This window comes from Rattus norvegicus, chromosome 3 (assembly GCF_021556685.1).
Source record: "Rattus norvegicus strain SHRSP/BbbUtx chromosome 3, alternate assembly SHRSP_T2T, whole genome shotgun sequence".
Classification (NCBI taxonomy): domain Eukaryota; kingdom Metazoa; phylum Chordata; class Mammalia; order Rodentia; family Muridae; genus Rattus; species Rattus norvegicus.
This window is the reverse complement of record NC_141536.1, coordinates 15,872,082-16,160,439: the sequence shown is the minus strand read 5'-3', so window position 1 is coordinate 16,160,439 and position 288,358 is coordinate 15,872,082. Positions and strand designations below refer to the sequence as shown.

The 288,358-nt window shown below is 49.2% G+C and overlaps 1 protein-coding gene and 1 long non-coding RNA gene across 4 annotated transcripts; both read left to right on the top strand.

Annotated features, from left to right (window-relative positions):
* The first annotated feature begins 14,658 nt into the window (after positions 1-14,658).
* On the top strand, positions 14,659-20,916 carry LOC120101526 (uncharacterized). The gene is made up of 2 exons (XR_015683486.1): positions 14,659-15,080; positions 17,881-20,916. It is a non-coding gene; the product is annotated as an uncharacterized LOC120101526 (long non-coding RNA).
* Positions 20,917-69,534: 48,618 nt separating this feature from the next.
* Positions 69,535-229,260, top strand: Mvb12b (multivesicular body subunit 12B). Of its 3 annotated transcripts, none has more exons than XM_087652993.1 (10): positions 69,535-69,727; positions 82,437-82,559; positions 116,436-116,543; positions 122,227-122,323; positions 128,468-128,597; positions 131,532-131,654; positions 154,302-154,396; positions 203,643-203,698; positions 206,697-206,756; positions 225,780-229,260. In XM_087652993.1, the coding sequence occupies exons 2-10, from the start codon at positions 82,449-82,451 to the stop codon at positions 225,864-225,866; spliced, it is 867 nt and encodes a 288-aa protein (XP_087509119.1). In that variant the 5' UTR covers positions 69,535-69,727; positions 82,437-82,448; the 3' UTR covers positions 225,867-229,260.
* Positions 229,261-288,358: the final 59,098 nt, after the last annotated feature.

Sequence of the window (288,358 nt, the reverse complement as noted above, 5' to 3'; positions counted from 1 at the left end):
AGGACTGGCCCTTTCATGCACCCCAACTTTTGCAGATGACATAGATTTTAGGGCGGGCCAACTCAGAGCCCTGGACCTGGGCCTGGGGGTAGCTGAACTGCTCAGCCCCCCGTCTCTCCCTTATCTACACCGCCAAGGCTAGTTCTCCAGCGCTGCTCTGGCGAGCCCACCAATGCCACCATCAGGCAGGAGGCAGGGTCAGCTCTCCTGACCCTGGGGCTGGCTCAACCACACCCACACCTCCAGGGCCAGCTTTGTTGCTCTGTCCAATCAAGTCTGGGTGGAGGTGGGGGAACAACAAGACACTCTTCCAAGCCTAGCACCCATCTTTATAGAAACCAAGTCAAGGCAGGGCTCTGACATTCTATCCTCTACACACAAACAGGTAACAGCTCCGATGTTTACTCTCCTTTCAACTTTCTGTCAAACGTCCACAAAGGGACAGACGGTGGGACTTGCCAGCCTCTCACACTCGCGGCTCAGCTTCAGCAATTATCCAATTATGAGCAATCTTGATTCATTCCTGACTCTAAACACTCTATATCTTTGAGTCTTTTGATTGACAGATGATAGTATCAAGTCTTCATGAACACTGACATCATCTAATTTCCAGCCATAAATATTTTGGCATGAATCTTGAAGAGATCAGGACTCTCTTTAAACCATAAGAACATCATTCGTCTTAAAAATAACAGTAAGCCCTCTTATCAATAAAAACAGTTCTGCACAGGTGAGATGGCTCATCAGGTAAAGGCAACAGCTGTGTAACTATGGTGACCTGAGTTCAATCCCACAAAAAGGCTGCCACAAGACTGCCCCCTCACTTCTGTAAGCACACTGCCCCATGCAAACCCAGGGCACACACATCATACACACACGCGTGGTAATAAACAATAAATACATACCATTTAAAATTCATTTAAATAATACCATAACTTTATTTTTGCATTAATTTCAATGCTGGAGACAGACCCAGGTCCTCTTGCTTGTTAGGCAAGGATTCTGGTACCACACCATTTTTTTTTCAGTTTGTTTTAATTAGGCTCCAGAAAATGCCTGTGTGTTACACAAGTCTGTTTCAACATCAAGCATCTTCCCTACTTGAAATGTCTACTAGAGAAACCAGACCTCTTGCTTCACGTGGACCCCCACAACCACACACTCGGTTTCCCCCAATTGCCTCCCCTTGGCATCCGCCCATCAACATGCCACTCTGTCTCTGTGGTGCGGACAGTCACTATAGAAAGTTGATGAAATTCGGGTTCGATGTGGGGCCAGGATGCTCCTCCAGGAAGCTGCGTGCTCCGGTTGGTGAGTGCACCATGTCGACCAGTTTGGCAACACCAAGAGTCATCACTTCCTAGATCCATTACTAGATCCACAGAGGCTTGGAGACAGCCGCAATCCAGTCCCTCCCTCCGTCCTTATGTTTATAGCGTGCGATGCGGCGTCCGCCCCTCTGCCTTCACGTGTGCCTGCAGCATGCGATGCGGCGTCCGCCCCTCTGCCTTCACGTGTGCCTGCAGCATGCGATGCGGCGTCCGCCCCTCTGCCTTCACGTGTGCCTGCAGCATGCGATGCGGCGTCCGCCCCTCCTCCTTCATGTATGCCCACCACATGCAATGTGGCCTCTACCCCTCTGCCTCCACGCGTGTTTATAGCACGTGATGCGGTGTCTGCCCCTCTGCCTTCACACGAGCCCGCTTCTCACTGGTTGGGTGGATTTCCCTTCCTTTGTCTGTCCTTCTGTCCATACCCTCCCAGCTCTGAAGCCGTACCACTTCATCCTTCTGGCCTCATCATATGTCTTCATAGCTGGGAGGAGAACATGGCTTCATCTGTAAGTTTGCACACACATTTAAAACGTATCTGTTCCCGGCTACGGCTGTGTCTTCACAGCTTGACTTAAGAGCATCATGTTCAAGGAAACTTCCCTTGATGTTTTAAGATGGCTGTTTGCCGACTTTATGTGTTTATCTAAAGAAAATCCTCAGCTTTAGGACACTCGACTGTCCGCCCCTCTGTGAAATCTTTCATTTCCTTACTACTGTACGTTTCCCTGCTTGACTCTGTTCCTCCTTTGTTCTTATAAACGTTACACATTCCATTTGTTGCTAGTGTCTAGAAACACGAGAACTTTTTATATCTGGGGCTGGTGCTAATAGGGCTTGTTGAATACCTTTAATTTGATAGTTTGTTAGTAGATTTCCTTAAAACTTTCTTCAAATATAGACAATGACATGGGGTGGGGGGTGTTGCTTTCACTTCCTTTCCATAAATTCTTTCCCTTGTCTCAATTCTATTTTCTTATCTAACTAAATGTAAGTGGTTGTAGCAACCTTTTACATTTTAATTTTTTACTTAGAAGGAGGATGTATCCAGTAAACACCATGTGTCCTGTAACTTCCCGAGCAACGTGGCTGTGAGAGAAAGTAGCCTCCTGTCCATTCCCCGGATTGTTTCTTAAAAGTTAGCATTCATCATTACCACATGCTTTTCCACACGATCTATTGGGGATGATAGTATGTCTTTTCTGTTTGTGAAGAATGAGGGGACCTTGATGATGACAGTGATGATGCTGATGTTGATGGTGGTGATGGTGATGGTGATGGTGGTGATGATGGTGGTGGTGGTGGTGGTAGTGATGATGGTGATGGTGATGATAGTGATGGTGATGCTGGTGACAATGGTGATGGTGGTGATGGTGATGGTAGTGATGATGGTGGTGATGGTGGTGGTGATAATGGTGGTGATGGTGGTGTTAGTGATGATGGTGATGGTGGTGGTGATGGTGATGGTGATAGTAGGTACTAATTCTCTGAATTGCAAACAAGGCCCCAATTAAATGCATTTTCATAGGTTGCCTTAACAGAACATCAGATAAGGCATTTGCGAAGAACAATCCAGCGTTGCCTACCTACTCTCTGTTAGCTTTATGTAGAATTGACTTCTATTATTTCTTTGTTATTGCCTTTTGAGTTTATTCTGTTTTTCTTGGAAGGCGTAGCTGGATTTCCTGTTCGCTTTCTTCTCTGGATATTACTTCTCAAGCATTGTCGAAACACACTACTTTCTGTAGAGAGCAGCGTGGCGAAACAAAGATGGCACCGACATCCAGCCTTGTCTGGATGGCGACAATTTACTGCGCATGTGCAGGCTTGTCCCCTTGCTAGGGCGGCCATACGAAAATGAGATGTAGGGCTCCCTCTAGTGGTGAACAGCGGCACTGCACACGTGCGGTTTATGCACCAGGTGTCAGTTGACCGTTAATATGCTAATGAGGTGATTCATTCTCCGCCAATCCCTGGAGGACAAGTAGTGGGGTGATCCATGCCCCACCAATCCCTGAGAGATAATTAGCATACTGTTGTGTATATAAGTCGAGCGACTTTGCTGCTCGGGGTCCCTGTTCAAGAGCTGTAACGCTAAGAAGAGCTGTAACACAGTAAAGGCTTGTTCGCAGAAGAATCCTGTTGCCGCGCGTCGTTCTTGCTGGCGGGACATTGGGACTTTTGCTTCGTATTCTAAGTGAGCCCTAAGTGTTTGAGCGTCTATCTGTGGCTGACATCTGACTTTGCTGTCGTATTCTAAGTGAATCCTAAGTGTTTGACCATCTATCTATAGCTGACATCTGACTTTGCTGTGCTGCTGTTGGAGTACATGCTCTGCATAACTCATCTGGTTTCCTGATTCATGGTGATTTTTATAACCGCTCACTAGGAAAAGCTGGTGACTCACTAAACTTCGGCAGTAACATTCTCAGAAGCTGTAATTCCCTGCCTGCTAATGGTGTTACTTTGTTACTTTTTTCTTCCTGATAATGGCCTTACTTGAATCTTCTTTATCTTGCCCGGTTCACTTTCACCTCCTTGCTACTTGATATATAAAGGAGGGGGGGGGGGAGGGAGGGAGGGAGAGGGAGAGGGGAAGGGGGATGGATGGAGGGAGGGAGGGAGGAAAGGAGAGAGAGATTCACAAATCTCACTCTGTGGTTTTTGGTTTTCTCTACTTTTCCTTTACCTTGCACATTTTGAGCCTGTTGGTAAGTGCATACAAGTTCAGGGTTCTTAGATCTCCCTGGTCAGTCGTGTCTTATCATTAAACACTACTCTTTATCTGTACTCTTGGTTTTGCCTCCAAAGTCTGTTTTTCCAAGTCGTAATATAGCCACACCCCAAGTTTTGAGTTGGATTTCTCTAACTTCACACTTTCCGTCTTGTTACTGTGGTTCTCAGTCTTTCTTGCCCCAGTCTGGGCATCGCTGTCTTTTGAGTGAGAGGTGTAGTCCGTTCACAGTTATTTTAGTACCAAGTTTTACTTCTTCCTCCTTGTTTGGGATCCCTGTTTGCTCTTTTTTTTTTCTTTGCTTGCTTTCTTCTGCCTTGTTTTCCATCCTTTCTCTAATCATGTTTCATTATATTCCCATCCATCTTCTTCCCAGATGACTCAAACTTTTAACATTTATTTCTCTGCTTCAGAGAGAATGTTTAAATTTATATACTGTATGCTCGAGTTATCAAAGTCTGAAGTTAATAACCACGCTTTTGTCTTCAGACATTGAGGACTCTGTGAGCCACTCCTTCCTAGGTTTTTCCATGTAATTCTTAGGAGGAAATTTAAAGGGAACATTTGTTTTTATATCTCTCCAAATCGATTCTGCATTCAGTTTCTGGTTTCCTCACCCCAAGACCACCGAACTTCAATATATCCTACAGACCTAGTTTTAAAAAAAACAAAACGAAACTGGTGAAGTGGCAACTTCAGTTCTGGCATTTGAGAGACAGAGGCAGGAGGATCCTCTCAGAGCTTAGGCGATGGCTCAGTGGATAAGTGCGTGCTCTGCTCTCGCAGAGGACTTAAGTTAGGTTCCCAGCACCCACCTCTAGTGGCTCACATCCACCAGGAGCTCCAGCAACAGGGGACAGTACACCATCATCTGGCCTCTGTGTGCACACTCACACAGAGTCACACAGAAGCATACACAATTAAAAATAAAAATGAATCCTTAACACAGCCCTATTTGTTTCTCAATTCTGGATACTTTTACTACGTGAAGCACATACACACGTCTGTAGCATGTGCATGTACATACATGCGTGTGTGTGAAAGAGTGTATTCTGAAAACCTCACAAACTATTTTGTGCCAATTTGAAGAGGATTCTGGGCAGGAGAAGGAAGGACAGCACAGTAATGGATTGCTCTACGGTCTTTCTCTGATTCTCCTGCCATTTATATACTTGGGAGCTTGGAGTAAACATGGCTTGTTTTGTTATCTGCCACAGAAGACACCACACCCCACACCCCACTCTGCTTCCCTCTCTTTCCTGTGCTTGCCCATCTTTACCTGTCAACAGCTACACAGCCCATGCGCTCATTTCAGCCGCCGCAGTGTGCTGCCCATGGGTCAGATGTGGTTTGCCGACCACATTCTATTCAATGGCACTGAAATTACACCCCGGTTTTCCTGGCATAGAAAATGTTGCCCTCAACACCACACAGAGACAAACTAGGAACACGTGCCAGTGTTTCTTTCACTGAGACAGAAGCAAGGGCGGGCAGCTGGCATGCTACAGAGCATGCCTTGATCGTCCCGGACTTGCCCAAAGCCTCTCAGAGCAGGAATGCCAGCTCAGGCACGGTTTTAGTTGTGTTTTATGTTCCCCTGTTCATGGACGAACCTGCTGCTCCCGTCCCCCTGGCACTGGATGCATTAGCTCTTGAAAGTAACTGCTAACGAGGGCCAGAGAGATGGTTCAGTGGGCAAAGGTGCTTGCTGCCAAGCCTGATGACCTGAGTTCAATCCCTGGGACACACACACACACACACACACACACACACACACACACACTAAGCAAATAAATGAATATTTCAGAAAAAAATCCTCACTCTGACTCCATGTACCTCGCTTCCTTCTCTGTAATTAGCCGTCCCCACTTTCCCTCCCTCCCTTCACCTCCTGCTCTTGCCCTCTCTTCCCTGCCCGCCCTCACCGTCCTTCCTCGTTCTCTGGTGGTGAGCACCTCTGCCTGCTGGTGCAACTCACTGGCTCTTCTCACAGATTTCAAAGAAAATTTTAAATCATCGTCTCAATTTTAAAAATCAATTGGAGGATTTAAATTCGCACAATAAAAACCAATGAAAGAGGAAAAATCACCAAAGTAAAAATGAAGCTCTGTAAAAGAAAATGCCTAAATGTGCAGAGATGTGTGGACGCGGCACGCACAATGCTTCCAGGCATTACTAGACGGAAACAGAGTGGCTCTGGTGCAGGCCTGAGCAGTGGCTCTTCGAAGCCAGAGCTAGTGTTTGAAATTATGATGGTCAGGTGCTGACTTAGCCACACCTAACTTATGCCTTAAATGTAGTCTAGATAATGACCACTAAGGCTTAAAAAGAATTGTTTCATGTTTTTGAGTGTGTGTGTGTGTGTGTGTGTGTGTGTGTGTGTGTATGTGTCTGCATGTGTCAGAGCACACATGTAGAGCTCAGAGAACTATAGCTAGGTGGATGGAGTGAGTTCTTTCCTTACACCATGTGGGCTCCAGGATTGAACCTAGGAGGTTGTCAAGCACCTTACCTTCTAAACCATCTTGTCAGCCCCTTCCTTTATTTTGCTGCTGGGACTTCTGTCCATTGGAAAGAATGAGATAAAGATATAACTTTCTTCCCAATCTAGAGGCAATCATTCCATGGTTGTCTGTCAAATAACATTTCTTTCTGCAAACAGTTTACATTGTATCTTATTTAGGCCACTAACTCAGTGGGCAGGATTCTCTGCATTTTACTCAGTTCTGTTCCTTCCGTTGTCTTTGGGGCACTATTATCCGACCATTTAAAGTTTCTCCTGAGCCAGTGAGATGGCTCTGTGGGTAAACGTACCCCAAAAGCTTGAAGACCTGAGTTAGATTCCAAGATCCACATGATGAAAGAACCCCCAGAACTGTCCTCTGACCCCCACACACTGCACATGGAACGCCTGCCACTAGTGCACATACACAGTCATGAAATTATAAATCTTAGAAGGAACAGAGAGGGGGCCAGCCAGATGGAGATGTGCAGAGCACCCAGACTACCTGGGTTCAATCCCTTTGACCCATGTGGTGAAGGAGACTGAGGACTCTCAAAAGTTGTCCCCTGACTTCCACATGTCTGCCGTTATAATAGCATCAATATATATGCTCAGGCATACACAATAAGTAAAAATTTTATTCTACTATTTTATATGTGTGAGTGATTTGCGGGTTAGGATGTCTGTGCATCTGGTGAGTATGTTGTCCTTGGAGACCATAAAGGGGCATCAGATCCCCTAGGATTGGAGTCTAGGATGGTTGTGAGCAATTATATGGGTGGTGCTGGGAATTGAACCTGGGTCCTCTGGAAGAGCCTCCCTGCTCTTAACTGTTTAACCATCTTTCTAAACCTCCAAGTGTGTGTGTGTGTGTGTGTGTGTGTGTGTGTGTGTGTGTGTACTTGTTTTGTTAATTTTGGAACAACACTACAAAATTGTAAGTGCTATTACATTGGTTTTTAAATATTTGGGGGTGAACTTGCTGAATTTTCCAAACTCTTTGCTTACACTCTATAATTGGATGCTTTATTTCTTTATTTTCTCACTGCCATGACAAGTTAGCTAATCGACTTAAGAAAAGAGGAGTTTACTTCGGCTCATACTTTGAGAATGTGAGCCACCATGACTGGGAAGGTAAAACACATGGCGGCATGAGTGTGAAGACCCATCATGACTAAGGAGGCACACAGCAGGAGTGTGAAGACCCATCATGACTAAAGAGGCACACAGCAGGAGTGTGAATACCCATCATGACTAAGGAGGCACACAGCAGGAATGTGAATACCCATCATGACTAAGGAGGCACACAGCAGGAGTGTGAAGACCCATCATGACTAAGGAGGCACACAGCAGGAATGTGAATACCCATCATGACTAAGGAGGCACACAGCAGGAGTGTGAAGACCCATCATGACTAAAGAGGCACACAGCAGGAGTGTGAAGACCCATCATGACTAAGGAGGCACACAACAGGAGTGTGAACATCTATCATGACAGAGTGGGCATGGCAACAGGAGTGTGAAGGTCCATTATGACCAGGAAGACATCAGCACGAGTGTGAAGGCCTATCATGACCAGGAAGGCATGTAGCAAGAACATGGAGACCCATTATGACAGAGTAGGCATGGCAACAGGAATGTGAAGGTTCACCATGACCAGGAAGGCACACAGCAGGAGTGTGAACCTGTATCATGACAGAGTGGGCATGGCAACAGGAGTGTGAAGGTCCATTATGACCAGGAAGACATCAGCAAGAGTGTGAAGACCCATCATGAGCAGGAAGGCATGCAGCAGGAGTGTGAACCTCTATCATGACAGAGTGGGCATGGCAACAGGAGTGTGAAGACCCATCATGACCAGGAAGGCATGCAGCAGGAGTGTGAACCTCTATCATGACAGAGTGGGCATGGCAACAGGAATGTGAAGGTTCACCATGACCAGGAAGGCATGCAGCAGGAGTGTGAATGTCTATCATGACAGAGTGGGCATGGCAACAGGAGTGTGAAGACCCATCATGAGCAGGAAGGCATGCGGCAGGAGTGTGAACCTCTATCATGACAGAGTGGGCATGGCAACAGGAGTGTGAAGACCCATCATGAGCAGGAAGGCATGCAGCAGGAGTGTGGAGCAGCTGACCACAATGTCTACAGTCAGGAGCAGAAAGCGAAATTCACTGACTCTCAGCTCACATCTTCCCCTGTGCTCAGTCAAGGATCCTAACCCAGAGGTCCTACCTTTAGTGTGGATCATCCCACCACAACCTAATCTAGATAAGGCTCCACAGATTCGCCCCAAAGATTTATTTCCACGGTAATTTTAAACTCCATCAAGTCCATGACCAAGATGCATTCCAGTAAGATAGTATTATATCTTTGGACAGGGATAAACACTTGTGCCTATGTTTTTGCAGCCATGGTCCCAGACACTCAACAGTGGACCTGAAGCAGAACCACTCTCAGCCCTCCTGTGGCTTAAACTTTCCAACTGGTGAAAGAAGAAATGTGGCTTTTGTGAATTAGAGGGGGATTAATGTTCTTAAGTGCGAAAGGGAACAGGTTGAGATTGTGTGTTCTGTGTGGGTTACCTTGCGTGAAACATACCCAGTAATCAACTGTATTAATGATATTACTCAACTCCTCCATGGTTTTGTTTTTACTTTGCCTACTTGATTTGACAAAGACTAAACAATGCAATAATGTCAGGGTAGCTCATTAAGACAGTGATGTTGCGAGATTCATCTTGGTATTCCTAATAGCTTTTGGTTATATATTGCTTTTTAAAAAGTACCATTTATTAGATTTTTTAATATAGAAAATGTTAAAGAATAATCCTACAATCAACATAATCCTTAAAATAAAAATTCAAACAAAGGGGAGAGGGGGAGGGGGGAAGAAAGAAGGAGAGGGAGGACTGAGGGAGAGGGAGGGAGGGAGATGGGAAGAGGATGAATTCAAATTACACAAACAAAGCCTCAAGCTCTCTGCTTTGTTTTCTGCTATGGTTTGGACCTGAAGTGCTCTTCTCCAAGCTCTGTGAGTTTGTCACATACTGTGAGAAATAAAACAATGATAGTAATATTAATAATGGTCCCTTTGAAAAGTCAGCTTTAGTCTGGCTACAGATGAATAAAAACCCCAGGCTCCAGCCCCACCTCCTAGTCCGGCTTCCCTCCTCAACCCAGACTAAAAGTTTACAACAGAGGCATGGCCAAGCTGGTAGCTGTGGTGGGGACCTGTGCTCTATAAACTTTAAAAGAGGATTAAAAGGTAGAGATGAAGCCACCTGTGCTTTCAGACAGACGGATTGTGGCAGAGGGAACCACAAGACCTGAGTTATGTAAGACACACTCTGACCCTCCTGACCCTCCTGACCTTCCTGACCCTCCTCACCCTCCTCATCGTCCTCACCCTCCTCACCCAGCCAGCAAGGAAAGGAATTCCCACATTAAAGGACCCACATTAAAACAAAAACAAAACAAAACAAAACAAAACTAATCTTTGCGCTCTCAGGGAACCACCACCATTCTGGGCCAGGTCTGACTCTCTGGTTTATAAAACAAACTGTCTCACTGTGGCTACTCTGAGTTTCAGGTGCTCTTTTTATGGGATGGAGAGCAGGTTTTCACTCCTCACTTGGGTTTGCTACTTAGGGTGGGGCTATCGGGTGCCGGAACAGCCTTCAGATTGCCTGGGCAGGTCCCTTTCTTTTGTTTTGTTTCTTGGCCACAGGTGTGTGTTTCCCTCACCAAACGTCCTCCCTCCATGGTGCTGTCTTGCCCAAAGCAGCAGGGTCAACTGGTCATCCGCTAAAGCCCCCAGAACTATCTTTGCAAGTTGATTTCTCAGGCAGTTTGGTATAATAACCCACTCTCCTTAGGGTGACCCAAGGGGGGCCCATCAGAAGCGCTTTGGCTAGCTTCACCCATGGTGATGTCTCTCTCCCTGCCATCATTGTCCCACAGAGCCTCCTGCTTCGGGAAGCTCAACAGTGAGTTGAGTTGTTTTCAGAACCATGGCCCACCGGGTTCAGATCCTGCTCTTGTTGTCAGTGCCTTTCTCTGAAGGTTAAGCCTAGGACACCATTCTAGTTTTATCTCTGTTGTTGTGATCAAAAAACAAAAAAAACAAAAAACAAACAAAACAAAAAAAAACTGACAAACAACCTTGACATGTAAAGGTATTTTAGCTTACAATTCTATGTTTGAGTCTATCACTGTAGGGAGGTCAAGGCAGGAGCCTCAAACTGCTGCTCACATGGCATTCACAGCCACGAGCAGAGAGAATCGGGTGTACACATATTCACTGGGCAGTGTGTACTCTGCTATACTCTTAAACAGTTCAGGACCCCCTACCTAGGGAATAGTGCTGCCCATGGTGGGCTGGGTCTTCCCAATCTATCGAAGGCAGGCTCACAGGCCAATCTGGTGTAGACAGTCCCTCACAGAGACTCTCTCCAGGTGATTCAAGGTTACAGCACCCTGACCCCTAAAGATAACCATCACACACCACAACTAGAAACCAAATCTGTTTATTGAGGAAAGCTTACATTGCCCCTCCTCGTGAAAATCCTTTTTAAAAAGTCCAGAAAGGGCTGTGGGTCTGGTGCCCTTTAACACTCTGCCAGTTGCACCAAGCCACCTTCCCTAAAAAAAAAAAATTTTTTTTTAATCTTTTTTTCCCCCCTTCTCTCCCTCATCTCCAGTGATAAAGTCAAGCTAGGGCCTCTCACACACTTCAGGCAAGTGTTCTACTACTGAGCCACACCATCAGCTTGAACACTTAAATTTCTATCAAAGTCTGTGTACATTAGATGACAAACAGCACAATGCCTGCCCATGAGAAAAGGCACTGTAGTGGTTTGAATATGCTTGACCCAGAGAGTGGCACTCTTGGGAGGTGTGGCCTTGTTAGAGTATGTGTGGTTTTGTTGGATTAGACCCTCCTCTTAGCCACATGGGAGCCGGTCTTCTCCTGTTTGCCTTTGGAACAAGATGTAGAACTCTCAGCTCCTCTTACACCATACCTGCCTGGATGCTGCCATGTTCCCGCCTTGATGATAATGGACTGAATCTCTGAACCTGTAAGCCAGCCCCAATTAAATGTTGTCCTTATAAGAGTTGACTTGGTTACGGTGTCTGTTCACAGCCGTAAAACCCTAACTTAGACAGGCATCATCCCTGGTACACTCCCAATGTCCTTCCCCAAGAGCACGCTGTGTTGCTGAGTGCTCTCCAAAGGTCTTGGTTCTCGGGATGGAAGGGAAGTGGGCTATCATGGGGTAAGAGCTCATGGAAAGCCCTTACCTTGAAGAGAGTTGTGGCAATCCGCATGGGTCCTTTCTCTTTCTCCTCCCCAACTCTTACTGTGGGTGAATTTACACACACACACACACACACCACCACCACCACCACCACCACCACCACCACCACCACCACCACCACCAGAGCATGCACACCATAGCCCCAGAGGAAATAGACTCGCTTGAGCTTAACCTTGAACCATCAGAGCTGTGAGCTGAGTAAATGTGTTACCTCGAGTATTTCATTGTAATGATGGTAAGCTGACAAACACAGGAAGTTTCAACGTTTAGTGTCTCTTCTGCTGTTTCTCTTTGTGTTTCAGAATAACTGTTCTACCGCACTACCCACTCTATATTACAGAAGAAAGTATCTATCGCCTTTCTGGGAAGAAAAATGGGGATGAAATCCTCTTACACCCCACCACACATGACCCTCCTCCCAACTCAACAACATAGCTCTTTCACAATTTTTGTTAACTGCATACTCAATATTTACACATAGATAAGACTATAAAATATTGAATATAGCTGAGCCATGAAGTGTACTGTGAGGGTATTCTCTGCCTACACAACTTTTGGGCTTTTTCTCATAGTTAATCATTGCTTTGCTCTTGCTACTCCAGATTTTCCCTTTCACTGAATTATATTTTCTGGATGCTTTTTTTTCTATCTGGTTTCTCCCCTCACGATTGTGTGCAGCTATGCTATACTTGTCCAGAGGCCCACAGAGGGAGGAAGAGGGCATCAGATCCCCTGGTGTTGGAGTGGCAGATGGCATGACCTCCTGACCTCCTGACCTCCTGACCTCCTGACCCTCTGACCTCCTGACCTGACCTGGGAACTGTTCTTGTATCATGTATTTGATGATACCCTCTCTGTTTGTTCTTTGTTGTTGTTTTAACCACAGCATCTATTGTCACTCATTCTCCCCCTCTTTTTTTTTTTTTTTTGGCTTTTGTTTTTTGAGGCCAGGTCTTACTCTAGCCCAGGCCTGTCCTGGATCTCATAGCAATCCTCCTGCCTCAGTCTTTCTGAGGCATCACACTATACTCTTCTAGATTCCCTTTGCTTTTCAATCCCTCTGTGTTCTCTAGGCATCTCCTTCTAATACTGTCACTCTAACCTTATTGTATGGCCCCTGTGCTGTCTTATCTTTTACAGGATGTTGTTAGCATGTGCTAATGTATGCCTCATCTCTTTTTCCTCCTGGTTTCCTCTTTCTCTTTACCTAAGTGCAAGCACTTGGTCTCTTTCCTTGTAGTTTCCCACACATACCTGCCGGTGCTCTGCTGTCATTCATATTCAGGCTCAATGAGGTGGACACAGGATGATAGGATGCTCTGGATACCCCCAAAGGAAATCAGCAAGAGGGCCCTGCCATTGGAGAGCCATCTCTGCAGGTGGCTTTCTCAGAACACAGCTCCCTACACAACTGGTCTGGGGTAAGAAGGGGATGTGGGCACTGCTCTCAGTCTAGGAGCCAGCACTGTGAGCTGTGTCAGGGAGAAGGACAGGCCTTTCATACTGTAGCTTACAGTAATGCCCCCAGGGTTAGTCTGGGTCTCTCCCTTTCCTCAGTTGGTGTCCCAGGTCCAGAAGTTCTCCAAGCCCCCGTCTCAGGGCACTGCCTTGGTAGAAAGTGTGGATGATCCCTGGCTGTAGAAAGCTGTCTCTGTCTCCCCTGCTACTCCCTCTACCCCCGTGGTCATACCCAGCCCCTTCCTGGGCCTCTCCCAGCTGCATGGGCCTGGATGCTTTCCCTGTACAGGCTGAGGACCCAGCTTTGTTTGCCCTGCCATCCAGGTGCCATCAAGAACCTGCTTCCAGGGGTTGGGGATTTGGCTCAGTGGTAGAGCGCTTACCTAGGAAGCGCAAGGTCCTGGGTTCGGTCCCCAGCTCCAAAAAAAAAAAGAAAAGAAAAAAAGAACCTGCTTCCAGTATTCAGTTAACACCTGGTTCATCGAGTCTCCTCTCCTGTTCTCTTCATCCTGGGGCTTAAAATGTTCAAGTTCTGTTAAGGTCCATTTGGGTGACATGTCACAAGTGATAAGTAACACCTTCAATCTGCCACTTACCTGAACTTCTACACGTCTTCTCCCCTTCGCTTTCTTTACCTGAGTCATGCCTGTGCTTGCAGCTGTCTGTCTGTCTATCTGCCTGTCTGTCTGTCTGTCTGTCTATCTATCCATCCATCTATCATATATCTCTCTTTATCTTTGTCTCTGTCTCCATCTCCATCTATCCGAATCTGCGTCTGCGTCTCTCTCTCTCTCTCTCTCTCTCTCTCTCTCTCTCTCTCTCTCTCTCTCTCTCTCTCTGTCTTCTCTATATGCCATTCTTATCCCCTGGAGCCACACCCTGCTCCTTTGGCTTGCACTTAGCCTGCCTCATGACTGTGACTGATCAGATTGTCTCAAATGCACACACACACACACACACACACACACACACACACACACACACACTCCTCAAAACACTCCGCAGCCCTGGGCCTCCTCTAACAGAAGCTTCTACCATGACCTTTTGCTGCTTCTGGGCCCGCCATGATGCCTCCCTCCCTCCCTCTTAGACTCAAGGAGAGAAAAGAAAAGAACCCTTCTATTGGAAGCCCACTGGGCCTGACCACAGCTTCCCCACCCACTCTCTGGTCACATGGGTCTTACCCTTAGTTGAGCTGTGCTGGGGTCCCTGCCAGCTGCTTGCCAGAGGTTCAGCTGAAACAAGGCTTCTCTGTGTCTCCCCAGCCTCCTATTCCTCCAGGATTTCTGAGGCTCACTGTTTTCCTGTGCCCCTCCCCACACTCATGCTTTCTCCCATTCAATGCTCCCTGTTGCCATTCCTCTTCCTTCCTCCCATTCTCTCTCTGTCTCTCTCTGTCTCTCTTTCTGTCTCTCTCTGTCTCTGTCTCTGTCTCTCTCTCTCTCTCTCTGTCTTTCTTTTTCTCTTTCTCTCTTTCTGCTTCTGTGTGCGTGTCTCTCTCTCTCTCTCTCCCTTTCTCTCTCCTCTCCCTCTCCCTCTCTTTGTCCTTCTCAACATTTCTTCCTTGTCCAGTCTGGCTCTGGCCCTAAGGCCCAGCTTCTCTCCCTGGCACTGACATCCTCCCAGGGTCTCTGCCTCCTTCCACGGTCTGTCTTAGGATGTGTGCCTGGCTGATGGAAGCCCAGGTGTGGTGTGGCCCCGTGGCCGGCCGGATCGCCTGCTGTCTAACGCTCTGGTAAGGTTACTATTTATCTAGTGCAACCGAAGTTGGCGCGCACATCTGGCGCCTGGTACTTAGCGCAATTATTTATGATTTCTACCAAGATTTAAAAGCTCATCGCCGGCCTTGTAATGCAGTAACTGATTGCGCTGCTAATGTAATTAAGAAAAGATTATGATGTCCACGTGGCGTACCAGATGGTGGCATTCATAGTAATCGGCGTGCGCAACTGGCAGACAACTGCACAAGGGCAGCAGAACAGAGGCAGCTGGAGACCTCCATCTTCCTTGTCACTCAGAGAGGAAAGGGGCAGCCCGGTGTGGACAGCACAGGTTGACAGGAAGTGGAGACGGGTCTATCTCTACCAGCCTCCTGCTATGAGGTTGTTGTGTTACATACAGTTGCCGCCAGAGTACACACACTGAAAGTGCTGCTCAGACACAATCAAGCAAGAGCACACGTGGGTAGGTACACATGGATCACCATAAACACAGAACTCGTTTCTTCACTTATGCAAAAAAAACTTCAATGGTGTACCTGGCTGTCCTCAGCTCTGAGATTACATCAATAAAGACTCTCGGAGTTGGGGATTTAGCTCAGTGGTAGAGCGCTTGCCTAGGAAGCGCAAGGCCCTGGGTTCGGTCCCCAGCTCCGAAAAAAAAGAACCAAATAAATAAATAAATAAATAAATAAATAAATAAAGACTCTCATGGTCCTCTCAACCTGTGAAGCCCAGTAGATGAGATGTGATCAGGTACTCAGGAATAAATGCAGAATCGATTGTAAGCAAGGTCACGAATGGATGTCAGGTGACCGAGGTGTGCTGCCCCGGAGAAATTAGCCAGGGAGGTCATGGGAAGCTTCTCTGAGGAAGTGACAATGGAGGTGAATCCTGAAGAACCAAAAACTCAGTGGGTTTCAGCAGAACTGCCCAAAGACCGTGGGGTTGGAAATCGCGCATCAAACGCTGGAGTCTAATAGAAGGCCAGGGACCAAGAATGGAGGTGGAGAATTTGAAGAGGCAGAATAAAAATTGGACAGCAATAATTTAAATAATGCTAGCATAAGAAGAGTGGTGTGGCCAGACATGAGGACAATTAATCTGTAGGACATCGGGAGAGTCAGGAGCAGACGCATGCAGTGTGGTTTCTTCATGTGGATGCGGTGGGGCACAGAGGCCCAGCTCAGGAGCTGGCCACCTTGTTCTGAGATAGGACGTCTCACTGGTTGGAACCTAGGGCTTTTGGTTAAGCTGCTTGACCAGGGAGCCCTAAGGATCTGCCTCCTCAGGATTGGGATTGAGACTGTGTGACATGGGGCCTGGCTTCGTGTGTGACTATGGGGACTCACAGTCCTCAGGCACTGCCTCACTAGCTCTGTCCAGTTGAAACCTTTGAAGGAGTTTGTTTCATCTTTCCACTGCTGGGGATTGAACCAGGAATGTGTGCATGCTAGGCAAACACTCTACCACCAAGCTACCTCCCCAGTTCATGCATGTTCTTAACCTGGGAAGGAACGTGTGTGTGTGTGTGTGTGTGTGTGTGTGTGTGTGTGTGTGTGTGTGTATCTTTCTTCGTGTCTGTGTATGAGAGAGTGTGTGTTTATCTGTGTGTGCTTCCGTGCATGTCTTTGTGTCTATGTCTGTGTGTCTACGTCTGTATATGTGCCTGTGTGGGCTCATGTGTGTGCAACCATGTGCAGAGAGGATGCCTGCAAAGACAAGAAAAGAGTGTTGGATTCTCTGGAGATGGAGTTATATGTGGTGTGAGGCAAACTGAGGTCCTCTGGAAGAGCAGCAAATGCTCTTAACTTCTGAGCCATCTCTCCAGCCCTGGGAGTGATCTATTCAGTGCTGAGTCCGCCCATGGCAAACAAGGGTTTCTTGATCCTTGCCACACATGACAACAGCCCCAGATGATCAGCAAGTAACAACAATAGAATGAAGAAGCTTTGGCGAGACAGGAAGGAGGCCATCTTAGCACCGAGGACCAGGCCAACATGTCTGAAACTACCACACCAAGCTGAGGAGAGAATATAAACGTGTAAATCGAGTATGTATTCCAAGAAGATCATAGAAAGTGGGTAAACAGCTATGGGAAGCAGAGAGATGTGTACATGCACACTTAACAAGGAACACCAGGCACACGCCTGTCATCCAGCATTCATAAAACAAAAGCATAAAATCGATCGCAGCAAAGTCAAAGCCAGCCTGGTCTACGTAGCAAGCTCCAGGCTATCCAGGGCTATATAGTGAGAGCTAGCCTTAAAAAACCAAACCAGGGGTCAGGTGTGATGCACACACCTTTAATCCCAGGGCTTGGAAGGCAGGTGGATCTCTGAGTTGGAGGCCAGCCTGGTCTATATAGGGAGTTTCAGGACAGCCAGGGCTACATAGAAAGACTGTCTCACAAAACCAAAACCAAAACAAAAATCTCACCAAGCCAGGGCCTTGAGAGACAGCTCGGTGATAAAAAGCATATACTGCCCTCGCAGAGGACTTGAGCTGAGCATTCAGTAGCCATGCATGGTGGTTCACACTTGTGTCACACTTGTGACTCCAGCTCCTCGGGATCTGGCGCCCTCTTCTGGCCTTTGTGGGCATCTACACTCAGGTGCACATACCCACACACAGACACACATGCACACATGATTTAAAAATGAACTAAAAGTCGACTGACCAAACCTCCAGACCACACTCCAGTCTACCCAATATCCTGCAGTCACTGGCTGACCAGAGGAAGCTGGCACACTGGGCCACCAAATATTCCCTAATTGGCGGCTGCTTAGCCCTAACCTTCTGCTTCTGCTCCTCCAGCCCATGTCCTGTGACGAGAGCTTCTGGAAACAAGTGAAGATTTCTAGAAATCCCTTCTATCAATTTTCCCGTGGGTGCTGAAAGACAGAAGAGCGAGCACATGGTCAACTGGACCGCAACGGACAACGCAGTCTCCAGTTCACCTCAGCTTTCACTGAATGTTGAAAACGCCCTCTAACAGTGAAAGCTAAGTATGGGGCAGGCTAGCGATCTCATCCCTCCAGAAGTTGAAGAAGGGGGTTCCGAGTTTGAGACCAACCTCGGCAACACAATGAGAGTCTGTCTGAAAACGAATTAAGTTTTTAAATAATGGACTTGTACACACCTTCAATCCCAGCACTGGAGAGGCAGAGGCAGAAGGATCCCTGTGAGTTTGATGCCATCCTGTCTACATAGTGAGTTCCAGGACCACCAGGATAACCTGTCTCAAAACAAACAAAAATGGATTTGTTATGCAAATCCTTTGCAGCCCTGCAAAGGAATCTGTACACTTTTTGTAAAAGTGACAACGTGTGCTAGGGAAAGTGGTCGAGATGCATAAGAGCCCGTTCTTTTTTTTTTTTTTTTTTTTGGTTCTTTTTTTCGGAGCTGGGGACTGAACCCAGGACCTTGCGCTTCCTAGGTAAGCGCTCTACCACTGAGCTAAATCCCCAGCCCCAAGAGCCCATTCTTAAAAAAAACGATATTGGCATCAGCCCACCTGGGGGTGTATGTCTGTGTGTGTGTATATGTGAGATACATATAAGTTTCTGAGATATAAACATTAGATGCATGTACACATAAATCTATGTAGATCAAGTATGCACGTGTGCAGATCTGAGTGCATGTTTGTGTACTACACAGAAAATGAGAAAACGCTCTGCTGTTAAAGACACCCAAAATGGTGGAAACGGTTATTACTGCCTAGGAGAATTCCAGGCATCACTTATTTTATTCTTTATAGATTCATGGGTTGTCTGAAAAATTTTAGATGTGCATAAATTGCCTTCTCAATTTTTTTTGTAGCATCTGTAACTGACCTCAAGCTTACAGAGATCTCCTTCTCCCCACCCCCAGTGCCAGGATTAAAGTCATTTATTGCCACACCCAATCTTGCACCTTTTTGGTTGTGAGCCTAGCCTTTAATGGCTGAGCCATCTCTCCAGCCCATCTTGCACCTTTTTGAAGTAAGACATTTTCGGCATACAAAGCATATTGACAATGAAATGAACTAGCATGAGACTGTCAACTAGCATACAACACAGGTAGCTTTGGTTAAGAGAAGAATTGTGCCAATTATTCCAACAAATGCTGTTCCTTACACTTCCAACGATATGGAGATGTGCAAAATATTCTCGACTTCACCAAGATTTTTGTTGAATTGCAAAAAAAAAAAAAAAAAAAGAATTCAAGTTCTTAAAAATGTATTGTGAGGAAATCAGAACTATATTCTATCTATTTGGACGGGTCTTTGATATAAGCACATAGGTTATGATCTGGGAGATGGACAGATTGGTAGAGTGCTCTCTGTGCACCGAGTTCAAGCCCTAGAACTGTACAGAAGAGTCAGGGGTGGTGGCTCTGGCCCTTGTGGTCTTAGCTCCAGGGAGGTAGAGACATGTGGCCTGCCCTACTTGGTGAGTTACAGAGCAGTGACAGACTTGGTCTCAAAAAAGTCCCAGGTAAATGGTTCCTGAGGAATGATGCTTGAAGTTGTTCTGTCTCCATGTGTACATGAACACACACATGCACGTGCGCACACACACGTGTACATGTACACACACACACACACACACACACATCACCACAATTCAACAAACAGTATTTCATTTTAGTAAGTGGGGGCGGGGGAGACTAATTAAGAAATCACAGGAGCAAAAGCGTCTCTCTCTGAGAATAAATGACAGAGGAGAATCCATTCCTAACAAGGCGTTTATATCATCCCTGCCAAGACTCAAGAAACATTTCAGAAGAGGGGGCGGAAAGAATGTAAAAGCCAAATGCTAGGGAGAACGGCTGTGAAATACAGAACACAGAGCCACTGTGGGTACCTGGAGGTCAGCACAAGAAAGGGCAGGCAGGCGTGGATGGAGGAGGGGCTTGCGAGGCCCCGCCCCTCGCTGCTGAACTGTTTCCTAGGGAAAGATTCGGGGTGAGGGGGAGTCCTTGCTTACCCAAGGAAGACCCAACCAGGCTCCCATGGATTGCTCCCATCCACGGCTCACAGAAATGACCCGGGTTAAATGAAGCGGGTCACAACACAAAATCAGAAATCATGACCTGGGAAAGGGAGGGGGCGGTGACGACAGGAATGGAAGGGAGATGAGAGGGTGTGGGGGGAGAAAGTCATCAGATTACATTATAGAGAAGCATGACATCGACAGAACACAAATTTGATAAGAAATGACAAAAAGCGGCAATCTGTAAGAAAATGGGATCGGATCCTAGCCTCATAGCACACATACAATTTAAACTCAAATAGGAAATAGCCCAAGGCAGGAACCGGAGGCAGGAGCGGAAGCAGAGACCATGGAGGGATGCTGCTTCCTGGCTTGGTTCCTTTGTGCTCAAGTACCTTTCTTACGCAGACGGGATGCCTGTGGATGGCACTGCCCTCAGCGGGCTGAACCTTCCCATATCAACTAACAGTTGATAGGATGCCTCATTGGCCTGGTGACAGGCCAGCCTGAACTGGACAATTCTTCAGCTGAGGTTCCCTCTTCCAGATGACTTGAGGGTCGCGTCACGTGGACAGTTGGGGCTAACTATGACATGCATCCATTTCTTTGCTTATGTTTTCTTTGTAATCATTCATTGCTAGCAGACTTCCTTCATGTCCTTGACAACAGCCTTAAAATATTTGCCTCTTAATTCTAAGGTGTGGGTCACCTTGAGGTTCAGCTCCACTGATAACCGTTCCTATTGCATATGAATTACATTATCTCATATCGTCATACATCTAATAGCTTTGGAATGTGAGTTGGTCACCGTCCCTTATTGGTACTATATTGTTTTGGGGAGGGAATGTACTACATAAAACTTAATTTTGGAAATTCATTCATTCATTCATTCATTCATTCATTCATTCATGTGTATCCCTCTGGAGGTCGGACAATGTTTGGAACTTGGTTGTCTCCTTCCACCACGTGTGTCCTGGGGCTCTAACTCAGACCATCAGGGTTCTTGGCAAGCTCCTTTATCCACTGAGCCATATAAAATTTAAATTTAAATTTAAACACGTTTAGATTTCCATAAACGGCATTAAAAGACACACAGTCAACTGGAGGCAAATGCGTTCTCGGTCCCTGTGACAGACAAAGGGTTAATTTTCAGCTCCTACAAATTGTTAAGAAAAAGACAAAGCATCCGACAGCAAACGGTTCCCAGGATGTGAATAGGCAGGAGAAGAGTAAACCCCAATGGCCAATAAACATATGGCTGGAGCTCCTCCACTCAGGGAAATGCAAATTAAAATAACAATGTGGTAGCGCTTCTCACCCATACGGTTGGCAAGGATTCAAGAGTGTTCACACCTACTCCTAAAGAGAATGGAAGAGAAAGTGGATTTTTAAGGATAGCTGAGGACAATAGAATTAATTCTGCCTGTTGGGGAAAGCAATATGGAACAAAACTATTTTAAACACACACACACACACACATACACACACACATGCACACACACATACATACACACATGCACATGCACACACACCCACACACATACACTCACACACGCACACACACATACACACTCACACATGCACGTGCACACACACATATACAGACAAGCATGCACACACACACACATACACGCACACACATACACACTCACACACACATACACACACATGCACACACACATGCACACACACATGCACATGCACACATACACTCACACACACACATACACACATACACACTCACACACGCACGCACACATATACACACACGCATGTGCACACACACGCATGTGCACACACACACGTATGCCATACGTATATCTTTCAACCGATATCCCTGCTCATAAGAATCTCTCAAAGAAATAAGCAAAAGCTCTCCGGTGTGGTGTGGGCATGGATGAAGGTGCTTAATGTAGCAGTTTTTACTGTGGCTAAAGAGCTAGAGAGAACTCATCTACAGGAGAATGTTTAAATCACGGCAGTTTCACATCACAGAAAAAAACAAGACTTAAAAGAAGAAGAAAACCAGCAGTAGGGTTTCCTCCGTGTATTGCAAATTGAGGAAAATAGGGCAGGGAGGTAATAGGGCTCTGTCCCGTAATAATCAGCCCTGAGTGTGTCTGACAGACAGGTGTGTGAAGTGTGCGGGAAGGCGCGTGTCAGGAACATTGAGATAGGTTGTGACAATAAATCACATAAATAGAGCAAACACCATTTTTAAATTATTGTTTTATGTGTGGGAATATTTTGCTTGCAGGTATGTTCGTGTGTGTGCCACGTGTGTACCTGGTGGCCAAGTCGGCCAAGGAGGGCCTTAGGTTCCCTGGAACTGGAGTTCCGGAAGGTTTGAGCTGCCATATGGGTGCTAGGAGAGCAGGCGGTGCCCCTAACCACTGAGCCATCTCTCCAGAGCCAGAACATATATGAAGAAACTATTTTTTGGGGCTGGGGATTTAGCTCAGTGGTAGAGCGCTTACCTAGGAAGCGCAAGGCCCTGGGTTCGGTCCCCAGCTCCGAAAAAAAGAACCAAAAAAAAAAAAAAAGAAACTATTTTTTACTATGAAGAAACGTTGTTAACTACACAAGTATAGAAGGCAAAAGGTAAAAACTAGGGAGCAACTCGTGCATCTGTTACTCAGGTGCTCTATCTTAATGAATGGACTCTGAGATTAACCATGTCATATATGCAAATATGTACACCCATAATATATATACATATGCATATGTATGTATGTATGTATCATGTACATGTGTGTTACCCAGGTATTCTATTTTAGTGAATGGACTCTGAGGTTAACTATAACATATATGCAGACATACACATCCATAATATATCTTATGTAATAAATATTTGCATGTATGTAGTGTGTGTGTGTATGAAAGAGAGAGAGAGAGAGAGAGAGAGAGAGAGAGAGAGAGCACACAGGTGTATCACTTACTTTCTATTACTGTGATAAAACACCATGACCAGAAGCAACTGACAGAAAGAAGAGTTAGTTTGGGATTACGGTTCCTGAGGGAGAGTCCACCATGGCTGGGAGGCAGGAGCAGGTAGCCAGGCTGGGAGGTTGAGAGGTCACATCTGCATCCACAAGCAGGAAGCAGAGCTTGAGCGAGAAGTGGGGTGAGTCTATAAACACCCAAAGCCTGCCCCCAGTAAAGTGCTTTCCCCAGCAAGGCTGCACTTTCTAAAGGTTCTATAGCAACACCTCCCCCCCCCCCATCCAAACAGCACCACCAACTCCGGACTAAACACTCTGATACCTATGAGAGACATTTCTCAATCAAACCACAATATGTATACACACATCTTTATTACATTTTTTTATTTTACATTTATGAGTGCTTGCACGTGTGTATCTCTGTGTACCCACATGTGCCTGCAGAGGCCAGAAGACAGCATCAGATCCCATGGAACTCTAGTCGCCGTGTAGATATTGGGAAACAACCCAGGTCCCCTGTAAGAGCAGCAAGTGCTCCTAAGCACTGAGTCATCTCTCCATGTCCCATACACTATATATATATATAGTGTGTATATATATATATATATATATATATATATATATATATAATCTGGAAAGGCTATTTTGTTGAAAATGAAAAAAGAGGAGGGAGTAACAGTTGGTAGGACACCACAAGGGGAGACAGACTTGCTCTCTTACAGGACTGGGGCTGTAACTCAGGGTCTTGTGCATGCAAGGCCAGAGCTCCACCTCAGATCTGCACGCCCAGCTCTTCCCTGATATCTAGGCTATGGCCTTGATGGTTTTGTGGGTATGCACTTATCCCAGATCTAATCCAGTTTTATATCGTGTGTACTTTCTGTATGTCAACCATACCAGAGAGTTTTGTTTAAAAAAAAAAATCCAAATGAAAGAAGAAAGACATGCACAGCAAGGTGATGTCCTTCTAGAAGTTTCTGAGTGACAGTGTCTGACCTGTCTGCTGCTCTGTCCTATGTCTCCCGCTGGGAGTCACTTAGTTTATGAAGAACTGTCTCCTAGCATGAAGTATCTCTGAAGGAGAGTGCACTCCAGCTATAGAGTACAGGGCTTCGCCTCCACAGCCTGGATCAGCACAGTGTAAGGAAGGGCACCCAGACGACCCAGTGAGGGGATCTGTCATCCCGGTGCTCGAAGCCACCCCACATACCATAAAGACTGCTGCAGGAATAACTGTGACCCCTCTTTATATGCTGAAGCCCCAAACCCCAGAGTATCTGGAAGGGAGCTTTCAGAGTTAGATGAGGTGATGAGGGGGAGGTCTCCTGATAGGATTAATACCTTTTTAATTTTTTGTTTAAGATTTGTTTTTATTTTATGTGCATGGATGTGTTGCCTGCCTGCATGTATGTCCTGCGCCTCATGCATGCAGTGCCCATAGAGACCAGTCTTCCAGCCATTAGATTCCCTAGAACTGGAGTTAGAGCTGTTTGAATAACCACGTGATCCTATGGACCAAGCCCGGGTCCTTTGCAAGAGCCATGCGAGAGGCTCCGTATCCCTGTATCCTACCCCTCAAGCTGTGAGCATCTCCCCAGCCCAGGGTTACTCACTCAGTGCCTTTCTGAAAAGGCCACTGCTGTCCTCCGTGTGCTGGAGGACACACTCAGAAGGTAACTGTCCACAGCCTGGGAGAGGGACCCCCAAGAAACGCAACCATCAGCGCCTGACCTTAGGAGTCTCTCTCCACAGAGCTGTGAGAAAATTGGCTTTTGTGGTTTGTTACCCAGTCTGTAGTTGTTCTTGTTCTTGTGCTGGTGCTGGTGGTAGTGGTGTGTGTGTGTGTGTGTGTGTGTGTGTGTGTGTGTGTGTGTGTGTGTGTGTGTGTACTTGCAATGACTGGTGATGAACTTGACCCTCTGGTTCTCTGGTGCTCTGAAAAGCTGGGAGCCACATGATTACACAGAGAGAGGCTATCATGAAGGCCTCCAAAATGGCTTTCTAACTGGAAGCCTTCACTCCCCCCCCCCCCAGTGATCTTTCTAAAATGCCCCTAATGCCACCAGCTAAACTTTCTAGCATCCATTAAAACTTGGTGTCTTGTTTTCAACACTTCCCTCCTAGACTGTGGGTTTGTTTTACACTGTTTCCATAGTTCACAGTCAGCGGCGACCCAAACTATGAGACTACTAAACTGGCAATCCCAGAGATGAGCAATCTTTGATTGTAAGCTCCGAATAGCACAGTGAAATCTTCTACCAACAATGCTATTCTGCCTGTGTATCCACTGTGTATGCTACCCACTTTGTGATGTAGACAGAGTTAAAGAACAGCCACCTTCTGCTCAGTGGACAAAAGACACACAGACTGAGATATGCTCACTTTTGAGTCCTCTTTGTTGAAGTGAATGGCTCCATCTCACCTGTGTCCTACCCTTGACAGCTTGGCTTGCATCTGTGTTATCTGCTGGAGACTATGGCTCTGACAATTCTCCCTTGATGTCCACTACCACCTGCCATTCTCTCCCTCTCCTGGGTCCTAGCTATCAGCATGCAAATGCCCCAGCCCCTGTAACTTCCCCTGCCTAGAGCTCCACTGGCCCAAGTACATCTTTGAACGGGAATCTGCCTGTGAATGCTGAAGGTCCTATTCCCCAATTGGTTCTTGGTCAGTCAATAAAGATGCTAGCAGCCAATGGCTGGGCAGAAGAGGAGGGCCTTCCAGCCTCCCACAGGTGGGCTAGGAGATAGAGAAGAGGAGTTTCACCATGCTTCGGAGGGAGAGCCACCAGGCCTGTGAGATCTTGGGTGGAGTGACTGCTTCCCGGACTGAGCCTGGGGTAGCAGGCAGGAGATTAGAAATGCAGCTAAACTAAGGGCAGATTTAGCATGCTGAGCAAGGAGAGGGTAACAGGGCGACTAAGCTGAGGGCAGGTTTAGAGGTGTTGAGCTGGGAGTGAAGGTAAAGGCATGTTAGCCATGGAAGCTTAGAAGTGTCCAACATTGAGCTAAAAAGAATATTAAAAATAAGCTTGTGTGTGTGTGTGTGTGTGTGTTGTGTGTGTGTCTGTGTGTGTGTGTCTGTGTGTGTGTCTGTGTGTGTGTGTCTGTGTGTGTGTGTCTGTGTGTGTGTGTCTGTGTGTGTGTGTCTGTGTCTCTGTGTGTGTGTCTCTGTGTCTGTGTCTCTGTGTGTGTGTCTCTGTGTCTGTCTGTCTGTCTCTCTCTGTGTGTATGTGTGTGTGTGTCTCTCTGTGTATGTCTCTGTGTGTGTCTCTCTCTGTCTGTCTGTCTCTCTCTCTCTGTGTCTGTGTCTCTGTGTATGTATATGTGTATCTCTGTGTCTCTGTCTCTGTCTCTCTCTCTGTGTCTGTGTGTGTCTGTGTCTCTGTGTATGTGTATCTGTGTCTCTGTCTCTGTCTTTCTCTCTCTCTCTCTCTCTGTGTATGTGTATCTGTGTATGTGTATCTGTGTCTGTGTCTGTGTGTGTGTGTGTGTGTGTGTGTGTGTGTGTGTGTGTGTATGATTCTCAGATCCAGGGAACCTGAGCAGTGGCTGGTAGCATGTCCAACCCAGAGCTTAAAACGGGGTAGTAGAAACTACGCACAACACATAGTAAGTAATAACTTGGGGTCATCTATGGGAAAGTAGACTCTAATAACATAAACGTTAGGTAATCTGCCCAGCTTTTCTGCTGTATAAGTTTTATTGTAACTATAGAAGTTGTGTGTGTCTTTTATCCAGGAACTGATATATTCAAAATGGTTCAAGGAGGGGTAGAAACCCCAATCGGGATTAAAAATTCCTACAACGTTTTGTTGTACAACATGAGGCCTAGTCTGGGTCCACTGGTCCCCAGCCCACTCTGGTGAGAGGTGCCAGCAAAACCAAGCATAGCAGGCACATGGGAGAGAAACTACTGGCGGATGCTCGGGGATGAAGGCCTAAAGTCTCACAGAAGCAGAGCAAGTTGGAGAGGCCTGGCCAGGGCTGGCAAAAGGCTGAGCAGAGAACCCCGAGGTAGCTGAACAGCTAGACAGGGTTAATGCAGCACAAGACACAAACTGAAAGGTCCCAGGAGTCTAAACTGATAAGGTATTGAATTTAAAGAACAGTAGAAGAGAAAAGGGCGAGGAGAAAGGAGAATCCACCGTAGGTTAGATAAGTTCATAAAAATCGTGTCCCTAAGAGCTGGCCCATTGGAGTTAAGAGGCTGTGTGTGTGTTTTATCCAGGAACTAAATGTTCAAAGTCTGGGTACAAACTTCAGATGAAATTAAAAATTTCTACAGCACTGGTCACACAGTACAAATGACACCTGGACCCCCCCCCCTCTCCACCTCTAAGCACAACCATGAGCTACCGCTCATAAACTTCCCAAAGCAAGTGCCTCTTCAACAACTCTCACCGAGGGACTCCTAGAACGCAACCTGCCAGCCTCGTCTTCATCAATACCGCCACCTCCTATCAAACTGATCAAGTCCCAAATGTGGAAGCTAATCAATATTCTTATGAGCTTTTCAATGTCTGATTCAATCCAAGGGCAACCCTTCGGGGTCCCTGCTCAAACTGCGTCCTGTGGTCCACTGTCAGCAGCACCGACATCTCAATCACGTAGCTAAAGGGCAGCTGCCAGACTCTGCCCTGGAAAGAAAGACTCCCTATTTGAAACAGGGAAATAACTTGCTGAGTAATATTTGAAAACCATGTGTCCATATTGCATCCCTTAAGATTTCATTCTAAGGTGTGAGCATCCACGAGGGATCCTTACCTGGAGCGAATACTGCTTTGATGACTGCGAAACGGTAATTCTCATAATCTTACCATTTCAGGACCAGTACCGCACACTGTCTGTGAAGAACTTTCCCCTGTCCTCTCTGGGAATATTGATAAAATTTATGGATTACTTTTTAATTCTGTGTGCTATAACTCATGACGGCCATTTTTTCCTAATGTTTATACTGTTAAGAATTTGACCAAACCCTTCAAACTATTCTTACCTTCTGATGGGTAAACCCCCACCCCCACCCTTGACCACCATTTTTGTGATAGCTCATCTTGGTTGTCAACTTCACTGCGTCTGGAATCAATTAAACCCGAAGAGGCTGAACACTCCTGTGAGGGACTCCCTCGGTCAGATTATTTGAAGCAGGAAGACCCACCCTAAATCTGGGTGGTACCTTTGGGTGGCATCTCACATATAAGGACATAGAAGGACTCTTTACTTCTGCCTGCTTGCCCTCACTCTTGCTGGCAAGATCATCTATGCTATAAATGTGGCTTCTTCAGGATTCCAAAACAGACTGAAGACCAGCAGCTCTCCAGGAGTCTTCCAGGCCTTTGGCACCAGATTAGGACTGCTGAGACATCCGGCCTTGAGGACTAAGCAACGACTAGATTCTTGGCCTCTCCAGTATGAGACAGACATGGTTGGAATACCTGTATCATATCCTGGAAGCCAATCTATAAATTTTCTTTTAATGTATTTATTCATACTATCTGTTCTGTTCCTTTAGAGAACCTTGACTCGTATGTTTGTTAAAATAGCATCCCATTCTCACCAGTCTTTCTTGACCTAACTTAATGGATTCGTGCGTGCACATGTGTGCATGTGTGCACGTGCACATGTGTGCATGTGTGCACATGCACACATTATTTATGCTTCTGTTCCGTGTCACTCTCCATTGAGAAGCCCTCCCTGAATACTCTGCTAAAATAGCATCTCTACCCCAACGTCTCTCTCTCGGCCCAGCTTAATTTGTTTGTGTGTATGAGGGCTTGCACATACTGCAGGTGTATGTGCTTCTGCATGTGTGTGGAGGCCAGAGGCAAACCTCTCGTGTTACTTTTCAGATGGCACTCACATTGTTTCTTTTGGTCCCTCACTTGCCTGAAGCTTGCCAAAGTAGGCTTACATTGAGCACCAGAGGCCCATGTGTCCCACCTCCCCGAGCATTATAAGTAAATGCTCTCAAGCCTGGTGTAAGCTAAGATTTTTCAAAACCTACTTTAACTAGGGTTCTTAAATGCTTCAACCTCCCTTCTAGTCTACCAACCAGAGGTATCAGAGAAAGGAGGTTAATAGGAAAAGGGGGGTGCAGGCCTGTTTAGAAGTAGTTCTTTGGGGAGATTCCGATCTTTGTTGTCAGGATATCAGCAATCCAGTCCAACACCAAACACGAATCAGCAGCTGCAGTTTGATCCAGCAGAAACCACAAGGCTCTACTGAATCAGCAGGAGTTAGCAGAAGTGGTAAGAAGCAACCGGAGTACCACGAGAAGGACTTTGGCTCGTTACTCTCTACAAAGTGAAGGCCAGTGAGACCAGTTAAGACCAGTGAAGTATTGCAAGGCGTAGCAAGGCAAGAGCATCCTCTCACTGTTGTGGGGTTACATGTATATTCTTTCTAATCATCACACTCCCTCTCAGACAGCCTCTCCAGCAAAACATCCTATGCCCTCTCACAACATCGCATGACACAACTGAGTTTCCAAAGAAACCAAAAGTTCCAACTTCAGCCTGGCTTTTAAAATGTAGGTTCTAGGGACTGAGCTTAATGTCCCAAATGTTTTGGTGGCCATTGCTTTACAAACTAAACTCCATCTCCAGCCTCCAACTTAACTTTCCATTGTTTTATTTTCCTGTCTGCACCCCTGATGAAGTATAAGCAGAGACCATTCAGGGCTGTGACCTCAGCACCCAACATGAGGTGAGAACTGAACAGGCTCACCTCGTCCTGATTAAATGAAGAGACACAGACGTTGATGACACAGACACTCAGAGAGCCCCTTACAGGCAGGCACAGGGCAGAACACACGCACAGGCTTACTAGAGTACATGTCAAGGAAACAGAATCACATAGATGCGTCTACAGATATGCAGCACATATTTCATTTAAACAAACACTCGTGCAAGGTAGAGATGAAATTACATTGTTGGCATTTTGTCTAAGCTCCGCCCCACAGTTACCTGGCAACAGCCAGGTGCCTGACTCACTATAAAAGGGGCTGCTTGCCCCTCTGCTCTCTCTTGCTCTCTCTTGCCCTTGCTTTTGCCTTACTGTTTCTGCTCTCTCCCCATTCCCTTCCCCCCTTCTCCCTCCACATGTTCATGGCCATGGCCAGCCTCCCTCTCTCTCTCTCTCTTTCTCTCTCTCTCCCTTTCTCTGCCTCTACTACCTTCTTGACTCACCTCCCCATGCCCTGAATAAACTCTATTCTATACTATACCAATGTATCACTGGTCCCTCAGGGGGAAAGGATGCCTCCACATGGGCCAGCCGAGGCACTCCCTTCCCCCACACCTCACCACACATCCATAGAACATATCTGCACTCTATCTTTTTGTAAGCCCATCACACACACTAACACTCGTTTTTATATATACCTCCCTAACCCATATTCCATACAAGCATTGACACACACAGGCTTGTACATGAACACAAACATGTTCTCGTGGATACACATATCCAAAGATAGGCATTTGGGTGCACATGCGTGGATGAACACCTACACACGTGTATACACGTGCGTCCACACCCAGCTATTATCTGGCTCGAGTCTCCATGCCCTTGCTGAGCTTAGCTAGAAGGGAGGATGCTGGCCACTCACTAGCCCCTAGCCAGGAGAATGTCGTGTCTCCTGGCAGCGTTTCCTCTCAGGACAGATGATCTGAGAGGAGGTGGGGGCTGCTGGGGAGGCGCCCCCTGATGGATGACCTCACTGTGGCTGTTGCTGGAGCAGCAATGTCACAGAGGCCATTAACAGTCTGGGCAGTGCCATAAAACATGACTGGCTCCAGCAGACCCTGCCCCTACCTTGCTTGCTTCCGCAGTCACCCTGCCTCCGAGCAGGGGTGCGGGGAATGCCAAAGGCAATGGCCTCTTACACCATAGACTGAGGAGTTGAAAGTGGTAGGGCAAGCCCCGGGGCTTCTGCACAGTCTCCTCAGCTGGGGACAGGGAAGTGACCCTACAGGGGTAGGAACAGGGAGGAAGTAGTGGCTGTCAGCAGGGTGAGGAAACCAGGATGTGTTTCACCCAGGCACAGCTAAACCAGAAAGGGACAGGAAACCAGAGAAATGGCTGTGCTACCAGGGGAGGAGCTAAAGTTTCCCAGATTGGCTCCATCAGTATCTGATGTCCCCACTGTCTCCAGGGCATCCTAGACCGCTGACCCCAGACAGGAAGTTTACCCCAGAATCCAACGGTATCATAGCATTGGCTGTCCACAGTTCCCTGAGGCCTACATAGGACTACAGTATGAGCCCATGCAGTCTTCACAGGGCTGGGTAGCCTCATCATTTCAATGCAGGTTGGGGATCCCAAGGGACTTTCTTCCAACAGCCATCCTGTTCAAACAGACCCTTTGGGTAACACTTGGTGCTGAAGAAGTGAAGGGACAGGTACACAGTGTCGCCGCTGGATCTTCAGAATCCTAGACACAAGAAAAGAAACCGTGTGCAGGATCTTGAGCCTAGAGCTGTGGAAGATAGGGGCCGGCATGATGGAGGGTGGTGTGGGGGATGGAAGGATTGTGCCATAAGAGACTGTGGGATGGAGGGATTTAGGAAGACAAAGCAAGCTGTAGGAATGGTAGGGGCTGGGAGAGGCTGGAGAGGAGGTGTTGCCTACTGAGCTGACCCAAGGAAAGATTTGGGGCTTTACCAGGGTGCCGTAAAAGGACCTCAAGTGAAGGACTGAGATGACGAAATCTGCCACCCCTTCCAAATATGTCTGTTAGTAGGAAAGTGCAGAGGTGGACAGAGACCAAGAAGAGGAAGAAACTACGAGGGACCACATAGTCTCTCTTCCTGTTTATTTTTCCTGCAGAAAAGTGTGTGTGGCCAGTGCTCTGGGCTGAGAGGCAGCTCAGTCGACAGAATGCCTGTTGTGAGCCAAGCAGGAGGACCTGAGGTCAATCCCAAGAGCACAGCTTTAAAATACTAGACAATGGGTGCTGATTATCCTCGTGCTGGGGAGGCAGAGGCAGGTGGGGCTCACTGTGGGGCACACTGGTTAGCCACAGAGCCCACATAGTATACCTGTCAGGCTCCAGATCCCTGAGAGACCCTGTCTAAAAAAAAAAAAGAGGTGGATACCCTCCTGGAGCCTCTACATTCAAGTGCACACCTGCACATACATGGACACACACACAGAGAGAGAGAGAGAGAGAGAGAGAGAGAGAGAGAGAGAGAGAGAGAGAAACTGGAAGTCTTCCATCCATTCATGTGTCCATTCATGTGTCCATGCATGCGTTCACATGCATGCCGGATGGCAACCTGCGTCACTCTGGAAGTGACAGATGAGCCCATGCTTGGCTGTCTGGAGGAGGATAGGCCGGTAGAAAAAAATAAAGTGTGGGTGGGAGCTGGGAGCAGCAATGATGGAGCATCCACTGGGCCTGGAGTGAGACAGATGGCACGGGGTGTCACTTTAGCTCTGCGGTCCCCAGGAGGGAGGTCTCCTTCCTGCATCATTTCACACACAGAGAAACTGAGGCTCAGCGTGTTGAGTCATCTGCCCAAGTTCTCACGAAGAGTTCCTACCCTGGCAGGGAGGCTTCTGGGGATGACAGAGAGGTCCTGAACCACTCCAAGGATGCTTTTCATCCTCGTCTTCAGACCTGGCAAGGTTCTGAAGTTCCCAGAAAGAATGGGCCCCTGGGGGATTGGTCCAAGAGCCCGACACTGCCTCCCCCTTGGCTGTGATGAATGCCTGACAGTCCCTCCACTTGCAGGGAACTCATCAGACTAATGCCTCCCAGTGTGAACTCCTTGTCGCCTTTGGATGAGAAATCCCAGCCTCCTGGCATTCTGTGCCCCAGACAGATGGGATCCCGTCCCCGGGCCCGTGAGCAATGCAGCCTCATCTGCAGAGGGAGGTCGATAAAGGCCCTTTATCAGGACCACAGCGTCTCCCATCAGCCACTGGGTGATACGGTGTCCCTACAGCATGCTCCCCCTTTGAGGCTGACTCCAGCTGTACACTAGCATGTGAAAGCTTGGTACCCAGAGGAATAAGAGTGCCAAGAAGGAGAAGCAGGTCTTTTTCAGCCTTGCCACAGAGAGTTAGTAGACCTAAGGGTGGGGCAAGGCTGATAACATTGTGCCTTGGCTTTGAAGCTCTTGAGAGCTGTGGAGGGTGAGCAGAGCATACACTGAGAGGATCTGAAAAGAACAATAGCTCAAAGCATCCTGGGGCCTCAAAGGTTCTGCAGACGAGGACCGGAGATGTTGGAAGGCAGTGGCTGGAAGGACTGAATGTCAGTGTTTCCAGTACCAAGAGGCCATAGAAATGCAATCAGTACCACCAACATGATGTCGGCATTGATGTCATTACTGGGTTGATCCTCATGTCTCCCCATCCAGAAGGTCAGCATCCTCTCATTCCCCACTCAACAAGTGAGGCCCAGAGCATGTTAAACGATGTTCTGAGTGGGACAAGATCCTACCATAGATTTCAGAGCTGGCCCTTTAGCTTCTTGTCATCCAGCCTCTCAACTGATGTTTGTAAGGTGGCACTTCCATACCAGATGCAGAACTGGGCTCTGGAGCTGCTCTAGCACTTGGAGTGTCTGCATGGGAATGAGTGTTAGCATTCCTTCTAGGCTCTACCCAACAGCTACCTGGCAACGGCCAGGTAGGCCTTACTTGCCATAAAAGGGGCTATTTGGCCCCTCCTTGCTCTCTCTGTCCCTTTTGTCTCTCTGACTCTTTTCTTCCCCTAACCCTTTTCCCTCTCTCCCCTTCCCCCTTCCCCCCTGTCTTCACATGTTCCTGGCCAGCCCCTCCTCCTCCTCCTCCTCCCTCCCTCTCTCCCTCCCTCTCCCTCTCCCTCTCCCTCTCCCTCTCCCTCTCCTTCTCCTTCCCCTTCTCTGTCTTTCTCTGCTTCTACTCTCTTCTCGACTCTCCTCCCCATGCCCTAAATAATACTATACCCATTGTACTGCTGGTACCTCAGGGGGAAGGGCTTCATTAGCTGAGGTAACCCTTCCACTTCACCCCACCAAGCTCTATAAAACATATCCTTGGCTTTTTATAAAATGCAGCATTTGGTGACATGTCACAGCATGGGAAGGGGAGTTGAGGATGGACTAGAGGCAGAGAAAGACAGGATGGGGGGTGTCAGCCAGGAACATATGGAGAGAGCAGGGGTAGAGAAAAGAGGCAGAGAAGAGGCAAAGAGATGGAGGAGGGCCAAACAGCCCCCTTTACAGCAAGCCAGGCCTACCTGGCTGTTGTCAGGTAACTGTTGGGCAGAATCTAGAAGGAATGCCAACAATGAGGACATCTTCCCAAGGAAAGGGGGTAAATGTCTACTTTTGCAGTGTGCTTGATGGAGAGAAACTAGTCCAGTAGAAGGTCAGGGTTCAGAAAGTTTGCCACCCTAAGGAGCAGTTACCAACAGGCAGACAGCAGAAGGCAGAGAGACATAGTGGTTAGACAGGGCAGGGAGGAGAAAGGGAGGGGTGGAGCAGACTGGCTGTTCCGAGACTGCAGTTGCTTATGAGGCTGTGCCTCAGTGGAAGGAGGTCAAGTCCTCCAGGATGGGATCAGGGTAGAGCTCCAGCAGGATGGGATCAGGGTGGAGCTCCAAGACTGGCAGAAAGACAAGGATGGGAACCAATCAATCAGGGTTTGCTCCCAGCTGAAGCTCAGGGCCCCAAGAGACATGGGAGGTGGCCTGCTGGTGGATTTCTGCTTGGTCTGTGGAGTTGGGAGGATCTGACCATGCAAAGCCACCCACACTGGACTTCAAAAAGGGACAGATGGAAAAGGAAGTAGCCTTGCCCAGACTTCCAAGAACTCATCCTTCCTCCATGTCTTGACAGGGCTTTGGGCCCTCACCTCACATGTATGTCCCGTCTGGTACTGAAAGGTTTGGGTCCTAGCATTTTCCCACACATCCCCACCCTGTGCCACCTCAACTCAAGGCTCCTCCTGGATCATCCTTGATTGCCACCCTGTCCTCAGTCCCCCTCTGATTCCAGAGCCTTGACTGTCTCAGTCAGTGTTTTATTGCTGTAAAGAGACCATGATCACAGCAACCCTTACAAGCATCTCACTGTGGCTTGCTTACATTTCAGAGGCTTAGTCTGTTACAAACCTGGTGTCACACAAGGAGACATGGTGCTGGAGAGGCAGCAGGAAGAGAGAGACACTGGGCTTGACCTGAGCACTGAAAGCCCACCCCCAGTGACACACTTCCTCCAACAAAGCCACACCCACTCCAAGGCCACACCTACTCCAACATGGCCACACCTACTAATCCCTCTCAAGTAATGCCACTCCCTGATGATCAATCATTCAAATATACCAGCCTATGGGGGCCACTCCTATTCTGTCACCGCACTCAACCAGTGTCTGAGCCTGAGCCCCTATAACTCTTCACCTCTTTATCTCCCAACCACAGTCCAGAACTCTGTGTACCCTGATCTCCTTTGGTTGACCCTTCTTGACCCCAGTCCCACCCGGCTGTCCCACACCCTGTTCAAAATATGGAATCCTCCAGAGGAAAAGAGATAGCATCTGTTGATCATGCTCTTTATTTGCTCTTCCCACCTCCCCTCCTTGTGTATGCCCAGATGTGTGTGCACATGTGTGAATGTGTATGTCCAGGTGCATGTGCACATGTGACATGTAAGTATGTGCATGTCCAGATGTGTGTACACATGTGTGGATGTGTTTGTCCAAGTACATGTATACCTGTGACATGTGTGTATGTGTATGTCCAGGTGCATGTGCACATGTGTATATGTATATGTGTATGTGTACACGGAGCCAGATGTCTATGACACACATCTTCAATTTCCCTCCACCTTATTTTTTGAGAGTGTCTCTCACTGAACCCGGAGCTTTTCCATTTGGCTAAACTGGCTTGCTAGTGAGCCCCACCCAGGAATTATCCTATCTCTGCCTCTCCCAGAGCTAAGGTTACATCTGTGTGTGTGTGTGTGTGTGTGTGTGTGTGTGTGTGTGTGTGTGTGTGTGTAACCACACTCAGTGTTTCACATGGGTTAAGGGGACAGGTTTTTATAATAAGCATTTTACAACTGAGCCATTCCCCGGGTCCTCTTCTCCATTGTTAATATTACTCTGTTTTTTCAGGTTTCAGGGTAGCCCAGCTGTGGCCAGGCAAGTCCCTATCACTGCTTGTGAATTATACTGAAGACAAAAGGCTCTTCTTTAACTTTGGGAACCCAAATAACAGGTGGGAATTTCAAAAAGACCTCATTCAGCGGCCCTGGACCAGTGTCAGCAGCCACCATCAACCCTTTCCTGTGGGGGAAGGCTTCTGGGACTTTCTGGGGGTGGGGGAAGACTTCTCTCTCTGAGAGCCTGGAACGCAGGTATTTTTTGTCTGGTTGGAAAGATTAACCAAGCAATGTTTTTATGACCTGTGTGCTTTTCTATAGGTATATCCTGAATTAAAAGGCTTTTTAAAATTATTTTGGTTTTTTGTTTTAAGGCTGAGGGTGTGCCTCACACGGTTCTGTGGCCTGGGTAGGTGGAGACCTCAGGGCTATAGAGAGGGGCGGGTGTGTTTCTGTAGCAAGTAGAACATGGCTACCTGGGAAGCTGATCAGGCCATTCTGCCTTGACTTGCAGACAGAGTCTGGCCCTTGGTAACCATAGCAAGCTTTCAGTCCAATGGAATGCTGACAACCCCCCCACCCCCCCACCCCCCCCACTCCCCCGCCACCGCTAAGCACCCCACTGCCTGCTGGGACCCTGCCGTGGTGCCACCTGCCTCTCCTCCCCAACAGCTGTATTTTTCAGGTACAATATGACAGGCTCAATCTATTCCTGTTATATATTTCCCAGTAAATGGACAAGGTGAAAACAGTGTCAGTTCAAATCACTATCATGACACTTAGTTCTGATTTACGGCACCTTTTGCCGCAATCTTGAGAGCGCCTGCATCCGTGCTGAGCTGGATTGCCCAGCCAGGCCCCACGGGGTCAGTGTTCAGATCAGCTTCAATAAAAGAATTTAGGGTAAGGCGGCCCCAGGTGGGCAGGGGGCAGGCTAGGAGGCCCAGAGGACAAGCTGGGAGAGATGCTGAGGCCACCATTTTCTCCCACGCCTCCCCTCCCTACGACTCTTTGTCCCCGGCCCTGTGGTTTGCAGCATCTGGGAAATTTATGGCGGCTCCATAAACGGGTTTTACAGACAGCTGTTAGAGCGTGTGGAGCAAGGCCTGGCTGTCGGGGGACCTAGTCTCAGGCTTACAGCCAAGACACTTAAATATTATAGCCACACATATATAAAAATCGTGCTAGGCGCGTCCTCTGCTGCCTCCCTCCTCCTGACCCGGGAACCAGAGAACGGCCAGAGAATAGCAGCTGCTTGCAGCTGCTGCCTCTGCAGAGACAAATGCCCCCAACCCCCTTGCTCCAGCCCCCGCTATGCCTCCATACGACTCAGCCTGGGCCGGAAGCATGGATGCAGGTGGAGCTGCCTAGAGGGCAGAACCAGATGTGTGTTACCCCTCCTAAGCTTTGCCTCCTGGTCCAGGCTTACCGTACCACGTTCCTGAGCCACCAAACCTTGTTATTGCACCAGCACTGTCTTCTGCCTTCCTATTCCTCCGGTCGGTTTCTATTTCCGCTTCCCTTCCAGAACTCCAGCAAACAGCTAACACTGCCTTCCTGGTAGTGTCCCCCCTCACCCCCCAGGCTCTTCTCTGGTCATAAATGCTCAGAGCCCCCCTGGACTTCTTCATAACATTTCTAACAATTGCAATGAAATAATTATTAGTGTCGTTATCTGTTTAATGTCTGTCTTCCCCACTGGACAATAAAACACAGGAAAGCAGGGTCTCTGTGGTGTACAGAACCTGGTACTCGGGAACTATATACTGAATGAATGAAGGGGTGTGTGTGTGTGTGTGTGTGTGTGTGTGTGTGTGTGTGTGTGTGTGTAAATGAATGGCTCCAGACACTCAGACAGAGCATGGGGCTGGAGGGCTCCATTCTGATGAGCAAGAGAGATCAGAAAGATCGTCCAGGAGGGGACTTTGGGGAGAACCTACCCCCTGGCCTTCACAGTACAGTTTTCATACAGGAGACTTAAGATACGAGACAGGGCTGTTCCTGTAGTCTCTTTGAGCCTTTCCTTCACAATGAGGCTAGAGATGATGATGTCACAGGGTTGTGAGGGTCAAATGCACTCGGTGTGTGTAACAAAGAGCTCTTGATGCTACATTATGACTACAACAAGGCTTGAACTCAATAATTCCAGGCAAAGTTATTTATGGGGGACCAAAGCCATTCCCCAGATGCCCTACTCTGCTGCCTCTAAGCCACATTGTGTTATTGCATGACCCCTGCCTAAGTCATTTAACCAGGAGAGAATATACGACCCCACTAGAACCAATCATAGTGGGGCTAGTAACCTATGACCCCGGCAAGCCAGTCAGATGTCTTTTCCTGGGACTGAGGAACTATGGGAAGACCCGTTAAGAGATTCAGAGAGAGCCAGCCTCACACACCGATAGCCTGGGATAACCCCCACTCCCATCCCAGTTTGAGGAGGAAGTATTAGTAGTTTAGATTCGTCTTATCACTAGAAAATATACTGGATGTGTGATTTGGGGATTGGAACCTTAGCTTCTGTGAATGTGACTCCCTTAGCCTTGAAATAAGAGGCCATTTGAAAAGGTGACTTGAACGATGCCACATGATACAATGTTTTACCATTCACAACTGTTCTCCTTATTAACACAACCAGATATTCTAATTTCTCAAGAATTGAAGTTACCCCTGGGCCTCTGTTTTCCTTATTTAATTGTGTGGACCTGACTTTATGTGAGTACCACATGTGTGCAGTTCCCATGCAGGCCAGAAGAGGGCATCAGGGTCCCCAAGAGCTGAAGCCGCAGGCAGTTGTGAGCTTCCCTGTGGGTGCTGGGACTTATTGAGGTCAGGAAGCCGAGATGAGACTCCGGACTGGGACTTCCTGCCTTTTATAGCTAGAAGAAAATGCTAAGATATCTGCTCAGCGTCCACACTGGCCAATGGGAAATTACCAGTGTTCAACAACTTTCAGCCCGCAGATGAATGTCCACATGGTTCTGCCTTAGACCAAATGGGAGCAATAGGAAACATTAGGCTGGGTACTCCCCTGGGAAGAAGGATGGGGCTGAATCAAGGGAAGTTCCTTTTACCCAGGAAGGGAGCTGCTGACCTAGGCACCATCTCAGCCCCTCCACAGGGCAACAGTTTCCATGTGCCTCTCCTGTCTCTCTACGCTGTCTCGTTTTACCACAGTACCAGGCCTTGACACTTGGATGACACCTGAGTCACTTTACTCCTCAGAACTTTGAACTGAGACAGGTTGCCAAAGCTCACTGGCCAGCTTTACCTAAGGAGTGAGCCCCAAGTCCAAAGAGAGACCAGACTTAAAACCAATTCCTGCCCCATTCCAGTTGCAAGTGATCTTGGCTGACACTAGGAAACACGGACAGTCAAGGATGCACTGAAGGAAGACTCCATGAGTTCCTCATCAGTGGGGTGGCACTGGGAGGCAATGCAGGAATTGTGGGGTTATCCATGTTCCTTGTGTTAGCAGGGACACACAGGGCCACTCAGAGGAGAATTGAAAAAGCAACAACAAAACAGTCAAGTCTGTCCTACAAACCCTTTTAATGTACTTCACCACAGGGGAACACAGAATTCCGTGGATGGGGATCTTCCATCCATGGTCCCTGGAAAACCCAGAGACTGTTTGATTTTTGAAAATGGGGGATGCCCTTCTGTGGGCCGCACAGTCTCTAGCCCATGTCTCCAAGCTCAGAGTTGAATAACTTAAATATCTCCTTCACCAAATAAACACGGCGAACCACTCCAGGAGAACAACATCCAAGGCTGATCTCTGGCCTCCTTGTGCATGTACACACATGTACATGTTATACACACATGCACACACGCACACACACATGTGCGCACAGAGAGAGAGAAGTAGAGAGAGATAGAGAGACAGAGAGAAACAGAGGTTGGGGATTTAGCTCAGCGGTAGAGCGCTTGCCTAGGAAGCGCAAGGCCCTGGGTTCGGTCCCCAGCTCCGAAAAAAAAAAAAAAAAAAAAAAAACAGAGAGAAACAGAGACAGAGATATAGAGAGACAGAGAGATAGAGAGACAGACAGAGGCAGAGAAATAGAGAGAGAGACAGAGAGAAACAGAGACTGAGACAGAGACAGAGAGATAGAGAGATAGAGAGACAGAGAGATAGAGAGACAGACAGAGACAGAGAAATAGAGAGAGATAGAGAGACAGAGAGAAACAGACAGACAGAGACTGAGAGACAGAGACAGAGAGATAGGGAGACAGACAGAGACAGAGAAACAGAGAGAGACTGAGAGCTCTGAATGAAATTTTCTCTTCTCTGACAAGGGCATCCCATCCACTGTAGGAAGTAGTGGACTTTAAGCATGAACCTGATTGAGTATTGAATGGACCATCAGATTGCTTGTCTAAAAACGAGCATGTTCTACACCTAGGGGACAGAAGTGGCCAGAGGGACAGAGCCCCCTACAAGATGCTGTCAGTCCCTAAAGTCAATGTTAACCCCACAAGCTATTTTTGGCCAACGAAGTGTGACTGGAAGTGGCGTGTCACAGTAGGTGGTGACTGTGAGAGCCAGGTGGTGCTGTGCCACATCCCCTTTCCCGTTGAAACAACATGTTCCATGCCCCCACCCCCAAACCCCCAAAAAAGCTCTTGTATGGATCCTGGAAGAAAAACAAAGCAACAGAGCCCGGGCTGCCAAGTTCACCCAGATTGCTCTGAACACAGAGCACAAGAGAGACACAGACTCTGGCAGTGGCGAGCCCCCGGAACCTTGGCACCCTTCGTTCCTATGGCTCAGCCTGGCTGGTCCTGACTGGTAAGAGAGTGGACGAACAGCTGAGCACAGAGGCCGGCTGTGAATAATGCCACAATTGTTTCTTTCCCTCCTTCGAAAGCCAGAGAACCGTACCGAAGAGTGAAAAAACCAGGAGCATTTGGCTGGTGAAGAATTCAATGAAAGCTGGACTTCAGCAGGTAAAGGCGCCTGCGGCCAAGCCTGACGACCTGAGTTCAGTCCCAGGGACTTACGTGACAGAGAAGAGAACTGACTCTCTTAAGTGGTCCTCTGACCGCCATACCATGCTTCCTGGTGTATTTGCTCACAAACATGCACAAATAGTGTAATATATATATATGAATATATATACATATATATTAAAGAATATATATATATAAAAGAATCCAATATATCGGAAATGTCAGGAAGCATTTGACAATATATGAAAAAATGGAAGGGCTTGGAATGGAAGTCGTATGCCTGGCCTCATTGGCGACGATGTGCTCCCCACTGAAAGAGAGATGCCCTCCTTCTCCCTCTTAGCATCTGCTCCCCTCGTCTGCCCCCACCGTACCTCACGCTGATGTCTCAAGGAGGGGGATCAGCAAAGCTCCCCCCAGAGCTCATGTTCCTGACTGCTTTACTCTGCCCCACAGCATCGCAGCTCAAAACGGTACAGCCCAAGGCAAGCAGAGCAAAAGAAGCAACTGATAGATGTGCTCAGCTGAGATGTAAAACTTCAGTGTGACAAGAGACACCACAAACAAGCTAGGAACAGCTATCTCCAGGGAGAAAATATTTGCAATTTATATTGCAGATAAGGGATTAGCATCCAGAATATATAAAGAATTCTAACGAATCAATAAGAAGAAGACAAATGGCCCAATAGAACACCCAGCAAATGATAAAAAAAAAAGTCGATTTATAGAAAAGGAAGTTCAAATGGCCAATAAACTTGAAGAATGTTCATTTTCAGTAGCAATCAAAGGACTAAACCATTAAGCTACCACGAAACATTTTACTCATCAGATTGGTTTAAAAAAATTAAGGGCCAACATTAAACATTAGTGAGGGTGCATGGGAGGAGGGACTCTAGAATATTATTGGCAATAAGGCAAATCTTCACAACAAATAGTCAATAAAAAAATAAATAAAAATCAAATTGTGAATATCTCTCTCTCTCTCTCTCTCTCTCTCTCTCTCTCTCTCTCTCTCCTAGAGAGGGCATTTGCTTGGGGCCTCTATGAGGGTGTTGTCCATAGAGAGAAAGCCTGGGACTGGAGAGGCAGCTCAGTGGTACCTGAGCTCTTGCTGCCAAGCCTGAGGACCTGTTTGGTTCCCAGCACTCACATCAAGTGGCTACCAACTGCCTGTAACTCCAGGTCCAGAAGATTCAATGCCTTCTTCTGGCCTCTGTGGACACACACACATTACACACAGAGACGCAAACATACAAAAGAACAAAAACTATCCTTCCATTTCCTTTTATCCTTAATAATAATAAACAGAGAATGAATGCCTAAATAGCCACCGATGGGGGATACATTAAAGAAGCCACTATGGACATGGGCCGCCATTTAAAAGACCAAGGCAAGTCTCTGAGTTCTCACAAAGAGGTGCTGTGGTTGGTCAGATAAGATGGGAAGTAAAAAAAGAGGCTGGGAGTGCCTGCTGTGGGAACATGAGGATCTGCGTTTGGATCCCTGTCGTGAGATCCCTGTCGTGAGAATGTTGCTCTCTTTTAAAACACAGAAGTGTTATGTGAATGTGTTTTTGTTTTGATCCCCAGATGTGACATATGGGGCTGCTTCAGGTTGTCCACAGCCGCTATGATTTGTCTCATGCTCTGGCAGGGGTGTGATTTTTGTCAGCTGAAGATAGTTTACGTTTGGAATTCTGGGGACTCTTGAGAGGGTCCAAAAATGTCAGAGCCCCAAGAGACACTGCAGCTGCTGCTGACAGTGCTGGTGCCTGCTAATGCTGATGCTGATGCTGATGCTGATGCTGATGCTGATGCTGATGCTGATGCTGATGCTGATGCGGATGAGGATGTGGATGCTGATGCTAATGCTAATGCAGATGTGGATGCTGATGCAGATGTTGATGTGGATGTGGATGCAGATGGTGCTGTTGCTGTTGCTGTTACTGTTGCTGTTGCTGATGCTGTTGTCGTTGTCGTTGCTGTTGCCATTGATGATGCTGATGCTGATGCTGTTGCTGTTGCTGATGCTGATGCATTACAGCTGCTGTTACTGTTGCTGTTGCTGTTGCTGTTGCTGTTGTTGCTGTTGCTGTTGCTGTTGTTGCTGTTGCTGTTGTTGCTGTTGCTGTTGTTGCTGTTGCTGTTGCTGTTGTTGCTGTTGCTGTTGCTGTTGCTGCTGCTGCTGCTGTTGCTACTGCTGTTGCTGCTCTTACTGTTGCTGATGTTGCTGTTACTGTTGCTGTTCCTGCTGCTGTTGCTGTTACTGATGCTGTTACTGTTGCTGTTGCTGTTGCTGCTGCTGTTGCTGGCTGGAGTTACTCTGCCAGATGAATGTTGGATTTGCTCCAAGGAAGTAGATGTCCCTAATCAGCAGGAGGTAGTCTAAAGAGATCTATACCCCTTTCCCCATAACTTTCTTTCCTGCCTACCTAGTGTTGGGGGAGGGGGAGGCTGGAAGAGATCAGGGTAGAGAAGGGAGGTAGATATAAGAACCCAATAAAGTAGCCAAAAAAGTACAGTTGCAGATCCCCAGCACCAGTACAAAGTTGGGGGTGGTGGCACATGCCTGTAACCTCAGTGCTTGAGTGAAGAGTGGGGACAGGCTGAGATCACTGGCTGCCTACACTAGCCAGCCAACGAGCACCAGCTTCAGCAAGAGACCTTGCCTCACGAAAATGAGGTGGAGAGAGAAAGAGATCAACCTCTGGCCTCCACACACAACACACATATGTAGGTGAACCCGAAGGTACACGTGCACACACATACAAAATGAACACACACACACACACACACACTTTATAGGTAGTGAGGCGGCTTGAATATACTTGACCTATAGGGAGTGGTACTGTTAGGAGGTATGGCCTTGCTGGAGGAAGTGCGTCACTGTGGCAGTGGGCTTTGGAGGTCTCCTATGCATAGGCTCCACCCATTGAGGAAGAGAACCTCCTCCTAGCTGCCTGAGGAACTCTGTCATCTGTTTGCCTTCAGAACAAGTTGTAGAACTCTCAGCTCCTCCTGCGCCATGCTGCCTGCATGCTGCCATGCTCCTGCCTCGATGAAAATGGACTGAACCTCAGAACCTGTAAGCCAGCCCCAAATGTTGTCCTTTGTAAGAGTTAGCTTGGTCATGGTGTCTATTCACAGCAAAGAAACCCTCCCTGAGTCAGGTAGGGACAAAAGAGACTGTCAGAAACAATATTTTTATGTTAAAAAATACTTAAAGGGACAACTCAAATGGAAATAAGACTGATTTCAACATGAAATCATAGATAAGTCTCCAAACAAAGGATGTATTTGGGAATGTACAAATATTACATTGCACATACTTGTAACATACATATCAAACCAGGGTGACTGCTGGTATATCCAAAGAACAAAGGGACAGGCTGGGATTGGGGCAGGGCATAGTGGCACCTCTGTGATCTCAGCACTTGGGAGCTAGAGGTGGGGGTGATCAGGAGTTCAAGGCCAGCCTGGTACATGGTAAGTCTGAGGCCAGCCTCGGCTACATGAGACTTCGTCTTAGAATAAGCAGGCAAGCAAACAGATAAATCAGAGAGCTTGGGGTTTTATTGGGAAAGAACAATTCCGTAAGTTGTTTAGATGCTGATGCCGGGAGCTGGTAAACTCTGGAATGACAGCAGTTGCTGGGGAAACCTTTTGGACTGTGGGGATGGCTTGGGTGTTTGATGGCGTCAGTGTCGGGAGTGTTCGTACAGATTCAGCTAGCTGTTACCCTGTGGGTGTGACGTAAGTTGTGGTTTGGAAAGTTGTGCCAAGTCGGACATGAGCAATGCTACTTTGTTTTTGTTTGTTGAGAAACTACAGCGTGTGATGCCTTTACTTTTAAAAATGTATTTATTCACTTTACATCCCAATGTCAGCCCTACCTTTTCTCCCAGTAAGCCCTTCCCCCCCACTCCTCCCTCCCCTTCTCCTTCAAGAAAGGGGAGCCCCCCTCGAGGTATCATTCCTACCCTGACTCCCGCACATCAAGTCACTGCAGGACCAGGCGCATCCTCTCCCACTGAGGCCAGACAAGGCAGCCCGGTCAGGGGAACCGGATCCACAGGCAGGCAGGCAACAGATTCAGGGACGGCCCCTGCTCCAGTTGTTGGAGGACATACATGAAGACCAAGCTGCATGTCTGCTACATTTGTACAAGGGTCCTAGGTCCAGCCCATGCTCACTCTTTGGTTGGTGGTTTAGCCTCAGAGAGCTACAAGGTCCACGTTAGTTGACTCTGACGGTCTTGCTGTGGAGTCCCTGTCCTCTTCGGGTCCCTCAATCCTTCCCCCAACTCTTGTGGAAATAAGACTCCCTGAGCTCCAGCTAACGTTTGGCTGTGGGTCTCTGCATCTGTTTCAGTCAGATGCTGGATGAGCCTCTCGGAGGAGTGCTGTGCTAGACTTCTGTCGGCAAGCATAACAGAGCGTCATTAACAGTGTCAGGGTTTGGTGCTTGCCCATGATGGACCTCTAGTTGGGCTGGTTGTTGGTTGGTCATTCCCCCAGTCTGTTCTATCCCATCTCTGCATTTCTCGAAGACAGGATACATTTTGGGTCAAAAGTTTTGTAGGTGGGTTGGTGTCCCTATCCATCTCCAGTGGGGTTCTGGCCTGGCTACAAAACCCATACCCCCCACTGCTAGGAGTGATTGACTCTGTTTTAAATTGGAGCCCTTTATCTGCAATAGCCTTGAGGCTCTGGGGAAGGAATGTTGCTGTGTTGGAAGTGAGTGAGAAGAACTCAGACGGGATTTAAGCTTAACTGGTCATACTTCCAAAAAGGTCAGTCTAGGAGGCCAGTAAATGCCCTCTGACCTACAGAAAGATAATGAGGGACTGGGTACACCCTCTACCACTGGGTGGCAAAAGTGGTGGGCTAGTCAAGACAAGCTAACTACTGCATTGACACCACTATTGTCTTATTGCCTTGTAACACAATTTGCCCCTGACTTTGAAAGTCAATTAGGGACAGCAGCAATGGCTGTCTCACACAGTCACCCAGGACCTAGGTCCTTTCCCTGTGTGGTTCTGTTACTTTAAAATGCCCTCCCACAGGCCTTAAAGCCACTCTACTTCACAGTCTATTGCCTGGGACTTAGACAGTTGGCCAGCCTCCATGCAAGGAAGGCTGGGAAATGTAGTCTAAGGCACTAGTCAGGAGGAAGAGAGTGACTTGTTGATCATAGTTATGATCAGCCATGACAGCCTGTCTTAGGGTTTTACTGCTATGAACAGACACCGTGACCAAGGCAACTCTTATAAGGGAAACCTTTTATTGGGGCTGGCTAACAGGTTTAGAGGGTTCAGTCCATTATCATCAAGGTGGGAGCGTGGCAACGTCCAGGCAGGCATGGTGCAGGAGGAGCTGAGAATTCTACATCTTCATCTGAAGGCTGCTAGAAGACTCTCATTTCCAGGCAGCTAGGACTAGGGTATTAAAGCCACACCCACAATGACACACTCACTCCAAAAAGGCCCCACCTCCTAATAGTGCCACTCCCTGGGTCAAGCATATTCAAACCACCACACAACCTCTGCTCCTATTTAAAAAGGCTGTTTTAACCAATAGTCTAGTCCACCTTCTCAAAGCACACCCGTTCCCTGCACAGTTGCTTTCTGCTGGCCACCCTCACACTGTGTGCCTAGGAAAGGTTCCCACTATGACTGTCTGATGAGACTAACCCCACATTCTGTCCTCATCTATTATCTGGGCCCCATATCTGAGGGATAGCCCTCCCTGCTTCCCAAACACAGGCATTCAGCCTGGTTTCAGTCTCTAAGGGACTGTTGTATTCTACCCTGTTAACCAGGGTTAGGGAATGTAAGTGTCTCTAGATGCCCTGGGAATTCCAGAGACATCACTGTGAAGAGTCCATGCCTCAGAAACTTGCAGGGCGGAGGTGCGGTGGGGACGAAGTCTAAGAGATAGAAAAGACAGTCACAGGGTCAGGGGTAGGAGGGAGGCCCTAGGACAGGTGTGAGCCGCCGGATGGGGGTGGACTCTGTGGGGTGCAGTGGGAAGATTAAAACAGAGACACAAAGCTGCCTTCAGGAGGCTCCTGACACAGACAGAGTCTGTGAGTGGTGTTCAGGGACATTCATCTAGAGGCACTTGCAGGACAAGTGGGCTCAAGGAGACCCGGACCAGGGGTGGTACCGGAAGGGACTGAATCTTTGCAGCAATCCCCTGGCATAGAAGCACCCAGCTCCCCTCCAAATGGGCAACAAGCATGTCCTTGGTGCCCCTAAATCCTGAAATCAGGTTGGCTAAGGATTGATTTTGGTCTATTTGCCCGTCTCTGGTGTAAGATGGGAGGACTGGGCTGGCTAAAGTTTCTCGGGGAAGGGAAAGGCCCGAAAGGCACAAAGGCTTCTTGAGACATGGCTGGGGAATTCCACGGTGTGCCGGAAGCAATCCAAGGGATGAGAAGCCAGGAGCCTGGGCAGAGATGTGGCCAGAGTGAGCAGGGCCAGATTCGGTGTCAAGCACCCTGTGACTTGACGTCCACACCCAGGAAGGCCCTGCTCTCAGCTTAGTGCTTGGCTGTTGACCTTTCGAGATGCTTCAAGGTTTTACCCAAATGTAATGAGTCAAAGGCACATGCCGATGGACAGAGATGCCAGCGAACTATGCAGAGTGTGTATCCGCTGCCTCAGCACCCGCACGGAACAGTTTCAAATGCCTGCGAGTGCAGGATTCACCGCTACACGTCCAGGGAGCCTGAAAGCCTTCAGAATTAGTAAGCACATCTTCCACTCCTCGGGGTGCCACAGCTCCATTCGCCTCTTGGATCAGAACTTGCGTGCTTTCTGGAAAGACAGTAGGATTCTAACCTACGTGAATGGCTCCATATCCCTATCATGGTCCTTCTTCCTCATATCGCCTTCTGGTGTTAGCTTACACTAAAAATATTGACAAGAAGTAAAGAGGTCAGGCCTGGTGGCAACACTGTCAGCTACTTGGGGGCTGTCTTTGAGTTTCTATTGCTGTGACAAAACAGCACGACCCAAAAGCACGTTGGGGAGGAAAGGGTTTATTCAACGCTGAATACACTTCCACATTGCTGTTCATCCCCAAAGGAAGTCAGGACAGGAGCTCAAGCAGGGCTGAATCCTGGAGGCAGGAGCTGAAGCAGAGGCCATGGAGGGGTGCTGCTTACTGGCTTGCTTCCTCTCGCTTGCTCAGCCTGCCTTCTTATAGAACCCAAGCCAACCAGTCCACGAATGGCACCACTTACAGTGGGCTGGATCCTCCCTCATTGATCACTAATTGAGAAAATGCCTTACAGATGAATCTCACGGAAGCATTTCCTCAAATGAGGCTCCTTCCTCTCTGATGACTCTAGCTTGTGTCAAATTTATACAAAACCACACCATCCAGGAATCTAGGAAGGAAGTTCACAAGTTCAAGGCCTGCCTGGGCAACTTAGTGAGACCCTATCTCAAAAAATGGAAAAAAGAAGTGTGCTAGACATGAGTATAATTGGTAGAGTGCTTGCCTAGCATACACAAAGCCCTGGGTTAAGTCCCTATCGCCACGTAAACCAGATGTGGGGGAGCATACCTGCAATCCCAGCACTTTGAGAGGTAGGGACAGGAGGATCAGAAGCTCGAGGTCCTTCTCAGCTAAATAGGGATTGCAAAGCCAGCCTGGATTATACAAGAGCCTGTCTCAAAAAATGAGAAGAACAAAGCTAAGGGCCAGCAAGATGGCTCAGTGGGTAAGGGGCTTGCTGCCAAGCCTGATGACTGGGCTGGATCCCTGGGACGCATATGGTGGGAGGAGAGGTTCAACACAGAAGAGGTGTAGAGCTTCCTCCCAGACAGGCTGTGACGGGGGCACACACACATACATGTACAAATAAATAACCGACAGAAACAGAGGGCTAGGGCTGCAGCTCGCTGGTTGTCTGCATCCCCTGGCATGCCTGAGACCTTACTAGCAAACCCCAGTTTTTGAAGAAGGGAGAGGAGGTGGGAGGGGAGAGGAAATCATAGCAGCTGCTGCTCCTTCTTCCTCTGAGTCTTTCCTTCCTGTCTCTGGGCTGACACAGTGTTAGGAGACGTGCGTGCGTTAAGACATGGGATGCAATCCGTTAAGCTACTTGGAGGCAGCCGTCCCGTGTCTAGAAAGAACAAAAATGTGTCTGTCTGTGCGAGCCATGAAATGATCTAGGCAATTCTACACAGAAGTTAAACGCTCTCCTGTTTGCATTTAAAGGTGACTTTGCAAACTGCAAAGTAAAATCCGTGTGGTAATTTTAAATTATATTGTGCTCTTTACTTACAGTGATATTAACCACAGCAGTAAAGCCGCCAGACTGAGTCAAGAGAAAGGACGTTACAGACAGGCAGGTGCTTTGGTGTTTTCTTGTTTTGTCTTGTTTCGTTCTTGTTATTGTTTGTTTGTTTTTCAGCTTCCCAAACAAATTTATCTCAGGGCCTTGGGTCAGCTGGGACCTCAGGCCCAAAGGACCTGGTTAGAAGGCATCTTGGCTCAGTTGCTTTGTCACCAAGAGTTTGAGGCCCTTTATCCCCCAACCTTGTCCCTAGCTCTCACGGCAGATTCGACCCGAGCCTCCTGAATCACCGGTCCAGCTCTGCCTTTGCTGACTGTGTGTCCTCATGTCAGTGACTGGGTATCTGCTGGGTTTAGGATAAAGGCCAGTGTGTGGAAGCCTTGATAACCAGCCATGGGACTCTGGAGGAAGCAATGGGATCTTGAAGAGATGAGAGCTATTGAAAAGAGGTTTACCAGGCCCTTGAAGAGTGTTAGGACCTCATGTACCCCCAGCCCACCATTCCTCACCCCACTTCTCCTCATCCTATCCCTCCCCTCCCTTCCCCCTACTCCTTTCAACTTTCTGGCTCCCATGAAGTGAGCAGCATCCTTCCACAATGAATTACTCACCACGATCCAAAAGCAATGGCACCAACTAACCAAGGGCAAAACCAGCCAAGGTAAACCCTGTTCCTTTCAGCTGATTGTCTTGGGTATTTTGTTACAGTAACTTAAAGCTAAGGCAACCTCTATGTGCCTCATTTTGCTACCTCTGGAATAGGGCTTTTTTTTCTAGAATTACCTGCTACAGAGTGTTGTTGAGGAGGTCAGAAACCTTCGTGTAAACACTTGGGGGTCAGTACGGGTGACGTGACCATCACAGTATTTTCCAGTTGTACTGTGTTGTGCAAAAAGCTTCTCACGTCTCAGTGAGGGTGGAGGATGGGTCAGTCTCTACGCTGTTGCTGAGAAAGGTGTCTGGGGAATACAGCTCACTAGCAGGCCCTGGGCTGCTCTTTGATGTAGGGTTGACAATCTGCCTCTGGCTCTCTGTGAGGCTGGAATGCGGAAATGGGTCTGGCGTTGTTCTGGGACTGAGTGCTATAGGGGACTTCTGGTCTCCTTGTCCGTGCTGTCCTACCAAAGTTCAATGGGCAAGAACAATGACTTAAACAGCAGACGTGTGTGGTCTCATACTTCCAAAAGCTAGAATAACAAGGTCAAGGTGTCAGTAACTTCCCTTTGTCCTGGGGCCTCTTTCCCCTGTAACTACAGTTGGTTGACACTGTGTATCTCTGTCCTAGTACTTTATAAGGACACCAGTCTCACCAGTTGGATTCACCTTTGTGACCTCATTTAATGCTAATTACTTCTGTATGAGCTCTGTCTCCATATACTATCACATTCTAAGATAGCTAATCGGGGGACACAGTTCAACTCCCAGTGTCTATGGTTGTATGGCTGCTCCATGGGTCTTGGTGACCTTAGAAATGACATCTGTGCTTCTGTTTTAGGTGTGTGTGTGCGAGGTGTGCTCTGTGATCTGGTCTTGCCTTCGGCTATGAGACCTGATTAGCATTGTGTAACAGCCTGTTGTTTCCTGGGTATGTCTGTGAGTCGGATGATGTCAGAGGTCTGGAGTCTGGGGCCTGAGAGAATAAGATCTATTCCAAGTCAGAGTGAATGTGGGCACACATAACTGCACATCTGTGGCAATTGTCTTGGCCTTCTGTGGCCACCAGGTTGGAAGGTGGCTTGTGAAGGGAGAGGAAAGGATCTTATGTATTTGAGAGTTAGAAAAAGACAGAGAATCTGTGTGAGCAGAGGGCAGTGGGCGGATCCAACTGGGGCTGTCACACTGGGACAGCAGCTGAGGCTGGGCTAGCTCCAAGATGAATTGGGTAGCTTTTTGTGTCTTGAATCTGTCACAAAAGCAGAATAGCAAAGCAATGGGCCTGAGTGGAATGTGCTAGAGGGGACACTGAAGAAAGAGCAGGCCCAGGAGATGGTGTGCAGCCATGAAGAAGCTCCATTGTCTCAGCCTCTGGGGCCATACTGATCTCACATCTGAGCCCTCTTCTCTGAAGCCTGAGGCGAAGCCTGAGGCTGTGGGTAGGCCAGGCCCTTTAGGACTCTGGTCAGTGCTTCATATGCAATGCTCAACTCTAAGCTACAGGTCTGCAAGAAGTCAGGTTTTATCCCCATTGACTAGGGGAGGAAACTAATACCCAAAGGGATGAAGGATGTTGCAACCTGAATCCTCACAGGTGGCTCCCAGTAATCTGAGGGTGTTGCTTGGTTAGGAAAGGGAGCAATGGATGAAGGGATGAATGAATGAATGAATGAATGAATGAATGAATCATTGCCTGTGCTTTAGAATAGGGCCTATGTCTAAGTCCTGGTGAAAACTGAAGTTTGTGGCTAACCTAGACTTTCTCTACTATGTGTGTCAGCCCTTAGATATGAAGCTGATCATGTCATTGCTCTATCCTTTTTGAAAAACAAAAACAGAGAAGAGGCAGTGACCTCAGTCAGGCCCAGAAAGAAAGAATTCCACTGTTCGCTGGTTACTCTTCTCCCACCCTCAAAACAACCATATAGACACCAAGGTTAAGTCTTGCCTGTACAGCTCTGAAGTGTGTGTGTGTGTGTGTGTGTGTGTGTGTGTGTGTGTGTGTGTGTGTGTGTGTGTTATAGTCCCACCACACATCTATCCTGTTCCTTTTTCTTCCTTTTCTGTTCTTGGTTTGTGATATTACCAGTCTTCATCTTACCAAACAGGTTAAACTGCACGATTCCTCTACACTTAGGGTACAAAATATCATGTTGGTTGTGCTTGCTGGATCTTTCTCTTGGTATCTGGTTTCTGATGTGACTGTCATCTTTTTCTGTGAGGTCATACTGAGCAGAGTCTGTATTTCAGGCCTAGCTTGTGACTCTCATGCAGTTGGTGCTTACCTCAAGCTCGAAGGCTTCACTCTGGATCTAGAGGAGGCTACATATTAACTTCTCAGGATAATTCCCAGTGGCTGAACTCTAATTTGTTTCTTCCATTTCCAGACCTAGGGGATGACAAGTTTTTTAGACTCTTTTGAAGTTTAGCAAATTTCTGACTGTAGAAGAATTTTAATCCAGGAGCATGGCTACCCTGGCAAGTGATTATATCCAAAGACCTTCTAGGTCTGCATGATCTGGCTGGACTATAGATTCACCCTTAGTACACACCTTTAATCTCAGACAATGACATCTAATTGAAGGGCAGACAGAGTGACAAATCAGAGAAAGATTTGACAGACTGAGTCAGAGATAGGATATGTCTAACTCTCATGAGAACACACAGAAAAGAGGGGCTACATAAAAGCACCACTGGGAGAGAGGTTGGGTTGAATTCAGTTGAGTTTGGTGCAGTTCAGTTGAATGCAGTTGAGTTCAGTTCTGTTACTGAACAGTAACAGTTTGTGCAGTCAGTACAGTTCAGTTCATGGAATTCAGAGGCAGTTTTCCCAAGCAGAGCAATTCAGTCAGAAGCCAAGAGGAACCAATTCGAATCAGTTAGCTAAGAGAGGAGTTTGAGCCAGAACAGCTGAGTTGAACCATCCAGCCAGAGTTCAGAAAGAGTCAAAAAGGGTGAGTCTGTTCAGCAAGTCAGTCTTGGAGGCTGAAATGTTCTAGACCTAGATTAGCAGATAGAAACCAGAAGCTGAAGCCTTGAAGGTCTGGGCTTGCAGAATAAATTGTATGGAGGCTTGAAGCATCCAGTCCTGTCCTAGAGAAAGATAGAAACACGTAGGCTCTGCCCATCACGTATTCATAAAGCTTGGATATGGTTCTCATCCCATCATCCATCTGAGGAAATAAAACCACCATTCATGTCTGATGGGTAGAGCTGCTACCCTTGTTCACTTCTAAGTCTGGGCTACCTTTCTTGTGCCTGAAACACTGATGATAACTGTGATAGTTATCAAATTGACACAGCCTAGAATCACTGAGAGGAGAGCCAGATTGAGGGACTGCCTAGATCCCATTGGCCTGCAGGGAAGTCTGTGAGGAATTGTCTTTGCTATTATTAATTCAGGACCCAGTCCACTGTGGGCAGCAGGCTCCCTAGGCTTTAAGCTGCATAAGAAAGCTAGTTGAGCATAAGCCTGTGACCAAACCACCAGGCAGAGTTCCTCCACGATTTCTCCTTCTACATCCTGCCTTCAGGTTCCCACCTTGAGTTCCTGCCCTGACTCAATGATGGAGTTTGACCTGAAAGTATAAGCTAAAATAAATCCTCTTCTTTCCTAAGATGCTATTGGTCATTGGTTAGTGTGTGTTGTCATTAGTCGGTATGTGTTGTCATAGCAATAGGAAAGAAATTAGAACAATGTCTGTTAAGTGATTAATGCTGTGACGTCTGCTCCCATTTTATAATAAAGGTCCGGGGCTCAGAGGCATTAAATAACCTTCCTGAATTCACACAGCTAGGTCATAGCACAAACATTGAACTAAACACTGAGCCCACCAGTGACTCTACTAGCCTCAGAGTCAGACATGTGAGGATGAAGTAATCAGAATGCCCTGGGCCCACATCATCATCTAAGTACAACCTTGTGAGATGCCCTAACTGAGAATGGTCTAGCATATCCTGGTGATGAACCAGATTTGTGAACAACAAAACTGATTATTGTTATTGTAGGTCACTGTTTGGGTAAAGCCTGTCATGCAGCAATGCATCAGGGACACTTCCCTGTTGCACGCCAAACATGGTTAACACCGTGGATATCATCCAGTCACTCAACAGAGTCCTGCTGTGCACCAGGGTCTTTGTTAGGCAAACAGGACAGACAAGATAGGGAAGGCTGCAAACAAGCCATTAAATAGAAAAACACCAGGTAGTGACAAGCAGCTGTAAGTATCAGGATGAAACTAGAAAGGGCTTTCTGCTTCGGTGATGGGAGAGACAGCTCCAGGGACTGCCATGTTGAAGTTGAGGTGAATGTCAGTGTGGCAGCAGAATATTCCAGGCGGGAAGACTTGATCATTCAGATGCTGAGGTGAGCTGGGCCAATGAGATTGGTATGTTTAAGCATTCCTGCAGGGCAAACATTCTTCAGTGGCATGACCTTGGGAGCAGAGGACAGGAGTCAAAGTCTGAGAGATAGACAGGAACCAGCATGAACAGGCTTTGTAGCCAGTGAAAAGTTTATGGATTCTCCCCCCCCCCCCCCAAATACAAGGGAAAGGTACTGGAGAGTATTTTAGTTAGGTGTATCAGTCAGATTAGGATAGGCTTTGCTGTAGAACAAATAGGCCTGGCTATCTCTGTGGCTTCCTCTGACAGATGTTCATTTCTCCCTTACATCAGTCTTGTATGTGTGGAGGATTCAACTGTCCAGGCTGCCACCATCTTGTAGCTAACTCCATCTTAAAGCTTCAAGACGTCATCTACAGGGGCAGAGGAGGGTGAATAAGGACTGAGAAAGCACAGCTGATATTTCCATACCTTAGGTGAATGCCTATCTACCTGTCTTAGGGTTCCTAATACTGTGACAAAACACCATGATCAAAAAGCAATTTGGTGAGGGAAGGGTTTATTCAGCTCACACTTCCACATTGCTGTTCATCACTAAAGGAAGTCACGACAGGAACTCAAACAGGACAGAATCCTGGAGGCAGGAGCTGATCAGAGACCACGGAGGAGAGCTGCTTACTGGCTTGCTTCTCATGGCTTGCTCACACTGCTTTCTTATAGAACCCAGGACCACCAACCCAGGGATGGCACCAACCACAGTGGGCCCTCCCCACTTGAACGCTAATTGAGAAATGCCTTACAGCTGGGTCTCATGGAGGCATTTCTTCAACTGAGGCTTCTTCCTCTTAGATGACTCTAGTTTCCCTCCCTCCCTCCCTCCCTCCCTCCCTCCCTCCCTCCCTCCCTCTCTCTCTCTCTCTCTCTTTTCCTCTCTCTCTCTCTCTCTCTCTCTCTCTCTCTCTCTCTCTCTCTCCTACTTACCTTGCCGTTCTACTTTCCACCATGTGTTGTAATGGCAAGAAGGCCTAGGCAGAGCCATGCTGCTGAGCTTCCCAACCCCCAGAACCATGAGCCTAGATAACTCTATTCCTTTTGGCTATCCCACTTCAGGTATTCTGTTACAAAGACAGACTACTATGAGTCATCTAGGGAGAAAAATCCCTCACACAGGCACAAAATTGGTAAAGTAAGAGACCCACCTGACGCCCAACAGGACACCATATTAATAAAAAGATGCCCCAGTAGAAGAAGACAATCTGGCTTTAAATGTGACTCCCACACTGAGTGTGTTGAGGGGGGATCCATTATGAAATGTAGAACCGTGGCCTGTCTTTGGTTACTTCGTGAGTCCTTCTCTCTTACACCCCTTTTTCTTCCATCCATTCAACCTGACACAGCATAGAATCACCTGGGAAGACAGGCGCAGTGAGTGAGTGATTACCTACATTAGGTTGGCCAGTGGATGTGGACGTGAGGTGATGTCTTCATTGTATTAGTTGATGTGGGAAGACCCAGCCCATTATGGGTAGCGCCATTCCTTAGGCAGAACTTCCTGAACTGTGTAAGAATGGGGAAAGTGAGCTGAGCACAGCAGGCAAGTGAGCCTGGATGCATTCATTTCTCTCTGCTGGTCAAGAGACCATGGATGTGGCATGACTAGCTGCTTCAAATTCCTGCCACTGTGACCTCCCCCCCCCCCCCCGCCCCGTCACCTGAAAATGTGAGCCAAAATAAACTCTTCCTCCTCTAAGTTGGTTTCTGTGAGGGTATTTTATCAGAGTAACAGAGATGAAACTAGGATGGTATTCCTTCTCTGCCTTCAATGAATGTCCTATTGTAAGTCAAGCTTTGGAATCACAACCACGACCACAACTACTACCACCACCACCATAACAAAACAGGAGGAATAGCAGTAACTGTTGACTCTCTATAAGAAAAATAAAGACTATCTTATCTCTTCAGTTTGTTCCCTTTTAAAAAGGAATAAAGAGTTACCCAGCCAAGATAAGATACAGAGTAGCCTTCTGTGTGTTGAAGTGTGGGGTGTCAGTCTAGAAGTACTGTGGACTGCATGTCAACTATGTGACATTCTGGAAAAGGTGAAATTACGGAGATGATTTTTTTTAAGTCAGTGGTTGCCAGGAGTGTGGGACAGACAGCTGAACAGGTGTTTGTGGGTGTTCAGGGACAGAACCTCATACACCCCAAGACTGAACCCTGATGTAAGTTCTAGACTTTGAGTGATGGTGATACGTTAATGTAGGTGGGAAATTGTGTGTGTGGAGGGGGGTGAGGGCAAGGGTCACATGCAGAAGCAACCATGCTTTGTGTTCAATTTTGCTACAAACCAAAAACTGCTTTAAAAATAATCTCTCCCAGTGGTACACGCCTTTACTCTCATCATTCAGGAAGCAGAGGCAGACAGATCTCTGAGTTTGAGACCAGCCTGGTCTACAGAGTGAGTTCCAGAACAGCCAGGGCTATACAGTTATTGAAAAATAAACAAAAACAACATAATAAACAAACAAACAAACAAATAAATGAATAACTCTCCCAAAATTTATCCATGCAGATAAATAGTCTGAAAGACATTATGTTTTTGAGTCACTAGGACCAACTCCTTCAATGAGAAATGATGCTAGAAGTCTTTCATTGGAAGACTGGCAATTTGACTTGAGCCTAGGGTTTAAAGGTCATTGGTGAGACATGTAGTTAGTTATCCACCCATGCATGTACACACAAGCACAGAGAGATGGGCGAACAGAGGAAGGGAGGGAGGAGGGAATCTAGAAGGGGGAAACTAGGAAGGGAAGGAAAGATGCAGGAAAAGGGGCCAGCTCACTTCTCCAGCATGGGAATGTGGAGATTCTGAAGGGCCAAGCCTCTGAACAGGAAGTAACTGAGAGGCTGGATAGTTCGAGGTGATGAAGCTCTCCTTGAGTCTCAGAACCATCCCTAGTAAGGAATAAATAAGGCAGATAGAATTGTAACACACTGTAAACCAAAACATTGGTGAGCTTGCCTAGGACCACGCACTGCTCCAGCTCCAGCCTTCACCATTGAAGCAACTGTGTTCTGCTGACACGGATGGCTAGATTAGGTTAAGGTGGCCATCAGAATAAATAAACTTCTCCAAGAATTAAAAAAAAATATTGTTACTAGTATATGTGCTCCGTGTGTCTGTGTGTCTGTGTGTGTGTGTGTGTGTGGTGTGCAACAATGTGTATTTGAAAGTTAAAGAATAATTTGTGTGAGTCAACTCTCTGCATCCATAGTGTGAGTCCAACTCAGGCCCACCTTTACCCACTGAGCTATCTTGCCAGTTTTATAAGGATGTACTTACTCTCACAACCTTTTAAAAAGTCTTAATTGCTTTCTTCTCTGATAACAGAGTAGTGCTTTTAAAAATGACCCGGCTATCATGCTAGAGTTAAGAAGTGACCATAACTGTTGAAGCAAATTTCCCAACCTCCCTTGAAGTGGGGCATGGTCATGTGGCCATTTTGGTCAACACCCCAGGATGTGTGTTCTTAGTGGTTCTGTTCCCACATAAGGACACAGCAAGAAGATGCCTGGTGTCTCGTCAAACACATGCATCTACATTTCTAAGTGAGATGAATACCTTAAAATATAAATGACGTTTTCTGTGTAGACCCATCTCTAAGAGATAGATGAAGTTAAAAATTAATGCTTACCCTAAGTATCCTCATGCATAACAGAATATTTATAAATAAATACAAATGCATGTAAAACTGATGGGTTCATATTTTAAGTGCATTATATTGTATAACCTGGTACATATGGTGTGGGTATATGTACACATGCACATGTGTGTATGCATGGCTTCTCTGTGTTTCTACATGTGTGAACACATATGTATGTATGAATAAGGATGGAGGTCAGAAGTTAGGTGTTGTTTGTAACCATGGTGGGTTATTTTATGTCCACCCAGTTCACAAATAATGACATGAAGGCTTAAATTTATTTACGATGCTTATGGCCTTAAGCTAGGTTTGCTCCCCAGTTAGCTCTTATATTCAAGTGTTTATACTAATCTAAGCTCTGCCACATGGCTGGCTACCTCTCTTCAGCTTCATACATCTAACTTCCTCCACACCTCAGTGGTGAATCTTCCCAGCCTGACTCTTTTTCCAGAGTTCCCCCTCTCTCTCCCGGAAGTCCCGCCTATTCTCTCCTCTTCGCTATTGGCCATTAAGCTCTTTATTGACAGGTCATGCTTTCGCACAGTGCACAAGAGCGTGTCCCTATTTTAGTCCAATAAAAGAATTTCTAACAGGGGCTGGGGATTTAGCTCAGTGGTAGAGCACTTACCTAGGACGCGCAAGGCCCTGGGTTCGGTCCCCAGCTCCGAAAAAAACAACCAAAAAAAAAAAAAGACTTTCTAACAACAATAAATGATATACAATAAGAACAACTGTAAGAACTATCAGGCCAGAATTACAGTCACAATGTCCAGTCCACTTGTATCTGGCAACCTTGGAGAAAGTACTTTACGATTTATCCTATCTTTGGTGAGTTCAAAGTTCTAATTCACTTTCTTTCACAATTTGTATTTACCAACCTAAAAGCATCTTCTTAGACCTTAAATCCTAAACAACTTGTACTTCACGGTGAGGCTGTAACTGTCTAATCCTCGACCACATTAGAGACCTGGGGAGGATGAGTATGACTGAGTAAACAGGAAGTGCAGAGCAAAGCAGCTTCCAAAGCTGTAGAAATGGCAGAGACTGCTGGGCCGCCTACGCAGCCACCCAGGGCTTCTCTGCAAGGTTGGAGCCTCACCTTCAGCCTACCGGTCCAGAGAGTCTGCAGACTTTCCTGTGAAGCTGGACTATGAAGGACCAGCCTACTTTTTCTTTGCAGAGCTACACAGATAGCTTCCTCTGTGTTCTGCTTGTCCACAGTGGGAGCAGCACTCTGTCAGCCGCTGAAGCAAGAGACGTTTTCTTGTTTGTTTGTTTGTTTGTCGTTTGATTGGTTTTTTTGTTGTTGTTTTGTTTTGTTTTTGTTTTGTTTTTGGCCGGTGGCTAGCTTTGCCACATTTGACGCAAACTCCATATAAAGTTTCTTCAGTGCCCCTCATGTTCTTTGAAGAAGCGTGGGAATGCTGTTAGGAGCAGACCTGTCTCACTGTCATGAAAAGCCTTGTGTTAATAAAGCATCTCTAAATGCCATATTCTGTAGACCTCTGAGGTTTTTGAAGACCATCTATCTATAGTATATTGGTGCTTGTTTCTAGCTCTGTACGACCTGTCCAACCGATCAAACATATTTCCGTAATTAACTATACTAATATCTAACATGGCCATAAGTTTGATTGACTAACTACTAACTTGAATTTTCTAAGTATCCTAAATGGTTTGTAAAGAGGTATTCAAAGGGACTAGTACTTCACATTGCATCTTTAAATGAATTGCACAGGCACAATACCTTATACAAGAGTTGAAACATATGTACAATATGTTGTAGCAAAAAATAACCTAAATTTGTATCAATATACAAAATCCATGTTGGATGTAAAGAAATTGGTTTGTTAATGTTCTTTGGTCTAAAAGTCAATTCAGTAACTTACCCTTTTATCCAACCATTCCTGTATCTCCCCCCTTTTCATCCCTTCCCCCCCTTTCCCTAACACTAGATAGAAGGGAAAGCAAGATAGATGAAGAAAAAGAGAAAAAAAAACCCTGAATCTAACTCCCTATACTTTGTTTCCTCACTGACCAAGACCATTAACAACTTGTGACTAACACCCACCAAATGACAGAAACCCACCCATCCCTTCTCTTGGGAATGGGGCATCGTTCTCTTAAAATTGTTTTCTGCTGTTTGAGGGTGACTTGGGGGTGGGGCGTCTTTAAGTATATTGGCTAAGTCCTAAGAAAGCTAGCGGTATCATTTGCTATCCAGTCTGTGTATAATGGGAAAATGCAGGGCTTGCCTGAGGTTCTGGCTGGAGCAGTCTGTAAGCCTGGACCAACTGAGTAGCACTTTGAAGTTGTCCCGGATGCAAGAGTTGATGAAATGGTAGCTAAGGCAGTTTGTAAGGTAGGTCACATGGGCTCCTTGTCATGTCATTGTTGGTGCCTGGTCCTTTTGTTCTGTGAACATAAAACATTTCAAAGGTAGTATACATTTCTGCATTAGCACATGTATGGAATGTAGAGTGTGCACTGTTCAGCTAAAGATGATTCCTTATGTTTGATCAGGAAATAAGGCACCGACTCTATAAGTCTGGAATCTGTGACAGTTTATATATGCTCTGCCCAGAGAATGGCAGGATTAGAAGGTGTGGCCCTGTTAGAGTAGGTGAGTCACTGTGGGTGTGGGTTATATGTTTCTCACCCTAGCTGCCTGGAAGTCAGTCTTCCACTAGCAGCCTTCAGATGAAGATGTAGAACTCTCAGCTCTGCCTATGTCATGCCTACCTGGATGCTGCCATGTTCCCACCTTGATGATGCCGGACTGAACCTCTGAACCTGTAAGCCAGCCCCAATTAAATGCTGTCTTTTATAAGACTTGTCTTGGTCATGGTGTCTGTTCACAGCAGTAAAACCCTAAGACAGTATCCAAACTGTAATATAAATTTCCATCCATGCTATGTGAAAGGATGGCATGATTAATTCTGAGGACTCTGTAATCAACAAGATGTATTGGCTATGCTTAGCTGAAGTCGTGGCTGGAGACACTCGTGTCTCCGTCAGTCTCAGAGCTGCTCCCATGCAGAGGGATTCATGTTACCTGTCCTGTTGTTCTTCTTATATTTTTTTCTTTCATGTCTACAGCCAAGTTTTTCAGGAGATCTCCCCTGATCGAATCTAATCTTTATTAATTTTGAAGGCATCCACAGCTTTTCATCTCCTGTTGAAACAAAGACAAAGCCTCTCCCCTAATGCAACATATTCCCTGCCTTCCATTCTGAGGTTATCATATAGATAGATATATAGATATATAGATAGATAGATATATGGATATATAGATATATAGATATAGATATATAGATATATAGATATAGATATAGATGGTCTAATTTAATTCAGCAATCTTTTCTAAAATCCAGTGCTTTTCGGCATCTGTGCCATCTGTCTCATTGACATCTTAAAAATTTAAGTCATTAAAGCATTATTAAATCTATCTCTGGGAGATTCCACATCCTCCTTCTGATCTCAGAGCATCTCCTTTGAAGTGTAGATCCTTTAATAATTGCTTGACCTGTAGGACTTTAAGATACAGTGATAACATGTTCTATGTCATAAAAGCTGTTGTTTTCTAGTGGATACGTATGTTGGAGTACTGTCACCTTTAATCCACAAAGGCATCTTCAAGACAGCCACCCTCTCTAATAAACATGTAGCCTTAGGATCATCCTTTTCAGAATTTAAGGCAAAAGCCTGCTAGAAATCTGAACAGACATCAACTGTGTGACGTATTAATGCATACACATACTTTAGATTTTCAGGCTCTATGAAATAAAAATGCACAATCTCTTGTGTGATATGGCTCTGAGGTAGCATCATTAACCAGAATCTGTATCCTTAAATTAGACTGTTGCATCTCTATGGGTTGCCATTCTGCAATTTCATCATGAGGGGACGCCGCAGGTTCTGGATTGGATTGATTTGAAGATCCTTTATTCTGATTTAAAGAATCCTCTGCTCTTTGTCCTATGGCCTTTAATCTACGAATCTGTTCCTCAGGCCTTTCCTTATCTAAGTCTGCTTTATTTTGATTTTTCTTAGAGATATAAAGGACTGTGGTCCATGCTGAACACAGTGTAATTAATTCCATGGCTGCAGCGACTAGAATAAAATTATATGGAGTCCAAGTGCCCTCGGACGTTGCCCTCTCCATTTTTTTTTCTTTAACACAGAAAATGTTTTCTTCCTAATCCCTCCAATTCTCGCCTTCCTTTGGAGACTTCTCTTTACTATTTTTAAAGTAAGTATTTGTTTCTCTGTTACTGTTTTCAAACTTACACATTATCAGTTCAGGGGTCTGGGGCTTCTTGGTCCTACTGCAGCTCTAGGAAAACGCTGTCTGCTCTTCTGAGCTTCTGCAGACTCCTCCTGCCAGCATGTGTCTATGGAGGCGGCCGGCTCTGGCCCCTCTGGCCCCTCTGCTTGGTCTAGCAGGCTGCCTTTGCTGTTTTGGGGGCTGGAGCCACTGTGTGCCATTCGGTGAGCCTCACACCAGCAGGCATTGACTAGGAGCCCCCGCCTACCTCTGGGTTGGAGTGTTTTTGTTAGCCCTTGAGCAATGACCTACGCTGGCGGCCCTGCCACAGCTCTGGGAAGTTAGTTGCTCACCTGCCTGCTGGGCGGTGCACTGAGGCTCAGGTTGCCCACACACTACCACGGGCCTCTGCTTGCTCCCTCTTAAAAGGATTTAGTTTCTTGCCCTAGGAAAGTGCGTCCAGTGCTGAGAAGTGTCTGTTCCGCGCCTCTCCATCAGGGGCTTTTACTCAGACTCTAAGCTAGGATTTTACAAGCTTTACGGTGGATGCCAGTTGTAACCATTGTGGGCTTTTCTATGTCTACCCAGTTCACAGATAATGATGTGGTGACTTAAATTTCTTTGCAATGCTAGTGGCCTTAAGCTAGGCTTTCTCCCCAATTAGCTCTTAACTTATATTAACCGGTTTATACTAATCTAAGTTCTGCCACATGGCTGGCTACCTCTTCTCAGTGCCATACTCCCCACAATGCGACATAGTCTTTACAGTCCCTCTCTCTGCTGGAAGTCCTGCCTATTCTCTCTGGCTTTCTATTGGCTATTCAGCTCTTTATTGACAGGTAATACTTTGACACAAGGTACAAGGGAGTTCTCTACATTCGCTCTTCATGAGACACCCTCCTTATTTATAGGGGCCCCCTGATTGGCTTAGATCACTGGCTAGTGAGCTCCAGAGACTCTGGCTCCCCAGTGTTGGGATTACGAGTGTAAACCATCATGCCAGCCTTTCACGTGGGATCTGGGGGCTGAACTCAGGTCCCTGTGCTCACACGACCGAGCCATCTCCCTATCATCAAAACCTGCTTTGTATTTAACAAAATACCAAGGTATGTTATGATTACCTTAGCTTTTTAATAATATAGCTTTTAAAAGAAATGATTAGGGGTTGGGGATTTAGCTCAGTGGTAGAGCGCTTGCCTAGGAAGCACAAGGCCCTGGGTTCGGTCCCCAGCTCCGAAAAAAGAACCAAAAAAAAAAAAAAAAAAAGAAATGATTAATCAACCATTACTACACAGGGTATGTCTAAAAGAACACAAGGTCTTGCAGGGTGTGCCCAAGCATTGGAATTGTACTTTATTTCATTGGAAGTTATTAGAGGGCACTGAAGCAAGGGGGGTGGTGGCCCGATACATGGTATATTAGCATTCTTTCATTGTTGATTTGGTTGTGATTTTCCATTGTCGGGATGGGGGCAAAGCCGGGAAATTCATCAGGCTTTGGAATGGCACGTAAGGTGGTCTGGAAATACACAGACTTGTGTTGTCCATTTGTATTGAAGTATATATAAACAAAACAACGACTAAAAGGGGAATTCTCACCACTGAAAATTCAGGAAAAACATGTGTTGTCATGGGGCCAGAAAGGTGGAACAGCAATCTGAAGGCTTGCTGCTTTTCCCAGAGGGCCTGAGCTCAGTTCCCAGCGCCCACGTTGGTCTGCTCACATCCCCCTGGATTTTCAACTCTAGGGGATCTGATGCTCTCTGCTGGTCTCTCTGGCCATACGAGCAGGCGTGCGCACCTGCATGCCGGAAGTACGTATTCCTACACTAGGGATCTATGGTTATATTTGTCTGCCTATGGTTATATATGGCTTTACATTCTATTTAATAGCCGTTGGAACAATATCCAATCTTAACTCTTCCATTTCCGAGATCCTTCCTCAGTATTTATTCACCCAGATAGACTTGATGATTTTGCCGTGGTTTATCTCAATTCCATTCCAAAAGTTCTACTGTGCTTTGATGTAGACTTATGCTGGGAGATGTTTTGCAGTGTTGAGACCTCCGGTTCAGAAATTTCTGAAGTTTCCATTCATGAACATCTTCTGTTACGTCCCTTAGTAAGTAAGGCTTTATTGTTTTCTTATATGAACTTTGTCATTTCCTATTATGTAGCACACACCTCATACCTACTTACCAACAGTAGGAACATAATTTCCTACCATACGTTCTAAATGGTGATCGCTAATATTTCATGCTGTGCATGTGGCCTCTATAGTGTTGCCTTTCTGCCTTCTAGCCTCCTACAAACTGAGGTGTAGAGGAGAAGGAAATAGGACATAAAAGTCTTACCCTCGTTGCTGCCAAGGGCGCCTGGGAAGTGCGGGTGTTGCTCTGGAGCCAAATGGACTTGCTTCCTTTCTCCTGTAAGTAGACAGATTCATTTCTGACGTTTCAAGAATAATGGGACAGTGATGTGTTCATGCCTCAGAAACAGTTCTGCTCAATAGTGAAAGCTTATGAAAAAAAATTCTGTCTGCAGTCAATTCAGATCCAAAAGAGAACTCGGAGCCATCTGCTCTGGTTTTAATCCCTTCATCAACTCTCCCAACCTACTTTTTCCCTCTAGGGAGGAGAGGCTGAAAGTCTCTCCCTATAGAAGAGAAAGTCAACCACTCTTTTTGGTGTTTATCTTACAAGGGTCCACCTTTAAAAAAAGTCTGTAACGTTTTAAGTTGATACTTTTGAACTTTATTCTTAGGGAAACGAGCCATGAATAAATCATGAAAATGTTCTCTTTGTCTGTTATTGTTCTCAATTACTTCTCCTATTTTATTGCATTCTTTTTAATAACACATCCAGTGTTCTTGTTTCTGGCATCAGTGAGGACTTGTCCGGTGTTGTGCCATTAGATGTGTATATCAATGGCTTCTGATAGATTAATTTTGCCAAGGTAAGATGCATAAACGTGGTCAGGCGTGGTGGCACACATGCGTCTTTAGTCTCTGCACTCAGGAGGCAGAGAAGCATGGCTCTGTGTGAGTTTAAGGTCAGCCTTGTCTACAAAGAGAGTTCAAGGCTAGCCAGAGCTACAATGTGAGACCCTGTCTCAAAAAACCAAAACCACCACAACAAAACCTTTCTAGTTTACTGGTTTGTTTTCATAAGCCATTGGTGTTGAGATTCATCAAATACTTTAAAGTATCCATTCTGGACTCAGAGATGACTCAGCCTAAGAACACCTGCTGCTGCTCTTACAGAGGACCAGGGCTTTGTTCCCAGCATCTCATGATGGCCCACAACCATCCCTAACTTCAATTCCATGGATCTAATGCCCTCTTCTGGCCTCTATTGGAACGGTACATGTGCTGTACATGTACATGCAGACAAAACACGCACCCGAAATAAAAATACATGTAAAATTTTTACAGTATTTATCCTATTGGCATATCTATTTTTAAAATTAGTTCAATGAATGTGTGTGTGTGTGTGTGTGTGTGTGTGTGTGTGTGTGTATACATGTAATAAGGTTGAACTACGTAGCCCTGGCTGACCTGGAACTCTCCATGTAGACCAGACTTGTCTTTTTTTTTTTTTTTTTTTTTTTTGGTTCTTTTTTTTCGGAGCTGGGGACCGAACCCAGGGCCTTGTGCTTCCTAGGTAAGCGCTCTACCACTGAGCTAAATCCCCAGCCCCCAGACTTGTCTTAAATCCAGAGATCCACTAGCTGCTCTTCAAAAGGTCCTGGGTTCAATTTTCCAGAAACCACACAGTGGCTTGTAGCTGGACTTTTGGCTACTTTATTGGGTTCTTTTTTCTACCACCCTTCTGTACGCTCCCAACCCGACACTAGGTAGGAAACAAAGAAGGTCAGAGGGGAAAGGAGGTGCTGACGTCCTTAGACTACTTCCTGCTGATTAGGGGTGAAGTGGAAATTTAGGGAATCTCTGGAAAGTCGGTCAGATGGTGTTTTGCTGGGGCCAACATGTGAGGGAACGTTTTGTTGACGTGGACACAGGTGTGAAAGGCTACGGCAGACTTGTGAAGGAACATCTTGCTGAAGCAGACACAGGAGAGAGATGTTCTCCTAAAGCAAGCGCATGGAAGGACCGGTGATGAAGGATTCTTTGCTAAGGACAGGCATGTATTGGTCCACCTTACACTGTGTACTTGAGCTGCATTTGTCAGGACGCCATAGAGAGAAACACACAAAAAGGTCTCTGGTGGTGTGCTGCGGTTTGCTGCCGCTTCTGAGGACTCAGGCTGATTGGGTGCATGGGCTGAGGCAAGACACATGGAGGGCACATGATGTTCCGAGGGTATAAATAGGACTCTATGGAATGATGGAGACAGAGCTTGGCTTGCTGGTACAGCTAGCTGTGCAACGCTTTTGGGTCTCTCATCTTTGCTGATCTTTGCTTCCCTGAGAGAGGCACAGCCAAGAACTTCTCCTGGTGTTCATGTTGGTCCTGCCTGCTGACTCGAGCCAAGGCTGAGGCCTGGCTGTCTCTGCTAGGTCCTGTCACCACTGTTGCTAACCCGACCCTACCGAACTGGACTGCTGGTGTATCCGTGAGGCGTTTGTGAACGGATTGAGCTGCTGCTGCCTGCTAACCTGTGAACCAAACTGCTGATTTCCAGAAAACTCAGGAGTTGCTCCGAAGGCCCTTTCTAAACAGGTCCACTCTTCCCTCCCCCTCATCCTTTCTTTTCCACTACGCCTGGTTACAAGGAAGGTTAAAGTGTTTGAGAGTCATCATTAAAAATAGAATTTGAAAAATTTAAAGTTACATAGGGGCATTGAATTCCTTGGGGCAAGTTTAATTCCTTCTGTTTAACAAGCAGCAGCCAATAGCATTCAAAGAGAAACTCTGAGGGGTGGGGAGGGCGGGGAGAGGGAGGGCAGCAGGGGTTGGCTGGGAGCAGAAGCCATCTTCTTTCTTCTGGGCTCTGGCATTTATATACCCTCTGAAGAGTCCCCAGAATTCCAAACGTAAGCAATCTTCAGCTGACAAAATCACACCCGTGCCAGAGCACGAGACAAATCACAGTTAGTGACTGTGGACAACCTGAAGCAGCCCCATATTCTAAACCTGGGACTAAAACAAAAACATATTCCCATAACACTTCTGCGATGTAAAGAAACCAGAATTCTCAAAATTCTCACTACACTGCCCTTTCCAGCATGACAGAACACTCGCAAAGAAACCTCTCTCTCTCTCTCTCTCTCTCTCTCTCTCTCTCTCTCTCTCTCTTTTAAAGGAAGAAAAAGGTGTGTGCTACCGTCCCTGGTCTGAATTTACAGATTTCCTTTTATTTTGTTATTATTTCTTAAGATTTGTCTATTTTTATCTGATGTCCATGCACCACGTGTGTGCCTAGTGCCCTGGATAGTTTCGAGCTGCCACGTGGGTGCTGGAAGTTGAACCAAGTTATCTGGAATTGCTTCCTGTGCTCCTAACTTCTGAGCCAACGATCCAGACCCAGATTTACAGATTTCTTAACATCGAACTTTCTCTTCGTAATTCTGGACTGAACATTGCTTGATCATAGATAGCAGTGGCTCTCAACTTTCCAACCTCCTAAAGCCAAGAACCTTTCATACAGTTCTTCCCGCTGTGGTGACCCCCGACCATAAAATCATCTCATTGCTACTCTATAACTGTTACGAATCCTAAGGTAAACATCTAATAATGTGAACCCCGCCACCCCAGAATGAGAACCACTGTCGTAGAGTTTGAGCTGGCTTTATAGCCAAGCGGATGAGAAAATGCTACAATTTTATTTAATCGGGCAACGGCTATGTATGTACGTATGTATGTACGTATGTATGTTAGATACAGCGGTTAACTGATAGGCTATGGGGAGAGTGGTTTTCTTGGCCCAGACAATTCTAGAAAATGGGTAATTAAACAAATGGACCAGGTTTTTTGTTTGTTTTGTTTTACTATGGGACTTTCCGGAGGTTTCCATAGAGCCTCCCAAGGGTGGACAGACGAGTGTCACACGGTACTTTCTTACTTTGTTAGACAGCAGACGTCCTTTATAAAAGCACATACATTCAGTTCTCTAGGGACAGAGCTCAGTACTTGAGTTCTTTTCTGTGCAATCTCTGTTAGATCGGGTATATCTGGGTTATGATAAATCTGGAAATACGTGATTTTTTCCTTTGCCTATAGCAAGTTTTTGTTGGAGACGGGGTCTCTCTTCAAAGCCCTCTCTGGCTTTCCTGCAACTCACTCTGTAGACCAGGCTGGCGTTGAACTTACAGAGATCTGCCTGCCTCTGCATCCCGAGGACTGGAATTAAACCCAGCGCCACCGCACTGGGGCTCTGTAACAGTTTAAAAACACAGATTGTCTGTTTCCTCATGGTGTGTTTGGACTCGTTAAAAACCCATTTGGATCGGTGGTATTTCTGAGTGACACAAGTACCTGGATTGCATGCACACATTTGAGAATTGTCCCCACGAGATCTTTTCCTCGACAGCCAGTTCTGCTTGGCACCCTTTGCTTCAGGATCTCGCTATTTTGGAAAAGCATAGGATGTGTGACTATGAGTCCTGATGCATGAGCAAATCCAAGCCGGCTACTGTGTGGTCCTCTGTTTTAAATATCCAGACTAGCACATGTCTCCTCCAGGCCCCACAGGCCAGGCTGTGTAAGGGCAGGTGGTTCAAGGATCAAAGGGTGCTGCTGCCTTTTCTTACAGCCTGAGGGTCCTGGTCCATTTCTTCTGACTTCTGTGCCTTTCCCCAGGCACCGCAAGGACAGGCATCCTACTTTAGACACCTCCTCAAGGCTTGCCCCCAGGCCTCCGTGGGTAAATCATTTGCCCAGCAAGAGGGGCAAGCTGAGACCTGCTCTGAGTGTGGGGTCAGTCTGAGGCACGGCTGCACCGCATTAGGTCAGCCGGGTAGTGGGCAGAGCACAGGGGATAGCCCCGGGGTGCAGTCAAGCCTACAAGGGACAGGTGGGGAGGCGTCTCTGCAAAGGCCTGCAGGCCTGGGTGTCGGAGCGTCTAGCAGGGACCTACAGCCCGGCTGAGCGGTGGACGAGGGGGACGGCGAGGCCTAGCGGAGCTGAGCTGAGGCCGACTGGGGGCGGGGACCGAGGGCGCCGGGGGCCACAGGGCGGTGCGCTCCCCGGCTCCGCCGCAGGCTGCGCGCCCCTCCCGCCCCGGCCCCGGCCCGAGCCGCTGCTGCCGCCGCCGCCGCCGTCGCCGCCGCCGCCAGGCCGCGCCCCGCCCCTCGCCGCCGCCGCTCCCGGGGAGGCTGCGCTCGAGCTGCGGCGCCGGCTGCAGCCGCCTGGGCCCCGGGCCCGGCTCCTCCCGCGCCGCCCGGGCGATGAGAAGCTGCTTCTGCGTGAGACGGAGCCGGGACCCGCCGCCGCCGCAGCCGCCGCCGCCCCAGCGGGGAACAGTTAAGTGAGGCCCGCGCGGGAAGACGGGCGGGGGCGGGCGGGTACGGGAGGAGCCAGCCGGGCCCAGGCCTGCGGGCGGCTCGCCCGGCCCCGCGTGGGGACAGGCCCCGGGAGGGCGGCCTCCGTCCGGCGCGGTGCCGCGGGCTCTCGGGGTTCCGGCTCGGCCTTGCGGCTGGAGCGAGCTGGGGACTCGAGTGGCAGCAGCCCTCCGAGGGTGGAGCCAGGTGAGGGGCGAGGATCTCCACCGGGGCACACGCTGGGGACAGTTCCCTTGACTCGCCTGGCCTGGGGTCTGGCTCTCAGCAGTCACGTGGGTGCGGATGAGCGCGCACCTGACCCTCAGACATCATTACCTGGGGGCACCCGAACTGTAGGGCACCTGTCTGTAAGGTGACCAGCTATCCAGGAAACCTGGTGGGCATGTTGATGAGCCTCCCCTTGCAAAGACTCCAGCCAGGGCAAGTGAGGCCCAGGGGCTGCTTGGCACAGCACCAGGGACCACATCCTCAGAGACAGACACAGTGAATAAGGTAGACCCAGGAGCATCTTTGTTTCCTTTGTCTCTAGCACACAGCTGTCCCTAAATTATGAGCCTGTCTCTTCTGTCCCCTGACCCCAACGACCTGTTCAGCAAGACAAGGCAGGCCCAAGGCAAATGGCCATTGCCCCTACTTCCTGCCCCCCACGGGAGACCCAGAGCGCCTGGATTTCAGCCACATTGGCAGACAGCAGGCAAGGCTCCTCTTTCAGGGCCTTTGTCTCTGGTGATGCCTTGTTGGGGTAATCTCCTATGTTTCCCGACAGCTGGCTGGATCCTATCACCCTTTAACAGGGCTGGCGGATCTTATCAGCTGCGTTGGAAAAGTTAGAAGATAAGCCCTGTAGAAATCTATACTAACTGAAAAGCTCCGAGCAGGTGAGAGGTTGGCCTCTTTCTTGCCAGCTGGGAAATCACTTTGGGGTGCTTTGAGAACTTGTGCCACACTCATATTTAACGGGGTCTCTCTGAGAATTACGGCTTCTACAGGGACCCAGGCACCAAGACCCACGGAGGTCGACTGATAAGTGACAGCTGGTTCATTGAGTATAAAATCACCATTTCTTGTTTACATCGCTCATTCCTTCCTTTCTGTGTCCCTGATGCAGGCAAACGACCTTTGCCGTGCCTATATCGGCAGATCTAGACCACTCTAGAATATTTCACCAAAGTTAAGGGCAAAGAGTTAAAGAACGAGCCCCTGGCCCGCCCGTGTCTGGCTTTTCTACCCACAATGTGCCACTGGCGGGATGAATGAAGTTTTCTGAGTCGCCATTTCTTGGCATGTAGACTGTAGATATCTATCATAGGGTGGTGGTGGGCCATAAACGAAGTGTGGCAGGACACTTTAACGTAGCGCCTGTCTTACTGTGGGGAATTTATCAGTAAAGGCGGTTCTTTCTATGGCCCGGCATCAAACTTGTGTACGCGGATGAACTCTACCACTGAGCCATGCCCCCAGCCCAGTCAGCAATTACTGTTAAGGCATTTGTTGACGATGTTTGCTCATTTGGTTTGCTTTCTGAGTGCCTCTTTGAAGGGCCTTCTCCGGGCAATAGAAAGCTGTGGTCTGGTAAACATGGCTTGATTTTGAGGGCGCACGCTTTGGACCTCAGGTGACCCTAACGAAGCACTATCCCTTTCTTGAGTCCCCGTTTTCTTAATTGTAAAAGTGGCTTACAAATAATACCTAGGCCGTAAGGCTCATCAATCGGGAAGGCCCTTGATCCTTCCAGAGGCGGAGGGCCTCATGGAAATTAAGTGGGATCCGGCCCAGCAGGCCTAATGCTTCCATGATTTGTTGCTGGGGTCAGGCCCTGTCAGAAAAATAATTTCAGGGAATATCTTGAGTTTGTATGTGTCACAGGACCACATGGCCATGTGTAAACAATGACTGGAAGCCTCTCAGACCTTGAGGAGTAAGGGGAGAATCCCAACATTGAATTTCTGCCCGTTCTGCAGCAGGTCTGCTTCACGGGCATCAGAGGCCAGCCGCTTGGGTCCCCCTGCGATGGCCGGCTAGAAGTGTTCCGCGCTTCAAGTCCAAAGAGCAACAGCCTCACCACACAGCCACATAATGGTGTTGCTGGGGTTGAGTATGGGAAGTGTGGAGCTCTGTTGGCACAGGAGGATGACAAATGACTGCACAGCATAGCTGGATGTGGTTGAGCTGAGGACGCTGTGTGCTGGCTGTGGATGGCAAGCAGAGCCTTCCTTGCCAGTCGAGGATATGGGGCGGTAGGGTGCCTGTAGTAAACTGCTTCCTCTCCGTTCTCTTCTGCTGTCCCCAGGGCTCTTCCTGGCCTCAGCTTTCTCTGCAGCCACAGGGAATTGTGGTTTCTCTGTGTTGTCTACAGAGCAGGGGCTTGAGCTGGCCACAGAGCCCCCAGCAGGGTGTGTATGACATCACTCCCTTATTGGGGACATCCTATGGGCATGTGTTTGCTTTAGTTGACACACTCCTGGCAAGATGCTAAAGCTTGTCCTGGCAGAAATGTGAGAGCCCCATGGGCCCAGATCCCAGGGCCACACACTGGAGCTCAGTGACTCCGCTTCCCTGAGGAAGGAGGGCCCTCTAGTTGGCCTTCGAGCTGGCAGTTTTACTAACGTGTTTCTGCGTTCTTTTTATCTATAGATACAGATATGTATGCACTTGCCACTCTTTTGGAAATTAAAAAAAAAAAAACTAGATACTGGCCAGGACAGAATCTTCAAAAGAGTAGAGAAATACGTGGTTCTTCTTTTTAAAGTCATCTTTGTGTGTGATAGTGGGGTGAGGGTTACATGTATGGGGAGGTCAGAGGACAACTTGTAGGACCTCTACCATGTAGGTCCCAGGGATCAAACTCAGGCCATCAGGCTGAGTGGCAGGTGCTTTTATTTATTGAGACATTTTCTTGGCCCATACATGAGCTTGTTTTAAGATCAGAGTGTGTGTGTGTGTGTGTGTGTGTGTGTGTGTGTGTGCGCGCGCGCATGTGTGTGCATGTGTGCATCTGTGTGTGCATGTGTGCATCTGTGTGTGCATGCAAGTGTGCGTGCAAGTGTGCGTGCAAGTGTGTGTGCATGTGTGTGTGCATGTGTGTGTGCATGTGTGCGTGTGTGTGTGCATGTGTGCGTGTGTGTGTGTGTGTGTGTGTGTGTGTGTGTGTGAGAGTGTGTGTAGGCTTATGCACATGACTGCAGGTACTCTTTGAAGCCTGAAGAGGGTATTGAAGCCCTGGAGCTGAAGTTTCAGGTGGTTGTGAGCCACCCAATGCAGGAACTAAACTAGAGTCCTCTATAAGAGCAGTCTTAACCCCTGAGCCATTTCTTCAGCTGTCTAACATGAGTTCTTAGTGGGCCCAACAAGCCCAAGGAGCATATGAAAGTGCAGATTCCAGGTCTCCATCCCCAGACTTCACTGAGGCAGACTCTCTAGGAAAGGGACTCTGGAACCTGTGTACTTGGTAAGCACATTTGGGGTATTCTATGCTTGCTGAAATTTGAGACCCACAGTTCTAGATGCTTTTAGAGAAGTGTTACATGTGGACAACATAAACTTTTACCAACCTAGCTGGTGTTAGCAGATCAGTGACAGCTTAGTCCACTGTTTCGCAGCTAATCTGTAGAGCTTTTTCTCCCAGTGTGTGTTTGTGTACACCTGCATGTGTGTAGAAGCCAGAGGTCAACCTTGGGCGCTATTCCTCAGAACCATCCACCTTGTTTTTTGAGGCAGGTTTTCTCACTGGACTGGATCCATGCTAATTAGGCTAGGATGGCCAGGGAGGCGCAGAAAGCCTCCTGCCTCTGTCTCCTCAGCGCTGGGGCTACAGCGTGTGTTACCTTTTCTTGGTTTTCATGTATATACTTATTTATATAAATATATAACTTTACTATATTTATGTGTCTGAATGGTCTGCTTGCACACATATCAGTATACTGTGTACATCCCCAGAGGATGGAACCCATCAGGTCCCCTGGAACTGGGATTGCAGATGGCTATGAGTCACCACGTGGGTGCTTGGAACTGAACCCAGCTCCTTTGGAGGAGCACCAGAGCCCTTTACAGCCGAGCCGTCTCTCCAGCGACACCACTCACCTCGGTCTGGCTTTTTGGCATGGGCTCTGGGGACTGAACTCAGGTCTTCTTGTGTTTTCAAAGCTAAATCATCTCTCCATCTCTCCAGCCTTAACTTCCAGACCTTTTTTTTTTTTTTCAATGTTGACATCATTAAACAACGCTCTTTCTTAGGGACCCTGGCAACCTCCATTCAATTTTCTATCTCCCTGGATGTGACTGTGCTGGGTGCCTTTTGGAGCTGGAATCCTAGGATGTGTAGCTTCTTCTGACTGGCTTATTTTGCTTTGCACAGTATCTTCACAGTTCATGGTGTTATAGGTCAGATTTTCCTGCCTCTTGAAGGCTGAAGGATGCATGATTGGGCACATTGACTGTATCTCACTTACCCGTTCGTCCTATTTTGGCCATTGAATGAGGCTGCTCTGGCAATTCTTTGTCAAATTCATGGAGGGTATATAGTTAGAAATGGATCATATGGGGTTGTTATTTTTAATCCTCGGGGGAATTAACATACTTTCCCGATAAAGGATGGCTGCTGTGTACACTCCCACCAATAACATCAAAGCTTCTGATTTCTCCGTATCCTCCCAACGTTTGTTGCCCTCTGGAGATACCCAGCAGGATGGGTGGAAGACGCCTCACTGCGGTTTGGGTCTTAACTGGCATTTCACAGGGACTTCAGCATCTTCTGGGCTGCACGTGGTCCGCGCGCCTCTCAGCCTTGGAGAAACGTTTCTCCAAGTAATTTGGCCACTAAGGATGAATACGTGGCCTCTTGTTCAGCTGTAGCTCTTTATGGATATGGATTTAGCTCCTCATCCCATATTGGGAGCAGATATGACGGGCAAATATTCTCCCAGGGGCCTTTTTACTTTATAGAGTGTGTCCTCTGATGCAATTCTAGATGTTTCGTGCACCTTGTGATTTCGCAGAGACAATACACCTCCTACTCCTGCTTCTGCAGGCGACGACTCGGGCCTGGGTTGATTGTGCGTGGAGCTGCACAGCTGTGAGCGTCCGAGCTTTGATTGGCATTGACTCCAGAGCTGTAGCATCTCCATCCTATGCTCTGTGGCCAACGCCTACGCCAGCAACCTAAGAGGCTGGAGGAGGCTTGACGGAGGCCATGTAGGTGGGAGAAACCCAGAACTGAAGTCTTGGAATACCCTGCTTTGGACCACCAGCTCCCTTCTTGCCCTAAGCGCACTCGCTTAGTCTGAGAGATAGGCGGTAGTGCCATTTTCTAAAATGGAGTTTAGTTGGATTTGTTTGTTTTGGCATTTCATAAACCTGTCTCATAGCCCATCTGTTGCTTGCTGGGCCCCGAGAAGTCCCTGCTTGTTCATACCACTGTGCCTTTGTCCATGTCAGCAAGACTCATGCCATCCCCACGCTCTGTCTCTAGGGGTCCAGTTCTTCCCTCTGGTGTCTCCTCATTTGCAGCCCCTTGCCTTGGGGATATTCCCTGTAGCCTGGGTTCTCAGGTTTCTACTGTCACTCAGCTTTGTGGAGCTCCTCCCACGCATCGAATTACTCAGTGTCAGCTCAGACCCAGAATAGGGTTAGGGCTGCTGTTCGTAGTTCGCAGATGGACAAGCTCCTCAGTACATTCTCCTTGCAGCCGGCTGGGACACTCTGAGCCCCTTCCGGGCCCTCAGACATCACCACTGCATCAAGATCCAGACTTTTCCAAAGACTGCAGGGCCTCCTCCCCTCCACACACAGGTACTTCTGGAGTTTAGTCTGTCCCTCTAGGACATCAGTGGCCTTGCTGGGGGTCCCGTGAGAAGGGGCCAGGCTGGTTTGCTGTCACTGCTGCTCCTGCAGCACGTTGCAGCCTCCTTAATCCACTGAAATTTGGGCAGTATTTGAGAGGGCAAGAACTTCATTCACTCACTCTTCGTCCCTACGCAGACCATGTATTGGGCACCGACTATGAGCGTGGTGCACATAGCACGCCTTTGGAAATGAGGAAAGCGTACAGCCTAAGTAGCAAGGCTGTGTGTGCACGTCTTTGTCCATGCCTGTGTGTGTGAGCATCCGTGTATGCTGAGGCCATAGGCTAAGAATGATATTGGAGCTCTGGGTGACGGCATTCGTCTGCATGAGCCATTGGAGAAGGCTTGGGAAAATTCGAGAAGAGCCTGGCGTGTTGAATGGTGGGGGTAGATGTCTGTGGGAGAGAAGCTGGGTACTCTCGGCTGACCTGTGATCGGGAGGCCGAGGGGAGGGAACTCATTCTGAGATTCTTCTCCATGGAAGGTCACCTTCAAGTTCACTTCATTTATTCACCGTTTGCTTATCAAACATTTAATGTGGACCAACCTTTGGGTTCTTGGTTGCCGTTAGTGAACAGCTATTTTAGCATCAGCGGGGACCCTGTGAGAATGCAGCTTCTGAGGCTCCTTGTCCCAGTCCCTGGCAGCCCCCAGGAGTCTGTTTCTAGTACAGGGCTGTCAGTTTCAGCAGCGTCCCAGACACTCCTGCATCCCAAACGCAGGAGAGCATCCCTCTCATGCTGGCTCCCCACAGATACATGATCCTGTTAGTGAGGGAATGTGTGAGGATGTATCCGGGTGAGCCAAGTTGGCAGTGCCAGTGGGATATGCAGGGAAAGTCAGCCAGCAAAGTACCAGATACACCCCTGAGAGGTGCTGGAACTGGAGAGAACTGGAAGGCCCTTGTGGGAGCTGTCAGCTGTCAGATGGGCTGATTGGATTGATGAATGTACTAAAGAAACACTCAAGATGGAAAAGCCCAAAAGGATTTGGGATGTGGGAGCCCGTTAGCCTGGCACCGAGGTAACTCGGCATTTATACCTAATGACATTGGCCCTCAGGACAGTGTATTACCTAGTTATATTACAACACTAAACACAGAAGGACCTTTTCTCTTTGTGACCTCCTGGGATGCTTTTGTTTTCGGCCATTTTCCTTTGTCAGGGTCTTCCAGTGGGGTAGACCAGGCTAGACCCGATAGGTCAACCCTCATTTGTTGCGATCGTACATGAGGCAGAATGAGGTTCGCCTGTGTTCTGGTGGACTTTCTACCTTCCGGCTGTGCTCCAGGGCTTGTGCAGAGCTGGGTTCCTTCGGGCAGCTTTGTCTGGGCAGTGCTGGAAGCTCCTTCCTACATTTGTGCTTCAAGAGAGCCTGCTCTGCCTGCTTTATGGGAAGTATGTGTGGTCCCCAAATGATCAATGTGAGTGAGAAAGGTCTGATTGAATTTGATGCATTTGTGAATCAGACCCTTCCATTAGGAAGAACCAGGACCTTTACGGGGGGTGGGGGGGGAAGAGAACGAGCTTACCATTGTTGGTTTCTTAGCTGGAAAATTCTCTGTGACCTAGGAGAGCTTAGGGAAATACTGGCTCTCATCCCCTGGTGTCAGAGCAGCCCTCCCAATAGTTAGTGGCCAGCTGCCACCTGCCTATCTAATGGCACTTGCCCCAGGGGTTTGACTTCTGAAGGGTCACCACCAACCTAGCTGTGCACACACGGAGGTGCAGGTGGACCGGGCCTCTCTTGAGATTCTGCAGCCGACGCCTTTCGGCTGTGCACTGTCTCTTAGGCAGCCTGACTGCTGGCTGCACACACTGTCCTGGGTGCTTCGTGGTGCCTGGTCTCAGCTTGAAGCCTCCAGGTGAAGTAGGTTCTGTACCTGCATTCTGTGTAATGGGGAAGACAATGGCTGTTCCTTCCTTCTGCCTCTCCCTTGTCTGTAGATCAGTGCTAGTCCTTGGGAGGTTCCAGGGCGAGCGTGGAGCCACTGGGAAATCGGTGCAGAGTCCTCCCTGTCTGAGGACACCGGCTGTAGCAGCAGCTTCCCTGGGGGAGAGTCTGCCCCTGCGCCTTTGGAGGGAGAAAACATCTCCCTTTCCCTTCCTGCCCCACAGGCAGCAGGGTGTGGGCAGTTTGTGTCTTTGGTGCCCTTGATCTTGGATTCCAAGCAAACTGAACACAGTTTATCCTTCTGTAGGGGCTTAATTAACCTACTGGTTTTGTCATTTCCATTACAGTTGGCCAGTTTAACCTGCAATCCACCCCCACCCCCCACCCCCACCCCCTTTGGTACTTGGAAATTACTCTTTACAGAGGACGTGTGATCACTCCTTTAGCCCGGATGGGCAGGTGCTGGCACTGCCTCTGAGCCAGCCTTGCCCATGCTCTCTGTAGGGAGGCTGGGATGGCAGGGAGGCCAGGCCTTCTCCAAAGGCAGCAGCTCCTGCCCCCTGCAGTCCTTGCTCTGGAAAGCACTTTAAATTCCCTGGCCCACGCTGCAGCGCTGGAAGGGACTCTGTGGAGGGACTGCGTGCTGTTAGCTGGGTTTTGATTTCAGTACTGGAGTTGTTAAAATGAGATAAACCCCAAGCTCACCGAGGCCGTGGAAATTAAACAGAGATGATATCAAAGTTCCCCTGAGTTTTCATCTTTGCTACAGTGGCTTCGCTTGCTCCCGGCTGGGGCCTGAGGCAGCCTTTGATTCTGAAACAATGAACAGCCTCAGTTAAGCCCAGAACTGCTGACTTTTAGGGATTAAGTGCATGGTTGTGGTGATTCTTTGATCAGATACAAGGGAGCAGTGTGCTGTCTGCCTGCCACACTGAAGGGGCTTCATAGTTAAGCCGTGAAGTTCACTTCTCTGTGAACCCCGGATGACAGTGTTGTTGAGGTGCTGTGTTGTAGAGAGCCAGAGCTCCTCCTGGCCAGTCCTCTACTGCAAAAGCATGTCATGTGCTGTGGTGGGGAAAGGTCTCCCTCCCTTGGAAGAACGAACTCAGACCACCTTTCGCAGTGCATGCCCACACTCTTGCTTTACTCTCTTGTCTTGAGGAGCGATCTCTCAGAGAGACACAGGAGCAGGGCTCTGCAGCCCTCAGCCTGGGAATGATCTGGCAGAGGCCACATGCGCACTCAGGGAAGGTCACTGGGGATGGACATCTGGAAGGTTACCTCAGGAGAACAGCTCAAGGTCACTGTCACTATGGCCAAGAGCAGATGTCACTCCCAAGTGCCCCACACCTTCCGTCCTTGGCTCTGTGTCTACCATCCAGTCACCCAAAGGGACTCCACTCTGGCTTTTCCTGTGGCCATAGCTGGCTGGCACAGGGTTGCCTCTCTGCTCCCTTGCTCTGGGTAGGCTGGCCCTGCTACTTGCACATGGTAATGGAGGCCCTGTGTGCTGTGGATCCTGCATGTGCCAGGCCATAGATCAACCCATTCCCTCCCGTGCCGAGCTCAGATCTCCCTCATTAGGCCTGAATTTACCTCTGTCCTACACAAACATGGCCTTAGCTCATTTTTATTGTTGTAAATTATTTATGAGGGGAATGTTGAATCTTGAAACTGAGGTGTGAGGAAAATTAATCCCAGGTTACTTTTATCTTTCCGTACGTTTCTCCCCTTCGCTCTACTTATTGAGCTATGGCCAGAGGAAAAGAGCGCTCTGGCATTTTAAAATATAATTAGTGTCGAACCCGCTTTCCCATTTGGGCAGGGTGTTGGTCTCCGAGTGCAGTGGAACAGTGCACAGACTAGACTGAGGAGGATCCTCTGCCTGCCGCCAGCCGCTGGGTGTCTGGAGCAAACCTCAGTTTCCTCTTATATAAAATAAGGCTAGCTCGAGGGGCCCTCCGGCTCTGAGGCAAGTATCAGCGAAAAGGAACCTGAGAAAGTCCTCTGGATGTGCAAAGTTCTGTACAAATGTAACGGGCGATTTCACATAGCCGTGGGGCTATCACATCGGAGCCAAGAGTTGTGTCAGGAAGGCCTTTTGTGTTTTAACTAGTCACCTCCCGCCTAGCTGGTCAATGCTGGTCTTGACACATGCCCCCTTGCTCTCTCCTTCTGGCCCTCTCTTGGACTCACATTCATGGCCTCTCTTCTTCCCGGCAGAGACCTGGCCCAGGACCCGGGGCTGCAGAGTCCTGTTCTGCTCCCTTCCTTCCCTTCTGGCTGGAGGCTCCAGGCAGCCTGAGGAAACATGGAGTGCAAGTTAATAAATGGCCTTTTGTTAGGAAGGTCAATTGAAGTGACTGTAGAGACGCTGTTAAAAGTAATTTGCAGTCAGAAAATATGTAATTCAGGGCAAGCCACTTTGAGCGATGGCCTCTGCCATGGATATCTTGGGCGTTTCTCATTAAGAGGCTCCTTGGCTGGTGGCGGCCATGCCCCACCGTCAAGTGGGCTGCAGCCCCTGGAACAGCCATTTGTCTCCGAGGCACAAAGGCTGCCTTGATCCCCAGGGCACGGCAACCCGGCAACCAAGGGAGAGAGGCGGGGCGAGCATGGAGATGACTGTGTGGCTGAGCCAGACCTGCAGTGGGCTGTGCAAGCTGGGCTCCTGAGCTCTGAGGCCCGGCTCTTTGTCTGCTTCAGCTGGAGGCTGCCCGCAGCCATCTTGGAAGCTGCTGCTGGATGCCTCCCGGGGTGCATTATGGGAGCAGTATCTTCCCTTTGCAAGCATACTCAGCCTCTCACAATTGACAGCAAGCAAGAGAATCGTCATTATGCCCCGTGGAGTGCATTGCCATCGGGCAACGTGGATCTCCCAGCAAATGAGATCTTTCTTGTGTGTGCTCACACTCTCTCACTCTTTTCTCGCTCCTTCCGTCCCTTCTCCTTTCCCTTCATTTCTTTTTTCTTCTCTTTATTCCCCGCCCCCTTTCTCTTTCATAGTAAAAGCAGTGGGATTTTTTTTTAAAATCCTTTTTTGCTTCACATGTTCTTTATTAAATTCACAGCATGATATTTAACACTGGCAGGATCCGTACATTCTGCTAATGAGTTGTTAATTGCAAAGCATCTTCGGTAACAGACATCAGGTACCAATAGTTTTGCAAACTGCAGCCGTGTGATCTTTATGTACCCCCACCCCATCCCCCAAATACAGGATTTTTCAGGGCAGAGGCATTTTGTTTAGAGGTTTGCTTTGAATTGGGCAGGTGCAGATATTTAACCCTAAACCCATATTGGGGTCACACTCGCGGAGTTACCTGATAAATGTTTACTCAGTACCTACTGGGTGCGAGAGCACTAAGCACTGAGCTGCCCTAGATAAAAGCTGACTAGAAAACGGAATCCAAACAAGGAAAGGATAGAGAGGTGCAGCCTGGTCTCCACCTCCTGCCCCAGGGTTTGTACACTTATTTTTGGTAGAAGCAAATAAAACATAAGTCTATAACTTGGCTAAGGGGCAAGGTGCCAAGCGCTCCCCAGGACCAAGTCTGTTTCCAGTGTGCCCTGTGGGTTCTGCTGACCGAATGCGTGGCTTGCATGCAACATTTTGATGGTTCCTGTGAGGAAGGCTACACACATCCTGAGTAGCCAGCGCTTTGTGATAAGAGGCTGAGGAGCAAGACTGTGCCTCCCGGTGCCTCCTCGTGCAGGATGTTTGCTTTGGAGGCTGTAGCTAGCTCGGAGAGCTTCGCAGCCAGTGGGGTTTAACTGCTGCAGAACGAGGTAGCCTCCAGGTACTGGGCGCTTTCCCACTGCTTGCCCAGTAAAAGTGCTCTACATCAGGTGTGGATGTTTTTACTTGGATTCTGGTGCACAGCCACTCAGGCGGCCAGGCTCACTGCTGTCCAAACTTCGTCAGCCTCCTCCGCTGGTCCTGGGCAGAGACAGCGAGCAGCAAAATATTAATTCTATGCTCCGTCTTTTCATCCGAGTGACCAATGAGAATTAGGATCACTGTTAGTGCTTAGCTTTGAGTAAGTGCCACTTGACCTGGGGGTTAAAGTAGACAAAGAAATGGGCCAGACCTCTAGTGCATGGTGCCTCCCATTTGACTTAAGCCAGAGTGCCCTTAAGAAACTATGTGACCGTAAACCCTCCAGTCCACCTGCTGTTTTCTGAGTGCCTACCGTGTGCCTCTCTGGGCCCCTCGTTTATATTCTCTCCCCCCCCTCCTGTTTTCACAACATCCCTGGAGTGGACCAAGACCTCATTTTACAGTTGGGAGGAAGTTGGGGTTCCCCAAGGTTTAATTTCTTGTTCAGACACTAACTTGTAAGTATGGAGTCTGTGCCTATGCCCTGATGCCTTCTCTGGTTTTGGAGCTCATTTAATTCTCCGTCTGCAGAATGTCTAGCTGTGGTTTGGAAGCCTAGCTCCGTACAGGAGCACTGTGTGAGAGACCAGTTTTGCCAGGGGTGGCTTGTCCAGTATTGGTCCCTGGTCAGAAATCAGGCAGTTGGGAGTAACGTGGGGCTGGGCAGGTAGCTCAGTGGGTAGCATGCTTGTCTAGCCTGCACCAAGGATCCGGTCCCTAGCACTACCTAAAACTAGGTGTACACACCTGTAATGTGAGCACTCAGGAGGGAAGTAGAGGCAGGAAGACAGGAGTTCAAGGCCAGCCTGGCATATACGATAAAGTGCTTTTGTGTTTGAGTGGGAATTACCTCCCGAGAGGAGCCCTCCGCATTCCAGACTAACAGCTTGGGGTGCGGTGGTTGAATTCTTGGTCTGAGTCAGGGTGCGATAAGGCCAGGCAAGGAACATAGCGAGCTCACTGAGGATGGCTGCCCAGGATTCCCAGTCTACCTGAAACCTTGTGCACTCACGTTAAACACCGAGTTTGATTTTTCGCTCTCCATCTCCTTTCCCAAACCAGGACCAAGCCACCATGCCTGAAGTCAAAGAGCTTTCAGAAGCCTTGCCAGAGACACCAATGGACCCCATCACGGGAGTCGGGGTGGTAGCCTCCCGGAACCGAGCGCCGACAGGCTACGATGTGGTAAGACATGATACCAGCTTGTCTGCTCTGCGCCCTGTATACTTCAGTCCCTCTTCGGAAGCTGCACGTCTTCCCTCTCAGAACTTAGGATGACCAGAAGAGGGAAGTCGTGGCCAAGGAGGTGGTCAGGAGTGGGAGTCAGGGACCTGCTGAGGTCGTGGGAATGATTTCCTGGCTATAACAGGCTTTTGACATCTGTGTTGGCCACCCCCCCCTTTAATTAGATTCATTGATTTCCAAAGTCACCTCTAGTTTTCATGCTTCGTGAAGAGGATTTAGGACAGATCCTGGGAGTCACCTTGCATTGTCCCATGAGTGTGAGTGTCCCGAGCGTGTTCTTGCCCGAGTGTGTTGTTCACCAACAGGGAACTTGTGCAGTGGTTAGCTTAGTGTGCGGACAGGAGCTCCAAGTCCGGGCTTCTCAAAGTCAGGGCCAATAATGAGATAATTCTTTGTCATGGGGCCGCCGAGTGCATCATAAGCTGTGTGCAGCAGCACCTGTGACCTCTGCTTAGCTGAAATGAAGATGTTTCTAGACGTTCCCTGGGAAGGGTTTGAGTGAAATCAGCCCCCATTGAGAACCTCTTGGTCAGTCTGTATCGGATCCTCACTGCAGAAAGAGGAGTCCATAAAAAAAAAAAAAAATCAAGAAAACAAAAACTCTCCTTCCCTACTGTTGAGATGCTGTGAAGAGATGGAGAGGGTCCGTTTTGACAAAGGTCTGGCCGGCCTCCTACCTTCAAAGCCCAGTTGGAACGTCTAACTTTCCATAAAATAGAATCATTAGGTATGGCTTTGTGCCATAAACCTCTTGGGGAAGCTAATAAAAATACTCCTGATTTGTGAAGCTGACGTGCGTTTTGATGAATTGGGTCTGAGGTGGCACACTGTTCCTCAGGCTTGCCTGGGAGCTCCTGCTCTGCCATGGACCACCCAGGGGCCCTGGAGGCTCAAGCCCCGGACTTGGGTCTCACAGCTTCCTGCTGTTCTCTGTCCGTCAGTATCTGTAGTGTTCTGGTTGCACCTTTGGGGTCATCCGGACTGCTCAGCTAGTGGGCGGCAGATGGCCTTTGGTAGCTTGGCTTTCTGAAAGTCTCTGGAAGCCTGACAGGGGCACAATCTATCCCTATCATTTTCTTCTAACATGTAGCTCAGGGCAGGAGAGCGCAGTATCAAATGAGTGAAATTAATAAGCACATTTCACCGTCACGCCACACCATGCATTTTAGTGGAAGGTGAGCAGGGCAAGGGGCTCACACTAGTTTGCCTATAATTACCCAGCATGCACATGGCCCAGGCTTCTCTAAGAGCTCTTTCTGAGAGAGAGCGGGCAGTGCTCTCTCTTCATCTGACCTCTAGCCTCTTCTCAGATAAACATCTCATTCCTAAGAGCTCTGGCCCTAGTTCAAGGGGAAAGGTGGGGAGGGCAGGGTGAGAAACAGCTCTTCCCTTTCTTCTCAGCTGGAGCTCTGCAAGACGGCAGGGCAGCGTAGGAACCAAGTGCAGAAATGTTTTGGGAAGGCTCCAAAGACTGTCTAGAGGATGAGGAAGCCCTGTGAGCTGGAAGCCAGACTACTCGCAGTGTACAGTCTGCCTAGGATTAACCCCCATCCTCTCTCACACAGTGAGGCTCTCTGACCAGCTTCCTGCCATTAGTCACCAGATGTGCTGCCGGCCCTCAGCTGCCTCAGAAAGGCTCTCTAGGTACCGCTGCTGCTTGAAGTTAAAACTGGCAAAGGTGATTTGGATTGGGGAAGCATCTTGGACTAAACCAAGAGTCATTTGCTAACTGTCTCGATACATTGTCTCCATTTCTGCAGAGGGCTGAGAGCAGCCTCCCATGTCTGTCTTTCAGCCACATGCCCAGGGCTTGAAGTGACAGGCATCAGTACCCACTCTCAGAGATAGGGATGGGGCTCAGAAAAGGTTCAGAAGCAAGGCTGCCGGGCTGGAAGTGTAGTGAGAATTTTGGGTTCTTTAATAAACACAGAAATCGGAGTATGTTTTTGTTTTAATCCCTGGTGTGGGATATGGGGCTGCTTCAGACTGTCCACAGCAGCTGACTATGATTTGCCTCGTGCTGTAGCAGAGGTGTGATTTTGCCAGCTGCAGAGAGTTTCTGTGCTCGTATGACATTTGGAATTCTGGGGACTTTTCAGAGGGTAGATAAATGCTAGGGCCCCTCAAGGTGGGTTTGTGTTGTTGGTTGTGGTTTGTTAAATAGTCAAAGAAGAAACAACAAGAAGTTAGACATCCTGACAGTGAAGAAAAAAACTTGCCCCAAGGAACTGGACACCCCTAATCAGCAGAAAAGTAGCCTAAGGGTAAGATCGCCCACTTTCCCATCTATCTGTTTTTTTTTCTCCCAATGTTCAGGGGGTTAAAAAGTGGGAAAAGGGGTGAAGAACCCACAAAGTAGCAAACACCAGCTCCTTAGTAGAAGAGTGAGGAGAGGTGGCAGTGGGGGCTGAGTGTGGACAGGTTGGGGAGGGGAGGTGGCAGTGTGGGGGTGCTGAGTGTGGACAGAGGTGGGGGAGTTGGCTGCTGGACCAGATATGGCATCTGGAGCAGCCATTCCCTGACATAAAGATGGGCAAGTGGCAGGCTAGTCTAGGCACAAATGGGGAGGAGTCCAGGGTGAGAAGTACAAGTGGGCAGGGCCTGTGTGGTGAAGTCAGGCTGGGAGGCAGAGGAGGTGTTTGGTGTCCCACACTGGTCAGAACAGATGGGCGATTTCCATTGTTTAGCTCTTGCTCCTTCCTTCTGCCCTGTGCTGGGAAGCCATCCTTGCTGGTGGCCTCTGACTTCCATGTGGCCTCCATGGGCAGCATGTGAGCTACCTATCCCTCCCACCCCACCCTCCAGTGTCCATTTCTTTCAAGAATGTTGAAACTAATAAGACAACAAAACATTTCTTCAAAACTGCTAGTTCTGCATGACTTATAGATACCTGAAATATCTCAAATGTTTCCAGGATCAGTGGAGCTGCCAATGTTTGAAGCATCAGATACAGGGTGCTGTGGGTATGGGTACTGGGAGACAAATCAGCTCTTCTATGGGCAGTGGGTTGGGTTTAGGGCTCAAAAGGACACACAGGCTTAAAACCGGAAACCCGCAGGTGAGGACCCAGTTGTCGTGCACCAAAGGAAAAAAAAAACAAAAAATAAATTAAAAAACTCACAAAACCACCTGCTCATGCTGAAGTAGGGTCAAGAAAGCTTGTGAATTCCTAGTGTGCTCGAGGAATTAAAACCCTGGGGAGGGAAGAAGCGAACTCTTTCCCAGAGCCTGTGGTAGGTATCAAATGGAACATGCAAGCCACACTCATTGCTCCGGCGTGATGGAGCTGTTCCTTGGTCTCTAGAAAGGTCACGTTGTGGTAGTAGGCCCTGGTCCCTCATAGCTAGAGAACAGAAGACCTCAGATGGATCTGAGGTGCTGTCCTCCGTGTCCCACCCTGCAGCAGGTGAGAGATAAGGAGTAGCTTGACCCTGTGGGTTCCTGTGGGCTCCTGTGGTCCCTGGCAGCCCCTGATGGCCCCTGGCCCCCTCAGGGTGGCTCTGCTGGCAAGGGACTGCTTCTGAGCAAATTAGGGAAGCATGGAGATTCCTATACCCCATAAAACCCTCCTCACAGGCCCTTCTTTTCAGAGCAGAGCTTGTTTTGATAAAGGCACCAGGTGTTGCTCTTTTTTGTTTTGATAGAAAATACATTAAACCAAGATTTACTGAAAACATGGAAAGTGGTTTTATGACCAGCCTTGGGCCCTGGCTTCCTGTGTCTTGAATCTGGAATGTTTCTGTGAACTGTCCGGAGTCAGACCTGCCTTGAGAGGAAGACGTTTGGCACTTGTAGTGAGTGCAGGGAGGCCAGCAAGCCGGCTTCAGGAAGTTCTGTCAGAAACAGTGGCTTCCTGTGCTTGCTGGGAGGAGCTGTCTTCTCCTTGGCCTCCTGCCCCCAGCGGTGCAGCCCGTGATGGAGGCTCAGTTAGACAATGGACAGGGCAACATCTTGATACTTCCTTCTGCTCACAGAAGCGTCTGGCCCACTCTTACAAACTTGTGAAAGATAAAGCCTCAGTTATTTGGATTGGCAGAGAAGTTAATTGCTTTATTTTTAAATGCAGGATTTGTTTTGAGTGGTTATGGGCTTGTATGCACTTTAAGGAACAATGCAGGCATGCTCACTCCTTATCTAAGATCAAGTGACAAAGTAACAGAAGTGCAGTGTGAGATGTGACCCCTGTGGTAGTGTCTGAAAACACCAGCATGGATGGCTTCTGAAGCGGGCCTCTCTGTTTAATCAAATGATCTCTGGCCAGTGCACCAGTGTGTCAGGAGACTGCTCTTGAAAAGATGGTTGTCAGCTCATGGTTCCCAAGAGGAACAGTATGTCCTGCTGCTGGGCAGGGCTAGATGGGAAGTGTCAGGGCGGACAAGAACCTGGAGAGCAGAAGCAGAGTGGGCATAAGCTGCCCATGCAGCTTCTGTGTGCCGGACAAGGCAGAGGTAGGGTAAACAGACTTCAGCCCCTCTAGTGGAAATGACTGTGGTTCTGTGCCACAGGTGTCTGGTGTCTTGAGTGGCAGGAGCCTGATGCCTGAGAATGTGCTGGGGTTTGTTTTGTTTTGTCATCTCTTTGGCACACGATGCCAGAGTCACCAGGAGGAGGGAACCTTGATTGGGGAGCTGCCTCACCTGATGGGCCTATGGGCCTGTCTGTGGGCCGTTTCCTTTTTCCTACGGATTGCTTTATGCTTTTGTTTATATGTATATTATATGTATATAGATGAGGCTGAAGGAATTTACATACACCAAGTGAGTGCAGGTGTCCCCTGAGGCCAGAGGACATCCTGAGTTACAGGTGATGCAAGCCATGCGTGGGCGCTGTGAAGTGAACCTGGGTCCTCTGTAAGATCATTGCAAGATCATTAAGCGCTCTTAACCACTGAGCCTTTTTCCCAGCCTTTGGAGCTCTCTCTCTCCCTCCCCCTCCCTCCTTCAAATGCTTGTTTACGTTATGTGTATGGGTATTTTGCCTGCATGCCAATCTGAACACTAGGAAGCCAGAGAGTGGCGTCAGACGCCCTGGAACTGGAGTTACACATGGTCGTGAATACCACGTGGGTGCTGGGAGTTGCATCCAGAGTCCTGTAGATGAGCAGTCTCCAGCGCTCTTAACTGCCGCACCACATCTATCAGCCCATCTGCATCCTGCATCGAGCATCCTATGGGCATTTTCTTGATTAATAATTGATGTGGGAGGGGTTGGGGATTTAGCTCAGTGGTAGAGCGCTTGCCTAGGAAGCGCAAGGCCCTGGGTTCGGTCCCCAGCTCCGAAAAAAAGATCCAAAAATAATAATAATAATAATAATTGATGTGGGAGAGGCCACCCCTGGGCAGGTGGACTTGAGTTGTATTAGAAACTCTGAGCTAGCCACAGAGAGCAAGCCAGGAAGCTGAAATCTTCCTTGGTCTTTGCTCCAAACCCTGCCTCCAGGTTCCTTTCCCACTCCTGCCTTGGCTTCCCTCGATGATGGATGAGTCTTAGAAGTGTAAGTTGGGAAAAACCCTCTCCTCCCCAAGTTGCCTTTGGTCAGTGTTTTGTTACAGCAACAGAAAGCTTACAGGGACAAGATAGATGGGAATATGGAAGAGCGTGTGTCAGTCGGTTTGTCAGAAGTGCGCTGGAAGGGAAGTCACTTCCTGTCACTAAGGCTAGCTGATCCAGGGAGAGGCAGCTGTCTTTGGCTTTGCTTGCAAAGCTCCTAGACACCAAAGTATCATAGCTACACTATTCCTACCATAGTACTATTCATACTGCTGGCCCCTTTATGACCACACTCATCTCCACTGCCTCCTCCAGAGCCCCAGGAACCACTCCTCTTGTCTCCCCACTATAATTTTGTCATCTCTGAAGTATGCTGGTCAGTTTTTGTCAACTTGACACAAACCCTTGTGGTCTGGGGAGAGGGAACCTTACTTGAGGAAACGTCTCTATCAGACTGGCCTGTGGGAAAGTCTGAGGGGTATTTTCTTTATTGATGGTAATTGTCCTGGGAGGGCACAGCCCACTGTGGGCAGCACCATGCCCAGGCTTGCGGTCCAAGTTTTTATAAGAAGGCAGACTGAGCAAGCCACAGGGCGTACGCCTGTAAGCAGCACCTCTGGGATTTCCACTCCATGTTCTGCTCTTGTCTGACTTCTCTCAGTGATGGACTATAATTTGTAAGCCACAATAAACTCTATGCTTCCCATGCTGCTTTTGGGCATGGTGTTTGTCATAACAGAAGCCTGACAAGGAACAGCAGTGGGTGAACAGATTGCAGTATGCCATCTTCAGAGATCAGCTTTCATTTCTCCAAACCTCAGCCTCATCTGTGGTGATTCTTACCGAGAGCAGCCTCCTGTGCTAAGCCTTGGTTCCTGCTATTGATAAGTAACCCAGGATGTGGATGCACCCTGCTTGTTCATTCACCAGCTGGAGGATGTCGCCTGATTTGTCATTCGCGGGCTCTTATGCAGTGTCAGCTGTTATTCCTGTGGCATGAAAGCATTGGCTCAGTGTGCAGTAGTTGTGTGTTTAGCTTTTAGGAGAGAACTAAATTATTCACTTATGTGTGGCTGTGGCGTACGACCTTATATGAGTTTTTCTGTTGCAGCCACTCCAACAGGTGTCATTGTGTCCCTGGTGACCTGTGCTGTGTGTGCCAAGCTCTTCACAGGCCAATCCCTCATCTGTGGGTGTCCGTGCAAGTCTCTTTGGGTCTTCTCTTAATTGGAACACTTGAGTTTTTCCTACTGACTTTCCAGGGTTCTTGGCTTAGCCTGGTTAGGACCCCTCTGTGTGCATGTGTGTAGATGTTTGCTTCAGTGGGCATGGCTTCCCCTCTAATGCAGTCGTTCACAGGGTGAATGCTTTAAAGTTTGAGCAGGTCTCTATTTTTTTCACTTACGAATTTTTTTAGGTATCACGTATAAGAACATCTGCAAAGTATGAGGACTTTTCTAGAGAAGTTTTAGTTTTCTACACATTTTATATCTCATGTAATATTTAAGCATAATGTCCATTTTTAAAGTTAAGTTTTGAATAAGAGGTGAACTTGAGTTGAGGTCCTCCCCCCTTTCCCCTTTGAAAGACCCAACACCTGCAGCAGTTGTTGAAAAGGTGGTCTTTGCTTTTGAGCCTGTGACAGAGTTGAAGGACATGGGTCCCTTTGCTAGTACCATATAGCGCTGTTACTGAAGCTGTAACAAGTTCTGAAGTCAGTAGAGCTATCTCAAATATATATATATATATATATACATGCATACATGCATACATGCATGCATACATACATGCATACATATGTGCATGCATGCATACATAATACATGCATGCATACATAATACATGCATACATACATATACACACATCTATTTATTATTGGTATTCTTATTTATTTTTATTTATTATTGTGCTTTCAAGCTTGTTAGAGTTGTCTGTCCTATGACGTTTAGAATACTCTTGTCTATATCAACAAAAGCTCCCCTTGGAATTTTGAAGGGCATTGCTGTTCACTGCTCATTGTAGCAATGAATCTCTGTCTCTCACATTGAGCTTGCTATTTCTCAACAGGATTTGGTTCTTTGATTTGTTTCACAACATTTTATATATTTTAAACATACAAGTATGCGCATGTTTTGGTAGATAAGTGTGAATACTTTTTGAAATTACATTTTTATTTATGGTGTGTGAGGGAGCAAACCATATGCATGTGTGGAAGTCAGGCAGTGTCCTCTCCTTCTCCCTGTGGTCCCTGAGGTGAAATGAGGTTGCCGGGTTTGGCAACAAGTGTCTTTACCAATTGAGCCATCTTACCGACCCCAAAGTACTCTTGGTCTTGATTTTGAATGATTATAGATTGAGTTGTGCCTCTAATTTTGACGTGTTAACTGGTATTATACAGGAACATCATTACTGTCTGCAGGTCTCTAACTAGCCCTTCCTTTCTCGCTCTTGCTTGCTGCAGAAGCAGGGCAGTGAGCTTGGCAACCTCATTGAGCAGTTGATCACAGGGAAAATATTCACTATCAAGTATTTGACTATGGGGGGCTGGTGAGATGGCTCAGCAGTTAAGATCACTGACTGCTCTTCCAGAGGTCCCGAGTTCAACTCCCAGCAACCACATGGTGGCTCACAACCATCTGTAATGGGATCCAGTGCCCTCTTCTGGTGTTTCGAAGACAGCAGTAGTGTACTTACCTATATAAAAATAAATAAATCTTTTTTTAAAAAAGTATTTGACTATGGATTCAACTCTAGATATCTACACCAAAGTTGAAGACGTTTCTGTTCACATTTTTTCTGAGAATATCATGACTAATGGATGAATTTTAGATGCCCTTTCTGTGTCAATTGATGTGACCATGTGGGTTTTTTTTTTTTTAATCCCGTTAATGTGGTAGATTGAATATTGAACAACCTTGCATTCCCTAAAATAAATCTCATTTGGTGGTGATTTATGCTTGTTATTGGCGAATTCTCTTTGCTAATTTTGTTAAGAATTTCTATGCTGGGTTGGGGATTTAGCTCAGTGGTAGAGCACTTGCCTAGCAAGTGCAAGGCCCTGGGTTCGGTCCCCAGCTCTGGGGGAGAGGAAAAAACAATTTCTATGCTATGTTCATGAGGATTATCATTAGCTCGTTTCTTGATTTTACACTATTTTTGTCCGATAATTCTAGATTTATGAAATGAATTGGAAAGTATCCCCCCAAACCAGTTCTACTTTCTAGAAAAGACCGTATAATTGGTGTTAATTATTCATTAAATACAAGATAAAAAACTTTCAGGAAGCCTCCTGAGTCTGGGGATTTAACTTCTTTGAAAGTCTGAAAATTTCAAATTCAATTTTCTTAATAATCAAAGGGCTGTTCACATGTTCACATGTTTTAAGTGAAGTGTGGCAGCTTGTGTTTTTAAAGAATTGCTTTGTTTCATCTAAGTTATCAAATATACATAGATTATTTGTTAACAGTGCCTCATTCTTTTGATGTCTACAAAGGTTGTAGTAACTTGTTTCATATTGATAATTTTTCTCTTCTCTTTTCTTAGCCTTCCTAGAAGTTAATCAGCTTCATTGATAATTTCCCCAAAGCAACTGTTTCATTGATAGTTACATATTGTTTTTTCTTTCAATTTCATTGACTTCTGTTATTTTCTTCTATTTGCTTTGGGTTTATTTTGCTAATTTTCTGGATCCTGAGATGGAAGCTTAATAGACTGATTTGAGGCTTTATCCTTTTTATTTATTGTATTTTTTTAGTTCTTTGAAATTTTCATTTTTTAAAATCCTATTCACTCCCTCCCCCAACCCTCCAAGATTAACCCTTTCTATAGCTTTGAGCTTAGCTACAATGCTTTGGCTCCTGGAGGGTTGTGCTACCAGGCACCTGCCCAGGGTCTCTTTGGATTTTCAAATGACACACACACACACACACACACACACACACACACACACACCACACCACACCACTTAATTTATGATATGCTCAAAGTTTGGACACTCCTAAACCTTTCCCTGTTAGCAAGTGCTCTCCTTTGGTATTCCTGAGACTGCTAAACCTACCCCAGGCCCAACTGGGGAAGTGGCCAGTGGCCATCTCTGAATTCTTACGTGGCTGGTTGGCTTTCTTCTGCAGCTCTTATCCTTCTCTCCAAGTCACTGGTGATTCTCTGGCTCCTTCCTCTCCCCAGCTCCTAACTCACCCAAATCTCAAGGTCCCAACTCAGTCTACCTGCCCAGCCACTGGCCATTGGCTCTTTATTGATGGATCAAAAACCAATTGGGAACAAGGACCTTTAGCTTTTGGACATGCAGATTCCTGATTTTGGGGACAGATTAATTCAAGGCACTAGAACCAATCCCCAACAGCTTCCTTCCCTACCTACCCACCTCTTTTTTTTTTTTTAAGTAAACCCATCAACTCTGATTTGTGCTGCCCACAGCTTGCAGGTGTGTGGCCTTCCACTGGAGTGTGGTCAGCTACCCAGAGGCTGCACCACTCTTACAGAAAACAGACCCTTTCTCTCCCAGTTTCTCTCCAGTCAGTTGCCAGTAGCTCCTTAGCCAGAGGAAGAATGATGTTCCCAGTTTCCTGCTCCACTCGTAGGTTTGGGCTAGCTCAAGCTTGCACAGGTCTTACACATGCTATCACAACTGCTTGAGTTCACATGTGCAGCTGCCCCTACTGTGCCCTTGTAATCCTCCATCTACCTTCTGCAGTAGTCCCTGAACCTTGGGAGGAGGGCATGGTGAGGCACGTGTCCCACTTAGGATGGAGTATTTAAGTCTCGTACTCTGCAGCTGGGCCAGTTGTGGGTCTCTGTGTTAATTGTTGTCTACTGCAAACAGAAGTTTCGTTGATGAGGGCTGAGAGACTCATAGTCTTCTGTCAGATTTTTAAAAAGATTTATTTATGTATTTTATGTATATGAGGGCTCCATCTGCATGAATGCCTGGAGACCAGAAGAGGGCATCGGGTCCCTCTCTTTACATGCTTTGTGAGCCACCATGTGGTTGCTGGGAACTGAACTCAGGACCTCTGGAAGAACGGCCAGTGCACTTAACCACTGAGCCCCCTCCCTAGCCCCTTGTCGGGTTTATTTATTAATTTTTTTAAAGACAGACTCTCCCTCTGTAGCTCAGGCTTGTTTGGAACTTGCAGTGATCCTCCTGTCTCATCCCCCTAAATGGTAGAATTATGGACATGAGCCTCCGTGCACAACTTCTCTTCATTTCTAGGATGTTTTGTGTCCACATCTCCCTTTCTGTATTGGTCTCCTTGCTTCACAGATTTTTATGTTTTATTTATATTTTTTTAGTACTTTGAAATTTTTATTTAGATGATGTGTTTGATACATAGATACTTAAAATGTGGTTTCCAAATACGGAGAGGATTTCATTACTGATTTCTAGTTTGATTCAGTTGTGTTTGTGGAGAACATTGATTCCGGTTATTGTAGACCCACGGAGGTGTCATGGTCCTCTAAAGTGTGTGGTCTGTGCCTCGGGCCACAAGGAGCCTTCCATGCTCCACTCTGCTGTCAATGGAGAGGTGCTCCATGAAGGTCATGTAGACTCCCTGTGTCAACAGTGTTCGTGTCCTCTGTGTCCAGGTTCCAACTGTTTTGTCAGTTTTCGAGAGAACTGTGTTCAAAGTTCTAATCATAATTGTGAATTTATCTACTGGTTTCTTTTCAGCTCTGTCAGTTTTGCTTCACAGACGTATTTCCCAGACCATTGAATGTTGCTTAGGATCACCATGTCTTCTGAGTGGATGATCTGATGAGTATGTCACTTTTGACTGTTAGTTTCATTATTTTACATGAATATAGATATTACTTTCAATCAAGAACTCTTTTTTCCCCCCACACTTTTAGCCACCCTGTCTATAGTCTTAGAGTTTCTATTGCTGCAATAAAAACACCATGATCCTATGCAACTTGAGGAGGAAAGGGTTTGTTTGCCTGCATTTCCACGTCCCATTCATAATTGAAGAGAGCCAGGGCAGGCACTGGAGGCAGGAGCTGTTGCAGAAGCCATGGAGGAATGCTGCTCACTAGCTTACTCCCTATGGCTTGCTCAGTCTGCACCCAGGACCCGAAGCTCTGGAACCTTACTGCCCCCACTGAGCTGTGCCTTCCTACAGCAATCATCAATGCAGAATATGAACACAGGCTTGTCCATAGGCTGGCTTGGTGGAGGCATTTTCTCAGTTGAACTTCCTTCTTTCTAAATGGTTCTGGTTTTTATCAAGTTAACATAAAACTAGACAGCACAAGCATTGTGTGTTGCTCTGCTGGCCTCACATCCCGCCTCTGAGTTCTGGAATTAAAGACATGTGTCTTCACGACTGGCTTTGAGACACGGTTCTTAAGGAAAGATATGCTTATGTCACTTTTTGAAATGCATTCTTCCAATGTCTAGTCCTTTAATGGGTGTATTTAGGCCATTTATACTTAGTACAGATTTTGATATCACAGGGCTTAACTAAACCATTTTATTTGTTTATTCATTCACTTATTCATTCATTCATTCATTCATTCATTTTGTTTTCCATTTAGTCTCTGTTTTTGTTTCTGTTTTCTTTTGGGTTAATTGGACATTTGTTGGGGTCCTATTGTGGCTTTTTGAAGTATTTTGAGTGGTTGTTCTTTGTATCAGGTATTGTACTATAAGTCTGCCAATGTCGTTTTACAAGTTTTCAGGTGAAGTGCAGAGCATCTCTCTCCTTCACCAGCCTTCATTACTAACACAGAACATCTTGAGTTTCCTGCACCTGCACTTAATGCCACACAGCATTCCATCATCACCACGTCACATGTGACTGGAAAGATCCAGGAAGAGGAGATCCATCTTTACTTGTTTTTCTTAACTTTGTGTTCTTCTTTCTGAGATTGCCTTGATTTTTCTCTCTTTTCCTGAAAGTAGGATTCTGAGTTGCAAAATGGCGGGCCTTCTTTCTGGGCATAATGAATTCTAATGGAAGGTAGATGAAGACCTTCCATTGTGACAGCTTTGGGATCCCCATGTATTGGGAAATAACCCTTTGCCCATGATCTGTAAATGAACTCAGAGGCTCCAATGAACTCAGAGGCTCCCCACGGTGATCTTTGGTGAGATTGTACTTGGTTTGTTGTGGGGTCTCACAACTGATGTATTTAAAGTGTACTATTTGATGAATCTGAGCGTCAGTCTCTATACAGCCATCATCTCCAAAGGCTTCCTCCCGCCTCTCAGTTGCCTGTCCCTCATCCCCATCCCCATCAGTCTGGGAGGCGCTGGTTCACTTCAGCTCTCAGCTGCCTTCCTCCCCCTCCCCCTTCCCATGCCTCAATTCCCCACTGCCAAGTATGGCGTAGTTAGTTATTTGGTGATGCCCTTTCATTGTGGAGGATGTCAGTAGTTCTGGCCTATCTAAGGGTTGTCCTGCTTTCTATCTCAGCTCACATGAGGTGGCATTTGTTTCCTTTGTTAATGTCCAGCAGTGGAATGATCTTAGCATTTACAGTTAAGGCAGTGACTTATTGGAGTTAATTTTTATGTATACCTTGATGTGTGGGTCAAGGGTCACTTTTTAGCCTATTGTTTTGTTTGTTGTAATCTTTGAAGATTACCCTTTCTTCAGTGAGTTAACACGATCCTATTGTCTAAAGTCAATTGCTTGGCAGACACCAATTGTATTGCCGCACTCTGTGTTCTAAGGCCTTTGGTGACCTTGGCTTTGTTGAAATGGGTTAGTCCTCAACTCTGTTCTCTTCAGAGTTTCTTTGATTGCCCTAGGTCTTTTGTAATAGAAGTTTAAGAATCCTTACATCAGTGTCTAAAAATACTCTGCTGGGACTCTGTGTGTGGATGTATTAAAATGTGGGTCAGTTTGCAGATATTGGATATGTTGACGATCCTGGGTCAATATGTCTATGAGTATGGTTTTAAATGTTTTAAAATTTCAACCCCCCCCCCCTTTTCACCTTTTTCAGTGCAGATATTTTGTCAAGTTTACCTCAGTTTTCTCATATTTCCTATTCTTTTATTCTCTTCTCTTCTATTCTTATTCTCATTTATAGGAGTACAGGTGGCTCTTGTCGCTATTAAATTAGTTCTTAAAGCCTTACAAACCACCCCTTAAATGTAGGTAGCAACGATGTCTATGAAGACAAAGTTTTATTTCATCTTATCTCATGCCCTTTACAACTTCTTTTTCCTGCCTTATTGCATTGGCTAGTGCACTACTGAGTAACAGTTATGAATTCAGATTTCCATGCCTTGGTTCCAACCTTAGGGAAGCCTTCAGTGTTTGACCATTTAAATAAGGTGTTGGCTGCAGGTTTATCTGAAGACACTGTGTAGCAGGGAGTGCCCTTCCAGAGAGCTTTAGTGTCACAGGGAAGTTTAATTCTGTCACATGACTTATATGCTCCTGCTGCCGCCACGAGGGGTGGTTTTTCTTTCATGCTTGGTGTGATGACGCACGCTGATGTTTAAATATTAAAACAAGCATAAACTCCAGGGGCGAATTCCACGTGGACGTAAGAGATCGTCCTTTTAGCGCGCTGCCTGACTTCATTTGCTAGAGTTGTGTCAAGAGTTGCTGTGTGGGGCTGTAGTCAGCGGCTGAGCACTTGCATAGCATGCACGAGACTGTGGGAGGAGAGGAGGAGAGGAGGAGAGGAGGAGAGGAGGGGAGGAGGAGAGGAGGAGAGGAGGAGAGGAGGAGAGGAGGAGAGGAGGAGAGGAGGAGAGGAGGGGAGGAGGGGAGGAGGAGAGGAGGAGAGGAGGAGAGGAGGAGAGGAGGAGAGGAGGAGAGAGGAGAGGAGGAGAGGAGGAGAGGAGGAGAGGAGGAGAGGAGGGGAGGAGGGGAGGAGGAGAGGAGGAGAGGAGGAGAGGAGGAGAGGAGGAGAGGAGGAGAGAGGAGAGGAGGAGAGGAGGAGAGGAGGAGAGGAGGAGAGGAGGACAGGAGGAGAGGAGGAGAGGAGGAGAGGAGGAGAGGAGGAGAGGAGGAGAGGAGGGGAGGAGGGGAGGAGGGGAGGAGGAGAGGAGGAGAGGAGGAGAGGAGGAGAGGAGGAGAGGAGGAGAGGAGGAGAGGAGGAGAGGAGGGGAGGAGAGGAGGAGAGGAGGAGAGGAGGAGAGGAGGAGAGGAGGAGAGGAGGAGAGGAGGGGAGGAGAGGAGGAGAGGAGGAGAGGAGGAGAGGAGGAGAGGAGGAGAGGAGGAGAGGAGGAGAGGAGGAGAGGAAAGCAGCAATGTTCATGGGAAGTATGGATTACTGAGGCTCTCTGCTCTTGTAATGGCCTTGGCTCCGGGATTGTGAAGGGTGTCACTTTGCAGTTTTCTAAAGTGTTTACTGTAAACTTGGTGTTTCAGTCTTTACACGTTTGTAGAATTTACCCTTGAAAACTCTCTAGGTCAATATGTCTAAAAAGTTTGTCACAGGCTAAGGATGTAGCTATTGGTAGAACTCTTGTCTAGCATGTTCAAGGGCCTGGGTTCAGTCCCTGTAGTCCAAAAATACAAGATGGGTGGATGGGTGGATACATGGATAGATGGATAGATGGGTAGATAGATTAAATAGTTTGTAACCTGTATGTTACCTGTGTACATACTGGTGGCTGCAGGACATTGTAACACCCCCCGCCACATACAGGCACACACACACACACACACACACACACACACACACACGAACTGGAGTTACAGGTAATTGTGAGCCACCTAATATGAGTTCTGAGAACCAAACCTGGGTTCTTTTCAAGAGCAGCCAGTGCTGTAAATTGCTGAGCTGTCTCCATAGCCCATGTGTTAGCCATTCTTGATGAGGATCTGTAATTTATATCCAACAAGACATTTTCCAACCAGTTAGGTTTTCTGGTGTCCAGGCATAAAGTTCGTCATAATGTTCCTTATTTCGTTTTTAGTTTTGTAAGATCTGTTGGTTACTTTTTTTTTTAATTCTCAATAATGACAATTGATATTGTCTCTTTTTTTTTTCTAAGACTCTCTAGAGTTTTTCCAATTTTGTTTTCTCAAAATTTTATTGGTTTTCTTTTTTCTCTTTTCTCTTTTATTTTCTTCTCATCTTCTTTAGACTTAGCAGCCTGGTTCTAAGGAGGAGCTCTGTCCACTGATTTGGCACCCCCACACACACATACATACAAGCATTAGTGCCAAGAATTTCCTTCTGAACTTGGTGTTGGCTGTGTCCCTCAGACATGACCATGGCATAGAGAATTTTAATTCATTCATAAAGCTGTCTAATACCTTCTTTATTTGTCTCCTGATCAGTGTTCTATTTTAATGTGTGCTGTCTTACTTCCTCTTTGGGGATTCTCTAAAGGCGTGCATTGATGACCACTTGCTGCCCTCCGTGTGCCCAGAGAACGTAGGAATCAGTATTGGATGTCTTCTCTTGTAGACCTGATAATATTTTTAACATTCATGAGCTGTGTATGATGTCTGTGGCATATGATTATGTTTTAAACCCTTAAGGAATATGAAAACCATCTGCAAATCACAGGCTGTACACAGGCTGCAAGCTGCATTTGTCCTGTCCTATGGGCTGTGTGCAAAAACCCAGGCCTTCTGGGTAATCAAGACAGTCAAGGCAGTTAGACCCAGGTAAGGTGTGGCAGGCTGGGGAAGACAGATGTACACTCTGCTGCCATCCAGGGCAGTTCGTCTGTGGTCACCCATTACAAACACTGTCTGCTCCCCAGCCAGTGCCACTGCGGCTCCTGTCGTGAGACCTAGGTCACACACGCCTCATCTGAGTCACATGAACGCTGTAGCACAGGTCACATGTTAACCAGCTTCTGTTGCTGTAAGAAGCACTGTGACCAACCACATAGAGAGGACTGGTCCCAGTCCATCTTCAGGGAAGCCAAGGTAAGGACTGAGACACGGGGGCGGGGGGATGCTGCTCACTGACTTGCTTCCCCTGACTTGCTCAGCTACCTTTCTTACACAGCCCAGAACCACCTTCCAGAGATGGCACTGCCCATGGGTGAGCAGTAGGAAGGCTGGGCCCTCCTGCATCAATGGACAATTAAGAAAAAGCTCCACAGACACGCATAGAGGCCAGCCTGATGGAGGTGGGTCTTTGGGGGAGGCTTTCTCTTCATCCTGACACCAAGCCTCCTTCCTGCAGATGGAAGGACCGGTACCCTTCCTTGGGGACCTTTGAGAGTAGAGATGACACCTCCGCTTCCCACAGTGCTATTACTCGAAAGGGACTGATCTGTATTCCCACCCTCCTCCCTGGTCATCTCACAGCCTACCCTGTGGTTTGTCTTGCAAACACTCTGGTGCATCTGACTTCATATTCTGTTGTGATCATAATTGAGTTCTCCACAGGCATCAGGAAGGCCTGGCGGGCTGACTGAATTATCCACGTCTTCTCCGCCAGCTGATTTTCTGTCTGCTTCTGCAGTTATCAGGAGATGGGTACTGGAATCTTAGACCATAATCATGGGTTATTGGTCTGTCTACTTCTTACTTCCTGCTTTCTGCATTTTGTGGTTCTGTTGTTAAGTGCATAAATATTAGAACTCTATAACCATTCTTCTAGGTTGACCCCTTATCACTTTAAGTGACCTTGCCAATATTTTTTGCTCTGAAGACACTTTGGGGTATAGTAGGATACAGCCGTAGTTTTCTTGTGAGTAGTATGGCGTGAAACATCCTTTTCCATGCTGTTCCTTTGAACCCGTCTGTGTCTTTAATTTAGACTGGGGTTTGTATAAATAGTCTACTATCCACTCTGACCGTTCCTTAGACCGCTTACCTTTAAAGCAGTTACTGAGGTGTTTGGGTGCAACTCTACCTATGGCTCTGTTATCTGTTCCCCAGTCCCCCTCTGCTGCCCGTTTCTGTGCTGGTTTGAATGAGAAGTGTCTCCAATAGGTTCAGACACTTGAACACTTAATTCCCAGCCGTGGTGACATCTGGGGAGGGTTAGGGCACACAGCCTCCCTGGAGGAAGTGCATCGCTGAGGCAGACCATGAGACTATATAGCCTCACGCAGTCATCAGTTCTGTGCCCCTGCCTGGTGCTTTTGTCTGAAGATGTGGGCTCTGTTGTCAAGCCTCCCGCCACGACAGTCTCTTACCCTGCAACTGTAAAGCCAAAATGAACTCGTTCAAAGCTCACTTGTGGTCATGGTGAGAAGAAACCAAGACAGCTTACTTCCCCCTTTTCCCCAGTGTTTTCCTCTTCTCGTTTTTCCTTTTAGTGCTGGGAATAAAGCCCAGAATTCAGCTTATTCCTGGCAAATTTTGTACCATTGAGCATTCCCAGTGCTCCCCGTATCTTTTAAATTACTTTTAGCCCATCTTATTTTCCTTATCTTACTAGATGGATTTTTAGAAAGATTTATTTTTATTTTATATGTATGAGTGCTTGCCTACATGGATGTATGTCCCTGGTACCCATGGAGGCCAGGATTGAGCATCTGATGCCCATAAACCGGAGTCAGAGATGAGTGCGAGCCACAGTGTAGGTGCTGGAACTGAACTTCTCCTCTGTAAGAGAATGGTGGAGCCAGCTCTCCGGCCAGCACTTGTCCACCATTTCTCAGTAGTTACTCTTGTGTTACCCCTTTGGCATAGTGGTCTGTCTCTCACAGACAGCTTGGTGCTTCCTTCCGTCCTGGCTTTTGTGCCGTGACTGCTGAACATTTTCCCTCCGTGCATGCCATAAACCACACAAAGCATGCTTATCAGCTCTTACTTAAATTTTTATGATCTTATAAAAAGTGAATTCCTTAGCCAGCCTTATACTGCCATGGCTTGTACTCACCGCTCTGTGTTCCCGGTATTCATGTGACGTGGCTTCCCTTGAACCTGAAGAGCATGCCGTGGAGGGGACTTCCTGTGCCTGGATAATTTATTGTTTCCTCTCAATTAGTCTTTGTTCCCCTTTGGCATAGAATTTTTACCAGCGTTTTCTTTCGCCATGTTGGAATGTGGCCCCGTTACCTACCTTTCAGCTTGCCTTGTTCCTTATGGAAGTCGGCGGTCATTCTTACGTCAACTCCTCTGTTTTCTGAGGCCTGTTTGTTTGTTTTTACCCCACCCCACCCCTGACGCACTGGATATAAGCATTTTGACGAATTTCCTAACGGTTGTTCTGCCTGTCAGTTAATTATCTGGCATCTTCGAGTTTATAGTCGTGGCTGAGTTTGCAATGTCTGACTGTCGGGCATGCAGCTCTTTCTCAGTGTTCTTTTCCTAGGAGCTCTGGCAGCCTGCGGATGTGACCACTGCATGTTGTCTCACGGCTTCAGTAGCTGGGGCAACATAGAAGGAAAAGGACAAAATTAGAATTTTAAAGGAGACTATTGCTAATTAAGAATCGAGTCTTTGTAAAAAAGCACAGTGACCCAGAAAATCTGATAGTAAAAAGAAACTAAACAAAATATAGACCAAGAGGAAACCTGGAAATGCAGAAGATTTTAAACGGTGTGAGAATGACGTGGATAGTTTCCAGGTGCAGCAGTGTGCCAAGAATGGAAAACCTTAGTGTGTTTGAGAATCTCTCCTGCTATTCTTGTTGTTGGATTTTTTTTTTTTTTGGTTCTTTTTTTCGGAGCTGGGGACCGAACCCAGGGCCTTGTGCTTCCTAGGCAAGCGCTCTACCACTGAGCTAAGTCCCCAGCCCGTTGTTGGATTTTTAAAATGTGTTTAAAGGCTTTCTCCACATGTATAAATGTGCACCACATACATGAAGTGCTTCCAGAGGCCAGAAGAGGGCGTCGGAGCCCCTGGAACTGGAGTTACAGATGGTTGTGTATTGCTATGTAGGAGCTGGGAATTGAACTCAGGTCCCGTGCAAGAACAGTCAGCACTTTCCTAACTACTGAACCATGTCTTCCGGCCTCCCTTTCCTTCTGTCCCTCTGGGTTTTTGTTTTTGTTTTTTTTGGGGGGGGGGTTGTGTTTTGTTGTGTTTTGTTTTGTTTTTTGTTTTTGCGGCAAGTTCTCATGTAGCTGAGGCAACCAAGTTGGCCTTGAGCTTCTGGTCCTCCTGCTTCTCCATCTCAAGTACGGGATTACAGACGTGCATCGCCACACCCAGCCTCCACAGCCATTTATGAAGAACTCTGGTACCACCCCTGATTCCAAGAAAGAAACCAGCAATGCTGTTAGAGAATTATTTCTGCAAAAGAACAAGTCCTAGTTGTTTCCAGATAACATCCCTGTGCTGACAATTCTTGGTCGTCAACTTGACTACATCTGGAATTAGGTAAAATTCCGAGCAGTTGGGTACACCTGTGAGATTTTTTCCTGATCATATCGTTTGAAGTGGGAAGGAAGACACACCTTTAATCTGAGCCACACCTTCTGCTGGGAGCCCATATAAAGGCCGTGGGAGAAGGAAGCTTTTGCTCTTTGCCAGCCTATCCATTCCATCACTGTCAGTAGAGCCTGCTTCTTTGGGATTCTGGTGTCTACTGAAGACCAGCTGAGACACCCAGCCTATGGACTGAGCGCTACTGGACTCCTGGACTTACCACTGGTGGACAGCCACTGTTGGACTAGCTGATCCACAGTCTGTAAGCCATTCTAGTAAATCCCAACCCATGTATTTTTCATATGTATTTATATACACACATAAACATTCTATTAGTTTTGCCCTCCACAGATACCTTCACCCCGGCTAATACAATTCCACCTCACCTGCCTCTGCCTCCGAGTGCTGGGAATAAAGTGAGGGCCACTACTGCCCCCCTCCCCACCCGAGAGGAGGTTTGATGTTGGTAATGACATCACTCCTGAATACCGGGTTCCTGCTGTGTATTCAACTCGCCATTAATTGTAGTGTGCATAGTTTGCTGAGGAGAGAACTGGGTGTTTTCTTGTTTTGTTTTTCAGTTGATGTTCTTGTATACACATGAACTCCACCGTCTCTCCCTTCTGTTCCCCACTCCCACCTTGCTTCCCTGAGTCATCATTTAGGACGGCACGTCTGCAATGTCTATGAAACTTTGAGACCTGGGAAGGACAGGCCAGGAGGCAGGCTTAGAGGGGCCGACCTGCTGACAGCAGTTGGCAGCCACTCTGCTCTGTTCTTCCTTGATAAGGACTATCTTCCCAGTGCCCCACAGATCTGCCCTCGCCTCCTCCATCCCTCCTGAGCCACCAACTGGCAAGTGTCCCCCTTGTGCAGCCCCCAGTCAGCCACACCTTGCCCTATCCCATCCAGAACGGGCTCTGGCTGTATGATTTTAGCTTCAAGAGCAAACGGTATTGCTCACCTTTCTAGAATGACTCCAGCACCCAGCACTGGGTAGATGTTTAGGTTGGAGTACTTAGGAGTTCCCTAGCCTGTGAATGTCTTCACTCTGCCCCTTGGACTCAACGTAGCTGCCCCACAGTGTGCTGTCATGGGCGTCTCTGTGGCCTCGCGCTTGCCCACCAATGCTCTCCCTGCATTTCCATCCAGGCCCCTGAAGGTGGAGGAGCTGTCATCCACATCACTCCGTCCTAGCACCAGCGCAGCCTGGGCACATGCTGGCTCCACCAGACCCTCCAGGAGTGCTCACTGAATTAGTTGGCTCTTTTCCGTTCTGCCTTTCAGTGTGGGATATTGGATGCCAGCATCTAGCTAAGTTATGTGTGTGTTAAACATGAATTGAAATGCAATTACAGCTGGCGATGTGGCTTGAGAGGCAAGTAATCGAGTAAATAAGAGGAGTGACTCAGTCGGCCGCCAGTTCATCTCCTTGGCGTTCTTGCTTGCTGTCATTGGGGGTGACTCATGAGTTCAGCTTCTCTTAACTCCCCTCACTTACCTCTTGCTGCCTTCTCATGTTGGGTCTCTTCAGGGCCTCTTTATTCAAACCCATAAGAAGCTCAGGGCCACTCCTGATGGTCCCAGCAGAGAGCTGGGCAGAGAGGAGCACACACAGGGGAGTAGGGGCAGAGCTGTGCCAGCACACACACCAGACTCCTTTCCAAGTCTGTGGAGGGGTATGCAAACTGACCCTAGCGTCACTAGATATAGGCCTCTGTCAGGGGTGTGGCCTCCCGTTCATCTTAGGCACTTGGTTTTGACAGCTTTTTTGGTTGTATTGAGAACTGTGTCCAATGGCTAGACCTCCCTAGAGTAGCTTGGTTTGACTTGATTGATGACAGAGCTGCCTTCTCGTCCGGTAGTGGGCACCTCGATGTCTAAGGGTTTTCAGGATCAGTGAGCGGCACGTGTGGCTGTTGATCGTAGACGCTACAGACCAACCTTAAGTTCCTTCTCAGCAGCCACCCTCCTGGGCTCAAAGTGGGCTTCCACAAAGCTCTGGAAGGGACTGGCGCATACTTAATTAGCAGTGATGTATTCAGGGCCACCTTGTGCAGGCCCCAGGTGGGGTTCTGGGTATCAATTAGTGAGTGAGTTGGGATAGTTCCTGCCTGGGTGGAACATGCATTCCCAGGAAGAGGGATACATGAGTGGAGAACTGGCAAAGGGCCTGGCCTCTCCCCCTCTTCAGTCCCAGGCCATTCCCCCAGGTGTGTCTTCTCCTGCCTGGAGTCTCACTGGTAAGTCCCTCTGCCAGTCTCTTCTGTTTTTAAAGAATATAAATTCATTATTACTTTTAAAAACTTTTTTGTATTTATTTGCTGTATACTGAGTGTTTTTCTGCATGGATTTATGTGTACCATTTGTGTGCCTGGTGCCCTTGTAGATCAAAAGAGAGTACTGGAGGGGCTGGAGGGATGGCTCAGTGGTTAAGAGTACTGCCTGCTCTTCCAGACGTCCTGAGTTCAGATCCCAGCAACCACATGGTGGCTCACAACCATCTGTCATGGGATCTGATGCCCTCTTCTAGTGTGTCTGAAGACAGTGACAGTGTACTCACATATATACAAATAAATAAATCTTAATATGTTGTGGGTGTTTTGCCTACGTGTATGTTTTGTGCTCCGTGTGTGCCTGGTGCCTACAGCGGTCAGAAGAGGGCACTGGAGTCGCTGGGGCTACAGTTACAGATGGTTATGAACCACCATGGGGTGCTGGAATCAAACCCAAGCCCTCTGGAAGGGCAGCTCCTAGTCTCTTCCTCCTTTACTCTCGCCTGGACTTACAATCTTCCTGCTGTCCCCTGGGCAAGCAGACATGACCAGGGCCTTCCCTGTGCTGCTGTCCCTTCCCCGGTTGTTCCCTAGGCTGTCCCTCTCCACCATCTCTAGCCTCTCTCATAGGTCTCTGCCTGAGCTCATCCCCGCCTCCCTGACAGATCCCAGGGTTCTGTGTCCATTGGTTTGTGGCTCATGCCCCGTCTCATTTCTGTGTCTGCTGTACCATCCCAGGTCTCCACCTCATCCTCTGTGCTCCGTCCTGGATCACTCATACCCCACCCGACATTTGCCACTCTGCTCTGCTGGCTCTCCCTTTGCATTGTGGGCCATGGCTCCTACCACACCTGTCTCCTTCCTCAGGCTAGCCACACAGACCCAAAGCCATCAGACAGACAGACATCCTGCCTTCTTCCTAGTGGTTGGCTTGTGTTTCCGCCTGCCTGAGAGACTAGCCCAGCAAGGACGGTGAATGATAGATGGCTGTGGTCTAATCTCAGCTCTCTCTTAGTGTGAGCCTCCAAAACAGAGCCCAGGATCTGCGTGGGCTCCTCACTAGCTCTGTCCCTACCCAACGCTGGCCTGACCATCCTCTCCTTCTTACCCACTCCCGTATCTTACACAGGACGATCTTCAGTCAACAAGTTATGTTCCTCTCTTCTGGGTCCATGGTCTGAGTTCTGGTTTGGTTTGGTTTTTGAGATAGGTTCTCTCTACTCCTGACCTCTTGACTGTTCTGGGGCTCCGTATGTGGACCAGGCTGGCCTCAACTCAGAGCTAGACCTGCTTCTGCTGAGACGAAAGGCATGTGCCACCATGTCCAGCCCTAATGTCTGATTTTTTAAAAATAAAAATTACATTACAGACATTCCAAATATATAAGAAGGCATCAGGAATAATGTAGCAAATGCCCTAAGGACCATCGGCCTCAAAGGTTCTCTAGGCTCAAGCAGGTGTTTAATAAAGAGCATAAAGCCCTGGGGTGGGGTGGGGGCACTATATCCCCTTCCCTCAAGAACCGCACTGCCCCAAGTTGGTGTTTGTGTACCCCGTGTTTCTCATGACTCCAACTTGCCTGGGTTCTAGTATAGGCATGGATAACATGCTGGGCTATTCTCCAGCTCGCTTTCCCTCCCCCAGTCTGTCCCCGAGGGTTGCCATTGCTCACGTGTGTGGCCCTAGTGCATGGCCGTATGAGGCTGCATGGCCTTCCGTTTTGTGAACGAACTGGAACTTACGCCTGTTACTTCTGTGGGATGTGGGTTCTGTCCAGTAGTTTCCCACTGCTGTGAAGAGCATTGAAATCACAGCCTCAGGGCTTCATGGGAAGAGTTTCTTCTGGAAACAATTTTGGGGTGGTTATGTTGGGTCCTTTGCAACCGCCTAGGTGCAAAGATGCGTTCTCAGAAGTAATGTGATGGGTCGGGCTCCACTCTGACAGAAAGGGGCACTCAGCTGACTGCAGTGGATGTAGAGTTTTGTCAGACGTTTCCTGTGAACAGAAGTCACTGTCATTTGAATTCACATTTTCTTCAGAGGTGAGCTGTTTCCTCCTTTGGCTTCTCCAGCTTTCATCTTTCTGTTCAAGATTTATTTATGTGCACTGATGTTTTGCCCGAGTTCATGCCTGTTCAAGGATGACGGCTCCCCTGGAACTGGAGTCAGAGTTGTGAGCTGCCATGTGGGTGCTGGGAACTAAACCTGGGTCCTCTGGAGAACCAGTGAGTGCTCTTGACTCCCGAGCCATCTCTCTCGCTCCAGCCTTGTTTCTTGACCGTACTGGGTTGAAGAGTTCTCTGTATCCTTGCTTTGGCTGTTAACCCACGTGGGTTATGTACTGCTGGATACAGATATTGTCATGGTTGGGTTTCTACTGCTGTGCTGGAATTCCATGACAACAGCAAGCCGGGAGGAAAGGGATACTTGGCTTCCACTTCCATCACTGAAGGAAGTCAGGGCAGGGACTCAGATGGGGTGAGAACCTGGAGCAGGAGCTGATGCAGAGGCCAGGAGGAGGCCGCCTGCTGTCTTGTTCTCATGGCTGACTCAGCCTCATTTCTTATAGAGCCCAGGCCACCAGCCAGGGATGGCCCAACCCATAATGAGCTGCCCCACTCCCTAATTAAGAAAATGCCCTACAGGCTTGTCCATAGCCCGATCCTATGGAGGTATTTTTCTCAACTGAAAGTCCCTCCTTTCCACTAACTCTAGCGTGTGTCAGGTTGATTTAAAACTAGTCAGCATAGGTGTCCTTTATAGTTTGAGGTTTTTGATTTTACAGCTGGATAGATAGTCCTGTCAGTGGTTGTAAGGACTAATAATTTTTTAAAGAGGGGCTGGAGAGATGGCTCAGTGGTTAAGAGCACTGACTGCTCTTCCAGAGGTCCTGAGTTCAAATCCCAGCAACCACACGGTGGCTCACAACCATCTGTAATGGGATCTGATGCCCTCTTCTGGTGTGTCTGAAGAGAGCTATCGTGTAATCATATACAAAAAATAAGTAAATTTTTTCAAAAAGTAATAATAATAAATTTTAAAATCTGGGTGTGGTAGTTATGCCCATTTAAGCCTACTATTAGGGAAGCAGTGACAGGTGTACCCTTAAGGCTCATTCTCCATGCAAGCTAGCCTACTTCACCCAGGCTAGCCTACTTCACCCAGGCTAGCCTTACTTCACCCAGGCTAGCCTTACTTCACCCAGGCTAGCCTTACTTCACCCAGGCTAGCCTACTTCACCCAGGCTAGCCTTACTTCACCCAGGCTAGCCTTACTTCACCCAGGCTAGCCTTACTTCACCCAGGCCAGCCTTACTTCACCCAGGCTAGCCTTACTTCACCCAGGCTAGCCTTACTTCACCCAGGCCAGCCTTACTTCACCCAGGCTAGCCTTACTTCACCCAGGCCAGCCTTACTTCACCCAGGCTAGCCTTACTTCACCTAGGCTAGCCTACTTCACCCAGGCTAGCCTTACTTCACCTAGGCTAGCCTTACTTCACCTAGGCTAGCCTACTTCACCCAGGCTAGCCTTACTTCACCTAGGCTAGCCTTACTTCACCTAGGCTAGCCTACTTCACCCAGGCTAGCCTACTTCACCCAGGCTAGCCTACTTCACCCAGGCTAGCCTTACTTCACCTAGGCTAGCCTACTTCACCCAGGCTAGCCTACTTCACCCAGGCTAGCCTACTTCACCCAGGCTAGCCTTACTTCACCCAGGCTAGCCTTACTTCACCCAGGCTAGCCTTACTTCACCCAGGCTAGCCTTACTTCACCCAGGCTAGCCTACTTCACCCAGGCTAGCCTTACTTCACCCAGGCTAGCCTTACTTCACCCAGGCTAGCCTTACTTCACCCAGGCTAGCCTTACTTCACCCAGGCTAGCCTTACTTCACCCAGGCTAGCCTTACTTCACCCAGGCTAGCCTTACTTCACCCAGGCCAGCCTTACTTCACCCAGGCTAGCCTTACTTCACCCAGGCCAGCCTTACTTCACCCAGGCTAGCCTTACTTCACCCAGGCTAGCCTTACTTCACCCAGGCTAGCCTTACTTCACCCAGGCCAGCCTTACTTCACCCAGGCTAGCCTTACTTCACCCAGGCCAGCCTTACTTCACCCAGGCTAGCCTTACTTCACCTAGGCTAGCCTACTTCACCCAGGCTAGCCTTACTTCACCTAGGCTAGCCTTACTTCACCTAGGCTAGCCTACTTCACCCAGGCTAGCCTTACTTCACCTAGGCTAGCCTTACTTCACCTAGGCTAGCCTACTTCACCCAGGCTAGCCTACTTCACCCAGGCTAGCCTACTTCACCCAGGCTAGCCTTACTTCACCTAGGCTAGCCTACTTCACCCAGGCTAGCCTACTTCACCCAGGCTAGCCTACTTCACCCAGGCTAGCCTTACTTCACCCAGGCTAGCCTTACTTCACCCAGGCTAGCCTTACTTCACCCAGGCTAGCCTTACTTCACCCAGGCTAGCCTACTTCACCCAGGCTAGCCTACTTGGATTGTTCCAGGACAATGAGAGACCCTATTTCCAAAATAAACCTGGGGGAGCACCTAAGGGATGACACCTGAGGGTCTTATCTGGTCTGTCACATGCTCACCCGTGAGCAATGAATCAGAACCCTTGTACACATGTTTGCTTCTTTAGTACCTCCTTCTATGAAAGCAGAGGTGACCTCCTATCTCTGCTGAAGGTTTTCCAGTTCCGACTGGCGCAGCTGTTTCGTCCTGTGGTGGCCTCCGCAGGATCGTTATGCTTCTTCCATCTGTGGGGTCCCCAGATGCCCCAGAACCAAGAGGAATGGCTCTCCTTTGCGTGCTCACCAGCGGTGAGGAGCTCTCTAGGCCACCAGACTGTCTCCACAGCTCTGTGGAGGCTCGGGGCCCAGCTCTGCCCTGGCCGTCTGCTGTGGTAAAAGCTAGGCGCTTCTGGGCCAGGCCCTTCTCTCTGGCAGTGTCTCCTGAGTCCTAGTTGCTGACTTGTGTGTATGTGCGTCTCCCTGCCAGGCAGGCTTCCTCGGGGCCATGGGCAGTGCTGCACTCCAGGCTTTCTGCTTCTTTCCATCCTGCCCAGCCCCAGAGGCTACTGTAGCTGATATTTAAGCACTGAGCGAGGACAGCTGTGTGACCTCTGCCACGCCAGGCGCCAATCTTGTCATTGTCCATGTTCTATTTGTTAAGTTCTGCTGTTTGGCAGATCTGAGTGCATATTACTTAGTCTTTGGGCTCGTGTCCACTGATAAAATAGGACCCTTGACTTGAGGGCCAGAGACAGTGAGTGTGTGTCCTGTGCCAGGCCTACTGGTAAGTGCTTTATTGACATAGTCCATGTGCTATGGTTTATCCTTTCAGGGTTTACTGTTCAGTCCACTTTAGAATATACACAGAGCTGCCAGCAGTTACCAATATCTAATTGTAGATCCTTGTCCTAGCTCCCCTGGGTTCCCTGCCTCCCTTCCCTCTGACAACAACCACCTCCTTCCTTTCTATCCCTAAGACTTGTCTCCTCTGGGGTAGCAGAATCGCAGAGTGTATTTTGTGGCTGTCTTGTTTTACTTATCATGGTGCTTCTGTGGCCTGTTAGATTGGGACTTCCATTGCTTTTTCGTGGTCCGTAATATTCCACTGTGGATAACCTCGCAATGTCCTGTTGTCAGTGGACATCTATGTTCTTTCCACCGTTCAGTGACTGACTTAGTGAACATGTTTTGTGTGCACGTGTTCAGGTCTGTTGAGTGCATACTCAGAGGAGGAACTACTAAGTTCTGTGGTGATACCACGAGGAACCACCCTACCATTTCCACAGCGACCGTGCCAGGTTACAGTGCCAGCAGGGTTCCACTTTGCCCATGCCTGTGCAACGGTTGCTATTGTCTGTCTGTCACAGATCTGATGGGGAATCTCAGAGTAGATAAGTGATTTTCTGTGTTTGATCCAGTCCTTTCAAATAATCCTATGGGGCCTACTCATTAATGTTTCCATGTTTTGATGAGGTGGAATGAGTCAGTATGACTTTGGGAAATGTCTGTGAGCAGCAGAGCCAGGACTTGAACTCAGATACAACTCATTCTAAAAGTCCCGGTTCTGCCTGCTGGATTCACAGAGGCTGTGTGATGGGGGCATCCTCCAGCCTCAGCCCAGACAACAAGAGCATTCCATCTCGGAGCTATGTCAGGGCTGGTAGGAGCCAAGGCAGAGAAGACATGTCTGGGAAAAGAACAAAGGCAGCCAGGGCATGAAGGATGGGAAAGCTGAGGTGTCCTGTGTCTTGTGGGAGAGAAACTTGCCCTGAGGCTGGCAGAAACTCCCGTCTCTAGGACAGAGCCACACATTCATTTCTGAGAGGTGTTAGACATTTCAGCAGAAGGTCTGTGGCTGACCTAAGTTCTCCACGAAAAAACCAAAGTTCTGAATGACACAAGCGCAGCCGGAAGTCCATGATGCAAGCCAGGGGTGCAGCCTGCCCTTGATTTCACCCGGGCTGTACTCCCTGCCTTCTGGCGAGCTCAGCCTTGTCTGAAGAGGATATGAGGCTTCTGCAGGCAGACCTGAGCCAAGCTGCCATGTCTGAAGCCTTTGAACTTCACAGCATCAGCCAGAAGTTGCCCCGGGAATGTCTGCAGAATTTCCTGCCCCCCCTCACCTCCCACTGCCCTGTCTGCCAAACTCACCTTTGAGTTGTGGGTGGGCTTTCCTGAAATCGAAGTGTGGACTGGGTTCCCTGGGGAGTGCTCCCCCTCAGGCGAGCCCTCTGCATCCTAGATGTTTAGCTGGGCACCGGTTCATTCACAGGATTTTCTCAATTTCTCACCTCATCAAGTAAAGCTTACAATTGTTGTTTTTCCATAAAAGCAGTAAGTGTTCATTGATCAAAAAAAAAAAAAAAAAAAAAAAAAAAAGCAAAGCAAAGGAATGGTTTAAAATGCTCTCTCTGTTGTTAGATATTTATGTACATGAATGTGTGTGTTTGCATGTTTCTGTGTGTGAGTGTGTGTGTATGAGTGTATGTACATGTGTGCTTAATCTGGGGCTTGCAGTTTTAGCCTGTGCCTAGCCAGCTTGCTGGGGGATTGATTCCCCTACCTCATCTCCCATGAGCTGGAGCAACAGACTGGGTTCCACATCCATTGGCTTTTATCCATGTGGGTTCTGATGATCCAAACTCCAGTCCTCATGCTTGCCCTGCTGAGGCTTCTGACTGAGCCATTCCAGGCTGCTACCTAGTCTTGTGTATCTCTATAGATCCCCAGTCTCAGCTCTGTGTGTGTGTGTGTGTGTGTGTGTGTGTGTGTGTGTGTGTGTGTGTGTGTGTGTGTATCAGCTCTCTCCATATACCAGTGGGTCTCAAGGATCATATGCATGTGGTCAGGTTTGACAGCAAGCGCCTCTACCTGAAGAGGCCTCTCATTGGGTTCTGGTCTTCCCTCTTGTCCCACAGCAGTGATGGCTGTGCCAGTCCTTAGGGACTTGCATTGATTGTACCAGCCTCTGCTTGAAGTGTTAATATCACTCTGACAGAGCGGAGCCCCTCTGAGATCAATAACTAGCCAAGGCCAGGGGTTGCTCACCCTTTTTGTGGCTCTGTACCGTTGCTGGGTGATGTGCGTAGCCTGCCTTCAGACTAGAGCGTTTGCTTTTTTCTATTGTCATATGAAAGCTCTCCACACGTATTCTCTCGTGCGTTTTGATAAGCAATTTTCCCTCTATGTAACATATCCTGGGCATAGCCCCATAGGCATATGTCATCCCGTGAACGCACTGTATTTGTGCAGCCAACACTCTCTGTGCCTTGGTTTCCTCATCTATAACTCAGACAGTAATTTTATCCCCTCATAGCTTTGCTGTGTGCACTGCAGTGGTCCATGAATTACTTATACTGACAATTCAAGGAGAATAAATATTGTGTGGTAAGAAGAAACTGAGGGAAAAGGGAATCCAGGCCTCAGATGGACCAATGTGCTTTCTCACCCTGAGATGTAGTTCAGAGTCTTCCTGGTTTCAGTGAATTTGCTCCTCCCATTGCCTCTGGCCTGGTAATCTATGGCACTCACCTCTCTGGGACACCCTGGGTCGCACCTGCATGTAGAGATCTTTTAAATCAGTCAGCGTCCCCCTTGATCCAGGTCTTATAAAATAAGGAAATGGTTTGGCATGAACACGTGTGTCACCCTGTCTCAGTCTGTCTTCAGCTGCTACAATATTCTGCTATAGCATCCACAGACTGGATGTTTCTAAACAATGGAAGTTATTTGGCTCTGGGGTCTTGAGGCTAGGAAGCCCGAGGTGGAAGAGCCATGTCCCACAAAGGCTTTCTTGTGGTGGATTAGTGTAGCAGATGTCGGAGATGGTGGAAGTGCAGAGGAAATGTATGAGGTGAACGCCTCCTGCCACAGCCACCTACCCACAGTAACATCTTGACTCCCTCTCCAAGGGCAGAGCCCATTTGACCTAGGCCCCCTTAGGCCCCACCTCTCACAGCACAATGGAAACCACACTCCAGTCTGGACATTGAAGGGGACACTGGGCCACAGTATAGTTTCCCACATGGCTTTGGTCCTTCACATCTAGGTGTATGTGATAGCTGCAGGTAGCTGGGACACAGCTCAAAGGGCTGCTTGAAGCTCTCTGATGATGGCTTATTTTCTGTGACTGAACCCATGAGCCCAGCCAAAGAAGGAAATGGAAGTTGGGCCTATGAGTTCCATATAACCCTGCCATCCCTGTCACCCCCTCTCAGGGTTTCCCTGGGTTCTACAGCTCCAACGGTGGGCACCCACAGGTGGGTGCTGGCAATGGAGAAGGCTGGAATCAGCAGCATGTGCCTTCAGACGTAATCACCAGTTGGGAAATGTGTTGATACCATCTGGTATCATGAGATCATGTGCCACCAGAAGGGCTAGTGACTCTCCTACCACAGCTGTGGTCATTTCTCCAGCTCTCTGACTTTAAATTAGAATGTGCCTTTATTTTATTTAACAAACCAACACATGCATGCACAGTTCGGTGGAGGCCTCTAAATCCCAGTGCTCGTGAGGCAGAGGCAGGTGGGTCTCTGAAGTTAAGGCCACCATGGCCTACATAGTTTCAGGCCAGCCAGGGCTACAGAGAGACCCTGTCTCAAAGAGAAAAAGCTTCTGGCTCACACTAGTACTCAGGAAGCTGAGGCAGGAGGATCATCAAGAGTTTAAAGTCAGGATGGGAGGAGGAACTCTGAGGAAGGGGCGGGGGACCGGAGTGGGGGACAGCATTTGAGATAGATAGGAAGGAAGGAAGGAAGGAAGGAAGGAAGGAAGGAAGGAAGGAAGGAAGAAAGGAAGGAAGGAAGGATGGAAAGCAGGCAGGCAGACAGACAGACAGACAGACAGAAAGTAAGTAAGTTAGTTAGTTGAAAGTCAACCTGGGCCACAAAGTGAGGCTCTGTCTCAAAACAAAACAAAAACCTAAAACTTCAAAGTGAAGCAAATTGTGAAAGTTTAACAAAGGCTTATGAGGAAAAATGTCTTCCCAGTGTCGGTTGCTCTGCCAGGTGGAGCTGGTTTGGTTTGGTTTGGTTTGGTTTGGTTTTCTCTCTGCTGCTGTACCTCAGTAGTTTGAGGATACGGTTTCTTTCTTGAGTCACTTGCTTTAGATGTTTCCTGTTCTTGTACCCGCTTGTAAGGCAGTGTCACAGATCTCTGATAAGTCTCTACTCGGCAGTCACATCTTGTGGCAGGGCAGACACTGGGTTCAACTGAAAGAACTGGCCCTTGGGGCACCTGCTGACTCCCAGCCTGGGCTCTCGGGACAAGTCAGCCTCCTTCAGAGCTAGCAGCAGCCTTGCTGGCGTCAATGCCCAGGGCAGTGGCCTCGATATTAGGCAGCATGTGCCCTGTAGAGCGGTGAGCTGGGGAGTGGAGGGTGGGCGAGCCTCCTGCTTTGCTTGCTGGGTTTAATCCTGGGAGCAATATTGCTTGGGGAGCAGCATGAGAAATGACTTCTTACAGCTTTGGATGAATGGTTGCCTTGCCCACCCATTCCTTTAGTGAGCACCCATTGAGCCTGTTTGTGTCAGGCACAGTGATTGGCACAGACTGGCACCTTCTGGTCCTGTTAGATGGTAGGGGAAGATTCATGACTGAAAGGGCAGATTGATTCCCGGAGATGGTGCAGGAGTCTTGGAACCAGAGATCATAATTAACCACTGTGGGACAGGTTAGGCCTTGTGCGTGATGGTGTGACACCATGTTAAAAGCCTGACTTCACACCAGCCTGAGCATACTCACATTTGGTCTAGAAGCAGTCATCGTCATAGGTGCTCACCAGCGAGTGCCTTGCGTCTGTAGCATCCCCGTGACCCCTGGGGAAGGTAGCATGCCCACTTTACATAGAACATGAGCTCGCCGGCTGCCGGGCTTCAAGTTCAGATCTGCCTCTGAGTTCCATGTTGCTTGCTCCCTGGCTGGGGTCCTGATCCTCTTCCCTGTGCTCGTCTGATGTGTGGGAAACATTCAGGTCAACCTGTGGGAGTGGGTTGAGAAGTGCCAGCCTTGTGCAGGGTGACGGCAGCTAAGGACACTGCCTCACCGCTGCTTCTCTGGGGCCTTTCTCACGTGGCGTTCAGGTCCCTCTTGCCATAATCTTTCTTTTCTGTTTCCTCAGATTTGCTAACTGACAGTTATTTAGTCTGAGAAATAAGCATTTTCCTCTTGTTGGCTGGTCTTTGGCTTTTCTGAGGCAGCTTCCAGGGTGGCAGCTGCAGTGGGCCTGGGGATGCATAAGAGCTCCTGTGACAGTGTTAGAGGCTTTTGACCATTTACAGTGGCTTCGTGGGAACAGAGCCACTTTTGGCTGTCTACCATGATGGCTAGGAGCTCAGCAGCTCAAGGGCCACTTCCCCATGTGTGCTTAGACGCATGGCCTTCGCTCAATCTGAAGACGAGCTGCTCGGAGCCTGTTCTATGTCGGTGCCCACATGAGAAGCTGTTTCCGGTTCTCCTGGCCTCTCTGCTGTGATGTTGGGCAGTTGGGTGAGGTAGGAAGGGAGTTGTAGGACCCTCTCTCTAGTCCCCTTGTCAACTCTGTACCTGGCTCTCAACGCTGGATGTCATGCTATTACTACCTGCCCAGTGAGGTAAATAAAGGCTCACTTTACTCGGGATCGTGTCCTGGAGGAGAATGGAGAAGCTTCCTAGTGAGACCAGAAATGGAGTCAACCGAGTCTAGTTTATTTTCCTATCACGATATAGTTTCTGACCTTGAATTCCACTTTGGGAGCTCGATTCAAGAAGACGTGGTGTGGAGCCAGTTTCCTGGCCTACCGCCCCACCCCCAACAGAACCCTCTGACTGAAGCTCCCTCTGGCTCGCTGCTGAGGGCAGGAGGTCACCTCATCTCCTCCAAGGGTGTACCTCTCACAGGTGCATTCCAAGCCCAGGGGTCCCTTCTTCTGTGCCCTATGTCTGCCCCCATGTAAACAGCAACAAACAGTCTAATGTGCTGACCGTCCAGTCCCTTCTCAGTCCATTACAACAAAAGCCATTCTTTGCTCATTAGAACCATTTCTGTCAGGGTGTCTTTAATCAATGGCTTCCCCGGGGACAGTATTTTTAGAAGTTGTATTTTTCACAGTCTCCCCTTTTCCCTTTTGGAGGTGCTCTTCCCGGGCCGAGTGTGGCACACTAATGAGATGCCAGGAGAGCTGGGGCCGGTGCTAATTGGAACAGGTAGAGGGCCGCGGGCTCATGCTCCGGTCCCCTCGCCTTACCTGTGACTCTCTTTCCCATCTCTCTGCTGCAGGTTGCACAGACAGCAGATGGTGTGGACGCTGACCTCTGGAAGGACGGCTTATTCAAATCCAAGGTTACCAGATACCTGTGTTTCACAAGATCATTTTCTAAAGAAAACGTGAGTCTGGCGGTGGCTCTCGTCTGCTGAGTGGGCAGGGCTAATTTACATTTGTGCTTGGGGCTTCCTCTCTTTTTCGTGCGTGGTTTATGTTCCTTGTTGTATTAATTTATCTGTGGTTTCAGTGAACAGGGTAGAATCAGCAGCCAGCACTGTATTTCATTTATTAACATTATTAACCACATCCCCAAATGCACAGTGAATTCCATTAAGATGCGTTCTCCAAAGGACACCAGGAAGCTTCCCTTGCTGCTCTCTCAGTGACAACTCCTGGGGCACTAAGGATGGGAGAGTCTTCCCAGGCTGCTGGGATGGACAGCGTCTGGCAAAGGGTAGACCAGCTTAGCGGAGGGTCCATGATATCCCATGACTGTCCCCAGACACAGCATGCTCTTGTTTCTGTGTGACACGAGGCGTCTCAGCGTTAGGAAGAGGTGCTTCCTGTGCACAACTCTTCCTTTTATACTGGTTTTCAGTACCTGAGCACAAGAAGTACGGAACTTTAAAGCTGTCCCCAATAGCAATGAGGCCAGCCTGTACCTCATTTCTTCCCAAGATGACCACTTTTGCTCCCCATCATGACCCTCTGGCGAGGGTGTGTGTGATAATTTATTTCTTCTAATTCAGATACTTATTTTTGGAAACATTTTCACCAATTTCTAAGTGTAAATGTAATGGTAATATAGGCTTATATTTGTTAAAAATTAAAAACAACAATGTAAAACATGCCAAGTGGAAAAATGAAAGACGCCTTCTTTATCAAGCCTCCATCCCTCACAGCCTCCCTCTTCCTCACAGCCTCCCTCTCTCTCACAGCCTCTGTCCTTCACAGCCTCCCTCTCTCTCACAGCCTCTGTCCCTCACAGCCTCCCTCTCTCCCTCACAGCCTCCCTCTCACTCACAGCCTCTGTCCCTCACAGACTCCCTCTCTCTCACAGCCTCTGTCCCTCACAGCCTCCCTCTCTCCCTCACAGCCTCCCTCTCCCTCACAGCCTCTGTCCCTCACAGCCTCCCTCTCTCCCTCACAGCCTCCCCATCTCTCACAGCCTCCCTCTTCCTCACAGCCTCTCTCTCCCTCACAGCCTCCCTCTCTCCCTCCCTCACAGCCTCTCTCTCTCACAGCCTCCCTCTTCCTCACAGCCAAAGCCCCTCTCTCCCTCAGAGCCTTTTTCTCTTTCACAGCTCGTCTCTTCATCATAACTCTGTAGCCTGGGACCTCGCTGTCAGGTCCAGGTTCCCCCTTCAGCAGTTCTGAATGTGGACTGTGAGACGATCCATCACACAGCACTTGTTGCTTGTCGGTGATCCTTTGTTCTGAATCTTGTTCCTAGCGTGTTCAGGATGAGGGGCAAAGTTATTCCATTAAGCCCCCTCTAATTATGAGAGCAGCACACTTGCTGCTTGTAATGTAAGAGTTTATGACTGAATAGGGGAATCGTCTTACCACCAGCCTCTGAATGCATTTTCAGTAGCAGGATGGTGGCAGCTGAGGCAGTTACACACCTGCACAGGGCTTGTGCTGTGTCTGCAACATCCTTTGGGTTCACTGTAGCCTGAGGGGACTCCACAGAGCAGGAGTGAGGTGCCATCACCTCACAGATGCTGAGTTCATGAAGTTAATAGTAGACCTATCAGGTCTCCCTCCCTCCTGCACCTCGTGTGCCCTATGTACCCTCCTCAGGTCCTCTGTCCCAGGAGTCTACCCGAATGCCTTTGGGAAGCCATTTCTGCTTTTCCCTCCTATTGTCTCTGCTCTGTCTGCTGATCACCACATCCTGTGGTCACTGCTGCTGGACTCTCAGGAAGGAGTCCTGAAGACTTGGTCAGACACCTTGTCTAAGTTACTTTTTTGTGGCTCTGATCATACACCATGATCAAGGCAACTTATAGAAGGAGGGATGTATTTTGCTTATGGTCCTAGGGGAATAAAGGCAGGGAGGCATGGCATTTAGTATAGGACCCTGAGAGCTTCTATCCAGGAAGCAGAGTGAGAGCTAGAAGTGCTATTAGCATTTGACTCTCAGAGTCTGCCAGTGATGATCCTCCTCCAGCAAGGCTGCACCTCCCCAACCTCCCCTCACAGCCCCACAAGCTAGAGACCAGGTCCTCACATCTCAAAAGCCCAACAGCCCTGGGCAGTGTGGCTGGCCTCAAAGGATAGCCGTGGTCCCTTGGGTCACTTACGTTGGGACCTGCTACATTTGCTCCTGAATCTGTGAGCTATTGTTCTTCTAGGCGGGAGTTTGTGAAGCCCTGGGAGCTAGGGCAGCAAGTCCATTGTGGTTCAGGGATGGCACTGGACTCGTTGGTTTGGAGTGGATCATAAAAACACAGTGCTCAGCCTGAGCCAATGATAGAGCACTTGGTTAGTGTGCATGGGCCCTGGATTCAGCCCAGGAACTGCTCCCCATCAGTAGCTGGGTTCTGGGGGTGATAAGACTGTAAGGCTGCCAGGAGGGCAGCAAGAGAAGCCCTGCCCTCAGCTGAAGCCTGAGTGTGTGTGTCCAGCGCTGGGGAAATGTGTTAGCAATTCCATCCCCAGCACCAAAAGAGGAACGGATGTGTCCTTTACGGCCTCCAAACAACAAACCAGAGGGAAGAATTGCATTGGGTTCAAATTTTGGGAGTGACAGAGCCCACTTGCCAGCCCTGAAGGCACATCCTCACTGTGGCGGCGGCAGCGGCTGCCTGTCTGTCCTGTCTTCAGTCAGAGAACAGGCTTGGCATAGCAGCATTTTACAACCATCTGGGAGGTGTGGGATCTCCTGAGCAGGCCAAGTCTTAATTAGGTGACTCGAGACTCCCAGCATAGGAGTTTGGGGAGCTTCCTTTGAATCCTAAATTCCTTTCCCCCAATCAGGCCATTAATATAGAAACCTGGCTTTCGAGTGACATGGCTTCCTGGGGAAGGAGTGAGATTAATTGCACTTTTCATGGCCTGCACTTTCTGTGTTACCTGTAATAATAATGTGCGTAGATTGGGCAGGGAGGATGTTAAACAGAAGGATTTATGAACATTCGAATATTAAGTTGGTTATCTGTGGCTACCTTAAATGCAAAGTTGTCAGAAATAATTACAGTATACTAGCAAACACTGGCTACCAGAGACAATATAAATACCCTGAGTCAGTGTGCGCCGGGCTCCCGGGATGAATCATTTGCTCAGCAAGGATTGGGAATACGTTCTTCATATTTATGAGGAGGAAATGAAAGAGAGCACAGGTGGGGGAGGGGAGCCAGGAAAATTAATGGTGTTGTAGGCCTATGATATATAAAAGAAGGTGGGGGTAGGGGGACCCTGCAGAGTGGCAGCCCCATGGAATAGGGCCACACCCTTGGGCTGCAGGAAGCTTCAACCGGGCAGCCTCCCATTTTGCGTGCAAGGAAAGGTTTCCCAGCACTTGTAAAGAGGCCACACCACCAGTGCTCCGGTTTTATGGTTAAGGCATTTTTTTTCAAGAGCACAGAGGTGAGGTGGCTAAGTGGTTGCAGTTGACATCCATGGAATCCAGTGTGTCAAGACAAAGACAGTCAGGCATGATACTGACGAATGCCCATCCGTCTATGGGGCAGCAGAGCATGCCCAGTTGTTAATTTCTCAGTGCAGAGAGCAGTGAAAGTGGAAGAGTGGCTGCCTGGGAGCAGGGGAGGGCGAAGGGAGGGGAACAGAGGACAGAAGATTAGACCGGGCTGCTCCGAAGACAGCCGTTACTTCCCTGTTCCCAGCTGGGCCTGGCCTTCGTGTGTGGTCAGGAGTCTGTCCCACATTAGAGAGGGCCCACTCCCCACATGCTGCACTTCAGAGCATAGTCTTCCCCGGCCCCAGCCACCTGTGCACTGTTGGCAAGCACAGGGACGCTGAGAGAGAAGGACATGTCTGATGGTACAGTCACGGATGTGCTGGCCACAGGCCGCGCCTGCCACTCTCACTTCCGAATTTCAACTTGAGGCATCTTTTCCTTCTAGGCCGTAATAACTGATAATAAACTTTGGGAATTTTGGTGATGTGGTTTCAATTTGCCATTTGAGAAAGTCTGATTCGGCTTCTGATTGCTAGTACCCAGCCTGTTGAAAAGTTTGCCTCAAACATGAATGTATTTAGCCAATAATTATTGAGTCCCTACTGTGTGCCAAGAACTATACCAGCCTGGGTGAGCAGTCAGAGCAAACATTTTGGTTCCTCTTTAGCGGTTTTTTAAAGATGTCTTTCATGGTCGTAGATGGATGGATGCTGCATAAGGTCTGCCTTAGTCACTGCTCTGCTGCTGCAAAGAGACCATAGTCGGGGCAACTCTTACAAAGCAAAGCATTAATCTGGAGACTTCCTTACATTTCAGGCTATCATGGCAGGGAGCATGGCACCACACATGGCACTGCGGCAGTAGCTACCTCCTGATCTCCAGCTGAGAGACAGAGATTAGCCTAGCAAGGCCTCTTGAAACCTCAGAGGTCATCCCCAGTGACACGCTTTCTCCAACAAGGCCATACCCCCTACTCCTTTCCAAATAGTGCCACTCTCTGATTATTAAGTATTCAAATGTGTGAGCCAGTGGAGACCATTCTGACTCAGATCATGACAGTATCCAATTATAAACTGATAGAAAGTTAGGAAGGGTCTTAGAGAGAGCGTCTGGCTCCATTCAGAAAGCAAATACTCCCTGTGTGGACCCAGCGATGCCTGAGCTGTAAAGATGGACATGGATCCGGGTCCCCAGCCCAGAAATGAGGTTGGGTCCATCTCTAAGCAACAGGGGACACTGCCTGAGAGGTTCCTGGGAGGGTGGGGCCTGGGCTGACCCTTAGATGTTAGTCCAGGACTGCAGACTAAGGAAATAGACATGCATTCAGTGGGCTTTGGGGGGACACAGTGCTTCTGCAAAGTGGGCACACGCAGCACATTGCTGGAATCCTAACAGGAGAGATTTGGGCTGAGAACCCATTATTCTTGCCTTAACTGGCTCTGACTAGGCTGAGATGACTCTGAAGACACGAACGTAATCTCCACAGCAGCCCTCATGTTTAAGATGAGGGCAGATTTCTTAAGAGCTGTTTGTAGCATGAAGTGAAGGCTGCAAAGGCCGGCGCGTCTGCAAAGAATTCTCTCCTGCAATTACAGAGCAGTGCACCACCAGCCATCTTCAAAGATGTCTTTATGGAAACTGTGCACTGCGGGCCCCTCTGCCAGCACTAAACAGGAGCTCTTAAGAGCTCCCCTAGCAAGTTATCTCAGAAGGCGTGGGATCCGGAGGTGGCCAGGCTGCCATTCAGTTAGTTTATGATTCTTGGGATTTTGCAAAATGTATCCTGTAACTTAAAACTGTCAGTCTGTGACTAGCAACCCCTTAGGTGTGTGATCAGACCTCATTCAGTTTAGATGCAGCTCCTTTCTTGCAAGCACCCCGGAACCTCCTCTATTTAAAATGCTCCAACCCTGAGAGGTGGTGGACTCCAGGGACATGGGCACGCCTGCCCTCTGCCGAATGACTTTGAGATTCCACAGATGAAATCTCCTTTCTGAGGTACACTAGAGTCCCTGGTAAATGCTGGTATCATCTTCTCCAGTTAACCCTCTGTGGTAAAGCTGCCGTGGCCATTGTGTCAAACATGCTTCCTGAAGCCAGGACTGCAAGCAGACTGAAGCAAGTTCCAATTCACAGTCTGTGTCTTTTCTTTTCCTCCCAAGAGTCATTTGGGGAATGTGCTGGTGGACATGAAACTCATCGACGTCAAGGACACGTTGCCTGTGGGCTTCATTCCCATCCAGGAGACGGTGGATACACGTGAGTCAGCACTTAGCATGCTCGCTCGCCTTGGGAGCAGCCCCCTTCTCCATCCAGTGGGCTTTCAAATCCTCTGTGTGTGTCTCTCTGGAAATATGTGAGGGGGCTTCCTGTAGAGGATGAAGGAAGCCTGCCACTTGTAACATCCACCTTGGTTCTCTGTGTGTCTGAAGAGTGTGTGGGTCCCTACCTGCAAGGGAGCAGAGTCTTAGATTGTTGCCTCCTGTGCTTGGGTTCACTCAAGGACAGAGCAGGGAGTCTAGGGACAGTTGGTTTGTGCTCAGCTGATGCTGAAGCCAAGCTTAGCACAAGACCCTGAAGCAAAAGGGAGGGAGGGAGGGCAGAGACCAAAGGATGCCTTGGGGCTGCAAGAAACAGCTCTGTGCCTTGTCTGGGGCTCGCACAGTAAACAAGAAAGAGGCAGGACCCAGAAAGACTCTAAGTTAGAGCATGCAAGACCTAAATTGGAGCCAGTTGTCCCAACACTCGGGAGATTGGGGACAGGAAAATCAGGATTTAAGGTCATCCTTCACTACATAGAAGTTCTGAGGTTAGCCTGGGCTACATGAGACTCTGTCTAGTTAAAAAAAACAAAATAAAACAAAACAACTACAGCAACAACTAAGTCAACCCCCCCCCCAAATTTAAATTAGACCGGATGCTCCAACCACTGAACAACATTGCATTGAACTAAGCCGCAGGGAACTTGAAAATGGAAAAGCTGCCTCAGGATCCTGAGGTGCTGTCGGCTCTGGTCCTGGAGCGCTGGGGCTGAGGTCCTGGAGTGCTGATTCTACTAGCAGGGCTGGTAAGATGGTGTCAGGGAGCCTTGTGTATCTGAGCTTCTTTATTAGGGTGTCCAGGAACTTCTTTTATTCGTAATTACTTGTAACTAGTCTTTGCTACTTTGTTGGTTCTTCTTTTCCTGACCTTTATCTCACCTCCCCCCCCCATTTCACTCTGTCACTAGATCAGAGAGAAAGGAGAGAGACAGAGACACACAAAGACACTCATACACACACATACACACACACAGAGAGAGAGAGAGAGAGAGAGAGAGAGAGTAAGAGAGAGAGAGACAGAGAGAGACAGAGAGAGACAGAGACAGAGACAGAGAGAGACAGAGAGAGAGACAGAGAGACAGACTCCCTACATCTAATTTCTTTCCTTTTGTTTCTTCTTTGACCATGGCTACTAACAAATCACAAACAGCCTCCCTAGTGAACCAGCAGCTACCAGCCCTGCCTCTAGTAGTCATAGCATTTATGTATACTCTGAAAAGTTCCCAGAATTCCAAATGTCATAGAATCATAGAAACTATCTTCAGCCAGCAAAAACATGCCTCTCCTTGCCTCTCCTACAACATGAAGCAAATCATAAGTCAGATCCCTACACCTGGGATTAGAACTAACACACATTCTTATAATATTTAATACTTCTTTTTTTTTAAGAAACCAAAACTCCAAAGTTGACACTATAGCTGCTCATGAGCCCACTCCACAGCAGCAAAACAGGAATAAGAAAGCAGATCCCTATCTGTGGGATTCCTTTGTGGAATTCTGTACCATTCTTTGTTGTTATTTTTATGTGTGATTTTTTTCAAATTTTCATGGTGTGAACATTCCTGGAGCAGCACTTGCTGCCATTTCACACTGACAGCTTCCCTGTCTCCTCAGCCGCCCCCAGTGCACTTATTTCAGCAGAGCAGTGGCCCCTCACTGGCCCATTCAGTTGCTTACCAGGCTGTGTCCTAGCGAAATGTTATGGTGCTGGTTGGCTTTAACTCTCTCTTTGACATCCCTAGAATCACCTTAGAAGGATCACCTGGCTTCTGGGTACGTTCGGGTGGCAGGGGAATTCCATGATTAACTGACTGAGTCCACTGTGGACGGCACTTTCCTTGGGCAGGAAGTCCTGGGCTGTGTGAGGCGCCCAGGTAAACGTAAACTCGGAGGAAGTTGCATGCATTTGTTTCTCTCTGCTCTTAACTGGATGGGACATGAATAGCTGCTTGAGTCTCTTCTCTGCCTTGGTGTCCCCTCAGTGGTAGACTCTAACTTGGAATTGTAACCCATTCTTCCTCAGGTTGCCTTTGGCCAGGGTGTTTTATCCTAGCAATGAATATTAGGGCACTGATATCTGCTATGTTTTGTGTAAGGCCCCATGTTAGATGCTGTAGCCTCATGATGTCACTTTCCCTTTAGGAGACCTTAGTAGAGATGGCCTATTTTAATATGAGAAAAATAAGGCACAGTGACTACATCATAGCCAAAAGCAAGAACACACCCATATACACATATATACACATACATGTACACACACATGCATGTACATACCCACAGACACATATACATACAAATGAAAATTCATGCACATATACATACATGTGTATAAATACATGTGGACACATACATACTTATATGCATGCACATATACATACATGCATGCATGTAATCATGTGCATATATATACACACATGCACATACATGCACACAGATACATATACACAGGTATACATATACTACACATTTTTACAAACACATGCATACATAAACATGTATACACACATACAACGTACTCATGTGTGCACATGTATATGCATGTATAAACACATACACATGTGCATGCATAAGCACACATACTAAACACTTTGCATGTCTACATTTTATGTATCTATGTAGCAGGATTTGTTTTAGTAATGATTTATTAAGATACAATTCAAATACCAGATAATTCACCCATTTACAGTACACAATCCAGGGTGCCTGCCACCGTGGTCCTTTCATCACCACATGGAGACATTGCTTCCCAGTCCTCACCTCCCTGCCCCCACTGGCTGGCTCTTTCTGCATAGCTCTCCCTGTTTCTCGTAATTCCTACACATAGTCATGTTGGGCTGGGGAAAGGACCCAGGATAAAGTGCTCGCTGCACGAACAAGAGGACCCGAATCTGTTTCCCAAGTGGGAAACCGAAGGAAGGGCCCTGTCTACCTTTGAATCCTCTGTTGGGACCAACCCGGACTCTAGTTCCCGTGCCCTAGTGGTCATTTATGCTTATGCTTGTAGAACCCCAAGCAGCTCCCCTGCCTTAGTTTACCCATTCATCAGGTAAGAAAGCTGCTCCCTGCCTTGTGATGTTGCCGGAGCACTCTGGTCCCTTTCAGGTTTTCCCCATCTCTGTTACTTCTCTCATTCCTTGAGGACATGGCGGCAGGACTGGTCCATCTCCTGATCACCCCATGGTCCCTCATGCACAGGGGCTTACCAGCCGAATGAGCTCTGTGGGGATAAGCTTCGTCACCAGGCTGGTGTCTCACTGCCTTATGGTAGCTTTGTTTGCTCAGACCTGCCAGTACCTGCTCTGCCTCTTACTCTGTTACACTGTTTAACTATATTTAATTTATAGTTTGCTACTTACTAGCAAGCCTGTGTACTTCTGTAAATGTCTGCTTTGCTGGCTTTGCCTCTTCTTAGGTGAGGTCTCTGATTACAAATTAAAATCGCCCTGTAGATTTGCATTCAACCCTGGTCTGCTTTCTTCCTAAGGATTTCAAAGTTTTAGAGATTTCTTTGATGTTCATTTTTGACAACTAACTGATGTGTAATGTCTTATGTATGGATATATGGCATAGCCACAAGGGATTTCCTATTCTGAATTTTCTGTTTGTTGGGCTCATTCAGTCAGGAGGCTGTTGTGGGCCTGACTGGGGAACCAGTCCCCATGTTTTCCCTAGTTGCTGTCCAGTGTGTCCTATGCTCTGTCTGCATCATGTGCATATGCACGCCTGGTCAAAGACCATTTCTCAAAGACTTCCCAGGGGACCAAGAGCCTCACGGTCAGCCCAGCATCTCCTGAGAGTACTTAATGCTTAGATTCCATGAAGTCAGCCAAAAAGATGAGATTCCTGAAATTAATTTAAAGTATGGCCTGTCGCAGTTCATACAGCACTTAACCACCGGAAGGCTGTTTGTTTTAGTAAAGTGTTGTGTGCTCTCCCTGTGTTCGTTAGCATGACTGAACACATTTCTATTGACTGTGTATAATATGTTTACTTAAAATGAGGCCTGCTTAAGCATGTGTAGTGAATGTGTGGACCCGGTCCTTACCGGGCTGGCTGCAGATGGAGCCAAACTGTGGCAAAGGCAGGCGCATTACCTGCCCTGCATTTTACCTCACAGAAGGTCTCTAGGGCATCTCCTTGAGGGCCTGATGGTGGTAGGTGCAAGGGTTGCTTCTGCGCCCCTGTCCTCCAGGGTATCACTTCAGCCTCAAGGATGATGTTTTCCATGTAGATTAGAGCTGTGTCTACAGCTTGAGGACACCAAGTGGTCCTCCGCTTTCACTTCTGGGAAAAAACTCATGGGATTCGGGCATTTCAGCATGGCCTTTTAAAAAGACAACCCCCTTTTCCTAAAACCTAGTAAGGACCCAACAGTACTCTGACTCTATGGCCCACGGGACCACCCTTCTGCCTGCCTGCCTGCCTGCAACAAGACAGTGGTTCTGGCTTTTCTTTACTGAGCACTTACTGTGTGCCCAGAACTGCCCGAGAAACCATGACATCTACCTGAATTGCTCTGGAGTGGGCTTCCACTGGACAGGTCCCTTGTACAGATGGCAAAGCTGAGACCCAGAGGGTTTAAGAGACTTCTAAGCGGCCAGTGCCAGCAGTGGCAGAACTAGGACTCCAACAGATTGGAGCCAGGGGAGGTAGCACAGGCCTGCAACTCCAGTATTTGTGGGGCGGAGACAGGAGGATGACAAGTTTGAGGCTACATAATGAGACCCTGCCTCAACCAAAACCCACCATGTTTTGAGAATGTTGAGAGTGGAAGAAATAGCCTCTCCAGGGAAGAGCCCCTCCAATTGGTTATCCAGTGGCCCTGAAATTGTGCACACACAAGAAACATTCTACAGACCGAACAGGTTGCCTCTATATATTTAGGAATATATTAGCAATGATTAAAGAAGAGGCCAGGGGCCATGAATTTAAGAGAGAGCGGGTCGGGGGGTTGTTATGGGAAGGGTATAGGGAGGAAAGAATGGGGAAATGACAATAATTATATTTTAATTTCAAAAATGGTTAAAAGAAAACCCACAAATCCAACTAAAAGATTTATGGACTTCTGGGAAAAATTCAGAACCCCAGATGGAGCTGATGGGCACTGTCACTAGTTGCTAGAGCACCAACCATTGTGCCCAGACTGAGCAAGTGACCTCAAAGAGCCACACACTGGCTGTCCTTCCTGTCCATGACCCACCTCAGAGGGTCAGAGTTGGTGAGGAAAACTCATGTTTTAGACAGAAGAACTTGAACTCATCAGTGCAGAATGATCAGGAGATTGCTGTTTGAAACCTAGAACCGTCGAGTGGCTCACAGCTACCAGCACCCTGAAAGGCCACAGCCAGAGCAGTGACAGGAGGGTCAAGACCCAGGTCTGCACTGGACCGAAGCTGGACAGCTCTGATATGCTCCTGGGCTAGGCTTTTTGTCTTTGTGTTTTGTTTTGTCTTTTTCTCCCGCCTCTCTGCCACCAAGGAAGGGGAGCAGAAAGAGGGGCTTAGAGAGTAAAGGGTACCACAGAGACCGTCCACTTCAGAGCCCACAGCCTCTAACAAAGGGCGTGGCATCGGGCAGTCAGACAAAGGGGTGGGGCAGGGCATTACACATTGATGTAGAAACTTGAGTTTCAGACCACGGATGAGTTCAGGAGGTTCCTTGTTGTCGGTAGAAGTGACAGAGATGTGGCAGCCATGCCTCCTGGTGGGGTGACATGACACAGAGTTAGGGATTTGTTCCCTATATCCAGGAAAGGTGAAGGTGGGTGGAGACTGGAGCCAGAGTGCTGACAGAGGTCTCATTCCATGGGGTACACCTGAGGATTTCTACATTAAAAAGAAAATGCGAAAGAGAGGGAGTCTCCCGTGGGTGTGGCTGTGGTCTGAGGAAGCTGTGCGGGGACAGCTGGACCTGGGCGCAGGGGAGGGTAACTGGTGTACTCCACTATCATCACCTGCCCTCGGGGGCTTCAAGAAGGGCAGGGGCCCTCTGCCAGGTGACAAGGTGACACTCCCGTTTGCAGCCCTGAAGGGAGAGGAGGAGCATCTCCACGTCTCACACCTTTCTGTCCTCCTCCCCTTAGAGGAGGTGGTCTTCAGGAAGAAGAGGCTATGCATTAAGTTCATTCCCCGGGATTCAACCGAAGCCGCCATTTGTGACATTCGCATCATGGGCCGGACCAAGCAGGCTCCTCCCCAGTACACATTTATCGGGTAAGAATCAACAGTGTGTCCAAACCTGCTGTCTCCTCCCCTGAGTGGTTGAGCCACTCTCAGGACCGAGACTGAGAGGTTGGTGTGGCTCACAAGGCTCAGCTGTGCTCTCTGCTGGCGCTCACCACTGACTCCGACCTCAGCCTTTGTCAGCTTACAGGGTAGCTGCTCACCTAGGGTCTGCTCTTCCCTGTGCGGTCACCTTTCAGGACCCTCGGTATCCCGCCCTGAGGCCACAATGGGCCTCAGCTCCCCATGGTGCTTATCAACCTGGGCCATTTTATAGCCAACCTGTTTGTGCTGCTGGGCAGAAAAGGGAGGGAGAGAGAGGGGCCCTACCCTCACAGAGAGGCCTTTCTGAAGGGAAAGATGAGCAGTGAGCACGAAGATAAACAAGGTTGTTTATGACAATGACGAGTGACCTGTTAGCTGTTCCAGTTAAGATACCAGTCAGGGTTACTGAGCAAAGATCTCCAAGTGAAGAGAACCAGTTCTGAAGAGAAGGCTGACCTGGTGGGTAGAGAGGGAGTAAGTGTGGTGCATCCTGAGAAGAGAGGACATCTGTGGACACACCAGGGCGACTGCTGGAGCCATCAGTCCTAGTCACCTTCAGCTTTGCCAGTGGTCAGGCCCTGGCCCCAAAGCTGCTGCATAAATTCCAAGTGCAGGCAGATCCCAGAACTTCATTTTGGGCCCCATGAGGCTGAGTGACAGGAAGCCCTGCCCAGCGTGGCTTATGCCAAAGGAAGCATTTGTAGGCTGACACAGCAGCCAGGCTTAGACTGGTGGAAGTAGGAACTCAAAGGATGAAAGCAGTTCACTTCCTGCCCCTCAGTCCTCTGGTGGAACCCTATCTGATACCTGTTCCTCCAGGGAGGCACGATGCTGCTGTCCCTCTGCAGCCACCCTTCAGAAGCGGGCCCAGAAACAAGATGTCTGCCTTCCTGAGCTTCCCATCACAATTCTAGAATTCAGTGTCCTGGGAGCACCACTTCCTGGTTACTGCTGCCACAGAAAGATCATTCCCTCATTGATCAGCTGGAGCTAGGAGCAAGGACCAGTTCAGTGAAGCTCAAGGAAGAATAGAGAAGGGGGGTGGCTATGCCAAAATGAGCAGGGAGGTAAAAGGTCAGGATGGCGAGTCTGGGGCGGGCGGGATGCATACTACACTCAGTGGGTTGAGCTGGGGACTCACAGCTCAGGTCCACTCGGCCCTTTCTGCTGAGGATTCACACTCTCATCAAGACGGACTTGGGCATTAGTGGCTTGCCGGTAGAGCTCACACTTAGGGTGCACCAACCTCAGCTCCATCCTCCATACCGAAAACTGTAGACGTTCCCTTACCACACCCACAAACCCTGCTGTGCTTTGCAACCCGATTTAAACTAGCTGTGCAAGCAGGCTACAGGGTTAGGAAGCAGTTAGTGGGACAGTCACACACTGTTCCCAAAGGCTTCCGTTTACACATGCAGGGCGGCCAACCACCGAACTTTTTTTTCTAAACATTTATTTATGTTATGTATGTGAGTATTCTTGCTGTCCTCAGACACACCAGAAGAGGGCATCCGATTCCATTACAGATGGTTGTGAGCCACCATGAGGGTGCTGGGCTTTGAACTCAGGACCTCTGGAAGAGCAGTCAGTGCTCTTAACCACTGAGCCATCTTTCCGACTCCCAACCACCACACTTTTAAAGCATACCTGCATCTACTGTTTATATCTCTCATCACAATACTATTTTAAGCAATCCCGAAGAATCCATTTTATCAGTATTTGTATATAAAACTAGAATTTTCTTTCTTTTTTTTTTCCCCCTTTTCTTTTTTTCGGAGCTGGGGACTGAACCCAGGGCCTACCTCTACCACTGAGCTAAATCCCCAACCCCCTAGAATTTTCTTTCTTGGTAATATTTTTAATTGCTGAAGTACAGGTTTTATTTCACCTCAGGACTAGCATCCTCTCCTAGAGGAAGCGTGATTTTTAAGTAAGAGAAACAAGTTGAGGATTTAGAACCAAAGTCACTTAATCGAGGTACCATGTGATAAAGGTCTGTGCTTGCCCCATAGGAAGCAGACAGCTCAGGCTAGAAAGGACGCAGCCTGCACTGAAGCAGGCAGCCTGAGGCTCAGTGGAAGTGGGAGGGCTTAGTGCTGCTGTAGGTCTTGCTCTTCTGATAAGGCAAGGTCAGGTTTAAAACAGCGTCCCGCCCACATTCAGGACCCACGGAATAGATGTCTTTTACTTTTGGAAGAGATGCTGTACCTCAGCTTCCAGTCCCAGAGACACAGTCCTGGGGCAGCAGGGAGGGCCTGTGTGCCGCAGAAGCCATCCTTATTGCCAAGGGTGAGCTTACCTCAGTCACATCATGTGTGCAGTGTGGGTGGGGCACAGCCACAGTGGCTGTCACACCACATGAAGCATGCATCTACTCTCTGTTGTGCTGGTTTGTGTGCCCTGGGCCTCCAGTTTGATGGTTTGACCTGGTCGTGAGGCCATGTTTAGTAATTCCTAGCTACGAGGGGCTAAGTCTTGACATTTGGAAGTGTGTGGATTTAAAGAAAAATCCTTCTCATGCTTAGAAATAAGGCATGTGTCTGACAGACCCCTCTGAGGCTGCCTCACCCTGACTACATAGAGGGCTTGAGACCGGTGAGATGGTAAAGCAAAGGGTGCTTCCATACCAGCAAGTAAGGCAAGGCAACCAGAGCGGGCAGGCCAGCGTGCTCAGTGGGCAAAGACGGTCACATCACGGCGATCTGCCTTTGAGGCCCAGCTGCACTGCTAGGCTTTAGTGCAGCACCCAGGACATGAAGGGAAGTGATGGGGCCTCCCTGGGCTTTGCAGCAGCTCATAAATGTGGTAACAGTTGACTTAGTTGCTCAGGTCAGCGCTCCAAGCTTAGCAGTACATTGAGGTTTTTCTTTTCTTCTGCAGGGAACTGAACAGCATGGGCATCTGGTATCGAATGGGCAGAGTGCCAAGAAACCATGACTCATCTCAACCCACCACGCCCTCCCAGTCATCAGCTGCTTCCACCCCAGCCCCAAACCTTCCCAGGTGAGGTTTTGTTGGGATCTTATCATGCACTCACGTGGTCTTAGGTCCTGCCCAGTCATGCAACAACTTAGAAAACCCCCACTTAGACATCTGCTAAAATAGTGCAGAACATAGCTGAAGATTTGCAGAATTCTAAACCCGGACCTTAAAAAGCCATGGTCCGAAATTCATGAGTTCCACTTACGTAAGGGCCACTCTGTTTTCTAAATTGTGCATATGCTACAGATTTCTAATACAGCAGGAGGTGCAGCTCAATCTTGGCTGGTCGAACTGGCATGGTGGCTCTCACCCTTAATCCCAGCACTTAGGAGGCAGAGGCAGGCAGATCTCTATGAGTTCCTTGCCAGCCTGGTCCACATAGCGAGGTCCAGGCCAACATAATGAGACCCTGTCTCAAAAACCAAACCAAATAAAACAAACCAACAGTTGGCTTGCCACTCGGATGAGCTTATAGACACACAGGGGTGTGTGGCAGCCCCTGGTCATGGCCAAGGGCAGAATTACCTCTCTGTTCTGCCAGCCACTCACCTGACACCCAGCAGGTGGGGTCAACCGTCCCTAGAAGCAGTCCTTAGAAAGAGGAGAGTTTTCAGAACATTGCATTCATTAGAATAATAATTAGTTCTAGGGAGTCCCTGCAGCGGACTGCTCTGGTGCAGGTGGAGTAATGTGTCTGCACTCTGCAGAGTAGCAGTTGAGGAAAGATTCCCATGAATAAAAAACAGGGTGGCACAGGAAACGGACAGGGACAGAGCAATGACGAATCAATCAAGTCTGAGAGAATGCAAAAGTAAACAGGAGGAGCCATGGCAGATGGTTTGCTGGGGTTGAGGTGACATGAGACAGCACTGAAGAGCTTTCCGTAGGAAGAGGTGAGTGTCTTTCTTTTTTTTTTTTTTTCAGAGCTGGGGACTGAACCCAGGGCCTTGCGCTTGCTAGGCAAGCGCTCTACCACTGAGCTAAATCCCCAAACCCCATGAGTGTCTTTCTTTACTGGGACAGAACAGGTGCCAAGCCAGCCCCTTCCCCACCCCCATAGAGCAGCTGCCCACAAGAGGCTGCTCTGCCCTCTGCAAGTTGTCCCTCCAGACTGAGCATCCACTCCCTGGGTAGAGGTTACTGTAGTGATCCCAGGCCAAGGACTCTGTCTTTTGGACCCTGTGCAGGCCACACATACCAAGAACTTAAACTTTACCAGCTCTGAGTGACAAGTGACCAGTTGAGTCTGTCTCTGCTCAGGAGTGTGGGGCTGGCATCACACAGGTGGACACATCTTCCTTCCTCACTGACTGGTAATGCTATCTTAACTCTGTCCTAGGCCATTGTTCAAGGGTCACCATAACTTCTGCCACCGTCATTTCAGGTCCTCAGCTGAAATGACGTGAGGTGGGGTCAGCTCAGACTCGGCTTCGGTGCTCAGGGTCAGCTCAAGTTTGGATTAACTACAGAAGCAGCCGAGCCTTTGGGGCTCAACTGCCTTGAATAAATAGAGTCAATCCCTCCAAGACATGTGGCCTGGAAGGGCCCAGAAATGGGCAGCACCTTAAGCAGGTGCTATTCCTGTCACATGCAATAAAGCCATTCTAATTTGTTTTCGATTGCTATAGAAAAACATGGACCAAAAGCAACATGGGGAAGAGAGCTACTTGGCTTATACATCCCAGTCACAGCCTGTCACTGAAGGAAGACAGCAGAAACTGAGGCAGAGGCCATGGAGGAGTGTTCTTTTCCCATGGCTTGCCCAACCTGCTTTCCTAGAGCACCCAGGACCACCTGCCCAGGGGTAGCACCATCGCAGGGAGCTGGGCCGTCCCACACAGGCCAATCTGTGGAGGCATTTTCTCAGTTGAGGCTCTCCTATCTTATGTTACATTGATAAAAAACTTAAAAGTCCAAGACTCCTACTGTTCCACCGGAGACAGGGAGAGTGCTGTCCTGAGCTTGCCTGTCAAGGGAGAGCTAGGTCACCTACTGTCACAGCCCGAGCTCAGAGCTGGTGGGGTTGGAGGGTGGCACAGCCCAGCAGAGTGCTTATAAGGCTTTATATATTTTATGACCTTGGTGCAGTTTATGGTTTACAATGGCTGCAAGGAAATTGGATCAGTTCTGTTTTACTTGCCAAATAAAACAAACGTCAAAATAGTCAATATAAAATGTATTCTAATTTGGCTGAGTTAAGTCAGCCGGCTTTCAGGAGGATCACCTCCTGTATGCAAATGCCGCTGTGTGTCTCCCAGCTCGCCTCTGTGGCTGGGTGTTGATTTACTGGCAGTGTGCGTGCTGTGTGAGCCTCTTAAGTCATCTGGGTTTGTGTTTTTATCTTTTGTGGGTTGACTTGGATTTTACTCTTCTACTCAGCCTTTGATTTTCTTTTTTTAAAGAAAAGAATCTCTAGTTATTTATTTGAATTTTAGTCAAAGGCAGGAAGGGTTGAGTTTTTTACTCTTTCTCTTCCTTGAGATGCTGGGTCTCTGTGAGAGACTCTGTAGGGGAGTGATGGAGTTAAGGTAACATGAATCAGCTCCCCCCATAGGCTACACCCCACCACCATGTTCCCCTATCCCCACGCTTCTTCTGCCTTCTGTCTCCCAGCTCTGGGCCCCAGGGTTAAGTCAGATGACCCCGTTCCTGTTTTATTCTGAGCCTGAGCCTCCCTTGAGCCTTGCACCCCTCTGGGCTGCCCATGCTCCGGTCACGTGGAGAGCCCCTCTCACACTGGCCGAGCAGTCCCCCATTGTCACAGTCCCAGCGCGCATGAAGTGTAAAGCCCATGCTTTTCCAGTAGAGAGGACCCATGTTCTGCCCCTCCAGGTCCTCATCCCTGAGCACTGTCAACCACAAGAGCAGTACGTGCTTGTGGGGAATTGGCAGAATATAGAAAATAATGGGAAAACAAAGCCCATTTCCAGTGAGGAAGTTCTCAGAACCTTTTGTTGCATTTCCTCCAAGCTCTTTCCCCTGTGTACTTTTATATAAGTGACATCATCGCATATATAGCAAGTTCGTAATTTTCCTGTGGAGCAGTAAACCGTAAACATCAGAAACACTCTCCTGGTCTTTGTGTGGAGACACCTGATCTAAGCGCCAAAGCACAGTCGCCAGGAGAGTGGTGATGAGGTGCCCTCTACTGGCCAGCTAGGAGGTGGCAGGCGATGTGCTGGGTTGGAGCCCCAGGCAAGAGGGAGATGGCGGGTGGCAGACAGGAGCCTGGGGGTCAGTCTCAAAAGCAAAGGACTCTGCCAGCACTTGGATTCAAGCATTCCCAGAAGCTTTCTGGAGAGCTGTCATTTCCAACTTTACTTTACACAAAAGGGGTGTTTGCTGACCTTTTCACAGGTGACAGGCCATCGCCTTTGTCGTCTCTCCCAGGAGCAGGCCGTTCCCACCTGAGCCTCCCCACTGCTGCAGAGGCGCTCGTGGTAAAAGCTGATCTGGTGCCCTTCTCCTAGCCTTCCTTCACGGAGATCTCCGGGTAGCCAGGATGCTCATTGGTGATGTCCAGCAAATTGGATATTCAGTTCAACTGAGTTTATGTCAAAAGCCACATAAGATGGCCTGGCAGAACTCACCCTCTGTCCGGTGAGCCCTGGTTTCACCCACACACCTCTGCTTAAGTCCCTGGGGTAAGGCACTTAGTTCAGGACCTGAGCCTGCATCTCCCTCCAGGCAGTGAGCATTCCATGCCCCACCCACTACTGTTGCACACATTATCCAGTAGGATGGGGTGACCTGCACATAAGTATGCTCAGGGGATACTCATGTCCCTACCTCCCCACCCCCTGGCTGGCCTCAGCTAAGAGGGCCGCCCTTGAAGTGGGGGGGGTGTCTGTTCTGCTCCGGGCTGCCACCTGGGAGCATGTGTACCAGTAATGTCTTCCAACAGAGCATCCTGTGCCCTCTCACACATGGGGACTCACATGTGACACAGAGCACCCTGTGCCCTCTTACCTTAGCTTGCTGAGCAGTGGAATCAGAAGCTTGATAAAGAGTCAGTTGTGCTTACCAACTCCACAGATGTCACGGTCACTATGAGAGTGGATGTACTAAAGTAGGATAGATCCTGTAGCTGTAACTCCACAGCTGGCACCCAGGGGAGCCAGGAGGTGCAGGCAATGGGTAAACTAGGACCTCTCAAAGCTCACATGGTCTTCAGTATAGGGCCAGATCCGGGAGACCTGGCGCAGAGGGCGAGTGTGTGTGTGTGTGTGTGTGTGTGTGTGTGTGTGTGTGTGTGTGTGTGTGTGCGCGCGCGCGCCTGTGTCTGTGTCTGTCTGTCTGAGTGTCTCTGTGTGTGTGTCTGTGTATCTGTGTGTATCTCTATGTGTGTGTCTCTCTGTGTGTGCGTCTTCGTCAGGGTTTCTATTGCTGCACAAACATCAGGACCAAGAAGCAAGCTGGGGAGGAAAGGGTTTATTCCTTCCACGTTGCTGTTCATCACCAAAGGAAGTCAGGACTGGAACTCAAGCAGGTCAGGAAACAGGAGCTGATGCAGAGGCCATGGAGGGATGTTACTTACTGGCTTGCTTCCCCTGGCTTGCTCAGAACCCAAGACCACCAGCCCAGGGCTGGCACCACCCACAATGGGCTGGATCGTGCTAGTTGAGAAAATGCCTTACAGCTAGGTCTCATGGAGGCATTTCCACATCTGAGGCTTCTTTTTCTATGATAACTCCAGCTTGTGTCAACTTGATACACAAAACTAGCCAGTACAGTGTGTGTCTTTGTGTGTGTCTCTGTGTATGTGTGTCTGTGTGTATGTCTCTGTGTGTTTATGTTGTGGGGGTGTGTGTGTGCCTGTGTATCTCTGTATGTGTGTGTCTCTGTGTGTATGTTGTGTGTCAGTGTATTTCTGTGTGTGTGTCTGTGTGTGTCTCTGTATGTGTGTTGTGTATATCTGTGTGTGATGATGATGATGATGATGATGATGATGATGATGATTATGATGATAAACTGATTATGAGCTTGTTACCATGCACCCTGCTGTGTATGGCCAGGCTGTGTCCTGTCACACCGGTCAGGTTCAGTGGAGTCATGTAAAAGTACCAAATTGCGTGTACAGCGAGGCAGCTGGCTCCAGAATCTGAATGGCCAGCCAACAGAGAGAAAGCACAGCACTTGTGAATGAAGGGGCAGGGGAAAGGCTAAGAGGTTACAAGGCTGCAGATTTGGGAGTCAAGGTTTCTTTCCTTTCTTTTTGAGACTGGGTCTCTCTATAGCTCTGGAACCTACTAACTTGTTGAGTAGACCAGAGATCCACCTGCCTCCCAAGTGCTAGGATTAGAGGTGTGCACCTCCCCAGGGTACAACATTTCTTTTTAAAACAAAAGAATAAAACTTCACAAAAGTAGATTCGGTGGCGTGAAGCTGATGAGGGGTCGTGAGCTACTGCTGAAGGCTGGCTGGAAATCGTCCCTCGGATGCCCATGTGTTGAAGGCATGGCCTCCAGTGGGTGTTGGCAGTGAGACTGTCAGTGCGTGTGTGGAACTAGATCATGACGGTGCTGAGTTAATCAGTAACTAATTTACTGATGGATTCACAGTCACACTGATGATTGAGAAGTGTTAGACACTGGAAAGGTGGGGCTCAATGGAGGGAGGGAGTCACTGGAGTCTACCTCATCTCTCTCTCTCTCTCTCTCTCTCTCTCTCTCTCTCTCTCTCTCTCTGTGTGTGTGTGTGTGTGTGTCTGTCTGTCTGTCTGTCTGTCTGTCTCTCTGTGTGTGTCTCTCTCTCTGTCTCTGTCTCTGTGTTTCTCTCTCTCTGTCACACACACATGCGCGGGCGCGCACGCACTTGGAGGTGAGAAACTTTACTCAGTCACATGCTTCCCTCCACCCCACCCTGGTCCCCAGAGCAGCTGAGCTGGCTGACGGTAAGAGCCTTGACCCTGGGAGCCAAACCTTTCCTCACTAGCGTTGTTCAACCCCGGTATGTTGTTCCAGTAGTGAAAGGAACCAGGATCTCAGACCTCTTCTCTGGCCTTAATCAAGAAATGTCTCATCTACCTCTTGCCCTGACCTTGTGTGGTTCCCAGTTTCTGTGATAAACGCCTGACACATACAGCACAGGGGAGAAAGGGTTTATTTTAGCTCACTTTCCAGGCCACACCCATCATAGCAGGAAGTTGTAGCAGCTGGAGCTGAGGCGAGTTGGTCCAGAGTTGGTCTGTAGCCAGGAACAGAATGGTGGCCACCGCAACTTGTGCTTAGCTCTCTATATCCCCTGTGTACACTTCAGATCTCCTGCCTAGGTAGGGGAAGCTACCATCCACTTGGGGGCTGGGACTTCTAACATCAATTAACGGTAACTCCCCATAAGTATGCCCACAGGCCACTCTGATTTAGACATCTCTTCACTAAGACTGTCCTCCCTTCTAGATTATGTCAAGTTGACAAATTAAAACTAAGCATCAAACACCTTTCTTAGAAATTCTGGTTCAGCAAACACCTTGCCAGGGTAACCTTGGTTAGCAGTGTGTTGGGAGGGCTCAGAGTGGGCATTGGCCAACGGGGCCTGCTCCGGATTCCACAGACACTGCCTTTTCCTCTCGAGTGCTGGTGGTGGTGATGGAGACTCCAGTCAGAGGAAAGCTGCCACTGTGGCATATCTCTGAGGCGGGTATAGACAGGCCTTTGCCAAATGCCCAGGCCCCAGTGGTGCTGGCACCATGTCTCAGACCAGTGTTGGCATGGGTAAGCAACAATTACTGTGTGACCCGAGAATGGACCCCAGTCATACTAATACGGCTCCTAGAGACTGTAACACATGCACACAGCGGCTGTGCTCTGCCCTACAGAGTGTATCCCATGTTTTCCGGCCCTGGGTCACAGCATCCTCCCATCCAGATGCAGCCTCCTGGGAGTGTTCCCAGGTGTCGGGCGAGCTTGCTGGTGCTTGGGACTCTCCCAGTGACGTATCAGCTACCAGAAAGTTGCCAGTCACAGTTTCCGACGTATGTTGCTCAGTGACAGACATCATCGTACTTAACTTTTTACATGGATATTATCAGTTTGTGACAGATACTCTGGGAAATGGGGCATTTTGGCGGCAGAAGACCTGTCACACTCACTTCGTCTTCCTCTCGGGGACACCAGAATTCAGTCACAACTTTTGCATGTCGGTGTCAGGTTCTGAGAACATAGATCCCGCTGACCTCAAAAACGGTTCCATCATTCCAGTCCCAGGGCTGTCATCTAAAAGGTTAATGGCCTTTTCTGCAGGAGACAGAAAATCATACCACCTACTCTCATTGCTGTCATATACCGTGTCACAGCCCATGAGCTATATGCCATCCTGCCTGCCCGATCCTGCCTCCCTGCTGGACTCGGGGCCCAGTTCTGCTGACTCATGAAATGTTCTGGTTGACTAGCAAAGTCGGTCTTCATCCAGCTGATATCCCTGGTCAGTAGTGGAATCCCATGTCCACAGTACAGCCTCAAACCCTCCTCCTGCCTCCTGTCAGTCCTCAATTAGGAGGTATCTTTATACCACAGATGTATCCCCCACCTCACCCGCTGAGGCAGGACTGGATCAGGAGGCCTACACCACTGAGGCCAGCTGTCCTGCACTTCCCGTGGTGGCATGAGCTTGCTATTCATCATGGTAGTTTAGTACTGCAGGCCTATAAGGGCACCTGGCAGATTCTACTCGGGCAGAGGATGACGGCCCAGGCTTGGGGTGACATGCCGTGGTTTGGTGTAAGGCTCATCATTTCCTGAAGGGTCACATGAACACTGCCTCCTGGTCAGATTAAGGGTCAAGGCTGAGAGCTGGTTCCAAGGAGAATTGTTCCTCCCTGCTAATAGCGAGTGGGCTGTACCAAGGTCGGAGTTGTTCTTCCATAGCGAGCCACAGGCTTCGGAGGTGGCTGGGCACTCTGCCCTGATCCTGTTGAGAGAGGTTGGGGCTCAACACGCCAACAGTTTGATTTTCTTTCCTTCACATGAAACCCACCTGAATTTGTTTAACGAGATGCTTTTTAAGGTGTAGAGCTTTCTTACTCCACGTACACAGACCTTTGCTGTGAGGTTTGAAACAGCTATGCCTTACACCACTCCCAAGAGAGGACCGGCAGCTATTAGAGGAGAGGGCAGGCCTGAGCTCCAGAGCTGGGGCAGGGACGAGGCTGCCATGACTCATTGTGGCAGCCACTGTGAGAGTGAATGCTCACCTGTGTTAGCCTCTTCCCTCCTTAAGAATTAAGCTGTGGGCTGGAGAGATGGCTCAGTGGTTAAGAACACTGACTGCTCTTCCAGAGGTCCTGAGTTCAATTCCCAGCAATCACATGGTGGCTCACAACTATCTGCAATGATGCCCTCTTCTGGTGTCTGAAAACAGCTACAGTGTACTTATATGTAATAAATAAATAAATCTTTAAAAAAAAAGAGTTAAGCTGGACACCGCTGCTTCTGCTGGTCCTGGCCAGTCTCCTGGCCATGGTAGCCCTGAAAGACTGGTTACACAGAAACAATGACTGTGAGGGCACAGTGGCACTGAGTGTTGAAACCTTTCAACTACACCATTTCCTCGGATAGAGAGAGCGATTGGGAAGAAATGTAGCCACAGATTGGTCAGGGCTTCTGAGCTTCAGGGGCCCAGCATTTGGGAAATATTTTCAGAAAGTATCTATTGATTGTATAGCATGAGTTAGGATAGAGCTAGGAGTCAGCATGTACTTACCTACCCTCCTTTCACCTGTGGTTCTGTCTGTCCAGATATCTAGTCGTCATCACACTGCAGTGCCAGGCTGTTCAGCACCGTCTCAGGGACCCTATGAGCAATAAACAAATATCCTAGCAGTAGCTCCACCGGCAGACGCTACTGCCAGCCCCGTTGCAAGTGGAGAAACAGGAGATTGGGAAGTTGGGCTCCTTTCCTAGTGTCCCACAGCCCAGGTCCCAGCCAAGTTCCCTTCAGCTTGCAAACTCCCCCTGTGCCCACTGCCTGTGTTTACATGGCCCCTGGCTGTTGAATTTATTGGGCTTTTGTTGGGCTGAACCTCTGCCTGGTTGAGAGACAGCCCTCTGGTACCCAGATATCCTAAATAGGCTGCTTTCCCAAGCTGCAAACCAGCTGCTAGAGGGCAAGTGGGTGGCAGGGACTCCCCACCCTAGATTTAGCCTCTAGAGGCTCCCTGACTGGACATGACATCAGCAGCCTGAGTTCACACTACAGGAGCCAGGCAGTGCCATTGAGCCGTGGCTGTTGACCAAAGACAGTACAGACCATACCCGAAGGTCTCCGTGTCACATTCCTTTAGCACAGCTCCAGGACCCTGCCTTGGCAAGCGTCCAGGCAGGATGGACTCTGGAGTCCTGAGAATGCTGTGGGAGCCACCTGCCCAGAGCCCGTGGCCACCTCTGAAGCCAAGGCCAGCTTACTGTTGGCGTCAGGATAATTTTGAAGGAGAATTTCATTAGAACGCAGTTTGGTATTGTTAGATATGAATGATGACTTTAGGCTGAGCAATACACTTTTAGATATTAATTTTTAATACTGCTTCTTGGGAAGTCAGGGCTTCTATTTAATGAAGAATTGACTATTAGTCAATATGACTCCCACCTCTGAGCCGCGGCGGCCGTCAGTCTCTCATACCAGGTTTTAACAAGGTGTCTGCTGCTTGCAAATTTGCTAGAACTCTGTAGATTGTGTGACACGGTGAGTGTCTTATTTCTCACAGTGACAGTTGTGTGGCTTCTGCATGGAACATGTCCTGGAAAGCTGGGTTGTGGGTGCCAAGTCCTTTCTGAGGCTCCCCTCTCCTGTGGTGTTCCTCTGCTTGGTGTATTTGCTCCTGGCTTTGGAGAAAGGTTGTTTGGGGATTATGAAAATTGTTTTGTGTGTCAGACCAGATTTATCAGCTCATTTTGGGGTTGGTTTTGCCAGCCTGGCCATTTAGAGGAGGAAGGATATTTACCTTTTATCAGAGTGGGTGCTGGCAGTCTGTTTGCAGGTGACTCCATGGAGTGTTTCACCCAGGTCTCCAGTGGAAATCCAGCCACAAAACAAAGTAAAAATGAGCATTGCACGGGCACTCTCTCCCAGGGTCTAACCTCACTCCATGACAGACTGCTCTGTTTCAAGATGAGGTTTCAATTATTAATCTGGATATTTAATAAAATCCTTTGCCTTCAGTAACTTTCAGAAAACCTTTTGAGTTTATTTGGGTTGGGTTTTTGCCCATGGATTGGGTAAAACTCAATCCAAAGCGCAAGGCCCTGGGTTCGGTCCCCAGCTCCGAAAAAAAGAACCAAAGAACAAAACAAAACAAAACAAAACAAAACCTCAATCCAAATATCCTCCTTGAGCAGCATGTGTTTCCTGTCTACTTGAATGATATCAATAGTGATTATTAGAATAAATGCCGTCCTCATCATTTCAGTGCAAGGTTTGAGCATTTGTATTTGTAAACACTTAAATGCACGTATGCGCGTGCACGAGGGCTCATGACTTACCCTGAGAAGAGTGAGGCTTAGGGGAAAGCAGCAGGAGAGGAGAGCCCAGGGGCCTCAAGCACACCCTGCTCGCCTGCAAGGAGCCCCCTGGGTTTTCAGCTCTTCCCCTTGTTTCCCACGCCAGCAGGTATGAACGGGCACCGGACCAAACACAGCTGTCCGGCCCATGGCCCACATCCCACCTCCTCCTTTGCCAGGGCTTTATTCTGCTAACCAAGATGTTTTCTACAGCTCTTAAGACAGAGCGGGCTGGAGGAGGGAAGTGTTGCCTGGGGTTCTCTGTCAGGGGTCTGGGCTCCACACACTGCCTGGCTGCTCGCCTGCCCTGGGCTCTCACACATGCAGCTCATTATGAGGCGGCTTGGCCCCCCTGCTCTGGAGAGGCGGCCATGTCAGCTGGAAGGAGATGAGAAGCCAGCAGTGCCCATGTGTTCTTGGTTTTAGAAGTCGGGTCAGCAAGGTTTAGAGACTCTTTAAATATTTCAGTTTAGAAGATTAGACTTGATCATTTGGGAAGGAAGGGTGGCGCCCTGGGCCCAGGCTTGGCTTTTTTCTTCATCTTTCCTAGGGGAGGTAGGTGTTTTGGCATCGCAGGGTTCAAGTGTAATAAAACCTAAGGGCAGTGAATAAATACAGTGGCTTGGAGTGCTGCAGCAACTCTGAGAGCTTACTCGTTTTATTTTTCCGTTTTTTTGGAAGTAATTGTGAGTTGAAATACAGCAGATTGTTAGAATCCTTGTAAGCTGGGGAGAAGAAAACTCCCAGGATTTCAGGAATAGTCTCAGGCAAGTGTGTTCTCTGCCTGCTTGACTCTTCTCGGTGGAGGACTGATAGCAGCATCCTGCACTCCATTGAATATGTGGGAATTGAACCCATGCATGTTCATGGATGGTGAATGAGGCCAACATTGTTTCTAATCCCAGGATACTTAAGGAATCTGGGAATCTAGTGCCCCCTGGTCCCCCCACAACACAGCAAGTACCTCAGGTTTTCCACAGAAGATGACCATGCCACCAGGTTATGCTCCCTCTCCCCCAGGATGTACCCTCAGTCACCATATGAACATCAGGGGTGGGGGGCCATCAGCCCCATCCCCTAGCAGGTGCACCCTGTCCCCTCCCACCCAGAGCCAGAGGGGAGCCCAGTGTGTTCGCTGTCATTTCCTGTCATGTTCTGTGGAACGTGCTCACTTTTCATACCTCTTAGATGCTAGATTTCAGAAGTAATTTATCACTTCCAAAGAGCGTGTCATTAATAACCACTGTTTAGAACTGCCGAGTCTTCCGTATGTGTGTGTGTCTGTCTGTGTGTCTGTCCCGGTTAAGCTCCCCAAAAATTGGCCTTGCTGATGGCAAACGGTGCCTCCACATGGATAGATCCAGCCATCCCCACCCCCAGCCCCACCCACAAGTGAATTGTCCCCTACCTGCCTTTAATCACCACGAGGGTGGGTGGCAGTGGCAACAGTGCCTGGCCTCAGCCTGGCCTCAGCCTGGCCTCCTGGAACTCATTAGTATTATTGCCAAAGACAGGATTATAAATTGAGACTTTTTTTAAAGCTGCTTGGAAAAAATTTCTATTTAACTATTGCATTTTATTGTTCTTATGAGAGAGAGGGGGGGAGAGAAGATTTCCTCATCAAGCGTTTGAAACAGTAAATAAAGAACCCAAACTTCAGATCTCCCTGGGTGTGGCCCCGAGCAGTTGTCATAAATGCTGCAAAGGTGGCATCTGGCCACCCTGGGGGCGGGGCCCGAGGGAGCTCCCCCAAACCTGCAGATGGGTGGCAGTTAAGAGACAGCATCACCATTCAGTGTATGCTAATCGCGTTGTTATTCTTAACATTAAAATTCCACTAAAGCGCTAATAATTACTGTTAATACCGTCCCGTGGAAAGTCACAGTAAAGGAGCAGTGGTAGGAACAGCATTTAAGGGAGAGCTGGTGGCATGAGAAGAATGCAAATAAGCGTTATTAGCCTAATGATTCCGCCGTCGCCATGGCTGTGCGGCACCAGTGTTGTGAATATGTCATCCGGCACCCGTGAATTTGGAAAGTGTGTCAAAACACAACTTCAATTAGTTTGCTCTAATTATGGCTCTGGAGAGTTTGTGACTACATCACTCCTCATTAAAGGAGATTTTCTTATATGGATTAATGTTACAGACAAAGGAAAGTTTCAAAGTTCCTGATGTCGTTTTCTCCCGCCCTGAGCTCGCTCAAAGAGGCTGGGTAGATCAGGGTGTCCTGCTGTGACCAGAGGTAGGCAGGAGGTCGGGTGGGGAGGCTGCGGTGAGAAGCACAATGTGGTGTTGGGCTCTTTCCGTCCGTCTGTCCATCCGTCCTGCTGAAGCGGCCTTTGTAGAAGGAGGTAGGAGGACCTCCAAAAGAGGGTGGTGAGCCCATTTGGATCTGTTAGGAGACATTTGCCACGGTGGCCCTGACGTCTGTGCCCGAGTGCGTCATGGAGCCCAGAAGAGGACATAAGCCTGGGTGAGCGTTGTGAGAAGACGTGGCTTGAAGGTGGGATCCTTACTTCCCGTTGCATAATCTCTGGAGTGGAATGCAATGAAAGGCCAACCAAAGTGTTTTCAAGAGGGCTGACCGCATAGCTCAGCCCATAAAGTGCTTGCACTACAGACCTGAGTTCAGCATGAAAGCCAGATGTGGTGGGTGCCGTGAGCACACTACGCTAGAAACCCAGATGAGCAGCTTGTAACTTCTCCCGATGTCAGAATTTACTGAATAACAATAAACCCATAAGGCCGGGCTGTTCTGATGACAGCAGTTGTCATAAGCCCGCCTTCCGCAGTAGCCTGGCCAAGGCGGATGCAAGCTCTCTCTCTCCCATCTCCATTACTAATGTTAACTCTCAGATCACACAGCACACAGCAACTGTGTCTGCGTACCATGTACATGGATGTGGTTTACAGAGGCAGGGACCACAAAGTCTCAGAAGTGGACTGAGAGACCATGCTGATCAGCTGCCCAATGGCTGGAGGGAGCTTTTGTTGGAACTGCTGGGTGATGAGTAACTGGGTGACTTGACCACGTGGGGAAAGTCTCAGCGCCTCTGTTTCTCTAAGAGGGGGTACAGGCACCTCCGGCCTGGCTCTTCTGGTGCAAGTTGGGTGGGGGATATGGGTAGACCTGTTGTAGCTGGTGCTCTGTCAGTACCCAGCATGCAGTTCTTCTCCAGGGCTCATCTGGATCTCCGTCTCAAGTCAGTGCAAGCCTGGTTCACACGCTGGGCTCCTTTCTTTGACTTCCTTCTCTCAGTCTTAACTCTCCCAGCCCCACCTCCACCCCCACCCCCACCGCATAACCCTCCTAACAGAATCAGGGCAGAACAGAGCAGGAGTCCTCCTCCCTGCAGAGCCAGTGTTCCCGGGCAGGGAGCAGCTGGGAAGGGGTTAAGGTGGTAATTGTGTGAGTCTTCCAGGCTTTCTCCCAGTTCTGCGATAATTTGATGAAGAACTTCACCCTAATTAAATATTCAAATTAGGAATAAGTGTCAATATGGCTTCCCATTGCCTGGAACGATGATTAATTGTATTCAAAACTCCAGTGGCCGCTGTAATCTGAGCTGAACCATTGTACCTGATTATTTCTGTGCTGCGTTTGCCATGTTTTTGTTTTAAGATTTAAACTAGTAATTGATTTGCCATATGCCGTCGAGCTGCGCACACTTTAAAGCTTCGCTGCGGGAACTCAGGGAGTTGTGATTTTCTTAGACTTCTTTTGACAGATTTGGTTTTGGTTTTGGGTGGTTTTTTTTGGCTTGTCTAGTACAATGTGCTCTGGTGAGGACTGGGACATCACCTGTGTGGGAATCTCGTTGTATAGGTAGGTAGGCTGGGGTCGTACTGATCAAGTGGGTGGCTTGGATAGAAGTGAACAATTTTGTGTTTGTGCCTTGCAGTTCGCAGTAACATGGTGTGGTAGAAAGAGCATAGTTTCAATGACAGCCCAGCCATTTTCTTTAGCTGTGTGACCTTGGGCAAGTTCCTTAACCTCTCTGAGCCACTGAGTCCCCACTGGAGAATGCTGTGTACCCTACGGGGTTGTTTAGAGATGGTTGCAGGGCATTCGAATAGGGGAAACCATCATGCTCCCAGGAGCCTGCAGGGACAAAGCCTCTGGCATTCCCCTTCCCCAGAAAGCCCCTCTCCTCTGTCTGAGCCCACCCCATCGTCCAGCTCTCTGCACCCAGCATTGCTTGGGTCTTGCCATGTGGCAGTTTTTGGGTTGTCACTTTGACCCAGGTGACCCTTTGTTGCTTGAGCCTTTTCTCCCCTTCCCAGGTGAAGCCATGCAGGAGACTGTCAACAGGTGTTGGCTGGTGTCCCTGACCCCCGTATTATTTTAAAACCAAAGCCTGAAACCTTATACTCCTCTAGTCCTTGGGTTTTAGAGCTTTTTACTTTGTGATAGATTTATGTATGTCTCAGTTTGTGGCCAGTAGACTCCCGCTGGGAGAGCATGCTTCACTCTGGCTCCTTAAACCATCTCAACAAGTAGCAGGGTGCTTAGCTTATAGCAGGAGCCTGGTTAAAGACAGCTGGGTAGGGCTGGTGAGATGGCTCAGTGAGTAAGGCTGCTTGCCACCAAGCTCGACAGCTTAAACTCTATCCCTGGACCCATGTTAGGAGAGAACTAACTCTCACATTTTGTCCTCTGACCTCTACATGCACACCATGGTGCGAGTGCGCGTACACACACACACACACACACACACACACACACACACACACACACACACAAATGTAAAAATATAAACCTAAAAGAATAACCACGTGGATAGTCTATGGCTCCTTGTTAGTGACAGCGTCCCATGTGCACTCCTGTAACAACACTAGTCTCTCCTTGGAGGACCCTGCTCACTACAACAGTTAGAAGGCTTCTGTGGTGAGTGTACAGCACTTGCCTTCTCTGGTGTGGAAAAATGTCACATCAGACTATAAAAAAAACGATAGCAGAGACATCTGGGAATGGCCTTCGAGAGCAGCAGCAGAGGCACAACAGAAAACAAGTCCAGACCTGTGGCTGTTGAAATGCTGCCTTTTTGTTTCCAAGTAGCCCCTGGCTTTACTGAGACTCTTCAAAGCTCGGTCCCCGTGTAGGTGCTCGGAGGACCTGGAAGCAGGCGCCATTCTGAGAGTCTGAGGGGATCTGCATGCAGGCCGGGTCCTTCCAGCGGAAAACGATGCTTTAATTACCCTCAGAGTGAGCCAGCCCCTCAGCATATGGTCCTTAAGAAGCAAGGGTCCCCAGACTGTCAGCCAGCGCAGTCACTGGCCAGGGACCTCTTTCTGACACCGTTGACCAGCTTGTAGTGGGGACGCTCCAAAAGGTGCTGATTAAAATGCCAGCAGGTGCAGGGAAGGCCTGCTCCCCGAGACTCCCACACCCCGCTCGCTCGCACCAGGTGTTTTCTCAGAGCCTTTTTCTTCATTAAGTGGTGTTCATTAAGCACGTCCTCACACCTGGCGCTGAGGCTGGGCATCGCAGCCGACTTCTTCCCAGTGGTGTTCTGCAGGAATAAAAGGGAATTTCATTTAGCCATTTGCCACCCCACCCCCCACCACTTCAGCTCAGCTGCCATTGCTTTTGAACGGTCCTTCTGCTGTCCCCAACTCTCCTCCCTGGACTGCCCGAGATCACATCCCTCACACTTGGTGTAGATGAGGAGACAGCTCTTTCACACCAGTGCTATGCTGGGGTCTGTCCCCTGTGCCATCTCCAGGAGTCTCTCCCTGGCTTTGCCATTGTCAGCTTTCTGATTAGAAGGGAAGCAATGTTTCATCAAAGCATCAGCAATGAAAGCATGAGGTGCGCGGGGTGGGTGGCATAACTGCTGATGACACCACAGTCATGTCCCAGAGCTGGACATCCTTCAGGCTTGTTGGCACTGGCCCTGTGCACAGAGTAGGCTGTCCCTCAGGACTGGCTGTGACATGCGGTTGGAGCTGCCTAACAGCTGTGTTACAGAACAGCATCCAGCTCATCTGTCCCTTCTACTTGTTCTGCCCCTGGCAATGTTAGAAGGTCATCAAAGCTGCCCCCATTTTTCTTCCCAAAGCCCCAGTTTCTGCTAGCTGAGGGTCCGATCCACACACAGCCCCTTCACCAGTTCCTCAGCTCTCTCCCACCCCGGACCCTCGTGGCCACTGCTCTATGTCTGTGTAACTTTCTGTGGTGATCCTACGGTGTGGTCTTCAGGTCTTCGTGAACCTTCATAGGCAGTGCTGAGTTGGCACCTAAGTCCAACCTCCAGCAAACTTCGTGCCACCCACTTAGCCGGGTAGCTGAGGGACTCCCCAGGTACTTCTGCAGGCCAGGCAACCTCAGTGCCTGACTTCCAGCAGGTAGCTGGTTGGGGATTTTGTACTGCCTTTCCAGGTAGATTCTGTGAGAACGCCAGCTCGCTATGTCTTCTGTCTAAAGCACACTATTTCCCACATGGCTTGCTGTCCTCATGGTTCCAAAGAGAATGAATAAGCCCTAGTCTATTTATCCTCTGCTTCCCATTCCTAAGCTTGGACTTAACAAGAGCATTCACCCCAGTATCTCACTCTCTTGCCCAGGTTACTTCTCCAGTAATCCTCCTGCCTCAGCCTCCTTAGTAGCCAGCTGGCAGCTACAGTTTTAATGCACTTATTCCAGAGAAAGGAGTGGTGGTGCCTTCTTTGTAGTTTCTATGGCACAACTTTTTATCTTCTAAACCTCAGGGTCTCTGTCGTCCTCAGGCACTGAGTCTAATAGGAAAAGTCAGAAAATCACATCCATATTTTCCAGGACTCACTCACCACCCGGGATGCCCCCACTGCCCGCTCTGGAATTCCATGAGCTCCCCTGTCTTTGCTAATCAGATCCTTACTCTTGCTTTGTTGAAGTGGGATCTGCACATTGTAAGCTGTGCACACTTCATATGCTTTGCGGGTGGACATGTGTGCACATGTGGGACATTCAACAAAGCCAAGGTCTTGAGTGTGTCCCCTCTGTGTGTCTCTGTAAAGTATCCCTTCTTCCTTGGGCAACCTCTGGTCTGGCCTTGTGGATTAGTTTGCATTTTCTAGAGTATTCTAGAAATGAGGTCATATTGTGTGTATTATTTTCTGCCTTGTTTTACTCAATCCAGTTGCCCCAAGATTGATGTCTTGCATGTCAGTAGTCTGTCCCTTTTTGATTGCTGAGTATGACACAGTATAACAAGTCACCCACCATCACCTGGCATTGTACATCTGTTCTGTCCTTAGTATTGTCAAATAAAGCCAACAGTACTTTTGGTGAATGAATCCTGGTGTAGAAACACACTCCCATTTCTTCTCTTAGGTAGAAGTCTGTGGATGGCTGGGTTGTGTGAGTGGCTGGGTTGTGTGAGTGGCTGGGTTGTGTGAGTGGCTGGGTATCTAACTTTAAAAACTGACCTGAAAGCTGCTCTCTGGTGTGGGGAAGCTGCTGTGCCCCTGACAGAGCCGCTGACAGCACTGGCTCCCCTCGCCCTTGCCAAGGATTGACAGTGCCCATCTCTGGCGTCACTTCTCACTCTGAAAGGTAGAGGGGGTCCAACTACGCTGCAAGCCCTCATGCCCCTCCTAACTCATGATCACCAAGTCTTTCCACGGTGAATTTGTTCCTCGTATTTTCCTTAGGGAAGAGTCGGTTCCAGTGCCATGGCCACTTCCATGCAGAGTTATCTTCTAAGTTGCAAGCGCTCTGAATATGCCCCGTGTCAGAGCGCAGTATGTGTTGTTGTCTGTTTTTCTTTGGGTCTAGTATTTATTTCTGTTTACAAATGTTTGTTTTATTTTTGTAATACTGTGTGTAAGTACTTCTGTGTGTGGCGTGTACACGTGAGTGCAGAGCCTTATAGAGTCCGGGAGAGGGTGCTGTGGGCCCTTGGAGCCAGATGGAGCTTATAGATGGTTATAAGCCTTCTGATAAGGATGCTGGGAACAGCACGCAGGTCCTCTGTGAGAGCACACTGTACTCTTAACCACTGAGCCAGCTGCCCCCTGCCACACACACACAGGGAGGGGGGGAGGGGGAGAGAGTTTGGATTTTGTTTTCTTATTTTGTTTATGACACTGTCCTGGAATTGATTATATAACCCAGATTGACCTGCAACTCATAGTGATCCTCCTGCCTCAGCCTTCTGTATAAGCTACCACACATAGCTCAGCTTGTGCTTTTTAACATCCCATTTAAGGAAATTCGAGTAGCTCAATACTGTGTAAGTGTCGTGACCTTGCCTCCCACTCGAAGTCTCAGGAACCCCTCGTCCCTGAAGCACATGCCGTCATCTAATAACTTTCAGCCCTGGGAAAACAGAATGAAGGGACCCGTACGCGTATGTACAGGGGATACAACACAAAACCAACAGCCGTCTCCAACTGCAGGCTAGCCGCGGCCCCATTGCTGCTGTCCTCCACAGTTTGAAGAGACAGCCGGGTGTGCTGCAACCCAGCAGACCCATCTCCCTTCCATGTGACTACAGGGTCCAAAAGATTGACGGTTGCATTTAAAACATTCACACGGACCTGGAACCAACACCAGAAAATACAGATTTAAATTAGCAAGGAAAAGGCAGAATGAAAGGAAATAAATTGTGCTGGCAACTACTGTCACGTAATAAAATGTCATGTGTAACTGAAGGGCTTTTGTACAGGGCTGTCTGAGGCTTAGTGGCCATGTTAATTGAATAAGGCGCCTCATATTGACTTGGGGCAAGAATGAAATTTCCCTTAGCATCTATTTAGCTGCAGCTGTTGTTGGCAGCGGCCTGATGCTCGTCTGTTACAGAACTGCCAACCCCTGCACTGATGTCATGGCTCCAGGAGCAGCAACCAGCCCCAGCTTGCAGGTCTGTCCTGTCTCCCCAGGGCAGATCCTGACAGGTCCTGAGGGAGAAAAGCTGGCCAAAGGCTCTGCAGGGCTTTGAGGCTGCCCTGGTGCCTTCCCATCAACCAGATATTGGGGAAATTGTTATCTGAGTCAAGTAGCGATTGTTGGTGACTGATGACCATGACCCCCAAGACTCCCAAGAGAGGGCAGCCTGCCCTCTGGCTTCCTGGTCATTAGAGGATGTCTCCACAGTCACTGTGTCTGCCCATGAAGTGGTCCCTTGCAGCTCACTCCCGTGATCCCGTTTCGGTTACACAATGGGCACCAGACATGGTTACCCCCTGGAATATCGTGGTAATGGTAGAAGCTGTCGGGCCTCTGACCCAGCTGAGAAGAACCAGCGATCTTAGCAGCCCCTGTAACGTTCTGTCCCTCCCATCGATGAGGCACAGCGTCCTGACCTCATCTGGGTTTGGTGAGTGCCTGGGGGCTGGCAGGTTCCAGTTTCAAATGTGGAAACCAGATCTTTGTCCTCACGCTCTCAGGGACGGGCCTGCGGCTGTGTCTGGCAAGCTCCTAAGATCAGTACAAAGGCCTTGAACTATTCCAGCGTGAGCTTGTACTGCAACTGAGCTGTCCCTCCAGCATTCAACAACCTTGGCTTTATACGCCATGCCACGAGGATGAAGCTATCCTTGAGTCAGAGGGAGCTACATTTTCCAAACCATCAACCAGCCCAGCCCTGAGGATGAGAAGGAGGCAAATGGGACGCCTTGCTGGAAGATTCCCAAAATTATCCCTAATTACAAGTCAAAGTCAAATTTATTCATTCAGCAAGTCCTAGACAACTTTACAGGGCTTTGTTCTCAGCACTGGGGGTGTGGAGAGGAGAAAAAAAAATGATGCAGATCAAACTCTGCCCCACGGAGGGAGGGCTGTGCAGGGAGCAAGGTGGGCGGCATTGTTACAGAAGAATTCTTGGGACGAGGCATCTCTTCTAGGGTGGTCAAAGCCACTGTTGGTGAGGCGGCCTGGCCGGGAGAAGCCAGCCTCTGCAGAAGAGTATTTCTTCCAGACAGAGCAAGTGCAAAGGCCTGGAGCAGGTCTGAAAGCCACAGGGATAAACACAAAAAGCTGGAGCTGGAATTGGCGAATGGGGGGATGGGGTGGGCTAAACTGGCAAGGCATCACAGCCAGGGCAGGGTTCAGTTTAAGGCAAAGGAAAGTCCCCAGTGGGTTTGCGTTGGCTCCTGCAAGTTAAGGAAGACAAGGTTTATTCGGGCTCACATTTTGGGGAAACAGTCTAACAGGGCGGGGAAGGCACAGGGACAGGGCTGAGGCAGCTGGTCACATTGTGTCCACAGTCAGAAAGCACAGAAAGATGGCACCGGTGCTGATCTTGTTTTCTCCTGATTGTTCAGGCGGGGACCCACTGCCTGGGCTGTTGCTGTGCACAGAGTTAGGGTAGGGCTTCCCACCTCAACCTGATCTGAAAACTCCCTTCCTGACATGCCCAGAGACTGGTTTCCATGGAGACTCTAAATCCCATCAAGTTGACAAGATTAGACCTCACACCAACTTAAAGGGTTCACCTGGTTCTGTGATACTTGCTTTGTTTGCGTCATGACCTGTGTCTCCTGACAGATGACATGTCTCTTCAGAGGCCCCCCCCCCCAGCTCCCAGGTGCTAGCTAGCATTGAGCCTGGATCCCATATCCAGTGAACTGTGGAGGGCAATGCCCTTGACCCACAGAAGGTGCCACTAGCTGTCCATCTGTGTACAGTGCACTGCCGCCTGTTGGGATTGCTGTGAGAGGTTGTGGCAGGGATCTTGAGTTTGGCATCACTGGCTTCAGAAATATGGCCAGGACATTGCCACCCAGCATGAGTGACCTCTTTCTATCCTGGGTCCAAGTTCTGAGGCAGCATAGCTTTGAATAAAGTTATCATTGCCTCCAGAGGATTTGGGGATCTGCGCTGTCTCTCATTTCTGCTCTCAGTGGTGTTTGTTAGGAGGCCAGTTTCCTTCTCTCTGAGCCATCCATCTTCTGTGGGGAGGACTAGGCACTGGGTATGGGGCTGGCCACCCTGGCAACTGCAACTGAAGTTTGCTCCACTCAGCTCTCACCTGAGCCCTGGAGATCTGTGTCCTCAGCCCCATGTCTCCTTCCTGAGAGAAGAGTGGGTGCCAAAAATGTAGAAACGATTTCAGTTTGACACTTGCCTGCTGAGTGGCTCCTCCCTTAAGGACTTAGTCAGGCCTCTCTCTGGGCCCTCTTATTCCCACGCCCCTCATGTCACCCCATGTATAGATACGGAAACCATTTCTCGCCCATGTGAGTTCTTAGATGCTGCGGCCACTCCTTTCTTCCCTCACCCACCTCCTTCCCTCCGTGTCAGGGAGGCCTGGGGCCCACCCATCCTTTTGGGAAACGCAATGCAGAGAACCAATGCTGGGCCAGCATCACTTTTGATGCCACAGAAGGACCAAGAGGATAATGTCCAAGACTTGAATGGGTCAACAAGTATCCAGTGATTGGTCCGTGACAGAAACTGTCGTAGCAAATAGGGAACAAAGTTGGCATGTGCCCCTGCTGTTAAGTTGACATCTGACCCGCTGTTGAGCACGTCTCAGCCCTGAGAGAGAACACTCAGGCCATTGGGTGAGGCCTTGAAGGACGATTGGCCCACAGGAGCTTTGCCGTCACAGCTGGATGTAGCCCACACATAGGCAACCGAGCCATCAAGGCAGCCCCAGGAAGCTAGCAGTGCTCCCCCATTCCCCAGACCCGCTGGGCCTGACTCTCCCCACCGCCAAGGTTCTCCTCACAGTGTTGTCTGAAGGCAGCCATGAGCTCGCTGAGTGGGGTACTTGCTCTCGGCTCAAGCTCACTTCCACGTTCTGGCGACAGGCTCACAGCCGGCTTTGTGGGCCTATGGGAGGTGCTTTCCATGAGCACATACTGTGTGCTCTGCACCGGGGCACAGGACACAGTGACTCAAAGCAAGGTGCCATGCTCACTGTCAGAGGCCACTGGTCTCCTCCCTGAGAGTGAAATCCTTCACAACTTGTGGTGGATGTGGAAACCATTCTTCCCAGCCAGGGTGTTTTGATCATACTGATGTGTCCCACACTGAGCTCAGGGTTAGATTGCCAGTCTCTGTGAAATACCCTGCAGGATGGAAGAAAATGGCTACTGGTTTCTTGAGAAGGCCAAGGCTGTGGGAGAAGATGGAGGTCTGGCTGCTCCAGAATACTGTTCAGTTAATGGAGGACATCATGTGCTTTCTGAGTCTAGGGGCCACGGCACACTCCTTATAACCACCTTTCTCCCCGTCTCTCTCAGGCACATCTCCCTGACACTCCCAGCTACCTTCCGAGGCAGAAACAACACCAGCACAGACTATGAGTACCAGCTCTCCAACCTGTATGCCATATCAGGTATGTGGGCCACTGTCACAGCCCAGTGCAGAACTGTGCCTGTGGCTACCTCTCAGTCCCCAACCATGCTGCCTCGTCCCTGCAGAACCTGGCCTTCCCTTTCCTTTGTGTTGGAACTTAGAGAAAGGCCAATGGCGTGTTTGGAAGTTAATGAGGTATCGTGTGTTGGTATCTCAGGTTGGGGGGACATCCTTCACCTGCCAGGGCAGGCAGGCCCTGCCTGCCGTGTTCTCCTCTCCTCGCCTCAGTTTCTCACAGGGAGTATGTGTCCAGCAGCAGGGACACAGCCTGCTCCCCCTCACACACCCCAAGTCCGTGTCTGTGGTTTCTGCACTCAGCCTGGAAGTGGATAGTGTTACTGTGGCAGGAACTTCGCCAGGGAGGAGAAATGGGGCGGCCTCACTGCAGAACAAAGATTCATGAAGTGTGAGGCCATGCAGGTGACGAGCTAAGAGCCCAGGAAGCCCACAAACACCCCCATCACGGGGGCCCCAGACAGGGGTGTTTGTCTGTCAGGGGAACACGGTAAATCGGCGCCACTTACCAGCACACATCCTTAACGCTGAGTGGCATCTCGAACACGAGAACATGACATCCATTCATGTCCCATAATGAATCAGTTATTGGAAAGGTCATCTCTCTCTTTTCTAAAACCTGCAACTTCGGGTTACTAAATGGGGGGACTCTGACGGTAGTATAATTCCTGTCAGTGTTCGTTCCTCTTGTTATGACCATCCCTAATAGGTTTGGAAGTGAAAGCAAGGCAGATTGTTCCATTTCTGGGCGACACTCCTGCTGGGAAGGGGGAGCCCCGAGTCCCAGCTCTGGCTGTGTTCCAGGAGCCAGGGTGTGGGGGAGGAGAGGCGGGTCGTGTATGTCTAAGAAAAGCGTCTCTGGGGAGCACTGCTTCCGTACCACGACTATTTCAGGAGAGTCATCGGGAGCTTAACAAGTGTGGAAGAATGGCCTGTTTTGTAGAAATGCTGACTATTTCCCAGATGCTCCGTGTCAGAGAGGTGCCTAGGAGGACTGCGAAAGCCAGGTCCACTCCCCTCAGACCCGTGCAAGGACAGTGCCCTCGCACATCTTCTTGTCTGCAGCTAACTCATCTTACAGCTTTGGCACTGGGCAGCACCCACCGTCCCTGTGTCCTCCGATGGCTTTCCCAGCTGTTGATGCTGCCTCAACAAACAGCCCGCAGGGCGCATGCTTTGGTCTGGTAGGAATGTTATCGCCGCCGTCTGCTCTGGACCGCTGCTTCCTCAGTGCAGCGTTGATGAAGTGTTGACTGGGCTCGTCCGGCTGCTGGTTTAGCGATAGCACGGTAACAGCCTCGGGACACAGGGGAAGTGGGTCAGAAACTTCCTGTCCCATTTACCTCCATGACAGTCGGTGGAGTCTTCATCTTCAGAGGTAGTTGAGGCTCCAGCCCAGGCCACAGACCGCACAGGTCTCCTCAGCAGCTGAGGCACCAGTCACTCTGCTAGGAGCTGGCTCTCACAGGGCACCAGAAGTACCCTGCAGGCCCTCGGGGCTCCATGAAGGCCTGTAGGCTCACCGTAGCAGTTCATCCATCCCCTTCCATTCCCCCAAATCGTATGCCTACCTCTGTCTTGTTCTAACTCAAGGGCACAGAGTCCACCCTGTCATCCCCACAGATAGCAAGTGGCATACATATCTGTCTGTTGTAAGAAAGGGTTTCTACAGGTTTAATCCAAAATCTTTTAGGTGACACACACCCCAGCCAGCCAAGCCCAGTGCTGACTCCCCAGCAGTGGAAGTTCTGAAGCTCGCCAGACCCTCTCCCCCCAGCCACCAGTGCAGACCACGTCGCTCTTCCAGTGCTGAGCTCTTGGTGCAAGCCTCTGGCATGCTCTCTGTGGTTCCTGACGATGGCCATAGCTATCTGATCATTTCTGTCCCTTCCTGAGATAAGGAGATGTCAGAACAGTGTGCGTGAGGATGTAAAAAGCAGCCCTATTGACTCAGTATGGGAACATCGACTTTCCAATCCCTCTTCCCTGAGCCAAGACAGTCTCCTTCCACCCCAGAGCCCACATTCAGCGCCTTAGATCAGAGCTCCTGTGGCAACAGAAGAGACCATACAGGATGCTGCCAGGCAGAAGCACTGAGCTGGCGTCTGTTCTGCCCAGGAACACCAGGCAAGTCCCTCGTCACCTGACCTGCTGCCTGCATGCCTCCAGGGTCTAGGGCCACCACTTCCCCTCACCGAGCCGGGCTCTGCACCTTCACCGCCGTGTAGAGGGTTTTGGTGCTCAGCACACATCAGGCACAATGGCCACAATCTACCCATCCAGAAAACAGTCCTTGCTAGTGGAAGGGGGTGAGAAACTCTCTGGCTCGGAGCTAGAGTCCTGGAATGCTCATATCCCTTTTGCTGCCATCTTGAACCCCGCCCCTCCCCCCAAAAAAGTTATGAAGCAGTCATTTGACCTCATCCTTCCTCTCCTGGGACTGTCTTCTAGAAAATTTTTACAGATGTACAATCTTACTTATCAAAAGAAGAGCTGGGATCCACCAGGGTGAGCACTGTTGCTTTTCAAATGAGTGCTCTTGAAGCAAGGAGAGACGGTGTGTGGGCAAGGATATCCTGTAAACCGTCTGTCCGACGGCCTGGCTTTTTAGCACGCAAGAAGTGAAGGAAAAGTACACACAGCGCTGCCGTGTAAGGAAAAAGCTAGTTGAATGTCCAGTGAGATCTCACTTTAAAATACAAGTTCTAGGAAGACCCACACCAACCTGTTTAAGACATTTTCTTCTTGCCGGGGCAAGCAGTGGCCTGTGCCTCTCTGACTGTCCCCTCTCATGCTGTCCTTTCCTGAGTGAGCTACACAGTCATATGGCTGCCAGCCTGTATGTCCCTCCAAGACATGGACCCCTTTGAGGGTTCCTCTTGGCCTCAAATGGATCTGCTTGGACATTTCACAACTGACCCTGAGGACTTTCCCCAGCTAACTTTTTAGCATATCTTATTTTTTAGGAAACTTTTTTAAAAGGTTATTTTTTATGTGTATGAATGTTTTGTCTATATGTATATGCTTGTGCCTGACTAGTACTCACAGAAGCTAGAAGAGGGCACCAGATCCCCTGGAACTAGTGTTACAGATAGCTATGAACCCTACTGGGAATTGAACCCAGGTCCTCTGGAAGAATAACCAGGGCTCTGAACCATTGAGCCATCTTTTCAACCCCATATCTCTTAGTAATGGAAAGTCTTCTAGGCTAGCATGTTAGCCCTGTCAGCCTTAGCAAGGACAGATGCCCAGCTGAACTACATTGCACACAGTGCTCAGGTTCTCTTGGGACCTAGACTCAAGTAAGGCTTTCATATGAAAAGAAATTTCAGGAGGAGCTAGCATGAAGCAGGGTCACAGTTTGTTAAAGTAGAAAGGCACCTCTGGAAAGAGTAAGACATACCCAGGGCACAGGGGTTTGGTGCGGGGAGTGAGGTATGAGGTGGGAGGTTGTCAAAGCAGACCTCAGCTCAGTATCCCAGCCTCAGCTGTGTGCAGGGTTCGGTGGCTCTTGAGCTAAGCCCCAATGCTTGGTAGGAAACCACCTCCTCCTTTTTCGGTAAGATTGGTTTTGGACTGAGTGTTTCTTGGATAAAACTCAGAGCCACTGCAGTCTCACAGAGAGTTTAGGACGTGTCCTTTCTCTGTAGGGGGGTTTCTGATTATACTTTTAGAAAACTAGATTTTGGAGAAGTGTGTTGGAATTTTGGGGCTCAGCTGGTAAGAACTTCATCCAGACCCTGGATGAGGGGCTGCTCTCCTGGCCCTGCCCACTGTGCTTCCCAGAGGCTCGCTCTTTCTTTTTCTTATAACTTCCTTCAGATGTTTACATGTCTGCCTCACCTGGTCTAAGGACAGTTTTAGGTAGAGCCCAAACTACCAGCAAAAGCCACCTGGGTGAGAGAAAATGATGTGGGGGTTGGGGACCGTTGGGTGCAGCTGGCAGCTGCCCGGCAGTGGGTCCTGGGTCTGGGGTGGATAACATTGCTGGGGAGGGGCTAGGCATCCTTTTTCCTGATCCCAGAAAACAATCTTTTCTCCCAGAACACTGCAAGTGGAGGACAGCTCCGTGTGTGCAGTCCTGAGAGCGGACGGGAGTGAGCAGAGAGGTTGTGAGTGTGCGTGCCTTGCTGCAGCAGACCTGTCTCTTCAGATGCTAAAGTGCAGGTCCATCAGGCGACACCGTGCGGGTGACAGAACTATAAATGTTTACATTCATGGGCGTTCGGTCTGTTCACAGCTGTGACAGTAATGGCATTCCATGAGAACAGTCCTTGCGGCCTAGGGAAGGGCGTCACCCATTCTCGGTTGAAATGGCCCCCGGCACTGGAGACCTTTGTGAGGAGAATGTACCTTAGGGCACTGGATGTGCCTCCCCAGCTTCTGCTGTACCAGAGGACTCCCAAGGGAGGGTTTCCATGCCTCTCCTAACCCAGGCTGCTTCTTCAGCTGCATGGCGGATACTTCATGACTGAGCCTCAGAGCAGTGGAAGCTAGGCGCCCAGGCCTTTGTTGACTGCTGTTATAAGCTTCACAAAATTGCCTTTTTTAAAAAATAGTTTTTGAAATTAAAATAGAATTACAATTTCTCCCTTCCCTCTCCTCCCTCTAATTGCCTTTTAAACCCCAGAAAACTCCCCCCCCCCTTTTTGGCACTAAAGGTAGAAAAACTAAGCAAATGAAAACTGGCAAGTGAGGAAACCCAAACACCTCCAGCCTGCGGAGGAACCGCAGTACAGAGACACTGAGTGCAGCGCTGACAGAGGTGGGAACTCCCTGTCCACCCCCCAGGCAGGAGGCCCAGCAGCCTGGTCTGCCCTGGCTCAGTGGGGTGGCTCCACGGCTTCCACTCCCGCCCCCCAACGTTAGGTCCCCCACAAACACCCGTCTTCTCTTTGATTGCTAAAGACCATCTTCCTGGCCTCCATGGCTGCTTTCTTAAAAACCAGATCCTTCCAAGACACTCGATAGCAAGGAGGCTGAAAGTACCTGGGTGAGGTCTGTCCTCTCGTCAGGGCAGAAAGGAGGACAGGTTTATGTGAAACAGAGATGTATGGCTGAGCCTCGGAACTCTGACGTGGGCTGCGAAGGCACGAAGCAATTAAAAATAATTAATGATTTCTGAGGACCGGCCTTTCTCCGTGCAGCTTTAACCCAGTTCTCATTTAAATTGGAAGATGGACATTTAATTATCAGTGTTATGAAACTCGTGATTTATACATTTCATCCAATGGGATAAAATTTCTGCCAGTAGCTCTTCGTCTTGTGGCACCGAGTCCGTGTCTCGGGAAGGGGGAAAAGAGACTGTGTGTCTGGGTGGGGGTGCTGCTTGTTTGAAACCTGACCAGCTGCACAAACAGAACACTCCACCCCAAACATGGGCCCTTTCATCTGGAGTGACTAGCCTGTCTGTCTGTCTGTCTGTCTGTCTGTCTGTCTGTCTGTCTGTCTCTGTGAGGAGGGAAGTGGATGTGCTTTCTCATTCCTGGGCCAGGCAAGGATCAGTCACCATGAGCTCTGGCTAACTGGAGTGGCACAGCAGGACCCAAACAGAACATTGCAAATCAAATATGCCTGCTGCCTGCTGCCTCAGTAGAGCTCTGCAGACTCCATGAGGCTCAGACACAGGGCAGCATGGGTGAAGGTCTTGGGTAACACTTGGTTCCACTTGTGGCATCCGTGGGTCTCCTTTTAGCTCATCCATGAGCTGAGTGGCTCACCAATGATTGCCACCAAGGGAAAGAGCCTCCTCCGCTTCTGGGAGTGCGTTCGTCTGCGTCCCTGTGGTCTTTATCTTGGGTGGCCATGCTCTCGTGGCCTGAAGTGATGCTGCATTTCCGACCTCTGCTTTCGTTATCTATTGAGTGCTCAGGGATTCCTGGGACGACTTAGAAAGGTGTTGGGTGAGTGCCTGGGTAGGCAGCAAAGGTCACAGCAGGGAGCAGCAACTTGGCACAGCCAGAGTGCAGTATGTGTGGAAAGTTCCAGAATGCAGTGAAAGCGTGTCTGGCAGCAGCGCTCCGGTCCAGAGGGAAGTGAGTGGCGGCAGGGGTGGGGGATGGGGGATGTTTGTTAGTACCAGTTCGAGCTGTGGCTTACCTCGTGTGTATCCGTTGGCCCCAGCCCTGACTGGCAGAGGGATCGAGTCTACAGAAAAATATAATAAGGAAAAGACAAGCTGAACAGAAGGATGGGAATTGATCACCCAGCGTATTTGTAGATCCTGATGTAAAGGGGTGGCTGACAGGTGGCCAGGTTCGCTCTGTACACAACCATGTGTGTGCTGTCAGGCGCACGCACACTGCCTTGTTTCGATTGATGAATTGCCTGCTTTCTTGATTAAACCTTCCGTCACTTAAGAAACAAAAAGCCTGTGTTTAGATGGCAGAGTGGGACATGTCAAAAAAATCTGTCTCCTTTACCTTTGTGCAGATGTGGGCACAGACTGTAACATGTATTATTAAAATGAATGTGGCATTTACTGTGCATTAGTCCTTCCCTGGGAGAAAGGGCTGTAAATTATATGCTAATAATAAGCTTTAACCCTTTCGAAATGCAAAAAGATTTAGGAGTGCAAACACTCACGGAGGCCTGGCTAATTGGATACGCTTTTGTACATTCACCGTGGTCGCCGTGTCACAGGAGTTAATGAACACTACCATGGACACATTCACAGGGCACTCAGAGCTCAAGCCTTCTGGGGTTTCATGTCTGCCAGTGTCTCTGCAAGGCTCCACAGAGGGGCTGAGCCCGACACCCTACCCAGGGCCCAAGGCTGGCCCATGCCTTATGAACCCTTGGTGTGGAATGTTAGCACGGCCCCTCCTCATTTTCTAACAACCCGGCTTGGCTGGGCTTGTGGTCTAGCACGTGAGTGCTCCCACTTGCCTGCTCGGCCAGCCCTTTCTAACCGGAAGTCCCGCTGTCTGGGTGGCAAATGCTCCCTCCAAGCACAGCTTGGATTCTTCATTTGTCTCCCATGTCCCCATGCCATCAGCGGCTGCATCCTTCCCGACCTCACCTGCCAGGTTGATTTGCCCTTTAACACATTGCACCCACGTCCTGCCAGCCTGATCACTCTCTGTGCCCTTGCTTTCAGCTCCGCTTTTGCACCCAACACAGAGGCGGTTCTGCCCACTTCACCTTTTTGTGTATTTCCCAAACTCTCTTCTCAAAGCCTTTAGGGTCCCTCCACCCCAGTCTGCCGCCATCTTCCTGGCTCACCCTACGCTGCCTTGTGCTAAGCATCTTCAGTAGATAGAGGCCTATTTGAAAGCCTGGGGGTGGGCGTCTCCCCTTTCTAAGCCAGGAAGCTGTAGGTAAAACAAAGTCCACAGAAGGAGCAAGGCTGTTAAGCCTCCACTCAACTCAACACTCTGGGGGCCCATGGCAGGCTCTGTGATCAACAGGAGACCTGTTGACAAAGGCTGTCTCGTCATGTTCAGAATTTTGACACATGCAACCCAGCTTTCCTGGAGAGAGAACTGCTGGGAGCAGCCTCCCAGCTTGTGCACTGCACAGCATGCATGAATAGCGCCCCCTAGAGGCTTGAGCATGGCTCAAGCCAGTGATAACAATACTATAGCTCCTCTCACACCTTGGAAATACAAGAAGTGTTCAGCCCCCCTTCCCCTCCCCACTAGCTGGGAGGACCCAGGGCTCAGAAAAAAAAAAAACTTGCAAGGCAGGAAGTCTTGTGGGAATATGGGTGCTCTCCATGCTCACTTTCTCTGTAGGACGTGACCTGTGGAGGAGCCTAAAGATTTGTGGGGCGTCACATGCCCAGCATGGTCTCCACTGCAGCTCTGTGCCCCCTCACAGAAGTCTGATGGATATGGTCACTTCTGAATGTTGTGGAAAATATGTTCTCCCCTACCCCAGTCCAGAGAAATGGACTCTCTGCTGCAGTTCAGCCAGCATCTCTGGAAGCCAGGATGCCGACATGCAGCATCACTTAGAAGTGGGCTGTTTTCTGTGGCAGACGGCCCACAGGCCCTTCTGGGGAGGCGACAGGATGACGGCTCAGGGGCAGGAAAGAGGGAAGTGCCAGGCAGGCAGAGCCTGCCAGCAGCATCTATAAAACCTTCCTGGATGTGCCTTTGGTGTTTGCAGGGAAAATCCTTGACGCTGCAGCTGACGGCTGCCGAGGCCTTTGTGTGCACGCCTGCTCTCTGCAGGTGGGGGAGCACCAAGACGTATTCCAGTTTCGTCATTGTGGAAAATAAAAATATTATGAGGTGACAGGTACTTCGGAGCTCTTGAGGAGGTGGCCGACTCCCACTGCGTGCATTCTCGGTCTGTGTTTGGTTTGAAAGCCTAGCAGAGCTTAGGCAGCAATGCCTTAAATCCGTAGGTGAGGCAGACAAGGGGCTTTGGGTGGACCCTGGCAGGGTCTTGCAGATCAACTTCAGGCCTGAGTTTCCCACCAGGGATCTGAGAAGCACCAGGTCTGGACAGAAGCCCCATCTCCCGGGTCGGTTTGGCCAAAAAAACCTCAGTTGTCTGAGACAAGGCCATACTCCCATCAAGGGTGCAGCAACCATAGATACATGCAGCTCAAGGTGGTCCAAGATCCTGCCTGGAGCCATGTATCTACAGGCCTAGACCTCACCGGCACTCTGTTTAGACACCGCCCTGACAGAGAACAGACATCTAGGCACTCCTTCCTCCCTGTGTGTTTATCTTCTTATGATTTCCTGCCTGGCAGAGGACCCCATTGCAGACCTGGCCCAAAGCACACTAATAACCAAAGAGGTGGACTTAATCCCAGGCCTTCATCTGCTCCTGACACCTCTGCTAGCGTTGGCTCTGGACACTGCTGTCTGCAAAGGCTTGCCCATCCAGTTTGCCTTTTGTTCTATTCACAGTAATCAACCATCAGCTGAGAAGGAGGAGAGGATATTAAGGTAACATCTTTCATTTAAACACATTTAGGGAGCTAAAATAGCTGGAACACATCTATTTTATTAAAATAGATGGAGTTAATAGAAATAATGTATTTAATTACACCCGCCCTTCCCCTGGTACTTCACGTGTGAAGAACCCCCGTGTGCACTATGTGTGCATTTTGTCACTAATTTAAAACCCAAGACAATTCTAAGTGTGAAAAGGAGTTTAGAGAGATGGACCCAGGGTTGAACCCAGGGCTGAGATTTAAATCCAGGTTTGGACATCGGGCGCTGAGGCCTGACTCTCGTTCAGTTCAGTCGCTGTGTGTTTCTCTCCCTTTGTCAGCCTGAAAGTTGAAAGTGTACATGCCCAAATGGTTCGTGAAAGCACCCAAGTGTCAGGGTGGCCCCAGTGCACTGGAAATCCCCAGCGGCCCCCAGCCTCTCGGTCTCACTAGAGGCCTTGAGCATGTGGCTGACTAGGATCTCGAAGTCCCGAGGGCATCCAGAGTAGGCAAAGACGCCACGGGAGTTGTTGCTGCTACCACAGTCCCAAAGCCATTCGCAGGTCCTTCCTGGAACAGGTAAAGGGTGAAGGAGGCACTCCAACACCCCTCACCAGGAGGTGGGGCTGTAGAGTTGTGCTGGGTACGTCTTTGTCGAGAGACCTCTGGGCACCGTCTCCCCTCGCTGCGTCTTCTCTGAACCTCAAAATGGTAGGAGGTGGCCCAAACCCACCATGCCACATGGGATTGAATCCTCGATTCCTCTCCCTGTTGTGGGCTTTACTGTTCCATGACCTCCTACGTCTGCCCACCAGCATCAGGTCCCATCTGAACCGGTGAGCACCTCAGGGTCACCTGCCTGTCCTTCCTCAAAGCTTCGTTCTCGAGATCAGGCCTCCAGAGAGCCAGGGATGGTGAACCTACACTCCAGCCACCTCTCTGGAGAGCCCCGACCTGTGACCCATGATCCCCCGACCTGTGACCCGTGACCTGCCTGCCTGTGTCCCCTCTGCTTCACACTCCCCTCTTTCTCCACTTGCTTGGGGCCTGGAAGGTGTGGGGCTCAGGCTAGCGTCTTGAGATTTACCAGGCAGTGATGAGGCTGCACAGGGGTGGGTAATCCGCTCAGAAGCTGCCCCAGCCTATTTAAGGACAGCAGAGCTACCTTCCCCACAGACAGAGCCTGCCCCTGCCCCCACCTCACCTCATCTTCCCTTCAGTGCTGCCCTGCGTGCCCACTGCGCTTCCCTCTCCTTAGTTAGAGTCAACCATGATCCTAAGCCCCTTGGTGCTGTTTATTCAAAGGAAAGAAAGGAGAAAGGGAGGGAAGAGATGGGGGGAGGCGAGCGAGTGAGCCTTTGGTCCAGCCTGTGTTTGGATGGAATTATTTGTCACATGTCACAGAGCATGAGGCTCTTCACACTCAGATTTGTGTCAGCATCGTCTCTGGGATGGTGAATGATGCCAAACTTTCCTCCAAGGTGAGCTCCTTTGTTGGCGAGTGCTTTCTCGCGCCCGGCATGCTTTATAGCATGAGCAATCTCTTGGTCTACTGGCCAAGACGACATCCATAATCTTGAATGAGAGAGTGAAGCTTGCCTCGCTGGCCCTGCACATCGCCCTGGTGACACACGTAGGCATCCCTAGAGGCAGCGAGCACACTGGGCTTTATCTGCCTTGCCTTGTGTGTTTACTCAAATATATCCAGTGCCAGCAGAACTCTGTCCTTAAAGAGGATCTTTGTCTTGAGCATTGCCTGGTCCCCAACTCTCGCTTTTCCTGCCAGAGGTGCTGTCGCCTCTGTAGTCTCAGGGCAGGTGGCTCACCGGCCGCTGAGTTTCCTGGTTGCGTGTTTCTTGTACAGGTTGGGCAGTGGGTTTAACCGCCCAGGTCTGAGGGAGGAGAACTACCTGTAGCTATCATGTCACCAGGGCTATTCAGGACTGATAGGAAGGTTCACTCCATAGAGTTTATGTGAGAGCCTGAGACCAATCCCCAGCACCCACAGACAAAAACTGGGAGGAGTAGCGCTCATTTATAATCCCAGTGCTGGGAAGGCAGAGACCGGGGCTCCCTGGAGCTCAGTGGCCAGCAGCCTAGCTTAGCGGAGAGCTGTGGGCCAGGAAGAGACTCTGTCTCAAGTCTCAAAAAACTGAGGAGGATAGCCTTCCTGAGGCTGATCTCTGACCTCTATACACATGTACACACACACACACACACACACACACACACACACACACACACACACACACACACAATCAGTGATTGTCTTCACAGCCAAAGTTCAGGGTTCACCTAGGAGAGCAAAACAAGGACATCTCATTTCCCAGTGTGCTGAGCACCAGCCAGGACTAGGCATACAGGAAGCGCTCAGTACCTGTGGTCCTGTTCCAGAGAGGGACTGGTCTTGGAGCCATTCCTGGCTTGATGCTGTCCTGTTCGGATGTGTGAATAAAGCCATTTTATGTGACATCACTTCCCTTTGTCTTTTGTAAGCTTCAGTCACACTTTCTCTTCTGGCTTTAGCAAATTAGAAATAATTTCCAGGGTATTCCAGAAATGGTAGCTGTCATATGTACCTGTAACCTGGCCCAGAGGTCCTGCTCTCACTTGGCCTGCCACATGACCTCCACAGGCTGTTAAGGCAGCCGGGAAGCAGGCCCTGACTGGATTCAGGGTCTTACCGTATCCTGCAGGCAACCCCCCACTTCCTGCCTTAGAAGCCACTGCTTGCTTGAGATGCCAGTTTACTGGGTAAAAGATGTTTGAAGGTTTCAAGGTTTTACAGCCTTGGATCCCCTCCTCTTTCCCTACTCAGCTCTGATCTGAGATGGGATCTTCGATGTAGGTGAGTTTTCTTCCCCTTCCTTCCTTCCTTCCTCCCTTCCCAGCTTCCCCACCCTAGGCCTTTTAGCAAAATAACATCAACAGTTACAAAAGCCCCTGTCCTTGCCCCGGATCCCCATTCCGTGTCCTCTCAGACAGAGGACACGCTCCAGTGTCCACGCAGGCGGCACGGTCACTGTTGCAGGTGAGGCTGCAGAGGCAGAGGTGGCTTGTTCCCGCCGGCTACTTCGTTTTCTTTGTAAGATAACTGTGCCTTTTATTTTGATTTAATGAGGACAGACATTTTAATCAGAGGTTAGTCATTTATTGTTGCAAACTATTGTTTTGATTCATCATTTTTGCAGATAATTAAATGGTTGAGTTGGCACAGTGTGTCTACTTTATTAAAACAAGTAATTTTGGGGGGGAAAGAGATGCTGTTTTTTGGATCACTGCACAAGAATTGCTTTTATCTTCATCTCCGAACACATTTTTCGGCTATTGGGCAGAAAGCTCTTGTGCTCTCTCTGGCCTGGAGGGGACTGGCCTTGCCAGATTGGATGCTGGCCACTCTGCCCTTTGAAACGAGAGCTTCGATGTAAATCCTACGTTCTCACCTTCTCAGAAGACCTGGGTTTTAATTGGATTGGGGGAAAGAGCCTACAAGTTATGAACTTTGCTGAGCAGCAGTTCTTAATTGCAGCCCTGGTGGTGGGTGGAGTTTAAAAGTCAATTACCGCTTGTCCTATTATACTTTACACACCTAGGGTTTGAGAAAGCCTGCCACTTAGTACAGAAATGAAAAGGTTACTTGCACCGGTTGGCACACACCTCTGAGTCTCCATTTGTAAATGTGTTCCCTACATGTATTTGTGTGTTTGCAACTTGTAGCTTGGGGCTCTGTCCACCCGCTGCATTTCTTACCGGGAGTAACCTCTCAGACGGGTCCTTCAAGGCCGCTTGGAGCGATTTTGCATCCGGCCCTTCGTCTGGCCATGCAGTGCACTTGTAGGATCTGTGGCCGGCTGGTGCCAAAGAGACCGCAGACCACTCCACTCAAGGGCTGTGAACTAGTCAGGGAACAGCCCTTTGGGGTCCATTTTTAAAGAACAAATTGCTCACAACATTTGCTTTCTTTGATTTTCCCATGTTTGTGTCCCAAATCAGTTAATTCACTCATTAAAAGGATTTATTTTGGGTGTACCAATTAAAACTTTGGAGGCTTAATTTTTTGCTGAGCAGTGCAGACCTCTGAAAGCTCAATTTATAACAGCTTCTGCCCTTTTCCACAGAGAGCAGCCTGTGAGGACGCAACACCCCCACCTCATCCCCATGCTGGTAAAAGTACAAAATTACGGTTCTTTGTCCTGAAGCTCCAGGCTGTTGTGTGCTGGTGACGGATCCCAGCCCACACATTGTTTTAAGGTGCACTCCAAGGCCACAGAAGTCAGCCCAGCCCAGGAGCACCCGCCCTGTTTGTTTGCTTGCAGGAAGCCTATAGTTAATTTTTTTTAATAGGAAGCTGCTGTGTAGTTTGGATATTTAAACAGTTATTAACCGAATGACAATTAACAGATTGCATAGACAGATTTTCTTTTGAAAACCTCCGAAATTGAGTACAGTTTGCAAAACTATCGCGGCATAGTAATGACAATGAATTTTGATTTCCCGGAACTGATATTAGACTCTTTATTAAACTATGTGCATCTGCTTTTAATTTACTCCAAATAATTGGAAAATGCAATGAAGCTTTCCAATTAAAGCATGGCTTTATGCTGTTTAATAATACCCCATAATATTATAGCTTACGAAGTGACAGGTGAGGCAGCGTATGAATAAAACATAAAGGCGGCAATAAGGGACAGAAAACCAGAGACAGTTGTGGGGATTTTAAATGCTGGATGTAATTTGCATATATTAATCTCTTCCTTTTCAGCCTTATCAGGCGTTCTTCAGTATTTGAAGTTAAAATAGCGTTGACAGGCGGGAGTACGCTTAGTTTTTTCAAGGATTTATTACTTGTATAATTTCTGATCTTTAATAAGCAGATATGACTGATCCTCATACTTCTATAGAAGTCGGTTAATTGTTCCAGATGGCGTGTACTGATTATGCAAAATTACTTTTCACACCGTTTTTGTGTGTGTGTGTGTGTGTGTGTGTGTGTGTGTGTGTGTGTGTGTGATGGAGTTTGGAGTAAAATTAAATTTTTTATAGCCTTCTTATCATGCTGTTTTACAGTGGTTTTTTCCACAGAAGTTGAATTTAATCTACTATATTACATTGACCAGCACAGTTATTCTAATGTAGCGTTTTGTGACTTGACAAAGAATAATAGAACACATCGTTCATTGTTCACCGCCGTGTCCCTAATAAAAAGGCGCTCCTGTACATGGAGCGTGGCTGTTATTTATGAAGAACGCCCTCGTTTGTGCCGTTGAAAACGCAAAGTCCTATTATGGAGTAGTTTCTTCTTGGGAGAGGCAGTCTGGAGAGAGTGAGTGGAAAGAGGTTTGCTGCTTCCGCTTTCCATGCCACGGGGAGGAGTCCTCCTTTACTGAGTGCTGTATTGGAATGGTGTTACTTTCTTCTTTGAGGGGGGGGGTGCCTGCATAATCTCGTTCTATTAAGAGAAGTGCCATGGGTTGACTTGCCTTGATTTACATAATCCCAGAAGCCTCCCATAATTGAATAGCTTGAATGAAAGGTGGTCACACTTGGGTACAGGGCATCAGGAAGAAGAGAAACGCATCAGACAATTTAGTTCTCCTCCAAGTATCAGCTTATTGCCAGGATCAGGTCTGAGTCTGAGTTGTTCTTGCTCCCACTGATTCTCACGGCAGCCAGTCCTGGCCAGGTCCCAAACTGTCCCCATCTTTAGGTTGGCTGCAAGCAGGACCTGAGACACCCCACAGACTCAGGCTAGAAGAGCCAGGAAGTCTCTGCCCTGATGGAAGGGACATTTGGGTGGGTGTGGACAGTTTTCTTTTGCACTGAATCCCTCCCTTTGGTTGGGGCTAGGGATCGGGTGTGGCTCACGGCAGAGCAGTGACCAAGAAGGAATCTTAAGCTCCACAGCAAACACCTAGCATGGATGATCTGAAGTTTGACTTGTCCTCAGAAGGGATGCCTGTGGAGTCTGTAGTGACGCACCGCTCAGGTGCAGCCAGCACCACAGCCACTCCACCAGTCCTGGAGGCTGCTCTCGTGTTTGAGCAGATCTGGAGACAATTTGGTCTGTTTGAGGAGTTTAAATCCCAACAGCCCCAGGGAAGCCAAACCCTTTTCTCTCATATCCTTGCAGTAACCACACCAAGTGCTCTTCACATAGGAGCCCTGGCGTGGAAACAGGATTCCACTCACATCTCCACAGGCTCTGGTGAAGCACAGGCAAGCAGAAGGCCGCAGACCCTGCCACAGAGCGTGCCCATCTGGATTTGCAGGGGAGCGGTAGACACAGGCAGTGAGCAGCCCTGAGGGAGAGCCCCGGTTACACCTGTTACCTGCCCTGCCGATTCCAGCCTTCAGAGTACGTTTATCTGAATTCTGTTTTCACTCTAATCTGAGAGAAATTTAAAGTAAAATATCTGTGACTTCAAACCACGAAACCACACGTGGAAATAATTCAAAACCCCAAGCGGTTGCATTTGACAATACCTCTGTTTCCATCGTCCTTCCACGGTAATTCCAAAAACTTGGGATCTTTCACATACACTTTTCGGTAAACTACAAACGGATTTTTTTAAGCAAAAGTTATGCGAAAAGGGGAATGAATAAATCAGACATGATTAAAAATATTTGTTCTAATGCAGTATAATTTGGTAGTAATGTGTTCGCCGGGATAGCTCACGGCTACATTAAGTGGACAGACTTTATATGGATTCTCTAATTTTAATCTTCAAAATGCTATCTAATGTCTCATTAAGACTTGCATATAATGTATCTTAAGTACAGTCATTAAATATAGTTTAGGGAGATTTATGTTCAGATACTGCTTAAAGATGTTTTAATAGGCCCATTTACTCTGATGATATTAATGAGCTCTTAATCCAGCCGAAGCTTCTCAAACTAGTAGTGAGGACTCCAGCCCGAGTTTGGAGACTTGGGATTGATCCCTGCTTTGGACAAGTGCCCAGAGCTTAGCCCTGCAGATACTCGGGGTCAGGGCAAGCTTCTTGCCAAGGTCTGGTTTTTGGAAAAGGCTCTTCCCTTGCCTTGCTGTGACTTCTGTCCACGGTGACACACAGGGACAGTCCCTTTGCTCCCCCAGACCACATGCAGGACCTGGCAGGGGCTAACTTGGCCAAACCTTTCATCTCCAAGGTCATTTGTGAAGACCGCATAGTCACAGGAAGAATGAGGGTTAAGAAAGCTGTCACCAATCCTTGTTGTGGTAGCGTCTGCCAGGTGAGACAGCCCAACCTGGTGTCCTTGTGGAATAGCCTCTCGCCACAGTGAGCATGCCGTAAGGGTCGCTGGCTGTGTTTGCATCATTCAGGAGTTCAGCATGGCTGAAGCACACATAATTGAGTGGTCCTGCTAATTCAGAGGCAATAGCAAAGGACTCCCTGTGAGCTGGGTGTCACCAAAGTGTATGCACAGTGACCCCAGCTCCACCTAAAGATGCCCCATGAGTCCGGTGTCACCAAAGCAAGTACGTGGTGGTTCCCAAGCCCCGTTTTTAAACGTCTCTGTATTGTCCCCTCTTCCAGAGAATTATTGAAAAGTTCATTTTTTTATTTCAATTATTTTTTAAGCAAAAGGGGAGGAAAAGAATGTGTGAGTTCAGAGACTTTTCTAATTACTAAATTGGTTTGTTATAAAAAGATAATAGCAAATTTCTTCTTTTTGTAATTGGACATTTCTTCCCTGTAGGCTAATTCAGGCACAGCCCGTGCATACACAATCGGTTGTACTTCTGAAAAGCCATAACTAGCTAATAACAGCTACAGTGTCATCAGAGAGTAATGGTGTGCTGATTAGCATAATTAATGACAAATGGTGGTGCGGAATTGGTGGATTGGTTTAGCGGATGATGAATGCGGCGAGGCCCTGGCTGGGGCCTGCCAACGAGGCCTCGCTGGCTGTCAGCCCTTCTGTTCTCGCCCAGGCAGCTCTCATTAGTCACGATGGGAGGTGCCAGTTTGTGTTCTGTTGCGGCACAGAAAACTTAATAATCCAAGCAAACGTGATTCTTTTTTGCCTGTGTATTTACTCACAAAATTCTCCGCTCCCCTGTTCCCACTGTGGCCGGAACATAAGTCACTGCTCTCTCTAGGTCCCTCCTGTCACCTGAACGGGAACAGGGGGAGGGATGGCTGAGGCAGTCCTGTGGCCAAGCAGCACTTCTGTTTATCTATATTTGTAGCAGGAAACCCAGTAAGCTATACGTTCTGTCCTGATAGAAGACCAGCACATTTATCTTCCCTGTGATTAATTTGCATTCGCAAATGAGGCTGATAACAAAGGGTTTACCTTTTAACCTTTAGAGGGAAAAGCATTTCTCTGCAAGATTTCTTGGGAGACCGCTCCTTAACCGATAAGAAGTAACTCCTTTATCAATAAAGATGAAAATCCTTCATTTGCATTACTGAATGAGACTAATTATTATATAGTTAATTAGCATCTGGAAATGAGGATTATCTTAATTACAAAGCACAATTTCCCTAATAGCTACAAAACTGTAAGTTTGATCTGTGTGGAAATTGGTAACTATTATTATGTAATTAGTGATAGCATTAATAGTACAGAATATTTAGACATAATTTGCATATGCAAATGTAATTTACCTGAGCCAAACAAGTGGACCATTAATAATTAGAGCTTGATGCATCCAGACGGAAAGTTCTAGATCCCCGAGTGGAACCCGTTGTGCCCAAGTCTAAGTTAGAGGTGGATTCGGTAAGCACCTTTTATATTTCGGCAGCCCAGTGGGTTTGCTGTAGCAGGAGTTAATGGCTGAGTGATTTCATAATGAGCCACCTGCTCAGGGAAGTGGACTTTTGACTTGGATTTCTCCAGGTCTCCCAACGTCTCTGGATTCTTAAAAGTACCTAGCCTACTCATTTAGCAATTCTGAATCTGGGATCTTTCTTACGGTTGATAAAACACTTAAAAATTTTTAGTGTAGACACATGCGTGTATGCTCATGGGGGGGGGGGGGCTCTGGAGATCAGAGAGAAACTTGTGGGAACCAGTTCTCCTACCAGTTCTCCACTTCAGGCTTGGTGGCAGGAGCGAGGCAGCTGGAAGACTGAAGATGGAGCTCCTGGGTCTTGAGTATGGTTCCAACTTTTCCAGAGTTTGCCTTCATGGTTCTGGCGGCCCCTGCCCTCAGAGCTGATTCTTTTGCTGTTTTTTCCTGCCTCTGCTTCTCTCTCTCTCTCTGTCTCTCTGTCTCCCTCCCTCCCTCCTCTCCTCTTCCTCCTCCTCCTTCCTCCTCTCCCTCTCTCCTTCCCTCCCTCCCTCCCCTCCCTCCTTTTCTCCTTCTTCTTCTTCTTCTTCTTCTTCTTCTTCTTCTTCTTCTTCTTCTTCTTCTTCTTCTTCTTCTTCTTCTTCTTCTCTCCCTCTCTCTCTCTCCTTCCCTCCCTCCCTCCCCTCCTCTTCCTCCCCCCTCCTTCTCCTACTTCTTCCTCCTCTCTCTCTCTCTCTCTCTCTCTCTCTCTCTCTCTCTCTCTCTCTCCTCTCTCACAGATTGCCATAGTGTTTCTCAAAGGTGTGTGCTATGGGGATGTGATTTTAAAGTAGACACAGTAGACTTTTAAATCCTTTGTTTCACCCATACAGCACACAATGGGCGCCTGTGTTCAGAAGACTAGGATGGGTACACCCGTCGGTCTGGGGTGCGCTGCAGTGGTCAGCTCATGTGGCTTACCACACTCCACTTCATGCGTCACTCAGGTGACACGCTGGTGACTGTGGGTTGGCTGGGACCTGCTTCATGTATCATCTTATTATGGGACCCGAGCTGAGAGAGCAGCCCCTAGCTGTGGCCGACTTTATATCCAGTGGCTCCTGCACCGTCTTGTGAGCCATGATGGGACCCCCCAGCATAGCCAGGATCTGTGGGGCAGGACAGCCCTACTCATAAGGGAAGAGGGAACACTGCACTTGGGGTAGTAGAGCCACCCATGAGTGTTAGGCATTGTAAATTTAAAAAGTGAGTCTCATATGTAAGAAAAATACAAAGTAGGTCATTAAACTGGGGAAGACCATGAATCCAGGATCTGAGGCAGTGGCTCCTGGTCTGGAAACATTGACTGACAGAACCTACAGAGCTTGCTGCTGTCTGCTTCAGCACCTCAGGATCCTGGTCCTGACGCGAGCCTCTCTGTCACTGTGACAAATGCCTGAGAGAAACAGTTAAAGTCGGAAGGATTTGCTGGGTTCTGAGTTAGCAAGCTCCATTGCCGTGGCCTGCGGTGAGGCAGAGCATCATGGTGATGGCAGCTTTCATCTAGAGGTGACCAGGAAGCAAAGAGGAAGATGGGAAGGGAACCGGGACGGGATTCCAAGGCACACCTCCAGGGAGTGACCCGCTTCTTCCAAATAACACCCTCAACACCTAAAACTGTGCCAGACCTCCAGGGTGGGTAGTCAGCAGAGTCAGAGCCTCTGGGCCAGTGTTCGGTGTTCTCTGATCACAGGTCAGAGGCTCACATTAATCGAATTTGAGTCCTTTGGGTCTTCTCCACCTTCCAAACATTAGAAGGTATAGCCTTGTTTCTCCCAGCTTTGTTTTCCTAGCTGTAGATGATGCTTTTGGACCAGGCAGCCTTCCTGATAGCTGTCCTCACCCTCACTGCTCAGAGCCCCTGTGAGGGCAGACACCTGTAGGTGCCGGACTGAGATGGCTGACAGACTTCCTCTGCGCTGATGGAACTGAGGTGTTTGCTGGACGTGAGCTTGGCCTTCACTCCTGTAAGAAGCAAATGCACCAAGGCCTGGAGAGGAGGCCAGCTGTTAAGAGTGCACACTGCTCATACAGAGGGCTGGGTTCAGTCCACACACCTACAGCTGCCTATAACTTTGGGACCCAATGCCTCTGGCCTCCTTGGGTAACTGTGCTCATGTGCACACACCCACACATCAACACACAGAAATCCACATGCTTAAAACTTAACAAAATTTGATCTTTTTAAAAACAAAACAGAACAAAACACAAAAGAACCAAATACAAGACCTTTTGCCTTATATTTGGCAAAATACAAGGTTCATTGATAGAGATTTTTGTTCATTTTTATTCTTTGTTAAATCAAAACCAGATGCAAACCATTTCCTTTTTGAATTACAAAAGTCCCATGTTTACTACTAAAAACAAAAGTTGAAAAAAAAAACATGAAAGTGTGGGAAGAAAGTAAATGTCACTCAAAATCTCTTTGCTCATAAAAACAATGTTTTAGAGGCTATCCTTTCCTGACCTTTTTTTTTTTTTTTTTTTTTTTTTGAGGTGAGCCTGGACATTTATACGCAAAGGTAATTGTCCATTCTGGATATTTTAAAATTTGATTTATTGGAGTACAGTTTTACATACATACAATCCATTACTTTTATGCATACAGCTCAGTGAATCTTGAAGAATATAGAGATGTTTGACAGCCCCACTTACAGAAGCAAGATATCGAATGTCTCCATCACCCCAAAAGCTCACTCACATCCACTCCTGGCTGCTCCCCTCCCTGGTAGACAGTCCCCAGCGATCTCACGTCTGCTTTATGCCATGCTCACCGTGGGTGTCACCCAGCCTAACCCCCGGCACCTCCTAGATTGCACGTGTGGACAGTCCGCTCCTTCCTGGAGCTAAGTATCTGCGTGTGATGACATCACGTAGCTCACTCCTGGTCACAGAGCCCAGTCCTCGCCTCTGAGAGGAATCTGTGAACATCACTGGTTTGGGCTTCGCCCTTTGCCAGCCCACCTATGTGCAAATTATTTCTTTGAGATTCATGAGGATTTGAGAAACCTCTGCAGGTGACATTCAAAGCCCTTAGAACTACAGAAAGTTCAGAAAAAGTCAAGTGTGCCATGGGGCCCGTAAAATATATGCAGAAAATCATTTGTTATCATCGACTACCACGAAACATACACACCTCTTATAAGAAGTTATGCGATCCCAAAACTCATGCAGCCAGGCGTCCACAGATGGTGCATGACACCATTTGCAGTCAGGAGGAGTGTCAGCAAGCATGGAGGTGCCGGGTATGTCACAGCCACACGGAGGGAACCACTGTGGCTTCTGAACTGCCGTGACACTGCCGTGACCATTCTCTAAACCCGTCACCTCTGCAGGCAGCTAGAACTCATACCTGGGTCCGTATGCCCGGGAGCCAGCACCCGTACTATTCTTTTAGGTGAACATGTTGGTTAAATGGTTCTAACAGTTTGTGTGTCTGGTGGCTGAAAGAGTTTACATTGCCGACAGATACACAAAAGGGGGTCTGTTTGGGGTCCCCCTCAAGGCCTCAGAACTAGTTGTAAATGTCCAAAAGCCATGTCTGTCTGAGAGACAGCATTGTGGCTTCTGTTAGTGTGTGCTTCTTGAGTAACTAGTGGGGCTCCCCCCAGCCCCTCCTGCCCGTTCCCTGCCCGACTCAGATTCCTGAGTGAACCAGTCATTACAGCCTTTTCAGTTTGCATATTGTTCTTTGGTCCAGGGTTTTCTTTTCTGTCTTGCCTCTTTGCTGCTATGCACAGGAAAACCTTCCCTGTCTCCTGGTAAATTCTGGCACTGCCATTACTTTTTTTCACACTGAAATCTAAAATTCGTTGTATGATGGGGCGGAAATGCATTGCTCGCCAGCGCCATTACAACATCGTATCTCTGTTTTAGCCAACTGAAAGGCAGTCCTAAATGACCGTCACAGCTGTCACAGCTTATGGGCTGTGCTCCGAGGCTCCTCCCTGTCCCGCTGCCTTGGATACATAGCCTAATGACAACCATGCTTTTATTTATTACATCTGTTTTGAAGATTTAAAAAATTATGTATCAGTGTCTCTCTCTGCACGTGCATACGCGCGCGCGCGCGCGCGCGCGTGTGTGTGTGTGTGTGTGTGTGTGTGTGTGTGTGTGTGTGTGTGTGTGTAAATGAGTGCAGTACTCTCGGCAGCCAGAAGAGGGTGCCACATACCTCGGAGCGGAAGTTAGAGCTGGTATCGGCTGCCTGATGTGGGTACCCTACAAAAGCAGGAAAGGTGCCCTTAACCACTGAGCATCTCTCCAGCCCAGGAAGCTGGTCTTTGATTTCCTGTCTTGCTGTTTTTCAAAATGGTCTTAGCAGTTCTAGCTCATTTTTTAAAATCCATTAAAATTTAGAGTTACTTGAAGTTCTAAGGAAAATATTCTCTATCTAGATTTGTTTGAAAACCATTGAATTTAAAATTCTGAGAGGATGGCCACCTTTAAAGAAGCAAGATCCTTCCTTCTAGAAGAGGGAGTGTCCATGTGCCATAGGTCTCTTTCTAGGTTTTCTCTTTGTATATACTGCTTTGCCTGTTGTGTTAACTGTTGGTTTCATACACAGACATACCACATACTACACAATACATAGTACACACAGCACACACTACACAGTACACACACAGTACACACATGTATACACCTGTGCACGTACACAATGATTCCTTTTTAAATTCAGGCACTCATTTAAATTTCATATTTTAAAAAGTCGGAATCTATTAAAACAATAGTGAGGATTTTTCTTCACTTGGCTCATTGAGATGAATCACTTTGCTTTTATGACTCTGCATTTAGATTCTGTTGTTGTATTCTAAAGTAAATCTTGCTTTAGTGGGTGTGATGTTCTTCAAATGTACATTAGCTCTGGGCTGCTGTTGTCTGTGTTATGATTCTAGCATTTATGGAAATGATTCAGGCTTGATGCTTATCAAAATACCATTTTGAATGACTGACTGGTTAGGAATTTTTTTCAAATATGAGAATATTTCTAAAATATTGTAATATCTGTTCCTTGGGGGTTAGAAGAAGAGAAAATTTCCCTCTAAGCATTAACTGGTCTTGGAAACACGTGGGTCTCAGCTGGAGGGGTTTGAGGGAGGGACACAATTTCAATTTCTTTCGCAATTATTGGTTTTGTTTATGCTATTTTTCCTAGGTCAGTTTCCTCGTGTGTGTTTTGTAGCGTTATCTGGGGAGGAATAGATGGAGACCAGGGTCTTACTGACTTGCAGAGACTGTCCTCAAGTACCAAGAATAACGGGCCTATACCTCCATGCCTCTTGATGTTACTTTGAGGGTCAGAACCACACCAACTGACTTAGCTGTGAGGTCTGTGCCGGTATCAGGCCCTGTGCACAGATAGAAGTGCCTCTTGGGGTACAGGTGGCCTTGGTGGCCTTGGGATCTGTGACAGTCTTAGGCAAGACTGTCTGTGCAAGAGCCCAGAGGTTCAGGGCGTCCTCTACCTCCACTCCAACCCTTCCAGGTCCATGCCCTCCTCCTGAAGGCCTCTAGCCTAGGTAGGCTGCCATAATTCCTGTCCAGGAATTATGGCAGCCTACCGAGGAGAATGGCTTCCCCAGGAATGGCGTCCCCAGGAAGCCATTCTCCTCGGGCCACTCCTGAGTGTGCTTCCCCTTGATAACCAGGGCAGGAGCACCTCCGAGGCCTGCCACAGCTGTCCCCTCCTTCCCAGGCCCCACCAGGACATTGATATGGCACGCCCACCCCTGTGCAGTCTCTGCCATTGACAGCTGCATCACTAGACAACTCTGTCCCCAAATTTCCTACAGTACACAGCTCCTTCATGTCTCCCAGGAGGTCAATCCTTGGTCATGCTTCCTCGTAAGCCCCCACTCTGGTGACACACAGGCTTCTGGTCACATCACAGCGACTGAGGCACCCCTGGACCCAGCCTAGTCCACATGGGCCGCCCCCACTAGATACATGCTCTGGGATTCGTGTGACTCAGCACTGCTCCAGCCAAATCATTGAGTAGTCTCAAGGCACCAGCCTAGACATCTGCAGAGCAACCAGGCCCTTGTCCCTTAGGGCTTCCTCTGGGTCTACCACAGGCGTGGCCACATGGCTTCCTGTTGTTAGCATGGCAATGAAGTGTTGTTCCGTGTCTCACGACAGTCTAGGCTAATGTAGCCACTTGCTCCCTCTCCTGACGGTAGCCCCTGTGTTCCTCGACCTGGATACGGCTTTCCTGGGCCCAGTAAGTACCTAGAGCCTCTATGTGTCATGAAACTGGCTTTTGTCCTCCTGGTTGGCCTTTCAGTAGAGAAGCAAGTGACTTGGGCCTGTTTACAGAACTAAGCCGCCTTCATGGGAGGACTCCCTTATCCCTTCTGTCATCCCAGTCTTACACATGAGAAACTGAGATTCAGAGAGGTTGGTGACTTCTCCAAGGTCACACAGCAAATCAAGATGATGCCCTCCCCTCATTGTGCCTCCTCAAGAAGGCCTATCTTCCTGCTGCTACTGCTCCCCATGAAGCACTGCCTGGCGCCTGCAGCCTTCCTGTGCCCAGCACCTGAGTGTTCAGCAAGCTCTGCTGACATGTTCACGCAAGCCCCTGGACAACAGCCTAGAACAGTGACAGGTGCTTCTGTCCCTGCAGGAGCCGGTTAACTCTGCTGCCTCCCATGGGGAGCAGCCCGCAGCCTGTTCATGTTGCCCCAGCATTAGCCTCCCTGTGTGAGAGTTGCTTACAGGACTCTGCTTTACATGAGATGGAGCAAGCACTGATTATGTCTTCCCTGTTCTGGAAATAGGCACTAGCAATGGCAGCCACACGTACAGATGTTCGTAGCGCTAGCCTGTCCCTAGTGCCACACTCATCCCTGCTCTATCACACGACAATGCTAAGAGGCAGGGGCATCATTCATTCCAGTCTGTGATGTGTAAGCTAAGGCCCAGAGAGTCTGGTTAACTTCTGCATGGTCACACAGCTTTCCACACTAGCACAGTGTCTACTAAGTACACTCCATTGCCTGGTGTGTAGTGTTACTCACGGAGTTCCTGCGCCTCACTGAGGCCTGGAGTCAAAGAGGACGACCATCTGTGCTGCCGAGCTCCACGGGGAGGCACAGGCTCAGCCTCTACCTTGCATGCCCCGTTTATGGGGCAAGCCCTACAGTGAAGCTCTCTCTCTCCCCCGAGCTGGGACTCTGCTGGTACCAGGCTTTTCTCGATGCGGGGATCAGGGATCAGGCCCCTCACTGTGTACCTGGGCTACCTTGGATGGAGACATCCCTAAGGAGAGGAGAGCAAGGTGGGACCTCGGGGAGGTGAGGATCAGGGTGTTCACAAGCCTGAAGAGACAACAGCAAGCCTGTGCTGTCCCTTCCCTCTCTCCTCCTCCTAGGGAAAGGGGACATGTAGGAGTGACACGTGGGGACCATGTGCACACCTGGGGAAGGTGTAGTTGCTGTATTTTGATGCAGACGATCGACCATTTCACTAAATAGAGACTGCTGCTGGATTCTGGAACATAAGAAGCAAATCCACACAACCCTGCCCTGGGGACCCTGCTTTAGCTTTAATAGGGCTGGCAGTGTTCGGCCAGGCATGGCAACACAGCAGGGTCATGGCAACCCAGATTGGCCTAGGAGCACAGAGCTATGTTTCCAGTCAAAGTTCCTGGACCATAGGGCCTGGAGATCCGTGACCAGCTGTCCCAGTATCCCAGATGCGGAAAGAACCAGGCACGTGTCCAGCCTTCCTTCCCAGCTAAGTGTCCCACAGCCTAGCATATCCATCTTTGATCTCTGACAGGTAGGGTAGGGTAGTCTGATGGTTTGGGGGACTTTAGGGGCTGAATGTGGAGTCTCAGGAAGGAGGTTCGAGGATAGTTGCTAACTGCTGTGAGAAATAAAAGACCTGTGAAAGGCTTGGCAACTTCCCTGCTTCCTTACCGGCCATTCTGGAGCAAAGCTCTTCTTAGGAACAGGTAGCTGCTCAGAGCCTTGAGAGTGCAGTCCCAGAACAGTGCCCTGAGTCCCACCTCAGGCAAGCCATTGTCCTGGAAGCTGCAGGTCCTCCCTGTCAAATGGAAGAGAAACCACCCAAGGCTCGCCCTCGTCCTGACCAGCTAGAGGTCCCACTGAAGTGCTCTTGACCACGACACTCACAAGGAAGAGACAGACACGTCCCTCTGTTGGGTTGAAGTTGCTTTGCTGAACATTGTCTCCCACCTTTGCCATGTTTCCCTCAGGAAAATGCCATCTCCCATGAGCACCTGGGCTGCCGAGCACTCGTCACAGCCCTGAGCCAATCCTGCTGAAAGGGTTGATGTGGCAGAGGGGCTTCAGGGGGCAGGGGAGTGGCATTGAGCCGGGGTCCGGCACAGGCAGAATGGGATCCCAGGAGCTTGGAAATGCTGGTCACCACGTCTGGCCCTGTTCTAAAGTTTGGAGTTTGGGTTTGGTGTGGCTTGGTTGGAGGGCAGGCAGTGTTTGTTTTTGAGACAGGGTCTCTCTATGTAGCCCTATCGGGTCTGGAACCCACTCTGTAGACCAAGCTACCCCAGAACTCACAGAGATCCTCCTGCCTACCTCCCAGGCCTAGCTAAAGTTTGGAGTTTCACTTTTACTTCTGAAATTAGAAATTTCACAGACGATATGGTGCCTGCCTACTTGCACTACGGAGGAACCGATATGGCCGAACCCCTGCCCTCTACCCTAAGGAGTAGGTGTTGACCACACGCTTGACCTATGCTCACCTGCTAGGCTCATCTCAGAACCACTTCCCTCACATGCACACAACATACATGCATAAGTACATGTACTACATGCCTGTAGCTCTACTGTGTACATTGTCCCCACACTGTCCAGCTTTCCTTCCCAGCCACAGAAAGGCTCTCAAACCCTGATAGGACAGAGAGGGAGAGGGAGACAGGGTGCATAAAGCAATCAGGAAGGCCTAGCAGGGACAGGGCTCAGAGACCCCACACCGCACAGTGCCCCTGTCTGTCACAGAGCTTCGCCCAGCTCTCCAGACCGAGAAACAGCCTTTCTGCTTCCGTCCTCAAAGATCACTTAGAAATAAAGTTTTTCAGTGAGATTTCAAGGCTTTCACATACACGTGAGGGCAAAGTTTACCTAGAGGCTGCTCCTGTGAAGCAAAATGCCTGCCCGGCACTCAGGCTCCTATGACCTCTTGCCTTCAGGTATTAATTTTCATTCAGCTAGGAATTAATGTGGCAAGCGGGCCTTTCATTCCCCATCTTGGCACTGTTCACGGCTCTTCTGCCATCCAGTGACTCTGTCTCAAGAGTGGGTGCCACAGCGGCCCAGGAAGCAGAGAGGTTTCTAGTCTAGACCAAAGGAGATGCCCGTTAAGAGTAAGGATGGGCTGGAGAGATGGCTCAGCAGTTACAAATGCTTGCTGACCTCGCCGAGGACCGGGGTTCAATTCCTAGCACCCTTGTCAGATGACTCTGAACCCACCCATCACCCCAGTGCAAGAGTAAGGGAAGTTTGTGGTGGGGTATGGGCCTCCTTTCAACCCCCACACAGCATCCTGAATTCCAAACACTGCTTGTAATTGACTACAAAGTGAGAAAGGTCATCTCAAACAGTACTTTGTATGATATGTCCAAAATGTCCCCAGATCGCCATATTTTTTAAAAAAAAAAAAAAAACACAACTCTGTAGGACACATGTCTCTCACAAAACTCAGCAATGCAGGAATAAGACGGACATTGGTGAACTTGAGAATGAATGATTCCGTAAGTAAAAGATGACGTCATTTATCAAGTTATTTAAATAAATTTTCGCTAAAATGAATTCCTCGAAAGGTGACATCATTGTTAATAATTTTAACTGAGATTTCTTTACATAAAAATGAACTGATTTTTTAACAAGCTGACAGTATACTTGGCTGGGGTTTTTACTAACTTAGCTCCCACCCCACCCTACCCCACCCCGGTTTCCTGTCTAGAGCGTTCAAAGTGCAGGTCGGACTGGTGGGGTGAACAGGCCGGCTGCAAGCCAGGTGGGAAAGAAATAGTCACACTGTAGCCATCATGAGCTTAGAAGCACAAGGCATAGGCCCATGCAGCCACAGCCAGTCATTTCCAAGGAGGGGAAGTGCTCCTCCCAAGGCTGACTCTGCCATGGCCTGCACCACCTCTGAGAATGTCCTCTGTGACATCCTCATAGCACAGGCTCCTGTCCCTCACAGAAGTTTCCCCTCCTGGGACCAGCAATTTCCAGTTAAAGCCCTTGAAACCCACATTTGCCCCCTTTCTCTTTGCCCGTCAACAGATCCATTCCTTACAAGAGAGCCCAGTGTGCTCCAAACAGCAGTCCCATCTCCCCCCACCTCAGGCCCCGCTCATCACCCCATCCACCCTCGTTCCTCCTCATTCTTAGGCCCTGGGGATCCCCACACCTCATCAGTGGCATAAGCTATTGGCCGTTTGACAGTGTGTGTGTGTGTGTGTGTGTGTGTGTGTGTGTGTGTGTGCGCGCGCGCACGCGCACATGTGCGTGTATATGCGTGTGTATGTGTGAATGTGTGTGTATGAGTGTGTGAGTGTGAGTATGTGAGTGTATATGACTGTGTGTATGTGTGTGTGAGAGTGTGTATGTGTGTGCATGTATATGAGTGTGTATGTGCAAGTGTGTATGTGTGTGTGAGAGTGTGTATGTGTGACTGTGTGCATGTATATGAGTGTGTATGTGCAAGTGTGTGTGTGTGTGTATGAGTGTGAGTGTGTGTGAGTGTGCGCATATGTGTACTGTGTAGATGCAGGTGTGTTCATGCCATGGCAGGTGTGGAGATCAGAAGGCAACCACAAGTATTGATCCTTGCCTTCGACCTTATTTTGAAACAGGGTCTCTTTGTTACTTTCCCACCGAGTACCCCAGGATAGCTGACCATTGAGCCTCTGAAGTGTCTGCTGTCTCCAACTCCCTGTAGGCATCTACATGGGTTCTGGGGCAGAATGTCAGGAAGGCTCACTCTCTGGCCAGTGAACACCCTATATGAGCCCCCTTCATGCAGAATCCTGGTGCGGAGTGTTCTACCGTGACTGTTAGCATCTCAGATCCAAACAGAGCCATGTCCTTCTGTCTTTTCTCCATGTGTCCACTCATACGATTGAGACCTCAAACAACCATGAAGTACCTTGTCTGTGTCCAGAGGACCTGTGTGTGGGTGGAGTGGTGCCCTGTCTCATAGCCACCCACCTGTGCCTTCCTCAGCTCTGGCATGAGTGAAGCCACAGCTTGGTGATTGTCCAGTGGCCTTCATGGACTCAAACTGAGAGCTGCCATTAGACTAGCCCTCGCTTCACCAGGACTCACAGTCACGACAAGCAAATCGTGCTGCTTTCCACCTTTGTCTGTCAAGAGACAATTTGGGGAAGGTCCGTAAGAAAGATGGAGCAGAAAGTGAATGTTGTTGTCCCATATCCCTGAGCCCCAAACCTGGCTCCCTCTCCCAGCTAGAGCCTTGACTTTGTGCTCCAGAGTCCCTGCCATGCCTAGGCTGAGACAGTTTCTCTACTGGCCCAGTAAATGTTCTGTAGCCCAGGAGCCCCACGTTCTGCACCTGGTTCTCTTACTACCTACCCGGTGCACAGAGCAACTCTGTAAGCCCCTCTGTGGCACATGTCATTATGGCAAAGCTGGGACAGGGAGGGTTGGTCTCACTGGAACCCAGGGGAGAGCTAGGACTGGCGGAATCCTGCTGGATCTGAATCCCTCAGAGTATCCAGAGGTGCCAGCTGTGCACTGTCTGGGATGCCCCGCCTCCTCTGACTCTACTCCAATCCTGGCTCCTGCAGGGTTCCTTCCCCTCCTGACTGACACCATGTCCTGCCTTCCCTGGGGCTTTTAAGAAAGCATTTTGGAGCATAGCCCCACTTCCCACTGGCATTTCTGTGTTTTCCCCTGGGGTCTTGCTTATCTCCCGCTAAGCAGTCACCTACGAGGAATCCCCTAAGCTGGGAGACTGTACAGAAATGTGTTCTTTCACTTCGTTCTGACCAAAGAGCCTCTTTAAAAACATCAGGGAACGTTTTCAAGTGGCTGCAAGTAATTTCCCACAGAAGCACAGAGAGAAGAAAACAAAGCCTCCAAGTCCCGGTTGGAAGTGTCACGTTCCTCAGCCCCAGACTTCGAAGAGCTCAGTTTGAATTATACAGAGAGGGAGGGGAAAAAAACCCCAAAGTAAAACTCTGTCTGGATTCCAGAAGAGTCATTCACAAGGTGTCTGCATTTATTAATGTTTTCCCCTACTGGGGAAAGTAATAAGCCGTGGAAACCCCTGGCATTAAGACCACAGTGCCTAAGTGCAGACCTGGGTCCTTTCTGGGGTCTTTTCATACTGCAGATTTCAAAGGTCCAGACCCGAGAGGTCTACAGCCCTGAGGCTGACCGTGCACCAGAGGCTGGGTAATCTGTTAGTATTGGCTGTACTCAGGAACCAATATCGCTAAACATCTTGTCTTGTATTTGCCAGAGGTGTTCAAAGACTGGCTGATCCTATCTCCTCACTAAGCACTGTGCCTGGTTACAAAGACCACAGTTTCACCAGCTGTCAGGGGTGACCCGTCCCGTCCTCACCAGGGACCAGAGGGCCTGTGTGTGCAGAGGCACTTCAAGGACCTGCCGCCACTGGGAGCCCTGGTGTAGGCATGCCTGAAGGCTTCTGTCCAGGGCTGAGGGTTTGTATGCTTAATGAGCCTGCCTTCTAACACACTTCAGAAGGAACCTTGTTTCTGGGTTCTGGGGCCAGCTGTTAAGACTCCATTTTTAAAGCAGTAAGGATGGCTGAGTTCACTTGCACCCAGGACCAAATACTGTCATCTAGACTGCAGCCTCTGACAAAATAGTGCCTCTTTCTCTGAGGCTGCTCTCCAGAGGAGAGCTGCAGGGTCAGCTTATTCCAGACTCAATGCTGCATGGGCTAGCATTACCAAGAGGCTGTCCCTCCTGTGGCTGGGATACTTGCCTTGGACTTTGGATTTAGGACTCTTTTCTTTTTTTCTCCCAGCCTGTGGCAACTGTGGTCTCACGTGACTTAGGTATGCCTGCTTGTCTCTCTCAGTGGTCCCTAAGGAGGTCCCCTAGGTAGCTGTGTTATATATCCACAGCCGGTTAGTCGGATTCAACTCCACCCAGCAGTCCTGCAAGCCATGACCCGGCTCTACTCTCCCTCAGATGAGGCTCCACTTATCTCTGAGATGAGGCAGCTTTGCCTTAGCAGACATGTCTGGGAATGTCACAGGCACTTGTCCCCAGTGTCCATCTGAAAGATTAAGGTTGTTACACAAGACAAACCACCCACCCAGCCTCAGGCTCCACCTCATGCACCTGCCTTGGCCTGTGCCCTCAGGTTCTGACAGCCAGTTTCTACCAGCGTCCATGTGTTCTGGTATGGGCCCGATGCACGAACACTTTGCTCCTGGCTAGTCTACATTGCCTTCTAGTGCCCAAGCTCCATGTGTTCCTGCTGTGCTCTATACACAAATGCAGTCAGTAGGAGGGGTGTAAGCGTCATCCAGGTAACAGACCTTTGTGCATACCTCACGGGACTGTCTTGAAGATTAACAGCAAGTACACAGGAAGCCCCTATGCAGCTGGCTAGGAGGCCAGCGGCCTCTGCCATCATTTTCTTGGGAGAATCTAAGCTCTGCCGACTAGTGTGACAGACAGAAAGGAAGAAGGTCCTTTTGTTCCCAGGTTGCTGCCCTGGACACCCAAGCAGGTGGTGAAGCTATTTCTGGCTAAGCCAGAGCCTAAACAGGAAGCTTGTAAGACAAACCAGGCACCTCCTTTCATCTAGCAGGCTCGAAATAGCACCTGGCTCCCTTCCCCTCGCCTGGTCCCTCGAGGGCAGCCCGCAGCTGTCAGAGCAGCCTGGCAATTCCACCGGCTAATGCTAGCTCTGAGGTGATCACCGGCCGTGTCCTCCAGCTTCGGGTGGCATTGTGGGAAGCCACTGTAAAGACTCCCAAGTTTGCAATTAAAACAAGGAAGAGGATTTTCAGGCTATGAGAGACAAAAGGAGCTAACCAGAGCATCTCTCTTATGTAGACACAGTGCTGTGAGCGGTGTAGACATGGGAGTTTATCATCAACCCGCACGGGCATCTGAAGCCCTGTAAGCGACTAAGAACATCTATTCTCCTAACCCAGCATTTTTAAGCGCCTGATATTATTTCACATTTAAAGGTGACAGCAATATCTTTAACGTTCTTCTATTGGATTAATAACGTTTAATGTTCAACGCAATAAAGCGGAATGTTTTCGTGAGACTGCTTTTATATCACTCGTGGAAAACCCAAGTTTCAGAAAAAAGAGACCACACGCAAGAACTATACACTCAAAGAAAGAGAAAAAAGGGCGTGCCTGGACGTGAGTGGAAAGCCGGGTGGGTATGTGGGTGTTCTGACTATGGCGTGAGGAAGGGTAGGGCAGGCCTACCGTGGCAGTGAGCGAGCAGAGCCCTCGCCCACTCTCCTGCCATCCGTCTCCACCAAGCAGCAGAATATGACAATGTTAGCATTTTTCACTCCCCTGACGTTACCCATTAATAAAGCAATGATCCAAAAGGGGCTTTGCTGAGTCGGTTCTTTATGTGCCCATCACTCACAACGAGATAATTTCACACAGGATCGTTTTAAAATTAAATGACGATAAAAATGCTCTGCTGTTCTGTGTTCACCAGTTCATGGAAGTCTATCAAGTCATTAATGTGTCATGACAAACTGCTTGATGGGTACAAGAGTAATTAATTATTTGAATAAATAACAAGTTGAACTTGGGGCTTTGAACCACAATGACACCAAGTAGCCCGTTAAGGATGTTTCGGAAGGCTTCTCGGGGCACCGGTGTGAAGAGCTAAAATGTGGGCCAGGGGGCTGGGAGTGATGGAAACGGATTTCATAAACACAGGGTAAGACTTGTGGGGAGAAAGGCACAGTGACACACTCCCGTGCCCACCTGCGGTTCAGTGTCAAAAGTTCCTTGGCAGCGGCCGTTCCAGGACAGCACTTGATCAGCGATGACTTCAGAGAACAATTAGACGGATTTTCATAATCACCGTTAATCTCCGCATATTTTGCAAGATAATTACAGCAATTATTATTTGGATTTCTCTTTTATGTGCCCATTGTAAAGGGGAGCAAGTGCTTATTATCCTGGGGGAGTTCAAAGAACCTCGCGTGAGAATCCCCTGTCATCTTTGTGCTCTCGACTTGCCTGGGAAAGTTCATCAGCTCTAGAAGTGAGAGCAAACGCCATTGTTAAACCTCAAGGCTGAGGTTCGACTGCTGGCTGAAGCGGCTGGCTGAATTGTTTGCTGGGATTGGAGGGTGTCAGGGGAGATGACCACAATCCATTGACATTGCTGTCAGGTGACAGGGGACTTGTGGGGTGGGTACAGTCAGAAATGGGAGGTGGCCTCATACCTATTCTTTCTGGAAGATCTACAAAGTAAAGCAACTGCCAATATTTAGAGAGTGTGTGTGTGTGAGTGTGTGAGTGTGTGTGAGTGTAAGTGTGTGTGTTTGAGTATGTGTGAGTGTGATTGTGTGTGTGTTAATGTGTGAGTGTGTGGTGTGCACATATGTGTGAGTGTGTATGTGAGTAAGTGTGTGAATGTATGTGAGTGTGTATGTGTTTGAGTGTGTGTGTGAGAGAGAAAGTGTATGTGTTAGTGTGTGTGTGTGTGCGCATGCGTGCGTGAGTATGCGCTGCCTTTATGCCCTTTAAAGTTTAATATCAAACCTGGGTAGCTCTTGGCTTATACTTCACAGACAGGACAACATGACAGGCAGCAGCACACACTGAGATGTTTGCAGATCACAGTGGGTGTCGCCTCAGTCACTGGTTCAGTCTCAGCTCTTTCATCCCCTGGCACTGCAGCCCAGAGCGCTTACCTGCTAGAGCACCATGTGGGAGGGTGGCTGCGGCTCACTGTACCGTTTTCATCAGGATGCACACCTCTGTGTGGACGAGGTGCCTCTTGTCTGGCACATCGCCCTGGCGGTGGTTAGCGTTCAGGTCTTTCGTCCTTCCATACCCACGCCGTGAGAGTGGTCAGCAGCATTATCGTGGCCATGGGTTGGACTTGACTCCACTTATGAGAGGAGAGGTGTTAGGATGACACCTCGGGATCTGTGGTTGCTGTGGCTGTGTCCAGTTGTAATTTTAAGTAACATTTGGAACATGATACCTTTCTAGTGTGTGCTGTTCACAAGCTGGTCATGGAATCAAAGTAAGCGGCATTGGCTTGGGCTGGGGAGATGGCTAAAGTACTTATCTTCCAAGCATGAGGACCTGAGTCCAAACCCCAGGACGCACACAAATGGTAAAAGCCAAGTGTGGTGGCGAACGCTTGTAACCCTAGTGCTGGGAAGGCAGAGGCAGGAAGCTGCATGGGGTGGGCCTAGCCAATGAGAGATCCTGCTTCAGAAACAGAGCACCTGTCGACCAACACCCAGGATTGGCCTCTGACCTCTACACACAGGGGTGGACATGCACACAGATGTGCATATGAAGGGACAGGATTGTCCCTTTGTCACAGAATCTTAAAAAAAAAAAAAACTATTATGAAGCTGAGTTGATTTCTGTGCCTTCCTTCATGACCTTGTGATGACAGCCCCATAGCTCAGAGGACCAGTAATCAGGATGTCGGGCAGACGCTTACAGTGGAGGCGAGCACTGAGTGGGCACGGCGAGCTGGGAGGCAGGCGGCAGCCAGGCCACCACTGTTCTGTTGGTTTCAGGGGTACACGGACAGGCAGACGAGGAGGACACGTGACTCAGACGTGCTGAGCAGGTTGGGGTGTTAGGGGCTGGAGGGCAGGGAGTACATAAAACGGTTGGGATCCATGCGCCAGGGCCTGTGGGCTTTTAGGAAAGAGCGGAAGTCTTCAGGTAAAGGAGCAGAACAGTGAGACCTGCTCTTGCATGGAGACGGCCACAGGCATGCTGCCATGGCTGTCCTAGCACCTCCATCCCTGGAGCGGAAGTCCACTCTTCTCAAACATGTCCAGTTCTCTGCTATCAGTGAGGACTTGTTTGATGGCACCTGGAGACGTGTTCCTATCTCATCCTTCATTCAAGAGGACACCAGTGGACTAAGGCCTCTGAGCAGCTCTGTGGCCATAGCAAGCACCTCACCCCGTCCTATAGGCAGGATACATCCCCAAATAACAAGCCCCTTGTCCCGAGTCTGTAAGGAGGGTGCGTCCCTGGATACCCAGGGCTGAGCCGATATAGGTGAGTACGTCTCCCACTGCCCTGGCAGAGGATCCGAGACTCCCTCCAGTCCAGAAAACAAGAGCAGGCCCTCAGCCAAGGCTACCATCCCTGTTGTCCAGTTTTGAGATGCCTCTGTGTGTGGAAGCTGAGGAGCTGACACCAATATGCGCTTCCTCCTCCTGGTGTTGCTCGTGTGAGATGGGACATTTCAGGGGGATCTTAGGCCTTGCCTAGACATGCCCTCTCAAGCCTGGCTGCATTGTAATTACCCAGGGGTTTTGAAAAGTGCAGAAGCCCAAAGATACCCTCTCATCTGATCCCAGGTTGGGGGAGCCAGGAAGGCTTCAGGCAACAGCCATGTTAAAAGTCCATACATAAGCACTCAGCCAGCCAGTGATCCAGACAGCCCTGCCGCTCACACAGGACACAGACAATTGGTTCCACTCACAGACACACCCACAATGGACACAACCTCTGTTCACTGTTGCCTCCTTAGCTGTCACGTGCCAGACACCATTGTAGGAGCTCGGGACGCAGTGTCCTGGAGCCATACTGGTGGAGCTGGGGAGAGAGGGGAATTGAGACGGCCCCTCCCAGCAGCTAGTCCAGAAAGCTTCCGGGCTTCGCCCTTGTATAGAGATGAGATTCACAGCCAGCATTTGGATGTTCATGTTACACATTCTCCTGGATCCCTGAGCAATGTAAAGATACAAGTGTCTGGAGAAGTCTATGTGGCTTTTCCCTTCAAAGACTCAGCTCCCTGTTGGATTCTTTGCCTTATCATTACCTCCTAGGCTTGCATTAGCATACAGTTACCACAACTCAGGGGTCTGTGGGTCAACAGAGGCTCTTCCGATATGTTCATCATGGCTGGACTAGATGGTCATGCAGGAGGCCAGCCACACCAATGTCATCGGTGACAGTTCGGTTGGTGTGGGGAGCACAGAGCCAGGACTGTAGGCCTCCACTCCACATGGTGGCCCTGTGGTTCTCACTCAGCCAGCCCAGCGGGGACACAGCAGGGAACCACACTCCCAGGTACACAAACCTGTGTCACATAGACTCATGTCCAATTACTCAAAGCAAATCACATCACCAAGCACCAACGGAGAAGAGGGACAGCAGCTTAAACTTCATGGTGGCATTCATGACGAAAGTGCTTTGCAGAGGGATGTGTGTGCAGGGGTAGGAACCACGTGTGGCGTTTGCAGCCTAACAACCCCTACCCTCTCTCAGAAAAGCTCTGTCCTAGCCACAGGACTTCCTCTGGCTGGTACGGGGTGTCACTAGGGAAGAAGAAAAGACCCCAGTGTTGAATTTATTTACATCTACTCTAGAGCACATTCTATGATGCCCCAGAGAGATATACTGTATAATTAAGGAATCTAGTATTTGAGATAATTCCTATTAAAAATCGGATGTCAGCCCTAGGGTAGACATAATAACTTACATGCACGTCACAGACTTGGCAGGAAATCAGGTTTGATTGAAGCCCCATCACCTTGCTCAGCCTGAGGCAAGTTGGATGGTGAAAGTCCTGTCCTGCACCTCAGTACCTTGTGCCGAGCCACTGTCCCTCAGCCTGGACTCAGCTTCCTCAGGCTTGGATGTGTGTTGTGCATGCTGGCAGGAACAGCACTGAAGTGGTCCTGTCTTCTTCCTCAGAGTGGACATCAGGGATCCATGGGCTGTCACAGCTCAGCCTTGAGGTTAGCTCAGATTATTCCCTAGGCAAACTTGTGAAGTCACTATTTTCCCTTCCATGTGGCCGTGCCGTGAGAGCTGAGCTGTGTCTGGACAGTGAGAGTGGCCTGTCCTGACCGCCACTCCCCGGGGTTGGCATCTCTGACCTATGTCAGTATCACTGCTTCAGTATTTATGGGTTGGCGTCTGAGAAAGAGGAGGAGGAGGGGGAGGAGGAAGAGGAGGGGGAGGAGGAGGAGGAGAAGGGGGGAGGGGGAGGAGGCCTTCCTCTCATCCTTTGTTCATCAGTTCGCATCAGGAGGAACCAGCAGGTTCTCAATAGTTAGCCTGTTTCTCTCCCCTGAGACTCTCAATCCTCCTGCCTCAACCTCCTGAATGTTGGTGTCATAGGTGTGCACCTGGCTCCATCATCATTTTCTTAGATGCTCAGATTGCCCCATATTTTGCCAGTAGGAGCCCCATCGAGCCAGATTCCAAGCCCCTGTCATGGCTCTGTGGTTCTGTGGGGGTGTCTTTGTTTTCTGGTACAAGAGTTTCTGTCTTTCCTGTCCAGTCTGGAGTCAGCCATGTCTCCAGGAGCCTGCTTCTGCTAGAGCAGGGTGCAAGAAGCCGAAGCAAGGGCTCCAAGTGTATGTGCTGCTGCAAGTGCACTAGGCTAGTGCTTCTCACCCTTCCTAATGCTGCCCTTTAATACAGTTCCTCATGTTGTGGTGACCCCAGCTGTAGGGTCAGTGTCATTGCTATTTCATAACTAGACAATTTGCTGTGTTTTCCAATGATCTTATGTGCTGTTCCAGGTCCTTGGCGAGAACCATGTTTGTGCACGTGCACATGTATGCACACAGATCTATATTTACATCTGTGTGTGAATACACAGCTCCTCCTCCTACATATCGAAACCTGAGAAACTCCCATTCTGGTCCATATCACACAGTGTGCTGAACTCAGTGTGCTTCCTGACAACTCCTGGGGTCCTCCTGGGATCGTTCTCAGTGGAAGAACTGGGTCCTACAGTTTCCTACCTCGGCTCTGTCCTTAGTACATCCACGGGTTTCCTCCAGGGAAAGATCCAGGTCACTTGGCTCTTTTGTCTCAATACTAGCAACTCCCAGATTCTCTTTCTGCACAGACATTCTCTCTCTCACACACACACCCTCAGTGCACCAGGCCAAGTACTATTTGTTTTCTTGTCCTTACTACTTAGTCCTAACCTTCTTGTCCATGTCCATGGTGATCCAACTCACATGAACTCCGTTTTCTACTGTTGGACATCACAAGTGCCCCACAAAATGCCCCATATGTCACATAGGTGCCTCAGCTCAGCTCAGCTGCCTCCTGGATCTGCATGCTCATAACAATTCCCATTCTGTCACTCTGGATCCTTCCTGTTTGTCTAGCCCTCTTCCCAGCTCTCAGTTCTTCCTTCTATGCCTGCTTCTGGATGTTCCCTTTCTTCTATTCCACCTGCACCAGCCTCATTCCCTAAATTAATTAGGGTTCCATTAATAGAATAAAGTCCCATGATCAAAAGCAACCTGAGAAGGAAAGAGTGTGTCTCATCTTACATTTCCACATCACAGTCAACCTTCAAAGGAAGTCAGGGTAGGAAATCTGGAGGCAGGAACTGAAGCAGAATCCATGGATGAATGTTGTTGCCTGGTGGCTTTACTCTACATCAATTGCTCAACCTGGATCTCAGGCATAGGGGTACCACCCCTCAGTGGTATAGGGGGTACCACCCCTCAGTGGCCTGGGCCCTTCTCCATCTATCATTAGTCAAGATAAAGCCCCCACAGACTTAGACAGGCAGCCTGATGGAAGCACTGTCTCAACTGAATGTCCTCTTTACCTGTACTTCTACCTCATGTCCAGTTGACAAAACAAAACAAAAAACTAGCCAGGACAATTGACCTCTTGTCGACTTGACACACGAATACATCGCTATTAATCCGTAACCTTTCCTTTCATGTTTATCCCCAATGTCCCTATACCAATATCGCAAAATAAAGCACATTCCAGTCTTTAAAAATCCCATAGTCATTAAAAATCCAAACACTTTAATAAGTCAGCCTCTGCTAGGTGTGGTAGTGCACACCTTTAATCTCAGTACTTGGGAGGCAGAGCCAGGTGGATTTGAAGCCAGCATAGTCTACAAAGCAAGTTCCAGGACAGCCAAGGCTACACAGAGGAACCCTGTCTTGAAAAACAAAAAGTTTCGATGGAACCTGTTACTACGTACAATGGACATATGCCAATAAAAATTTTTAATTAAAAATAAATAAAACAAAATTCAGTCTCTTTAAAATAGCCAAAGCCTCGGGGCTGGAGAGATGGCTCAGTGGTTAAGAGCACCAACTGCTCTTCCAGAGGTCCTGAGTTCAAATCCCAGCAACCACATGGTGGCTCACAACCATCTGTAATAAGATCTGATGCCCTCTTCCGGTATGTCTGAAGACAACTACAGTGTACTCATATATAATAAATAAATCTTTAAAAAAAAATAGCCAAAGCCTCTTTTGAAGTTCAAAGTCTCTCCAAAGTATCTGGAGTCTCCTAACTGTGGACTCCTGTACTATAAGAAAACAGTGTGTGTGGGGGGGGGGTAACAAATTTCAAATAGGAAAAGCCAGAGCGCAGTTATAATCATACCAAAGCACAACCAAAGGCCAACAGTGTAACAGCCAAAGCTGCTGGATTCCACCGTCAGGTTCTATCAGGTTCTGCCATTTGTGACACTCATAGCTCCTCCCACAGGCCCAGGCTGGCTCCACTGCATGCCTGCTGTTGCTCTTGCTGGCCATTCATGGTACTGCCTCCCCCAAATGCTGGCCACTTCGCTGCAACTGTGCTGTGCCTTCACCAATAGCCTCTCCTGCTCTATTCAGGCACTCTCCCCTGCCACAGGGTGCCAGGCCTCAACTTCTCTTCATGACGGCTTCAGTCCTGGGCTTCTATTGCAGCTGAGTCCTAGCCTTCATCAATAGGCTCTCCTGGGCTCTCCTGACGCCAAGTCTCGGCTGCTCTCAATGGCCTTGTCATGCCTTCAAAGCCAGTATCACCCGGAAGACTTGCTAACATTGCCGAGCTCTGTTGCCAGCATGGGATGTAGCCTCAGTCCCTGGGCCATAGCCTCTGTGTGCTGAGGAGGCACCCCCAGAGGATTTAGCCTCAGTGATGCTGTTCTTTTCTTAATCACAGCTGACTCTTCAGCTCCAGATGACCAATATTAAAACTGTACCAGCAAAGCAAAGACTTCACTTTGGTGGTTCTGGTCTCTTGTTAATCACAGCCAGTTCCCCAGCCCCAGCTGACCAGGACTGCATGGTCTCTCACTCATGTATAGAGTCCTGACTTCCCTCTGAAGGCCAAGCCAGGCTCCACCTCTGCTCCACTCTCTGTCTGCATCGTGTTTCCAAGTCCCCACAAGAGCTCGTTAAGCTCTGAACACTTGATGACTTGTCCAGCCCGAAGTTCAAATGCCTCCTCAGACCCTCCAAGCTATGGTCAGACCTGTAGCAGCAATACCCCACAAAACTGGTTCCAGTGTCTATCTTAGGGTTCCTATTGTCGTGATAAAACACCATGGCCTAAGCAATATGAGAGGAAAAGGTTTGTTTCAGCTTATGCTTCCATATCACAGTCCATGACTGAAGGAAGTTGGGCTGGAACCTGGAGGCGGGAACTGAAGCAGAGGCCATGAGGGTCCTTCTTACTGGCTTGCTTCCCATAGCTTGCTCATACCATCCAGGGCCACCTACCCAGAGATGGCACCACCCACAGTGACCTGGGGCCTTTCTCATCAGTGATTAATTAAGAAAGTGCTCCACAGGGAAGGGGAAAGCATGATCAAAATATATTGTATAAAAATTATTTTTCAATAAAAAGGGAAATATTCATAGACTTGCCTACAGACCATCTGATGGAGGCATGGTTCTACTGCACATCCTTCTTCCCAGAAGGCTCTAACTTGTGTCAAGTTGACAAAAGCCTAGCCAGGATAGTCCCCGACGTGGTTCTTCTGGTCTGGTCATCCTGGCTAGACTGGAGAGTTGGGAATGGCCCATCTGCAAGGGTGAGACTGTCCCTAGTCTCTCCAGCCCATGGGTCTTCTATCAAGCAGCCATTTAGGATGACAGTCAAGGCACCTTGGAGCTGGCTGTAGGTCTCTGCTCCATGCTCCTATGAGGTTGTTTAAAAAAAAAAAAGTCTGAGTTTAGAGCTTTGCCTTCTGATGTGGGGTGTTCCGCAGCTAAGGGGAAAGGTGCAGAACTGTCATGATGTGATTCTGGGTTCATTAATTCACACGTGCATGTGCGTGCGTGTGTGAGTGTGTGCATGCACTTGCAGACCCCTGGCTTGGGTTTGGGGCTAGGAACTTCAGGATATTTTAACTTAGCTGGCCTTTAAGAATGGATTCCTTGGAAAACAGGTTAATATATTGAGACATTCAAAAACCATGCAATTTAAAACCGTTTGTGTTGGTGTTAGAGTGAGAACAGGCCCTGGAAGGGAAGGTGCATCTTCCCCCTCAGTGTCTGTGAAGCTGGGTGTGTGTGATGTTCACCCATCATGCACTGTCCAGTGGACGCCAAGCTTGACTACTGGGGAAGTAGCCAGACCCACCCCACTGAGAACTCGGGACCAGGCCTCCCTTGCTTTTCTGTCTGCACAGTCAGGCTCCCATGCTTCATCTGCAGCTCACCGACAGGCTTCAGAATCTCCACGTTAGAGCAGCAGGTGAGAGCACTGACCCAGGGCCTCCTGACTGCGGAGGCACCCCCATTACTCCCATGGACATGATCCTGAGACAACTGTCTTCACCTTAAGCCAAGTGCAAGCGGTCTTGGAGGGAAGCCATTACAGAGTTGTATGGTTAAAAGCTTTCCGCATGGAGGACTATAGCTGTTCTAGCCAGGTTTCTAATCCCTTCTGGGTGTAGGACATGTCCTTCTGCCCTTCCTGCTCTCAGAGCTCTCCAAGGTCCTCCCTCACCTGACCAGGTGTCTGCATTAGAGAAGGGGCTGCTCTGCGCAGGGGCCTGAGGCCTCTTGGTACTCGGGATGTGGAACATGGTGCTAGGCATGTGGAAAGGAATTGTCCCTCGATAAAGTGACAGTGTCAAACAGCCTGTGTAGAGATGGGATCTGGAGATGATGGTGTATCTGTGAGGTCCGGATGACTGGTGCTTAACAGAACCCGGGGACTGTCATTTGTGGGATGCCTCTGTAGCTTAACCTCTGACTTTTTACAATAGCTTTGTTTTTGTTTCTGCACCGACTGTGGTGCTAGGGGTGGAAGCCAGGGCCTTGCACGTGCCTAAGCAAACCTCCATGGCTGAGCAGTCCTCCCAGCCCTTTAGGAGTCTTCTCCAAGGCACATCAAGCAGCTGAATTCATTTGGGATAGGGAAAATCCTTAGTTCTTGTCTTCTTCAGGGGAAGAACTCAGTGAAAACACAGACATTTTAAGCAGAAGTTCATTTAGCAGAGCAAAGCCAACAGTCAGACACAGGGTGAGCAGCCCCCAACATGGGATGTAGCCTGGTGTGGTCTATGATATGGATTTAAAGCTGTAGGAATATTTATGAGGCGGCATATTCATGAGGTGATAGTGACCCTTTCCCTTCCCAGCCCATGGTGGACCAGATTTCCCTTTCACCGCCTTTCTTCCCATGATCCTCTAGGAAAGCCCGTGGGACCAGACTTGAAGTCAAAACCACAATGCAAATGGCATTTTAATAGTGCTGGGTCTCTGGAGCATACAGACCCTTCATTAGTGCCTGTGAAGGATATAGCACAACCCTACCTGCAGCTTCAATGGTGTCTCACCACAGCAGCATTCTGTCAGGTGGGAGACGCAGCCCTGGTTTTCTTCAGTCACTTCACATCTAACGAGTCACCTGCATGGTACTAGGCTGCACCACGCGAACCCCAGAGAGGGCAGATGCCAAGGAGGGTGCTGTTGGGTGCCCTGGGACTCACACCAGAAAAGGCCTTTGGATTGGGACTCGCGGGTCAGATGGTTTAACACAGGTACCTGGAGTTTGTGGAGAGCCATTATCTGCAGCAATCATGTTATCACCCCTAACCAGCCAAGCTGGCTAGACATCAGCTTCGTGTTTTTGTCTCATTGCAACTTAAGAGTGGCGGGCTGGGGGTTTAGCTCAGTGGTAGAGCGCTTGCCTAGGAAGCGCAAGGCCCTGGGTTCGGTCCCCAGCTCCGAAAAAAAAGAACCAAAAAAAAAAAAAAAATCCGTAAAAAAGAGTGGCGCAGATGTTATCATTTTCTTTTTTTTTTTTTTTAAGAATTCTTTCTTTTTTTTTTTCTTTTTCTTTTTTTTTTTTTATTAACTTGAGTATTTCTTATATACATTTCGAGTGTTATTCCCTTTCCCGGTATCCGGGCAAACATCCCCCTCCCCCCTCCCCCCTCCCCTTCCTTATGGGTGTTCCCCTCCCAACCCTCCCCCCATTGCCGCCCTCCCCCCAACAGTCTAGTTCACTGGGGGTTCAGTCTTAGCAGGACCCAGGGCTTCTCCTTCCACTGGTGCTCTTACTAGGATATTCATTGCTACCTATGAGGTCAGAGTCCAGGGTCAGTCCATGTATAGTCTTTAGGTAGTGGCTTAGTCCCTGGAAGCTCTGGTTGCTTAGCATTGTTGTACATATGGGGTCTCGAGCCCCATCATTTTCTTTTACAGTTGAAAGAAAGGTTTAGACGGATCAGCCTGTCCTGGCCATAGTAGTTGTGGGGGCAAGAGGTTGTGGCCTGAACTCATTCCCCGAAAAACTAGGCACTACTTTATCAAAACCCTGCGTGAATGGCTGTGGTAAGATGGCCGTGCTCACCCCATTCATGTCTGCTGTCTCTCATGCCTGCCCAGCACTGCAGATGGGGGCTTAAGTGTCCTGGGGCACATGAAACTGTGACTCGGGGCTAAATGACTTACCAAGACTGCACGGCTAACAAGCTGGCACCCCTGCATGTGCGGCTGACTCCGGCGCCTACACTCCTTCCTCCTCTTGTGCGTGGGGCTCTGGGGTCTCTGGCTGTGGCTGATAAATTGCTCCTTTTGGCTTATGAATAACATGGCAAAACAAATTGCTTTGGGGACCTAGAAGGAAGTCGTTGGCCTTGTGTAAACTCAATTGGAGTGTCACCGAGCAGACAGCTCGGGGGCGTCTACAAATACCTTCTGAAGATATCCCCAAAGTGAGTCACCCGGAAAGCAGGGTGCCCTGTGTTTTTGTTTGTAAGTGAGTTTTGAGAAATGGCCTTGAGATCTTGGGTTTTTGGCACCTTTCCCATCCCAAACTGCAAAGGCCTTGGGAAACACCCCAGAGGAGGAGAGAAAGGGGTGAGGTACTGGCTATTTACTGCTCCAAGCCCCAAGCAGGTACACAAGATTAAAGGCCTCCCACCACCCTGACTACATTTAAATATCACTCCAGCTACCTGCCAGTACGCCAGTTCACCATCCCTTCTTCCGTGCCTGGGCGACCGTCACATCGACTGTTAAGCGCTAATAACTGAAAGTGCTGGGAACAGGATCTTGTTTTAAAGTTTACATTCTCACAACTATTTTATGACTCTATCAAGCATGATAAGATGAAGTCCTTCCTTGTCCCTTCTGCTTGTAGAGATGTCAGGGAGGCACGCCCTGGGGCATGATGGGGCATCAAAGGAGGCTCCAGGGTTGCTTTGGAAAGTGAAATGTAGCCTCTACTCAGAGGGAAGGAGCAGGACCTGGGGTGGGGGTGGGGGGGCCTGATGTCTAAGCAGATGCAACCTGTGAATTGGGCAGCTTCCCTGAGAGCAGCAAAGACAGAATCTGGGTCAGCTGAAGAAAGGGAGAGACAAAGCCCTAAACATTTGCACTGCTTCGAAGCCTCTTTCCAGAGGGGGTGGGGCGCGCAGTAGATTACAGCTTTATTTGTTTAAACCTCCGGATCTGTAAGCATTCGCAGTCCTCTTGACTTGTGCTGCCTGGTTGTAAAAAGAACAGTTGAGTGAGCTCATTGTTGGGGGCTTCTTTCTTTAATGTATTTTACAAACACTCGCGGTGACAGGCCTGACATGCAGATTTCTATGTACCCGCTCTTCAGTCTGGGATTACAGCATTAATAACACAGTCCCGAGCTCCGTGCCATTTTTAAGCATGATCGTTATGATAAAGGGCATATACTTAATTACAGGCCTGCTTAATTACAGCTCTGTTGAAGCTCGTTTGTTTAGGAGAATGCTAATTGCGCTACGGAGCCCGAGGCACATCCTCACTTTCTGCTGCTCCTCGTTGCTCCAATCCATGGATCAGCGTTTGTTAAAGCTGCCACCATCTTTCCTTTAAGGAAAAGAAGAAAGAGGCAGCAGCCACGTACTGAGGGGACACAGTTTCGGATGTCAGGGGCCACCACACCAGGGAGGTCTCCCGAAGTCCAGACCCCTGGCTGTTGTCAAACGTCATGTCTGTGGATGAACTACTGTAGTATGTCCATTTTACAGACAGTCTCAGAGGTATGGTAGCCCTGGCATGGACAGCCACCGTCCACCTACATGAAGGGAGCAAGGAGGGAGCTCACGTTTGAGCTCCCAGCCCATCCGCCATGCCGTGAGCCTGAGCCCCAGCTCCATTGTGCCCCAGAACTTGGGGCCTGACTTTGGTGAATAGAGGCTGCAGTTGGGAAGGTTGAACCATTTGGAGCAAGTTCACATAGGTTTCCTTCCTTTCTTCTCTTGCAGAAGAGACCTTGGTAGGACTGTGAGTGCTCTCTCCACCTTTCTTCTCTTCTTTGCCTTTATAAAGTCACCCTGGGAACCCTACCTGGAGAAAAGGCCAATGCCTGTTCTAGCGTCATTCCTGATTCTGCAACATGACTGCAGGGTCAGACAGGATCAGGGAGAGAAGCCATGCCCTAGCTCTTGCTGATCGGAGGGTGAGGTGACCCTGGGAGATGTGTCCTCCAGCAGTGTATGGCCCTGAACAGGGTCAACGAGAGCCTGGCAGCTGGGACAGCAATCTGTACCTCAGCTCTAGGACAGTGGTGATGAACCCATACCAGCCCTGACTGGGGGAGAGGGGGCAGGGCTCCCGGGAGAGGGAGGACAGGGATGATTTATGAGCAGTCTTGGGGTTCACATGAAAAATGGGTGCCATCATTTTAAGGATTATGTTTGCCAGGCCTCCAAATATTGTCATATATGGAAGGCCGTCCAGTTAGGGCTCCTAGGAATGGATGCTGTTGAATCAGAAAGGGCCTTACCTCCTACAGCTATACGCTGCAAAGCAGAGACCCTACCCAGTCTCCCAGCAAGCAAACAGCCCTGCCTGTTGGCTCTGCCCAGTGTATCTGTGGGGCCCCCTGAACCGTGTGTCTGGGCAGCCCTTCTCCCTATAGCTGTGGCTTCCTAGCAGATACGGGCCTTCGCCCACCCTGGCCTTCTCTCATCTAGACAGAAGCGCCCATTCTGCCTGTTTCCCATGTGTCAAATGCAGTGCTGGGTTGGTGGAGGGTCCCACCTCCAGAGGCAGCAGCCCTGACTCGGCCTCTCCATTTCCTTACGGAGTTAACTTAGGGTCCCCTGATGTCCTATCGAGGCTCTCAGGATGATCATGGGAGAATACCATGCTAGCACTGGGTGTCATTCTCAAGCTCAGAGCAGACCAAGTGGCACCGTGACCTTGAGAGAGGCACCTTTCCTGTTCAGTAGTCAAGTCACAGTGATGTGTGCAACCGGCGGTGATCCAGTACCCTACTGTTACTATGCACTCACCTGTTCAGCTGGACCCTGGCAAGTTCCCTGCTCTGGTGTGGCCCAGATGCCAGCATTCTGAGCCCTTCATCAGATTCTGCCGTTAGCCAGTTAATGACCATTCCTGCTAGGTCTCCCCCGACACGTCAGTTAACTATCCCATAGGTTTCTTTTCAGATGTCAGGTGATGTCCTGACCCACTTCATGCTTAGTCTGCTTCTCCAGTGCCTAGGCTGTGTCATATGGAAGTGGGGCATGTGTGCCACTTGTGGAAGCCCGGTGACAACTTTGTGGTGTCATTTCCCTCTTTCCGCCTTCGTGCGATTGCAGGGCTCAAACTCAAGTTGTCACATTTGTGTAGCACGCACCTTTACACACTGAGCCATCTCAGTCACCTCTGCTAGATTTTTGAAGGGGTTTGTCTCCTCTGTGCGTGTGGATGTTTTACCTGCATGCCTGTCTTTGTACCACATACATACAGTATTCCTCGAAGCCAGAAGAGGGTGCCGGTCCTCTGGAACCGGAGTTAAAGATAGTTGTGGGCTATCGTATTGCAGTGGAACAGTGTCCTCTGCAAGAGAAGCCAGCGCTCTTAACCTCTGAGCCATCTCTCCAGCCCCCTACCCCTCACCACACACACACACACACATACACACACACACACACACTAGATTTTTACAATGAAATTTGGTCAGTTAGTATGACCTGGAGGTCACATCAGTGTGACCTGTGCTGATCCTCTTGGGCCTCTTCCCTGTTGACTCTACCAGATGGCTAAGATCTGTCCTGTAGTGCACGTGAGTGAGCTGTGTGAGACTTCTCAGCCTCCTATGGTAAGTCCCCTCAGTCACTTTACCAAATGACTCCTTGCAGTCAGGACTGGACACAAGGGGCTCCCATCTCTGCCGCCAGTGCAGACAGGAGCATATCTGCCACTAACACCATCCTGGTGGCCACCACCCTGTAGTCTTATGTTCCTTACAACATGACATACTCTCCCCTCTGTGAGCCAGTAGGCCGCAGAGCTCCCACAAGGCTGCAGGTGAGAATTTCACTGTAGAAGTGGGTAAGGAGAAGCTCCGCTCGCTCTGCATGCTCCCTTACCCGCGTGCAGGTGAAATTCTGTGGTCCGTGTCCAAGCCTCGTGAGCCCAAGCTTCCAAGTCACTGCCTCCTGCCCACCTGACCCCAGGAGGCTCCAAACTCTGGAGCTCTGCTTGGTCACCTCAAAGTGATCCGAAATGACATGAGGCCCTGCAAGCATTTGAGGTCAAAGCACACGAGAGCCGTGTGAGTGAACAGAAGCTTAGAGCTCACATTGGATGGTCAGTGGCAGGAGCTGGTGTGGCCTCTCCCTGCATGCTGATGGATCCTGCCTCCCTCCCTCTCTGACAAGCCTGTGGTACTATCTGTGGTACTCTGTCTGTTGTGGCAGGTTCTCAGGTGGTGCTCGGATGTTGGAATATAGGCCCATAAAACTATTTGGGACATTCTCCCTCCTTTCTCGGTTAATGTCGCACACAGCATGTGACATTAGCCTTCTCTTCTGGGCTCTGGGGGTCCAGCTGCAGTGGGAAATGCCCCTGACACAGGTGTTTGTTGAACCTGAAAAGTTCACAGGAAGTGGCCTGCAGAGAGGAAGGGGGCTTGAGGTGCAGTCTGGCCCACTTCTCTGCAGTAATTATGGGTCATTACAGACACAGCCTAACCCACACTGTGTGGCCCATCACAGCAGACACCAGACCGGATTTATCCCTTCCTTTTTTCCACTTCTGCTCTCCTCTTCCTTGGCCCCGAAAGCTGCCCCCAGCATTTGAATACCAAGGAAGTCTTCATTTTAGGAAACATTTAGGGAGAGGCACAATGTCCATTCCAAAATCACGGTCTGCCAAAACCACCTCTTACTGCAGGCCGCAGGTCCCTACACTAAGGGCCAGGTCTGTCGGCTGAATTTTGCCTCAGCTCAGTCAGCAGCCGGCCTAATTCTCAGTTCACAGGTAACACTGTGAGGGCCGACATCACATGTTCCTCCTCTGTGGCAATATTGCTACCAGTTTAGCTGTGGAGATCTAAACACAGGTAGATTTCGGAGGGTGTGGTACAGGACAGAAAGGGCTTCCCAGTCCCTGCCCTTCTCACTCACAGGCTGCTTGTTCCTCATCCTTTCTCATGTGGAAAGTAAGCACACAGGGCAAGTCTTAATTCAGCCCTGAAGCCATGACAGAGAATGAGTAACTGAGCATATGTCACAGCCTACCCCCTCCCCGCCCACACACACACTGAGCCCACTCTTCAGGCCCAGGGCACGTTCCCTGAAGACTCAGAGCACACCTCCCAGCCATTAGCCAAGCTTCTTTTGTCCATGCCTTCATGTGCTCACTGCAAGCCCAGCCAGGACTCAGGCATGGCCACCTGACCGCCAAACTCCTTGTCTTTCCATGGAGATGGATGAGCACCAAACACCACTCGGGATCTGTGGCTCGACCTAGAGAGTGAACAATGGATGTGCCCCTGGCAGCTTCCCCCCGGGGTGTCTGCCCTCTGTCCACTCCCACCCAGACATCACTTTCTTCCTGCGCTCACCATTTACGATATAGGTCAGACTCCTAGACCCGAGCAGGAAAGGGCTTCCGTGCCAGCCCTGGGCTACGCCCCTGACTGACTGCCTACACACAGAGGCACCACACAGGCGTCTGCGTCCCTGGGTCAGGATGTCACCCTGTCCCACTCTGCAGCTCCCAGACGCTCGAGCTGGGTAGCACCTGCCTCCAGCCCACCAGTGCTCTCTGTACTGATGTCTTAGCTTCTTGGTCAGCAGCAGTGTCTTCAGCGCCTCCCTCTCCTCTCTTCTCTTGCAGCAATGGACGGTGTGCCTTTTATGATTTCAGAGAAGTTTTCCTGCATCCCAGAAAGTGTAAGTTTATGCATGATCCTCCTCTCCTCCTCTCCCATCCCAACCTGAAATCCTTCAGCTTCTGGGCACACGAGCTGCCCTCAGCTACGTGTAGCTGTTTGTTTGAGACGAGGTCTCACGATGCAGCCCTGCTGGCCTGGAACTAGCTTTGTGCACCAACCCGGCCCTCTCCTTACAGAGATCCACCTGCCTCTGCCTCCTGAGAGCTAAGATTAAAGCATGTGCCACCCAGGCTTAATGATTCTCCTCAAGTCACATAGCTCTGGCCAGCTTGGCACTAACTATACAGATCAGACTGCCACCAGACTCAGAGAACTCCATGCTATACCTTCCTGGTATAGTGCCACCACATGTGACCTTGGTTTTTTCCTCATGGTGATGGAGTTGGCCATAGTCCCCTGTCATTGCCATATTCTGTGCACACTGCACACTGCACACTCTGCTGTCACGGACAGCCTGTGCCTCTGCCTATGTTCTCTGCCCAGGTTGAGCCCTGAGCCTTCCTGAATGGCACAGGGACTGGGTGAGCCAGCCAAGAGCAGAGGCCAGTAGCCAGACCCTGAGAGGTCCCTGCCACAGCCAGGGCCTCGCACTGGGCTACATCCCCTCCTGGAGACACCCTTCCATTGGTGCCCGGTCCTCAGGACACCCTTCACCCCTCTCTCAGCTATGCAAGCCTGAGCCTCGCGCCGGGTCACTAAACTTGTTTCTGGCTTTTATCCTTCCTGCAGAAGATTGCTCTGAGGCATCACTAAACACCACGGCCCTAGTTTGGCCCAGCTAAAGACCCCTTCAGTGTTTTTCTTGGACCCAGTTTAAAACCACCCGGCTGGCGATCCAACCTGCTCTGTCGTTTCCATTTTTATGAAATATAATAGGCCTCCTCTGAACCCTTCTGGTAAGCGCTTAATCTTGAAAAATGCTCCTGATGTGACACAGGAAGCCTGAGGAACTTCAGCAGAGCCACTTGGCTGTGTTGCCATGGAGACGCTGGCACTCTCCTGCATGCTCCCTGGGAAAGGCTGCTCTGCCCTGCACACCAGCTCCAGTTGAGAAAGTTTAGTGGAATAGTCAGAGCCTAATGATGCAACAGCTGGACCTCTGCTGGCTTCTGGGCCAGGCGGGCAGCCAGCCCCATCCTCACGCCACGGAGACTGGCGTCTCCAGCATAGCCAAACTGTTTTGTGGCTACTGGTAGCACAGCCCCAGGAGCTCAGGGTCTAATTTGGTGGCCCTGTCCCAAGTTCGCCCTCACAAATCCGTTGCTGCCAATTCAGCAAGCGCTCAAGGCCACGGATGCAGGCCAAGCCCAGTGTTAAGCTCTTCCAAGTACTTCTCTGTTTAATCCCCCTGCAGCCAGACCAGAAGGGCCCGCCCATGCCACTTAACAGGCTTTTAAGTGTGGCGTTTAAAGTAAAGGCAAAGGGGTGTCCAGATGCCTCCACAGGTAAGAGGCCTGCAGCACAAGTCCAAGCACTGGAATTTGGTCCCAGGGACTCACGTAAAAAAGCCTGATACAGGGGTTGGGGATTTAGCTCAGTGGTAGAGCGCTTGCCTAGGAAGCGCAAGGCCCTGGGTTCGGTCCCCAGCTCCGAAAAAAAGAACCAGAAAAAAAAAAAAAAAAAAGCCTGATACAGTGGCATGCGTGTGTGATCCCAGCACCCCTAAGAGATGGCAGCTATAAGCCTAGAGTGCAAGGATGGCAGGAACATGAGAAAGCCTGCCTCAGCAAGGTGGAAAGAGACCCAGCTCCCGACCGTTGCCCTCAGACCTTCCTCATACTCACATGCCCGATAGATAGATAGATAGATAGATAGATAGATAGATAGATAGATAGATAGATAGATGGATGGATGGATGGATGGATGGGTGGGTGGGTGGGTGGGTGGGTGGGTGGGTGGGTGGGTGGGTGGGTGGGTGGATGGATAGATAGATGGATGGATGGATGGATGGATGGGTGGGTGGGTGGGTGGGTGGGTGGGTGGGTGGGTGGGTGGGTGGGTGGATGGATGGATAGATAGATAGATAGATAGATAGATAGATAGATAGATAGATAGATAGATAGATGGTATAATATGATGGATGGGTGGATGAATAGACAGACAGGCGGGCAGGCAGACAGACAGATAAGATTAACCCGTTCTGCATCACGAGGCAGCCAGTTTGGTCTCCAAAGCCACCCACCAGCCTCTCACCTCCCCCCATGGAGGACCCCTCTGGGGACACTAGCCCCACATCCACCACCATACTTTGGTTCTGTGGGGTTCTCAGGCTTCGCCTGCTGGCGAGGCTGCAGAAAGCCGGGCTTTTGCTGCTCTTGGGAATACAGAACTAGTGTACCTGGAAGGAACTAGTGTACCTGGAAGGAAATTGCAGCCTCACAGACAGGGAAGCCGCTCTGGACCTCCAGCTGACCTTTTTGGCCTGTGTATTTGCCAAGAAATGTCCCAGTGTCCCTGGGATTGCAGAGCCCCCACTAATGTGCAAAATTGTCCTGTTGCCCACCTTTGACCTGATAGCTGGCTCTCTCCTTCCCCTATCACTTCCAGAGACCTGGAATCCACCTGACTCCCCTGTGTACTACAGGCCCCTGAAACTCCTTAGAGCTGACACTGTTCTGTAAAGACAGCAGTCAAGGCGGCCTCTGGTTTAGACATTCCAGCCCCATACTCCATCACAAAAGCATAACCCTCACATCCTCTCTTCAGAAGAGAGGATGAGGTACTTGACCACAGACACAGCTTCCAGAAGACCACGACCCCCTCACGCCCCAGCTAAATCCCTGTGGATATGTGGAAAGCAGCTTTGTGATAGGAAGGCTTAGCCCACCGTGTCTTCCTGGTTCCTCCCTGGACCCCATAATGACCGAACATCACAATATCCGTTCCCGTGGGAGGGGGTAGAGATATAGAATGGCTTAGACATCATAAGTGTCATAAAAGCAAGGGGGCATTCATTCTCCAGCCATCAAAAAGGGTGACTTGGTCTTTATTTTCAGATGCAGCCCTTTGATCTCTTGGGAATCACCATCAAGTCTCTGGCGGAAATTGAAAAGGAGGTAAGAATGTGCTGCTCACTCCTCTGAGGTCCCTGTCCATCGGGCCCTGTTCTAGGGAAGAGGCGGGGAGCTCTAATGAGGGAAAGCACTGGGTCACTTCGCATGCACCTCTCCCTTGCCGGAGACTATGACTGTGCTCTCTCATTACTTGCCATCAGGACTGTCTCAGCGATTTAGCCAAACCTCTTTAGGACCCAGAGGAGTGTCCTAGACCCCTCCTACTTAGCAGGCCCCCTTTTGATGGGCCAGTGTGATGGCATTTGGATATCATAAGAAAGACACCAGGGGCTGGAGAGATGGCTCAGTGGTTAAGAGCACCGACTGCTCTTCCAGAGGTCCTGAGTTCAATTCCCAGCAACCACATGGTGGCTCACAACCATCTGTAATGGGATCCGATGCCCTTTTCTGGTGTATCTGAAGACAGCTACAGTGTACTTATATATAATAAATAAATTAATTTAAAAAAAAAAGAAAAGAAAGACATCAGGATCAGGGTCCAAAAGAAAGGTCAAAGAGATAGGCCTGAGACGGCGGGTCTCACGGGGCCTTGCTGGGCTTGTCCCTCTTCTGAGGCCAGCATCAGTCTGCACATTCTTCTCTTTGCGGAGAAGACTGCCACAGTCACGTGCTGCCACCAGAGCTCCTCAGAGAGGAACATCTGTCTCAAAGATGGAAATGGCAGAACCATTTCAATATCCCTGGTTCCTTGGGGTTTTCTCGTATGTACCCAGCCAGCAGAAGCCGGCTGCATTATTGAAAGATGGCTGGAATCAAGGAAAATTGAATCAATGCAGTACAACAAATTTCTAAACCTGTCAAAGCAAAAACAAGATGAAAACCTCCCCCTTTGTCTTTGATTCTCCGTAAATCATAAAAACCTGATTGTCACCTGCAGTTTTGTTTGTTTGCCGGCAACAGTGGAAATGGCTGGCCAGGATGCTAGGAACGTGGTGTGCAGAATTTCACATCTACCCTTAAAATGGTTCTGCAGTCCATCTGCTCAGAAGAGCATTTGCCAGGATCGCAGCCTAGGGCGGGCCTCCTCTAGGGATGAAGCCGTGGGTACCAAGGGAGGCTTTGTGAGAGTGGCCTGCTCCAAGTGCAGTGGGAGTGCAGGACAGAGCAGGGTCACATAGACAGGCATTGGAGCAGCCTGACAGGCAGCCACCCCCCGGGTCTGTGCTGGGGTAATGGGAGAAGGTATCTCAAAGGGTGTCAGCCGGTGCTGTGGGAACAGATGGACAACTCTGGAGGCAACTGGTACCCACTGCTAGGGCTGGCTGCTCGAGAAAGGGGTATCAGCATCCCTCCCTGCCATCCTGTCCATCCCTGCCCTTGGAAGCAGCGTCTTCTTCTTAAGCACTTACTGTGGGCACAATCCTACAATTTGGGGCTGTCTTGTTCTCACCACAAGTGACCAAGTGACCTTCTTCCTCTTTTGTATGAGGCAAGATTGGGGCCTAGTCCTATCCTATGTCTGGAAGTCCCCCAAAGGGAGCCTCTCCAGGCTAGAAGAAATAGTGGGGACTAGACGGCTGGTGGTCCACCTGGGTTCTGAATGCAGTGAGTAGATAGACCCCATTGTCAGGCCAGGGCATCTGACGTCAACACCAAATGTCTAGGTTCTCCTCTACCCCAGGGGCGGGACCCTGGCCAGTCATTGGTTCTCCTGTACCCCAGGGGCGGGACCCTGCCAGTCATTGGTTCTCCTCTACCCCAGGGGCGGGACCCTGGCCAGTCATTGGTTCTCCTCTACCAGGGGCGGGACCCTGGCCAGTCATAGGTTCTCCTCTACCCCAGGGGCGGGACCCTGGCCAGTCATAGGTTCTCCTCTACCCCCGGGGGCAGGCCAGTCATAGGTTCTCCTCTACCGGCTGGCCCCTGGCCAATCATGTCCTTATGGTTATCTTCTTCACCTCAGCACTCGGTGTCGGAAATGGCTTCTTCCTAGACACACCACCAAGTGTTGCGGACAGTTCTGGAAGGAGCTCCTGGGCTTGATCCCAACGCTTCTGGTTGGCTTTTCCGAGCCTTTTCTGTCAGGTGGCATAGCCATGGGAATGCCAGCAGTGCTTAGCAGGGCTCTGCTGAGGTGGCTGGCTTTGGAGCAGGGCCTGATAATACAGAGTATATAGCATCACCGTCCTCTCTCCCCCTGGGGCTGGGGCAGCAGGCAATAGGTCGTGTCTGCCCGTCCAGGTCTGCAGCTGAGGGATGCCATCCGGCCTGGCAGAGCCTCGTTCTGTTTCTCACTGTTAGTCTTGGTAAGAAGGCAGACCTGCATTCGCTGCTGAATTACACTAAAGGTGCTTTACGGAAGATGAGGAAAGGTGGAGGAGCGTGGTGAGAAGTGCACACTGCAAGAAGGATGTCCCTTAGAACGAGTGTCCCCAGGCATGGTGCTGCCTCTGTCAGGACATCCGTTTTTCCCTTTTTTCATGGCTGCCTTGGTGAAGAAGCCACAGCCTATTAGAAATATGCTCTGCTCCCTGTTTGTATTTACAACTTGTTAAACCATAGCCCCCAAACAAATCAAAAGGTAGAATGCTTAAGGCAGGGGTTTACCTACAGTTTTTATATATTTGTTTATTTTGTGGCAGTGGGAGCCTGACACATCATGTGTGGGGGTCAGATGATACTTGCTTAAGTCTGTTCTTTCCATCATATGAGTTCCACAGATAGCATTCAGGTTCTCACGTTTAGCGACAAACTTCTTCCCTCAGTGAGCCATCTCGCTGGCCTAGATAACTACCTTCGAGTTTGGAGCACAGGCTGAAGACATGAACATCTAAGATCCTGCCCCTGCCTCTTTCCCACATTGGGGAGCAAGGTGTCCAGCCACCCTGCAAAAGAAACCTGGACTAAGGTTGAGTGGACAGCCAGAGTCCCTGGCCCTGACTAAAGTGTCAGCAGGTGGCTCCTGGGAAAACACGAGGACCAAATGTAATCTGTTGGATATATTCCTGCCAACTGGTCAGTCTGTCCATCCAACAGTAGGCTGTATCTTAGTCGTCATCGTATTGCTAGGAAAAGACACCATGACCAAGGGAACTTACAGAGGAAAGCATTTCATGGAGGGCTGGCTTACAATCTCTGGGGGTTAGTCCATGAAGGTCACGGCAGGAAGCATGGTGGCAGACAAATGGCACTGGAGCAGCAGAGCTGAGTGCTCCATTTGATCCTAATCTCACAGACTTAGGTCCGCTGGGACTTTTGAAACCATACCCACCCCAGCAACACCCAAGGCCATGCCTTGCCTCCTCAAACTTCCAAAGTCCCCACCATCTAGACACCAAACATTCAAGTATACGAGCCTGTAGTGGCCATTTTCATTCAAACCACTTCACAGAGCATGCTCTCCTGACACCCCACGTAGCCATGGAGATTTTCTGAAACTCAGTCCAGCCCTGTCTGCCACTCACCTTTCCCAGCAGGTCTGCTGTGGAGCTGTTAGCCCTGTTGGCCTAAGAATAGTTAGAAACGAAGCAAGCACCTCAGACAAATGGCCAGCTACCAGCAAGGACACCTGCCCAGTGCAGGTGCCACCGTGACCTTGATGAACACTGAGTCCCATGGTGCTGCACAAAACTCAAGGAAGAATATGACTTCCATGCTGGCAGGCCGGGCAAACAGAGGAAGCAGTGTCCTGACTGGCAGCATGGCCTGCCAATCGGCACTCAAACTCCAAGTTCCCCAGGTTCCCTTATGGATGTGTTGATGGTGGAGGTGACGTGGTATCATGGTTGGGACACTGCAGAATATGCACGTGTCCAGGGTCTGGTGCCATGTGTTGATGGTGTAGGCCACATGATGCTTTTATAGGCAGGACACAGGCATGAAGTGCACATGTCTGTGGTCAAGTACCATGTGTCGATCTAAGGGATGTGTCATGGACAGGGTTCAGGTCCCCAGTCTGCAGGTGTTGAATGCCACATCTACCCATAGTTGTTTTGTGGTTTGTTTTAGTCAGGGTCTCGGTATATAACTCTAGCTGGTCTTGAACTCACAGAGGGCTATGCAGGAAGCCAGACAAGGATGCCAGCAGGTGGCTCCAGGGGTCCTCCTCTCTCACCTTCCCACTTCATTCTTTTGAGCCAGGGTCTCTCTCTGAGCCTGAAGCAGAGAGAGGAAGGTAGCAGGAATCCAGGGATCACCTCATCTCTGCATCCACGCCCAAACCTCAGAGAAATCCCTTTGCCTCCCAAGCCCAGCTGGAGCACAGGCCTCCTGGGACAGTGCCCCATAGCATAGTGTCACTATTGGGCACCTCACAGCTGGCAGAGGCAGGCCTTCAAGCGTTCCGCTCTCACATCGCAGAGCTTCCTGGCAGTACAGTGCGCACAGCCCTTACGTCACAGGAAGACACCCAGAAAAGGTGGTGTTTAAAACACAAACCATCAAGCGGCAATGTGGCAGGGGGGGGTCATCGAAAACACAAAACCTCCAGCCTTCAGGCACATACCGAGATGTGGGTGGTGGAAATGGATGAAGCCATGATTAATAAAGTAACCCAGCCCGAACGCTGGCAGTCTCTGAGCTCTCAGAGCTTTGGCACGTACACCTGTCTGCCCATCTTCACAGAGGCCTCAGCAGGATACCTGCCAAGGCAATAGAATGATTTCTGCTGTGCCCCCCTTCCCAAGGGAGGTGATCAAGGAGTCACAGCAAAGTTTTCTGACCTGACAGTGTGTCTCCCATCTTGTTTTCTTGCCTCTGTGGGAAGGAAGTGTGGGGCTACTGTCCTCTTAAAGCCACACTGCCCACCCCACCCCACCCCCGCCCAGCAAAAGCTGCTCCATTGAGGAGCAAGGAAAAAATGCAGTTCCGCAGCGATCCATGATGAAGCGTCTTCCCTCTGAGTGAGTAGATGGGCATATAAATATTCCCCGTCTCCGAGGCTCTTTATTTCCCTTGTAAGCAGTTGTCCCATTTCTCCATCTGATGGATTCCCTGTCGCAGCTAGTGTGGGCGTGCCCCACTCTCTCTCCAGCCACCTCCTCAAACAACCATCCCTGCCCTGGCTGGCTCAGTCCTCTGTTTCCTTCCACCAACCTGTGTCACCATGGGACTCCACCCCAACCAGACCGACCTCACCACCCTCTCCATCCCAGGGTCGAGATTCAGGGCCTGGAAGTCTCGTCCCACACAGACCTTTTTAAATCAGAAGTAACGACCCCTGTAGTGAAAGAGCATTGGCTCTGGGATGCCAGTCGGTCTCTGCGGTCTCCGTGTGAACAGGCTCACCCAGAACCCTTCACAAGGCGCATGGGGCTGTGGCTAGCGGTCTCTCCTTGGCCTACCTTGCTTCCTGCTGGAACAGACAGCCTCCATGTTCAGAGGACATGAAAACTGGAATGGAGAGTCTCATTAGCAGAGGGACCATCTAATATTAATCACCCCCTTAAAATCGACAAGGGAGGCAGTTCATTTAACCACTTAATTGCTACAGGTTTTTATGGGTTGCTGTTCGCAGACATATTTAATGAAGAAGTTATAAATCTAAGAGAGCTTAAAATTTTAATTTTATCCCTAAATATTATCCTTGTTCTCGAGTTTGTAGCCAGGCCTCAGGAGTGTAGTCACGTGAGATACTCTTTAAATGAACATATTTGCTAACTGGCATGATTTCAGTTTTTAAAACATTGGTTCCAGCAATTAGGTTTTTTTTTTTCTCCAGTTCCCAAATGACTAGAGGAATTCGTCTTGATTATAATTGCTCTTAGCCAGGCATAGCTAATTTGTGTCTTTTTAAGTGTTAATTAGTAAACAGTTTGAGCTGACATCTTTATGTGTTTGTGTGTTGAAAAATGGGCTTATTGCTTATTTAGCTCGGGGCCGATCCCGCTAGCGTTTACGTCACGACTCAGAGGTGAAATTAATGGAACCACTTTTGGCAGCGTGAGGTTAAAAGAATTTTCAAATTCAACTTCTGGAGGTCCACTTTGTTGGGGCCTCTTCAAATGAGCGAGGTTAGGGTGGGCTGGGGAGCTGTGTCTGCTGGAGGGAAGCCAGGTGGGTTTGCATTCACAATGAAATGGCAGAGTCCCAGTTTTATCACAGCGAAGTGCGCGGATCCAGCCCAGTTGTTCCTTCCTTTCTGCTTTTGGATAAGCTTTCCTCGTGCTTATGAACATGAACGGATTGGATGGCGGCTGAGTTGCACCCACAGAAATATGTGGTCCCTTTGCACCCTCTACTGGCTGCGTCTTGAACTGCAGTGGCTTAGAGGGCTGCCTGTGCTAGGTCAAATGTTCTTCAACCTGTGTCCTTTCAACAGCTTTATTATCGGCCAGGAAGGCAAAATATTTGGGGAAACAAATCTTCCTACCTTGTTCACTAAATGTGACTAATCCAGTAGGCTCTTCTAAACTCCTGTATGTTCTTCAAAGGCCCCAGTTGCCATCCTGATTTTTACAGAGCTCACACTGGCTCAAGACCATTCCTGCTCAAAACAAAGAAACTCCAGAAGACGGTGCCTGGTCACGCAGGAGTGTGCTGGTCAGCTGACGGTGTCACTTTATACTGTGCCTCACTGCACTGTCCGCACACAGGCAATGGCTGCAGCTGCAAAGAGAAATTTCTAATTTTCTTAAAGAACCTAATAGGTAGGTTAGATGGCATTTCTAAAGTAATAAAAGATGCCTTCCAGCGTGTGATGGGTTTGGCTCACCCTGCCACATTCTGCTGACCACAGCCATGCACCCTCGATTCATGCCACAGACCAGCGTTAATCCTCCACTGAAGAGGACCTCACTGGTGTGGCATCATTTGAAGCAAACTTGGGACTCCTCCCAGTTGGAGATTTTATGGGAGGAGGTGGAGGCAGAATCTTCCTTGATTCTCTCTGTACCTCAGTTTTGAAGGCAGCATCTTGTACGAAGCCTGGAGCTCATTGACTGAGCTAGACTAGCTTTGCCAGTGAGCTGCAGAGGTCTGACTGCCTCGGCTCTCCCACCACTGGGCTCTCCCACCACCGGCCTTTATGTGGGTGCTTGTGGTCTGAACTTAGCCCCTCATGCTTGTGTGACAGACACTTTCCCAACTGAACCATCTCTTCCTACCAAGGCATCAGCTTTTTAATGCTTTGTGTTTCCCCTACAGACACATATGCATACAAATACAAACTGAGAAACACGTGAAGTAAAGAGTGACTAGCCCCTGCTGCCTTCCTCAGACACGCACATCTAACCAACATTACACCAGGAAGCTGTCAGTCACAGCTCTGTAACCTGCTTCCCACTCCTGCTCATTCTAAATCCCTCCCCTATGCCCACAGATAGTGTAGTTCTCCCTTCATCAAAGAGGCTTCTTTTGCAGCAGATGGAGACCATTTCAGAATCCACAACTGGCCAAAATGCAGTTTGCAGCCCATTCCTTCTACTGGCTGGGTTCCCTGCCTTTAAAAAAACAAACTCTTTTTCAAGAATGTTATACAAGAATACTGTATTTCTCCTGCGTTTCTCCCATGCCCTTTCAACTCCATGACCTTTTCAGTTACACACACACACTCTCACACACACTCATACACATACTCACACACACACACTCACACACACACACTCTCTCACACACACTCTTACACATACTCACATACACTCACACATACATTCACACACACTCACATATATACACTCACTCACACACACACACACACTCACATACATACATACACACATACATACATACACACTCACATACATACATACACACTCACATACACACATATACATACACACACTCACATATATACACTCACTCACACACACATATACCCACACTCATATACATACACACACAGTCACATATATACACTCACATACATACATACACTCACTCACATACATACATACACACACTCACATGCATACATACACACACATACATACATACACACACATACACACATACACACATACACACACACACACACACACACACACACACACACACCCTCCTGAGTCCATTTAGCATCGTGAGTTGGTTTTGTGTTTAGGACGACCACGTGGACTGGCCGACCACAGAGGCTTGCTCCCATCCGGGGCTCGCCTTTTGGAAGACCGGCTTCCCATCCTCAGCTGATAGCACTTGCACTCATGTTGGAGCCATGTGAGATTTTCCCCACCCCTACTGGGATGTCAGCTCATGGCATCTATCACCAGGCAGGCCTTGTTTGAGCAGCCATACTGTTGAGATTTAAAAGGTACAACTCCCTGCCTCAAATAGAAGATACCATCTTGTAGCCGCATCCTGGCTCGCAGACTTTGACGGTCTGGCCTCTCCCAGGCCCCTCCCTGTGCTGTCTGCAGGGCTCCTCGAGTCTTTAGGGTAGAGGGTGTATATATTTATCAGCTGGGCCTGGGCACCCCACAGTCAGGCGGTCTCTGCATTTTGGCCAGTTGTGGCGCCTGGAATGCTCTTGTCTTCTGGGAAAAGAAGCTTTCTTGGATGAAGAGTAAGAGCCACACTTACCTGCGGGCATCAGGGGAAGGATTTAGAACGCTGTCGGAAGTTACTGTCACTGACAACAGTACGTTCCTTTCTAGGGTCCTCACCAGCCACAGGAAGGTAGTTGTCTAGGTTTCCGGTGTCAGGCACGAGTTTGCCCGCCCCGAGCCGAGCAGGCGAAGTTTGAGTTAGGCTTGGGTTACCTCTGAGGTCTAGGCGCCACCACTGCCCTCAGGCACATCTCTCTACGCTGTTCCTTGTGCTTCACCAACTTTATAGCTGAGGAGGACATTTCAGTGTTCTCATGCTTGGCACTGGGGGGCTGTTAGTCTGTGGCTTTGTGGGGTGCATCCTCACCCCACGTGCCATGCCCTCGTGTGTATATACTTAGCCAGTCAGCCACTGAGTGACTTTGGGGTCATCCCCAGTGACTCCCTCTCTCTCAGTGTGTGTAACTTGATCTGCTGTGTGTGTGGCTTTGCTCCCCTGGGTATGGCTTTCTTTAGAAGGAGAAATATTAGTTTGCTTTCCAAATGGAGATGAGCCCACTTAAGCCCCAACCAAAGGAACACAAGGCTAGCTTTCTCTACATTCCAACTGAGCCCGGAGACTGTGCTAAAGGTGGCGGTCCCCACGGTCCCCACACTGGTCTGTTGTCATCATTGGCTGTCCACTGCTTGCTTACGTGTTGCTCCTGGCTCCCTACAGCTTATGGAATACTCACCCCTCCCTTTTCCTCACCTTTCCCCTCCTCGGGGTGCATGGGGATACATTCACCCATGCAGCGATCTGTGCAGAGTTGAGAGGTCAGCATCAAGTGCCCCCTCCGTCACCCTCCACCTAGCGTTTGAGATAAGGTCTCTCACTGAGCCTGGAGCTGCTGTCTAGTGCAGCTGGCCTGTGAGACCCAGGGACACTCCTGCACAGTATGGGCCTTGCAGGGCACATTGGCAAGCCTGGCTGTGTGAGTTCTGGGGATCCAAACCCGGGTTTTCATATGCACACAGCAAACCCTACCCCCTAAGCCTGTGGTTCTCAACTTTCCCAATGCTGCGATCCTTCAATACCTACCGTTCCCCATGTTGTGCTGACCCCAACCATAAAATTATCTTGTTGCTACTTCATAACTGTATCCTGCAACTATTATAAATAATAAAGTAAATATTTGATTTGCAGGATATCTTATATGTATGACTCCTGTGAGAAGATTGTTCGAGTCCCCCAAAGGGGTCGCGACCCACAGGTTGAGAATCATGTCTCTAACTTTTTTTCCTTTTTCAGTGCTTTTTAGTAATATTTTTATTAATTCTTTGAAATTTTCAGATGATATATTTTGAATATATTCAAACCCAATCCCCCGTCCATTTTCACCCTCCCCACCCAACTTTGAGATTTCTGATTTTTTGTTTTCTGGTTTTGTTTTGTTTTTTCCTTGAGTCTGTTTGTGCTACCCAACTAGCCTTCGGTGACATTTGAGTCTGCCCTAGTATGTGGTCATCCCACGAGAGGTCACATCGATGAAGTCTCTCCCCCTCCCAGCAGCTATCAATTATCAATATTTTTTCATCTCGGAGTGGGATTTCGTGTCCACCTTAACCCCTGACGTAAGGATTCTGTCTGGCTGGAGTTTGCACTCGTCTTACCATACCATCACAATTGTTGTGAGCTCATGTTCATCTAGCCTGGTGCCTGGGTAACACCGTTGTCTTGATGTTATCGAGGGCCTCTGGCTGCTTTTATTTATTTTTTAGGAATTTATTTTTAGTTGTGTGGTGGGGGATGAGTGTAGGCGTATGCATGTGAGTGCACCCGAAGAAACCGAAGGCGCCAGATCCCCCTGGAGCTGGAGTTAAAGGCAGCCGTGAGCCACCCAACTTAAGCTGGGAACAGCACCACAGAACTCGGGTCCTCTGTGAGAGCAGTGTACATTCCTCACTGCCGGGCCACCTCTCCAGTCCCGACTGCAGGCTCTTAGAAGTCTTTCAGTCCCCTCCTCCTCCAAGACCCCAGAGCCTCACTGAGCGGTGTGACACAAATGTCCCCTTAGCACTGGGCTCTCCAGTCCCTTATTCTTTGCCCATTCAGTGCTTGGTAGTTTTTGTTATCGACTGCAAGGAGGAGCTTACCCTCTCAGTCAGACCCCACCCATCTCAGGATGACCCCTCCCCTCTCAGTCAGACCCCACCCCTCTCAGCCAAACTCCTCCCCTCTTATTTTTATGAGCCCTTTATGCTTTAAAGATGGCAACCTTGGGGCTGGGGAAATGCTTTGGATTCTGTATTCATGGCATTCTTATAACAAAAAACCACCGCATTCCCTTCTGTATTTTATATTTTTAAAAACTAAAATATTAAACACTTACCACTCCTTGATCCATTTGGCATGTACTGGAAAGAAAAGAGCTGGCTTTATTTCTAAGGTTTAGGCAGTTTTCCGATCTTTTTCTTCTGCGAGCTCTCTATGTGATCTTTTCCCATCTTCCCAGGTGCACCTTGGGGCTTCTCCCATGCCTTCTGTTCTCTCTCTTGCTCTGTGCTATGCTCTCACATACAGTGGGTTAGCTGAGTTCCCTCTGTGCGCCCCTGGGATTTTCCTAATGAGAGGCCTGATTATTCCATCCAAAGCATCCAACCCTCCGACAAGGGGCGATTGCACAAACTCTTGTTGTCTTGTTTTATTTTGAGAGAGGGTCCCGATATACAGTCCAAGCTGGCCTTAAACTCATGAATCTCCTGCCTCCACCTCAGAAAACTAGAATTACAGATGTGTGCCACCACCAGCCCATCTTCCATCAGTGGTTTTCAGTGTGTTATTTATTTTGGGTGTATGCATACAGAGGGCAGAGGACAATTTGCAGCTTTCCACCATGTGGGTCCTAGGGATAGAACTCAGGTCATCAGACTTGGTAGCAAGCGCCTTTACCTGTTAAGCCATCTCACCATTTGCCTGAAAGGGGAGGGATCCGCCTGAGGGGGGGTGTCTGCCTGAGAGGGGAGGGGTTCTCCCTGAGAGGGGAGGGGTCTTCTGAGAGGGGAGGGGTTCTCCCTAAGAGGGGAGGGGTCTGCCTGAGAGGGGAGGGGTTCTCCCTGAGAGGGAGGAGTCTGAATCCCCCAATCTTGTTACTGTAATAACAAGAACCACCAAGCACTGAACCTGCTGAGAATGAGACTGTGGAGAGCCCTGCCCTAAAGAGCCCCAAGTTCTGTTTTTGTTAAAACTGCACTGAACTCGTGGGTAATAGGATGGCTAACAGACATTTTACATTCCTGTCCACCTGCTTACCTGGGTCTTTGCATACTGGCCGATGGGAAGCCAAAGAGTTTTCTTTAATGAATTCTCATGTGTTTCTTTTTGTTGTTCTTTTGAGATGGGGTCTCAAGTAGCCCAGGCTGTTCTTAAACTCTGCCAGCTGAGGATGACCTTCAGCTAATGGTCCTCTTGTCTTTACTTCCCAGTGCTAGGTTACAGGCATGCAGCACCATGCCTGGTTTCTACTGTGCGAGGGATCAAACCCAGGCCTTTGTGCATGCTGGGCCAGCACTGTACTGACTAAGCCCCATGCCCAGTCCCCTCCCATTTGTTTTCAGGACATGACTGGGTGTCCTGTGTCTCCGTGGCTCCTGTCAGCAGGGCTGTTGCTTGTGCTGGCTCATCTGTCCTGTGTATAGAGAAAGCTCCTGTGCTTCTAGAGCAGACCTCTCCTCCTTGTCACCTCACCACAGACAACAGCCCAGACACTGCCCTGTCCCCTTCCTGGTGTACCCTTCCCCTGAGCTGACTCTTGCAGGTCCCCAGGCCTGTTTAGTGGTCGTTATGTTACCCTGTGTGTTTTCTTTTCTCCTGTTTGAGAGTTGGCCACGTGTTTCTCTTCCCTGCATAATCTCATTGAGACGGGTGTGGACCACCTGTGGACACGGCTGCGTTTCCTCCCTGCATATTAACATGGGGCACCATGCCGAGTCCCCACTGTCTTTAAAAGGAGTTTTGTATTTTGCCTCTGCCATGTGTGTGAGGGTGCACTTGAGGGCCAGAAGATGGAATCGGACTCCATGGAGCTGGAGTTATGAACCACAAGCCACCCAGTGTGGGTGCTGGGATCCAAACTCAGTTCTCTTAATGACTGAGTATCTTCCTCAGTCTTCCCAGCGCTGTGGCACTTTAATACAGTTCCTCCTGTCATGGTGACCCCCCAACCATGAAAATCTCATTGCTACTCATAACTGTAATCCTGCTACTGTTATGAATCATATGTAAACATTTTTTGAGGGAGAGGTTTGCCCACAGAGAGAGAGAGGGTTGCAGCCCACAGGTGAGAACCACTGCTCCATCTTTTGAGTTTTATGGAGGCAGCAGCACCTGAGAGTGGCTACCACAGTCTGTCAGCATGGTGGCCTGGAGCTGTGGAATCGTAGCCACAGCAGAGATGGGCTCCAAGTCCGCATTCTCTGGCAGGGTTACGTCATCAACACGCCTACTTGTGCAGAACCAGAATTGAGGTGAATGGTTGGTTTTTGCTAGTCCTTCAAAGGAGGATTTCCAATTTTTTTCTTCTGGTTTCTGGGACTTTTATCCCACATGTTGAAGTACAGCAATCCCCCAAGCAGAGCTGGAAAAAGTTGCCAGGCAGAGGTGACAAACGTGAGCATTGTAACAAAGATGAAGTGGGACAGGACATCCCAGGTGGCTTTGCATTCCCTACCTGGAAGGCAGTGTCTCTTCGAGTGTTTTCTGCAATAACCTAGAGGAGGGGGCATTACAGACAGCCTTTTGTTGTTGTTGTTGTTGATGATGTTCTCGTGAATTCTGAAATGCCATCCCAACCACAGCTGTGGTTTCCATTTCCGCACGCTCGCGCACACACACGCACACACACATGCATACACACATACACACACGCACATCTCCCACAGTCCTGCCCAATCCCTAGGCCTCCCTAACAAGCAGGTGACACCCACAGGTGCCTGCCCTTGGGACCACAGCAAGAGAAGGCTATTTGTGTCCTTTGAGGAAGCTTGCTCCCCTGTTCTCTCTCAGCTGTGTGGATCCCCTGCCTGTCTTTCATTCTCAACTTTTAATAGTCATAGTTCAGAACTTTTCACCTTGCTGCATGATGTGTCCCCGTTGACAGTGATATTGCTGCTGCCGTGATGTGGCAGCTTTAATCCTCTGCCCAGCTAGGAAGTGTACACCTCACTCCAGGAGAGGCATGGAGGCCGACGGTCACTCCATGGGAGTCAGGTAGTGTGTGTCTCTGCTGAGTCCACATGGAGAAAGGACAGAGCCGGTGTGCTCGCTGCCATGGTGCTGGCCATCCTGCCCCATTAGGAGCCTAGCTCCCCGCTTTGCCTCTGACAGTCTTGCTGGGCCTTGCTTTCACCCAGTCTGCCCATGTCTAAGAAGCAGGGGACACAGACTCGCGTAGAAAACATTGCCAAGACATGGACTCGAGTCCTTCTCCTCTCTGTCGTTTGCGTCCAGAAGTTCCTGGCCTGGGCTGCTGAGTAGAATATCTAGAGTTCTTGTTAGAAGGCAGATGCAAAGTCTAAGCTAGCCCATCCCAGGAAAGCAGTGCAGCAGGCCCGCCCACAGCAGGCCAGCCCACAGCAGGCCCGCTCCAGTCCTTCCCCAGGGTTGAACCCCAGATCTAAGACACAGCTTGAAGAACATGAAGCCCAGAATGGAAAGGGCGCCTTGCAGAATGGGGGTTCACTGAAGGTTGAGCTGTGGGTGAGGAAGGGCTGGGGACTGAGAATGTATTTACAAATGGGATACCGGTTTGAGTTCAGGCTATGGCAGTGCCTCGAAGGTGGGGGATGACAGAATAGCCCAAGGGAAGCAGATGGGCTGCCGTGTCCAGCCTTTCAACGTCTCTGAGCCACACAGTCATTTACGAAGCTCATCCTCAAGAACAGCATGATTGAGTCCAAAACAACTTAAAAACTTGATCTAGGGATGGTGGTGCACGCCATTGATACCAGCACTTCAGAAGCAGGCAGATCTCTGTGAATTTGGAGCCAGCCTGGTCTATATAGTAAATTCCAGGCTAGCCAGGGCTACACAGAGGAACCTTGTCTTTAAAAACTAATAGTAAGTGAACTATATCATGATGTTTTCATAAATTGATTTTTTTTTGTTCTAGAATGAATTCATAGCTATCCTGGGCTGCCTGGTCTAGCCTCTTCTGTTCCCTTTACCCTGGTATTAGGTCGTCTGAGCCTTCCCTCACTGTTCCCCACCCCTGAACCATCTCTGTACATGTTCTGGCCCTACATGCATGCCCCTACCGGGGCCCCAGACTGGCCCACACTCGTCCAGTGCGTTCTATGACCTGGTGCCTTGCAACCTGCTTCTGCTCTGGCTGTCACCTGGCCCCATGTCCTACTGCAGCCCATCAGGGGTGGGCATGACACCTGTCCAGGTGTCCCTCTGTGACAATGCTGGCCCTGGCCCACTCTGGGGTCTCAGGATGTCGGGACACCCACCCACCCACCCACACACACACACACACACACACACACACACACAACTCGCTTCCCATCTGCAGAGTATAGTGTAGAAAGAAACCTTCCTGTCCCTGTCTTCCTTGTCCCCTGGTGGATATGACTGGCACTGGATCAGGAGAGGAGGAGGCCAGGGCAGATACAACGTGTGCTTACCAGCCCACCTCCACCACTGCCCCCTTGGCAGGTAGCAAGCACTTCTGTGTCAGGCGTGCCTCCCCTCACCAACCATTAAAAGGACCCAGACCTTTCATAAATGGCACTGCCTTCCCCATCTCTGCCTCTTTGGCACAAGCACTGCTGGGTGTGTTGGCACAAATCATCCCAATGCCTCCCACAGCTCCCCTGTGAGTGGCAAGAGAAGCTAGTCACCCCTTTTCCTGGAGGCTGCAGTGACCTAGCTTCTATGATGCCATCACCTCCTCCTAACACAATGCTGGTATCGTGGCAAGCAAGGGCTTGTGGAAATTGTGACCCACTGTCTGCCCTGTCTGCCCAAGAGGACTAAGGCTGTCTTAGTACAAGGTCCTGGGGCTCTGGGAAAGTCCCCTACAGAGCCTCTGACAGTGATATCTCTTTCCTAGGCCAGGCCAGCAGTGCAGTTGCGATGACAGACTGTGTCCACCAGAGGGCACCCTGCCCTTCACTGCTCAGCTGGACTGGGCTCTGCACACCAAATGCTTTTTAATTGAAAATATTTTTAATTCAAAAAGGATTTGCTGTTTGTACTCAAGTGCAGGTTTTCCTTATGCAGGAGACTAATGTCTTGAGTAAACAGACCCAGGCTCAAATCCACCTTCAAAGGTACTCTTTGTTTGCCCAAGGGAGTGAAAGGGCTTGCAGAAGCGGCCCTAGTCTCTTGGGCAAACATTTTGGGGACGAAGAATCTGCGGTGGAGGACATCGTCTGTGGGAAGGTTATCCACAGCCTACGGGGGATTATGTCGGGAGACATATGTTGAAATTTCATTTGGGGAATTAGGGAAAACAAGAGTGGGGGTGGTGACTTTTCCCAGCCAAGATAACCTAAAAAGGAAAAAACTCTAGGGAAGTGGGGGGGGGGGCTGTCTGTGTGTTGTGTCAGCCCCAAGGGTCTCTGGGTGCTTGGGCTACACAGTGCAGGAAAAGACAAGTGTGTGCATGCAATTCCCTTCTCCATGCCAAGCCAACGTGTAAGAGAAAGGATGAACTGGATGGCGGGCCCTAGCCCTACCCAGAGACCCACTCCTATGCCCAGCCACCACAGGCATGGAGGTTCCACTGTCTGGTCAGCCATGCTCCCCCGCCCACTACCCAGGAATCTGCAGCTCCCATCTACATGCAGTGCCCAGTGCCAATCAGCCTAGGGTGTTCTGGGGCCAGGCCAGCCAGCCAGCATTAAATGAAGAAAGTTCCACTGCCCGGGGGGCTTCCTCCCACCCTGGGAGCCCACAGCAGAGCATGCTTCTGAAATGGCCACCTTCTGCCCTAGGAGCTGGGCACAGCAGGGCCTCTTCTGAAATGGTAGCAAGACAGCTCAAGCAGTGTCTCCAGCCCTGACCCTGCTGGCACGTGGGCCTTTTCCTTCCCCAACCGAGAATCACTGCATCTCACCCCTGGATTCCAAAGTAGGGAACCCTACCCTCCCTGTCCTTAGTTCCTGTTTTGCGGGTACACCCTTACCCACTGACCACCATGGTCTAGCCTCTGGCCCTCCCACTCCACTCCTACCCTCCCTGCCTCACTCCATGGTCATGTTGGTCACAGGATTGGTCAGGCTGGCTCTCAGATTTGACCCCAACATCCAGTCACCTAGAAGCCACTAGAAAATGCATATTTCAGACTCACCCCAGACCCCATGACCACCACTCAAAATCGAATCCCAGCTAGCCCAGGGCTGGTCAGGATCCACTGTATCTCACCCCGGGGTGTCACCTCTCATGCCACCCCCAGGACCTCCAACCCCCACCCCAAGGGTATAGACCTATCCTCTTTGTCTTCTGACTGCATGCTGTTGTCACTGTGGTCCAGCTACCTCTACACACACACACACACACACACACACACACACACACACACACACACACATACACACACTGTCTCTTCCCCTGGATACTCCTGGGGACTCTCTCCCACCACCAGCAAAACTACATCCCTGTCCTCTTCCCAGCCTGTACCTCCTGTCTGAACTGCTGTCCTGATGTCCTATTGGGAATAGCCCCTGGGCCCTCCACCCTCAAGCCTCTACCGTTAAGCCCCCCACCCCTCTGCCGTTCCATGGTTTTGCTCTTCCCTGGGAAAGGCCCCTGTTCCAGGAAGTGCCCTTGCTTGGACCTATGCCTTGTACAACCACCCTAGGAGGTGGTAGGTAGTCCCGGGTTATATGGAAAGTTCCTGGGCCCCTCTGCCACTATTCTGTGAGCCCTAGGAACAAAGGATTCCACAGAACTTATGCCTTTACAGTCTTCCCAACATGACCCCCGTCCTCCAAACATTCCTTCTCCCACTCCATCATCCAGCAGAGTAAGATAAAGCCAACGTTACTGTTCACTGCCATGCATACACCTAAGAAGCCACCAGGTGGCAGTGTTGTGTCACCATTGCCTGAAGCGTCTTGGGTAGCCAGCTGGCTATAGCCTGACAAAATGGTGTTAGGCTGATGGGATGATGTCCTGTGCCTTCATGGGGATAGGAACGTGGCAGGGGGAGCTGTGGGCACTCTGACAGGCTCCCCTCATAGCCACCAGCTGAATAGTAGAAACTGCTTGCCACCAAGGATGGGCCTGTGCCACCCCTGGAATTGGCTAGCCACACCCCACCTTAGAAGTGAGTGCACCAAGATCCAGAATGGGGAGACGGGACTCACAGGTTACATGGGTGCCATCTTGAGTGGCTCCTTGGTCATGACCCCAGCAGCTCCTTTCTCAGGGCAGCTCCCTTTGGGTGTGTGGTGAGGCTGGTGGGGACACACAGTCTTACTGGGGTCTGCAGCTTCTCCTGCTACAGTTTGACCGTGCCCTCCTCCACAGACGGAGTGCTGTGTGACGGAGCTCAAAGATGGCAGTTCACGCACCTCCTCTCTGTCGGAGAGCGAGTTCAGAGCCTCCACCACTCACCTCTTCTGATCTATTGAATATGTTTGGCAACCACTGACATAAATGCTTCTCACCTAATGGGGCACCCCAGGCTATCCCACAACCCCGCCTCACCTCTGTCAGGATAAGAAACCCTGTCCTGCCCCGCTCCCCTCATCCCACATTTGGTTGTCAAATGCCACCCCCACCCCCTGCGCCTTCAAGTGAGCGAACGGCAGGGCCCCTCTCCCACCCAAGACGCTGGACTTGGAGTCTTTTACTGCCAGAATTCACTCTCTAGAGTTAGGGTTTCCAGTACAAGAGTTAATAATCCTCTACAGACTGGCTCTTGGCTCATGACAACAGGCGGCTGGCCAAAGGTAGGCTCACACACACCAGCATGCCCTCACCACCACCAGTTGCTGCTTGGTCTGTCTGTGTCACTGTGAGGGTCCGCACCAGGGAAGGCTCTGGATGCTGTAAGAAAAGGTTACAAAGAGTATAGGGGTTGTGAGAGTAGCCCAGAAGCCCTTTCCAAGGCCCTCGGGTCACTGAGGTGGCTGTCATGGATGGTACACAGCAAGGAGTCCCAGGACCTGAGGGTTGGGAAAGGCTTCCGGTCAGGCATGGAGTCCACTCTCAGTCTGTCTCCAAGAGTCTGGCAGTAGCCCCCATTAGGGACAGCAGCAGGAAGGGACTTGCCTCTCAGCATGGTACAAGATTCTCCATTAGCACTCGTAGTGGACACTGCTGATGCCCAAGTCTCACCCTGCAGAGACAGCAGAGAGTTTTACTTCCTGAGCCCCCCTTCTCATACACACATCCCCTCTCTGTCTCTGTCTGTCGAGAGACAGAGAGAGAGAGAGAGAGAGAGAGAGAGAGAGAGAGAGAGAGAGAGAGAGAGAGAGAGACTGGATGCCTACCCTGCAGTGGTTCTGTCGAAGGCTCCACAGGAGCCTCACCTGCTCAGCTGGACCTTCTCTGGGGGGCCTGTGGCTTGACTGCTGCCTCTTTCCTCTCTTGCAGTACGAGTACAGTTTCCGCACCGAGCAGAGCGCGGCAGCTCGGCTCCCACCCAGCCCTACCCGGTGCCAGCAGATCCCCCAGTCCTGAGGAGCCCACAGCCTACCCGGTGCCCAGACTACTGATGAGGTGGCTGGGGTGAGAGTCACGCCCTCCCTCACCTGCCCATTCTGCTTGCCCCTGCTCACTGACCAAGAGACTCTGGGCAGCTGCTTGGTCAGATACGGTCATCAGCTCGCCTAACGAGACTTCCCTCCCTCCCCGGGAACGTTGTTCATAATTGTGACTAATGTGTGTGCTGTTAGTGACCAGAGGCTCCTGTGTGATGACCACTTACCCCACCAAGAAAGAAAACTCCTCCCTTACCTGGAGTCACCCATGAGGGCCTGGGCACATACTCCATCCACCCAGTGACACTCACTGGCTACCCTCCAACTGACCATCACTGACCACAGAAATCCCACAAAGCCACTAGCTCCCTCCTGGAAGACTCCAGGGTTGACTGCTTCACTTAGGACCCTGCAAGATGCACTGATGGCGTCTGACCCAGCTACCTGGGAACAAGCACGGCTGGCCAGCAGGCTCAAGTGGCCCAGGCATTTCATGACGGCACTGAGAAAGCAGGCCTAAGATGCACTGGAGACAGCCGTGGGCTCTTCCCCCACTCCACACACTGGACGTCCAGAGAGCACAGATGGGACCCTGCTTTCTGTGGAGGTGACTGGGTGCCTACCTGGATAGGAACTTGGCTGCTAGGGTGCTGTGCCCAGCCACAGGTGCCAATCCCCACAAAGGGCTCCTCTGTGGAACATCCACCTGCCAACCCCCGCTCCATATGCCTCTGCCTGGTGCCCTGCCCTGGTGGCGACTGACACAGAGCACGGCGCAAAGGCACCAACTCCTCACAGCCACACCCACCCCCCTGTCTAGAAGGCGCCTTCCACCAGGGATCTGCTGTTTTGAAAAGTCCTTCTGTCCCAGACCTCTGAATTCGGGCCAGGACATTTCACAGGTGTCAACCTGAGGTGCCAAGTTGAACCCTACGTGTGTCGCCATGAGAACAGTGGTCACCACTGTCCCAGCTCTCAGCCTCACCATGATGCCCTGCTTTGCCACAATTGGCTTTTAGGGCTTGGCTGACCTTGGTTCCCCAGAGTATCTGTGGATGTGAAGATCTGCCCAGTGGTCGGTGGCCATGGGCAACTACTCACCAGCTGGTACAAACCTCTCCCGTTACAGCTCTAGAGACAGCCACAGGCGGCTGGGTGCCCAAGGTGCAAAAGGATCAGGAGCAAGAACAAGCCAACAGGACGGCATGAGCTGGGGCAGGCCCCAAAATACCTCACCAACCTACATCAGCCCCTCCTGTTCCAGACCCTCAGGTCCTTTGTAGACCACCCTTCTTCCCCAGTCAGCCAGCCTCTCTGCTTGATGGTACTTCATCTCTATGTCAGAAGGGGTCACCTAGATGTGAGCACACCCTATGGGGTACCCATCAACCCTTGCCTCTGGGCACCACATTCTCCAGGTAGCACAGGTCATGACAAGGTGGTGCCCGAGACCCAACATAGGCGTCTCCAGCAAAGCCTGATGCCACGCTGGTGCTCACAGGAGCTAACAAGCTGACCCCAGATGGCTCCACAAGCTGGGTATCCCAAGGACCCGTGTCTGCCACTGCTGGTGTAAAACCAAGTGGCTTGTGTGACCTGAGGCCCAACTAAGGGGACGACCACCCACAGTCTGAGTTACCTGGGAAGGTCAGGCACAGCGCTCTGGACTCCCCTGACCACTTCATTTAAGTTCGTACGCTTCGACCACCTCTTTCCATCCCCCGGTTAGGAAATCACCCCTCCCACGTGAAGCCAGGTGGCCCCCTCTTCCCCCTGCAGTCCTTGCAGGTCCTGGAAATACGAAACTGAAGACTGTGGACCCTCATCGGTGACCCAGATGGCCAAGTGAGGGGGTCTCCTGGAGAAAGGAGGCGCACTCTGCAGCCCACGCACGCACCCCACAGGACTCAGCCAGGGAGGTGGGCAAAGTGTAAGCTCTGAGTTGGAGCTCTCTGAACGCTGCAGACTTAGTTGAAGAAGAACGTTGACTGAATGTGGTAGCACCCACAGCTTCTAGCTCCCGAAGTGTTGAGGATGACTTGGTGTCCATGGTAGGTTCTAGGTTGCACCCGACCCCTGGTCTCTTGTCTTCTGGTGATGGTAGTGGTCGTGTGTGTGCGCGTGCCCATGTCCACCCTGTGTAAATCCAACAGACCCAGGTCTGGGAGGTAGGGCTGTGGCTCACAGCAGCACTGAGTGGCCTCTGGGTACCATGTGGCAGGCGCACCGTGAGATGAGCACAAGGATTCGCCGGGAGACATGAAGAGCTGTCGCCTGTCTGTGGGTCTCCTCCCCACACCCCACCAGCATGTCCCACAACTGCTGCCAAGCACGTACATCTCTCCTGAAATGGCTAACCAGAGCACAGTTCCCTGTCCCCGCTATCCCCACACTGAAAAGTTGGTTCCTTCCTAAGGGCCTTGAAAATGGCACAAGGGTGACAAGGTGTGGTGGGGGGCGGGGGAGGGGGTGAGGGACTCCAGGTTCACTTGCAAATGTATCATAAGACCAAACCTAAGAATTCATGTCAGCCTAACTCTCTGCCACGTGGAGAGGTGAAAGCCTCACTCTCCTTGGGGGAAGCAGGTTAGAGCCATGACCCTTCTCCCTGGTGGTTAGCAGCCTGTGGCCAAGGTCAGGACGTCCAGCAAGGAGACTGAGGTACTGAGCACACATACTCTCCCTTCCACTGGGCTTGGTGGTCTTAAGCACATTTCCTGTCACCCCCCAAACAAGCCCAACAATGGGTGCTCTTTGTCCTGTCACAAGAAGAGCCTGGGGCATAGACAGAATCTGACCCGAAGCCCCTGGGCCAAGCACCTGGCCTCTGTGTCCACCCCTGTGGGCTTCCTTTGGCCGTGGAGATTTCATCACACCACGGCATGGGTTCTGGGCTTGGGTCAGGCCGATAGTCTGATTGTCCTGTGTGCCCCCCACCTACACCTGAGAGCTTCCCAGCCTGAGAGCATCTCTTGCTGAATTTATGGACTCCTGGCCCAGGAGCAGGTAGAAAAGGGCCTCCATGTGCCACCGGGCCATGAAGGGCAGAATTCACAGAATTGGTTTGTGTCCAACGGAGCCCCAGAGCCCGATAAAGAAGCTGGGCTCCCGTTCCTGTACCCAGCTCCCTCTCAGGTGACCCCACACATCAGGGCAGCCCAGCTTTCTCCACCTGCTCTAGGCATGCGCCCTTGAGCAACTGCGGCCACTGCACCAGGAGAGCAGGCTTTGTTCTCCTGTGAGCCGCTGGGACGAGGACCCCAGGCACAGCTGCCTCCTGTGTATTTATTCAAGGTGACTGCTTAGCAAAGGGAGGTCTCACTGTGTGACTGTATCTTAATATAATTTGTTAAATAAATGTTTGTTTTAACCTCGTTTCTCCATCTGCTGTTATTTTTTAAGCCACCAGAGGTCAGTGTCGCTCAGAGGAGGCCCTCTGGCCAGCTGCAAACTACCCCTCCTGCTTTCCAGGGCTCCTGGGGGCCAGGTAGCCACTTTCCTATCCTTTCAGAAGGAGCTGGCCAGACACTGGAGGGCTTCAGGACCACTGACATCCATGGCCCTCGAAGCTCCTGAGAGAAACCCCAGTAGCCAAGAGAACAGCAAGGCTCCTTCTACCCCTGTCTGATTTCTGGGCCTCAGGACGAAGCTCCTGGCTTTGGGCCTGTTTTGACTGCTCCCCCGCAACACGATGCCACCTGCCACCCTAAACCTGCAGAGGAGGTTGTGGGTCCCACACACACAGAGGCTCCTTGTGCGGGGCCCACAGTTTCATTATCACAGCGTCTGCCTCCCCTCCTCCTGGCTGTGACCTCCACATCTCTAGATCCTTCTCACAGCTGCCTGGCTGCCTGCAGCTTAGCACACTGCAGTCGCAGTGGGGAGGAGCTAGAATGGTAATCTTTGCTTCTCCAAAACTTAGGTGCACCTCAGACCGGCACGCTCCGCTTTCCAAACCCAGCCTTCCATCTACGAATCTTTTCCCACACTGCAAAGTCCTTCCCCACCAGGTCTGGATTCTGGTTCTGACTCTGTGGGTTAATGGCACTCATAGGACAGAATGAAGGTCTCCCTCCCTTGGGAGGGAGATGACATGAGGGCCAGCATGTGGAGAGCGTGACTGAGTGACATGGAGGCCCCACTCTGGGGCCTGTGAAGAACGGGAACCTCCTCCTGCGCCCTGCATCTGAGACACCAGGGAGTAAATACAAGTAGTTCCTGGGTCATGGGAGGCAGGGGCCTTAACCACCACTTGGGAGAGACAGAATGAGTCCTGACACCGGGGCCAGATGTATCCCCATGCCCTCCAACCTAGGCCAGGATGGAGAGGTGGGCAAGCCAGGAGCTGGTACATGGACCCACGCAGACGCGGCTACCAACTCTCACTCATCAGCCACCACACGGGCACCTGGCAGCTTCCCACTCTCCCCACCCCAGCGACCATGGCACCCACAAGCACGTGGGCATGGTTATGATTTGAATTTCAAGTGTCCCAAAGTTGAGGTGACCATCTTCTCAGTTCACTCTCCTGAAGTGCAAGGCCCACAAGGGCCTAACCCACTGGTGTGCTTGCCATCTGATGAGCTGTCGGGAGATCATGAAACAAGAACAGGGCCTACGTGAAGACACTTGGTCCCTGGGCCTGCCCTTGGACCTGTAACCTGTCTCCACCTTCCCCTTCCTCCCTGGCCTAAGCCTGAGCGGCTCCCCTCAGTCACCCCTTCTGCATCACCCCAGCCCAAAGCAACAGAGCTGAAAGGCTATAATACTATTTAATCTGAACCCCCTGAGAGTCAACAAATTTCAGATGTGTTTTCATAGCACAAGGAAGCTAACGTGACCTCTGAGATTGCAGTCTCGGTTCTCATCCCAAATCCTGAGTCCCAGGGCCTGGAAGGTCAGCTACGGGACAACCCTTAATCTAAAGCTCATCTTCTGGCTACAGCACTGGCTGGCCTAACATTCTTCCCCTGAGCTGTAACATCTCTTAGAAACCCTCCCCTGCAGAGATGAGTTACCCCACCCTCTGTTCCTTTGTTTATCTTCCCAGGGGGACCCCTACTCTCACTGTCTCACTCTCCCTCACCCTAAGAAGGAAGCCTGCGTCTTTCAGAGGCCTAGTCCCCCTCCCAGACCTGACACACTCCTGCCGATGGCCCTGCTAAATCTCATGTAACCCCTCCCCACTCCCCACCCCCAGACTCTGAGATGCCTCCTGGTCTTTGCGTGGTCCATTCCTTCTACCAAGGATGCATTTCCCCACACTGCTGCCGGGGAAACACCTCGCCATCCTTCAAGACTTGCCTTGTCACACTCTGTGGCAAAGGTATTGGTTCTCCGCCTCAAACCACCAGAGCCCACCCTGAGCATCCACGTGCCACTGCTCTGCACCGCTGGGTGCTCTGCTCTTGTCCTGTGTCCCTAGAGGAGGGACCAGGCCATGTTTACTATTTCCTCCCCTGCTGCAGGTCTTGAAAGTAGCAGCGTCCATAATGTTCTTTGTGTACGTCTCTTGGAATGCTCATGGCGGTGGACAGAAGCGGTGAGCAGATGTTAGAAGTCAAGGAAGGATGGACCTCACTGGTACCATCAGGTCCCTCGGTGGTCTCTCCGCTAGTCTTGATGTGTCCCAGAGAGACCATAGGCCTTGACAGGCTTGCCGCCCTGGCCCCAGCATGGCTCCAAGCTTGCCAGGCCTCAGTGGCATAGTGGTAAAGATGCTGGCCTTGGCTTCACATGCTCTACCTGACAGCCAGCAATGGGAAGAAAGACAGCATAAGGCTAATGAACCACAGAACCTAATCTAATCCTGCTCGGGGCTCTGATTCCTGGTTCTGCTATTTCCCATCTGGCCTTAGGTGGAAACTCTTAAGAAGGTTTGGGAAAATACAGGGCTGTGGAGGAAGGATGTCAGCTGCTGAACCTGTGCTCCCATTTCCCCTCTCTCACACCTCAGACGTGGGAGCCGTGGCCAGAAGCAGCCCTTGGAAATGGTAGGGCTGAGGCAGAAGAAGGTTCGGAGGGTCTGGATCCCCTGACTGACCCCTGGGATGGCCTAAGACATGCCCACAGGAGGAGCACAAGACAGTCAACTGAGCCGCCACTGGGAGTCTTAAAAACTCCTCAGACTCCCTCCGTAGACCCTCACCCAGAGATCAAACGAGAACCTGTGCAGCAGGCAGGAAGCCCAGGGGTCCTGCTTCCAGGCAGGTGGTTTCCAAGTGCAGCTTAGATGAAGTTGCCTAAGGCACCACACTTCCCCAGTTGTGGTCTGGATCTTCAAAGCCCTCAGAAGCCCACGAGTTCACAGCTTGGTTGCCAGCCTGTTTAAGACCTTCAGGAAGTCGGAGGAAGTAGGTTATTAAGGATGTACACCTGAGGGAGTGGTGGGAGCTTCCTCTCCCTCTCAGCCTCAATGCTTCTTGGCTCTTAGGAGGTGAACAGACTTCCTCTGCCCCAGGTACCCCATTCATAACACAATCAACCAACCAGTCCAGGGCAGAAGGAGCAAGAGTTTAGGATCAGCCTGAGCTACACAGGAAGTTCTAGACCACTCGGGTTGTTCGGTAAGACCCTGTCTCAAGAAAACTGACAGGGCTGGAGAGATGGCTCAGCGGATAAGAGCACTGACTGCTCTTTCAGAGGTCCTGAGTTCAATTCCCAGCAACCACATGGTGGCTCACAACCATCTGTAATGGGATCTGATACCCTCTTCTGTGTGTCTGAAGACAGCGACAGTGTACTCATATAAATAAAATTAAATTAAATAAATAAATGTATAAAAAAGGGAACTAACTCCAGCTTTAGAGGGTCTAATGCCACTGGCCTCTGAGGGCATCTACAAATGCAGACATATCCTACATAACAGGCAGACACACAGACACACAATAATTAAAGTATAATCTTTTAGGAACACTGGAGCTGAGGGTATAGCTCAGTGAGAGAGTACTTACCTAGCATAGGTGAGGCCATGGGTTCAATTCCCAGTACCAGCAGTAGTAATAGTAATAATAATAATAATAATAATAATAATAATAATACCACTGCAAATAATAGTAAAAATGCTAAAAGAAAAACTTGGGGCTGGAGAGATAGCTTAGAGTTGAGAGTGCATAATCTCTTGAAGAAAACTGAGATCTCCTGAGTCTGATCCCCAACACACACCTACATGTAAGTCCATCTCCAAGGGATCTGACACGCTCTTCCAGCTACTGAGGAGGGTTACATACATGTACACACACACACACACACACACACACACACACACACACACACACACAAACACAAAGAAAAACAGTGATTAAAGGTCTCTCTCCACACCCTCAAAATATCCTCAAGACACAGGCACCCTCAGGCTGAGATTCCTCCGGCTGCTGTGCACCTAAAGGCCCACGTGCTGCAAGCCTGCTCGCTGGAGTTGAGCTTTTGGGAGGTGGTGGGTCTGCTAGGAGATGAGGCCTCTTGGGAGGTCACTGGTCAGAGCGAACCCCCTTTCTCCCTTGCCCCCACTCATGGGGTGAGAGGCTCTGCTCTGTCTCCTGTTCCAGCACGGGCTCAAAGCAGCAACCTCTGAAGGCAGAACCAGGAAACCTTTTCTCTTTATAAGCCATGAGCTCCGGTGTGTGTTAGAGTAAGGGACAGAGAACTGTGCGACTATGAAACAACATGCCTTTTCTGACACATCTGCCTGTAGAACACAGGAGAAGGAAGAAGGTGGCTCGGTTCATTTTAAGTTGATCCTAAACCAAATAAGGAAAATACACATAAATCAAAGCCCTGTTTTGCTGTGGAGTCTGAGTATAAAATTCTCCATGAGATAGTAAATACAACTGAACCCACCTACATATTCAAAAATAATTATAACCAGTAGAGATCATCTCAAGGATGCAGGAGGGGCCAAAGAGAGGCCTCAGCAGTTAAGGACAGTAGGTTACGGAAGACCCAGGTTCAGTTCCCAGCACCTACATCGTCCTTCCCAACCGTCTATAAATCTATATCTAGAGGAATCTAATGCCTTTTGTGACCTCCAAGGGTACACATGTGATGCACACACACACACATGCAAGCAATACAGTCAGACACGTAAAATAAAATCTCAAAATGCCATCTTTAATGGAGACTGGAGAGATGGTTCAGCAGTTACAAGTACTGGATGCTCTTGCAGAAGACGATCCCTGCAGACTGACCATGGGGTCAGTTCCCCGCACCCATGCTGCAGCCAACAACCACCTGTAATTCCAGGTCTAGGGGTGAGCTGATGCCCACTTCTGGCCTCTGTGGGTGGCAGGCACAAAAGTGGTGCGAGCACATGCATGCAGACATAATGCTGATATACATAAAAATAAATGTATTTAAATTCGAGAATGTTCAAACACTGGGAAGGGGGCCTGGGCACTCTACACAGAGAAATAAAGGAAATACAGCTGCAGCCCCCTCCCCCAATGCAGGATGCATTTAATAAATGCCTTACTAACCTCTTAAGCTCCAGCCTCAGGATCAGGACAAGTCAAGGATGCAAGGCTGTGTCACCATTTCCTCACGGTGCCCAGGGGACATGAGCCAAGGACACAAGACAAGGAAAGAGAAAGGCAGAACATGGACTGGAAGGGAAGAGACGAAGCTGTCGTTCTTGGCCTGTTATAAATCACCTGTGTAGAAAACCAAAATGGATCCAACAAGTGATTAGAATGAGCGAGAGAGGTGGGTAAGGGCGTCAGATATAAAAACAGTGTCAGCCGTAAGAAATGAACAGTGCCCCTCTCCGTATAGTCAGCAACCGACCAGGAAATAAAATGGAATGTCTTTCAAAGAGGCATGCATAGGGTGTGGGGTGAAAGACAAATTGTGAAGACCTCTGAACTCTCATAAAAGCAGAGGATGTCTACGTTAACAGAAATGTCCTGACTTGGGGCTGGGGATTTAGCTCAGTGGTAGAGCGCTTACCTAGGAAGCGCAAGGCCCTGGGTTCGGTCCCCAGCTCCGGAAAAAAAAAGAACCAAAAAAAAAAAAAAAAAAGAAATGTCCTGACTTTGTATTATTATTGTTACGCATGTGTGTTTTTGCCCGCGTGTATGTTCATACCACTTGTGGGCCTGGTACCCAGGGAGGCCAGAGGAGGGAAGAGAGCGTTGGATTCCCTGGGACTTAAGTTTGAGATGATTGCGAGCTGCCGTGTGGGTGTTGGGAATCAAACCCAGGTCCTTTGGAAGAACAGCCAATGTTCCTAACTGCAGAGCCATCTCCAGTCTTGGAAATAACCCTGTTAACAACCTTAACATTCTAAAACCATTTTATATTTTGTAAAAGCAAGAATTGTTACTCTTAGCTTAGATTCTATTTTGGCATAAAATATGCTCTTGGTGATTATCCGCTTGTTGAATTGGTCCAGAAATGTCACCTTTCCCTTCTAACATGCTCAGTTCAGCAAAAGAATTACGCAACTTAAAAATCATAACTTTTCCAAAAGGAAAAATTCACGTAAGAATCCTACTAGCATTTGACAGTTATTCTAAAATGCTAAAGTGTGTACTAGAGAATAGAAATGTGGGTTAAGCTGTTTCAAAATGTCTTTACATTTATGTGTGTATATGTGGAAGGACACTAGTGACAAGGTGCATGTGGCTGGCTATCAGAGGAGTTTCCAGCAGCCAGTTCTCCCTAGCCACCATGTGGGGGCTGGGGATTGAACTCAGATCCCCAGGCTTGTCAGCAAGCTCCTTTAACCCACAGAGTCATCTCACCAGCCCAGCCTTAGATAATTTGACACATGTATATATGTCACCCAGACTTCTGGAAGGCTAGACAAGCTGAACTTTTCTGAGTTACATATCCCAAGCCCCAGACATGTTTTAAAGAGGATTTATTCTTCCAGACAGATACTGCACAGCTAATGGAGACTTGTGTTGGGGCCTGGTGAGTTGCCTCAGTAGTTAAAAGCACTTGGGAAGGGGTTGGGGGTTTAGCTCAGTGGTAGAGCGCTTGCCTAGCAAGCGCAAGCCCCTGGGTTCGGTCCCCAGCTCTGGAGAAAAAAAAAAAAAAAAGCACTTGGGAGGACCGGAGTTCACAACCATCAGTAACTACAGCTTCAGGGGACCTGGTACCTTTGACCTCTATGAGTATCATACGTGTGCACATACACACATACAGACAGACACACACACACGTGTAACTTAATGAAAATCAATCTTTAAAAAAAAAAAAAAAAAAAAGAACCAGTCAACCGAGTGGTGGTGGTGCAAACCTTTAATCCCAGCACTCGGGAGGCAGAGGCAGGAGGATCTCTGTGAGTTCAAAGCTAGCCTAGTCTATAGATCAAGTTCCAGGCCAGTCAAGGCTACAAAGAGAAAAGTCTCAACAAACCAAAACCAAACCAAACAGATAGAAAGCCCGTGTCACCACACCCCGAGGGGTCTTAATAAGAAGCAGGAATTGTATGTGTGCTCGGGAAGTGGCGCTTTCTCCGTGATATTGGAACGGTGCTAACGCGCTCTTCTGAGCTGAAAGCAGTGTGGCCCTGAAACAGAGGCGCCATGATAACACAGTGGATGAAAAGGAGGGCAGGGGGTCCCATAGCCCCACTTCCTCAACAACATTCTAGGTCCTCCAGGCTTTTAGTCAGCATGAGGTGGCATCTTGCTGTGGTTGAACCCCGTGGTGTTACTCTGCTGACGAATGGGGCTGAGCTTGTGTTCGAATGTAACGGGTCATTTGTATGACGTTAGTGCAGGCCTGAAAATCTTTCACCTGTTGGGGAAGGGGAGCTTGACCCTCATTTCTTTACTCTCCTTCTTTAGGGTACCGGGTCCCACTCTGTTGCCCAGGATAGCCTAGAACTTTTCAGCTCAGGTGATCCTCCTGCCTCAGCCACCCAAGTAGCCAAGGCCCAAAGTACAGGCTACCATAATGAGTTGATATTTTTTTACCCATCCAAAGGGACTCCTTTGCCATATTGGTGTGCAGACACTGATCCCCCCCACACCCCCAGCACACCCCCGTAGCTCTCTTCCCACCTCGGTGATTCTACCTGGGAGTATAAAGTAATGAATCTGGGTCACTGATCAGCTTTCCTTCGATTAGAGTCTTCTATGGCTTAAGAATCTTTGCCTGTCAGGCACAGGGTGCAACATCTGTGATCTCTGTACTCCAGAGGTTGGGGGTGGGATCACTGGGAGTTTGAGGCCAGCCTGCAGTTCATAGCACACTCTGGGCCAGTCAGGGCTACACAGCAAGACCTTGCTAATGTTAAAAATGAAGGGAGATGCTGGAAAAATGACAGTGGTGAGGAGCATTTACTGCCCCTGCAGAGGACTGGGCCTGAGCTCCCAGCACTCACGTCAGGCACCTTACAAACCACCTGTAAGTCCAGCTCCAAAGGATCCGATGCCCTCTGCTGGCTTCCAGGAGGACACACACACACATACACACACACACTCACACACACTCACACATACACACACTCACACTCACACACACACACATACACACACTCACACACACATACACTCACACACGTACACACTCACACACACTCATACACACTCACACACACATACACTCACACGCACACACACACACACACACAGGCATACCCACATGCATGCATGTGCATGTGTACAAGCATGTGCACACACACATGTGCACACATATGCACACACAAACATACATGCCATGCACATGTACTCATACATCACACACACACACACACACAGGCATACCCACATACATGCATGTGCATGTGTACGAGCATGCGCGTGCGCACACACATGTGCACACATATGCACACACAAATATACATGCCATGCACATGTACTCATACATCTCACACACATGCACACACATGCATTTATCCATACCAATTTTTTTTAAATCTCCTTTTCTTCCCAAATAGTTTCAAAGTAGATGTTATCCTGACAATTTGTTTCTTCCAAGACAGGTGGGGTACCCAGGAACTTCAGGGTAACAACAATCAGCCACTCCGAGATTTTTCTGACGGAGGGAGTGAGGCCAGGCCCCATTGTCTGCTCGGACCGTGAGCAGAGCTCTGGAATGCGTTGTCCAAAAGAAGACACTGACTGACTTGACTGCTCGTCCCTGACTCCTCCACTGTGGGTAGGAGCGGGGAATCTGGGGATATAAGGTCTGTGACTCCCCCATGCACACCTGTGCACACAGGTACTCTCTCTGTTCACCAGCCCATCTTGCTAGACAGTCCCAGCTCATGTTTGAAATCTACTTTCAAGCTACATTGAAATCAAACAGATTTACCCAAAACTGCAGGTAGTTATCCAGCTCAGGACTCTACTGCCTAAAGGGGGTTCCGGGGTGGGTCCCTACAGTACCAGAAGTCCCTTTTAGTCCCCAGAGAAGAGGCACTTCACAGCTGCCTAGGACCAACACAGTCCCTCAAGTAGCTGTGGGGTGGGTCTCTGGTCCTTTTCTATGAAATGAGGACTATCCTAGCACTGGGATAGCCTGTGCGAGGGCCCATTGCTCCTAGTGAGGCCACACTGGATCACTGGGCTAAGCACGTGTGGCCTGGTGCCAACCCTCACAAGACCCCATGGGGATGCTGCTGACCTCACATGTGCTACTATGAATCTGGGGCTCTCAGAACTTCTCACACGGAAAGCAAAGCAACACGGGGCTCCTTTAACAGATGGAAGACAAATCCACTGTCTGCATGCTGCTGACGTGTGTTTGGAAAGATGCCAGCCCACTGTGGAGTCCCCGTCCTCACTGCCCGAGAGTTCCGCCCTGGCCAGCAGGGCAGGGTTTGGAGAAGTTGAAGTCTTGACCCTCAGCTTCTGCATCAGTGGAACACGTAGTTAACAGTCCTCAGTTTGAAAAGACGCTCAGAAGGTTAAGCAACATGTCTCTCTGCTTCTTGGTTGACGCCTGTATGTCCCTGAGCCTCAATTTGCCCTGTTGGAAAATGGGCTCAATAAAAGTCCCTCCAGGGTTTTTTTCTTCCAGGGTCTGGATAAACATATAGCACACCACTATAGACCTTTGTGGAATGATAAACAGGACTGTTGTAAACCTCAGGCCTGGCCACAGCCACGAGACTGTACCCCGAAGAGACTATGCCTGGAATTCCAGAGTCATGTAATGACCTAGATCCCCAAGTCTGAGAGCTGAAAAGCCAGTGCTTCTGGGTGACTTGACTTGTGTCCAGGTAAAGGGCATAGAGGCAAGACAACCCCCCTGCCTGGTCTTTGGGGTCCTCTCTACTCCAGAGGCCACGAGGAAACACTCAGACTTTGACACCGTCCAGAAAATAAAAATATCCCAGGCATCTAATCCTTTCCTTCGGTAACTCGTAGGGCTCTGAAACACAGCCAAGACCCTGGACACGGTGTGAGCATCCAAGCCAGCATGGAGGCCTCCCCCAAAGTCAGCCATGAGGACCCGTGCCTCTGAGCAATGATCCTGATTAGACCCAGCCCCGCCAGGTACATACGTGTAACCTCCAGCCTCAGTGCTCTGCACCATAACATGCCTCCTGGAGCCCAGCCTGAGGGGCACCCCGGGAATCTGACTGCCTTCCCAGATAGGGCTGCTCCCCATCCCCACTCCCTCCCACCCCCAGAAAAATATTTGGAATATGGTCTTTGACTGGAGTGAGATTAATCCCCCTTCCCTGACAGTGTCTCTGGGCACGTGTTTTTATAACCTCCCTTTCAAACAAGAACCATTTGTCGTTGGGAGGCTAAGGAGACCCTGCCCAGACTGCTGGGCCAGGCATCACCAGCACCTGATTGAATGTCACAGGCAGTGCAAGGGGGCAGGACTGGGGTGAGGGCAGCATGTCCCTTGTTGGTCCCTGCCCTAGCCATTGACAGAAGATTATGCCTTCTAGTCCTGACTTCTCCCCCATCACAATGCGATCTTGAGTTAGTCACTTTGCTTCTCTGAACCTCGCTTTCCTTGCCTGACAAAGGGGGGAAGTGGTGGCCCACACATCCCGACAGATGTGTCCAGGCCTATTTTGGGAAATTTTAGATCTTCGATGTTTAATAAAGCTATCAAACACAGTCTTAGCTCCTAGAGGAAGAGCAAAACGCTCTGGCTAGAGCCTTCCAGGGGCTGCAAACCCCCCGTTCTCAGTATTGCTTGAGTCTAGTCCTGCTTCCAGAGTCACTGTGAGAGGTGGCCCTACAAGAAAGAAAGCAGCAGGCTTTAATGTACCAAGACGGCTGAGTTTATAGGTGTAAGCACGCAGTCTCTTTAATTAACTCTGAGCCCTTGGTCGGTGGCCTCCTCTCTCAGAACAGCCCTCCTCCACCCCCACAACCCCAGGTCCTGTTTGAAGTTTGCAAAAAAAGAAAAGAAAGAAACCCTTCCCACCATCCCTTCTTGCTAAAGCTAGTTACAGACCCTCAGGGCTCAGCTGGGAGGGATTTATTGGAGAATTTCAATCATGGGGTCTTGGCTCAAACTTGTTGCTTCCCCCGAAAGATCTGCCCAGTAGTTTGATACATGTGGGATTGGGGCATGAGGGGCCAGTCTGATGAGCTCGCAATTCGGAATTCCACGGGGACCTCTGGGAGCACTGCAGCCCGAGAGGAAGAGAGCAGGACACAAGACAGCCAGAGAGATGCAGGTTCTGGAATGATATGGAGGTACTGGGGCTCGGTGATCTAAAGGAGCTGCTTAGGAACTAGAGTTCTGGGCTGGGAGGACACAGGTCAGTACTAGAGCACTTGCTTAGGCATCAAATACTAGATTCCAACCCTAGTATTGTATTAGGGGGGTGAGAGTTGAGTGGGGAAGGGAGAGGAGAGGAGAGGAGAGGAGAGGAGAGGAGAGGAGAGGAGAGGAGAGGAGAGGAGAGGAGAGGAGAGGAGAGGAGAGGAGAGGAGAGGAGAGGAGAGGAGGAGACTGTTTCCATCTTGGCAATCTCCCACAGCAGAGACAGGTCTGTACAGGTGCCTGAGTTCTATACCACAGCTTCTTGCTGGTTCCTAGCTAGGGAAAGTGAGGGAAAGGTCTGAGCTACTTAATGAGGCAACAGAACCTGGTGTCATGCCATTCTTCCTAAGCTGTGGCTTGGCTCCCCCTAAGGCATTCCCTTCTCAGACTGTGAGCCCACACCCTTCCACGGGAGCCCAGCCAAGACATAGCAGGCAGGGAGCCCCTGAGTGCTCACTTTCTCCCCCTCTGGGCACGGTCGACTCTTTCCATTTCTCCAAGATGCCTCTGCAGTGATGGATAAGCTGTGGTCCCAAGTGATGCAGCCCAGGGGACGACAAACATCTTTTGGTTTCTCGTGTCGGCCTCCCACTTCTTGTTTAATAAGTGTGGAAAGAGGCACAAACAGAAATTCCCCAGGCTTCCCATGACTAACGAGATGACCACATCAGGCGACAGTGCTCCGGGATAAAGGTCCCCAGAGCGAGGTGTCCGATTCCCTCCCAAGACGCTCCTCCAACTGCGCTTTGAAGCGGGAGCCCAGGCCCTGGGCTCGGGTGGGCCAGTGGGGCTGAGCCCTGGGCCTCCCCACCCCATGACACGCACAGATTGCCCCAGATAAAGGACCCTGGGCGGCTTCACCCAACTTCTGCTGAATCGTGCTTTTCAGAAAGTCTTTTCACGTGTTTTCACTTCTCTGGCCTCTTTGTTGAAAGATGTAAAAATTTCAAACCACCACAAAGTAAACATTTCAAAACCCTTGCTTTTCAAAATCACTCACATTTTAAAAAAAAAAAAAATCCCTTGAATTCCATCCCCGCTCCACCACCGCCACCCGAAGCCTTTCTTTTGCAGAATGTGGAATCGGCGTGGTTTTCATTAATCTCAAAACAGCCCAGGTAACGCCGATGACTTCAGCTGTGTTTTACAGGCCAGAAGTAGCTTTGTTACTCCGTAGATAGATTAGATAAGTGGATGTCTTGTCAGAATAAGCAGGTTTTCTTTATTACGGCACAATCCTAATGAACTCATCTGCTTCTAATATTTATAAAGAGAAGAGAGGCCATTAATTCTACTGCTTGTGAATAAAACCATCTGGGATTTCTCTCCATGTGATGGGTTTTGGTTTTAATATACATTTTTCACAAATAAGCACAGAGACTTTTTTTTTTTTCGGTGCGAATGTCACAATTCAGGATCTCATAAAGAAAGAATGCAAAGAGGGGTGGGGGTAAAACGGAATATTTTGTTAGCTAAGTAATTTCTCACCTTGCAGAGCGAAGGGGACATCAGAGCCAACTTTAGCACATTAGGTGACGGGCTCGCCGGCTGGACGCTAATGCAATCCGTGGTGTGTTACAAGGCTAACCGAGTCCGTTTTGAAGTTTGTTTTCCTTCGGGAATTACACAGTTCGTTTAACCTAATCTGTCCTGACACTTGAATTATAATATTATGGGCTTCTTCAGGGAACTAAAACAGTAGTTGCCTGCCTAAAAGCAGAGCAGAAGTTAATAAAGTGGGCAAAATGTCAAGGAAGAAGGCTAATCGAATCATAGTGTCCTTCTCTGGAGAAAATACAGTCAAGTTGTGTTGTGTTTTGTTCTCTCTCTCTCTCTCTCTCTCTCTTTCTCTCTCTCTCTCTCTCTCTCTCTCTCTCTCTTTCTCTCTCTCTCTCTCTCTCTCTCTCTCTCTCTCTCTCTCTCTCTCTCTCTCTCTCTCTCTCTCTCTCTCTCCAGTAGAAATCTTGGATGCTCTAATGACATATTTCTGCCCAGGAAGAATTTTGAACTCTGAAGGCACACTTGATTAAAACCCAAACTGTGTGCAGTTGCTGACGACGGAACCACCCGACACTTTGACTTCTGGGTGTCAGAGCTTAATTAAAATATTCACCCAGCTGCTCTTCCCTTGCCAAGGGGGCCCAAAGGAATTAAACCAATAAGCTTAATTCTGTTAGGTCACCTGCCTGTGTATACAGAGACTTGGAAGACCATTTACCAGTTCAGAAAAGAAGTGTCAGATCCACCCAGCGAACCCAGCGTGGACCACACAGTGAACCAGCCCCCCAGATGGACAGCATCGTTTTCCACCATCTCCGTGTCTGACCTGGAACATACTCGGCTGTTTTTAAGGTCTCTTCCAGGATGACCGAAGTGACACACTAGTCAATACAAGGACCACTGTGTGGAGATTGATTGACATGCTGTTTATAAAACGCACAGTGTTTACTGACTTCTCCGGGCTATGTTTGCGTCTCAAAGATGTAAATACTATTGTTACGGTGTCATTCCACTAGACGGATGAAGAGACTGAGGCTGGCCGTGTGTCGAAGGCCTCGAAGCCCAGAATTGTCTGCCCACAGAGCCTGCTAAACCTCAGTGCCTAGAACAGAGAGCTTTGTGGCATTTTAATCCTTGCCTTAAATGTTGAGCTGTTTGCTCTCTGCCACACATGTGGTGTGGCACTCAAACCGCTCAAAGGCTACGAAACAGAGTCAGCTCCCCTGCCACCCTGCCCTCAGCTTCCTCTTCTTGTCCTCCAGGTAAGCCTTGGGCAATTTGCTCTCCCCTCTAGAAAGTGGAGATCAGCAGTTAGGTGTATATCCTCTGGAGTGCACATAGAGCACGGTGGGTACACAGCTCTGCAGCCTGCATTCGCACTTAATAATATATCGTGGGGTGGCATCCCCATCTCTCCCCTAAGCCATTCTCTTCATTAGATGTGCTAGAAGTAGTCTCATACGTGAGTAACTGTCCACCACTGTTTACTAGCAAAGATGCCAATGTGCCACTACCCAATCCTCTCTCCTTTGCTCATCTGTCTTTAGTGATGGCCATGGAGACAGCTCCATTCTTTGATGCCCTCAGCAGAACTGAGGTGAGTTCTTTCCCCCATCATCTGCAGAATGGTGCACCTAGAAACAGCACTAACTCTTAGATAGATCAAGGCTGTGTCCTCGGACCATGGTAGGTAATCTTGCAGCCTTCCTGCCTCAACCTCAAAACTGTCAGGACAGCTCCAGCGCAGGGTCCCCTGTCTTTCTGCCAGTGCCACTAGTCAGTCCCCAGATGGCCTTATTTGTCACACAGGAAATGAGACATATCCCTGTGATCAATACAGATTGGAATGGAGATCCACCCGGGAACAGCGGTGAGCCCTGTTTGCAGTGGAGGGGAACTGAGGATGATGCTGTGCTGCTCTGACAATGCCAGCAGACTCACAGCCCTAGGTCATAAGCTGCTTAGTGCAGAGGTGTGAGAGTGGAGTCCAGCCATGCCCTCGTAGGACCTGCCTGCCGCTGTCTGTCCTCGGCTTCCTGCAGGCCACCTGTTCCTAGGCGCAGTCGAATTTGCCAGCTGGGCTGCGGTGAAGCCGACATGCTGGCCAGCCAGTGGTGTCTGCAGCCACAGACCCCGTTATTCACAGCTTGCTATGGTCCCCAGCCATGTGTGCACTCAGCTGCAGAGCCAGGGACCTGGGCAGAGCTGCCAGCCTGTGCGAGGCTGGAGGGAATGCATCTTTTCTTATTGTAAATGGACCTAGCATTGGGTAACCCTCCCTGCTTGCACATGCAAATGCACATGGAGGGGACACACACACACAGAGAGAGAGAGAGAGAGAGAGAGAGAGAGAGAGAGAGAGAGAGAGAGAGAGAGACTTAGAAAGCACTGGTTTTGCCCAAGAAGCCCAGCAGCTGTGCGTGCCTTCTCTCAATCTCGCTACTGATTGATAATTATCTGCAGATAAGATCAGGACCAGAATGAGAGCAGAAACAAGCATGAAAGGGAGACAGAGTTGGCAATGATTTCTTCCCAAGGATTTGACATTTTTCAATTGTTGTTACCTGTGTGCAATAAATCAGATTTTTAAGTAGCTATTGGTAGAGTCTTATTCTCTCTCTCTCTCTCTCTCTCTCTCTCTCTCTCTCTCTCTCTCTCTCTCTCTCATCTTTTCACATTTTCTCTATGCGAATGGGTTGTTTCTTGAAGTCAAGTGTGTTACCAAGAGGCTTCACTCAGTAGTGCTGAATGTGTCACCGCCTTCCTTCTCTGCCTACTGGGAAACTGATCTCACCACCTAGAAAAGTCTTACCCTTTTTTAAAAAAATTAGAAAAATAAAGGGACTGTAGAGTCACTGCATATGATGCATTGTACTTGAACATATGTAAATGCATTTAGTACTCTGGCCTTTTAAGAGCCAAATTCATTTTAAGAATTTTAAATACTGTGATGGGCTCTGCTTTTCCAAAATCACATCCACCAAAGCCTTAAACAAATCACAGAGCTCCCGCAAGGAAGGACTCCAGTTGTGTCACAGGCTAACCCCACCTCCACCCCCCCACCCCCACCCCCACGGCACTCCCCGACCTTCGGCCGCAAGTCGCCCACTGGGGCTCCGGCTTAAAACTAATCTTGGTGGAGACTCCCTGGCAAGAGGTCAGCAGGCAAGGCCTTCACAGTATGCAAGATCCAAGTGGGCTCCGGAGTATAGGGGATGTACCAAGTTGTGAAAGGGCCTTGGGGGTGGGGGGGAGGGAGGACGGGGAAGGGGAGGGAGAGGGGGAAGAAATGCAAGGAAGGAAGGTAAAATTAAATTTTCACAGTTAAGTATATTCATTTTTTCATTTAGTTAATTTCCAGCAACTCACACTTATTGCACATTAATTATGCATACAGCTTTTGTGCAACTTAGAACGAATGTGCTTCTTTATCCTTTTACAGAGGCTCAGCCGTGTAGAGCTAGGGTGTTGTCAGTAACTGGAGGAGCTTCAGGACGGAACTGGCAGGAGCCAGACAGGGGCTTCTCTATCTGACACCTCTGCCCCCCCCCGCCCCCCACCTTATCTTTCTTCAAAGCGTTTCAGCAAGGTGACCGCTCAGGAGGGTGGGGAGTCCACCACGTGACTCTAGACTGTATGGGGAAGAAGGACGAAAACCAGCTCATGGCCAGCCTCCTCCATTCCCTCTGCCCAATCCAATGCATGAAGGTAGAAAGAAATGTGGTGCCTGAGGTTGTTGGGGGAAAGGGCAGAGGTGGTGCCCGAGACTGGAGTGCTGGTCCCCAGTCCCAGCAACCTCAGCAGGGAAACTCTTCTGGGAAAGGGCTGTGTGATCCAGATCAGAGCCACAGTCTCTGTGACTAAATTGCTCTGCACGCCTTCCCCTGTGCCTCCCCTTCTTGCGAAGTCTGCTAGAGCCGCTGTCCTGTCAACAGGAGCTGCTTTCCCAGCTCAAAACCCAAAGAAAGCCAAGTCACAGTTGAAGCTGGGTTTCACTGACCTCAGCCAAGAGTATAGAGCTTAAAGGCGCTCACCCCCACCAGAGAGGACAGACCGGCCCAGGCTTCAGAAGGTACCTGGGTGTGGCCAGAACCACTCTGCTCAGCGCAGGACTCCCCACCCATCCTCCACCCACCACAGCTCTGAAATCAGGAATCACCTCCCGGGTGAAGAGCATTCACATCACCGACCCAATGAGGTGGGCACAGTGATCAGACAGACCTGAGGATGCTTGCAGCAGCCTGGCAGGCTAAGTCCTGGGGTCTGAGATGCTATTCAGAAGGCAGGCCTTTGGATGTGGATGGAGCATTCCCTCCAAGGCACCCAGCACAGGACATGGAGCCTGTGTTCATGCAGCCCCAGAGGGAAGGGGTCCTGCCCATCCTGCAGGTGTCAGGACCAGCTGTGGGGTAGCTCACAGGTCCCTCCCACACCCCACAGACCTTGGCCAAAAGTTGAACTGAACCCAACCCTTGACAGAGACCGCAGTGGGAAGGGCAAAGGGAAAGACCGCAGTGAACAGTGGCCACCCAAATAAGGAGGTGGGGATCTGAGTATGTCACCAAGGTATCAGCCAGTTGGCAGCAGCTCCCTTTGACTCTGGTTACTATCAGGCAAAGCTCCACAGCTAGAAACCCCAGAAGCAAACCCCAAAGACCCCTGACAGAGAGTAGGATCCACTTTGTTTTGTTCCAGTTTTTAAATAAAAGCTGTCCCCCACCCCCGCACAGTTCTTTAAAACATGGCTCCCCTGTAGAATTCTTCTAGAACCACCACACACTCACTTGTGCCAATGTGCACACCCGAGCACATGCACACGTACACACACACACACACACACACACACACACACACACACACACGGAACTGCAGTGACTGTGACGAACTTTTAAATAAGACTGTCATCGTAAAGAAATCCGCTGTACACAATAATAAACAACAGACTGAACATTTATGGCCCCGCATTCTGACAAAGTGGAACGTGTAAACACGCCCAAATTTGGGTTTCATAAAACAGTTTTTCATCAAGGTTCTTTCCTTTGACAAAATGCCTCTGATGTTGCTGGCTGGAGGGACGAGTTTCCAAAGGCAGAAGCCCTGGGTCTCAGAGGCCAGGAACCCCCACGGTTCTCAAAGCTTGCCTTCCACTCCAGTGGAGTGTTTCTGTGACTGAGAGGATTCTGGCCTTCCTGGAGAGCAGGCAGTGAGCCGTCGCTTGCCCTGGGGGGGGCAGGAGATGGCACCCCCTCCTTCTGAAACAGGAAAGCCACGGCATCAAAATCTTACATCGAAATCTTACCGGTTTGGTTTTGTTCCATTGCACTTTCCTTCTGTGGTCGTAAATACAGTTCCTCAACAGTGGCTTGCCCAGCTCTTCCCCCATCCACCTCCAGAACTCATCTTCTGAAACGAAGCTCTAAATAAACACTCCTTTTCTCCCTTCCCCCAGTCCTGGCAGCTGCCATTCTGCCTTCTCAGACCTCAGCAGTCATGCCTCACATCAAAGTTTTTTTTTTCTTTCTAAAAACAATCAAGCAAAAACTATGGTCTCGTGTAGCCCAGGCTAGCTTCAAACTGGCTGTGTAGCCAAGGATGACCTTTAGTTCGAATCCTCCTGCCTCTACCTCCCAAGTATGCCAGTTTTTTTTAATTCTTCCCTTTTAAAGGATAAAATGGATCCCATTGATTCAAGTCCCATTTTCCTATTTGTAATATCACACAGGTCCATGTTCCTGTACGGGGACCCACTCAGATATGCACCCCAAATGATCACATATACCGATACACATTACAATAATATATTCTTTCTTGCACATGGGAACAGAGGTGGGCACAGGCAGGTGCTCCCTTAGACTTGGGAGAAACCCAGCCATGCAGTAGTGGAGACACACGTATAGGTCTCCACACACTCATGCCTTGTCGAGGGTGAACATGGAGGACCAGGTAAACAGCCCGGTCATGCTGCCTCAGGTAAGAAGGACCTGTGGGAGATTCTGAGGGCTCCTGGACGTTGTAACTGGGAGATCTGAGAACCCATCACTTGAGAATTGAGAGAGGAGCATTTGGGTGCTTGAACTCTGACCTTGTCCCATGTGTCCCATGTCACCTTCAGGTTCCCACCACAGGGGTTAAAGAAAGGGCCACTGCTCCAGCTTGTCTAAACTCAGCTTCCGTGGTCCTGGGAGAGCTAGGACCCTAGTCAGCCTAAGTCTCACAGGAAATCAAACCCAGTTCCAGGCCTTGGAAGGCTCCTCTCGGCTGACAGAAGACGGTAAGATCAGCAATCTGGAGGACTCTGCAGGGGATAGTTTCCCTTTCTACTCACAGTTGAGGGGATGGCTGAGAGTCTGCTATGTGCCAGCCAACCTCAGTTCTGTAAGCCTCTCCAGCTTGGACTCTCTAACCCAAGCATCTGTCTGTCTTCCCCCCGCTGCCCAGCAGGGGACCGAAACCAAAGGGAGGCTTCCACTGACTAGCACTGTGTAAAGCTGGGGTTTCAAGCTGTGATACTGTAGTGATGTCCCAACAACCCCCAGGTCCCTCCCTCTCCGATTACTGTTAACTTTCCTCAAATGGTTTGTGGTTAAGAGAATACCCTTACCCACAGAAAGGCACACTGAAATATTTAAGGATGGCGTCTGAAGCTTACTTCCAAACAATGTAGGCATGTGTATGCGCAGAGAGCTGGGGCAGCCAAGGCTTTACGTGTGTTGGGAGTCGGGGAGCTGTGCTTTATGGGAACTCTTCCCCTATAAATATGTAGACACACATCTACCCTTCCTTGCAGAAGACTCAAAGACAAACCAAAGTGTAATTCCACAGAAGTCCCACCCGGGGAAACAGCAAGAGGCTACAACGCCAACTGAAAGCCTTGCTCCAGCTCAGGTGGGGACTTCCCCATAGCTGCATGAAGGATGGGGTCTCCTCTGGTTAGCAGTCCACGCTCCCCATGCTCTAACGCCTCCTGTGACCACATGCAATGAGGACAGAATTTCATCCCTAGCTGGGAGGTGCCGGACAGAGCAGCTGAGATCAGGAGAGGGTGCTGTGGGCCCCTTTCCTCCTGCTGTGAGGGAATACCAGCACACGGGTGAACCTTCTTGAAGAGATCACTGCTGCTTTCACAGGGTGATGCCTATTAGGCTGGGAGGGCAGCCTGTGAGCATTCACTATAGAGTCACCCCCAGATCCACCAAAGATATGTACCAAGCCCCACATGCCTGGGATCATGATTCATTGTGTATCGTGCACAGATATTCATGCGCATGGAGTGTACTCTTGTATATGTCCCTATGATGGGTCTATTGTATAAATCAGACATGATAATATCCTACCATAAAATAATATGATAATGTTATTTAATAAAAGTTATGTATGGGGCTGAGGAGATGGCTCAGGAGATCAAAGGTGCTTGTGACTGGTCTGTGCTCCATCCGGGGAACCTGTGGTGGAAGGGAAGAACCCATTTCTGTTGTTATCGTTTGACCTCCCCACCTGTGTGCCCACACAGACACACACGTTAAATAAAGAAATTAATTTAATTTGTAAAAATAAATAAAGGTTGTGTGAATGTGGTCTTTCATTCAAGTGTGTCGTGACAAGTATTTTTGTATTTTGGAACCAGAGTTTTTGGGGTTTTTTTTTCTTCTTTTTTTCCGTTTGTTTTTTGTTTTCCTGAGACTAACCACGGGAAGCAAGATGGCTGGCAAGGGGGTCTATCCTGGTCTATCTTTCTCTTTAAGCTTTTGCTTTTCTGTATCTGGATATTTTCATATTAAAAATCTGGTGAGATTTTTTTTTTAAAGAAGTTGGGAGGAAGGCATGTTGAGGAGGGATAGAAAGGGAACTGGTGGGTGGGACGGGGGATGAAGAAAGGACCATATTTCACTGTATGCATATCGGAAATTGTCAAAAATAAAGAAAACCGTTCAGCTGAGGGAAGTCTTTCCTTTCACTGCACCTCCAACCCCTCCATTCCTGCTTTCACTTGTCTCTTTGCGGTTTCTGCCCTGGAGAAACCTAGTGGTGCTCTCAGGTTAGTCGATGTAGAAATGTATACCTAGATTCCTGCTTCTCACAGGGGTGTCTGAGGTCTGCCCACGAGCTGTGCTGGGCCCACCAAGAAGGAAGCAGGAAACACCCAGTATGCCAATCTTCACATCCTCCTTCTCCAGGATCAGTAGTAGGACAGCCGTCAGACACCAAGGCAGAGAATACATGGCTCCCTCTGCCTCGGGGGTACCCCTAACACCTGTGCAGAAGAGACGGTGATGCGGGAACCATATCCAACCTCTACCACCACGGTCTCCCTAACACAGAGCAGAGTTATAGCCACAGCTCGTACCCGATGTCTGCTTCTGCTTCTCACAGGTTCCAAGAGGGTCAAGGTTCCTCACAGAGCAGTGGCCTACAGAGAGGAGCAGTCAGTAGCCAGTCATGACAGGGGACTGGACACACCACCACCACCTGCCTTCTTGGGGGGCGCATAAGCAAGCAAGCGGGCTGGCATTGTCCAAGAGAAGGTTGAGGAAGCCCAGAGGAGAAGCCTAAAGCACCAGCTGCCGTCCAGGGTGAGAACGGACCGACTGGGGTCAGGAGAGGAGACGCAGGCCTACCATGGCCAGAGCTGGGCACTTCACAGCTGTCTTGGAATCAAGACCAAACTGGACACGGCAACCACACTGTGTTCCCACTGTGTTCCGTGTCTGCTGACCAGGAGGGAGGGCATCCTCAAAGGGGGAGCCGCCCACCCAGAGGGAGTTGTTTTTAATCACCAGAGATCAAAGCCAAGGCCCGCTGGGCTGCCATTCCTCCAGGGGACAGCTGCAGCAAGCAGCAGACCCTTCCCTTGCCTCCTGCCCATGTGTGGCTGGCGCAGCAACCACCTCTTCCAGGGCCTTGTAGGCCAGTGAGGGCTCGGGAGTCTGGATGCTGTATTCTATCATAAAATGGGTGGCAGCGAGGGCAGGAGCCCTGGGACCCCAGAGCCAGGGTGCTGCTAGTTCCCAGACACGGTCTGGATGTTAGTAAGAAACAAATACAAGCAAGAACAATACACATGATGCACAATGAAAAACCGAGGGTGTTGAGCGGTTCAGAAGCCACTTAGTAAGGGGGCCCTTAGTAAAATCAGTGGATGTGAGAGGGGCTGTCACCTCCTGCATCTGCAATAAGCCATCTAATTCTCTAAATCTGTTTCTCCTGTACCAAAGGATGTGATTGATTGGAGGCTATAATCGATGGCTCTTGTCAGACCATTGGCCCCAAGTGGTGTAGAGAGATCCACAGACATCAGTGCTGCTGTGGTTCAGGCCACAATGCCAACCCAGTCTGATTTCCTAAGCTGCTCATGGCAGCCCCTCGTAGGTGGACAAGGACTTCTGAATATGCTGCTACCCCAAGTCCCCCTTTTACCCACTGCTAATGACCAGGGTTTCCCTTTCTCCCAACACTGGGGTGTCCTAGGAGGCAGGACAGCCTGTGCCAACTGAGGCCAGAGGCCAGACTCTTTGTCCCACTCTGCAGGCCACTAAAGAACAAAACCACCGCAAGGTTCAAAAGGGAAAGGAGTGGAACCCGGTAACTCATCCCAGACGGTCCGTCCACTTTATCAAACCCAGTTTCAGGGAGCAAAGCTCCCACCGAGAAAGGCCACAGACTCATTAAGGCATTCAAAAAGGATGAAAAAGTCAAGTCACTCCGCACGTCCACATCCCAGGGACAATTAGGCTTTGTCCGTCCTTCCTTCAAAGGCGAGGCGCCCACTGTCTCTGCTTGCAGGAGCTTGCAAGCCTCTCTTCCTCCTTATCTGTTTTGTTCCATGTCTCCCGCTGTAGCCCAGGCTGACTGGGAACTCACTGTGTAAACCAGACTAGCCTCAAACTCAGGAAGATTTTTCCCAAATACTGGGGACTGCAGGTGAGAGCAGTTAGCACCTCTTTGATCTTTCTGCATTTTTCCAGCCTCTTCCTTCCCAGCCCGGGTAGGCTTTGAGAGGGTAACCTTCTCAAAGTGTCCCATCGCTACAAAGTCTCTCCTAGCTGGTCCTATCCTGGGAGACTCCAGGACACTGCCGCAGTACCTAGCTTGGTAAAATGACAAGCAAAGTACACTCTCCTTCTCCCTGAACTCAGATCCCCCGAAATCGGAGCGTATGATCTGAACTAGTTGTTCTGGGCTTGGATTTCCAGAAGCCTCCCACAGATAGATGCGGAGTTGGGAATCCCAACTAGCAAGCTTCCCTGACCCACCCCTGAGGAATGTTTCTTACCCGGGAGTTATACTTAAGACAGTAACATTCCTCCACACCCCCGGATGCTGCACTGGATTCCTGATTTGAAAGGTATCCTGCTCCCCACAGACAATGGGCTCATTTCAGGAATGCCACCGAAAAGGAGCCAAAAGCACAAAACCCAGGGCTTCCTACACAAGAGCTGATGCCCTGCCCCGGCATCATGGGAACTCTATGTAGCACCACTCGAGAGGTGTGTGCACACACACACAGTCATATGGCGGGCCATTCATTATTTGTGGGACGCGCCTGTTGCTTTAAGTTCCACACAACACCAGAGGAAGCAGGCGCAATATTTTCAAAATTAGAAACAGCCCCCAAGTCTTTGCCCCTCACTGACGGTGCTTGGTATTAATCCATTAAGGCAATCAAAACAGCTTAAATAAAAGTCTGAAGCCCACAATATACATGTCAATGGACAAGCAGTAAAGCTTCCTACAAAGGTGATTTCAAAGCCACATTGCCCACGCTTGGCAAATTGCTTATTTAATTATTATGTCAGTCCTCCCCCGGCTCTAATCTTCGGGGAAAATGCTTTGGGCCATGCGAAACCAGTTAGGATAATTAAGGGACTGTGGGATTAGGTGTCGGCTGATTTCTCAAAAGATACCATCCTCTAGCCTGGTATGAGATGTGTGCCTGCCCCAAAAGGCCGGCAGCATGGTGATGTCTGCCGCTCTATGGCAAGATCAAAGGTCTCTTACCTCTTTCAAGATGTTTGTAGAATTTGTTTCCTAATTATCCCACATTTACGCACTGGGACATCCTAGTTAACTCTTTGGTGACACCTCTGGCACAGGGCTGTATGATGCATCAAGTGGCCTGCCCTCCTCCCCGCTACACCAACGTTCCCATCTCAGATCTGAGCTCAGAGAGCCAGAGAAGATGGGAAACAGGGCATAGGCTTGGATTTGATCCCTTAGGGTGTAGCCATGTTCTGTGCTCAGCAACACACACTCTTCCCATCCACCCATCTGCCTTCGATGCACATGGGTAGCGGTGAGTGCAGACATCGGTGCGAACCAGGGGGCTACAGAATTTCCTGTCTTATAAGAGTGGAGCTTGGCAGCCCCCAGGGACCATTCAGCTTCCCACATTGCAATATTTCTCCTGGTCCCCAAAGATACTTTGTTTATAAGCCATCAAATCTTTAGAAAGAATTTGTAAGAAAGGAACCTGGGTATGAGCTGGAAATATCTGTTATGGCACGTCCGTGTATGGGCTACCAGCGTACAAAACGGAAACTCAAACATTAAAATATTTCTAAGAGAATCTAACAGGAGCGCCCCTGCTGTGTGTTGTGACCTCTTTCAGCTGCACAGTTCAGGTGCTACTTATCCAGCCTACAAACGGTCAGGTTGTTTTCTGTTTGCTTAGTTCAAAGGATAGTAATCTGTCCTCGACATCTTCGTCTTTGCTCAAAAGAGAAAGAGGCCCAAAGAGACTGAAAGGAAAAACCTTCTTCAGCCAACGGGACAGCCCTTTTGGAAATAATCTTTTCAGAAATCCCTCAACAATTTAAAAAATGAAATCTCACTGCTGCAAGGAACTCTGAGCGGCCAGCTCCGTTCAGCAGAGTCCAACAGGCACTTTCGAATTTGCCTTTCTTTCCATTTTTAACCCTGAAAAATCCACCTGTGTCCCCCAGCAGAATTAAACGGAGCCACTAGAAGCCCGGAAGTTTAGTGAGATAAATGTATCCTGGGCTGTATTTTTTTTTTCTAAATTGCAGTGTTGCTGAAATCACACACATACACACACACATACACACACGCACACACGCACAGCACATCACTACCCTGAGGTACACCAAGGACAAACTTAAAAGTGCCTTCTTTTCCTATTCACTCCCTGCTGAGGGAGTCCTTTACAATACAAAAGAACAAATAGATACTTTTCCTAAGATACATAGGAATGGATACTTTGCTCTTTCTGCTCTTTGCAACTTCAGTCTCCTGTTGTCATCACAGGTTGAGGGCAGGCAGCTCTGTCTGGCTGCAGTTTCTATCGTCACAGAAGGGGCCTGGAAGCTCCCCTTGTAAGGGATGGAACCATCCCCCTGGGAAGGGATCCTGTGTAGGACAAATTTAGCAAGTGAAATCAGGGTGCCCATTTCATATGAATTTCAAATAAGAATTTAATTATTTATTTATTATTTATTATTTGCATCTAAGTATGTCTCAGAAGGCAGACTAGTACTGAAAACCATCATTCACTTGTTGGTGGGCAGTTTGCATGGAGCCTGAAGCCTGCGTTCTAAACAGGCTGGTGAAGGCTGAGTGGGAAAAACTCAGCTCTTAAAAAACAAAACAAAACAAAACAAAACAAAAAACAACCTGGAAACAAAATTGAGGCTAGCCAGGAGCGCTTCATACCTACAGGCAGGCGATGTAACTGGCCTGGCCGTTGAACTGCTGAGAGAGGGACTCCTTTACCCTGGTCTCCTTTCCTGATAAGTCAGAGTTGCAATACGTAGGGAGCCATGGAGGATGGAGCTGGCCAGTTCCCCCACTGGCCCTGAGAGAAGTTTTAGTTTAGCCTGTCTTTCAGACGCTTCTGTACCAAGGGATGAAGAAATTAAGGCATTGGATCAGGTCACCCAATATATAGTCCCAATACACGTACTACTACCAGCTTACTCGAAACCTATAAACGTCATAAAATACCAGGGACTCCTGGGTGAAGAATCAGACCACTTAGGCCTTCCTAATACTCACCCGGATGGCCTCTGTGTTGGGTGTGGGGAATGGGGGTGTGGGGGTGGGAATAGGACTTTTCTGAGGTATTGACTGCCAAAGGCTTTGATTTGACTTGGTGGCCACCTGTGAATAGCCTCAACCTCAAACATCTCTCTTACTTCACTGAGCTCAGGGGAGAGGCAGCAGCAGAAGGCTCTATGGGTGAGACCTCAGCAGCAGGCCCTGCCAGGGGTCACATCCCTAGAAAAGGAGGTTGTAGGTTCTTCAGGGTCATTTTATCTAAGTGTCCCATCCTTGCATATACAAAAGGCACACTGACCAGGGAGGGTTCTGGGCCTAGGCCCTTTTCAGCTTCCAAGAGCTAGCATTTCCCCTTCTTTTTGTAAATTTTTTTTATTAATTTTTTTTATATGAGTACACTGTAACTGTCTTCAGACACACCAGAAGAGGGTACCAGATCTCATTACAGATGGCTGTGAACCACCATGTGGTTACTGGGAATTGAACTCAGGACCTCTGGAAGAGCAGCCAGTACTCTCAACCACTGAGCCACCTCACCAGCCCAGTATCTCCCCTTCTTACATCCTCTCTTCAGTACCATCCATTCATTCAACCAGTTCCTTCTCCTATCTGCCTTAACTCCATCCTGCTGTAGGACAACCCCTTTGGTCCTGCTTGGCCTCCAGGGAGACAGAGAACAGCTGGCCAGCATCTGGTGCTCTCCATTAGCCCGGGCCCCTGCCCCCTGGGCCTTCCGCTCCCTGGGCAGAATAATCCCGTTTCCTCTAACCTTTGGGCCGGGCCCCATGCTCCCAGGCTTTCATCATGGCCAACGTGCCTCAGAAGTCACTCCAGGGGTCCCTGGCCCTCCTATGTCTTGGCTGGGCCAGGGTAGGCTGGCCAGCAGGAGTGGGGCAGGGGTGAGTGACCTCTCTCCCCTGCTGACCAGGGAGGGAGGAGAGGGCAGCCATGCCTCAGGAAAAGGGGCAGATGCAGGGCTGGGTTCCTCCACGGCCAAGGTGAGCCTCTACTCTGTAACCTGCTGAGGAGGCTCTAAAGCCCAGAGATGGCTCAGGTGAAGCCTTCTGCCCACCGTTTTCTTATCAGCTCTCACTACAGAACCTTGAACAAATGACTTTCACTTTCAAGAGGCCAGCTTCCAACCTTCAAGGATACACAGGAAGGAGCTGGAAAGAGTCTAAGGAGCTGATCTGACCCCTGGTGAGGCTGGGCAGGACCTAGAGGCTTGCCTTGACCCTGGTGACCACATCATATGCTGACACTCCCCAGGCCAGCAATGACCATACCTGCCAGGCTTGTGTCACCCCAGCACCTAGATTCTGGGACTGTTGGAACCTTCCAAGAGTCCCTGCCTGCAAACAAAACTTATTAGAATCCTATTAAGGCCATCTTCTCTTTCTGGATGCTTCTGTAGCCACAGTAACCACCGAGTGAGGGCTAAATCCATGAGTGTACTTCTTCTGCCCTCGCTGGGTGGTTTCCCCTGCGAGCCCTGGCAAGCCCAAGGGATTGAACATCCTCCTCAACACTTACAGTGCTGACCAGACACCATCCAGACCTCATCATGGCCCCCTCCACAGCAGTGCCCAGAAAACACCATGAATTCAACCCCAGATACTGTACATGGTACTTTTGAAAGGTGGTCAGGCCATCCTGACTCCTGGTGCTCAGAGCCACCTTGTTCTGGAAAGAGTCTGCGTAGGTCACCTTGTGAGCCCTCAGCTCATGACCTAAACAAGTCTCTCTGTCTCTTGCCACGGGAGCCTCTGGGGGCCCCAGGATGGTGGGACTGGTCCCCAGCTCACATCTACGGGCATGAAAGAGTGTACAGCCATATCCACAGCCACCCTGACACCCCATCAGGACCCAAGCGTGGACCCCATAATTTGTTCAGTTAAAAATTGGAATGAACCCAAGAGTAGAGAGATACTTATTAAATCCAAACTTCTAATTATTCCTTTAGTAATTGTTTCTTTCCTCCCACTGCCAGGGCTACAATGTTTCTAGCGATTATTGGTAACATTCCAGAAATTGCCCTTAAGATATGCAAGCCACGTTTTGCGGGAATCCCGCTTGAGAGCCCTCTCTCCCCTCCATAGTGATTATTATGAAAACGGGAAGTTAAGTGCGTCAATCAATAATCACAGTGTCTCAGAGACACATAATAAGGAGTGACTGACAGCAAACAGACAAACAGGGTAGAAGGGTGAAGGTGCCAAAAAAAAAAAAAGTGGGTGTCCATAGCTTTGTGTGTTAGAGAATTCCTGCTAAGGCATGCAGCTTCCAGGGGCGGAATTCTCCAATGACAGCAAAGCCCTGGCCCCTCCCAAGGTTCTGTAAGTGGACCAAGGCAGTTAGAGGCAGCAGAACTTACCTGTCGGTCGTCTCGAGGGGCAGGTTGGGGGGCAGATTGGACTCAGGGGACAGAACCAGTTCAGGGCTGGGCCTCGGGAGGGAGAGGCTGGTACTGTGAGGCTTGGCAGACAGGTGCACAGCCCCATTGGTCTGCCATGGTTACCTGCAGTTTACTAGTGCTTTATTAGTGCTCCCTGCGATACCACAGGAGCACCTGCAGGCAATAAAAAGCCTCACATGTGGGAGGCCTCTAGGAAATTAACGGCTCCTCCCTGGAGACGCATATTTTGTGAAGATGTTTATTACAGATGAAGTGCTCCCGGGGTGGGACATTAACAAGTTGTAGAGTGATAAAGGTGCTTTTATCCCTTTTTTTTTCGGTGACAGGAGTAGGAAGAAGGCTTTCGCGGAATCTATAAAAGGCTCGCTCCTAATGAATTTTCTCAACTCTTTATTAATAGGGTTGACTGGGTGGAGGGAGGGGAGATGGGCTAAGATGTGGGACAAAGGAGGTTGGGGGTGCAGGGGGTGGGAGCCAGGCTGGACACCTGAATTCCAGCGTCTGAGTCTGAGTGCAAATCAGATGAGACTCGGACCCCTGTTTGAAGGTTGGGGAGTGCTACCCCAGGAAACTCGTTTGAGGGTCCTCTGACGCTGGTGAATGGCATCACAGGCAGGGGCCAAGCCTTTCTTAACCCCATGCTCCCCTCTCTGGCCTGCAGGCCATTACTGAGATGAAAGCTTGGGCCATGCCTCTGGACCAGGGCTGAGAAATCTAATTGAATTATATGAATGCAGTTAAATGACTGCTTCAGAGAGGCAGGGCTGCCTTCCAACCCAGGCTGCTCCGGGAAACTAATGGGCTATTTGAACAATAGCGGCCGAGGGCCGAACACAGGTGGGCTGTGTTAATAACTTTATTTAGACCTGCTTTTCCCCCCTTTGAGGCGCACAAGCCTTCCATTAATGCATTCATTAGAGTTTATGGCTGGGCTCTGGTTTTCTCCTAATGACAATGTCCAGACCCGCCTCTCAAGCTAATTGAGGCCAGCTGCCCTGGCCTGCCCCACCCCAGCCTCAGGACCCAGTGTCACCAGGATTAGTGGCCTGGGCTGGAGTAAGGGTGGAGGGGGAGGGACTTCTGCTGCAGGGGAGGTGGGGTCAAGGGCACCTCCAATGGCCACTGTCATTCTTGCCTCCTCCTGGCCTTTCCCCACGGTTATAGTCACACTGAGCTCCCACAGGGCCAACCTGCCTGCCTACCTAGCCTCTACCTATGGTGGCTCTGAGGAAAGTGCAAACTCATACTTGGCTTCTTCCAGCTGGCTTTAGTCTCACCTCCCAACCTGCTGGGCTCCATTCGGAGTCTATCTCACCCAGGAAACCTGAATTTTCTCCTAACTCAGGATTCTAGGAAGGAGGAAGGTAGTGTAGCTCAGTTGGTAGCGTGCTTGCCTAGCACGCACAAGGCCTTTAGTTTCATTCCCCAGAACCCAGATGTGGTATTGATAGTGAAACCAGATGTGGTGGTGCATGACTGTATGTCCAACATAGGAGAAGAAGCAGCAAGATCTAAACTTCAAGGTCATCCTTGGGATATATACATACATACATACATACATACATACATACATAATACGATAATATATTACATATATACATGTATATAATACATGTATACATATACATTATACATTATACATATGCTGTCATCCACCTTCCTCTGGAGCATAGCCCTGGATGTCCTGGAACTCATTATGTAGACCAGGCTAGCCTCTAACTCAAGAGATTTACCCACCTCACCTCCCAAGTACCCAAGTACTGGGATTAGAGGCAAATATGTCTTAAGGGCAGGGTCCATGTTTGTTATTATTATTAAAATGATGAGGCCCACAAGATGGCTTACTTAGGTGGTAAAAGCATTGGCGTGAGGCAAGTCTGAAGTCTGATCCCCAGATATTATGGTGGAAGGAGAAAAGTAGTTGCTGAAAATTGTGTACTCAAACACTAGCTCTCCTACACACACACACACACACACACACCAAATAAATAAAATTATTTTAAAGAAAAATAAGCAATGATATCACAACAGTGGTCTGATCCCCACCTCCCGGGCATGTCCTGTTTGCTAATTGTTTTGGAAATAGCTCAGTCTCCTGCAATACCCTGGGAGATACAGTTTCTTGTCCCCATTTCACAGATGAGAAAACTGAGGCTTGTTAAAGATACCCAACTGTACTGTCTACTGTCTGGGCAACTCCTTCCACCTCCTGGATAGTAGCATCTGCAGCTGGGGATTGTCTTCATGTACTAGAAGTAGTTCATACTAGTTTATGAGGCCTTCTTGTTAGATGTTTAAGAAATAATGTTGAGTTGGAGAGATGGCTCATCCGTTAAGAGCACTGACTGCTCTTCCAGAGGTCCTGAGTTCAAGTCCCAGCAACCACATGGTGGCTCACAACCATCTGTAATGAGATCTGATGCCCTCTTCTGGTGTGTCTGAACACAGCTACAGTGTACTCATATAAATAAAATAAACAAATATTTTTTTAAAAAAGAAATAATGTTGTGATCTTGGAGTATGTTTAAAAATTTTAATTACATAAACTTGGTGATAAGGAGATAGTGAGTCAGTAAAGTGTTCACACTGCAAGCTTGAGGACCCAAGTTCAATCCCCAGAAACCATGTATAAAAAGGCAGGCATGGTGATGCACACCATAGTCACAGTGCTAGAGGTGGAGACAGGAGGCTCCCAGGCCAGCCAGCCTAAGTCTGATCGGTGAGTTCCAGACCAGTAAGAGACTCTGACTCAAAAACTAAAAAGGTAGGGGCTTGAGAGAGAGGGCTGAGTGTGCAAGTGCACCTCCTGTCCTTAGAGGACCTGGTTTGACTTCCAGCACCCAAATGGCAGCTCACAACCATCTATAACTCCAGTCCCAGGGTATCTGATGCCCTCTTGTGGCCTCCTTGGGCACTGCACACATGTGTTGCATATATTACATGTAAGCAAAATATTAACATACATAAAATAAAAGTAAACAGGGTGAGTTCCAGGACAGTCATGACTACATAGAGAAACCCTGTCTCAAAAAAAGAATAGGAAGGAAGGATAGAAGGGAGGGAGGGAGGGAGAGAGAGAGAGAGTTAGAAAGAAAGAGATCAGAGCTTTTGAGAGACACTAAAGACCATAACTATGCACAGCGCCCCCTACTGTCACCTAGCTCTGTCCTCAGTAAACCCCTGCTTGCAATGGAAGAGTAGCCACCTGCATTGGGGGTGTTCATACCACAGAAATCACCATACTCCACAAATCAGGACCTTTCTCTTTGGCAAGCTAATTGTGGAATCTAGAGATGCAGCAATAAAGGAATCAACCCAGAGCTCTGTGCACAGAGCCCGGTAGGTACTGAATGCTTGATTTTTAAAAATAAATAAATAGATAAAAAGAATCGCGTGGAGGAAATTTAGCCCAGCAATATGGCTACTTGGGCTGGACTATAGACATGCCCTTAGTGCACACTTTTAGTCCCAAACAATGACATCTGGTTGAGGGGCAGACAAAGTGACAAATCAGAGAAAGATTTGGCAGAATAGGATATGTCCAACTGTCATGAGAAGAGCACAGGAAAGAGATGCTGTATAAGAGAGCAGGGAGAGGCAGTTGGGTGAGTTGCAGTGAGCTTTGTTCAGGCAGTGGTCAGTGCGGTGCAGTGAGCTTTTTGCAGCTCAGTCAGCTGGCAGAGGGGGCAGTTTTACCAAGAGAGTTTTACAGGGACAGGGCAGAGAGAACAAGCTAGGCACAGGTGAAGACAGAATGAGTCAGAGAATGAGAAGGAGCCAGAAGATTAGAACAGATTGTCAAAGTTAGTTTGAGGCTACTGAGAACAATCCAGTCAGAAGCTAAGAGAAGCCAGATTGAATCAGTCAGCTTGGAGAGGAGTTTGAACCAGAAGAGCTGAGTTGATCCAGCCAGCTAGAGATCGGAAAGAACTAGAAAGAGTGAGCTTATTCAGCAGTAAGCTTCCAATTACACCAGCCAATTAAGTTACTTCTACAGAATTGTTCTTGGACTGTTAAAGGTGCTCTTCCAGAGGACCCAGGTTCAATCCCCAGCAACCACAAGGTGGCTTATAACTGTCCATATATAACTCCTGTTCCACAGGATCTGACACCCTCGCACAGACATACACACAGCCAAATCACCAATGTACATAAAAGGAAAATAAAATAAAACTTTAAAATAAAGGGGGCTGACTGCCAAACTGAGAACTGACTTTCCAAGCTGTTCCCTAACCTCCATATACACACTGTAACATGCATGCAAATAAGTAAAAAAAAGTGTGATGAAAATACTATTTCTTTCATTATTTTTATGTGTATGTGTGTTTTGCCTACCTGAATGTCTGTGAACCAGGTGGGTATCTGACCCACAGAAGCCAGAAGAGGGCACCAGACAGTTGTGAGCTACAGTGTGGGGTGCTGGGCCTCGAACCAGCATCCTCTGGGAAAGCAGCCAGTGTTCTTCACCCTGAGCCACCTCTCCAGCCCCCTTGGTTATTAACTGTTCTGGTGGAGACTGTAAGAGTGAAGTCCAGGCCCATGCTCCCGCCCTAAGACTGCTTTCTAGCCTCAGTAACAGGCACCTCACCCAGCCTTCCAGATTTCTCCATAGATTCCCAGGGCCTGACATGTCCCAGACAGAACCAGCTCCTCAAGAACCCCCAGGTTAGGGAAAGTGGCCTCTCCATCCACATGACCAGGTCTGGATCTCAGTCCTTCTCCTTGTCCCTCCAGCCCCAACTCTAGCCACATATATGCACATATGCCATACTCACACGCGCACACACACAGACGCACACACACACACTAAATCCCAAAGCCCAACATAGACCCTACACATGAGTTTTATTTCTACTGATGAAAACATGCAAAACCAAATGTTATCAGAATATTAAAAGTGTAACCTACTGTGGATCTCGGTGGCCCAGTGGGTAAAGTCACTTGCCACCAAGTCTATCCCTGGGTCCCATGAGCTAGTAGGAGAGAATGCATTCCTGTGCTATGGTTCATGCATTCATGTACACACGCACACACACACACACAAACACACACGCGTGCGCGCACACACACGCACAAAATAAATAAATAAATCTAATTTTTAAATGTTTTTTAAAAGTAGAATGCACTGTGATTTCTTTCAAGTCTAAATGAGGAAAATCCACTTATATACTTTGACATTCTAAAATGTGCTTTTTCCAATTAAATGTAGTTAAGTTGGCTAGTCTCAATTAAGTAGCATGGAGACTCTGTTCTTAAAAGTGAAGCTTGGAGACCACGGCGATGGCTCAGCAGTTAAATGCACTTGCTGCTCCTAAGGGGATGGGTTCAGCTCCCAGCTCCCACATCAGGTAGCCGCTCACAGACATCTAGAACCCCAGCTCCAGAGGATCCACTACCCTGGTTTACCTCCACAGGGTCTCCAGAGGAGCAGAACTGAGAGACTGAAACTATATCATTAGTGTGGCTTACAGGCTATGGTCCAGCTAGTCCAACAATGGCTGTCCACCAAGGGAAGGCCCAAGCATCCAGGAATTGCTCAGTCCATGAGGCTGAATGCCTCAGCTGGTCGCCAGTAGACCCCAGCATCCCTAAAACATAGGCTCTAATGCCAGGGAAGGAACGGACTTGCTAGAGCCCTTTATGTCCTTTATGTAGGCTGCCAGCAGAAGGCGTGGCCGGGAATAAAGGTGGATCTTCCCACCTCAAAAGAGCTGGATTTAGGGAGGGTCTTCCCACTTCAAATAATTCAATTAAGAAAATTCCCTCAAAAAAAAAGAAAAAAAAAAAAGAAAATTCCCTCAGGCTGGAGAGAAAGGTTAAATGTTTAAAAGCACTGACTGTTCTTTCAGAGAACCCAGGTTCTATTCCCAGGACCTACAAGGCAGCCCATAACTATCTGCGACTCTAGTTCCAAGGGCTCCAACACCCTCACCCAGATATATGTGTATATATACATATATATATATATACACGCATGCAAAACACTAATGCACATGAAATTTGAGAAAGAAAGGAAGGAAGAAAAAAAGAAAATTCCCTCAAAGGTGTACCTAACTGCTTGGGTTTTAGTTAATTCCACATATAGTTAAGTTGATGACCAAGACAGCCATCCATCCAGGCAGAGACACACAGACACCCAAATAAAAATCAGTCTATTTATTTATTTATTTATTTATTTATTTATTTATTTATTTATTTATTTATTTTTGAAACCAGGTCTCTCTGTGTAGACCCTGGAACTGTATTAAAGGGTCATGGAGTTAGGAAAGGTGGAGAACCACTGCTCTAGTAGGTATTTTGTGTATTTCATAACATTTTTTACGTGTTGTTTGTGTGCACGTGTGTGTGAACTGTGGGCGACACAGGTCGAAGCTCAACGTCAAGTGTCTTTTCTCTTACTCTTCCCCACCGTTTTTTGAGATACGATCTCTCCTGAACCTAGATCTCACCAATTGGCTAAGTTGACTGACCTGCAGTCTCTGGGGACCCACCTGGCTCCACACCCTTGTTCCCAGCTCTAAGGTTACAGGTACAGAGGATAACACCCAGCTTTTACCCGGGCAGGTCCCAGGGATCCGTGTCGGCACAGCAGGCGTGTTCCCAACTGGCTCACCTCACCAGCCTTCATGATTTTTTTAAAAAGATTTATTTATTTGATATATATGTATATATAGTATATATATACACATACATACATACACCGTAGCTGTCTTCAGACACACCAGAAGAGGGCATCCTGTTACAGATGGTTGTGAGCCACCATGTGGTTGCTGGGATTTGAACTCAGGACGTCTGGAAGAGCAGTCAGTGCTCTTAACCACTGAGCCATCCCTCCAGCCCCAAAAATATGTAGCCCAGGCTGGCCTCGAACTCGTGATCCTCCTGACTCTACCTCCTTCAGCAAATCCTATTGGCATGCGCCATCAGGGAGGCATAGTGATTTCCCTACAATCGGCCTGGCCAGTGGACCAAGAGCCTGCATCTGGTGATATCATGAAACTAGATGTACCAGGGCCAAGGAAAGACACCCATGGCGCAGCCTGCCCAGGACACCATCCCACTGAGGTTCCTTCCCAGGCATCCTTCTCCACTACTGCGTTCCCAACCTGAGCAAGTGTCAGATTCCCCAGAAGCTCATTAGAAACACTCATTATGGACCCCCAGCCAGTCTCTCTGGAAATGACCCAGGGACCTATAGCCTGAAATGCCAAAGTCCCTTCCCCACCACCCCACCAAATATCTCTCACTCTTCGAGGAATTGACCCTGCCCCTGACACCTTCACACACAGCTCTGGTCCAAGACACTGCCCCCCTTTAGTTCCTGTTCTCTTACCCATGGACCTATTTGGCGGATTAGGAGATGTCACAGCAGGATGGCTGGGAGCGTCCTCCTCCTCTAATCTGCTCTGGAAGGCCCACGTTGATAAGTAGGCACTTCTGTGACCCAGTGGGTTAGACGGAAGATGGTGACAGCCACTGTGGGCACTGGGGACCAAGCGTTTGCCTAGACCAACCTGCCTCCAGGATGCACACACAGCTGCCAGCATGCATAGCTTCCACTTCGTACGGCTATGGTCCCCAGTGCCCACAGTGGCTTCATCCTCTGTCTAAACCACTAGGTCACAGAAGCACCTGCATGTCAATGTGGACCTTCCAGACCAGATTAGAGGAGGAGGACGCTCCCAGCCATCCTGCTGTGGTGTCTCCTAACGGCCAAACACCTCACAGTCAGGAACCTCATCTTGGGTTCTGGGAGGAAGAGGTCTTTGCTTGGTCAAGTCCTTGGGGACTTTGGTTCTCCTCTCTTGCCCCTGTTAGCCCCACCCTCATCTCGAGCTCTTCCTGGCCTTAGACCTCAGAGCCTTCCCCAACCCTGGCATCCTCCAACATACTCCTCACTGCCCCAAGCTCCTAGCAGGTGACAGCCAAGCCCTGGTGTCCTGATGTTGGCGAGAAGTGACAGAGGGGCCTAGGGTTAGCACTGGCTATGCTGACATGTCTGAGTGTGGGCCCTCCATTCCCAGGAACATGACAGCACTCTCTGCTCTCAGCTCATCCTTACCAAAAGCCTTTTCCCCTCCAGCATGGAGCGACTCACCCTGGGATGGGCAGGACCCACAGGTTGAGAACAGCTGGTCCAGGGGAAATGTCAGAGGCTGCCATCTCAGGCATGCTAATATGCTGGCCCAGCTCTCCTGGGGTACACTTGCCATCTGACTCACCCCTAGATGCTGTGTCCTTCTTATTCTAGCACCACACAAGGACAAGTAGTGCTGGCTTGGGTGAGGCAGAGGGCATGAGGTCTTTTGGGAGAGGAATACTTTTGATTTATTTGGAACACAGTGGTCTTTCCAAGGCCTCTGCTGAGGACTGTCTTATGAGCTGTGCAGCCTCAGGAAAAATCCTGACCTCTCTGAACTCCACTCTTTCAGGCTGGAAACTGAGTTGTCATGTGGATTAGATAAGAAGGTCCACGTTAGTTCTCATCCCTGAACAGGCTAGGAGCTCGGACAGCCTGGCTCCACCCCGCTTACTCCAGGCCCCTCCCCTCCCACACCTCCATCCTCACATCTTCATAGGCACCGTCTCTGGAACCACCACATTCCCCTCTGCAGAATGATAAGGAGTGAAGCTGTCCCTGGCACTGGACCCTGGAGACAGGAAGGGCTCTCCTAGCACAGGGCAGATGCCAAAGAGGACCTCATACAGGAATGTGGTCTTTTAGACAGAATCTTGCTACCTATTCTCAATGCTGGGACTTCACCTCCGGTAGGGAAGGTGGGGCAACATAGACCACTGTGATGGGCAGCGTGGGCATTGCTAGCTCAGGCAGCCCTCGGGGGAGGAAGCTGCTGATGTAGGGTTCCAGCCTGGCTTCGGCAGACCCAGCTCTGCCTCCACGCCCCTTGTTTCTCCACTCAACAGTGGTCCTCACAAGGCAAGCGTGCGCCACCAGCCATCTCCCACAGGCTCCTGCTTACCTCACTCACCACCTGCTGGGAATAGGTCCCGCTCTTTAGATGAGGGAGCCCAGATCACAGAGATGTCTGTGACTGTGGGGGTCAGGGGTCACAATGACAGTAATCAAACCTAAGCCGACTTCAGAACCGGTAGCGCCAGCCCAACCCCGTGGGATCCATGCCTGCAAGTGCGCCCCTAGTGGCAGCCGCTGGACCCTGTTTGATTCTCTGGAGTCCCCTTTCTCCCCCCCACTTGATAGTGCCTCCAAGTTAGTAGGGATATTCAGTGATGAAGAAGGAGCCCTGGGATTATGGTGGGCTCAGCTTCATTCATTTATTCATTCATTCATTCACTCATCACCCATTCCTGAGCCCCACTCCTGCCAGGCGTTTGTCTCTGGAGGGGGCCCTTAACCTGTAAGTCAGAGTTGAGTCCGGGGCTTCTGAAGATGGTACTAAGAACAAGGAAGGATTCTAGGCTAAACAGGGGCGGGAGGCGGGGGCGGGCAGTGCTATCCGAGACCAATGCTTGTCCTCATCCTCCCGCAGTGCACTCAGACTTGGAGTGAGGCGGGTGAGCTATACTTCCAGGACAGAGAGACACCGGGTCTGCGGTTCTCCTGCAGCTTCACAGGTCCAGCAGGCAGCAAAAGCCCAGGGCTACCCGGAAGGAGCGTGGATGCCAGGCAGAGGATTCAGCTATGAACAAAGAGATCCACAGAGGGGCCTCCGAGGAGCATGGGGCACAAAGGGCTTGTGGCTCGCGGTAGAGGTGGGGGCCACAGCTGCTACCCTGGCCTTGCACAGCGATGGGCAGGATGATAGTGACAGCAATCGAGGGGGTTCACAATCTCCTCCCTTGGAAGTTCTTTATCAGCAGGATGCGCCCGTTGCCAGGGAGCCCGCTGCAGGCCCCGCTTCAGCCGTTGCGGGGAGGATTATCAGAAAGATTTGAGTCTTTTTAATTAAATCCAAGCCGAATGCAATTCTGTACCCGCTCCGAGGAGCCCATTCAGTATCCTGTCGTCGCCTCCGATAGCTTTGTCCCAAAGGCCCTGCTATCGGGCCACTATCTTGCCCTGAGACTGTCACCCCTACACACACAACCCCCAACCCCATCCCTCCACCTGATAGCAGTAGGCACCTGGAGTAAATGTGCCGGAAGTGGTTTCCTGCCGGCAGGGTGCTGACATGTTGGTCTCATGGGAAGCTCTGCCCTGAGATAGGCACAAAGCCAGACACAAACACACGCGCGCACACACACACACACACACCGCCTGGATCCCCAGAGTCTACTCTCAACCTTGGGAGTCCTCACAGCCGCCATAGAAGAGTCCACACCTTTCTCAAGGCACAGGCACAGCATTCTGGCCAGTGATGAAGGTTGCTGTCCCTGTTTGCTGAGGAGCAGAGACCCAGGATCCACATGACCACTAAGCAGCAGAGTCAGGACTTGAACCTGTCAGACCTCCACATTAATGCCTGGAATTGCCACTTTGAGCTGCCTTGGCTCCTCAGCTGCCCCAGATGCCCAGGTTCTGTCCAGTTGTCTAACAAGGGACCACAAAAATGACTGTACTCTAAGTAGCTGCTAGGTGTAAGTCCGTCCCTGCATGTCTGTTTGGGACCTTCCTCAGCTCCGGAGGTAGCCATAGCTCGCTGACATCTGGATGACATGATTGAAGACCCCAGAAAACTGTCACCTGCTACCTCACAGCAAAGCCACAAAAACCTTACCTAGATCCTTTGAGCAAGGAGCAGGCATAGGAGGCTCCCTCCTCCCTCAAAGGCACATGGCCAGCTCTGAGCCAGGGTTAGGACTCAGTCCCAGATTGGCTTCACGCTGCAGAAGGCAAAATTAACTCGATAAATAACACAGGCATGGAGGGCACACTGTTCTCGGGAAGGCCAGCAGCCCGGCACTCATGCCTGTGTGCTGGTTTTAGAAGGCTAAGCTTTAATTGCAGGTCCACGCCCTGGTCATAGGCAGCCTGCAGCAGGGACATGTGTGCTTCTTAATTAAATTTGGTCATACGACTCCCTCATCACTGCTAGGAAACCAGTGGTCTCACTGGGCCCTAAGTCCTGTCCTCCAGCATCCTGCTTGGCCCTGGCCACACTTCTCACAAAGCCAACATGGCAAGCAAGGCAGCCTCACCCCTAGACCTGTGTGCCAGGCTTCTGCCACTCAGACAGTGGGTGAGTCAGGAGCACCGTCCTACCCCAGAAACCAGAGGCCACCTAGGCAAGGTGAGAGCCATCCCCTTGTGTGCTGTGTGGCCCTAGAAGAGGGCTCAGGTGTTAGCCCATCTTAAAACCTGTGTGCTCCACACGGTCTCAGCGAGGAACTGTTTGCTGCCCCCATCTTACAGATGAGGAAACTGAGGCTCAGAAATGACTTACTGGGGACTATACCATTTGATTATGATTAGGCTAGGAACGGAAAGGATCATTGTTTGAGCCCATCTACCCTGGAAATAAGGGGAAAGGAAGCTTAGAGGCATCAAATAGGACAGTGGAGTCTGTGGATCGACTCTCAGTGACTGATAACACTTTCCTAGGATTCAGGGTCTTGTGTAGTCCAAGGTAGCTGCATGACCTTGAACTTCTGACCTGCCTCCATCTCCCTTCCAAGCGCTGGGATTATAGGATGTGTCACTGCTCTGTGGACCGCATTTCTCCGACACTGCCATTGCAATACCTGGGCCCTGTTTCCCAGGCTCTAAGGGAGGCAGCTGAGGTTCTGTGTGTTCCCTTTTGACACCCCACATCTAGATACCCCAGCATTTCCCGTCTTCTTTACTACATGAAAGTCTGTCTCTCGTTCTCTCCCTAAGATACTATGTTTGACGTGTGCCAGTGCAGACACATTAATTCTAATTAACTCATTAGGACATGAAGACACCTGTAATGGAGCACGAATTTTCTTTTTCTAAAAGAAGAAACTGTGCGTGCGTGCGTGCGTGCGTGCGTGCGTGCGTGCGCGCGTGCGTGCGTGCGTGCGTGCGTGCGTGCTGGGCATGGACACATGTGTGTAGGTGTCTTCAGAGACCAGAAGAGGGCGCTAAATCTCAGGGAGTTGGAGTTAAAGAAAACAGGAGCTACGAGGGTGCTGAGACCCGAATGCAAATCCTCTGGGAGAGCAGCTGAGCCTCCTCCCCGGGCCCCACTACTGTCTTTTCAGGTTCATTTCTCCTCGCCATTGTTCCTGTCTACCCATTTGTTCATTTGCTTGAAATGGATGCATTCATTCATTCTTCAGACAAGTCGGGTGACTGGTGCCCAGCTGGTCACATAGCACTGGGGAAGCTGAAGTGAGTAAGATCCTCTGGGCCCTGGAGCACTACACCCCTAAAAAGAGAACAGTCACCGCACCAGGATTGGGTGGGCTCCTGGAGGAAGAATTACTCCACTGGAACTAGGCACATGTGAACTCTACCTGTACCTCTCCCAGGTGCTGTCTCATGCTAGTCCAGAGGTGCCTGCCTCCTGCTGCCCTCCAGCTCCCTCCACAGCTCTGCTCTACTGCACTGACTATAAGCTCAGTCTAAAAAAGCTTTCTCCTTCCTTCTTAGGACTGTTGGTGAACTCCTATTCATCCTTCAAAGCCCTTGTCCTTTTCCCCCACCTGAGCAAGTTAGGTTTTGCTTGTTTTGTTTTGTTTTTCTTTTTTCTCAACTTAGCACAAACTACAGTCATCTGGGGAAAAGGGGGAACCTTAATTGAGAAGATCCCTCCTTCAGATTGGCCTTTAGACTGTAGTCTGTAGGTATTTTCTGGGTTGTTTTCCTCCTTGGCTCCTGCTTCTGCTCCTGCTTGAGTTCCTGCTCTGACTCGCCTCAGTAAGGAACTGGGATGGAGACATTAAAGGCCATCTCCTCCCCCAACATTCTTTTGACTGTGTGTATCACAGCCCCAGAGATCCAAAGTAGGATACCCAAAGATGTCTTCCTGGTGTGACAGCTGTTCTTGGCCGTCAACTTGACTCCAATGGCTGGGCATGCCTGTGAGGGATTTCTGCTTACTCATTTGAGGTGGGAAGATCTAACCTGGGCCACACCTTCTGCTGGCAGCCTTATCTAAAGGACATGGAAGAAGGGAACTCTCTCTTTGCCGGCTTACTCACTGTCATGGGCAAGTCCATTCCTTCACCGGCCTTAGAGCCCACTTTTTTAGGACTCCGTAGTCTACTGAAGACCATCTGAGACGTTCAGCCTGGTGGGCTGAACTATTGGATTCTTGAACCTTCTATTCACAGGCAACCATTATTGGATTGGCTAGACCATAGTTTATAATCAATTATAATACTCTATATTACATATAACAATAATTATATATATTTAATAATATATTTTAAAACCCTATATATAATTATACACTATAGAGAATAAATACTATATAAAATATATATTCTGTAAGTTTTATTACTGTAGAGGACACTGACCATTACACCTGGTGTAACCATGTGTCAATGTCAGCTGTTTCTCCTTTGAGAGCCCACCCAACCCTTGGCTATCTTATGGGATATTTTCCCCACTGGTCTACAAAGGCATCAGAGAATGGCCAGAGGAGGAGGGAGTGTTTTCAGCTCACTCGTCTTGTTATGAGTGGTGAGTTCTTGTCCTCTGCTCTAGCCTGCATGCACCCCAACTGGCAGGGAAGCCACTCCCTCGGGCCCATGTCCTAGATTGGGCAGGTAGGCGTGTCACACTGATGCCTGGTCCTGAGCCCTCCCTTGTGCTTTACTCAGGATGGAGTGATCCATCTGAGGAGACCCTTTCCAGGACCAATCTGCAGTCTAAGCTCATGTATGTCACAACCTGACCTCCCAGGTGAGATGTGCAGCCCTGGTTCTTGGCTGGTCTACCCTGGGGGTTAAGTCTGGATTAATTAAACCCAAGTGGAGCACTGTCCCCTCTAAAAGCCCTAAACAACTCTCCAATCCTCTCCCACTCACATCAGGTAGCTTGTTTAGACCAAGGGAAGTTGGCAGATAGGACACATTCAAAAGGCAGTACAGTGCCTGTTACAGGTGTGCAACTCAGCTTGCCTCCTGCACCTGTTACAGGTGTACAGCACTTGTCACTGTGCCTGTTACAGGTGTGCAACTCAGCTTGCCTCCTGCACCTGTTACAGGTGTACAGCACTTGTCACTGTGCCTGTTACAGGTGTGCAACTCAGCTTGCCTCCTGCACCTGTTACTGGTGTATAGCACTTGCCTCTGCACCTGTTACAGGTGTACAGCACTTGCCTCTGCACCTGTTACAGGTGTGAAGCTCAGCTTGCTTGCACACATTACAGGTTTGCAGAAGTGTCCTGAGAGCTACTACTGGGACCTCCAGGTCTGTGTGGCCTGGTGCAGGAAATGGACAAGGAACTCCTGGACAGTGGTAGAAACAGATCGTGTATTGAAGGAGAAAAACATTTCTGGAGCTAGAGAAAGGTCAAATGTCCAGTAGCACTGGTCCAGGGGAGTGTTGTGGCTTCATTTACAAATTCTTTCCCTTTTTCCATAATTGAAAACTGCGGGATTTTCTCAAAATGCTTTGTCCTGTATATGTAGCCTTTGGAGAGGGAGGGGACACTTCTAATCATTTTCTGTCGTTGATTTTATTCATATGCTAATGTGTGTACAGGTGTGTGCATGGGTGTGTGTGTACAGGTGTGTGTGTGCAGGTAGGTGTATGTACAGATGTGTGCACAGGTGTGTGCACAGGTGTGTGCACAGGTGTGTGTGTGTACAGGTGTATGCACGGAAGCAAGAAATCTACATTGGTAACTCTTCCTCTATGGTCTCTAACATCCACCTACCTTTTTGATGTAGGACCTGTTACTGCACCTTGGGCTCAATATTTCTACCAGACTGGATCACCAGAAAACCCACGACTCACCTCTGTCCTCCCCCACAACTCTCCAGTTCTGGGTTACAGATGTACACTGCTGTATTGGGCTTCTCATGGGGCTTGGATTTGAACTCAGGTCATCATACTGTACAGCAAGGACTTTACTGATGGGAACCACCTCCTCAGCTCTGCCTGGGCTAATCTTGTTGCGCTCTCCCCATACTATTCTCCTGCCCTATACCAGCATCCTTTCCAGGGCCTTCGCAGTCCTGGTGAGGTCTGTGGAAAACAGTCTGGGCCCGTCTGGAGCAGGGACCTTGGCAGGGGGCAAAGAAGGCTGCTCTCCAAGGCTCCTACAGTGCATCTCAATTTCACACCAGATTCCCCAGAACCAAGTCATTAACACAGATTAACGTTGCCCAGGTATGACAGTGCACCTGTGACCCCAGCTACTTGGGAGACTGAGGCAGGATTGCTTGAGCCCAGAAGTTTGATGCTAACCTGGGGGTAGGAAAATGAAAATATGTATCAAAATAAAGAAATACATAGTAAAAAGTGGGCTGGGGCCGTAGGTCAGCAGGGAGAGTGCTTGCCTAGCATGCACACCGCTCTGAATTTAATCCCCAGCATCCAGTAAACCTGTGTGGCTGTGTGCCCACTGAGTCCCAGCACCAGTAGCTGAAAGACGGGACTGCAGACTCAAGGTTGTCCCCAACTCTCTATCAGGTTCCTCAGTCTACCCGAGACCCTGTCCCAGAAAGAGAAAAAGAAGTAACATTTGAGAAGTAGATGGTTCTTTTTTCAAATCGTAAATATAAAATGTTTCTCTTTATTATCCACTCGGACTCTCACCTCCTAGTAGTATGCCCATGATATGAAGTATGCAGCTTCCTCCCCCACTGCCACCCTACCCCTGCCCCGCCCCCACCCCTGGGTTCTTTGTCTGGTAGTAATAAGACCAGCTTGTATCTGTGTCTAGCACACAGAGGGTGCTCAGCTCTTCCTACCAATCTGCCGAGGGCTCTTTATTCTCAGTCTAGCCATGGGTCCCTTGCTCCCTGGCCACACCAGTGAGCACTTTTAGCCCTGGCTTCAACTGGAGTCCCTACTTTTGGGAGTGACCCCGACCATCTCTGTCTCCAAGCTGGAGCAGCAGTTGCCCCCATAAGACGGGAGCCAGAAGTGGGCTTCCAAGTAGAGTCTCAGGCAGCAAGCTTCAACAGGCCTCATCCTGCTATGGCAGCATCTGAGGCCCAAATGTGCACTCTCACGACAGGGTTTTAGGGGTCCTCGCTTTACGGTTCCCTAATCCTCACTTGGCAAAGAGGAAGTGTGGGTCAGCCTGGCCCCTTGGAGAGCAGCTGGAGAGTCTGCCAAGGAGGCTCAGAGCCCGTCAAAAGCACCTTTGCCTCCAAGGCTGCCCCGTCCTTCATGAGGAGATAAATCACTGCATGGATGAAAGGCTCAGGCAAGAAGTCTGTGTGAGGAAGAGAGAGGGGCTGAGACCTCTTTCCGGGACTCCCGCAGAGCTGACCTCCTTGGCTCAGAGCAAGTGGCCTCCAGGCCATCTCCCCTGCTCAGCTCTACACACTGTCCAAGCCCATGACTTCGGCCCTTAACACTTTCTGAACTTGAGATGGCCCTAGCAACAGTGCCTCAGCCACCAACCAAAAACAAATGGATCTGGCCTCTTGCACCCCACCACATAGCACAGAGCTTGGAGCTTAGAAGGACCTCTGCTCAACACTCTGCTCTACCGTCTTTCGGCTCTTGTAAAAAGTTTTATTTTGGCTTTCTTGTTTGTTTTGTTCGGTTGTTTTATTGTTGTTGTTTTGGTTTGGTTTGTTTGTTTGGTTTTTTTTTTTTTGAGACACAGTCTCACACTGTAGCTCAGGCTAGCCTGGAAATGACTATATAGCCCAGGTTGGTCTCAACTTTTAGTCAATCTCCTTGCCTCAGCCTTCTGAATATTAAGAAGGCAGAAGACCTGCTTCAGTGGAAATTCTCCATATCTTTTGCCCAGAATCCCCCACTCTGTTGGCTCTGGGCATCGAAGCCATAGGTGCTCAAAGCCTCGTCATGGGATAGCACAGGAAATGGTTTTCCTTCCCAGCCAGCACCACACCCGGAGTCCAGAAACAGGGTGGGTTCCTATGCTACCTCAGCATAACTGTGTCTGCTCAGTGACAATGGTCAGTGTATGCTCTTAAGACAGGCTTCCTGAGGCTCTCGCTCTCTCTCTCTCTGTCTCTGTCTCTCTGTCTCTCTCTGTCTCTCTGTCTCTCTCTGTCTCTCTGTCTCTGTCTCTGTCTCTTACACACACACACACACACACACACACACACACACACACACACACACACACACACACACACACACACACACACACACACACACACACACACACACACACACACACACACACACACACACACACACACACACACACACACACACACACACACACACACACACACACACACACACACAGTGATTCCTAGGCCAACCTAGAAAATCAAACCTGTGGCTTTACCTGGGCTCCACCCGGCAGGTACCTTGTTCTCTGCTGCCATCTGCTGGCTGGAACGGGGCACTGCAGCACAGCTGTAGCTGAAACAACAAACCCCTTTCTTTGCTTTTCTGATAATTAGAAAATGATGGGACACGGGAGCTGGAGAGCTGGCTCATCAGTGAAGAGCCCTGGCTACTCTTCCACAGGAATAGAGTTCAACTCTCAACACCCACATGGCAGCTCATACCTGTTGGGTAACTCCCATTGCAGGGCTTCTGACATCATCACAGACATACATGTAGGCAAAAAACCAATGAACATAAAATAAAAGTAAATTATAAAAAAAAGAGTCACACTAAATATTTTCAGGTGGTGGTGGCACACACCTCTAATCCCAGCACTCGGGAGTCAGAGGAAGGTGGGTGTCTGTGAGTTCAAGGCCAGCCTTGTCCTCAGAGTTAGCTCCAGGACAGTCAAGGCTACACAGAGAAACCCTGTCTTGAAAAGAAAAAAATGAAAAAGAGAAAACTGTGAATTCATGGAACAAGGGCTTTCTAAAAACCTGATCCAGCATTAAAGATTTCCTGGTGAATGTCAAAGACAAAAGTCAGCACCCTCTTGGAGCTGTCAGTCATGTCGGGAGACATGAATGAGAAATAAGAAAAATTCATCACCAATGGTAAGTTCAACGAAGGATGTGGTGAAGGGGTTGGAGAGATGGCTGCTCTTCTACAGGTCCTGAGTTTAAATCCCAGCACCCACAGGGTGGCTCACAACTGTCTGTGACTCCAGTTACAGGAGATCCCTTATCTGTCCTCAGCTACCCTCTGTGGGCACCAGGCAGACACATGCCAAGCACCCATATCCATAAAATAAAAAATAAAAGCCAAGATGGGACCTACCAGAGGGCAGGAAACTGAGCCCAAGGAAGAAAGACCAAGTGTGTCTGGGAGCAGGGGCAGGAGGTGCCAGGTTGCGAAGCTGTCTGAAGGAGGGACAACTGTGTGGTCCCTTCAGCCTAGCTTCCAATCCTCATCCCTAACTCCTTGTGACAGCATTGGGAAACGTCCTCCCTTGGCTTGTCCTGAGCCTCAGTTTCCCCCTCCAGGAAAATGAGGACGATAACAGTAGAGTTATGAAGACATACTGGGGTCCTGGGTGGGGAGACTTATGACCAGTGTAATCGCTCACTAATGCTTGCTCTAGAACCTGGTAAGCATTGCAGATGGCAGAGGAGTCATCCCATTGAGCTCCTTAGGGAGGGACCCTTGCCTGCTGGCACCTGATGGGTTTGCTTCCCACTTTACTATGCACAGGAAAACTGAGACCCCTGAGGTAAATTTATTTATCTAAGAACAAGCAGCAGAGCTGTGCAGCAAGAGGTCCTACCTCCCTAGGACCAACCTATCTACTACTTCACCTCAGGCCACCTTCATCTACCCTTCCAGTGGGCACTTCCAGGGCTCCCATCACAACAGTATGTCTTTTAAACTGTGCTTCCCTCATGCTGAGCCTGACTCCCTCATGCTGAGCCTGACTCCCTCATACCAAACCTGACTTTTGAGCTCATACCAGTTTGCCTGGACCTTTGTGAATTGTAGTTCTTGTGATGGTTAATCTCAGTTGCCAATTTGAGATCCAGAATCACCTAGTAATTGAGGAAGGAAGGCGTGGCCTCTGTGGGTAGCAGCATCCTGGGCTGTATACAGAGATGAAGGTAAGCTGGGTGCTGGATACCACTTTTGGCAGCTGTCTCAAGTCCCTGCCACTAGGACCACCCCGACATAAAGAACATGTAAGGCAAGATGAGCCCTTTCTCCCTTAAGTTGCTTTTGGCAGATATTGTATCATAGCAACAGGGAAAGGAACTAACAAAACCTACAGCCCCACAGCCTAGGACTTCTATAAATCCAGGCAAACCTGTAAGAAAACATTTTCCCCATTCCCCAGGTGAGAAAACTGAGGCTCAGAACAGACACACATGTGCCCAGGGTCCTCCACACTGGAGAAAGGCAGGTATGTGGACTGCAGAACTGTTACCCAACTGGGATAGCTGACTAGTTCCTTTGGACAGCGGGAGCCATAAAAGGTTCAAGACATTAGTAGGCCTATGTCTGGAATGCACTGTATGCCCCACAAGCCTGTGAAATCTCGCCATTGTCTGTATTGAACCTCAAGGGACAATGGTGGCAGCAAATGGACACCTGCCCAGTGCCCCAGGGGCCTCTCTTATTCAGTCTCATCTTTCAAGATGCAGATGAAGAGATAAATTCAACCAGGTTAGAGGCCCTGGGTTACAGGTTACACTCAGACCCCATGGGTTTGCCGAGAGAGAGAGAGAGAGAGAGAGAGAGAGAGAGAGAGAGAGAGAGAGCGCACCTCTGGTTGATTTTTATAACCTGAGCGTCTATGACAGTAGAGGCAAGGGCCACAGTTTTCCCAGATGGCCCTTCCTATTCTACCTGAGATAAGTCAGCTTATAAAGAAAAGGCCTGGGCTGGAGAGATGGCTCAGGGGTTAAGAGCACTGACTGCTCTTCTAGTGGTCCTGAGTTCAATTCCCAGCAACCACATAGTGGCTCACAACCATCTGTAATGAGATCTGATGCCCTCTTCTGATGATAGCTACAGTGTACTTATATAAATTAAATAAAATAAATCTTTAAAAAAAAAAAAGAGGCCCATTCCCACAAACCTCTCTGGGGCACAGCCCAGTGGAGGGGAGGCCTTCTGCTAGGCCCAGCCTCTGAAAGGTCCCCCACATCCCCATAGCAGCACCCTGGGGAGCAAACTTTTCAACACAGAAGCTCTGGGGATAGTCTACGACAGCCATAAAGACAGGACTGAGACAGAAGCTAGCCTGGATGTCAGCCGTTTTCTACCAGGGAAGCAATTACAATACATCGACTTCACACTGTGGCCCAGTGAGGTAAAGTCTATTGTCCCATTTTTCACAGATGGCTAAGCTGAGAGAGAAAGAGCGGCCAAAACTTGCCCAGGCCATCCAGTGGGAAGTCCCTGGATTAGATCAGATCCAAGATCCTACAGCCCTCAAGTGACACACTGGCCTCCTCACCCGAGGCCTGCCTGCCTGCCTGCCTGCCTGTTGCTTCTATGACCTGCAGGGGGCCACACCCTCTGTGGCTCATCTGGACCTGGACAGAACTCATACCTGGGGAGGAACTGGAGGTGCAGCCCCCACAGCAGGAGCGGAGAGAGTTCTTAGTGTGAACACTCTGTGGCACCTGAACCAATTGTCTGAGTGACCGCTGTTTGCCAGGCAAGATCTCTAGTTCTCACCAGCTCTGCAGGAACAAAAGTTCAGTTGGCAAAGCATACGATGTGTAGATATGGGGACCTGAGCTGGATCCACAAAATGCATGTCAAATACAAGACAACAGCAAAATGGGTGTGGGGTGGGTTTTAATAATCTTTGTGCTGTGGAGGTCAAAACAAGTCAATTCTTTGGGGTCCACTGGCTGATTAGCCTTGCCCAATTGGCAGGGGTGGGGGTACAGGCCATTGAGAGACCCTGTCTCAAAAACAGAATGCATTGTATCACAAGGGAGCAACACCCAAGGCCATCTTCTCTCTCTCTCTCTCTCTCTCTCTCTCTCTCTCTCTCTCTCTCTCACACACACACACACACACACACACACGAACACGCACATGAACACGCACATGCACATACATGCATGCATTCACGCACACATCCACATATGCACACACGCATGCACACATGGGCATGCACACACATGCACATACACACAAACAAAATAAAAATAAAATAATGATAAACATATAATAAATTGGGCGGAGTGTCTTCATTATCAACGATTTACAGACTTAGAGTCAACCCACTGAGGAGCACTCAGCTGCTGAAAGGGACAGCTGGCTTGAAGTCATTCAGTTTGACTGGGAGTTTGATTCTCCCAGCATGGAGAACTGTAGGCAAGGGCAGGACCTGGGACTCAAGGCTTCCTAGAGTTGGCCAGATCTCAATCCCTAGGCTGACCCTCTCCTAGCTCATCTTGACCTTGGGAAGCTGAGAACGTTCCTATCTGGTCTCTGTGAGGTAGGAGGGGAGGATCCATAAGAACTGACTGCAGAGATGCAGGGTGGGGGTGGTGTTCCATTCAGGGGCCTTGCTGAAGGGGCCGCACTGCAGGAGTCCTGAAGTGGAGACAGGAGACTGGTAAGGACCTGCCAAGAGTCCATAAAGAGATGGGGCATCTGCTCACAGAGCCCGATTCTCTGAGTAGAGCCTCCGTTTCTGCATTTGAGCAGATCCATGTTGGTTGATCTGGGTAGGGTTGTTCTGGGTGGGGTCGTAGCCTAAACTGGAGACCCAATCCTAGGCAGCTCTGGGCCAGGCAAAGCCAAGGGACACACTACACTGGGCAAGCCAGAGTGAATGAGAGGTAGCTTTTTCCTGGGAGAGTCAGAAACACTGCCTGAAGAAGAGGCAGAGGAAACCAGGCCTCAGGGATGGGGGATGAGGGCATTGGGGATGGGGGGTGGAGGATAGGGGATGGGGCGGGCACCCCTTCAGCTGCAGTCTAAAACTCTAGTGAGGGAAAGCAGGAGCCATGGGTTGAGGGTGAAGGATGCAGAGCAGGGCCCTAGGCCACTACTTTGAACTCTCCCCTGGAGGAGTAGGGAAAGACTGGAGCCAGGCTGACAGTAGGCAGCAGACAGAAGGGGAGGAGCCGCAGATGAGTGGCAGGTTGGGGGTGGGGAGGCGGGAGACAGATGAGGTCTGGACAGGGAGGAAACAGAGAACAAGATGGGAGATAAGATTTCAAAGATTTTAGTGCCTGAGCTGCAAGGAGCAGTCTGCTGCTAGGAGATGGGGCAGAGAGACCCCAGGAGGGACCAGGGACAGCTCCAGGTCAGGCTCCCCCAGGGCGCTTCTGCTAGATCCCCAACCATTGTTACCATTCTGTCTCCAGTTCTGTCCTCCTGTCACTTCTGCTGTGTCCCTGACTATCAGTGAGCATGCCTGCCACTCGCCACTGTGTCTCCTCATCTACGTCCCTGGCATCGCCGGTTGGCCCAGGGACACAGCTTGTGACACTGAGAGACCAGTGTCCTTGTGCAGGGGAAGGGGGAGTCCAAAGCCCACCTAGCTATGCTGACCACGGTAGACCCATTCCAGCCTGACACCCACCACTTCAACAAGAGGGAGCAGAGGAAGTGAAGGGTATGAGAGGGATGAGGTCCTCCATTATCTGTCGCCATGAGCCACCATGCAGCTAGAGACCTTCCCCAGAGGCTGAGGCACCCACCTTAGACTTTCAGCCTCCCAGACTGCATAACCCCTTTTCCTTGTTAAGGAGCGAGCGTCTAATTCTTTGTTGTAGCAATATACTGGGGCAGAGCTGGGCCATTGGTCTCACTTGGCTTTGGTTGCTAAGGATCCCCAACCTAAATCATGGGCTTGTACTATGAGGAGCTGCTCTCAGAAGCCCCTGTGCTCCAGCCTTCCTTCTCCTCACATCCTGTAAAGTGAAGGTCCTGTTTCCCTCTGACACTAAGATCCAACATCCCAGTCAACACCGAAACTCCCTTCTTCAGTACTGACTCAAAGGCACGAGGAGCCCAAAGTGTCGAGGTGGGTACCTTAGCTTTCAGTTCAATGGGATTCTTGTCATAGCCGCTGAGGGTATCATCCTTCTCCTAGAACTAAGACCTCTAAGCCAACAGTGTATAAAGACTCCAGAACAAGGCTGGCCAAATGTCCCAATGGGTAAAGGCACTTGCCCTGAGGACCTGATTCCAGTGTCCAGATCCCCAATAATGGAAAGAGAGAAAGGACTCTGGTAGGTTGCCCTCTGATCTCCACATGTATACTGTGCTGCCACATGCATGTACCCCATACAGGAATGAATGAATGAATGAATGAATGAATAGATATATGCTAGATAGACAGACAGTAGATAGTTTAAAAATCTAACCAGATCAAAGAGCAAAGTCCAGAAACTTCAGAACCAATTTAGACAATTTATCCTTAAGATCCCGTTCCCCTAGAGATCTTCTTAGTACCAAATTCTGCTACAGTGTCAGACATGTGATGTACAGAACGAAATGCATACACACCTGTGTGCATCTACATAAGTGACTTGTAAGAAAGAGGATATGAAAGGACTCTGTGTTGTATTCACGTCAGGGATCTTAGTCAGGGCTTCTATTCCTGCACAAACATCATAACCAAGGAGCAAGTTGGAGAGGAAAGGGTTTATTCAGCTTACACTTCCACATTGCTGTTCATCACCAAAAGAAGTCAGGACTGGAACACAGCAGGTCAGGAAACAGGAGCTGATGCAGAGGCCATGGAGGGATGTTTCTTACTGGTTTGCTTCCCCTGGCTTGCTCAGCTTGCTCTCTTATAGAACCCAAGAATACCAGTCCAGAGACAGCACCATCCACAGTGGGCTCTCCCACCCTTAATCACTAATTGAGAAAATGCCTTACAGCTGGGTCTCATGGAGGCATTTCCTCAAGGGAAGCTCCTTTCTCTGTGATAACTCCAGCTTGTGTCAAGTTGACACACAAAACCAGCCAGTTCATCAGGTTTTCCTCACAATTTTATACAGTGTTACCACTGGAGGGAAGATGGCAACAGTGTAGCCTTTCTGCATTGTTCCTTACAACTGTTACCTAAAATTAAAAGGCCTAATTGTTTTTGTTTTTTTTTTAAAGTCATGGGATGTCCCCCTAAAATAATGCTTCAGCTGTTAATAACAGCAGGATTCTGGGTGCATCCATCTGGATCCCTAATGGTTTGATAATTGTGGATTGTTGTTAGCAAACAATGTCGGCCAATGGAAACAGAAGAGGAATGTCATTTACATTTTCGATGGGCTGGAGAGATGGCTCAGTGGTTAAGAACACTGGCTGCTGCTGTAGAGAATCTTAGTTCAGAAGTTCCCGGCACCCATATGGTGCTGTAACTCCAGTTCCAGGAGTTCCAGGGGATCTCACGGCCTCTTTTGGCCTCCATGGGCACTGCACACACACAGTGCCTAGATGTATATGCAAGCAAAGCACCCATATACATAAAACAAATTCTAAAAAAAATTCTAGAGCTGCACTAGAAAAGAAACGAGTGAGGGGCTGGAGAGATGGCTCAGTGGTCAAGAGCCATAGGAACCTCTCTCAGGCTGGGCCCTGCACAGTGGGAAGCCATTGGGAGTACTCACACACACAGCCTGGATGCTCTGGGTGCTGGCTGGTTTCCTGTCAATGTAACATAAGCTAGAGTTATCTGAAAAGACGGAACCTGTACCAGCTGGTTTTGTGTGTCAACTTGACACAAGCTGAAGTTATCACAGAGAAAGGAGCCTCAGTTGAGGAAATGCCTCCATGTGACCCAGCTGTAAGGCATTTTCTCAACTAGCAATTAAGGGGGGAGGGCCCAGCCCATTGTGAGTGGTGCCGTCCCTGGGCTGGTGGTCTTGGGTTCTGAGCAAGCTAAGGGAAGCAAGCCAGTAAGTAACACCCCTCCATGGCCTCTGCATCAGCTCCTGCTTCCTGACCTGCTTGAGTTCTAGTCCTGACTTCCTTTGGTGATGAACAGCAATGTGGAAGTTTAAGCTGAATAAACCCTTTCCTCCCCAATTTGCTTCTTGGTTATGATGTTTGTGCAGGAATAGAAACCCTGACTAAGACAGAACCTTAATTAAGAAAAACGTCTCCATAAGATCTGGTTGTCAGACATTTTTGTAATTATTAATGGATGTGGGGAGGGCCCAGTCCGTTGTGCATAGGGCTACCCCTGGGCTGGCAGTCCTGGGTTCTATCAGAAAGTAGGCTGAAACCAGAGCTTCCAGGGACTAAGCCACTACCTAAAGACTATACATGGACTGACCCTGGACTCTGACCTCATAGGTAGCAATGAATATCCTAGTAAGAGCACCAGTGGAAGGGGAAGCCCTGGGTCCTGCTAGGACTGAACCCCCAGTGAACTAGACTGGTGGGGGGAGGGCGGCACCCATAAGGAAGGGGAGGGGGGAAGGGGATGTTTGCCTGGATACCGGGAAAGGGAATAACACTCGAAATGTATATAAGAAATACTCAAGTTAATAAAAAAAAGAAAAAAAAGAAAAAAGAAAGTAGGCTGAACAAGCCATGGGGAGCAAGCCAGTAAGCAGCACCCCTCCATGGCCTCTGCATCAGCTCCTGCCTCCAGGATCCTGCCCTGTGTGAGTCTCTGTCCTGACTCCCTTCAGTGATGAACAGTGATATGGGAGTGTAAGCACAATAAACTCTCTCCTCCCCGAGTTGCCTTGGTCATGGTGTTTCATGGCAGCAACAGAAACTCTCACTAGTACATTCTGGAAAAGCAGGCAGGCAGTGAGAAATGACTCTGTGGGACACGTGTCTCCCCTAGACATGCTTTACATAGCAATAGCTGACCTGTGACACTCAACAACTGGCCAGCTCCAGATACCAGGCCAGCTCAGAGACACCTTCATTCTGACTCCCCCTCCTCCCCAGTCCACTCCTGTCAGATTCTCGCTCCAAGAAAAATGCCTTTATTTAGGGCTCTGCTTTCTAGGAAATCCAGGATAAGACAGCCCTACTACAACTACTTTCTGTGGTCCTGCCCGGGCTCCCCCAATCTCAGTGCCTGGCTCACCATTGCCCTCTATCAGCTGTATCTCCTAGGCTTTGGCAATCTTAGTAATTTGTTCCCCAGCGTCCATTTCTCTCTCTCCTCAATGAGGCTGCAGGCTCCGGGAGACTTCCGTCCCTGATGTGTCATCTGTGATCTCGGAACTGGGCAGGTACATTCTCAGTACTCAGTGAACAGTTTCCCACTCGAAGGGTGGGCCTAATGGTGTGGTGGTACAAGCCTGTAATGCTAACACTCAGGAAGCTGAGATAGGATGAAGAGAATGCAAGGCTAGCCTAGGCTACTTAGTGATCTCCTGTGGGGGAGGGGGAGAAACAGAGAGGAGAGAAAGAGGGAGGGAGAAGAGAAAGGAGGAGTGAGAAGGGGAACAAATGGAAAAGCAGTGAAGACTGAATAATATTAGGTCTCTAATAAATAGTATTATTCCTTTTTTGTTGTTTTGGGTTTTTTTTCATTTTGTTTTGTTTTTTGATTTTTTTAAGACAGGGTTTCTCTGTGTAGCTCTGGCCATCCTAAAACTCACTATGTAGACCAGAATGCCTTCAAACTCACAGAGATCCCCCTGCCTCTGGCTCCCAAGTGCTGGGATTAAAGGAAATCACCACACTGCCCAGCAAATAGCATTATTCTCAGTAAAGAACTTAGGGGTGGGTCTAACCCAGCTAGCTGGCTGGCTCCTCTCAGAATATTAGACTGTGAACTGTCAGCAGGGGTCAGACACACTCAGAACAGATTATCTGGTCAGTACTGGGCCACTATTTGGGAAAGAAGATACCAATCTTTGTCCTGGTAGGCTGTTACCTTTTGGTCCCTGTCCAACCCATTTTGCCCTTCAAGGTGATAAAGGCGGGCATTTTGAGCAATTTAACAAATGGACCTCTGTCCACCCCAGGCTTGGATTGCCTCTGGCCCTATCAAGAAGAATCCACAGCCACAGAGAGCAGGTGAGAGAGCCAAGGCTTTCTTTTGCAAAATGGGAACACCCATGACCTCACCCACCTGCTGGTACTGCAGGGTGGTGTCTCAGTGAGGGCTTCAGTTGCTGCATTCGAACACCAGGACCAAAAGCAAAGTTGGGGAGGAAAGGGTGTATCTGGTTTACAACTGCACATCACTGTTCGTCATTGGAGGAAGTCGGGATAGGAACTCAAACAGGGCCTGGAAGCAGGAGCTGATGCACAGGCCATGGAGGGTGCTGCTTGCTGACTCGCTTCCCAGGGCTTGCTCAGCCTGCTTTCTTATTGAACTCAGAATTACCAGCCCAGGGTTGCCCCAACACAATGGTCTGGACCCTCCATCATTGATCACTGATCAAGAAAATGTCTTACAGCCGGATCTTATGGAGGCATTTTCTCAGTTGAGATTCCCTCCTTTCCGATAACTCTAGTTCGTGTGTCAAGTTGACATGAGCCAGCACAGATGAGATCTAATAAGAGGCCACTGTAGGACACCTGACAGATTTGTTGCTAGCAGCATTATCTGTCATTCCACCTCCAGCACTGACCACCACCATCCCCATTGTCATCACACCAAGGAGGCAAGCCATGGTCCTCCTGCACAGACCACAGGGCAGTGAGCCTGGAGCAGAGTCTGCTGTAGCAAAGCTTCACTCTCCAGAGCACACCTCACAATGCCTGGCACTCTCTGTTGTCCCAGATGGAAAGAAGATGCCACCAGCCTCTAGTTGGTAGAAGCCAGAGACTCCTGGTTCTACACAAGCTTAGATGGAAAGTAAGCTAGAATGAGATAGGCCTTCATCAGTCATCTTCAGACAGCGAGGTAGCCAAGGAGAGGCCCGGTGCTGGTTCGGATGGGAATGTTTCCTGGAGGTTTGTGTATTTGTAATTCATCCCTGGTGCTGCTGCTGTCTGGGAAGATTGAAGGGGCTTTGGGAGGTGGAGCCTTGCTGGAAGAATGTCACTGGGAGCGGGCTTTGAGAGTGTGTAGTCTCACCCCACTCTGAGTTTGCTCTCTCTGCTTTCTGCTTTCTTGCTACCACGCTCACCTTCTGTCCCCCACCCCCACTACTGTAATAGGCTAATGAAATTTCCTCTTTCTAGAACTGAAAACCCAATTCAACCTTTGGGGGTGGGTGGGAGGACAGGGTTTCTCTGTGTAGCCCTGGCTGTCTGGGAACTCACTGTGTGAACCAGGCTGGCCTCGAATTCATGGGCCTCTGCCTCCCAAGTATTGAGATTAAAAGTGTGAGCCACCACCGCCCAGTTCAAATCAACTATTCGGTAAGTTGTCTGGGCTGTAGTATTTTGTTACAGCAACAGGAAAGTAACTACTACAGACACCAAGCACTCATTCTTCCCTGGGAAGGAAGACATAACAGTGTATTGATTATAACCAATTGAAGATGCTAAAGCATCACAGAGGAGAAGCAGGGACCCCAGAGAAAGCAGGGACCAGCTGTGAACCCGGAGGGACTTCTCCGAGGGGGTAGATGGGCAGGGGGAGGGACAGCAGTTCCCATCAGCATGCTGGGACTTTATAATCTACTCCATGCTTATGGTGGTTTGAATGAGAATGACCCCCAACAGGCTCACAGATTTGAATACTTTGTCACCGGGGAGTGGCACTATTTGAAAGAACTAGGTGGTATGGCCTTGTTGGAAGAAGTGTGTCACTGAGAGTGAGCCTGTTCCAAGCCCAGAGTCTCTCTCGTCTTGCTGCTTGTGGATCTGGATGTAGAACTCAGCTACTTCTTCAGCAACAAGTCTGCCTGCCTGCCAGCATGCTCTCCATATGCTGATAACGAACCAAGTCTCTGAAATTGTAAGCAAGCCCCAATTAAATGCTTTATTTTATAAGAGTTGCCAAGGTCATGGTGTCTCTTCACAGCCAAAGAATACTGACTAAGACAGAAGTTGGTGCCAGGGATCCGGGTATTGCTGACTGGCCTGACCACAGTGTTTGTCGGCAGAGTGTGGACTTTGGGACTTTGAATTAGGAAAGAGGATGAATGAATTAAGCAAGACTTAATGGGCCATCCTAGTAGAAGAACACAGCACTGAGTGTGATCTAAACTGTGGGGGGTCCAGCTCAAGAAGTTCCAGAGAGAAAGAGTAACCTAGAGACCATTCTTGTGATATTTGGGTGAAGAATGTGGCTCCTTTTGGCCCTGTCTTAAAAAGTCTGCCTGGGGCTAAATTGAAGAGTTTTGAGTTAATGGTGTTGGCAGAGGACATTTCAAGACAGCCTAGTGTTGACTCTGTGGTCTTAGTGGTCACTCTTAGGCAGATCTGTAATGGAAAAGAGCAGCAGGCTGAGCAAGAAAAAATGCAAAATGTACAGTGTGAGGAGAAGAGGGTGTACCAGAAAGTGTAATAGAGGGTTGGAGAGATGGCTCAGTGGTTAAGAGCACTGTCTGTTCTTCCAGAGGTCCTGAGTTCAAATCCCAGCAACCACATGGTGGCTCACAACCATCTATAATGAGATCTGGTGCTGTCTTCTGGCCTGCAGGCATACATGCAGGTGGAAAACTGTATATATAATTTATTTATTTTAAAAAATAGAATAAAATAAAATAAAAAGAAAGTCTAATAGAGCTAAGAGTCATGTCCAGTGCTCAAGGAGATAAAATTTAAAGAAAAGCCTGAAGCTAAATGAAATAAAGGGAGTGGTGGACTCAAGGCAAGACACACCCAGCTAAGCTTCTGGTTTGTCAAAAGGAATTAAAGAAAAGTTTAGCAGTGAAGGAAACCATAGAAAGCAGAAAGCTGGTGAAAATGTGTTTGAACGAGGGGGCCATTTTCCAGCCCCAGCGAATAGATGATCTTGGCAGCTTCAGCCATGTGGTTCTGGCTTTAGAATCAAGGATACAAGAAACGGGTTGTGGAATTTCCCTCTGTGGCTAAGAAAAGCCACTGAGGCCAGGTATGTGTTAGGGGTGTCCCTGCATGGAGGCCCAGAGAGACCACTGTATGAAGCTGTGAAGGTGAAGCTTGGATTTTGTTGGAGATCCCAAGATGTTGGAAATGCCAGAGCCATGGGATACCTGATGAGGAGAGCTGCTAACAGGGAATGAAACCAGCCTAAGAGAGAAAAGTGTGTGGCAGTCAACAAAGCTGAAAGGAGTTGTAACACTGAAGAGAACTTTGGCATCAGACATGGAGAAGCAGTTTGAAGTTTGCCCAGCTGGTTTTCAGTCTTCCTATGGTCCAGTATTTCCTCACTGTGCTCTCTTCCTCCATTTTGGAATTGCAGTGTCTATCCTGTGCCATTACATGTTGGAAATCGTGTGATCTGCCTTTTGATTTTGACCTCACAGAAGTTAGAGTTAAGAGATTGCCTTGAGTCTCTGAAGAGACTTTGAAATGGGAACTTCTGAAGTCGAACTGAATGCATTTTGTGTTATATATGTGCAACCTTCTGGGGGCCAGGAAGTGGAATATGGTGGTTTGAATGAAAATGTCCCCCATTGGCTCATACACTTGAATACTTGGTTACCAGGGAGTGGCACTATTTGAAAGGATTAGAAGGTGTGGCCATATTGGAGGAAGTGTGTCACTGGGGTGGGCCTTGAGGTTTTGAAAAGCCCATTCCGAGCCCAGAGTCTCTCTCTTCCTGCTGCCTGTGGCTCTGGATGTAGAACTCTCAGCTACTTCTCCAGCATGTCTGCCCATGTGCCAGTTTGATTCCTGCCATGCTGTGGTGTCTCACAGAATGGTGGGGTGGAGGCTGTCCCACATCAAAGAGCTAGGCTCACCTCTGTGGCTTATTTTGGAGATGGGGCTACTGTTGGCAAGTGCCCTGCTCTGAGGACAAGTAGTGACAGTATTGTTCTCATGCTGAGTTTTGATCACTATTGAACTACTCTGCCCTGTGTCCTGACATTCCCAAGCCCAGTTGCTGCTGCGCCCTATGCTAAAAGCCAAGCTGCAATGCAGCATCCCC

Coding starts and splice junctions, on each gene's coding strand:
- Mvb12b (XM_087652993.1), top strand. CDS start 82,449: ATGCCTGAAGTCAAAGAGCTTTCAGAAGCCTTGCCAGAGACACCAATG. Junction 116,544..122,226: donor GATCATTTTCTAAAGAAAAC/GTGAGTCTGGCG, acceptor TTTCCTCCCAAG/AGTCATTTGGGGAATGTGCT. Junction 154,397..203,642: donor CAACCTGTATGCCATATCAG/GTATGTGGGCCA, acceptor CTTCTCTTGCAG/CAATGGACGGTGTGCCTTTT.